We start from the raw sequence: 268,221 nt of genomic DNA on the forward strand, positions 1-268,221 counted from the left end.
TTTTATTGTTGTTGTTAAAACCCAATTAATTTAATTCACATGCTGTCACAATCTTTTAACAGAGCTTTAAAATTATGCACTTACCAGAGAGAATTAGGAAGCCAGCAGGATCGTAGGAATCCAGAGTACAACCCTCCCCCCCCCCCCCCCCCCACCACCACCACCAACCTCCACATCAAAATCATACAGGTATGGGACAAACACAGATAGCATGTTCATATTATACAAAATGAGAAACACATGCATATTCTAAAAATATGTCTTATTAACAATGTTATCATAACAAAAACAGGACATATACATGCAAATCAGGAATTAGATTTCATCACAATATAAATATAAAAAGTTTTCTCCTCTATACCTCACACTCAGTTCATACAACATAACAGTCGAACATTATAAAAACACATTTTAATCTCACTAAAAGCAACATTTCTGTCAGCACATGGCGTATGAATGAACATGTGTTTCAGTCACTATTTACTTTTTGATGTAACAAGTCGTTGAGGAAAGAAAAAACATGTTCGAAACAATAATTCAAAGTAGTGCACGAAATCCCCCGCCCCCTCCTCTACATTTCTAAATTTCAGTCTTTTCCACTGACTGTATCTGCATGATTGCTCCAATCAGTGTAATGTATATTCACTGGCTGCTCAAGTCAAGATCCATGTCTGACCACACAGCTTCAGTCTCACTCTCATCAGGTTCTGCCTGAAATATTAAAGTTACATAGGCTTATATATGCATAAATAATGCTTATTCTCGTGAAATAATTTTCTCAATAATAATGAAGAGTATCTGCACAGATAAAAAAATAACAGCAACGCAAAATGTCTTACTTCATTTTCTGAATCAGCAATGCGCTCATAGGTAGTGTCACCCCCTTCATCTTCACCAGCTGCCATCATGTAATAGGAATTGTCAATTTTGCTTGTATTACTGTCGATCCTGTGAAGTCCTTCCAACGCTCTACGATTGCCTGGATCTAGGCTGTAAATAAATTAAGCTTTCTATCAGCTGCTCATTTCCCTTCATCTTGGAAAAACAAAACACAGAAATATTATTAATGTGAAAGGGGAGGGGGGGGGATTTCTACACTGAATGAACTGGAAAATTGTTATTGTTTAAAGTGAGTTAAAGCAGTGCTCAGAAACACCTCCTTTCAGCTGTCCAGTGTTATTGCTTTGTCTTTTTACAAATTAATAAAACATATCCCAATTTAATGCACACACAATATCTGCCAGTGCAAGGTAGTGGACATATACTTGTGCAAGGAAACCAGTATAACTTTGTAATTAATTTTTTTTCCATAACTGTATACATCACAGTCCTTTTCCTTCACCCCTCTTCCTGCCCCTTCAATTTTTATGCCAGAAGAAGGAGTCACTGGCTCCAAAAGCTTGTAAAAGTTAAGTCCTTTTGTGTGTGTGTTCCCTTGCCACCACTTGGTGAGTAGATTTTTATCTGTCCATTTAGATTCCATTAGAGAGAAAACAGTAGAAGAGTTGGTAAACGATATTTTTGGAAGAATTATTAAGTGGTCCTCTCTAAATGGACTCCCTAAATTTTGAAAACAAAATCCACTTTATTCAGTACTCTGTACAGCAAATAGTGCTACCAACAACTGATGTAGCACATAAGCAGGAGTCAGTAAATAGGGTAGAATGCTCCAAATTTTTTGCATGTACATACTGCTGAAAACTGGAAAAAGCACATTACTGAGCTTCTCAAACAATTAACTTCAGCTACTTTTGCTCTTCATATAATTACTAATCTTGGAAACAATTGTACCACCCTCCTGACACATTTTGGTTATTTACATTCAATGATGTCTCACAGAAGTGAGCAGTACGAATAATATGCGGTGTTCACCCATGGATGTCACATAGGTACCTCTTCAATGAATTAGGCAATTTAACTGCACTGATACAATACATGTATTCACGAATGAAATTCATCATAAATAATCCATCACAATTTGATGAGGACAATAATGTCCATACCTACTACACTAGAGGGAAGAATGACCTTCATTACCCAGTGTTAAAGCTATCATTGGCTCAGAAAGGAGTTTAATGTGCAACGCAAAAATTTTTGATCATTTGCCTAATAACATATAATGTCTGACAGGAAGTAAATCAAGTTTTAAACCACCTTTGAAAACTTTTCTTCTGGACAACTCCTCCTATTCCACTGACAAATTGCTACTTAAAAGCTGGTAGCTGGGGTGGGGTGGGGTGGGGTGGGGTGGGGGGTTGTAGAAAGAAGTTTACTTGGATACCAACAGGACTGAAAATATTAATGTCTTCAGTAATGTTAACACTAATAATCATGTATACACATCGTGTAAACTGACTTGTGCTACTTCATTTTGATAACTGAATTGTTCAAATGTCTTATGGAACATGTAACTAACTAACTAATTAATTAGAGTCTTTGCATATGACAACTTACTTGGGCCATGGCCTACCTAACTACTGGTATGCCTTTTTCAGAAACAATAATTTTGTACTTTTTGCAATAACTGTCCAAGTTTTATGACTAGGTAGCACGCCTGTATATTCCCATCTTCGTATCAACTGAAAAAGTTTTAATTTTAAGCACACTATTTAGATGAGAAAAGGTCCCTTAGTCCTGTGACAATTCATTCATTCATGTCAATTTGTTCACTTTTGTTATTAAACAAATTCCACAATCTTTATAGTAAGAGTTAATGATTTTTAATGAACATGTGGAGTTAATTCTTCTATATTCTCTCTGCTGAACACTAAACCTCAGCTTTGAATAGTATGTTGAATTCCCCCCTAGACTTGATAACTGCCTGGATTTGGTATGCCACATCCTGGTCAAGCCACTCACTGAGGATTTGTTAGTGTAATACCATGAAATTACGTGAATACTGATGTCAGTGTTTTATCTGCTGTCCCAACATGTTCCACAGATTTTCTATGTGGTTCAAGTCACACAATTTTGCAGGCCAATAGAGATATGATAGGGTGGGGGACTGTTCAGGAAACCTGTCACATAGTCATTACATGTATTTGCAGTTGTGAACATGGACAACCATCAGCTGTATAACAGAATGACAACAATGAAAATTTGTGCCAGACTGGGACTCAAACCCAGATATCCTACTAATCGCAAGCAGTTGCCTTACCATTAGGGTATTTGAGCACGACTCGTGGCCAGACCAAAACTTCCATATCTCGCCAACCACGTGTCTGCAACAGCTCTCGTGCATCCGTTATGTATATTCCAATAAGGTGAGACAATTTACTTTTAAGTCACTTGCCCAGTGTCAGCATATATGATATTGCAGTGCCTGTGTTATTCTGAATTATGTTGGAATGTTCCTCTGGACATGGATGATGACATATGGAAGTTTAGGCCTGGCTGTGAGTCATGCATGAATAGCCTAATGTTAAGGCCACCACTCCCGATAAGTAGTGGGAAATATGGCTTCGAGTCACAATCCACCACAAATTTTCATTGTCGTCATTCCATTATACAGCTGATGGTTGTCCATATCCACAATTGCTAATACTTTTAATGTATTTCATAACAGCTGTAGTCATCACAGTGCCTGTTCCTTTGGACATGCATGCATGTCACATGTTCTTCCAGCCTAATAATTTTGCTGTTGCCTTCTTTGTGTGTTTGGGTGAGCAATGGCCTTTTGTAAGTGACTGACTCCAAATATTCATTGTACACAGTTTCCCTTGCAATTTTCTCTTGCTAACGGATTGGGATGGACATTCATTCATCACTTATGGCAATTCATTTTGGGTTTGGAAGTTATTTCGATTCATAAGTGGTGATACATGTCCCACTCAATCAGGATATTTTTCCAACCACGATTCTGATGTCATGTTTCGTGGGTACAAGTGTTACACCACTTTCTGTAGGCACGTTGAAACACCGGCACAAAAAACAAACAAATCCAGCAATTTCACACACTACATGGCCATGGGCATGGCCAAAGATGATTGCCTCTTCTTGCCATGCTGTCACTCCTTATCAATGTTTGTGCACAATGTTTGCGTGAAAAATAAATGTTTCACTCATCACTAATGCCTTATGCTCACATAGAGGTAGTGCACACACATGCAGATGAGCATGTGACTCGATCCCTGTGCCTTCTGTAAGGGCTTATGATTCATCTGTCCGTGCACACTGGGGTGACAGTGTGCTTATCTGGCTATCAAGATGGAAATGTATGAAAGCCCTCAATGACAACCAAATCATAATCTTATCGAAGATTGGAAGAAAGCACAAATCAAACCCATACAAGAAGAAGAGCAGATCTCTCTGATGTCTAGTTCTTGTAGGATCCTAGATCATTTTCTGAACTCCAACTTAATGAGCAATCTTGAACACAATGTGCTCCTCCATGGCATACAGCAAAGAGCCATTGATCAAAGTAAATCAGGTGGATGCAATATTTCTTGACTTTTGAAGAATGTTTGAGTCTGTACCTCACCTAAGCTTACTATCAGAAGCATGATCATATGGAATATCAAACAAAATTTATGAATGGATTGAGGATTTCTTGGTCAGAAGGACAAAGCATGTTATTTTGGATGGAGAGTCATTGACAGAAGTAGGAGTACCTTCAAATGTTCTCCAGAAAGTGTGTCTGAACCCCTACAGGAGATGTTACATTTTAATAACCTTGCACACAATATTAATAGTAACCTCACACTTTTTGAAAATACAGGGTTATTACAAATGATTGAAGCGATTTCACAGCGCTACAATAACTTTATTATTTGAGATATTTTCACAATGCTTTGCACACACATACAAAAACTCAAAAAGTTTTTTTAGGCATCCACAAATGTTCGATATGTGCCCCTTTAGTGATTCGGGAGACATCAAGCCGATAATCAATTTCCTCCCACACTCGGCGCAGCATGTCCCCATCAATGAGTTCAAAAGCATCGTTGATGCGAGGTCGCAGTTCTGGCACGTTTCTTGGTAGAGGAGGTTTAAACACTGAATCTTTCACATAACCCCACAGAAAGAAATCGCATGGGGTTAAGTCGGGAGAGCATGGAGGCCATGACATGAATTGCTGATCATGATCTCCACCACGACCGATCCATCGGTTTTCCAATCTCCTGTTTAAGAAATGCCGAACATCGTGATGGAAGTGCGGTGGAGCACCATCCTGTTGAAAGATGAAGTCGGCGCTGTCGGTCTCCAGTTGTGGCATGAGCCAATTTTCCAGCATGTCCAGATACACATGTCCTGTAACGTTTTTCTTGCAGAAGAAAAAGGGGCCATAAACTTTAAACCGTGAGATTGCACAAAACACGTTAACTTTTGGTGAATTGCGAATTTGCTGCACGAATGCATGAGGGTTCTCTACCGCCCAGATTCGCACATTGTGTCTGTTCACTTCACCATTAAGACAAAATGTTGCTTCATCATTGAAAACAAGTTTCGCACTGAACGCATCCTCTTCCATGAGCTGTTGCAACCGCGCCGAAAATTCAAAGCGTTTGACTTTGTCAAACCGTCGGCTGTGGTACGTTTAGCTCCCTGCTTGCTTTATTTGTCGACTTCCGCGGGCTACGCGTGAAACTTGCCCGCACGCATTCAACCGTTTCTTCGCTCACTGCAGACCGACCCGTTGATTTCCCCTTACAGAGGCATCCAGAAGCTTTAAACTGCGCATACCATCGCCGAATGGAGTTAGCAGTTGGTGGATCTTTGTTGAACTTTGTCCTGAAGTGTCGTTGCACTGTTATGACTGTCTGATGTGAGTGCATTTCAAGCACGACATACGCTTTCTCGGCTCCTGTCGCCATTTTGTCTCACTGCGCTCTCAAGCACTCTGGCGGCAGGAACCTGAAGTGCGGCTTCAGCCGAACAAAACTTTATGAGTTTTTCTACGTATCTGTAGTGTGTCGTGATCATATGTCAATGAATGGAGCTACAGTGAATTTATGAAATCGCTTCAATCATTTGTAATAGCCCTGTATATTGTACTATCGGGAAAAAAACTGCACAAATATCCAATCGGATCTTGATAAGATTTCAGTGTGGTGCAAAGACTGGCAATTTGTTTTTAATGTTCAGAAATGTAAAACTCAAGAAACTAGTATTCTGTAACTACAATATCAATTAACCAGAAATGGAGTCAATGAACTCATACAAATACCTGGGTGTAACATTGCTACTGACCATACAGAGGAGACGTTGAATTGCAGACAGGCACAACAAAATGATTGGAGTGCATTTGAGCTCTGGGCCACAGGCACTTCTTGTAAAGCAAAGAAAACACACACACACACACACACACACACACACACACACACACACACACACACACACTCTGTCCCTGTCCTTGGCCACCGAGGCCAGATTCGGTGGCCAGAGACAATGGTGACGTGTGTGAAAGTTGTGCTTGTGTGAATGTGTGTGTCTTTTATGCTTCACAGGAGGGCCTTGTGGCCGAAAGCTCAAATGAATAGCAGTCTTTTTGGTGTACCTGTCTGCATTTTTTTTTTTTTTTTGTTTTGGTTTTAGGGCGCAAAACTGCTATGGTCATTAGCGCCCAATACCTGTCTGCAATTCAGCATCTCCTCTGTATGGTGAGTAGCAACCTAGCCTTTTCATAATATTGTCGTCATTCCAACCTGGATTTTCCACTGTTTGAATATAACATTTTGAGTGTCACAGAAATACTGAAAAATATGAATCGCCAACATGTAAGTTTACTTATAAAGTGAAGAATCTAAAAGAATCAGCCCCTGTCACAGGAATCACAAGACATGATTAGACTAATTGTCCGGCCTGATAGCTGAATGGTCAGTGTGACGGACTGCCATCCTAAGGGGCCCGAGTTCGATTCCCGGCTGGGTCGGGGATTTCCTCCGCTCAGGGACTGGGTGTTGTGTTGTCTTTATCATCATTTGATCCCCATCCGGCGCACAGGTCGCTCAATGTGGCATCAAATGTAATAAGACCTGCACCAAAGTGGCTGGACATGCCCTTCCGGCCAATGACACCAAACGCTCATTTCCATTTTTCCATTAGACTAATTACAGCATGCACAGAGTCATATAAGTTCCTGCACTTTGGATGTGATTGGAACAAGAAGAGACACTAATGCGGTACCACTAGTACTCTCTGCCATGCACTTCGAACTGGTTTGCACAATGTGTCTGCAGATGTAAAATATAAGGTTAACAACAAAAGAATTATCTGACATCTGTTATACATGAACCAGAGTTATTGTTGGAAACTGGACACAGTTGACTGACTAGATATTCTTCTTCGGTAGTCAGTAATCCATCTCACATTGTCCCTGTAACACTTTTGTCCTGTTATGTATAGTGATCACAAACTTAGAGCCATGCACCTGCTGGTGCATGTCTCCTTTCTGCTGTTCATGCATGTCAGACATAAAATTCATTCTACACGTTAATAGCTTTCTGACAATTTGTCTTGCATCAGCTCTATGGTTCTTTCTGAGGATCCTCTTTGATGCATAAAAGACCCCAATTAGTGTCTAATGATTTCTGAACATTATTAGTCTTTCCCGGCAATGTCTTGTTATGAGACCAATATGCTATTGTCATCATGAATGTAGCAAAGCAAGACAGGACATAGCAGAAATGTTAAGTTGTAGAAGCATGCTTGATCTTGGGAAACACTGGCACTGCTGTAGGAAAATTAAAACACCCTTCGGAGGAAAGAGAAGCACCAGTACGAACATTAAGAACTCAGATGGCAAGCCAGTACTATGCAAAGGAAAGCATAAAAAGTGAAAGTTGAAGATAACACTATGGAAAGGGAAGAGGAAGTATTTGAGTGTTAAATACAAGATATGATACAACAAGAAAAGTTTGATGGAACACTGAAAGATGTAAGCTGAAAAGTCCTCCAAAGCAGGTGACATTCCCTCAGATTTACTGAGATCATTGGGAGAACATACCATGACAGAACTATTCCACCTGGTATGCAAAATATATGAGACAAGAGAAATACCCTCTCAGTCTTTGAGAATGTAATAATTCAGAAATGTGTGAATTCCTAAGCGACCAAACTGTTGAGGTCATCGGTCCCTAGACTTACACACTACATAAACTAACTTATGCCAAGAATAACACACACACCCACGCCTGAGGGAGGACTCGAACCTCGGGCGGGAGGGGCTGCGCAATCGTGACATGGGGCCTCAAACTGCACGGCCACTCCACGCAGCTGTAATAATTCCAGTTCCAAAGAAGGCAGATGCTGGCAGGTATGAAAATTACTGAACTGACAGCATAATAAGTCATGGTTGAAGACAACTGATATGAATTACGTACATAAGAACAGGAAAAACAGGCAGAAGTCGATCTTGGGGAAGATCAGTTTGGATTCCAGAGATATGTAAGAACAATACTGGCCTTACAACTTATCTTAGAAAATAGACTTGAGGAACGCAAGTCTACATTTATAGCCTTTTTCCATTCTGAGAAAGCTTTTGACAATATTAACGAGACTGTACCTTTGAAATTCTGAAGGTAGTAGAGATAAAAGTGATGGACTGAAACGCTCTCTACAGCTTGTACAGTAATCAGACTGCAGTGATAAGAATTGAAGGACACGAAAGGGAAACAGTAGCTGAGAAAGGAATGACACAGAATTGTCGCTTATCCTCAATGTTATTCATCTGTACATTCAGCAACCAGCAAAGAAAACTGAGGAGAAAGTCATGGGGGGAATTAAAAAAAAAAAACAATATGTGAAATGTCAATGGAATTTGGTCAGACTGGAAAAGACTTCGAAGATCATTTGAATGGAATGGATAGGATCTTGAAAAGAGTTTAAAACATGAATATCAACAAAAGTTAAACAACGTTACTAGAATGAAGTAAAATTAAATTAGGAAATGAGAGACTAAAAGTAATAGTTAAGTTTTGCTGTTTGGACAAGAAAATAACTGACAATGGTGAAGTAGAGATGATATAAAAGACAGGCATGCAAAAGCAAGAAAAGCATTTCTGCGAATATGAATTGGAGTGCTCAGGCACGAAGAAAATAGATTTGAAAAATATAGTTCTGCACAGGACTATTACAGATTAGATATGCAGATTGGGTAACTAATGATAGGACACATCGTGAGCCATTGAAGACTCATCAGTTTACTGGATAGAGGTGTGGAGGGTAAAAACTGTTGGGGGAAGGCCAAAGAGACCAAATGTTGACTGTAATGAGCAGGTTCAAATGAATGTAAATTGCAGTTGGTACACAGATAGGAGAGAATGTAAACTTGGAGAGAGGGAGGGAGACTGCAGTAGAGAGGGCAGAGGGTGCATTCTTTGCATCTCTGAGTGAGTATTCTGCCTCATATTGCGTTGCTGGCCACCCTCTTGTTGAACTGCCACTAATGTGGGATTCTGTGCTGCACTTAGTTGGTATCCTTGAATTGTCAATCATATCCTTGTGAACTGTTATTTCAGTGAACTCCTTTACAGTTATCCTCCAATAGTTGGTTGGTCAGCAAAGTACCTTGGTGTTCCGAATGTCAAAGGTGTTGTCTTCCTTGATGCTATGCTTTACTACCTCCGATTTCTCTGTTTCTCCCCGTCACACATCACTGCGTGGAATCCAAGGCTGCATTCACCCAACGTATTCTTGGCCACATTCACAGGTAATGCTGTATATTCCAGGTACATTCATTTTTAGTGGATCTTTTTCAGAGCAAAGCTGCTCTTTCACCCACAGCTGTTGTCTGACGACAGTTTTTAAGTTAGATTTTTCAAATGGGCTTTTAATTTTGGCTGAGGCATGTCCCAAATATGGAAGGAAAGTTTTGCTGAATACTTCGTTCAGGTGCTTTAGTTTGTCTGGGAGGCTTTCTTTGTTGCAGATATGTGCTGGATGGTGGCAGCTATTGCATGAAGGTGCAGAGGTCTGAATGTGTTTTCTTCTTACATACTGAATGGCCTAGTGGACCATCTGTCTTCCTTTCTTGTGGGACACTGTAGATATCAAGAATTCATCCAATATCATAAAAATACTTCAGGAAATGTGATTGCAAAGAGATGGCAGTTGGACCACTCTGATGCTGAGCATGCCACTCAATGTGACGTTCCTAATTCCAGTGACTGCTTCATAGCCTTTGCCATTTGTATCCTTCCCACAAACAACAGTTTTTCTGAATTGTGTGGATGGAAACTCTCCCTGCAAAATATTGTATGTTCCTGTAATCCTCCTGGCCTCAACCTTCATAGTGATTGTCCTTTTCCTTTCCCATTCCAGCACTACATAGCACTCCATTCCACCAACACACCCACAGACCGTTTACTTCTCTCCTTTTCCGCTAACCCCTCTTGCCCCTCCCACTTCCTTGCCCTTTGTCTAACCTTCCAACTGCACAGAGCTGCCCTACCCTCTCTCCACCTCATCCTGGTACATTCCCACAATCAGCACTCTATCATCCCCCACCCCTATCTTGTTGTTCCTCCCCATCCCTCTCCCCCTCCCTGCCTCAGCCTCCTTCGTACCACCTGCACCCGATTTCCTTTCCCATAATGTGATGCTGCTCGCAATGTGGCCTCAGCAGCCAGAGACTATGGTCGTGTGTGTGTGTGGGGGGGGGGGGGGGGGGGGGGGGGAGGGGGGTCTGTTTCCAGTGAAGGATTTGTTGCATGTAAGCTTACTTTCTGCCAATCTGTTGTGCCCATTTGCGCCTCAGCGTCTCGGCTCTATGCTGAGCAACAACTATCCTTTTCATAATATTTTATTTACTGTTTCCTTTATTTTGCCTTTATATGTATACCATTTTAAGTCAGTTTTCAGCAAAGGGCCTAAAAATTTTGCTTTTATAATAGCATTTACTGTCACACTAATGTTGTGTACATCATTCATACCTCCGTGTGGGTATTCCAGCCATGTCTTGCGAGTTAGACAGTGCTAGCTGTGCTCTTGTGCTGCACTTCGTCGGTATCCTTCCTACCTGTTGACAAGATTGTCATGAACCCGTATTTCAATGGATTCCTTTATGGCGATGCCCCAGTAGCAGGTTGCTCAGCAAAATATCTTGGTGTTCTGAAGTCAGAGGTGTAATTTCGCTCCGTGATTGCTAATTTCTCTGTCTGTCCCAGTCGCACGTGCCTGATGTGCTCCTCACAGCATTTCGAAATGCAGCACTGTGTTTGCCAACTATATCGTTGGCCACATTTGCAGGCAATGTTGTGCATTCCAGTTACTTTCATTTTTAATGGGTCTTTCACAGACCTGAGCCACTCTTTTGTCTCCAGCGATGCTCAGAAGGTGGTTTTGTGTTGGATTTTTCAAGTAGCCTCTTAATTTTGTCCGGTTTTGTGTTGGATTTTTCAAGTAGCCTCTTAATTTTGTCCTGAGTATGGAAGAAGAGTGATTCCTTGTCTTCTTCTTCATCTTCCCAATTACCAACATCTTGTGTCTTCTTGAATGCCCCACTAATCTGTGCTTCGCTGTACCAATTTGTGCAGAGTACTTCCTTCAGGTGCTGTATATACAGAAGGCTTTCTTCTTCACAGATGATGTTTGCCATATGTACCAGGGTGGTCAGCATTGCCTGCTGTGACGCTGGATGGTGGCAGCTCGTTGCATGCAAGTATGGGTCTCAGTGTGTCTCCTTCCTATACACTGAATGGCCTAGTGTACCACCTGCTTTCTTTCATATTAGAATTTCCAGGAAAGGCAGGCAAGCATCCTCCTCTATTTCCATAGTGAAAACAATGTTTTGATGGATGCTGTTAAGGTCCAGAAACTCATCCGTTGCCTGTCTGCCACCCTCCTGTACCACAAAAGTTTTACCGATACAGTAGGTTTAGTGCATAGTCTTCTGGTGAGTGGTTTGAAGTGCCACCTTCTGAAAGTGTCCTATGTAGAAATTTGCTATACCTGAAGCCAGTTGGGATCCCATGGCCACTCCAGCCATCTTTCTATAAAACTCTCTGTTGCCCTTGAAGTAGTCTTACGGCTCGAAATGTTCAAACAGCAGCACCAATGAATCTCTCAGAGGTAGTTTTGCGAATAGCGGCGTAACATCGAACATCCAGATAACAAAGATGTCATCAATGAATCTGAACCAGGTGAGGGGTTTAGAATTCAGGGTTTCTAGGAAGGATTCCTCTAGATAGCCCATGAATAGGTTAGCACAGGATGGTGTCATGCATGTGACCATAGCTGTACCACGGATTTGTTTGTAAGTAATGCCTTCAAAGGAGAAGTAATTGTGGGTTAGGATATAGTTGGTCATGGAGACTAGGAAGGAGGTTGTTGGTTTGGAATCCATAGGGCGTCTGGAAAGGTAGTGTTTGATAGCAGTAAGGCCGTGGGCATTAGAAATGTTAGTGTACAGGGAGGTGGCATCAATAGTGACGAGCAGGGCACTGTGTGGTAAAGGGAGAGGAACTGTGGAGAGTCGGTTGAGGAAATGGTTGGTATATTTTATATAGGAGGATAGGTTTCGGGTAATAGGTTGAAGGTGTTGGTCTACGAGAGCAGAGATTCTCTCAGTGGGGGACAGTAACTGGCCACAATGGGATGTCTTGGGTGGTTGGGTTTATTGACTTTAGGAAGCATGTAGAAGGTGGGAGTGCAGGGAGTGGTAGGGGTAAGTAGAGAGATGGCCTCTGGGGAGAGGTTCTGGGATGGGCCTATGGATTTGAGTAGTGACTAGAGATCCTGCTGGATTACTGGAATGGGATCATTGTGGCATGGTTTGTAGGAGGAAGTATCTGACAGCTGATGCAGAGTCCTTCTGCCACGTAATCCTTGCGGTTCAAAACAATGGTGGTGGAGTTTTTGTCAGCAGGTAGGATTATATGGTCGGGATCAGTCTTTCTGCGGATGTAAGGTTAGTTTGCATGTTGAGGGATTTGGGGAATGATGTTGAGGCAAGGTATGAGGTTAAGAAATTCTGGAAAGTTAACAGGGGGTGGTTTGGAGGCAGTGGGGGGTGGATCACAGTTGGATGGAGGAGTGAACTGAGTCAGGGAAGGTTCAATATTGGTCTTTGGTTGAGTCTGATTAGTCGGGTTGGTGGCAAAAAAGTGTTTCCACTGTAGGGACTGGGAGAAGGAGAGAAGGTCTTTAACTAGTCCTGCATGGTTGAATTTGGGAGTGGGGCAAAAGGTGAGGCCTTTGGAAAGGACTGATATTTCTGTGGGACTAAGGCTTCTGGAGGAAAGGTTCATAACTGTGTTGCAGTCCACCATCTAAAAACTGATGCCGACCTTATAATCCTACCTGCTGACAAAGACTCCACCACCGTTGTTTTGAACCGCAAGGATTACGTCGCAGAAGGACTCCGCGTCAGCTGTCATATACTTCCTCCTACAAACCATGCCACAGTGATCCCATTCCAGTAATCCAGCAGGATCTCTAGTCACTACTCAAATCCTTAGGCCCATCCCAGAACCTCTCCCCAGAGTCCATCTGGATTGAAGGTGAGGACACCTTATACACATTCCTCCAGAACCTCAACAACTTTTCCCCCATTTGCTTCACCAGATCCTACTCGACCCAACAAGCCACCTTCCTAGATGTTGACCATCACCTCAGAGATGGCTACATCAGTACCTCCGTCCATATCAAACCTACTAACCGCCAGTAATACCTCCACTTCGACAGCTGCCACCCATTCCATACCAAGAAGTCCCTTCCGTACAGCCTAGCCACCCGTGGTCATCGCATCTGCAGTGACGAGAAGTACCTCTCAAAATATACCAAGGGTCTCACTGAAGCCTTCACTGACCTTAATTATCCTCCCATCCTTGTGCAAAAGCAAATCTCCTGTGCCATATCTTTCCAGTCTCCCACCACCTCCCATCGTCCCACAGTCTGGCCACAGAGGAGCATTCCCCTCATAACTCAGTAACATCCGGGACTGGAGCAACTGAATTACATTCTCCACCAGGGTTTTGGTTACCTCTCGTCATGCCCTGCAATGAGAAATGTCCTACCCACTACCCGTCCCATCCCTCCTATCGTGGTATTCCACTGTCCACCGAACCTACGCAATATACTTGTTCATCCTTACACAACCCCTGCTCCCAATCCCTTACCTCATGGCTCATACGCCTGTAATAGACCTAGATGCAAGACCTGTCCCATACATCCTCCTACCACCATCTACTCCAGTCCGGTCACTAACATCACCTATCCCATCAAAGGCAGGGCTATCTGTGAAACCACTATCATGTGATTTACAAGCTAAGCTGCAACCTCTGTGCTGCATCCTATGTAGGCATGACAACCAACAAGCTGTCTGTCCGCATTAACGGGCACCGACAAACTGTGTCCAAAAAACAAGTGGAACACCCTGTTCCTGAACATGCTGCCAAACATGATATCCCTCATCTCAATGACTGCTTCACAGCCTGTGCCATATGGATCCTTTCCACCAACACCAGCTTTTCTGAATTGTGCAGATAGTAACTTTCCCTGCAATACATCCTACGTTCCCACAACCCTCCTGGCCTCAACCTTCGTTAGTCACTGTCCTCACGCTTCCGGCTCCCTCCCTGTTCCCATTCCAGCACTACACAGGCGTTATTTCACCGCCACACCCAGTCTTTTAATTTCTTTTTATTTCTCTCCTTTCCGCTACTTACCTCCTCCCCCCTCCACACCTTCTCTCCTGCCCTCCGTCTAACCTGCAACACTCCAACCATACTATCCCTCCCCCTCCCCACCCCAGCCTCCTCCTTACCCCCAACCAGTTGCCACTCCCATCAGGCACTGGTGCTGCTGTTCGCAGTGTGGTTTCAGCTCTCCGAGACTGCAGACACGTGTGCGTGTGTGCAAGTGTGAGTGTGAGTGTGTGTGCGCGTGTGTGTGTGCGCGCGCTCACGCCTACTGCTGACAAAGGCGTTAATAGCCAAAAGCTTTAATTGTGTGAATCTTTTTGTTGTGCCTATTGCGACTCAGCATCTCCGCTATATGGTGAGTAGTGACTTTCCTTCTCTGGTATTGTTACATTCCATCCTGGATTTTCCATTGTTTGGAGGGGGAAGAAAAAGAAAAAAAAGAAAAAAAAAAAAAAAGTGATTTACGAGGAATGCTTGCATGCTCGCATGCTCGACAACCAGATTCTTGCATAACCATCTTTCAAATGTCAATACTCCCAACACTGCACTGTATCTATACTAGAAACTTGTAAGTATGGTAGAAAGAATTAAAAGTGCTTAAATAACAACTTTAAGGACATGAAAGAAGAAAAGTATGTTCCACACTAATAAAGACATCTGCTTTTAAAACCTATGCTGCAAATAGCATGATACAAATTTACAGTAATCTGCAACACAACATAAAAATTATTTGACACTTCTCGCCTTTTTTTTTTAAGTGCTAAGAACATGTTATCAGTTCTATAAGGGGCAATCAAGAAATTTCCATTCAGAGGGCATACAGTATAGATTTGGTATTTCAATCAGAGAAAATCACTGTGAGCCTTGAGGCAATCATCCTATTGATGCACCAGGTTGAAGATACCCATTTGTGTCATGTGTCTGAAGACATCCGTAACTGTCTACTGCACATCCTCATGTTGATCACATGAGGAGATATCACTATAGGGTGGGTGCTTGAGTGCCTCCCACTTGAGTTGGTGTAACCTGTGTGTTTTGACATTTGCAATATGGAACATCTTGTGTTGAAATGCAACCAGCACAGAACTTGGTGCACCATTCCAGAACATTGGTGCGGGTTGGACGTATTTGATAATAATGTTGCCATAATTCACATTTCTGCATTTACCATACACATATTGGAAAGATGTGAAAACCACATTAATCTTTGCCAACATGTCAGTATTTAAATACCCACATCAGAATCATACTTTGTCGTATATATGCTGTAGCAATGCTCTCAAAAGGAAACTTTTTGATTGCTCCTTGTATTAAGTAGCAGAAGTTTTAAAACATGTGAAATATAAGGAAATCAAAAGAAAAAAAAGTCAAACTCTGTGAAAATACTTCATTTAAGTATTACTTCACCTTAGTTTCAAAACCCTACTGTTCTGTTTAACTTTTCATGTTTCTCAGCACAAGGATGGAATAATACCCATAAGAATAGAAAGATAACTTCAACAAGAACTCCATGGAAATCAGTGGGTTTTAAACAAAGCAAACGATTCAGAGAACCAATCGTGATCTTGGGCTTCATAATGGAAGGAAGATTTGTGTTAGCAAAAGGGGATGGGGTCAAGTAACTTCTTACAGAGATGAACAGAATAATGTAAGTTATAAGAGGATAGGAGACAGAGATGAAGAAAAGCCTGAGAAGGCAAGGGGAACCCTATAAAAGAAGAAGTACTGGTACCTGAGACATTCTTTTATTAAAAATGCCACAGTTTCTGTCTTTTTATGTTTACAAAATGTATTAACATCCCTTTAAATAAACTGATGTATAATTTACTGAATAATTAAACAGTGATACGCTTACTTCAGTGCTATACTATAGTGATCGAGGGCTCGTTCCTCTTCGTGGACTCTCGCCAGAAGATCGCCGAGCATTTGGTGCAGCCTGCAAGTTGGCTGTATCTGTACTTGTCGTTCAAGAAGTGCAATTGCAGCCTCCAGTGTCATTTCCTGCAACAAAGGTCTCTTGTGAAAACAGACATAGCATATGTGGCCAACACTGAAGATGGGTCTTCACAGAATATACTACATATAATATATCCCATGCTAACATTTTTGCTTGTAGGAAATAATGGAAACACAAAGAAGTGAAACACATATCTAAACAGCTGTGACAACAGAAGAATCTCATTTAAGTGAAATTTTGCTCCTACTTTACAATTTCTTTGAACTTAATAGAGGCTTCTTTACTAAACCATTACAAACCTACAAATAATCAGCATGTACTTATATAAATATGTTTATTAAGTGGAGACAGTGGCAGAAATAATGAAAAATTTACAAATTATTTTTATTTGCTTATTTGATAGTAAATATAATTGAGATTATTATCCCAAACGTTTTCCTTGAAATTCGAACTACAAATGGCATACAAAAATTAAAGCCCTAAGCGCCAAGGCCACTTTTCAATGTACCAAATGGAGGAAAAATTGTATTGCAGAATTTGACCTGTGAACCTAGAAAATATAGCTTTTGAATGCTGTGATTTTCTGGTATACGTAACAGCAGTGTTGTAATGAAGCACGTGGAGCCATTTTCTGGTTCAATCAGTGTGGTATAGAAGGCTGTGGAGTGTTGTAAACAAGTTTTGTGCTGTTCAGTGGAATTCGAGTGGCACTTGATTTATTGTGCCATTCTTTGTGCAAGGTTGAATCTGTTGATCACTTTTTACAATGCCTAGGCCTGCTAAAGTATTTAAAAAATATAGTAAGTCCCATATTTGCCAATATAAAGCGAAAAACTGACATTGAGATTAGGGTCGGGCCTGCAGATGCAAACATTAGCTTGTCTCCAAGTGCATCTAAAATAAAACTTGGGACAGGGATTGTGTCAGAAGAAACAAATCATGACAGAAATACAGGTTTCAGAATTGTGGATCTGGAAATGGTGGCAGAAGCACTTAGAAAAGCCTGCAAGAGCTCTGCTTGTGGAGGAAATGTGGATTTGGTTGATGATGGAAAGAGAGAAGGTTTGGTTTGCACATTGCACATTTTGTGTCAAAACTGTGATGCTGACAGACCATTCAAGACATCAAAGGTCAGTAATAGAATCTATGAAGCCAATATGAGATTTATTTATGGACTAAGATGTATAGGGATTGGAAGAGATGGGTGGAAACCTTTTATGTGGTATTATGAACATGCCTGGTCCTCCCCTAAAATTTTCTGCAATGAATACTGCTCTCCTCAATGCAGCTGCAGAAGTAAGTGAAGAGAGCATGAAAATGGCAGTCCTGGGGGCAATTCAAGAAAATTGTGAAGCAACTAATAGCAACAATATAGCAGTTTCCTGTGACAGTTCCTGGATGAAGAGGGGGCATACTGCACTGCATGGAGTTTCAACAATCATTAGTATCAACACCGGAAAAGTATTAGACTTAGAGGTGATGTCTAGATATTGTTCTGCATGTTCCTTGCACAAGAAATATATTGATGCAGGTAAAGAAACAGAATGGCAAGAAGCCCATAAAGCTGCCTGTAGCAGAAATTATGCAGGCTCCAGTGGTGGGATGGAAGCTGCAGGTATGAAATTCATTTTCCATAGATCTTTGCAAAAGTATGGAGTAAGATACATACAGTATTTAAGAGATGGAGACTCTAGTGCTTTCAAGAATGTAGTTGAAAGTCAGCCCTATGGAAAAGATTGCACTATTGAGAAACTGGAGTGCTTAGGCCATATTCAGAAGAGGATACGTGGACAACTCCGAAGACTTGTTGCAGACAATAAAGGCAAGCTACTAGAGGATGTGAAGCCACTGGGAGGTAAAAACACAGTAACAAAGAAGAGAACTGACAGCCTACAAGTCTATTATGGTGCTGCAATTAAAAGTAACCTCACAAGCTTGGACAGTATTAGGAAAGCAGTATGGGCCATTTGGTTTCATTACTTGTCAACAGACACTAAACCTCAAAAATGGCCTCTGTTCTAATGAATGGTGCAAATTTTTGAAAAGTAAGGAAAGTGGTGAAGCTTATACCCATAAAAATAACCTTCCTTATGAGGTTTCAATGGCCATTAAACCAACTTTTAGAGCACTGGCTTCACCAGAACTTCTAGAAAAATGTCTGCATGGGAAAACAAAGAACCCAAATGAAAGTTTCAATGCTCTTATTTGGAAAAGATGTCCAAAGACTGTGTTTGTTTCCAATTTGGTGGTGAAGACTTCTGCTTTGGAAGCTGCAACAGTGTTTAATGAGGGGAATGTGGCAAGACTTCACATCCTCAGCAAGATGGGCTTTACACCTGGAGTCTTCACTGACCATATACTGCAGATCATCAATAAGCAAAGAATTGCGAAGGCGAAGACTTCAGTCCAGAACATACAAAAAAATTGCTACGCAAAGGAGCAGAGAAGCTAAAAGAGCTGTAGAGGACGATGAGGAAGAAATGGAATATGGATATGGGCAGTTTTAGCTAAGGTGTATATATATATATATATATATATATATATATAAAGAAAGATGATGAGACTTACCAAACAAAAGCTCTGGCAGGTCGATAGACACACAAACAAACACAAATATACACACAAAATTCAAGCTTTCGCAACAAACTGTTGCCTCATCAGGAAGGAGGGAAGGAGAGGGAAAGACGAAAGGATGTGGGTTTTAAGGAAGAGGGTAAGGAGTCATTCCAATCCCGGGAGCGGAAAGACTTACCTTAGGGGGAAAAAAGGACAGGTATACACTCGCACACACATACACACACACACATATCCATCCACACATACAGACACAAGCAGACATATTTGAAATATGTCTGCTTGTGTCTGTATGTGTGGATGGATGTGTGTGTGTGTGTGTGTGTGTGTGTGTGTGTGTGTGTGTGTGTGTGTGTGTGTGTGTGTGCGCGCGCGCGCGCGCGCGCGCGCGCTCGCGTGTATACCTGTCCTTTTTTCCCCCTAAGGTAAGTCTTTCCGCTCCCGGGATTGGAATGACTCCTTACCCTCTTCCTTAAAACCCACATCCTTTCGTCTTTCCCTCTCCTTCCCTCCTTCCTGATGAGGCAACAGTTTGTTGCGAAAGCTTGAATTTTGTGTGTATATTTGTGTTCGTTTGTGTGTCTATCGACCTGCCAGCGCTTTTGTTTGATAAGTCTCATCATCTTTCTTTTTAGATATATTTTTTCCACGTGGAATGTTTCCCTCTGTTATATATATATAACGATTTTTCTGCAACTTAAGGTTTTCTGCTTTCAGGAACACATATATCAGAAACTACTGGAAGGATTGAAATGAAATTTGGCACACCTATTCTTTTACTTTGAAGCAACATTTAAGTGGAACAAAATTTTAATCCAGATATTATACACAGTTTTGTGGTTGATATTATATTGAAAAGTTTGCTTGTAAAAAATTTTCTAACCCAAAATATCACAGAAGATAATAGCATTAATTTACCAAAAAGTTACTGCACTTAATTGCACACTTATTAGTGTAGATTATTTTACCATTAAAAAAATTTGCCAAATTTGCCTTGAAATTATGAAAAAGTCTACCTTAAAATAATAATGCAATAAAAAATTCAAAATTATCTCACTGCATTAGACTGTTATTAAAAATTCTGAATTTTTAAAAAAATCATATAAGATCTCTATACATAAGTGTGCAAAATTTCAATGAGATTGAAGAAAAAATGGCAAAGATATGGATTTACAAAAATATCAGTGTAAGACTGCCACCGACTCTCCTTAAGATATACGTGAACAAGATTTGCTATTCGCAAATTTCACTTCACAGCGTTTATTCTCAGTATGATTTACAGAACATGTAAATAAGAAAATTTAAGTCCCAGTACATATAGTACAAAAATTGTGGTTGAATGTAAGTAATTTGGGAATAAAGGAGTCCTCTTACCAGATAGTGGAAGCATCGAATCGTCAACAGGAACATACATTAAGAGACAGGAAACTTGCAAGCCTTCAGAAATAAATCCTCACTTGAGCTAACATGCACGTGCACACACACACGCCCACAAAGCACGTGTGCGATGTGTGCGCCCATCTGTCTGTGCACCTATTAAATGGTGACAACTGCACACAAAATGCAGGAATAGCAGTTCAGCAGGTGGAGTGGGGTGTTGTTTTGGGTGAGCTGGTTAGATGGAGACAGGTGGGAGAGAGAAGGAGGGGTTTGCGATGAGTAAGTAGCAGGTTGCAGGGAGACAGCTGGTTTGCTGGCTAGGAATGAGAGAGGGAGGAGTAGCAGGTGATGCACAGGTGCCGGAGCTGGTGGGGAGTGACACATAATTGAGGTGACATGAGACGCCAACTGGGAGGGAGTGACATAACAGAGGAACAGGAAACTGTCATGTGGAAGGTGTAGAGACACTGGGTTAATGGAAATTGAGGACAGGGAGTTTATGGGAGTGAAATATGTGTTGCAAAGATAGCTCCTATCTGCATAATTCAGAAAAACATATGGTGGGTCAAAGGATCCAGATGTCCTGGGCTATGAAGCAGTCATTGAAATCCAGCATTTTGTGCTCAGCTGTGTGTTGGGCCACTGGGTGATCAATTTCGTTCTTGGCCATAGATTGGCAGTGGCCATTTATTCTGGACAGCTGCTTCGTTGTATAATCATAAACAGGGTGTGTACGTGGACAAGGAAAAAGAATTCCCGGATTTTACCCGGATTTCCCAGCTAAAAATACATTTTCTCCCGGGTGAAAACACACTTTTTCCATGTTAAGTGACAGTATATTTTCCCTCAGAGCTGTAAAACTTATCTTTTTAATGGTTATGGTTTTATACATGGGCGTAGAACTTCCTGGCACTTTTGAGAACTAAACTCAGAGGGAAAAAAACACGTTTTAGAAAGATCTTTGATGTGAAGCAACTTGTGCCCTGCATATTTTCGTATTATGAAAGTATAAATTCTAATTCCATCAAACACCGCATGTTACTTTCCAAACACTGAAATGGAGATTGCAGTGAGCTTTTGTAAGCCTGTCATAGCTCATGTCATGTGATCTCGCCAGCTGGCGGATATTCAGAGCATAGGACAACTGATGTATTCAGCCAATTAGCAACATCACTGTTAAGTAGTGCGAACACACAAACAAGCAAAGTTAATGGTTTAAATTGATATACATAGTGTTACTACAAGAAAAGCAACACATTCACATATAATATTGTGTCTCTAAGATTAATAAGCTGTAAGAGAAGTTAAGCTTCCACATATAATGTTGATCTTTTTGCACATGTTACACTTTAAGATATATCACACAAATGTGCCAGTAAAATTTTTAATAACGAGATAAATGTCTGATCTTCTGGGCTCGAAATGCTTGTCAATGGCTCTTCAACAAAGAGTTGATTTTTAAATGAGAGTCAAACGCTGTGTGATTTACAAAATTCATCGTACATTCTCACACATAGTTCAACTTGCATAATTGGAAATTTACTTTGAAAGTAATGCTTTTCAAATCACCATTCGCAATATTGTCCGAGGAGCTGTTAGAAATACGTTCGTTGCAGCAGTTGCCAGAGAGCGCCAGATGACAGGCGCCACCACACTTGCGCTGCTATGATGACACAGGAGGCCCGCATGTTTGTAATAGTAAAACATTAAAAGATCTTACATTATGTCATAAAAGAAACAAGACATCAGAGGATACCCCAAGAGCATTGGAATTTCGTGAACCATACTAAAATGTGCAGATTTAAAGTGCATACTTAAAGTGCACATTCATATGTCCAGATTCCCAATGAAGTGGTCCTCGACCTGATATTAAGCTTTTCAGTGTGGTTTTCGGGACGTAAATTTTCTTGGAGTACCAGTACTATATTATCTCATATTTAGTTCTTTATTATGGCATAATGCCATACGTGCTAGACGATGAAAATGTGCACTTGAAATGCAGCGAACAGTTGAAACTAGCCAACAGTGTGGAATTAAAAACTTTGTTTCAAATGCATTGACTACCTCAGCGGAAAAGGTTAATAAATGCCAAATTTCTTTCACAAACTGACAAAAACAACTTCATTGTTCTGCAAGGGGATTAATGCTTGACTGTAAGAGAGACAGAAATAAAATAAAATCTCAAACTAATAGCAAATTTTTGTCTTTCGTAATTATGTGAATGTATTTTAATTCACTTGATAGCTTCTGGCCACAGAAATCCATTTTGTTTTCATTTGACGTGAGGCATTAAATGAAGAGGAAGCAGCAAGATCAGTAAATAATGTAAATCCGGGCACGTGGAGATTACCCACTTCCCCACAATAACTCAGACTGCTCTGCTCATCGACCTGGATCTACGATATTTCTGAACCGGGACAATACTTTATGTCGTTGTCTAATACTGAAAAAGCTGCTAATACAAATAGCACCCAAGACTGGTGTGGTTTCTCGATCTGATTATGTATATTTTGTCGCTGTCTGCTCGATAAAACAAATATTGCAGCAATTTTAACACACACCAAATAAATGAAACTGTTTTGACCCAAATGGTCATTTTTATAACATGACAGAATATAATTCAAGAAGTACCAATATCAAATGCCTGTCAGGCCTACTACAAGTAAAAAGCTTTACGTTAGGAAATAGTTTCACATTTCATTCATATGTTCCAGTTCTCAAGCATGAGATCGAAATGTAGTAGTACGAAATTTTTATATGAATTTGGAATCGTGATATTCTTCCATAGTTTATGTAATGTCCCTGTTTCTTCTGCTTCCTCGTTCTAACAAACAATTTTATCACTAATTCTGTAACTATTCCTGCCATTGTCAAAACTTATTCGCCGGTTAACTTCACTAACCCTGTCAGAATCATCGATTTTGTTATCCCGTGATTATTCTCCGGTCAGGCGTTGTTAAATGTTCATAGAACACATTTTCCGCTTCCAGAACAGAACTTAAGCGGCTGCTAGTGTGGGACTGTACAACTGGCCCTTGCTAGTGTAGCGCTCTGGCCAAAAATTTTCTGTCAAAATTTCATTTTCTTGGGTACACAGAGAAGATAATACGTAATCTTTCTTACCTGTTATTCCCGTTAGTCATTTATTTCCACTCTGGTTGTCTGAATCTATGGGTTTCGCTAGTAAATGTAACAATGCTGATATTCGCAAACCCAATCAACCGCGTAATCAGACAGCGATTGGCATTCATCCGTTTGGCTTTATTCCACCCAGCTCCCATAGCCCCGTCCCTTTTTGTCTACAGGAAGGTTTATTTCTAGACACGACGAAAATTCCCCTGACGGGAATCGCGTACACTATGTACACATTCAAAACTCAACTTATGATTCATTCAGAAATCAACTTAGAAGGTGTTCAAAAATTTTAAATAACTAACATAGATGCGTTCAAAATCATGTGAATAATCGATAGACCAATGTGCGTTGGATGCTAGGCACTATGTGGAACAAAATTTTTTTCTGTCCGAAATTGCCAGCCGGGTCAGATACCTTGGTTTGCCCCCCCTCCCTCCACCTCCTAGCTAGATCCTGCGCATGCGCAATTGTGGCAGCTTGGGCACGTCAGTAAAATTTTTCCCGGTAGCATCTAGGTGTTTACTGTGAGTGCTTATACAGCCAACAGGCACATTTCTGCAGCCAGAAGCGGGAGAAAATACGCAACTCAACTGTGCATGCACATGAGCCTGCTTGTAACTGCTATAACGAATCTAATGTAAACAGTTGTGACGTCACGTTCATCAGAGGCAAATTGTTGTTATGAAGCATTGCACAGTCTTCCTAAAGCCAAGCATTGCACAGTCTTCCTAAAGCCATTGACACATTTTGCTGCTGGCAGACGCTTGTATGAGTACTGTGTTTTGTTGCTGTATATGGCGCATTTCCTTTGCAATTTAAGTTTTATTTTTATTTTTTCCTCTCGTTCATCTTTTATTGATTGATTGATTTCTTTATTAATCCATGCAACAATTTACATTGCGTGGATTTTGTCAGCAAAATCATATACAATACAATATACCTACAATTATACACATAAAATTTGTATTTACACACATTTTTGAGGTATCTTAAATTTGTTTTATATCCTTGTGTGATTTGTAATTTTCTTATAGTACTGTACAATTTTTGATTTCATATCTACTACAAACAGCTTAGTGAACGCATTATTGTGGCCAAGATAGATACGAAGCCCACACCTACTACAGTAGTACAAGTTTATATGCCAACTAGCTCTGCAGATGACGAAGAAATTGAAGAAATGTATGATGAAATAAAAGAAATTATTCAGATAGTGAAGGGAGATGAAAATTTAATAGTCATGGGTGACTGGAATTCGAGTGTAGGAAAAGGGAGAGAAGGAAACGTAGTAGGTGAATATGGATTGGGGCTAAGAAATGAAAGAGGAAGCCGCCTGGTAGAATTTTGCACAGAGCATAACTTAATCATAGCTAACACTTGGTTTAAGAATCATGATAGAAGGTTGTATACATGGAAGAACCCTGGAGATACCAAAAGGTATCAGATAGATTATATAATGGTAAGACAGAGATTTAGGAACCAGGTTTTAAATTGTAAGACATTTCCAGGGGCAGATGTGGATTCTGACCACAATCTATTGGTTATGAACTGCAGATTGAAACTGAAGAAACTGCAAAAAGGTGGGAATTTAAGGAGATGGGACCTGGATAAACTGAAAGAACCAGAGGTTGTAGAGAGTTTCAGGGAGAGCATAAGGGAACAATTGACAGGAATGGGGGAAAGAAATACAGTAGAAGAAGAATGGGTAGCTTTGAGGGATGAAGTAGTGAAGGCAGCAGAGGATCAAGTAGGTAAAAAGACGAGGGCTAGTAGAAATCCTTGGGTAACAGAAGAAATATTGAATTTAATTGATGAAAGGAGAAAATATAAAAATGCAGTAAATGAAGCAGGCAAAAAGGAATACAAACATCTCAAAAATGAGATCGACAGGAAGTGCAAAATGGCTAAGCAGGGATGGCTAGAGGTCAAATGTAAGGATGTACAGGCTTATCTCACTAGGGGTAAGATAGATACTGCCTACAGGAAAATTAAAGAGACCTTTGGAGAGAAGAGAACCACTTGTATGAATATCAAGAGCTCAGATGGAAACCCAGTTCTAAGCAAAGAAGGGAAGGCAGAAAGGTGGAAGGAGTATATAGAGGGTTTATACCAGGGCGATGTACTTGAGGACAATATTATGGAAATGGAAGAGGATGTAGATGAAGACGAAACGGGAGATAAGATACTGCGTGAAGAGTTTGACAGAGCACTGAAAGACCTGAGTCGAAACAAGGCCCCCGGAGTAGACAACATTCCATTAGAACTACTGATGGCCTTGGGAGAGCCAGTCATGACAAAAATCTACCATCTGGTGAGCAAGATGTATGAGACAGGCGAAATACCCTCAGACTTCAAAAAGAATATAATAATTCCAATCCCAAAGAGAGCAGGTGTTGACAGATGTGAGAATTACCGAACAATGAGTTTAATAAGTCACAGCTGCAAAATACTAACACGAATTCTTTACAGACGAATGGAAAATCTAGTAGAAGCCGACCTCGGGGAAGATCAGTTTGTATTCCGTAGAAATACTGGAACACGTGAGGCAATACTGACCTTACGACTTATCTTAGAAGAAAGATTAAGGAAAGGCAAACCTACCTTTCTAGCATTTGTAGATTTAGAGAAAGCTTTTGACAATGTTGACTGGAATACTCTCTTTCAAATTCTAAAGGTGGCAGGGGTAAAATACAGGGAGCGAAAGGCTATTTACAATTTGTACAGAAACCAGATGGCAGTTATAAGAGTCGAGGGACATGAAAGGGAAGCAGTGGTTGGGAAGGGAGTAAGACAGGGTTGTAGCCTCTCCCCAATGTTATTCAATCTGTATATTGAGCAAGCAGTAAAGGAAACAAAAGAAAAATTCGGAATAGGTATTAAAATCCAGGGAGAAGAAATAAAAACCTTGAGGTTTGCCGATGACATTGTAATTCTGTCAGAGACAGCCAAGGACTTGGAAGAGCAGTTGAACGGAATGGATGGTGTCTTGAAGGGAGGATATAAGATGAACATCAACAAAGGCAAAACGAGGATAATGGAATGTAGTCGAATTAAGTCGGGTGATGTTGAGGGTATCAGATTAGGAAATGAGACACTTAAAGTAGTAAAGGAGTTTTGCTATTTGGGGAGCAAAATAACTGATGATGGTAGAAGTAGAGAGGATATAAAATGTAGACTGGCAATGGCAAGGAAAGCGTTTCTGAAGAAGATAAATTTGTTAACATCGAATATAGTTTTAAGTGCCAGGAAGTCATTTCTGAAAGTATTTGTATGGAGTGTAGCCATGTATGGAAGTGAAACATGGACGGTAAATAGTTTGGACAAGAAGAGAATAGAAGCTTTCGAAATGTGGTGCTACAGAAGAACGCTGAAGATTAGATGGGTAGATCACATAACTAATGAGGAGGTACTGAATAGGATTGGGGAGAAGAGGAGTTTGTGGCACAACTTGACCAGAAGAAGGGATCGGTTGGTAGGACATGTTTTGAGGCATCAAGGGATCACCAATTTAGTATTGGAGGGCAGCGTGGAGGGTAAAAATCGTAGGGGGAGACAAAGAGATGAATACACTAAGCAGATTCAGAAGAATGTACATTGCAGTAGGTACTGGGAGATGAAGAAGCTTGCACAGGATAGAGTAGCATGGAGAGCTGCATCAAACCAGTCTCAGGACTGAAGACCACAACAACAACAATTATAATTATTTCCTCATGTATTACAATGCAGGCTACTTTAATTACACTACATGTTTTAATTCAGATAGTCCATTACTGCGTAATAAATTTATTTAATAAAAAAAAATTTAGTTTTGTTTTGAACTGTCCGATTGTGTCAATATCTTTTATTTTTTGGGGTAATTTATTATATAATTTAACAGCATTGTACAACAAGCTCTGCTGAGTTTTAACTTTATTTTTCCTCTCTAGATGCAGATTGTATTGGTTTCTAGTTTCATAGCTGTGTACTAAAGAATTTTTCATATAGCAGTCAATATTTTTTTTGACATACGTAACACTTTGAAAAATGTATTCACAGGGGACAGTTAGGATTTCCAGCTTTTGGAAATGTTCAAGGCAGTGAGCCATACTGCCACTCTTGGTTATTATACGAATTGCTCTTTTCTGTAATTTGAAAACTATTTGAATATTTTTACTGTTGACTCCCCAAAATATTATTCCATAGGTAATAACAGAGTGGATATAAGAAAAATATACAGATCTGACACATGTAGTATCACAAACTGCAGTCAGAATTCTCAGAGCATAGCATGCTGTAGCGATTCTGTTACTAAGTATTTTAATATGTTCTTCCCACTTTAACTGACTGTCAACATGCATAACAAGAAATTTTGTGTAGTCTACACATTCTATAGTTTCATTGTTTAACTTAAAGTTGTTATAGTGTGTTTTTTTGCAGACATAGAAGTTAACAGCATTTGTTTTTTTAAGATTTAGTGTTAGTTTATTATTGGATGCCCACTCACGTACACTGTTTAGTGTTTGTTTGGCTTTTTCTTTTAGTGCGTCTGGTGATTTGTCACTGATTAGAACATTTGAGTCATCTGCAAACAATATTGTTTGTCCATGCTTGATGCTCTGTGGGAAGTCGTTCATGTAAATGAGGAATAGTACTGGGCCAAGGACACTACCCTGTGGGACACCTATATTTACATAATTTGGGTCTGAAGCATACTTTACAATATAGTTTGAGCAACTTGAAATATGTGAGATTTCAGTTATCTGTCTTCTATTTTTTAGATATGACTGGAACCATTTGTTCACAAGTCCCCTTATTCCAAGTTCATCTAACTTATTTAACAATATGTTGCGGTCTACTGTATCAAACGCTTTAGTTAGATCAAGAAATATACCTGTTGTGTAGTTCCCTTTATCTAATGCTTATAGAATGTGTTTTGTGAGGTGTGCTGTTGCCGATTCTGTGCTTTTCCCTGATCGAAATCCAAACTGGTCAACAGACAGTAAGTTGTATTTATTTAAATAATTCATTAGCCTATCTTTCATAATACACTCCTGGAAATTGAAATAAGAACACCGTGAATTCATTGTCCCAGGAAGGGGAAACTTTATTGACACATTCCTGGGGTCAGATACATCACATGATCACACTGACAGAACCACAGGCACATAGACACAGGCAGCAGAGCATGCACAATGTCGGCACTAGTACAGTGTATATCCACCTTTCGCAGCAATGCAGGCTGCTATTCTCCCATGGAGACGATCGTAGAGATGCTGGATGTAGTCCTGTGGAACGGCTTGCCATGCCATTTCCACCTGGCACCTCAGTTGAACCAGCGTTCGTGCTGGACGTGCAGACCGTGTGAGACGACGCTTCATCCAGTCCCAAACATGCTCAATGGGGGACAGATCCGGAGATCTTGCTGGCCAGGGTAGTTGACTTACACCTTCTAGAGCACGTTGGGTGGCACGGGATACATGCGGACGTGCATTGTCCTGTTGGAACAGCAAGTTCCCTTGCCGGTCTAGGAATGGTAGAACGATGGGTTCGATGACGGTTTGGATGTACCGTGCACTATTCAGTGTCCCCTCGACGATCACCAGTGGAGTACGGCCAGTGTAGGGGATCGCTCGCCACACCATGATGCCGGGTGTTGGCCCTGTGAGCCTCGGTCGTATGCAGTCCTGATTGTGGCGCTCACCTGCACGGCGCCAAACACGCATACGACCATCATTGGCACCAAGGCAGAAGCGACTCTCATCGCTGAAGACGACACGTCTCCATTCGTCCCTCCATTCACGCCTGTCGCGACACCACTGGAGGCGGGCTGCACGATGTTGGGGCGTGAGCGGAAGATGGCCTAACGGTGTGCGGGACCGTAGCCCAGCTTCAGGGAGACGGTTGCGAATGGTCCTCGCCAATACCCCAGGAGCAACAGTGTCCCTAATTTGCTGGGAAGTGGCGGTGCGGTCCCCTACGGCACTGCGTAGGATCCTACGGTCTTGGCGTGCATCCGTGCGTCGCTGCGGTCCGGTCCCAGGTCGACGGGCACGTGCACCTTCCGCCGACCACTGGCGACAACATCAATGTACTGTGGAGACCTCACGCCCCACGTGTTGAGCAATTCGGCGGTACGTCCACCCGGCCTCCCGCATGCCCACTATACGCCCTCGCTCAAAGTCCGTCAACTGCACATACGGTTCACGTCCACGCTGTCGCGGCATGCTACCAGTGTTAAAGACTGCGATGGAGCTCCGTATGCCACGGCAAACTGGCTGACACTGACGGCGGCGGTGCACAAATGCTGCGCAGCTAGCGCCATTCGATGGCCAACACCGCGGTTCCTGGTGTGTCCGCTGTGCCGTGTGTGTGATCATTGCTTCTACAGCCCTCTCGCAGTGTCCGGAGCAAGTATGGTGGGTCTGACACACCGGTGTCAATGTGTTCTTTTTTCCATTTCCAGGAGTGTAGTTTCTAATATTTTTGCAAAGCATGATAGTAGAGAAATTGGCCTATAATTTTCAATTATTCCTGCATCACCTTTTTTGAAGAGAGGTAGTAATTTCGCATATTTTAAATAGTCTGGAAAGTAGCCCTGCTTGAAAGATTGATTTATAATATCAACTAAACGTGGAAGTAGGCTCTTGATACAGTCCTTAATTATAAAAATGGGGACTTCATCCAGACCAGCTGAGTTGTTGTTTCTCAGTTTGCTGACTGCTTTATAGACTTCTTCCTGTGTTGTAGGGAATAACACCATTGAGTGTGATACACCATTATTTGGCTTTTTGACCTGAGGGGCTGTTTGAAAATTTTCCTGTAATTTTATTCCTATGCTACTAAAATAATCATTTATATAGTTTGCCAAATATATTGGGTCTTTTATTAGAGTCCCTTCCTCTTTGATTTTCAAGTTTGACAGATTCATTTTCCTGGTACCAGTTTCCTGCTTCACAATCTTCCATATTGCCTTATTTTTGTTTTCAGCAGAGTGCACTATTTTGGAGTTATGAGCTCTCTGCAGTATTATTCTGCAGTAGCGGGATACAGTAATATTCTTTGTTAGAGTATCGGTTGTTACCAGACAAAATTAAGAAAATTTAACTGGAAACTAAAACAATGAAAGATTTTCGGAATTCTAAAAAGTTCCCGGGTTTTTCCTGGTTCTCTCCCGGATGAAAAAATTCGAGTTTTTACCGGTTCTCCCGGGTCGTATACACCCTGATAAAAAGCTGTGCGTCGATTGCAGCAGTGTTGGTACATGGCACGGCTGCTTTCATAGGTGGTCACGTCTGTGACAGGACTGGGGTAGGAAGTGCTGGGTTTGTGGATTGGGCAAGTCTTGCACCTGGGTGTTGTACAGGGGAATGATCCCAGTGGCGAGGGGCTGGTGGTGGGAGTGGGACAGGGATGGACTAGGACGTTGCACAGACTGGGTGAGCAATGGAATACCACTTCACAAGTGGTGGGACAGATCTTGGGTAGAATTTCCCTCACTTCAGGGTATGACAGATAATCAAAGCCCTTGTGAAGGATACTGTTTGGGTGTTTCAGTCCTGGGTCATACTGGGTGATGAGAGGGGTGCTCCTTTGTGGTGGAAGGATTAGGGGTGTGGGAGGATATATCCTGGGAAATCTTTTCACAAACTAGGTTTGGGGATAGTGTCTGTCTGTGAAGGCCCTTGTGAGACCATCATCATACTGGACAAATGAGTTTTCATCATTGCAGCCATGCTGTCCATCCATGGGTGGCCAGGCTGTATGCTAGGCATTTTTTGGTGTGGAAGAGATGGCAGCTCTCAAATTGGAGGTACTGTTGGTGGCTAGTAGATTTAATATGGGCAGAAGTGTGGCATGAAGCAGACGTGAGAGAAAGTGATGAGACTGCAAGGGAATGAGAATAGGATGTCTTGGCCCTGTGTTCAGATCGTGAAAATACCGTCAGTGAACGTGAATTACGTAAGTGATTTGAGGTTTTAGGAGCTCAGGAATATTTCCTCTAGATGTCCCATACAAATGTTAGTGTAAGAGGATGCCATGCAGTGTCTATGGTCATGCTGCGGATTTGTTTACATATCTTCCTCTTAATGGAGTTATTATGCAACAGGATATAGTTGCTTAAGTGCATGAACAATGAGGTAATGTGTTTGGATTCTGAAGGACGTTGAGAGAGGTAGTCTTCAACAGTGGCAAGGTCATGGGCATGAGGGATGTTCATGTCTATGGATGTGTCATCAGCTGTGGTGAGTAGGGATCCACGAGGTACAGAGCATGTAATGGTGGAGAGACAGTTAAGGCTGTGGTTAGTATTTTTGATGCGAGAGTCTAGCTTTCAGACAACTGGTTGGATGTGTGGAGCAGAACATTTTTCACTACAATGGATGTCCAGAATTGTTGGTTTTATTGATTTTGGGAGCATGTAGAACAGGCTGTTCCAACCAAGCTCCAGGGAGCCGGAGCACTCCGGAGCGCTCACTGCGGCAGCTCGGAGCCCGCGTGGAGGGGGAAAGCGAACTCACTGCCCCCTGGCCGCATGCAGCTGCAACTGACGCAATAATCCGTGTTCAATGACAGCTATGATTAGCCGCGGGAGCCCTGTACCTTTATCGGAGGATACCTTTCAGGAGACATAAGTTTAAAAACGGTTTCGTAATATGGAGGGTATCAAAACGTGCAACATAGTTCGTGTTCTGTAACGCGTTTATAATTTTCAGGTGAATGAGACCGGAGAAAACACTACTGAATCTGCAATTCGAGCAAGCCACAGGGTCGCTCACATCATTACGACCAGTGGCAAGCTGTTTTCGGTGGGACCACTCGTAAAATCGTGCATGGTAGCAGTTGCAGAATGTTTGTTTCCAAGGGAGCTGCAGGCAATTGAAGGGGTTTGCCTGTCGAAGCAAACAATGTCTCGTCGAATCCTGGACATGGCAGCGGATTTAGACACACAGCTGAGGAAAAGTGTGGAGAGCTTTGTTGCATTTTCGCTAGCGCTTGACGAAAGCACCGACATATCTGACTGTGCTCAGCTTGCAGTCTTCGTGCATGGTGTCGACATGGAGCTGCAAGTAACTGAAGAACTCTTGGATGTGGGACCACTCGATTACACCGCAACAGGACGTGACATTTTTGAAGCTGTTTGTGAATCAGTGGACTATATGAATTTGTTGTAGGATAAGCTCTATTCTGTACGACAGACGTTGCAACACAAATGAATGGGCGTCACTGAGGTTTTGCTTCTCGTTTGAAAAATAAACTCGGGGACGAATTTGGGAAAGACATTTTGACTCTTCATTGTTTTATCCACCAAGAGGCCCTGTGTGCTGAAACAGTAGAGCTAGGTGGCGTAATGAAAGATGTCGTGAAGTGTGTGGATTTTGTGCGGCGTCACAGTATGAATCATCACCAATTCAAAGGATTCCTGAAAGATATGGAAGCGGAGTATGGGGATATATCTTACCACAGTACAGTTCATTGGCTGAGTCGGGGAAAAGTTCTTGATGTTTTCTTTGCCATTCGTGAGGAAATGTGCCTTTTTCTTGAAATGAAAGGAGAAGAAATGCGTTGTCTGAAAGCTATAAAATGGATATCAGACCTGGCGTTCCTAGCTGACATAACTAGGCATCTGAATAATTTAAATTTGTCATTGCAGGGCAAAGGGCAGCTAATCGTTGACATGCACGACCAGATCAAAGCGTTCATGGAAAAGTTATGTTTATTTGAGAGGCAAATGAGTAATGGACATTTAACGTTCTTCAATCGTATAGCTGCTTTAACACTACCTGAAGGTACTACTTTCGGCGATTACCAAGCAAAGTTAAAGCAGCTCATCACGTCGTTTGAAACACGATTCCGAGACCTCACTAGTTTGGAAATGGAACTTAAGGTGTTCAGCACTCCTGTTTCAATTTCCCCCCGATGACTTGTCACTGTCACTTCAATTGGAGATTATTGATTTGCAAAATTCAACTTTGTTGAAAGAGTGGTACTACAACACGTTGGATTTGTCACGATGGTATCGTTCATTACAACAAAAAACATTTCCCAAGCTTCACAACAATGTCGCTCAGATCATGTGCATGTTTGGATATGCGTATTGTTGTGAGCAGCTTTTTTCAGCAATGAAAGCAGTAAAAAGTAAGGAACGATCGTTTCTTCAGAATGCAACAATGAAGACCATACTCCGCATTAACGCTGCGAACACTTTGACGCCTGATATTTCCGATCTTGTAATGAAAAGAAAATGTCAAGCTACAGAGGCCCAATAAATTTAGTATGCAATTTCTTGTAAAACAGCTGTTTCTTATTTATTTCCTGAACATCGTATTTCCTGGTGTAGCATGTCACCACGTCTTAGCAGCTAAGAGTATGAAGTTGTCGATCTTGTAAGACGAAGCTGTCACATCAAAACGCTTGCCTTGCCGCCTGCCTCAGCCAGCTGTGCCACGTGTCGGCCCACTTGAGTGGGCACAGCGAGCGACACGGCTCCCTGGAGAAGGGAGCGCTCCGCGGCTCACAACTGAGCCGACGAGCTGGAACTGCCTGATGTAGAAGGTGCATGTGCAGTGTGCATTTGGGGAGGGAGGGAGGGAGGGAGGGAGGGAGGGAGGTTGGTTTCTTCTGCTGAAACCTTAGTTTTATTAGGAAGGGACCTGGAGAAATACGTTGCTGCCAAGTTGCAGATAAGGAATTAATGGTAGCTGGCAGGGGGGAGGTGGTTAGGTGGGAGGAGAAGGAGGTGAAGTTGGATGGTAGTACCAACTGGGTGAGGCAAGGTTGAGTGCAGTGATTTGGTTGGCTTTGGTTGGAGGGATTGGTGACAAAGAAGCGTTATCAGTGTAGGACAGAGAAGAGGGAATAGGTCTTTGACAAGTTCAATCTGGTTAAACTTGGGTGTGAGGCTGAAGCAAGGACTTTGGATAAGTCTGATACTTCTGAGGGACTGAGGTTTTTGGTGGAAAGTTTAGCGACATTTGTTTTGATTTGAATTTCATGGAGCTTTGGGATGAAGTTCTGGGGGACACGGCAAATTGAAAAAAATCGGCTAGACACAGCCTGGGTATTATGAGGAGTTAACGAGGAAGTTCACCGTGGGTAGGATAGGTGTTGATGGGTAGTGCTCCAAGGCAGGCAGTGTCTGCAATGCTCTTCCAGGTGTTCAAGGGGAAGGGTTTCAATTTTGGAGATGTGGTGTAAGTAGTTAGGACACAGTATAGAGGGAGCAGAGGTGGTTCTGTGATGCCTGTGTCATGGGTATGTGTTTCTGCAGTACTATGCTTGTGAGGGTCAGGGAGTGATAGAATCTGCTGCAATCACTTCCCAGCTTTTTATATTGGTATGACAACCAACATGCTGTCCACCTGAATGAATGCCCACTGCTGAACTGTGGTCAAGAACAAAGTTGAACACTCACAAAATGCTGGATTTCAATGGGAGCTTTACAACCTGGGCTATCTGGAACCTCCCCTCTACAACCAGTTTTTCTGAGCTATGCATATGGGAGTTATCCTTGCAACACATCTTTCACTCCCATGAACCTCCTGGAATCTATCTTCATTAATCTACTGTCTCCACACCCTCCACCCGACAGTTTTCTGTTCCTCTGTCCTATCACCCCTCCACCCAATTCACGTCACCATCATCACTGTTCCTCTCACATTCCTAGCCAGCAAATCAGCTGCCTCTCTCCAAGTCACTTGTTACCCATCCCAAACCCCTATTCCTGCCTCCCGGCTCTCTTCCACTCTACCTATGTCGCCCAAAACAACTCTGACCCCACTCAACTGTAGCTCAAGAAATGATTAGTTTTTGAAAGCTAACAAGTTTTCCTTATCTTTTGTGTGTGCCTGTTGACAACTCAATGCTTCCACTATTCAGTGAGTGGGCTCTTTTATTCCTAAATTATTTAACTTCCAGTATCCTAAAAATTAAGAATTTTTCTTTTAGATTTGTTTGTACTAAACTGTTTGATGAGTACACCATGAAGCAATCACAAGACTTGATTGAAGTTTATAACATATATTTGAAGACACAAAAGAAACAAATGTTCAGGATTATAGAATAATATTAGAGTTCTCAATCAGAATTTCATGGTATTATTAGATGCTATGATAAGAACCACTACATGTTGTGGCACCATATTAAATATAAAGTGTAAGTGCCTCAAGGAGTGGCACTGCAGATAGCAACTGCACCATTGGACATGTGGTCTTATTTTTAAATTTAACTTTTTTTAGTCTATATTTTGTCATTAACTTTTATGATGGTCGAAATGAAGTGAAGGAAGAAAAACCTGCAAAGACATCTACTGCACGAACAAAATATATAACAGACTTAATCAAGATCTAGAGAAGAAAGAAGATGTGGAAGAAATGGATGGGACTGGTAAAATATAACAACTGCAGTTAAGAGAGCTGCTGAAGAAGCCTTGGGAAAAAGAGAAAAAGATAAGAAGGAAAAAAGGTTTCAAAATTTGGACAACAGAACTGGATAAAGTTAGAAGAAAAAAAGCAATATGCTTGCTCATCTTAAGTATCTCACTGAAACAACAGGAGAATCATCAAATTTACAAACAAGAGAGAAATGCTGAAAACTGAGAAGCAATACAAGCTCATCAAGAATCTTGGGATAGATTTATATGCGTAATAGAAGATTATAACAACAGAAAGCAAATGACAGCTTAAAAAACAATGAAAATGCTAAATTAAACAAGAAAAGAAGTTGCTCAAATAAATAACATTCAACAAGCAAAATAGATAGAACATTATAAGAACTTATCGTATAAAGCAATGTGCTTCACAGCGAGTATAGAGGATTAGAGGATGTAATTGAAGTAGGATGTGTAGATGATTTATGTACAGGTTAATTAAAAGGGACTGAAAAGCTACTGGTATGAATGGTATAAACACTAAACTGTTAAAAAATGTAGACACTCGACTACAAAACAGATTACTACACTCGGCTGGAGAAAGGGAGCTATTCCAGAAGGACGATCACAAGCAAAGTTTATGACACTCTTTAAAAAAGGAGACCATAGAAGATGTGACAACTGTAGAGGAATCAGCTTGATTGAAACTGCATACAAAGTTTATCCAAGAATAGTGAATATGAGATTGAAGGTTGTAGCTGAGAAAACAAATGAAATGATCATATGGCACTGGTGGTTGGAAGCACATAGCAAGGGAAGTTCAGCTGTTGAGTTGCAAGTCTTTTCAGTTCATGCCACACTGGGCAATGTGCATGTCGATGATGCTGAGGATGATGACAACACAGCACCCAGCTTCCGAGTGGAGAAAATCTTGGACACAGCTGAGAATCCAACCAGGACCTGCTGCATGGCAGTCAGAAGCACTGACCACACAGCTAAGGGGCAAACAAGTCAACAACAGATGTAGCATTCATAATAAAATAAACAATCAAAGAAAAGAGTGTAGAATAGGGAAACCCATTTAGATTTCACTGATTTTGTTTAACGAATTCAATAATGTTAACAGAAAGAAACTGTGGAGAATTATGACGAAAAGAGGATATCCACAACATCTAATAAACATTTTAAAAAGTCTGTACAAACATACAACTGTAATTTGAGTTATAAAAGGCACTCCAAAACAGACAACAGATACAAACAAAGGAGTAAGATAAGGGTGGGGTGCAGCATTTCACCCACACTTTTTAACATTTATTTAGATGACACAATCCGGAAATGGAATTAGAATTTTAATGGGGGAATTAAGATTAATGGTAATTCCCACTTGTAAATTATATGCGGACGACACCACACTGCTGGCAAATAATGGAGATGACCTACAAAAGGGAATACATATATTAGGTAAGGTTCGTGAAGGTCTTCACAAAGGGAGGGGGGGGGAGGGAGGGGGGGAGGGGGGAGGAGAGGGGGAGAGAGAGAGAGAGAGAGAGAGAGAGAGAGAGAGAGAGAGAGAGAGAGAGGGTTCAGAAGAAGGCCTTTTGGCCAAAGCTCACTTTTTCAGCGGTCTTTTTGTTGCTCCTTTCTGCAACTCAACATCTCCACTATATGGTGAACAGCAATATATCCTTTTCATAATATTGTCATTATTCCATTGTTCAATTTTAAACTAGAAGTTCATGAAACTAAAATTAAAAAATTTAAATATCTAAAAGAAATCGTGGAAAATCTAAGTGAGGAAGCAAGTGCAAAAGTAGAACCAACAAAAGTAATATATATGAATTTCCTCTAAGCAATTAAGTTACAGTGCATTAGAAAGGATTGGTGCTTGGAAAAGATGTAATCTTTTTCTAATGATGAAGACATTTCATCAAGTTCACCTGTCCCAAAGAAGCAAGTTGAAAGACATACTCTTTAACAAAGACAGGTTAGCAAACACAGACTTTTTCCCAACATGGTTGATGAAAGACAGTAATGTTGCATCTAAAATTTCATGTGGAAGAACTAAGACAAAAGCTATCTCGGAAAATATAGTCCAAATGTAGACATAGGTGACCTTCGTAAAGCCTTTTATTTTTCTGTGTTCTCAGATGCTTCAAACCAAGGAAATATAAAATCATATGTGATTCAGTACTTTGATGTTATTTGCGAGATACATCAGAGATTTTTATGAAGACTCCAACACAGAAATTTTCCATACAATAAAGAACATTACAGAGTCTAATGTTTTCATATGAATCAAGTAAGTGCATACAGTGCTGGCAGTGTTCCAGTGAATTATGGTAAAAATAATTTAGTTTTTGTTTTACCGAAAAATGAAACTCCATCCACTTTGAGAGCTAACTGCAGCTGCCATGTCATAAATAATACTATGGTCTTAGAACATTTCATTATGATGTAGAAATTGTGGAGATAGAGTTTAAGGAAATATTATTACACATCCATTCAAGATGGCTCTCTCTACTTCCTGCAAATGAGAGAATCGTATACTACTGACCTTTCATCAAGTCATATTTTATTTCAAAGAGTGAGGAGGGTTCATCAAGATTGATTAGCAACTTATGACATTGAATGGAAAGCATACACTGAGGTGACAAGTCATGGGATACCTCCTGATATTGTGCTGGACCTCATTTTGCCCAGCGTACTGCAGCAACTGGACATGGCATGGACTCAACAAGTCGTTGGAAGTCTTCTGCAGAAATATTCAGAAGCTGTCTTTATAGCCATCCATAACTGAGAAAGTATTGCCAGCGCAGGATTTTGTGCATGATCTGACCACTCTATTATGCCCCATAAATGTTCAATAAGATTCATGTCTGGTGATCTGGGTGACCAAATCATTCGGTTAAATTGTCCAGAATGTTCGTCAGACCAATTGTGAACATTTATGGCCTGGATGACATGGTGCATCTTCATCCATACAAATGCCATCATTGTTTGGGAACATGAAGTCCATGAATGGCTGCAAATGGTCTCCAAGTAGCCAAACATAACCATTTCCAGTCAATGATCACTTCAGTTGGACCAGAGGTACCAGTCTGTTCCATGTAAACACAGCCCACATTATTATGGAGCCACGATCATCTATCACAGTGTCTTGTTGACAACTTGGATCCATAGCTTCGTGGGGTCTGTGCTATATTTGAACCCTCCCATCTGCTCTTACCAACTGAAATCAGGATCATCTGACCAGGTCATGGTTTTCCAGTTCTCTAGGCTCCAACCAATCTAATCACAAGCCCAGGAAATGTGCTGCAGGCACTTGCACCAGTCATCTGCTTCCATAGCCCATAAATTCCAAATTTTGCCACACTGTCCTATGGATGCATTCTTCATATGTCCCATAGTGATTTTGATGGTTACTTCATGCATTGTTGTCCATGTGTTAGCACTAACAACTCAACGCAAATGCCGCTGCTCTCATTCGTTAAAGTATGGGTTGTCACCCATTGCGTTATCCATGGCGACAGGTAATGTCTGAAATCTGATATTCTTGGCACATTCTTGACACTGTGGATCTCAAAATATCGAATTACCTAATAATTTCTGAAATAGAGCCACCATTCTGTCTTCAAAATCCAGTCACATGACCATAATCATGTCTGACACCTTTTAACATGAATCACCTGAGTACAAATGACAGCTCCACCAAGGCATTGCCCCTTTATACCACGTGTAAACAAAACGACCGCCACCCGTATATGTGTATATTAGAAAAATTGAAATCAGCTCAGTTATTTCTGTTGATTTGGAGGAAATATTAAGGGACCTTAAGAGCAAACTAAAGAGCAGAAAACAAGATAAATTCTTAGGAAAGAAAGTTCATGAAATCCTGGAAGAAATACCAAAATTTTATACAGTCTTTCTTGTCACGTTCCATTGATTATTTGTCCCAAAACTATGATTTCCCTGAGAACAATATCTTTAATTAACTTACACGTTTTTTGCTTAAAGAAAAAGAAGATTTTCATCTGGAATAGCAGTATGTTTTAAAGGTTATCAACAAATTGGATCTCACCCTGACTGAAGATAGGTTATACAATGAATTCTATGATTTCTGGACTGCATATGCTGGACTTCATAAAAGTAAAGCAGAAGACCAGATTTGGACGGATTTCTTGAAAATCAGCAAACCACAATAGACAATTCCCATTCCCAATGGCGTAGTCTTGTATCATACATATTTTCAGTTACTACAAGTAACTCATTTGCTGTAGGAATCTTCAGTGTGACGAACTTGTGGTCAGAGAAAAGAAATTTGATCGTCACAGCCTTAGTGAAATCAGAAGTACAAATAAAAGTGAACTTTTCTGAAAGCTGTGGTTAATTCTTGAATTTTCTAAAATACAGGAAGTAGTGAAGGACCACTGAAAGCAGCAAAGAGCAACACAAAATACACATTTTAAAATACAAAGCAGTGATCATATTACTGTTGGGTATTTTATTCAATCTTTTTTTATCTGATCTTTGAACTGAAGTTATAATACTGTCTGTAAATGTTCATTTAAAGTCCATTTCATGTTTAAATGGCAAATCCAGACATTAAAATTAAGCATGAAAAAGAGAAGGCTTCTTTTTTTTTATTTTTGTGTTAACAAGATATTGAAAATAAATTTTGATGCTTAGAAATTATAGGAAGAACAAATTGGTTATATTGCTTATGATATTTGTAATGAACTATTAGCATTTTCTTCATTCTGTACGATTGAGAAGTTGTCTAGCGTAGTGTTTCTTGAAACGTGGCAGTCCTAGATTGAGCCAGTGCGACTAATAAAGGTGATGGTAAAGGTAACAACAACAACAATGCTGTGCAGGGAAAATTAGGTACCACTTACACAATAGCTTGTAAAATACTTCTGCATTGAAATGAGCCACATTTAGAACTCTAAACAAGGAGGCCAAATCTACATATACATGGAAAAACTTTTTGTCATGTACTGTAATTTTCACAATCACAGCACATAAAACTTGTTTCTCCATTAACCACAAATACTATTAAGGAATAATTGCAATACAAAGTTAAAGTTTACAATTCAAAAATTGTTAAATTGGAGCCTACAAGATGTAGAGTTATATATATTTTACAGAATCTGCAAAAGCTGACTTTTGTCAACTTAATGCTTTCTGAACCTATCCCAGAGGTGTTCAGATTAAAATGAAAGGAAGGCAGAGACAAATACAGGTAAGTGATGAATCAGATATGCCACGCAGAAACCCCAAATTTATAATTGCCCATGAAAATGTGCAGTCATTGCAAAACAAAATTAATGAGCTAGAAGTATTACTGTCCAAGTATACTGGATTATGTTATGGCATCTCGTTTCTGTAGAAAAATATCTACACATGGAGGAACATGTATATTTTTGAAAGACAGTATCAGCTATTGCTGCCTAAAATCTCTCAAAGTTAGGAAAAGAAGATGATTTTGAAATTTCTGCTGTAGAATGAACCAGAATAAAACCAGTCATCATTTGCCTGTACAGAAGTTCAAACTCTAACGTAAAAATATTCTTTAACCAGCTTGAAGGTAGTCTTGACAGTATCAGGGACCAAAACAAAACAGTTACATGTAGAGACTTTAGCATAACTTTAACAAAGTTCAAAAGATATAGATGATCTTATTGCTATTTGTGCAGCATAAAACCTGCTCCCAATTATAAATTCCCCTACCAGAGTTACAAGTCTATTCAGCACCACTATTGATATGATACTGATAAACAAGGAAACCCATGAATATGCAGCTGGAAACTTCAACACAGGCTTCAGTGACCACTATGTACAGCTTCTTGAAATATTTTCAGTGCTGCACTTAAGTAAACACACAGAAACAATAAAAATAGGAAGAACCTTCAGCCATCAAAACATTGAATACCTTAGGAATTTACTAAAGAAGGAAACATGGACTGAAATGTACAGATATGGAAACACGGATGAGAAGTTCAACATATTTATGGATATATTTACACATTATTTTAACATGTAATTTCCAGCTAAAAATCAGAAAATCAAGTGTAGCAGGCTTAACAGAAAAAATTGCTTATTGACAGCAGGTATAAAAAGTCGTACTAAAAAATGAAGATTATATGAGATCTCCAAGTCTTCCATAATGTCCAATGAATTCCTTACATATTTGAAGAATTATGAAATGATACTTAAAAAAGTGATCAAAGAAGTTAAAGTAATGGCAAATGACAGCTATATAAATAACTCCAATAACAAAATGAAAGCTGTATGGAGTAAAGTGAAAAAGCAAACTGACAATGTTTCTCCTCGATTCCAATATTAAATTGAATTGTAATGGAAAGAAATTAATGATCCTAAAGAAATAGCAAATGTGTTCAATACTTATTTTAGCTATATTAGTGAGCAATTAATTGCTGAAATCACAGCTTGCAATACAATCTTCCCAGTAGCATCTATAAATACCAACATATCCTATTTCACTGTTTCTCTGACCAACAACCCAGAAAGAAGTCCTGTTAGTTATCAAAACTTTACAAGTGAATCATTCCACTGGAATACATAGCATCCCAGACAGCCTTGTTAAAAAATTTGGAGATATCCTTATTGAACCATTAACTCACCTTTATAATAGTTCCTTTCAAACCAGAATTTCCCATCATGCATATCTACAGCTAAGCTAAAAACCAATTTTCAAAAAGGTAAAAAGGATGAAGTGGCTGACGACAGGCCCATTGCTCTACTATCTGTATTCTCAAAAATCATAGAAAAAATGTTTCAAAGAGTAGTAGATTTTTCTGGAAGAGCACAAAATACTATCCACAGTACAACAAGGTTTCTATCGTGCTTTGAAGGCGATAGATATTGATCTTTCTGGACAGTTCAATAAACAACAATTAATCGGAGGTCCAAATGTATTTCGTGGACTCCGTTTGAACTTTACATGTGATGTACAAGCCGTGTTTGGAGGTAGTACATGGCTCACACTTGCTGTAGTATGGGGCAACCATTGTGATTATGGTGGCCTTGAAGCTTTTCCAGATGCAAATATTCTTACATGGAAGACATGGAGTATAGCAGAGACAACAGGACTCTTAGCAAAAGTTCCTTATGGCACACTTGTTCCCAGTATGCCATTTGTGTTGAGTACTAGAAGGAAGAAGAAACTAAATGCCGATGAGTATCTGTTTATATGGGCTAAAGTTGGTAATGGAAATTGTAAAATAAAGATAAATGGTGACTGTATGTTATATTACAGACAATAAAGTTTGTCCTACCCGAGAACCATCCTTATCCATCCCGTGAGATTTCTTTTTTTAAAAAAATTAAAAACAATATTCACTTATAACTTTGTGGCCGTGCGAGCCTCGGTTGCTCGCTAGGCGGGAGCCACATTCAGAGTCTGATCCAGTCCCGGAAAATATCCTGTCACAAGTGGGGCACTTTTGTGGTTCTTCTGTAGGAGGTTCTGGGTTTGAAGGGATGAGGAAGTGGCTCTGGTTATTTGCTCCTGTACCAGGTCGGGAGGGTAGTTGCGGGATGTGAAAGCTGTTTTCAGGTTGTTGGTGTAATGGTTCAGGGATTCAGGACTTGAGCAGATTAGTCTGCCACGAAAAAAAAATTTCCTATTTTTCCTACGTGGAATGTTTCCCTCTAATATATATATATATATATATATATATATATATATATATATATATATATATATATATATATTGGTGGACGGATATGTGTGTGTGTGTGTGTGTGTGTGTGTGTGTGTGTGTGTGTACCCGTCCTTTTTTCCCCCTAAGGTAAGTCTTTCCGCTCCCGGGATTGGAATGACTCCTTACCCTCTCCCTTAAAACCCACATCCTTTCGTCTTTCCCTCTCCTTCCCTCTTTCCTGATGAGGCAACAGTTTGTTGCGAAAGCTTGAATTTTGTGTGTATGTTTGTGTGTCTGTCGACCTGCCAGCACTTTCATTTGGTAAGTCACATCATCATATATATATATATATATATATATATATATATATATATATATATATATATATATATATATATATATAGAGGGAAACATTCCACGTGGGAAAAATATATCTAAAAACAAGGATGATGTGACTTACCAAACGAAAGCGCTGGCACGTCGATAGACACACAAACAAACATACACACAAAATTCAAGCTTTCGCAACAAACTGTTGCCTCATCAGGAAAGAGGGAAGGAGAGGGAAAGACGAAAGGATGTGGGTTTTAAGGGAGAGGGTAAGGAGTCATTCCAATCCCGGGAGCGGAAAGACTTACCTTAGGGGGAAAAAAGGACGGGTATACACTCGCACACACACACATATCCATCCACACATATACAGACACAAGCAGACATATTTAAAGACAAAGAGTTTGGGCAGAGATGTCAGTCGAGGCAGAAGTGCAGAGGCAAAGATGTTGTTGAATGACAGGTGAGGTATGAGTGGCGGCAACTTGAAATTAGCGGAGATTGAGGCCTGGTGGATAACGGGAAGAGAGGATATATTGAAGAGCAAGTTCCCATCTCCGGAGTTCGGATAGGTTGGTGTTAGTGGGAAGTATCCAGATAACCCGGACGGTGTAACACTGCGCCAAGATGTGCTGGCCGTGCACCAAGGCATGTTTAGCCACAGGGTGATCCTCATTACCAACAAACACTGTCTGCCTGTGTCCATTCATGCGAATGGACAGTTTGTTGCTGGTCATTCCCACATAGAATGCATCACAGTGTAGGCAGATCAGTTGGTAAATCACGTGGGTGCTTTCACATGTGGCTCTGCCTTTGATCGTGTACACCTTCCGGGTTACAGGACTGGAGTAGGTGGTGGTGGGAGGGTGCATGGGACAGGTTTTACACCGGGGGCGGTTACAAGGATAGGAGCCAGAGGGTAGGGAAGGTGGTTTGGGGATTTCATAGGGATGAACTAAGAGGTTACGAAGGTTAGGTGGACGGCGGAAAGACACTCTTGGTGGAGTGGGGAGGATTTCATGAAGGATGGATCTCATTTCAGGGCAGGATTTGAGGAAGTCGTATCCCTGCTGGAGAGCCACATTCAGAATCTGATCCAGTCCCGGAAAGTATCCTGTCACAAGTGGGGCACTTTTGTGGTTCTTCTGTGGGGGATTCTGGGTTCGACGGGATGAGGAAGTGGCTCTGGTTATTTGCTTCTGTACCAGGTCGGGAGTGTAGTTGCGAGATGCGAAAGCTGTTGTCAGGTTGTTGGTGTAATGGTTCAGGGATTCCGGACTGGAGCAGATTCGTTTGCCACGAAGACCTAGGCTGTAGGGAAGGGACCGTTTGATGTGGAATGGGTGGCAGCTGTCGTAATGGAGGTACTGTTGCTTGTTGGTGGGTTTGATGTGGACGGACGTGTGAAGCTGGCCATTGGACAGGTGGAGGTCAACATCAAGGAAAGTGGCATGGGATTTGGAGTAGGACCAGGTGAATCTGATGGAACCAAAGGAGTTGAGGTTGGAGAGGAAATTCTGGAGTTCTTCTTCACTGTGAGTCCAGATCATGAAGATGTCATCAATAAACCTGTACCAAACTTTGGGTTGGCAGGCCTGGGTAACCAAGAAGGCTTCCTCTAAGCGACCCATGAATAGGCTGGCGTATGAGGGGGCCATCCTGGTACCCATGGCTGTTCCCTTTAATTGTTGGTATGTCTGGCCTTCAAAAGTGAAGAAGTTGTGGGTCAGGATGAAGCTGGCTAAGGTAATGAGGAAAGAGGTTTTAGGTAGGGTGGCAGGTGATCGGCGTGAAAGGAAGTGCTCCATCGCAGTGAGGCCCTGGACGTGTGGGATATTTGTGTATAAGGAAGTGGCATCAATGGTTACAAGGATGGTTTCCGGGGGTAACGGATTGGGTAAGGATTCCAGGCGTTCGAGGAAGTGGTTGGTGTTTTTGATGAAGGATGGGAGACTGCATGTAATGGGTTGAAGGTGTTGATCTACGTAGGCAGAGATACGTTCAGTGGGGGCTTGGTAACCAGCTACAATGGGGCGGCCGGGATGATTGGGTTTGTGAATTTTAGGAAGAAGGTAGAAGGTAGGGGTGCGGGGTGTCGGTGGGGTCAGGAGGTTGATGGAGTCAGGTGAAAGGTTTTGTAGGGGGCCTAAGGTTCTAAGGATTCCTTGAAGCTCTGCCTGGACATCAGGAATGGGATTACCTTGGCAAAATTTGTATGTAGTGTTGTCTGAAAGCTGACGCAGTCCCTCAGCCACATATTCCCGACGATCAAGTACCACGGTCGTGGAACCCTTGTCCGCCGGAAGGATGACGATGGACCGGTCAGCCTTCAGATCACGGATAGCCTGGGCTTCAGCAGTGGTGATGTTGGGAGTAGGAATAAGGTTTTTTAAGAAGGATTGAGAGGCAAGGCTGGAAGTCAGAAATTCCTGGGAGGTTTGGAGAGGGTGATTTTGAGGAAGAGGAAAATGGTTCAAATGGCTCTGAGCACTATGGGACTCAACTGCTGCGGTCACCAGTCCCCTAAAACTTAGAACTACTTAAACCTAACTAACCTAAGGACATCACACACAGCCATGCCCGAGGCAGGATTCGAACCTGCGACCGTAGCAGTCGCACGGTTCCGGACTGCGCGCCTAGAACCGCGAGACCACCGCGGCCGGCGAGGAAGAGGTGGTGGGTCCCGCTGTGACGGAGGACGGAACTGTTCCAAGCAGGGTTCAATTTGGATAGTGTCTTGGGGAGTTGGATCATTAGGAGTAGGATTAGGATCATTTTTCTTCGTGGCAAAGTGATACTTCCAGCAGAGAGTACGAGTGTAGGACAGTAAATCTTTGACAAGGGCTGTTTGGTTGAATCTGGGAGTGGGGCTGAAGGTGAGGCCTTTGGATAGGACAGAGGTTTCGGATTGGGAGAGAGGTTTGGAGGAAAGGTTAACTACTGAATTAGGGTGTTGTGGTTCCAGATTGTGTTGATTGGAATTTTGAGGTTTTGGAAGGAGTGGAGCTGGAAGTGGGAGGTTGAGTAGATGGGAGAGACTGGGTTTGAGTGCAATGAGAGGAGGTTGAGGTTTGCTGGAAAGGTTGTGAAGGGTGAGTGAGTTGCCTTTCCGGAGGTGGGAAACCAGGAGATTGGATAGTTTTTTGAGGCGAAGGGTGGCATGTTGTTCTAATTTGCGGTTGGCCTGTAGGAGGATGCTCTGAACAGCCGGTGTGGAAGTGGGAGAGGAAAGATTGAGGACTTTTATTAAGGATAGGAGTTGACGGGTGTGTTCATTGGCTGAGTTGATGTGTAGGTGAAGGATTAGGTGGGTGAGGGCAATGGATTGTTCAGTTTGGAACTGGTATAGGGACTGATGGAAAGAAGGGTTGCAGCCAGAGATGGGAACTTTAAGTGTGAGGCCTTTGGGGGTAATGCCAAATGTCAGACAAGCCTGAGGATATAAAATATGCGAGCGTAATCTGGCTGGGGTCATTGTGGGGGTGTTGTGAGGGTGCCATGGTATTAGAAGGTGGAAAGTGTAACATGAGGTTGAGATGAAAATGAAAATAACTGGAGAAAGCTTGAATTTTTTGTGTATGTTTGTGTGTCTATCAACGTGCCAGCGCTTTCGTTTGGTAAGTCACATCATCTTTGTTTTATATATATATATATATATATATACATATATATATATATATATATATATATATATATATATATATATATATATATATATATATATATAATAGAGGGAAACATTCCACGTAGGAAAAATATATCTAAAAACAAAGATGATGTGACTTACCAAATGAAAGTGCTGGCAGGTCGACAGACACACAAACGAACACAAACATACACACAAAATTCAAGCTTTCGCAACAAACTGTTGCCTCATCAGGAAAGAGGGAAGGAGAGGAAAAGACGAAAGGATGTGGGTTTTAAGGGAGAGGCTAAGGAGTCATTCCAATCCCGGGAGCGGAAAGACTTACCTTAGGGGGAAAAAAGGACAGATATACACTCACACACACACACATATCCATCCACACATATACAGACACTTTGTTTTTAGATGATTGACATGCGTAATCACACTTCCATACTTATCAAGAGGTCCGAAACGAATAATATGGTCTGCTGAGTGATTACGGGCAGCATGGGGTCCACGCCTGAGCCTTTGTCATGCTATGGATTGCTGAAGAAAAAATATAGGAGGTCCATTTAAAAAAACATAAGTTTGTGTCAAAAACACATATGCTTTCGTTTTAGAATGTTTCCAAATATGTACATTCATGGGTCCCAGCCCTACATTGATACTGGTGAAAGTCGTTTTCCAATAGCTGTTATTGTTCCAGAGATATTTTGGGTGGACAAGATAGCTGGGACACCCCGCTCGGTAAGTCACATCATCTTTGTATATATATATATATCTAAAAAGAAAGATGATGAGACTTACCAAACAAAAGCGCTGGCAGGTCGATAGACACACAAACAAACACAAATATACACACAAAATTCAAGCTTTCGCAACAAACTGTTGCCTCATCAGGAAAGAGGGAAGGAGAGGGAAAGACGAAAGGATGTGGGTTTTAAGGGTAAGGAGTCATTCCAATCCCGGGAGCGGAAAGACTTACCTTAGGGGGAAAAAAGGACAGGTATACACTCACACACACACACATATCCATCCACACATACAGACACAAGCAGACATATTTAAATATGTCTGCTTGTGTCTGTATGTGTGGATGGATATGTGTGTGTGTGTGAGTGTATACCTGTCCTTTTTTCCCCCTAAGGTAAGTCTTTCCGCTCCCGGGATTGGAATGACTCCTTACCCTTAAAACCCACATCCTTTCGTCTTTCCCTCTCCTTCCCTCTTTCCTGATGAGGCAACAGTTTGTTGCGAAAGCTTGAATTTTGTGTGTATATTTGTGTTTGTTTGTGTGTCTATCGACCTGCCAGCGCTTTTGTTTGGTAAGTCTCATCATCTTTCTTTTTAGATATATTTTTTCCACGTGGAATGTTTCCCTCTGTTATATATATATATATATATATATATATATATATATATATATATAGGGAAACATTCCACGTAGTCCTTTTTTCCCCCTAAGGTAAGTCTTTCCGCTCCCGGGATTGGAATGACTCCTTACCCTCTCCCTTAAAACCCACATCCTTTTGTCTTTCCCTCTCCTTCCCTCTTTCCTGATGAGGCAACTGTTTGTTGCGAAAGCTTGAATTTTGTGTGTATGTTTGTGTGTCTGTCGACCTGCCAGCACTTTCATTTGGTAAGTCGCCTCATCTTTGTATATATATATATATATATATATATATATATATATATATATATATATATATATATAGAGAGAGAGAGAGAGAGAGAGAGAGAGAGGGAAACATTCCACGTGGGAAAAATATATGTAAAAACAAAGATGATGTGACTTACTGAACGAAAGCGCTGGCAGGTCGATAGACACACAAACAAACACAAACACACACACAAAATTCAAGCTTTCGCAACAAACTGTTGCCTCATCAGGAAAGAGGGGAAGGAGAGGGAAAGACGAAAGGATGTGGGTTTTAAGGGAGAGGGTAAGGAGTCATTCCAATCCCGGGAGCGGAAAGACTTACCTTAGGGGGAAAAAGGACAGGTATACACTCTCTCTCTCTCTCTCTCTCTCTCTCTCTCTCACACACACACACACACATCTCCATCCGCACATACACAGACACAAGCCAGTTTGTGTCTGTGCATACCTGTCCTTTATCCCCCTAAGGTAAGTCTTTCCGCTCCCAGGATTGGAATGACTCCTTAGCCTCTCCCTTAAAACCCACATCCTTTCATCTTCCCCTCTCCTTCCCTCTTTCCTGACAAAGCAACTGTTGGTTGCGGAAGCTTGAATTTTGTGTGTATGTTTGTGTGTCTATCGACCCGCCAGCACTTTCGTTTGGTAAGTCACATCATCTTTGTCTTCCCCCATGAACCATGGACCTTGCCGTTGGTGGGGAGGCTTGCGTGCCTCAGCGATACAGATGGCCGTACCGTAGGTGCAAGCACAACGGAGGGGTATCTGTTGAGACGCCAGACAAACATGTGGTTCCTGAAGAGGGGCAGCAGCCTTTTCAGTAGTTGCAGGGGCAACAGTCTGGATGATCTGGCCTTGTAACATTAACCAAAACGGCCTTGCTGTGCTGGTACTGCGAATGGCTGAAAGCAAGGGAAAACTACAGCCGTAATTTTTCCCGAGGACATGTAGCTTTACTGTATGATTAAATGATGATGGCGTCCTCTTGGGTAAAATATTCCGGAGGTAAAATAGTCCCCCATTCGGATCTCCGGGCAGGGACTACTCAAGAGGACGTCGTTATCAGGAGAAAGAAAACTGGCATTCTACGGATCGGAGCGTGGAATGTCAGATCCCTTAATCGGGCAGGTAGGTTAGAAAATTTAAAAAGGGAAATGGATAGGTTAAAGTTAGATATAGTGGGAATTACTGAAGTTCGGTGGCAGGAGGAACAAGACTTTTGGTCAGGTGATTACAGATTTATAAATACAAAATCAAATACGGGTAATGCAGGAGTAGATTTAATAATGAATAAAAAAATAGGAGTGCGGGTTAGCTACTACAAACAGCATAGTGAACGCATTATTGTGGCCAAGATAGACACAAAGCCCATGCCTACTACAGTAGTACAAGTTTATATGCCAACTAGCTCTGCAGATGATGAAAAAATTGATGAAATGTATGACGAGAGAAAAGAAATTATTCAGGTAGTGAAGGGAGACGAAAATTTAATAGTCATGGGTGACTGGAATTCGTCAGCAGGAAAAGGGAGAGATGGAAACATAGTAGGTGAATATGGATTGGGGGGAAGAAATGAAAGAGGAAACCGCCTTGTAGAATTTTGCACAGAGCATAACTTAATCATACCTAACACTTGGTTCAAGAATCATAAAAGAAGGTTGTATACCTGGAAGAATCCTGGAGATACTAAAAGGTATCAGATAGATTATATAATGGTAAGACAGAGATTTAGGAAGCAGGTTTTAAACTGTAAGACATTTCCAGGGGCAGATGTGGATTCTCATCACAATCTATTGGTTATGAACTGCAGATTGAAACTGAAGAAACTGCAAAAAGGTGGGAATTTAAGGAGATGGGACCTGGATAAACTGAAAGAACCAGAGGTTGTACAGAGTTTCAGGGAGAGCATAAGGGAACAATTGACAGGAATGGGGGAAAGAAATACAGTAGAAGAAGAATGAGTGGCTCTGAGGGATGAAGTAGTGAAGGCAGCAGAGGATCAAGTAGGTAAAAAGACGAGGGCTAATAGAAATCCTTGGGTAACAGAAGAAATATTGAATTTAATTGATGAAAGGAGAAAATATAAAAATGCAGTAAATGAAGCAGGGAAAAAGGAATACAAACGTCTCAAAAATGAGATCGACAGGAAGTGCAAAATGGCTAAGCAGAGATGGCTAGAGGACAAATGTAAGGATGTAGAGGCTTGTCTCACTAGGGGTAAGATAGATACTGCCTACAGGAAAATTAAAGAGACTTTTGGAGAGAAGAGAACCACATGTATGAATATCAAGAGCTCAGATGGCAACCCAGTTCTAAGCAAAGAAGGGAAGGCAGAAAGGTGGAAGGAGTATATAGAGGGTTTATACCAGGGCGATGTACTTGAGGACAATATTATGGAAATGGAAGAGGATGTAGATGAAGACGAAACGGGAGATAAGATACTGCGTGAAGAGTTTGACAGAGCACTGAAAGACCTGAGTCGAAACAAGGCCCCCGGAGTAGACAACATTCCATTAGAACTACTGATGGCCTTGGGAGAGCCAGTCATGACAAAACTCTACCATCTGGTGAGCAAGATGTATGAGACAGGCGAAATACCCTCAGGCTTCAAGAAGAATATAATAATTCCAATCCCAAAGAAAGCAGGTGTTGACAGATGTGATAATTACCGAACTATCAGTTTAATAAGTCACAGCTGCAAAACACTAACGCGAATTCTTTACAGATGAATGGAAAAACTGGTAGAAGCGGACCTCGGGGAAGATCAGTTTGGATTCCGTAGAAATGTTGGAACACGTGAGGCAATACTAACCTTACGACTTATCTTAGAAGAAAGATTAAGAAAAGGCAAACCTACGTTTCTAGCATTTGTAGACTTAGAGAAAGCTTTTGACAACGTTAACTGGAATACTCTCTTTCAAATTCTGAAGGTGGCAGGGGTAAAATACATGGAGCGAAAGGCTATTTACAATTTGTACAGAAAGCAGATGGCAGTTATAAGAGTCGAGGGGCATGAAAGGGAAGCAGTGGTTGGGAAAGGAGTGAGACAGGGTTGTAGCCTCTCCCCGATGTTATTCAATCTGTATATTGAGCAAGCAGTAAAGGAAACAAAAGAAAAATTCGGAGTAGGTATTAAAATTCATGGAGAAGAAGTAAAAACTTTGAGGTTCGCCGATGACATTGTAATTCTGTCAGAGACAGCAAAGGACTTGGAAGAGCTGTTGAACGGAATGGACAGTGTCTTGAAAGGAGGATATAAGATGAACATCAACAAAAGCAAAACGAGGATAATGGAATGTAGTCAAATTAAATTGGGGGATGCTGAGGGAATTAGATTAGGAAATGAGACACTTAAAGTAGTAAAGGAATTTTGCTATTTAGGGAGTAAAATAACTAATGATGGTCGAAGTAGAGAGGATATAAAATGTAGACTGGCAATGGCAAGGAAATCGTTTCTGAAGAAGAGAAATTTGTTAACATCGAGTATAGATTTAAGTGTCAGGAAGTTGTTTCTGAAAAAGTATTTGTATGGAGTGTAGCCATGTATGGAAGTGAAACATGGACGATAAATAGTTTGGACAAGAAGAGAATAGAAGCTTTCGAAATGTGGTGCTAGAGAAGAATGCTGAAGATAAGGTGGGTAGATCACGTAACTAATGAGGAGGTATTGAATAGGATTGGGGAGAAGATAAGTTTGTGGCACAACTTGACTAGAAGAAGGGATCGGTTGGTAGGACATGTTTTGAGGCATCAAGGGATCACAAATTTAGCATTGGAAGGCAGCGTGGAGGGTAAAAATCGTAGAGGGAGACCAAGAGATCAATACACTAAGCAGATTCAGAATGATGTAGGTTGCAGTAGGTACTGGGAGATGAAGAAGCTAGCACAGGATAGAGTAGCATGGAGAGCTGCATCAAACCAGTCTCAGGACTGAAGACCAATCTTTCGTTTGGAGCCCACCACGACCATCCTGAATAAAAAAGGACCCCTGTATTATGGAAAAGTTACTTATAATAAACTTCCCCCACAAATTAAATCAATAAATGACCTAGCATATTTCAAGTCAACTGGTAAGACATATTTGACTCATCACTGCTTCTATAGACTCCACGAGTTCCTTCAGGAAGTCTACTAACGATTTGTGTCTTTGACTTAGTGATGTATCATGTAAATGTTACTAGAACTTTAATTTACCATGTAAATGTTGCTGTAATACAAATATTAATCTGCCACTACAGTACATGCTCATTCTGCTTTAAAATATCTACTCTATTTTTGTACAATATTTGCTCTGTATATTGTAACTCAGTGATCATTTACTGTAGAAATAATGAAATTAATGCAAATTATATTATATTTTTTTATACATTGACTTTTCCTACATCAGTATGTACTATTTGTGTACTATATGAATACCAGGACCAATAAAACTCTACTCCTACTCCTATTCCTACTCCTCAATGCTGTCCACAAAGGTAATTCGATGAGGCAAAAAAGTGAATGTCTGCCAGATATAACCAGCACCTCTGTCTTCAGATCAACACATAGAAAAAGACTGCTGAGTACAAAACACAAACTGAATTTCTCTATTAATTTATCTGTTGTTGACCATTTGGGTAGTAATTTATTTTACATCATGTTCACTTAGTGTATCACATTTGCTGTCCACATCTGGAACTGGCAAGCAGTATTAGTTAGGGTTTATCTTTCCTTGGGAATTGCGTAATTTGATGCTTTACAAGATTAAGACTTTACTGTTTATGGTGAACTGTTGTAGGCTTGTTCAGCCACCAATACAATTACAGCACTAATAGTGACATGAGAGCTTCCATCACAAATCTCTAAAGGCACACATAATAAAGAATGGCTTTAGTTAAAGCTATGAAATGAAAGAAAAGAAATTAAGACAGATTATAAGACTACATAATTATTTCAGAGCCATTTAAAAATCCAAACTTCAATGCAAAATCCTAGAATGTGCAAAGTACAAAATGAAATTAGGACTATAATAGATACCTGTTCATATATTTCAGCGAGCAAATACACTGCAGATAAGTATGTCTCATCTTGTGCCAAGGCTTTTTCCAAATACGTTTTAGCTTTGCACACCGTAACAGGATCCTTCATTAGCACAGATGCATACAACTGGAAAATAGCAAAGATATGAAGAAAATTTATCTTAGTCAGTTGTTATAAAGCTTAAGTAAAAATTATAATGATATAGTACTTTCAAGTGCAACAGAGGATATTAAATGCACGATGATGCTAGATAGCTCACTGGTAAAGTGCCAGGCTACAGATGCTAAGGTCCCAGATTTGATGCTAGGTCAATCCCAGTATTTTACTAGTTAGTTATGTGTTCCATTGATAAATAGCATGGAAAACCATTATGATGTGGAACGTGTCAAATGCACAAGAAATGCACACAGGAAACAAGTTTTTTTGTTTACATTATAGTGTTATACGTAAATATTTCTATTATGTATCCCATTCCCTAAAATGGTACAAAATGCATATATTATTTCTCCAGATTTATTTACTCATATTCAGATTCAAGAATTCATCTATGGTATAGAAGGAGTTGTCAAGGAGGTATGATGATTTCAATTTGTTTTTGAAACTATTACTGCTGTCTGTCAAACATTTTATTTCATCTGGTAATTTATCAAAAAGTTTTATAGCAGCATATTTTACCCCTTTTTGTGCCAAAGATAGGATAAGTAAAGGATAGTGTAGGTCTTTTTTTTTTTCTGGTATTGTAATCATGAACGTCACTGTTGATTTTAAACTGGTCCATGTTGTTGAGAAAAAATTTCATTACTGAGTACATGTACTGTGAAGCAGTTGTAATAATTCCTAGCCTTTTAAACAGATGCCTACAAGATGTGCGACTATGAACCCCACACATTATTCTAACTACTTTCTTTTGAGCAGTGAATACCTTTTGTCTAAGTGTTGAGTTGCCCCAGAATATTATTCCGTATGACATCAGAGAGTGGAAGCATGCAAAGTATTTTAGCTTACTAATTTCTACACTCTCTAAATTGGCAATTATTCTAATTGCAAAAGTTGCTGAACCTAGTCGCTTTAGGAGATCCAAAATATGAATTTTCCAATTAAGATTCTCATCTATATGTACACCCAAAAACTTAGTATGCTCTACCCTGGCTACTGACTTCTTTTGATGTGTTATGTTTATTGAAGGAATTATACTTGTTGCAGCAGAAAATTGGATGTACTGTGTTTTTCCAAAGCTCAGAGCAAGCCCATTCGCAGAAAACCAATTAATAACTTTTCCAAAGACCTTATTTATATCATTTTCTATTGGACTTTCTTTTACTGGAGTAAAAATTATGCTTGTATCATCAGCAAACAGTGTCAGTTCAGCATCTTGTTCCACATAAGAAGGGAGGTCATTCACATATATCAAGAACAGGAGGGGACCCATGATCGAACCTTGTGGAACACATAATGTAATTTCACCCCAGTTAGATGAAGTGGCAAACTCCTTTGAATCACTTGAAGCATATAAAGACACTTTTTGCTTCCTGTTCAGTAGATACAACTTAAACTACTCATATGCTGTTCCATTTATACCACAGAATTATAATTTCTCTAACATGATGTCATGGTTCACACAATCAAATACTTTGGATAAGTCACAGAATATTCCTACTGGTGATATTCTACTATTTAAAAATGGTTCAAATGGTTCTGAGCACTATGGGACTTAACATCTGTGGTCATCAGTCCCCTAGAACTTAGAACTACTTAAACCTAACTAACCTAAGGACATCACACACATCCATGCCCGAGGCAGGATTCGAACCTGCGACTGTAGCAGTCGCGCGGTTCCGGACTGAGCGCCTAGAACCGCTAGACCACCGCGGCCGGCTACTATTTAAAGACTCTATTATATGGACAGTTAAATTATATATTGCTGTGTCAGTGGAACAGCATTTCTGAAATCCAAACTGAGATTTATTAAGTATCCCATTACTGTTGAGATGGCTAACCACTCGAGTACATTACTTTCTCAAAGATTTTTTAAAATGCTGTAAGCAAGGATACTGGCTGGTAATTATTGACATCTGTAGTTTCCCCCTTTTTGTAGATAGGCCTGACAATGGCATATTTTAATCTGTCTGGAAAAATACCCTGAGTCAGTGATGCATTACATATGCTGTAATTGCTCCACATTGTTTTAATAACTTGTTAGAGATGTCATCTACTCCAACAGAACATTTCTTTTTGAAAGATTTAATAATTTTCCTTATTTCACAAGAGGTGGTTGGATGAAACTTAATCTGACTAAAATTTTTCAAAACTGACTCTTCCATGTACTGCCTGGCTTTTTCTTTTGAACTATTCTCACCAATTGTTTCTCCTACACTTAAGAAGTGATTGTTAAATACACTGGCTACCTGTGTACTGTTGGTTAAGATGGTCTCATTCTCTTTAACAGTAATACTACCTACCCCAGTGGTTACTTTTCCTGTCTCCCTTCTAACAACATTCCATATTGATTTGATTTTATTGCTGGAGTTGTTGATTTCTTCTCTAACATACATATTTCTTGATTTCCTTACAACTTTTCTCAGTATGTTACAATAATTTTTATAGTGTAAAACTACTTCTGCATCTTTACTAGTTCTTGCTGTCTCATACAGTATTCTTTTTCTTTCTGAAGACACTTTAATACCTGCAGTAATCCAAGGTTTCTTTGAAAAGTTTGTGAAGTTACATTTAGTACTTTTCTTTGGAAAACAATGTTCAAAAATGGATATAAATTTATCAAGAAATATGCTGCATTTATCATTAGCATTTGGCTCATTATATACATCTTCCCAGTTTACATTTCCTGAACTTTCTCTGTAAGTGATCTATAGATACTGGGTTGAGCACCCTCACACTTAATGGTTTCTGAAGTGTACACCCTGTTAGGTTTTGTAAGTTAATCAGTTGTGCATCATGGACAGATAATCCATTTACCACAGGGAAAGCATGTGTTTGTTCTACATCTTCTTGCTGCACAAATACATTATCTACTAGAGTACTACTGTCCTGAGCTATATGTGTAGGGAAATTAATCACTGATTCTAAGTTAAATGTTATTAACAACACTTCTAGTTCACTTTTCCTATTGGAATTGCTTAGAAAGTTAACACTGATATCGCCACAGATTAATAACTTCTTCTTTTTGTCTGACAGACAGCATAATAGGTAGTCAAACTTTTTTTATGAATAGCTCCCAATCTCCTAGTGGAGACCTGTACACTGTTGCTAATATCAACACAACATTATCTAGCTGAAGTTCACATGCACAAACCTCAAAATGCTGATCAACACAAAATTTGCTTAATTCAACAGTTCTGTATTTATACCCTTGTTTTATGAAACTGGCAACTCCTCCTTTATCCTACTAGATCTACAAGTGTAAGATGCTAAATTACACCCGTTTATACTGACATTTTCCATCACCACAGTTACATGGTGCTCAGACAGACAAAGTATGTCAATCCCATTCTTATTTTTGAGATCATCTAAACACATTATCAGCTCATCTACTTTCTTTTTTATTCCCCTGATATTTTTGTGAAGTAAGTTGATACCCCCCTTAGCTTTATCCCTATTTGCTGTGCATGAAGTTTCTTTTCTTCTATTTTCCTTGGTTGTTGTCTGTCTGGAATTTGGCTTTAACCTAAAAAACCTGTCTGCCTGGTCCCAATAACCACAGGGATCACCCCCTTGTGTGACTGTGTCCCCCCTTACAGTATCTGCTAACAGGGAAGCTAACTTATCTTTCCCCTTCCTATTAAGGTGCAGGCCGTGAGTAGTGTAACCACACCTACCAATAGCATCAACTGGAACAACACTCATGTGAGACTTTGCTGGTGTCTGGAGCATCCCGTTCAGCTCACTGTTAATACGCCCTACAGCAGTGTTTACCCAGGGCTAATCATGGCGCTGAAAGACCTCCACAAACCCCATACTCATGTGCCCAGTTTCTGCTCCTATTTTATCCAGGTCACCCCTAATACTATATCTTGGACTCAGTCACTTATCAGTTGTTTCATTTCTGGCAATGTTTGGTTACATGAAAAATGCGAAGTTGCAGTGTGGTTAGGAGTCCACGTTATACAGTAGGGTCTCCTATAACTGGCTGGGTAGGTGATTTCAGCGGTCAGAGAAAGGCAATGCTATACCACTTCCAACAAGACTACACTTAGTCAAGCACAGTGGTGTTCAATCTTCGGACTGATGATAGCTTCACTTACGATGAGATGTATAGTGGGAACCATGTACATGATAGACAGAAAACTCACATTTCTAGATGAATTAACTGTTCATATTGTTGAGTAATATCTATAGAAAATGGTACACTTAACTGAAGTTTCAGTATCCTGTTTGCTGTGGACAGAACATTTGCTGATGGCTTGCAACATGTGTTTACATTCATTCTAGATTTTAACAGATGTTAAATGCTGAACAGCTCTTGTTTCTTTCATTCATTTTGATTTGCTACTTACAATGAAACAAAAAAGATGAAAAATTGCAGAAAGGTGGTATTTAAAAATGAGCAGCAGTGAATACAAAATCTGAGGGATACTTTTACAGAGAAAGTGGTGAACAAATTATGGCATATATATGACAGAGGACAATGTGCTACAAATATCAATCAAAATAAGATTTAATGGATACTTTTTGCAGTGCAAAAAAGAATCATTAGAAATGTGTGCTGTAAATCCAAGGAAATCATGCTGCCCCTTGTTTAAAATTTTGAAATCATTAACAATTCTCTCCTTATATATCTATGACATTTCCAACGTTTTACACAGCAGTTTAAAGTTATTCAAGGAAAATTGTTTCTACAAGGTATGTAATAAGAGAAATAAAGATAATTTTGTGCTTCCTGCTCATTGTTTAAACTTACATGCACAGACACCCCAGTACATGGAAATGAAAATTTACAACAAAGTAAAAGGTAAGCACTTTCTAAGTATGATCCTAGATTCACTGGAATGTCTTGCTGAATGAGATGACTTGTTTAGGAAAAATTCATACAAGTGAATGTAGAACATCTGCTATCTACTTACTGTCAAAGCTCTCGGTGTTTGACCAAGCTGCTTGCATGCACTGCTTGCCATTGTTAAAGCCTCTCGCAATCTGTGCATAAGTACATAGCAATCAACGAGTCCTCGATGCGGTTCATATCGATAAGGACTCAACTGCATTGCCTCTCTAAAATGTACAATTGCTTCCGTGTATTTCTTAAGATCCATAAGTATAGCACCTTTCAGGATAAGTGCTTGGACATTACGTGGGTTCTGAGTGCATGCCTGTAAAAATTTTTGCAGAAAATATTAAATACTTTATAAACCAAATACTGGTGACTATTGCCAGATACACGCAACCTGCATTCATCTTCTATTGCAAAACGTCCTCTTACTTTGTGAGCAAAATATATGGCCTTTGAATTCTTCCGTGAAGCATAAAAGTAGTATGCCATTGCTATCCAGTGTTCTGGGCCATATTCAGATATATTTATATTTGGTGAGATTATTTTTTCAAGTTCTTTAAACTTCCGTTCCTTGGCTAGCAGCCCTGCATAAATTTCAAGGCCACGTTGCATATACGGGTCTATTCCATAAGCCTGTAGAAAGTTAAAAATATATAAGCAATTTGCACTGTGAGTATTTTGATGTTACTGAGCAAAAACACAAAAAAACTGCACATTAATAGTCATTAAAGTAAGTAAATATTGAATTTAGCTGCAGAGCACTTAAGGGCATATAATGATAATAGCAATCATTCCACAAAACCATACAAAACATACAATAGGATGTAGCAAGCTTATCCATGATAAAATGACCATCCTCAATATCCATTCTGCATCTCTTTATCAAATTCCACCATCTTTAATGGGGACTCGAGTAAAGGGGAAGTGACAGAGGAGGAACACCTTAAGAAAACCTTGGGCCACCCACGAAAACAATGCAAGGAGTTCTTGGCAGAGTTACAGTGAAGGCTGCAACTGTGTGTGAGCCAAGTGGAAGCAGGAGATCGGCACAACTTGAAGTGCAGAACTAGAACCAGTAGCCCCCTCTGTTGGACTGGAGTACAGTGAAATTTCATCCTCAAGGAAGTCAGTAATACTTCCAGAAATCACAGTCGGTAGAAATCAGGACTAATGGTACAGTAATTGTGGCCTGCTGTAACAAATATGCAGTACTGTGATGTGGAAGGCAACAAGAAGTTATTATATTATCTGTCCCTACTGCATTCAATTATCTGTTAAAATGGCTTTCTCCTCAGTAAAACAGTGAAACTATTCAGATATCCAGATGGGGCTACTAAGGAGGAGTTACCAGACAGAAAGAGTATTCTAATTACACATGCACACGAACACACAAAAGTGCGTGTGTCAACACTGTCCTGGCTGATGTCCTCGGATATGATACAGATAACTGCAACCAGTCACTTTTGAAATATTTGTTTATTTTCATAAACCACGTTTTGAGCCTTCAAAGGCTCATCTTCAGATAGGATATTCTTCTGTACCACTGGATAAGAGAATCCACTGTGCGGTACCACCGAGAGATACTTATGGAGAGAAACATTTTAAGAAGTAGCAAGTTAAGGGCAGAGGGAGAAAAAGGGCCACGGCAAATGCCACGGAGAAAAAAAAGCATCTGCAACAGTCAGGATGGGTAATAAAGGCACAGACTGTGAAAGGGTAGGTTAAGTCAGTAATGGATTTCGTGGAGCTCCAAACCAGAGTCACTGCCATCTGTTTGTCAAAGTTGTCAGTCTGAATCGAAGCAGCAGCACCTTGTGCTGCTGTGACGGTCCCCACTGCTGCGTACTGTCAGCACAGTAGCGGCCTTATGATAGCTGCAGCTTCTCCTCCTGTGACATCCTAGTCAGGCTGCATAGTGAACTGCGGCTGCCCCGTTCCCGCTGGTGGTCAAGTAGTGGGGGAGCTCTGCAGATGCATCTCGGCATCCCTGAAAGACAGCACCTGGGGCGATTCTTTGACATTCTGCAGGGCGCTGCTGCTTTCCCTAGATAGCTCAAGCGTAGGGGCTTAGGGTCTGGGTTGTGTGGGAGAGTTTCCACCTTCACAGGGTAGCCCAGGAGCTACCTCAGTTCCGAAATTCTGCCACAGACATTCACCATTTGCATATCGATGATGAACAGTGGCAGCCTCTACTTATTCATTTGGTCAAGCAGATCGATCGCTACCTCCCCGAGGCTGTCACATAGTAGACCTTCCCAGATTGATTTCTCACTGCAAATCCGAGGCAATCCTCAAAGGATTGCCTCAGTCACCATCTCTCGCCGTTTTCGTGGCGTCGTCTTCGTAGGTGCTGCCACTCAGGGCAGCCACAGCATTCCAAGGTGCCCTGAAGTCAGCCACGGTTGCTGTCTGCAACTTGATCGCGTCATCTGAATTAAGAGACTCTACATCAAATTTGAGTTCACAGCAGCCAACCATCTCCTCAATGACAATTTTCTTTTTGTGACTGCCACAGCACAAGCATGCCTTCTCAGCTCTCTGCCTGTCCAAGCAGCAGAGTGCACAACAGCGTAGCTGCTGGAGCTGAACTGACAACCAGTATTTTATCAAAGACTAGGAGAGCAAACTGAATATTTACTAGACACAGTTCTCGCATTTTCGATGGGGTTGAAAAGGAACTAGTTTTGTGACATTTTACAAGTTCCTAAACTTGAGCGAATTATTTAATCTCACCTGTGTCCTTTGGTAATTTAGTTTTTGAATCTCTGTGTGTTAATCTAATTACTAGATACATTTCTTGTGTTTTCATCAGTTTCTACAGTGGATATCGGTAGTCATTTGTCTGTTAGTGTAGTGTAATTTTCGACCATCTTTAGTTGTGATAGGGACTGTGACTACTATGTGCAGATGCGAGGTGAGTTGGTGACACTTCACCCTCAGCTCCAGGCTGTGTTGGCTTTGGTTACACAAACCGAGGCTGCAGTGGATGGGTATCACTGTTGTGGACTGGCTGTAGCAATCCAACAGACATCCACATGACCCATGAGTCTGCCAATTGGTCTGCGCTGGTGGCCAGTTCAGTTACTGCTCACAATGAGGTTGATCTCTCACCCGTGCTCGAGTAGGAGATAACCTCGCGGCGTGGAAGGCAGCGAAAGACTTCCCAGAGTGCCGAATATAAGGCCTTCTTAGTTAGTCTGACAAACAGCTTCCAGGTGCTATCCATGGCTGACAATTTCACTCAGTCAGATGCAGTCACTTGTCCTGTTTCAAGAGAAAGCCTCTCAGCCTGCAAGATCTGGAAAGTCACAGAGAGTGGGATTATTGGTAGTTGGGAGCTCCAGTATTAGGCATATTATGAGATCCCTTAGGGATATGGCTGCCAAGGAAGGGAAGGAAGCCAGTGTTCACTCTGTGTGCATACCGAGTGGAGTCATTCCACAAGTGGAACAGATTCTCCCGGATGCCATGAAGAGTGCAGGGTGCAGCCAACTGCAGGTTGGTACCAATTAGGTGTCGCTTTGGATTGGAAGAAATTCTCTCTGTTTGAGTGGCTATCTGAAGTGATGAAGGCTTCTAGTCACGCTTGCAATATGAAAGCAGAGCTCACCATTTGCAGCATAGTCAACAGGACCGATTGTGGACCCCTGATACAGAGCCAAGTGGAACATCTGAATCAGAGGCTCATACAATTCTGCGTCTCTGTAGGCTGCAGATTTCCCAACTTGTGCCATACATAGGGTGATGGGGTTTTGAGTTCCGTTAAATGGGTCAGGACACCAGTACAAGTAGGAGGTGGCTACACAGACTGCAGGGGCTGTGTGGCACAGACTGGGCAGTTTTTTAGGTTAGAGGGTATCGAGGAAACACAAAAAGGACTTCAGTCTGAAAGGGTTCATGTTGAAGACAGCAAGAACATATCTCTAGGAACCATCTGTATAACAGTTGTAAATCATTGTAGTTGTGTTGGAAAGTACCAGAGCTTCAAGAACTAATAGAAAGTGCAGATGCTCAAATCTGAAAGCTGGTTAAAGCCAGAGATAAGTTCAGGTGTTCACAAAGGATAGGTTATTGCTGTTAGAACTAGTTTATCTTGTACTGAAACTGAAGTAGATAGTTCCCTTGGGTTAGTATTGGCAGAGGTCATTCTTGGCAATGGGAATAAACTAATAATTGTATCCTTTTACTGACCTCCCAAGTCAGGTGATACAAGATTCAAGGAAAACTTGAATCTAATTTCAAACATATACGTGATTCATACAATTAGAGTTGGCTGTGACATCATTTTACCTAGGTACGTTGGTGAAAATACATGTTTAAATCTGGGCATACACGCAAAATATCACCCAAAATAGTGCTAAATGCTTTCTTTGAAAATTATTTCCAGAAATTACTTCATTAACCCACTCAAATTGTAAACAGTTATGGAAACACACCTGCAGTTATAGTAACAAATAATCCTGAGCTAATAACGGGCATCAAAATGGATACAGGGATTAGCAAACAAAAGGTTTTCGTACAGAGACTAAATACCTTAACTCTCAAATCTACAAAAAGTAAACAAAAATATATCTATTCAGAAAAGCAGATATAATTTGCTTGTCACCTTCCTGGGAGATTCTCCACTCCTTCCAAATGAACACTGTAAGGGAAGACCAGATGTGGCTTGAATTCAAAGAAATAGAACTGACAGCAATGGAGAGATTTATAACAAATAAATTAACAAAAGATGCAAGATGCAGCTGACCCCCACGGTACACAAAACAGATCAGAACACTGTTGCAGAAAAAAAAAAAAAGCATGTCAAATTCAAACAAAAGCAAAATTCCCTACATTGGTGATCTTTTATAGAAGCTTGACATTTAGCATGGACTGAAAATCCAAAGAGATTCTGATTGTATGCAAAATATACTAGCGGCAAGACACAATGTATGTCTTCTCTGGACAATGGCAAAGGAAATACTATCAATGACAGTGCTGCTAAAGCAGAGTTACTAAACACAGACTCCCAAAATTGCTTCACAGAAGAAGACAAAATAAATATTCCAGAATTCGGATCATCAATAGCTGCCAACATGAGTAACTTAGAAGTAGATATCCTTGGAGTGGTGAAGCAACTTAAATCACTTAATAAAAGCAAGTCATGCGGTCCAGACTGTATAATAGCCAGGTATACTGATGTAATAGCTCCATACCTAACAATCATATACAACCACTTTCTTGATGAGAGATCTGTACCCACAGACTGGAAAGTTGCACAGATAACACCAATATTCGAGAAAGGCAATATGAGTAATCCACTAAATTAAAGGCTCATGTCATTAACATCAATATGCAGCATGATTTTGGAACATATATTGTGTTCAAACATTATGAATTACCTCGATGACACCCGTCTATTGACACAGTCAACATGGATATGGAAAACATCTTTCTTCTGAAACACAACTACCACTTTAACTAACACTTTACTCAAATGAAGTGCTGAATACTATCAACAAGAGATTTTAAATCAATTCCATATTTCTAATTTTCCAGAAGATCTTTGACACAGTACCGCATAAGCGGCTTGCAATCAAATAGCGTGCTTACGGAATATCAGCTGAGTTATGTGATTGAATTCATGATTTCCTATCAGAGAGGTCACAGTTAGTAGTAACTGATGGAAAGTAAACAAGTAAAATGGAAGTGATTTCTGGCATTCTCCAAGCTAGTTTCACAGGTCCTCTGCTGTTTCTTATCATAGGTACGATATAGGAGACAATTTGTGCAGCAGTCTTACGCTGTTTGCACATGATGGTGTTGTTTACTGTGTAGTAAAATCAGAGGATCAAAATAAATTGCAAAATGATTTAGAAAATATATCTGTATGATGCAAAAATTGGCAATTGACCCCAAATAAGGAAAAATGTGATATCATCCATATGAGTGCTAAAAAGAATCTCTTGAACTTCCATAACATGATAATCAATCAAATATACAGGCCATAAATTCAACTAAATACCTAGGAATTACAATTATTAACAACCTAAATTGAGAAGAACACACAGAAAATGTTGTGGGAAGGTGAACCAAAGAATGTGTTTTCTTGGCAGAACAGGTTTACTAAAGAGTTTGCCTACAGTACTCTCTTTGGAGTACTGCTGCACAGTGTGGGATCCTTACCGGGGAGGATTAATAGAGTACATTGAGAAAGTTCACAGAAGGGCAACACATTTTGTATTATTGAGAAATAGAGGAAAGGAGTCACGGACATGATACATGATTTGCAGTGGAAACCATTACAACAAAGGCATTTTTCATCACATCGGGAACTTCTCACGACATATCAATCACCACCTTTCTCCTCCAAATAAAATATTTTGTTGACATCGACCTACATAGGGAGAAACGATTCTCATAACAAAATAAGGGATATCAGAGCTCGTACAGAAATATGTAGGTGTTGTTTTTTTCCCCACATGCTGTTTGAGAGAGGACTAATAGAGAATTATTGTGACCTTGGTTCTATGAACCCTCTGCTAGTCACTTAACAGTGATTTGCAGAGTAGCCATATATGTACATGTAGATAGGACCAGTATATTTTTGTGAGTAATAGGGGCCCTTGAGAAACCATTTCAGCTCTGTGGCAAGTAAAAGAGGGCAGATTTGGATGAAAGAAGGAAACATTAATTGCATTCCTAGATTTGGAGGTGTCTTAAAAGTACGGAATAGAATAAAATTAGTTCCATTCTTAGGCGGCAGAGGATTAACTACAGGAATATAATGGTGACCAATTCTCTTTGTACAAAGCAGAATACAGTCGGCAATACTGATGGAATTGTATGAGAAGCAAAATCAAGAAAGGTGCCAGAGGGGATTCCTCATTATCCTCATTGATACTTCTTTTCTATGGTGAAGAGGCAACATAAGTTACTAAACACACAAATCAGTGGATGGTCCTAGTTGCAAGTTGCCTGTCTAATGAGTTCCAGCACACAATAAAACTGATTACAGTGAGATAAATGTACTAACCAATCCTGGATCATATGAAGTAAACAATACTGCACCGAAGACATAAAAAACATAAATCCACTACTTAATAGCTATGCAAAAATGTTTAAATGCCAATGTCTATGAACACTTCATATAATTACAACAATGATTATGGACTTCTCAAAAAAGATAGACAATTAATTATATTACTTTTGAATGCATTACAGGAACAGCAGTGATCAATGTCTTATAAATATTTACTAATAAAAAACAGTCTTGATCACGATTTATTTATCAAGGTGACCAGTTTCGACCACTACTGTGGTCATCTTCAGACCTACAAGTTGTATAAAAAGCTCTAATTAGAGGGCTACATACATTAAAGAAAATACATAAAGTTATAAAGCTATAAAACGTTGAATTACCATTGAGCAGGAACCTCTTTCTGTTGGAGAATCACTACTGGAGAAACCAGTGCACGTCTTACTATATATAATGGAGGCTCCACCCACTTCTGACTGCATGATGTCATTACTAACCAATGAGTTATAAGTCGAATTACAATTTAAAATTTCTTAGTTAAAAGAACATTGCCGAGAATTAAAAATAAATACACACTAAACTTAGCTTATTAAACAGCTATTGTCAATTAAGAAGTGTTAAAAATATTTAAATATGTAGGAAAATGAACTCCGGTTTGGCAGTACATGGGTTGCCCTCTCAAGGCCCGTCAGTGAACCATTTGGAACCACTGGTTGACATGGTGAAGTTGGACGCCGTTGCAAAGATGAGCCAGCAGGCTTTTTTCACTGAAGTTGTTGTAAAGTCAATAGTCGAACTAGTGGTTGCCATGGTGAGGACAAACGCCAGTGCAAAGATGTGGCAGCAGGCTTCTTTCCAACGAAGTTGTTGCAAAGTGGAATGGCGAAGACTGTCGTGTCAGACGATGTATTATTGAGCAGCAACATGTCTTTATTGAAACGATTTTTAAAGAGTAAGCTACAATAATCTGTAGCTGACATGTATACTACATGCTGCACAAATAAGATACGAAGTAGTTGTCCGTATATATGAAATATTATCTATGAAGTTGATATGTAGATTACAAGAAGTTTAGAGGGTTACACACTAAAATTATGAAACTTAATTCCAAAATATCTTTTAACAAACAATGCCTAATGAATAATATGATTCCTAATTATGTAAAAATTAGTTTTAATACCAGATCAAATATAGAAAAGTTTTTACGACAGAAGAGTAGCATTCTGTGGATTAGATCTGAAATTAAAGATACATATAGAGAAAAAGATGCATTCAATCTTGAAATGTACAATTTACATTTAAAAATTAGCAGTCAGTTGTCACCATTAATATTTTCACAGCTACTTAACTTTATGGATGACAAAAGTAATGCAGTGCGAGAAACTATTTTTAATAAGCATAATAAGAAAATTGCAGCCCTTGTTAGTCACCAAAATGTGTGTTCACAAGATGTTTCACCACATGTACATAACTTTTATCCAAGAGTAACCAATCTAACCAAAATTTCTTTTACTCCTGCTGAGACAACACTTTTAATATTAAACGTGTGATTGCTGATGTAAAGATTGCTGCAAAACATGCACAATTTAGTAGGTCTGAAATATGTGACATTGCACGTAAAACTAAGAATGTCATTACTAATGAAAAAGATAAAAATAAACATAATAATGAATTAAAACTTGTAAAACAAATCAACCAGAAGTTAATAACTAATAAAGCTATTGCAATCAAGGCGGATAAAGGGAATACTCTTGTCATTGTTAGCGAAGATGATTATGTTTCTAAGACTTTACAATTTTTTAACGCTAATGGAATAACTGAGGTTAATAAAGACCCGACATCAAGATTTCAAACAAAAATTAAAAAGCTGATTGATGATAGTGACTCTTTACTTTCACCTAAAGATAAAATAACACTTAGAATTATGAACCCCACTTTACATAAGTTGAGATCGCAAATCAAATTACACAAACCAAATTTACCAATTCGTCCAATTGTTAATAATACCAACAGTCCCTCTTATAACCTGAACAAAAAGCTTAATCAAATATTAAAATCCTTCTACGTTTATGAAGAAAATTATAGTATTAAAAACAGTTTTGAATTAACTAAGTTAATTTATGATGTGGATATTCCAAAAAACGCAAGGTTCGCATCGTTGGACATCACAAATCTTTACACGAATATACCAATTCAAGAGACTATCTCTATTATTAATCATAACTTGACGCATCACAAAATCAAGAGCCCCAAAGAAATAGTAGAATTCATCGAACCATTAAGAATTACTCTAGATTTTAATTATTTTTCATTTAATAATAAAATATACATACAGGAAGATGGACTTGCAGTGGGGAATTCCCTGGCTAGCACTATAGCAGATATCTTCGTCAACTATGCTGAGATCCAATTTTTCAAAAAGAATCCAGAAATAACAAATAAAATTATATACTACAAAAGATATGTTGACGACACACTGCTATTATATAACGGCTCTAAGGAAGAAATTGATGCTTTCACTAACAACTTAAATAATTTACATCCAAAACTTGTATTTACAGTAGAACACGAACGTAACAATAGTATTAATTTCCTGGACCTCACAATTACAAATCAGAATGGAAAACATAATATTTCTATTTTTAGAAAACCCACATCAACCGACGTAATAATAAATGCTACATCAAGATACAAAATGGCATTTTTTAAAACTATGATACATAGGATACTGAAATTACCTCTCCAACATGATGCAATCCAAAAGGAAATTGATACATTAAAAAAGATAGCAGTTGCTAACAATTATAATTCCCATCAGGTTGATCTGTTATATCAAAAATTACAAGAAACAAATGATGCCGTTATAAATTCCAAGAAGAGATTTACACAAATTACGTACATGGGACCTATCTCAGATAAAATAAATAAATTATTTAAGAACACAAGCGTGACAATAGCATTTAAAACTAATAACCCCCTACAGATGAAACTGAAACATACAATTGGAGACTCAAATATATACCAAAAGTCAGGCTTTTACAAAATATGTAATGACTGTGAGAAACAGTATATTGGCCAAACTGGCCGTAACTTTTTAACACGTTTCAAAGAACATACTACTGGTACTGCACGTACCAAATCAATATTTGGTCAACATCTTGATGGATACAATCATTCTGAGGGTTACATTTCTAGCAATTTGAAAATATTACATACTGTGCCAAAAGGACCACTGCTAAATACCTTAGAAGAAATTGAAATCTTTTCACTTCACGAAAGTAATCCATTATCTGTTTTAAACGAACAACTTCAGTTCAAAGACAAACATTTCTTTGAGCTTTTCGATGATCTGCTTTAGAATGTTTACTCTTCTGTCCTCTTGTTTTAAAAGTTTTTTAAAAAGTTTTTTTAAATTATTAAGACTTTTAGCAAATATTTTATCTTTAGATTGTAATTTTATTTTACCAAACATTATTTTATGATTGACTATCTGTTTTAGAATTTTTGCTTATATGCTTTTAAACTGCATATTGCTAATTCACATCCTTTTATTTTTGACACTATGGCTCATAATTTTATAATTTTAAATTCTTTCATTTTATTTGCTTATAAGACTGGCATATAACTTGAGGAATAGCAATGCCTTTAAAAAATTGGCACATGTAATCTACATATCAACTTCATAGATAATATTTCATATATACGGACAACTACTTTGTATCGTATTTGTGCAGCATGTAGTATACATGTCAGCTACAGATTATTGTAGCTTACTCTTTAAAAATCGTTTCAATAAAGACATGTTGCTGCTCAATAATACATCGTCTGACACGACAGTCTTCGCCATTCCACTTTGCAACAACTTCGTTGGAAAGAAGCCTGCTGCCACATCTTTGCACTGGCGTTTGTCCTCACCATGGCAACCACTAGTTCGACTATTGACTTTACAACAACTTCAGTGAAAAAAGCCTGCTGGCTCATCTTTGCAACGGCGTCCAACTTCACCATGTCAACCAGTGGTTCCAAATGGTTCACTGACAGGCCTTGAGAGGGCAACCCATGTACTGCCAAACTGGAGTTCATTTTCCTACATATTTAAATATTTTTAACGCTTCTTAATTGACAATAGCTGTTTAATAAGCTAAGTTTAGTGTGTATTTATTTTTAATTCTTGACAATGTTCTTTTAACTAAGAAATTTTAAATTGTAATTCGACTTATAACTCATTGGTTAGTAATGACATCATGCAGTCAGAAGTGGGTGGAGCCTCCATTATATATAGTAAGACGTGCACTGGTTTCTCCAGTAGTGATTCTCCAACAGAAAGAGGTTCCTGCTCAATGGTAATTCAACGTTTTATAGCTTTATAACTTTATGTATTTTCTTTAATGTATGTAGCCCTCTAATTAGAGCTTTTTATACAACTTGTAGGTCTGAAGATGACCACAGTAGTGGTCGAAACTGGTCACCTTGATAAATAAATCGTGATCAAGACTGTTTTTTAATAGTAAAAACTATATTTTTTAACGAAATGTATGTTCCAAAGATTGTTTTGCATAAATATATCGATATAGGATAGTAATTTCTTTGCTACATGTTATTAGAGCTAAATTTTTGTTCTTTTGTGCAGTTAGTTGCATGAGTTCGAAATGCGAGGATGGAGAACAATTTGTGTGTGTTTTACTAATTTGTATTGTGAAGTGAAAGGACTGAAAATATGTGTGTAATTCTGCAGGAAGTCCACCAGAATTCATATTACTATCGAAACATCAAACCGATTATCCTCTAGACGATTATAGAAAGATACACCACAGAAAGAAAATACACAACGAGCCATCAACACATAACACAGAAGAGCAACTAAAAGGAGGAATATTTTTATTACTAACAGAACTCGTTATTTCAATTCGACTGTCCCTGTCACTCGCTGCAATGTGTCACTATCTCAGAGTGACAAGTGCTGTGAAAATGTTATTGGCTGCCCCCCCCCCCCTCCCCCTTCAAGTTACTAACTTACTTCAAACATTACTAAACCAACTTTGAGCAACAAGAGGGTGGGGATGGTCAGAATATGACGATGTTGACCAGGAGTTCCTGAAAGTGCAATGTGAATACTGTGTTGGACTATTTTTCTTGTTGCAGACTAAAAGACATTGTGAAAATTTTATGTGAATGATCAGCCAGATATGAACCACAGCTACAAAACTAACAATAACAGCAAAAAAGGAGTCTGCAAATTAGAAGAAGGAAAGAATGTAAAAAATAAAAAGTGAGGTGAACAACTAACAACACCAACATCTAACAAACGAGTTAAACACTGGAAATGTTTTATTTCTTTTTTTTTTGTGAAGTGTTTCATTGTATAATTAGTAAGAATGACAGTCACTGAAGCATCTGGAACAATAGGGAGTAATACAGACATGGGAGACTAAAGTACTGTAGTGAAACAACAACAGGAAAATGTCAGTTACAAACTGGAAAAACAGGATAAACTGACACATGAATTAAAACAAGATAATAATAATGACATAATTACCATGCTGTGATTGTAATAAAAATGAGCAATGATAATAAGGTTTAGTTAATAAAAATTAGTAATGACCAGTTTGCAAAAATAAATGAGTAACTTGAGAATCATAAACAAGAAAATAAGAATCAGTTCACAAAACTCAGTCAATCAACAGGAACATTATTTGATTGTGTCGGTAATTATACAGCTCAAATAGATGATATTAATCAAAAAATTGATAGATTAGATGTTCTAGCACAGTCTGTCAAGTCCAAAACGAAGGAAATTAAATTTAATAATGAAGTTAAAAATGTCAAAGATGAGATCACTGAAGTTAGAGATGAAAACAAAACTGCTTTTGAAAATCTGCATGAGGAAATAAGTACTGTGGACAAAATTGTAAATAGTCTAATTCTGACTTTGAAAAGTAATGTTGACACCAAAGTGGCTCTTCTTGAAAGCAGTTTTGTTGAACAGGTGAATACAGTAGTCACTAAACTCACAGAAAATGTAAAAGTATGTAACAGCAAACTAGCACCCTAGAAAGTAGTGTTTCTGTTTTGTGTAAAAAAAGTTTAAGAATTGTCAAATGATGTAGTTAACATTGTTAGCAATGTTGCTGCTATGTTTTGCAACATTCCGATGAAAAACTTTTCAGGTGAAGGTAGTTTACATCCTGCCGATTTTCTGCAGCACTGCAGAGATAACTGTGTGTCTAATAAGACTGATATTGTGAAAATCAAGTTGTTAAGAAGTTTCTGGAAGGAGAAGCATTAAGCTGGAAAAATCAGTATACTAATGATGACACGACCTATGTAGATTTTGAGAGAGGATTTTTAGATAAATTTTGGTCAGAGATTGAACAGGCTAGACTAAAAAGTGAATTTCTCAATGTACCAAATTACAGGGTAGGGCGTATTAGTATTAAACAGTTTTGCAAAAATCATCTCAAAAAATTAGTGCAGTTGAGCAAACCTTTTGATGGACTCACCCAGATGTGGATGTTACAGGCTGAGGTACAGTGGGACCTAGTCTATGGCACAGATGACACAGTGGACCAGTTTTTGAAGTACGTAGAAACATTAATACAGTTTTGGGGGAAAAAAATCACAAGAAAATACAAGCACTACAGACAGACACATTTTGAAACAGGTAGCAATCGTAATCAGCACAGTAAGAATCACAACAGGAGGGAATATAGTAATTACAACAGTAACAATAATCATCAGAAGGAACATAATAGAGTAAATGGCAACAGAAAAGAGAAAGGAAAGAAAAAAGTTATATGTATCTGTTCCACCAATAAAAAGTTGTAGAAACAACATGTTTCCTACCATATGTAAATAACTATGTAGTTATATATCTAAAAACAAAGATTATGTGACTTACCAAACGAAAGCGCTGGCATGTCGATACACACACAAATAAACACAAACATACACACAAAATTCAAGCTTTCACAACCAACGGTTGCTTCGTCAGGAAAGAAGGAAGGAGAGGGAAAGATGAAAGGATGTGGGTTTTAAGGGAGAGGGTAAGGAGTCATTCCAATCCCGGGAGCGGAAAGACTTACCTTATGGGGAAAAAAGGACAGGTATACACTCGCGCACACACAACAGTGCAACGACACTTCAGGATGAAGTTCAACAAAGATCCACCAACTGCTAACTCCATTCGGCGATGGTATGCGCAGTTTAAACACACACACACACACACACACACACACACACACACACACACACACACACACACACACACAAGCAGACATAACTATGTACAGGGTTATTACAAATGATTGAAGCGATTTCACAGCTCTACAATAACTTTATTATTTGAGATATTTTCACAATGCTTTGCACACACGTACAAAAACTCAAAAAGTTTTTTAGGCATTCACAAATGTTTGATATGTGCCCCTTTAGTGATTCGGCAGACATCAAGCCGATAATCAAGTTCCTCCCGCACTCTGCGCAGCATGTCCCCATCAATGAGTTCGAAAGCATCGTTGATGCGAGCTCGCAGTTCTGGCACGTTTCTTGGTAGAGGAGGTTTAAACACTGAATCTTTCACATAACCCCACAGAAAGAAATCGCATGGGGTTAAGTCGGGAGAGCGTGGAGGCCATGACATGAATTGCTGATCATGATCTCCACCACGACCGATCCATCGGTTTTCCAATCTCCTGTTTAAGAAATGCCGAACATCATGATGGAAGTGCGGTGGAGCACCATCCTGTTGAAAGATGAAGTCGGCGCTGTCGGTCTCCAGTTGTGGCATGAGCCAATTTTCCAGCATGTCCGCGTGCTACGCGTGAAACTTGCACGCACGCGTTCAACCATTTCTTCGCTCACTGCAAGCCGACCCGTTGATTTCCCCTTACAGAGGCATCCAGAAGCTTTAAACTGCGCATACCATCGCCGAATGGAGTTAGCAGTTGGTGGATCTTTGTTGAACTTCGTCCTGAAGTGTCATTGCACTGTTGTGACTGACTGATGTGAGTGCATTTCAAGCACGGCATACGCTTTCTCGGCTCCTGTCGCCATTTCGTCTCACTGCGCTCTCGAGCGGTCTGGCGGCAGAAACCTGAAGTGCGGCTTCAGCCAATCAAAACTTTACGAGTTTTTCTACATATCTGTAGTGTGTCGTGACCATATGTCAATGAATGGAGCTACAGTGAATTTATGAAATCGCTTAAATCATTTGTAATAGTCCTGTAGTTACAGTTTTTTGTACATTTTTGTGCAAACAATTTAAATGTGGTAACTTATTATTTTTGCTTGTGTTGTGCTACTTTTCTGCGGATGTACATAGGTCATGATTTGTATTTTATTATGTTCTTTCATGAAGTGCAAGACTCAATTCCTGGGCATTAAATTCAGTTCTTAATATTATTTTCTTTGTGGTTTATAATATGTTGAATGTCGTAATCTTGGATTTGGAATCTGTTGCATGGTAATGAGGAAATCAATGTTATACTACTGTCATGATGTTTCTGGGATGTGAGTTTATTGTTATTGATGATGTTCAGTGGTGAATTGTAAGAAGAGACTATTTTGTGAGAAGTGGGAATTTAAGAAAATGTCTTATGGTTTTATGATGAGGATAATTATAGTCATGATGATGTACTGCAGAGAACTATGTTGAGGAAGCAGTGGACTAGATACTTTGTATTATGGTAATTTACATTCATGAAATCATGTAAAATGTTATTGCTAAGTATCTGTAGCTGGAGAATGTAGTTAACGGAGGAATCTAAGACAAAAGTGAAGGTAAAATTTTAGCTGAGTTTTGCAAACATGGAAGTACGGAACCACGTGGAATAATAGTTTAACTGAGCTATCACATAAAGAGAAAAATAATACCAACTAAGCTAGGTAAAGAATGACACTGAAGCAAAGAAGAAACCGAACATTGCAGGCAGATTTTACCATACAGTGAAATAAACAGAGATGAGGTCACTGCTATTTGAGATATGGAAAATTATCTGCTATATCAAAACTGGTTATCTGATTTTTTGTTTTTGCTTGTGAATATTGCTTATGAATTTGAATTTCCATGCTGTTAATTTCTTATTCATCTTTTTATAATTACATTAAACTATGTATTTGTCTTCTACTGTCTCACTATAATGGAATTAATTGTAGGTAAGTTCCCCAGCATGATAGTAATTTACATTACATTGCATTGCATTGCATTACATGCATTAAAAAAAAAAATTAAATTTTTTACATAAATGAGTCAGACAGAGAAAATATTGCTATAGTCAGCCAATATCAGCAATGCCTAAGCATCTATTGCTTTAGTGAATAAAAAATGTCTATTGAAAATGAAAACTTAAGAAATTTACAAGCTATGTCAGCTCTTTGTTTGGTTTATAACACATGTTGTACTATTATGAATAGAATACGAGAATCACAATGCAGAATAATCTTTCTATTTGAGGCTTATTGATGGCATTATGAATTTTTGCGAAATATTTTGTGATGTTGACGAATTTTATGTTGAGATGACGTACTGTGAGAGATGAAGATCTTTTGTATTGTGGACTATAATGAGTATGTGCAGTTTATGAGGTTTATAATGATGTTAGGTAAATGAAATATTAGGGACTTAATCACACACTGTTTTTTAATGCATTGTGTTTTTGTTTATGAAGGTATGCTGTAGAAAATTCTGAGAAATGACTATAAGGAATGTAGGCAAAGTGATGTTGAGCATTAGCCGTGGATTATATGATTGATGTTTATGAAAGCTTGAGTTGTGTCTGGTTTGTTGGAAGTACCAGAATTTTATTTAATGACTGTCATGCTAATACAATAAAATCTCTTTATGCTTATCCCAGATATTTTATATGATAGTTGGTAATAATTTGAAAGCTACATGACAGGTGAAAGGTCAGACTTTGAATTTGGTTTTGAAAATTTGTGACAAAAGAACTCAGTAAAGCAAAACTTTGTTCTTGACCTCATTTGAAGGAAGTGGTGGTGCTAAGGCAGTAAAATGCTGTATATCATGTAAAGAACTGTTGATATTGATTTGTTATACTCCAAAACTTGTTGGCTAACCAGTTTCATTATGATGTATCAAAATATCTCTCACATTTTATGCTTTCAATTTTTCTTTGGGGTGGGGGGGGGGGGGTGGGGGGGGGAGGAGGGAGGGAAGTGGGGCTATTGTAATAAAACCGATTGTGGGGAGATAAATGTACTAACCGATCTTGGATCATATGAAGTAAACAATGTTGCACTGAAGACATAAAAATAAAAAATCCACTGCTAAATAGCTATGCAAAAATGCTTGAATGACAATGTTTACATATACTTAATGCAGTTACAATGATGATTATGGACTTCTCAAAAAAGATAGACAACTAATAGTATTTTTTAATGATATGTATGTTCCAAAGATTGTTTTGCACAAATAGATTGATATATGATAGTAATTTCTTTGCTACATGTTCTTAGAGGTAAATCAATGTTCTTTTGTGCATTGGGCTGTTCGAGTTTGAAATGCAAGGATGGGGAACGAGTGGTGTGTGTTTCACCGATTTGTACTGTGAAGTGAAATTACTGCAAATATATGTGTAATTCTGCAGGAAGTCCACCAGAATTCATATTATTATCGAAACATCAACCCGATTATCCTCTAGACAATTATGGAAAGATAAACCACAGAAAGAAAATACACAATGAGCCATCAATACATAACAAAGAGGAGCAACAAAATAGATGAATATTTTTTTACTAACAGAACTGGTTATTTTACTTCGACTGTCTGTGTCACTCGCTGCAGTGCGTCATTGTCTCACACTATATACATCCTCCATATCAGAATGACCGCACTCAGCAACTTCCAATAAATTTTACACACAAATTCAGATCTTTTGGAATTTTTTCCTCACTAACACCCCTGATAAAAATAATGGGAGAAAATGTTTATTGCTTACTAAATTTTCACTTTTCATGCCTTGAAACTTCAGCATCAGGTATTCCGTTCAAATTTATAATTTCTTTACCACAAGCCCCATTCTCAATACATTGTGCAGATTCTATCCATATATACCATGGAATGTCCCTGCAAAATTGTATGATCGTACAAAACATAGTTCACAAGAGAATACATCATAAACATTGAGATACATGAAAAAATAGCTTTTCTTAAAATGTGGGAGTTTAACACACTAAATAATTGGGGTAGGGGGATTAATTGTGAAGGAACTAAAAGATTAACTCAAAGTGTGAGTTCTTTGTCACAAAGAAAAAAAAAATAGCATGATACATTTGAGTGTTGAGATAAACCTTATCATAGAAGTGAACCAATGCTATATGGCTATGTGGCTAACTGTAAAACTTCGACAAGAAGAAGTTGCAGATTTTGCCGTTTCAAAAGTTGAACACATGAAGTTGTAAAAAAAAAAAAAAAAAAAAAAAAAAAAAAAGTGGCAAGCATTGCAAGAGATAATAAAAAGAAATAGCTGCCGAATCCAAAAATACAACCCTTAAGACCATAATAAGATTCACAAAAGATATGTTTGTAACACACTTCTCCATGGTCCATGGGCACAAAGTGTGTACTATGGGAGGACAGAGATTAAACAACTGGAAGCCTTTGAAATATGGTGCAATAGAAGACTGTTGAAGATCTGATGGAGTGGCCCATAACAAATCATAACATCCTGCAACACAATAGTTAGGAGAAAATGTCTAATGAAGATTGCAATGAATCAAAGACAAAGAGAATGATTGGACAAACATATTATGACTAGAGTCATTGCTAAAATTTGTAATCAAAGGGACAGTATATGGACAGATTACGAGGGGAAGGCCTAGCATATAAGGCAGATCATTCATGGAAAGTAAAACCATGGTTAACCGAACTTGGGTCAACCCAAACCTAGCTTATCTGAAACACCTCTGAAAACTGCCTGACCTTCAGTTGTTTCCCCATCCAGCAAATCACCAGTCTAACCAAAGCTACACTGCCAGCAATAGTGCATACAAGTGGTTGTTTCTTTCCATTTTATGTATATTTTTTTTACTGTGGTGACTAAACAAAAGCATGTTGTGTTTACTTTCACTGATAACATAGCTGAAGTTGAAAAAGAAAATTTACTGAAAACGGTTGTGGCTAATTACAGAGGTGGAATTTCTACCATTCCAGAATGAATAAAATGAAAATTTTAATTTCTAGAGCAAGCTGCGAAAAATCCTCATAGAAAAACAGTGAAAAAATGACTTTGAAAAAGTAGACAACACTCTATCTTTTGTTCACTCAACAACAAGAAAAATGCGTGTCTTTGACTGCACCCCCCCCCCCCCCCCCCAAAAAAAAAAAAAGTTTGCTGAGTTGTTAGATGAGAAAGAAACGGTTTTCAAGTTTAAAAACAGATACAGCATTTGGTAATCAAATGTATGTGGAGAAAAGTTATGTGCAGACCCAGACACAGTCAACATTTTTCAAACCGAGTTTGAAGAGTACACCCCAGGCTGCATCAAGGATCAAATTTACAAGTCCAATGAAATAGGAGTTAATTGCTTCTGGCACCCACAAATTACCCACTATGTTTATTAGGAAGTCCTTGAAGGATGTTGGCCAAAATGTGCTAACAGTTTTGCAAAGCGCAAAAAGTTACTGGATGTCCCATGAACCCTTTGTCGAATGGTATAATGCTCAGTTTTTACCAAAAGTTGAAAGTTTTTGGCTGACAATTCACCTATGCATCCTTGCAATTTAGAAAGAGATATTTATATGCATTTCCTTCCGCCAAATGTTACCAGTCTAATACAGCTACTGGATCAGGGCATAATAGTGCATTTAAACAGCACTGCCATGGGATATTTTTGAGAAATACATGGCCTATTTTCGAGAAAAATCTTGCAAGATAGTGACACCAATTACCAAAACATAAATAATGTGCTGAAGGTATTAAATATGACATGTAATTTATTGGTTTGAACGAGCCTGAGACAATATGCAAGCAGCAACTCTCCAGGGAACTGGAGCAACATGTATAATGCATTTGAAGAAGATGAGTCAGAAAATTTGACAGATGTTGTAAAAAGAATTCCCAGATGTGGATACAAGCGAGGTGTACTATGAGTTGTCGCGAATTATCAACAAGAAATCACGGAGCAAGAAATTGTACAAACAGTGTAGATGTCAAATTCTGACACGATCAAAGAGCCTGAAGTAGATGACATGGATGGCATTGTGGCAGCTGACCATCATTTTCGAGCACTAGACGTAAGCCTATATTAAGAACTTATATTCCAAAAACCTACTGAGTATAGATTACAGTACATATGTTGTTGTGTTCGGGTTGCCTAAAGATTTGTTGAACACTACTGTGAGTCAATGCTGACAAATGTCCTTCTAATGAAATGATAAGAGGGCATTGCTGCTTGAAAACGTGAGGAAGGAGAAAAGGAACAAACCAAATTTTTTGAATGAGTAAGTTATATGCAAAAAAACTACTTTATTAAATACAGTATACTTTATATTATGTCCTGTAGTCCACAAAAATGTAATTTTAACTTTAATAAGGAACATAAGCAAAGCTTATGAAGAGATTTTTTAATTAGCTTGACTTTCGAAACTTTTCACAAATAGGCATTGTAATTACACTACAAAATATTGTAGCACACGCTAACATTTATCGAAAGGATACACTGCTATTAACTGTAAAGACGACACACTGAGTTGCAGATATGCACAACACTGTTACACCTTAAGCTTTGAGACAAAGCCTTCACCAGAAAAAAGAAACACACATATTCACACGAGCCAGTGCCCCCCCCCCCCCCCCTCTTCCCACCCCATCATCAGACAGAGCGTGTAAGGACTAGAGATGGCAGGTAAGGCTACCTGGTGCAGTATCAGGTCGCTGTAGGAGAGGGAAGCAAAGGAGAAAAGGGAGTGGAAAAGAGAGGAGCAGAGAAGGGTAAAAGATAGGTGGATGCATTGGCAGAGAGCAGCGCACAATGAGGGTGAGGGCACGAGTTGGGAGGAGCTGACAGGACAGACGGCGGAAACTCTTGGGTGGAAGGTGTGGGGACAGTATGTTACTGTAGGTTGAAGCTGGCATGATTTTGGAAGTGGAAAGTATGTGGTACAGATAACTCCCAACCGTGCAGCAAAGCTAGTGGTGGAGGAGAGGATCAAGATGGCACATGTTGTGAAGCAGCCACTGAAATCAAGCATGTTATGTTCAGCTGCATGTTGTGGATCAGGGTGGCTCACTTTGCTCTTAGTCACAGTTTGGTGGTGACCATTCATCCTGGTAGATTGCTGGTTGGTAGTCATACCAACAAAAAACCTGAGGCAATGATTGAACCTGAACTGGACACAATATGGCCTAGCCTCTGATGTGGTAAGATAAGGCTGTGATGGGGCTGGTATATGAAGAACTGTGTGGGTGGATTTGGCAGGTCATGCGCCTGGGTCTCCCGCAGGGATACAATCACTGTGAGAAGCAGTTGGGATCGGGAGTGGCATACAGATGGACCAGGATGTTGCAGAGGTTAGGTGGGTGATGGAACACCACTTTAGGAGTGGTGGGAAGCATCTTGGGTAGAACATCCCTGATTTCAGGACACAATGATAGATAACCAAAGCCCTGACGAAGTATTGTTCTAGTCCAGAGTGGTACTGACTGACAAAGGGGCACTCCTTTATAGCTGGTTCTTGATGGTGGTGGGAGGATTGGGGTGTGTGGAAATATGCCACAAGAAATCTGCTTGTGGGCTAGGTCTAGTGATAGTGGTGAGACCTTCACCATACTAGGCAATGGGGCTGCCGTCACTGCGGATGGCTGTCCCTGGGTGGCTAGCCTTCATGGGAGGAATTTTTTGGTGTGGAATGGATGGGAATTGTTGAAATGCAGAGGATTTAATGTGGACTGCTGCCTCGGGGGACCACTACCCAAATCCTATCCCACCAACAGTGTACCTCTGCATCAGCACTTCACAGCACTCAGACACGGCCTAGATGACCTTTTCAACTTTCCACATCCCCAAATCACTCTTACAGCACTCCACTCCATCCAGAGCCAAAACAATTGCAGAACGCTTTTATTAATCTTGGCGCCAAAAATACGCATTTTGACAGTTACCATCCCTTCCACACTAAAAGTCCCTCCCATACAGCCTAGTCACCCCTAGGATAGGATATCTGGAGTGACGGCAGTTCCCTTTCCCAGTAAGCTGAAGTTCTCACTAAGGCCTTCACAAACAGGGACAAACCTCCAGGCCTAGTCTGCAAACAGATTTCACTTGCCATATCCCCACACACCCCAAATCCTCCCACAAATCCCAAGAACAAGCTACAAAGCAGTGTCCCCACCATAATCCAACATCATCTCAGACTGAACAGCTGAATAAAATCCTTCGTCAGGGCTTTGATTACCTGTCATCATGCCATGAAATGGGAGACATCCCACCCAAGATCCTTCCCATCCCTCTTGAAGTGGTGTTCCATAACCCACCCAACCTCCACAACAGCCCAGTCCATCCCTATGCCACTCCCTTACCAAAAGGCTCATATTCCTGTGGAAGACCCAGCTGCAAGGCCTGCCCAATCCACCCAATCCATCACTTCCTATTGCAATCCTGTCTCAGGCTTATCCTACCCAACCCGAGGCTCGACTACCTGTGAACACAGCAATGTCGTATACCAACTCTGCTGCAATCACTGCTCAGTTTTTTTTATATTGTTATGATTACCAAACAGCTACACACCAGGATGAACAGCCACTGCCAAACTGTGGCCAGGAGCAAAGTGAACCATCCTGTTGCACAGCATGCTTATTTCAATGGCTACTTCACAACATGGGTCATCTAGAGCCTCCCCTCCACTATCATATTTTCTGAACTGTGCATATGGGAGTTATCATTACATATTCTCTGCCCCCAAAATCACTCCCAGCCTCAAGCCACAGTAACCTACTGCCAATAGTTTCTCCCTCTCTGTCCTATCACATCCTCCCATCCTCATTATGCACTGTTCTCTGTCAATACATCCTCCATACTTTTCCTCTTGTGTGCTTCTCTCCGTTCCGCTCTTCTTTTTTCCCTTCTCTTCCTTCCCCCACAGCCTCCCAATGCTGCACTGTGTTGTCTTGTTTGCTACCTCTAGTTCCTTCAGACTGCCAGGTAGCACTGTTTCCTCTTCCCCACCCTGTACCTTGCCATCCCTCTGCTTTCAAACTCACCTATGGATTGTTGCTTCCATTTGACGTGTTTCAGTTTCAGTCTGGCCGAAGCAACCAAAGGCAGCAGTCGTGTGTGGTGTGTGTGTGTGTGTGTGTGTGTGTGTTTTCCGTTGAAGGCTTTGACTCAAAGCTAAACGGCAAAACAGACTTTTTTTGTACCTGTCTACAGCTTAATGTGTTGCCTTTCGGTGCGCGGCAATCAAACTTTTCCATAATAGTTTATATTCCAACCTGGACTTCCATGTTTGTACTATATATATTACATTAGATGTCCAAGGCTTAACTGAAAAAAATGGTTATCTGAACCGCCCCGTCCCCACTCCCCTTAGATCGATTAATCAAAGTGTATAGCCATTTCATTTTCTTCACTAATTTTTAAATCTTCACGGTACAATGGAAAGGAACAAAATTTCAAACAAATGTACAATAATCAAAAGCAAATATCAAATTATACCATGGAAAAATCTTCAACAGGCAGGATGTACATTAATAAGAGGAGGACCGAAGATATAACATACTGCCAAAAGATACATTAACGTAGAAAGCATCTATAACCACTAAGAAACAGCTTGGCCTGTGCTTTTGTTCAGAACGTGAGATTTTTGGTACTGCCTGCTGTGAGGATGAGAGGACTGAAACATCTTTAAAGTGTGTTTGAGGCTGAAAGGAGGTTTAAGATTTTTTACAGATAAGTCCCTCTCAACCTATGACCTGAATGGGCTGATCTGCCCATCTCCCCCTAATTTCCACTCTTCCTTAAACATTCTTCCTAAAGATTGAACTTATAGTTCTGAGAGATAAGAAGATAAATTTCTAGTTTGATGTTTCTACTTATAATACTAAGAATTTTTCCTCTTGAAGATCAGTACTGCCCAGCCTTTTCAAATCTGTAATTTTTTTAAGCAGTTTTCACAGTTACTGTATCAGTTTTGTACATAATACACATTGTGTGCACTGGAAGACCTATTACAATTACTTATTATATTTCACACAAACAGCTGTCTACAGTTCTAGATCCGCAATGTTGGACACTTAAGTAGTATTTGGGATTCAATGACCCACTATTTAAAATCAATGTATTTCTGGTGGAGGAGTCATTTTATAAGCACTGGTTGGCAGGGCACTGAGAAGTAAAGTATTGCATTATTAGGCATCTAATTGTTACAAAATAAATATAGCTATTATCTAAACATTTACAAAAGCGGAGCAAGCTGCAGGCATTCTACACAAAATGGTGATATTACTGCCTTAAATACAGCTTTTAGCAACCTGCAGGATATATGGAATATTCCTTAAGGTTAACAAACTAAGGCATACAGCAGAAAAATTACGGTAGTAAGTACAGGTTATGGTTAAAGTGCATTATTGACATACCCTCTGAAGAACAATAAGTGCATTTTTGAAGTCTCCACAATAATAATAGCATTCTCCCATTGTGACTAGTAGATTAACATTATCACGAAGTGCAGATCGTTCATCCAGATGGCGAAATGTTGCAATAGCTTGTGTGTAGTCACGACTGTGCATCTGAGCGTGAGCTTTTATCCAGGAATTTAACCTTGAAAATGTTTAATACATAAATCAAATACTTATTTTAATAAAAACTATTCTATTTAGTTTTTTGCACAAAATTACAAATTTTGAGTAATTGCAAAGAAAAGAAAATAATTTGGGAAAAGGTGGTAATGGTGAAAGAAAAAGGAGGTGAGGCACTGTTGTCATAGTCATTGTGACATATTTATTACTTTTTGGAGGAAAGGGTCAAAACTTACAGTGAGAGCTGAATGTTAAAGCAATCAGGAATGCAAATACGTAAAAATAAACGCCACTACGAAAAAGTTTTGCTTTTGCCTCCTTAACACCAGTAAAGTTCATAGTCATATCAGTTATGCTGGTCATTTATTGTGTTTCCTTCATGCTCCATTTGTGTGTAATAGCCAGAATACACAGGACAGCGACAACATTTATGGGGCTGGTTGTAAATTGAGTTCTGAAAGCTCTCCCCAGTTAAAATTTCTGACATGTTGCTCAGTTGTTTTTAACTGTTAAACAATGAATTCGTTACAGGGTGAACACTGATTGTCAACTAACACGGAGTGAATATACACAGGTACTGGCAAAAAGAATGTCGTCAGCATGCTATGCTCTTAGGATGTTAGCATTAGTTTGTAACAGGAGTAGTGTGGTGACCTTCTATCCAACATACATTCAATTCTTAGCTATGTGATATTTTCTGGGGATTAAAGGCACAAAACATGAACACTGTTTTTAAACTGCAGAACAGGGTCATAAGAATAAACTGCAGGCTCAATGTAAGCAGCTATTTAAGAAATCAGGCAACCTTACTGCACAAGGCGAGTACATATACCAATATGTGATGCATGCAAGTGAAAATACTAAAAATACTGCCCTAATAGTTCTATTCATAATCATGGAACAAAGGCTTGTTTGGGTTAAATTTACCATGGGGGGGGGGGGGGGGGGGGGGGGGGAACAACAAAAACTTGAAATAGCATTTCATATCATGGGATAAAATTGTAGTGAAGTAATAAAGATTATTAAAACACATTTGACTAAAATGGCAGCTAAAATGTTCTTCATAAGTAATACATAGTAATTAAAGGGGGTAACTAAAGCACCTTGTCACATTTCAATACATGATTATGATCTACTGCTTTCCAAGGATTGTGTGTCAAGATCTACAATGTATAACAATGTCTGTTGGCTTAGTTTTTCAGGTGGACAGTTTAGTGTGGAGTCCAGAACTGAGGCTAGGGGCACAGTGGACTGTTCTCAGCCTAGGAGTCATCGGTGGGTGTCTTAGTGTGAGTAGCAGTGAAGAGGGGAACTATGTTTCACATTGCATGTTATCTGAAAAAACTGTATGTAAATTAAGCAACATTATACAACAGGGAATTACTGAATGAGGTAGTACAGCTGTTAGGATGCTGACCTCATATTTGGGAGGACAGAGATGCTCTGCTCACCCATCCCACTTTGGGTTTTTCCCAGGGTTTTTCTGGATCGCTAAGTGAAATGCCGTGATAGTTCCTTATTTAGGCCATGGCCAAACACCTGTCCTATCACCACAGGCTACCAGCCCTAGCCTCTCAAATCATGTTAAATATGTTGTGTGTTATATTTTGGTCTATTGATTGCCACTGTAATACCTTGACAAATCTTATATGATCCTTAGTTGAATAAAGATAAATAAAACTTTGGAAACTCCAGGTTGTAATATCAACAATATTAGGAAAAGGAGAGATAGCTACTAACTGTACAGATGACTCACTGACTTACAGACAGGTACAACAAAAAGACTGTTACACATTACAGCTTTTGGACAAAGCCTTCTTCAGCAAAAAAAACACACACATTCACACAAGCAAGCAAATCTCATGCACATATGACTGCTACCATTGGCAGCTCTGGCCGGAATGCAACTGTAACATGAACTGCAATCTGGAGTGGGGTGGACAAGGGGGACAGACAGCGGAGTACAAGTGGGGAAGAGAAGAGTGCTGTCTGGCGGGTTGGCAGGGGCTAGATACAGCCAGGTGCAGCATCAGGAGGTTGTGTGTGTGTGTGTGTGTGTGTGTGTGTGTGTGTGTGTGTGTGTGTGAAGGGGGGGTGGGGGGAGGAGATGAGGGGTAGAAAAGAAGAGGAACAGGGAAGGGGAAAGGATGGGGGGTACTGTGGCACACAGCGGCACACAAAGAGGGTGAGCGAATGTGAAACGGGGGAGGTGACAGGACAAGGGGGCAAAAACTGTTGGATGGAGGGTGTGGATTAGGGTGTGGAGACAATCTATTACTGTAGGTTGAAGCCAGGATAATTTTGGGAGCGGAGAATGTATTACGCCCATCTGCGCAGTTCAGAAAAGCTGGTGGTGAAATGGAGGATCCAGACGGCCCAGGTCGTGAAGCATCCATTGAAATCAAGCATGTTGTGTTCAGCTGCATGTTGTGCCACAAGGTGGTCTACTTTTGGCCATTCATGCTGGTGGACAGCTGGTTTGTAGTGACACCAATATAATAAGCTATTCGATGATTGCAGCAGAGCTGAAATATGACAGGGCTGCCTTCACAGGTAGCCCAGACTCTGATGGGGTAGGATAAGCCTGTGAAAGGACTGGAATAGGAAGTGATGAGTGGTTGGACTGGACAGGTCATGCACTTGGGTCTTCTGCAGGGATATGATCCCTGTGACAAGCAGCTGGGACTGGGAGTGGTACATGGATGGACTAGGATATTGAAGAGGTTAGGGGTGGGAAGCATCTTGGATAGCACGGTGATAGATAACGCGGGCCAATGATGGAAAAATTTTTTTGCTGAAAATACCTTATTCTTGTGTTTTCTGGGGGTGTGAAATCAAAATATGATACTTAAAAAACAGTATCAACCACCATTTCTTCACATTCTACAGTTAAATTTATTAAATTAAGCCATTTTCAAATAATTTAATGGGTATTATATAGTTAAAATAATTTAAAAAGGAGATGTAATGAATGTAGATGGCATTGGTAGCACTGCTGCAAAACATTTGGTGGCAAAAGAAAGGTTGATTCAATTTTTGTGTTAACAGATGGTGTTTTGTTTACTGTCATCCTACCCTCACTTTCCCGTTTCCTGTACACGTGCTCTGTACAATGTCTAATCGTGGTTGTAAAAGCACTGCTGACAGTTTTTGCTATATTTGTGGTGAATTTGTGATTAAAAAACACCAAAGAAACATTACAGGCTTTGTGAAAAAGCTTTATCTATCATACTTTGGATCTAAACTTGGTGATCAAGATAAATCTTGGGTGCCACGTAAGGTATGTCGTGTGTGTCGAAGATCTGAGAAAATGGTCCAAGAAGGAGAAAAAAGCCTGTTCCTGTGATATGGAGGGAGCCAAGAAATCATTCCAATGATTGCTACTTTTGTGGTGTTGATATTACTGGTAATAGTTCGAGAAACAAGAAGGTGATAAGCTAACCTAACCTTCCGTCCACCATCATACCATGGTGTAGATTTGCCGGTTCCTGAACCATCATAGGATTTAAATTCTATTCCAACAGAAGTATTTTCTGATGTACAATGTGATTTATATGAACCAGATGATGATGAATTCCATTGTAATACAGAAAGTCTGGAGACCAAATTGTTTACTCAGACTGAGCTTAACGATTTGGTTAGGGATCTGGGCTTAACGAAAGAAAAAGCTGAATTGCTTGGCTCTAGATTACAAGAAAAGAACTTGTTAGAAGTTGGAACCAGCATATACATGTATAGAAAGAGAGAGCAGCAATTTTCCAAGTTTTTTCAACAAGAAGGTAATTTAGTGTACTGCTCAGACATTCCCGGTCTGATGAATGAGTTTGGTATTGAATACAAAAAGGAAGACTGGATGCTGTTTACTGATTCACCAAAAACTAGTTTAAAGGCTGTGTTATTACATAATGGTAACATGTATGCATCTATACCTGTTGGACATTCTGTATATATAAAAGAAAGCTATGAAAACCTAGAAATAGTGCTAAATAAAAAATACGCTATTCTGTGCATGGTTGGATGATATGTGGCGATCTAAAAGTAACATGCATGCTCCTTAGTCAGCAAGGTGGCTTTGTCAAATTTCCATGTTTCTTGTGTGACTGGGACAGTAGGGCTAGGGATGAACATTGGTGCAGAAAGAACTGGCCTGTGAGGGAGTCTTTAAAATCTGTTGAGAAGAACATTCTATGGAAAAACCTTGTAGATCCAAAAAATGTACTCCTACCACCTCTACATATAAAGTTAGGCCTAATGAAACAGTTTGTAAAGGCTTTGCCTAAAGATGGACCACGTTTTAAGCATCTCTGCCAAAAGTTTCCACACCTTTCATACGCTAAATTAAAAGAAGGCATCTTTGTCGGACCTAACATTAGAAAATTTATGTTTGATGTTAGCTTTGAATCCACAATGACCTTAAATGAGAAAGAAGCATGGGTATCATTTAAGCAAGTCGTTGCAAACTTCTTAAGGACATGAAAAAGACCCAGAATATGTTTCTATTATAGCTACAATGTTAAAGGAGTTTAAAACTATGATGTTTAATGAGGCTCAAAGTTCACTTTTTTGAACAGTCACCTTCATTACTTCCCAGACAATATGGGAGATGTTAGTGAGGAGCAAGGAGAGCATTTTCACCAGGACATTAAAGTGATAGCAAAACGCTACCAAGGCAACTGGAACACCAACACGATGGGGGACTACTGTTGGTCACTTCACCAAGAAGTTCAGCAAGCGACTCATCATAGAAAGAGCTACACAAGAAACTTCATTGAAAAAGAGAGAAAGAAAATACAAACCAATTCCAGCTGACAAGTGAAACCTCTATTAACACATATCATTGTTCTAAGTAGCTTACTGCAAATACAGACCATGCTTATGTTGTAACAAAGCATTTCATTAATTTCCCCATTTACCGTATAGCACAGTATTTTTATGCTATATAATAAAAAGCATATTGCTTGAGAAATATGGGTGATACAAAAAAAACTAAGGCTAGATTTGGATTCAGCTCATAAAAATCTATAAATATCAGCTATCAAAGTAAAAAAAAAGTTCTTCAAAACATTTTTGTTGGCCTGCATAATCAAAGCTCTTATGAAGTATGAAATTCAGTTGGTCCAGGCCGGGGTGGTACTGAACGATGAAGAGAGCACTATTTTTTAGCAGATCTTGGGTGGGTGGAAGGCCTGGGGGTGTGTGGGGGAAATAGCACATGAAATCTGTTTGCAGACTAGATTCTGTGGATAGTGCCTGTCTGTGAAGGCCTTGGTGACACCTTCAGCACACTGGGAAAGAAAATTCATGTCATTGCAGATACACTGCCACCAAGTGGCAAGGCTATAATGAAACTGATTTTTTGGTGTGGAATGGATGGCAGCTTTCAATGGAGGTACTGCTGTAGTTGGTGAGTTTAACATGGACATAGGTGTGGAGGGAGCTGTTGGACAGGAAGAGGTCAACATCTAAGCTGAGGAGAACCAGGCAAAGTGGATGAGAGAGAAAGTGTTGATGTTGTGAAGGAATGAGGATAGGGTGTCTTAGGCCCTGTGTCCACATCATGAAGATATCTTGAATGAACCTGAATAGGATGAGGGGTTTTGGCAGGCTGGGAATGTTTCTTCTAGATGGAACATAAGAAGATTGGCATATAAGGGATTTCATGCAGGTACCCCTGGCTCTGCCACGAATTTGTTTGTATACCCTCTGTTGAAAGGAGAAGTAGTTATGTGTTAGGATACAGTTAGGTGAATGAGGAAGCAGGTTTGGAGTCTTAAGACTGTTGGGAAAGGTATCGTTCAATTGCAGCAAGACTATGGACATGAGAGATGTTTGTGTATAGGGAAGTGGCATCACCTGTAGGGAACAAAAGGTAAAGGGGTGGAGATGGTGAGAGTCAGTGCAGAAAGTGGCTGTAACCAATCTGCTGACATCCTACTGCCACCTTGGGGTGCCACTATCCAACCCCTATCCTACTCACAGTGTTCCTCCTCATCAGCCCCTAACAGCATCCAGATCCTGCCTACTGGAACTTTTATCAACTTGCCACATCCCATAAAAATCCCTACCAACACTAAATCCACAACCTAAACAATACCAGAATACTTTTGTTAACCTTCCCATCAAAATCCTCAGCCCCACAGAAGTTTCAGTCCTCTCCAAAGCCCAACCTTTAGCCCTGCATCCAAATTTAACCATGTTGGACTTCTTACCTACAACTTGGCCTACCATCTTTCTCTATGTCCCTTCCTAAGATGACTGACCTTTCAGCAGAGGAAAGGACAGCAATATACAGTCTCAAAATAGACCCCAACCTAACCATCCTCCCTGCTCACAAAGCTCCACCATTGCCATGACGAGTCACAGTGACTACCTCAGCCAATTGTCTGGATCATTCACCTATAGACTATACCAGAGTGATCCCATCCCAGAAGTCCAACACAACTTCAAATCCCTGTTTAACACATAGGCTCTTCCCAGAAGCTTTCCCTGAATCCATTTCACTCCTCAGCCCTATCACACCGCACAATTCACAAACCCTATAATCCTGGACACCCCACTGTAGCTGGTTGTTGCCCCCAGTGAAAGGACTTTGGCCCTCATTGACCAGTACCTCCAACCAATTGCCCAAAATCTAGCCTCCCACTTCCTTCATTGACTCCCCACCCCTTTACCTCCTTGTTCCCTACTGGTCACTGTTGACACCAGTTCCCTACAAACCAACATCCCTGATGCCCATGGTCTAACTGCAACTGAAATTTACAACATCCTTCAGACTCCAAACCCACTACCTCCTTCACCTAATTTACTATATCTTAATATACAGGGTGAGCACAAAGTCTTGCCATGATTATGAAAATTTATAACAGAATAACTGTTTGACATAATAAGTTACATTTGATGTCGTTACATAGGTTAGAGTTACTAGTTTCTTTTAAGACCACTTACATTAATAAACCTCAATGTGTGCTCCCTTGGTAGCTCGGAGAATGCCGAGGCGGTATTCCAGTTCCCACCAGGTGTTTCGTAACATATGTTCTGTCACAGTACCCACAGCAGCTTGTGTCCTACCCTCCAGTTCGTCAACGTCAGCAACTGGTGTGACAATGACTCTGTCCTTGATATAGCCCCCCCAAAAAAGTCAAGGGGCATAATGTCTGGAGAGCGGGGTGGCCAGGGTGTTGTTGGACCATTCCTTCCAATCCACCAATCCACCTCTCCAGACATTATGCCCCGTGACTTTTTTTCTGGGGACAGAGTGTTTGTCACACCAGTTGCTGACATCGACGAACTGAAGGCTAGGATACAAGTTGCTGCGGGTACTGTGACAGAACACGTTACGAAACACCTGGTTGAACTGGAATACCGGCTTGACATTCTCAGAGCTACCTAGGGAGTGCACGTTGAGGTTCACTAACGTAAGTTGTCTTAAAAAAACTAGTAACACTAACCTATGTAAAGGCATCAAATGTAAATTATTATGTCAAACGGTTATTCTGTAATAAATTGTTATAAGCAGGGCAAGACTTTGTGCTCACCCTATATAACTCTGAATGGAAGGTATACAAACAAATCCATGGTACAGTATCTGCAACCGCATGCCAACCAGTTTATGGGCCATATAAAGGAACCCATCCTAGCCTTCAAAACCCAAAACCCCTGGTCTGGTTCAGGTTCATTGATGATATATGCATTATCTGGACTCAGTGCAAAGACACCCTACCCTCATTTCTTCACCATCTCAACACTTTTGTCTCCCATCTGCTTCATCTGGTCCTCCTCAACCCAGCATGCCAGCTTCCTATACATTAACCATCTCCTCTCTGATTATAGATTAACCACCTCCTCTCTGATGGCTCCATTCACACCACTGCCCACATTAAAACTACCAACAGTAACTGATTTTGACAGCTGACATACCTTCTACGTCAAAACGTCCCTCCCATACAACCTTGCTACCCACGGACAGCATAGCTACTCTAACAAGAACTACCTTTCCCAGTATGCTGAAGGTCTCACCAAGGCCTTCACAGGCAGACACTATCCCCTGTACCCAGTCTGCAAACAGGTATCACGTGTCACATCCCCACACACCCCTAATCATCCTACCACCTCCAAGGACAAGCTACAAAGGAGTATCCCCCCCCCTCCCCCTCCCTCATCAAACAATACCACCCCTGGCAGTAACAACTGAACCAAAGATCATTCCCACCTCTCCTAAAGTTGTGGTCCGTCACCCACCCACCTTCCACAACATCCATCCCTATGCCACTCTCAATACCAATTTCTTGCGAAAGGGATCGTACCCCTGTGGAATACCCAGATTCAAGACCTGCTGAATCCACCCACCCAGCACGTCCTATTCCAGTACTGTCACAAGCTTATCTTACCCATCAAAGCCCAGGCAACCAGTGAAAGCATCCATCTTATATACAAGCTGTGCTGCAACCACTGCACAGCTTTTTACGAGAGCTCTCCAGAAAGTAATTGCCATTTCAAAACAAAAATTAGTAATATGGAATTCGCATGGCACCATCCTATGCCAATCTATTCATGGGCCATCTAGAGGAATCCTTGCTACAAACCCAGAATCCTAAACCCCCTCACCTTGTTCAGATTCACTGATGACATCTTTGCTATGGGGATCAAAGTTGAAGACCCCCCTATCCACATTCCTCCAGTACCTCAACAACTTCTCCCCCATTTGCTTCACCTGGTCCAGTCAACCCAACCACCCACCTTCATTGATGTTGACCACCTCAAAGATGGCTATATCAGTACCTCCGTCTATATCAAACTTACTAACCACCAGCAATACCTCCACATCGACAGCTGCCACCCGTTCCATACCAAGAAGTCCCTTCCTTATAGACTAGCCACACATGGTCGTCGCATCTGCTGTGACAAGCAGTACCTCTCAAAATATACCAAGGGTCTCACTGAAGCCTTCACTGACCATAATTGTCCTCCCAACCTCATACAAAAACAAATCTCCCATGCCTTATCTTTCCAGTCTCCCACCACCTCCCAAAGTCCCACCATCCAGCCACAGAGAAGCAGTCCCCTCCTAACTCAGTACCACCCAGGACTGGAGCAACTGAGTTACATGCTCCGCCAGCATTTCGATTACCTCTCGTCGTGCCCTGAAATCCTAAATGTCCTGCCCACTATTTTTCCCACCCCTCCCACAGTGGTATTCCACCATCTACTGAAACTACAAAATATAATCATCCATTCTTACACAACTCCTGCTCCCAATCCCTTACCTCATGGCTCATACCCCTGTAGTAGACCTACATGCAAGACCTGTCCCATACATCCTCCCACCACCACCTACTCCAGTCCAGTCACTAACATCACTTATCCCATCAAAGGAAACCAGTCAAGTGGCCTACAAGCTAAGCTGCAACCACTGTGCAGCATTCTATGTAGATTTGACAACCAACAAGCTGTCTGTCCAATTGAATGGCCACTGACAAACTGGGGCCAAGAAACTATTGGACTACCCTGTTGCTGAACACACTGCCAAACATATCATCCTTCACTTCAATGACTGCTTCACAGCCTGTGCCATTTCGATCCTTCCCACCAACACTAGCTTTTCTGAATAGCGCAGGTGGGAACTTTCCCTGCAATACATCCTACGTTCCCATAACCCTCCTGGACTCAACCTTCAATCGTCACTGTCCTCATGCATCCAGCCCCTTCCTTGTAACTATTCCAGCACTACACCGCCATCATTCCACCACCACACCCAGTTTTTTTATTTCTCTCCTTTTCCACTATCCCCCCCACCCCCCCACCTCTCCCCTGCCCATCATCTAAGCCGCAGTAGTTCATTGTCTGCCACCCCCATCATAATATCCCTTCCCCTCCCCACCCCAGCCTCCTACTTACCTGCACCCAGTCACCCATCATGCACTGGTGCTGCTGCTTACAGTGTGGTTTCAGTTGCCTGAGACTGCAGAGTGAGTGTGTGTGTGTGTGTGTGTGAGCTTTAACTGTAAGAATCTTTTTGTTGTGCATCTCTGCTATATGGTGAGTAGCAACTTTCCTTCCCGTAATATTGCTACATCCCATCCTAGATTTTCCATTGTTTAATATGGAAAAATGAGATTTTATTGTATACATTTTAGAGGTACACTCTTGAGCTATTTTTCTACATAATCACCATTTAAACTGAGGTACTTATCAGATTGTGGTACAAGTTTTTCAGTATCAGCTGTGTAGAAATCAGCTGCCTGCAATTGCAACCAGTGGTTCATACTGGCATGCAGTTTGGTGTCAGTATCAAAGCACTGCGTAGTGAACCATTATCTTCATTGCTGGGAAGAGGTGGTAGTTGCTCTGTGCCAAATCCGGACTGTACGGTGGATGATCCAACATCCCCCATTTAAAAACCCTGGAGGAGCTCCCAGGTACAACAAGCCATGTGTGAATGTTTGTTTTCTAGAAAAAACAAAACTTCTGCACTAGGTTTTCCACAGTGTTTGTTTTATATCTCCCATCTTAAAATCGTCAGTGTTTGGCAATACATCTCCAAGTTAATTATTGTGCCAATTTCAAGGAAATCAGTGACAATCACTCCCTCAGCGTCCCAAAACACAGTAGCCACGACATTTCTCACAGACAGCATTTGTGAACACTTCCTCAGTTTCTTGGGATAATTTGTGTCCTCACTCCACTCACTGTCATTTTGTTTCACAACTTACATGCTTCACGTAACTCTCATCCCCAGCCATGATACGATCAATAACACTGTTACCATTTTTCTTGTAATCTTTTAGGAAGGTCGGTGATGCAGCCAGTTTCTAACTTTTGTGGTCTTCCGTTAGAATTTTGGGAACCCACTTAGCACAAAAGTTGTGGTAAGCAAGCTTCTCCACCACAATTTCACACACCAAACTCTGTTAAAATTTTGGGAAATTGTTATGAAAGTTCTATAATTTTGAAACAATGATTTTCACAATTTTTTTTTTTTTTGTTGATTTTCATCATCAGCTCACGAGTCTAATCCCAGGAGTTTCTTTCCACCGAATGTAGCACACACTCCTTCATGTCAGGCGTGTGGACTGTGAAGGTTCTTCCACTGTCAGTCTTCCAAGGTGCAAAGGTACCTGTGTCTCTCAGATATTGGAAAAGTCTGCTGAACAGCTTATATTTTTCAGCACAGAGGGTACAGGTTTGCAGGCTATGTCCCATTTGCTAAACCGTAACAGAATATCGTATCTGCCATTTCATCTGTCGAGTAGAAGCCTTTCATTGCTAACAAGTGGTGCAAGAGAGAAAATGTAAATGTACTACATCATTTGTATGTGCACACAGCACAACAGTATACACTAAGTGAATCTGGGTGTGGAAGAAGGTAAAACACCACAATACGTATCCAGGATTGACAGTACTGTAGAATAAGGCACACAAACACAACGAAAACTAACTTCACCTACAACACTACTTTAACCACCTAACTGACTGCAGACAGCCTAAGGTAGGTAAGTACTGTGAATAAGACACCATAATACCCTTCCGACACATCTAATTGAGCGCCAATGCACGAAGTCTTCTGACTGGACTGATGCGCTCTCCCACCCTTCTTCACTTGTGCCAACCACTTCACCTCTCAGTAGCACCCAACAGTCTCAGTTGTTTGTTGGATGTATTCCAATCTCTGTCTCCTCTTACAGTTTTTACTCTTTGCAGCTCCCTCTAGTACCATCGAAATTATTCCTCAATATCTCAATGGATGTGTTATCACCTTGTCCCTTCTTCTTACCAGTCTTTTCCATCTATTCTGTTCTTCATTGATTCTGTGCAGAACCTCCTCAACCGTTATCTTATCCGTCCACCTTATTTTCAGCATCCTTGCATAGCATCACAACTCAAACACTTCGATTCCTCCAGCTTTCCCACAATCCACGGTTCATTGGTACACAATGCTGAGCTCCAAATGCATATACTCACAAATAACTTTCTCAAATTAGGGCCAATGATTGATAATAGAAGACTTCTTTTGGTCAGAATGCCCTCTTTGTCTTTGCTAGTCTGCTCTTTATGTGGTCCTTTTTCATCTGTCACCTGCTATTTTGCTGCCAAGGCAGAATAATACCTTCACTTCATCTAATTCGTGTCTGTCAATTTCGATGTAAAGCTTATTGCTATCTAATTTCTGATACTCTTCATTACTTTTGTAAGTAAACTTCAGTTTACTCTCAGTCTGTATTCTGTACTGATTAAATTGTACATTTCATTCAAAAGGTCCTGTAATTCATTCTTCATTTTCACTGAAGATAGCAATGTCGTGAGGGAATCTTATCATTGGTAACTTTTCACCCTGAATTTTATTTCCAATCAAACTATTCTTTTGAAGGATTGTAACCCTGTCTTACATCTCTTTAATTTGAGTACTTTGTTCTTGGTCTTTTACTTTAATCTTTCCCTCTTTGGTCTTGTACAAATTGTATATTATGTGTCTTTCTCCATGACTTATTCATATTTATCTGAGAAATTTGAATGTCTTACACCATTTTACATTGTTTAGGTAGACATGTCATATGAAAGTGTTTTGATTTTTTGCAAGTCTTGCTTTTATTAAAAGTTTAAAATCAAAACTGCCTCTCTGAGACCTTTACTTTTCTGAAATCCAAACTGCTTGTCCTCAAACAGATCCTAAATTTTCCATCCATTCTTCTTTGCAGTATTCTTGTCAGTAGCTTGGATGCACGAGCTGTTAAGCTGATTGTGTAATAGTTCTCACAATTATCTGCCCTTGCTATCTTCAGTATTGTCTAGAAAATATTTTTTATAGAGTCTGTTGGTATACCTCCAGACACACAGATTGTGCACACCAACTTGAATAGTAACTTGGTTGTCATTTTATCCATTGAGTTTAGAAATTCCAAAGAAGTGTTTTCTATCCCTTCTACTTTATTTGATTTCAAGTGTCTCAAAGCTCCTTTAAGCTCTGATTGGGCCATCATGCCCTCCATATCGAGCCCCATTTCTTCCTCAATCTCATCATCAGACAAGTACTTCCTCTGTGTAGAGGCCTTCATTGTATTCTATCCATCAATCTGCTCTCCACTCTGTGTTTGACGGTGAAAATCCCACTGCATTATGAATGTTGATTCCTTGTTTTTTTATTCAACCCTAGATTTTTTTTACTTTTCTATAAGACGAATCAGTCCACCCGACAACCACTTCATTTTCAATTTATTTACATTTCTTCTGCAGCCACTTCACTTTGGCTTCCCTGCACTTCCTATTTACTTCACTTACAAGTGATTTATATTGCTGTATTCCTGTTTTTCCTCCTCTCTCTCTCTCTCTCTCTCTCTCTCTCTCTCTCTCAATGATCAATTCAATTACTACTTCTGTTACCCTAGGTTTCCCCCACAGGTGCCTTCTCTGTACCTATATTTGCATGTCCATCTTCTGTTATTGCACTTTTTAGATGTCCATTCCTCTCCAGCTGACTATTACTGTATTCATTTTTGCAGTACCTACAGCTTTAGAGAACTTCACATATGCATTTCTTCATTCCTCAGTGTGTCATTATCCCACTTCTTCTCACACTGATTTCTCCACATAATTCTCTTCAACTTCAATCCACTCATTCATTATTGCTAATAGCGATCTAAACTGAGTATGTCCTACAATCCAATAACTGATTCCCCAACTTTTTTCTGACCATACTGTAACAAGCTACAATATTCCCATGTCTTGAGGCATTTTCCAAGAGTACCACCTCCTGTGATCTTTGAACAGCATATTCGGTATTATTAGCTCGAATTTACTGTAGAACTCTATTATCATTTCCCCTCTCTTATTCCTACTATCTATCTCGCATTCTTACATATCTCTGTCTTCTATTCCTTGTCCTCCTACCACATACCAATCTCCCATCATTATTAGATCATTATCTCTCTTCACATACTGAATTACGCTTTCAGTATGCTCATATACTTTCTTTACCTCTTCATCATCTTCTCAATTCATATGAGAACAAACGTTTCACAGAATTGTTTACACCAACTTTCGCTCTTCTCTAGTTTCCTATTCATACTGTATCCTACTCTTGTTGCACCATCCATTTTCAGTTGCCTTTGATATTACCCTATATTTGTTGGACCAGGAAGTGTTACCACCTTTCAGTTTTATTCTACTGACCCCGCTATATTTATAAGGAATAGTTACATGAAAACTGAACATCTGCCACAATGGTACCATGGAATAATTCCATTCGAAAGTAATCACCACACATGTTAAGATTTTTTTCCCATTGGGAGATGACAATCAATTCGTATTTCATAGCATGCAGTCAGCCACTGACAGATCCACAACCACAACCACTCTTGCACTTCCTCACCTGACAAACTGACATCCACACATCATCTTGCTCCGGTCATCAAACAAGTGAAAATCACATTGTGGAAGATATGGGTTGTACAGAGGATGTTGCAGTGTTTCCCAACCAAACTGCTCAAGCATAGCCTTCATCTGATTGTCAGTTTGGGACTGTGCATTGTCATGCAACAGGATGATTCCGTCCAACAGCATTCCTGGGCATTTTGATCTTATGGCACATCACAGTTTCTGCAAAGTGTATTCATAGGGCTGCACAGTGATTACAGTTCCACACTCTAGGAACTCTATGAGCAGAGGGTTTGTGGAGTTTAACAAGAATGTCATCATGAGCTTACAAGAACTTGTGTGAACAGCTTTGGATTTCTTTGATGGGGGAGATGTCGTATGTTTGCACTGTTGGCTTTGCAGTTTGCCCTTGGGCTGTTGGAATGCAGTCAGAGGAATCGTCCTGTCGCACGACAATGCCCACTCTCCCATACTGCCGATCAGACGATGGCTACACTTCAGCAATTTTGTTGGGAAACACTGCAACATCCTCCATATAGACCGGACCTTTCACTGTGTGGTTTTCAAATCTTTGACGACCTGAAGATAGACATGCGTGAATATTGGTTTCAGTCAGATGAAGGAGTTTAAGAGTGAGTGCAGATGTGGATCCACTAGCGGCTGAACGTGTTTCACGAAGCAGAAATTGATCATCTCATCTCATCTCACAATAGGATAAATGCCTTAATGCATGCCGTGATTTCTTCTAAATGGAACCATTCTGTGGTCCCAGTGTGACAGGTGTTTGATTTTAACTTGACTGCCCTTCATAAATTGCACCTTTGTATTTACCTATTTATTTATTTATTTTTGTTTCTGGTTCACCTTCCATGTTCTGAAATTTCACACTCTTGACTTTTAGAATATTACCCTATTTTTGATTACTCAATCTTTTCCTCATGGTTACCTCGTCTTGGTAACCTGCTGGAGATTGTCAGGGTACTAGATTTCCCATATGTTTTGTGGCCATAGTTTCTGAAAATAAATAATTTCATTGACTGAGGGGGAAATCTTGTGCCGCTTTTGCGTATAAATGAACAAGTGTTATCAGCAAAAGATCTGTTCATTTGTTCATCTAGAAAAATTGTACAGAGGTTAAAAGTTTAATTATTTTGTGGGTAGATTTGGTAAAGAGCTTGCATTATTTTGTGTTTTCTATTATTTTTCTGAGGTATTCTGCATGAGCTGTGCCTCACCAGGAACATTAAAGTGCTGACTGGCATCATGACGTGTGGAGTAATGTGAAAGTTTGAAGTATGTTCATAGGAGGTGTACCAAATGGGTTAAGTTCTGATCACACTTGTATTGAGAGCATATAAAAGCCTTTTACAAATTAGAATCGTTCAGTTCTGATTTTTGATGTAAACAGAATTCTTCGACAGAAATAAGAGAAGTTTAACAATGAATCAGGAGTTTACAGATTGTTCAGAGCTTAAGACCAATGATGAAGTAATTAAAAAACTAACTGAACACTCACATGTGGTGACTGTGGTGTTAAAGAAACTGGAAGACTACTAAGCAATATTGGTACATCAAACCCAAGACTGAATAACAATATTCAATGTCATTGACAAAGATTTTGATACAAAAGGAACAGTTTGCTTACAATAAGCCACTATTAACCAGACAAGACAGAAGTATGAAGTAGTTGAGGCATACATTCTTCTTTCAGAAGTAATGGTTTTAAAGAAGTAACTGGCAGTACTGATGTTACTATTCAGTGTCCAAAACAAGTGATTATATAAAGCTGAAACACCAATAAGCAGTACAGCCAAAGGCAAAAAAGGGAAATACAACATATTTTAATAATATATGCCTTTAAGCTGACTTTTTCATAGATTGGAATTTCAGTTCATAAATAAATCTGCTTATAGCAACATGACAGGGCTTCAGTTGCTAAGCAATTAAACAACCATGGAATTAAGAGAATACATCACATTATCAGGGTCCATTTACGAAAAGTGAAGACAGAGTTTAACCACAATGAGTAATACACATTCAAAGTGGCTATATTGACAACTTCAACCAAGTTATTGAGCGACAACCAAGAATTTTGGCTACAGCTACCGAGCTACAGACAACCGAAGCACCACTGATGAGCGGCCCTGCATATTGCTACGAACATTGAAGATTGGTAGCTGTCTGTGAGGTATTTCAGTCCAATGAACTGCCGTTAGACAGAACACAGTACCAACAGTAGCAAACTACGTCGAACAGCAAACAGTGCTGCAGTTGTATGTGACAAGGTGCAAAACGCTGTAGCTCTGTGGGTCCAGAGTTACTTGGCCTTTTTTTTTTTTTCCTTTCTTTTCTTTTTTAAACGCAGTGGTGTGAATACCGAGATTAAAGTGAAGTACTTACTATGATGACTTTTGTGAATATAGTCGATTGCTATCAGGTTACTGTCACATTTATACACACTATAAATTTTAATATAAAATATAAATAAACAACTGTTATTAGCAGAAGATTTATTCATTTGTTCACTTTGATAAACTGTTCAGAGATTAAAAGTTTAATTATTTTGTGGGAAGATTTGGTAAGCTGAAAGTCTTGTATCACGTTTTTATGTTATTTTTCTGAGGTATTCCGCATGCACTTTGTGCTACCCCAGGAACATTAAAGCAATGACTGGTATCATGGTGTGCAGAATGATTAGCGGTGGCAAAGAATCTTCTGCACGAAACACGACATCATGGAATACCAATGACTAGAAGATTAATAATGTAAATGTTGATGTATATATTCTAGTTTTTTGCTTTGAAAGCTTGGAGATGGCTCACAGGACACATACCTAACTAATTTAGTTCACATAACACTTGTAATAAAAGTAATAATAATAATAGCCTTCATACACATCAGTATTGTTGAGTTCTGATACTGGTTGTAAGTAGAATTCTTCGACAGACATAAGAAAGTTTGATGACAAGGCGGGGGTTCACAGACTGTTTGGAGCTGAAGACCAATGATGAGGTAATTTAGAAACACTAACTGAACCCTTGTAAGATCCCAATGGGGAACTAATCTGGAATCTTGCCCCCAATAAAGAACTCATCGTGATACCTTTTCTTTTATTTTTTTTTTTTCCCAGTTGCAGGCCATATGTCTGTTTCTTTAATGTTGTGGTTTCCATTGCCTTTTGCAACCTCATGCCATTGATCATTGCTGATACTTGCACTTTTACAGTGTTTCCCTCCCAGCGCCAAGAAGTTGTCCTGAAGCTCTCTCCACTCCATCTTTGACAAGAGTGACTCTTTATACTGGAAGTCTTCAACTGCCAATGCTGATTATATTTATTCGACATTTAAGCAGTGACTGGGTTCAAAACTGGGACATTTTGATTGTTAATTGAAGACACTATACCTAGCAGATGGGTCACAGAGATGTGCAGCTTATAAATACCTGAGGAGCTCTATTACTGAGTAATCACACCACTGGTGATCAATTGTTTGAAACATTAGCAACAAACTCACCTAAAACTTGCTGCAGGAAAGGCAGATGTCAGATTAGGATCTAAGGAAATATAATTCATCTGCGATGGAAGTACCTTACAAAATTCTTGTTTTACCAATCATCATATATTGTTTTCCAGTGTGGGAGCCTTACTTGAAGGGGTTAAGGCTGCATGTTTTGTCTCGGGCAGAAATGCTACTGAGATTCTCAACCTTCTCTAATAGCAGACACTAAGAAATAGGCTTTGGGTATCATGAAAAGCTGCATGTTTTGTTATGGCCAGAAATGCCATGGAGATGCTCAACCTTCTCTACTACCAGATGCTAAGAAATAGTTGTTGGGTATTGTGGATATGCTTACAATCAAAATGTTAAGAGTGCATATTCCAAAAAGAATCAAGTCATATATAATAAAAACAATCAATTTTGATGATATAATTTAATGGATGTATAAAAAATTTACTCATCAAGTGGCGGCAGAACACACGCATAAAAGAAGGTTGTAAGTTTTCGGCGCCTGTGGCTCCTCCTTCTGGCAGAAGGGTTGAAGAGAAAGGAAGAGGGATGAATAAAAAGGACAGGAGAGGTCTAGAAAAAGGGGTAGATTTACTGAACTTACTTAATGGGATGAGAAGGAAAGAACCTTTCTTTGTAGTACATAACACCTTTCTTAGAATCTTTCCTTCTCATTCCATCTGGTAAGTTTCCCCAGACCCGTGGTTCTGGGTGACTTTTCCGGAATCTACCTCTTTTTCTAGACCTCTCCAGTCCTTTTCTCCTTCACCCCTTTTCCTTCCCTTCAACCCTCCTGCTGGAAGGAGGAGCCACTGGCTCCGAAAGCTTGCATAATTATAACTTTTTTATGTGCATGTCCTCCTGCCATTCGGTGAGGGCGTGCGCGCGCGCACGCACGCACACCAAGTGGCAGCAGAACACGCGCACCATGATGGTAAATCAGAGTAATCAGATTTTACACTGTGGTTTATGAACAATAATCTTTCTACTGTGTGTCATATGCAGATGCAATGGCAAAGGATGCAAAGGAGGGAGGGGACTAGTGCGGGGAGGGGGGAGGGTGTTTATTGTAGTACACAATGGTCCTTCTGCAACACAACAAAGTGGCCAGCACTGCTTCTCTTTTCAATCAGGTTTTCAAATGTGCAATTATAGTAACCAATTAGCCTCAACACCAATGTTGTCTCACAATTTATTACTGTATGCCCTATCTTGTATACTCACACACATCCGGTCTGGCTGATGCTAAATTGTGTGGGAAATACTGGCCTTCAGTTACACACCAGTGAACCCCCAATTCTTTAAGGCATCTAACTCCCATGCATGAAACAGCTTCAAACATGTGATACTTCACAACAGAGTTAATGTCTGGATGAATGAAAAATGGCTCTGAGCACTATGGGACTCAACTGCTGAGGTCATTAGTCCCCTAGAACTTAGAACTAGTTAAACCTAACTAACCTAAGGACATCACAAACATCCATGCCCGAGGCAGGATTCGAACCTGCGACCGTAGCGGTCTTGCGGTTCCAGACTGCAGCACCTTTAACCGCACGGCCACTTCAGCCGGCCTGGATGAATGAAGTTCACATATTTCCGCAACACTGGTTTTGTTGCCTCAAGACAAACACACAGCTTCTAATTGTAATACAAGGCTACTAGAGATGATTCACTCCTTTTCAAAGGTCTGTATTTTCCAAAGTCTTAAATGTACAAATATAACTGAAGCATGAATGAAACTGTAAACTCGCCAAGTCTGGATTTTGCACTCTAAAAATATTCTGTGAGGGCCCCTCTGGTCTCGCAACACACATCCAAATCGCAATAAAGTTTGTTCCCCACTGTATGTAGAAACATCCTGTCCACGGTCTTCACAGCAGCACTGATATGTTCCCCCAGCTGTTCCAGTGTTCTTAGCAGTGGGAGTACATAAACACAGTCCTTATTGTAACTCCACAAGAAAATGTCGCAAGGAATTAGGTCAGGCGACCTGTGGGCTGAGGGAATAGAGCCATGTCATCCTCATCGCTAAACCCAATTCAGTAGTGCAGAAGATTGGCATTCAGGTAGCAACGATCATCGATGCTTCAATGACGAGATGTCTCATCTTGCTGGAAGATGGGATTCTCATAATCAGCAGTCAGCTGTGGAAACAACCACAGCTGCAACGCACCAAGGTAAGAGGTACCATCGTAATCTTCCCACAGAAGAAGGCCCATACAGCTTCGTCTGAGGCACCGCACAGAAAATGTTAACCTTCAGTGAATCTCATTCGTGGACCACAATTTCATGAGGATTTTCACTGCCCTACACTGCCTTACACTGTCGCAATCAGTCTTTCCTGATAAATAGAAAGTTTCTTCATTGCTGAATATCAGCTTGGAGGCAAAGTTTTCATCCTTGAGTGCTTGCTGCTTTGTGATGCAAAAAGGTATTGTGCATAACTGTCTGGTTATAATTGTTGCACAAGCTGCAGATGGTGCAGTTTGAAATGTAACCACTGTCACAAAATCCTCCACAGTGTGTTGTTGTGTTCAACATTTGTGACTTGCGTGGATTGTCAATTTTATTTGGACTTGATATGAAACTTTCCCTCATCCCTCCACAATTCTATCTGGCACACTGGGTCGACTGGTACTTCTGTTTACAGACAGTCAGTGTCCCTAAACTCCTGATGCCAATGCACAATGCTCTGTCTGCATGGTGGTTCTTTCATAATTGCTTCTGAATGCATACTGCAGTGTTTTTGCAGATAAACATCTCACACATACCAACAGAATAAAAACTTTTTCCTTGCTTTGTTGCCATTTTGTCCAAGGCCCTGCACTCATAATGCCAACTGACAGGCACAATGCAAACTCAGTGAGCTTGTGGTTCTATTAATATATCTGAAATACTTTTGCATGTAATACTTTGTACAAGAGAACTTTGGAAACAAATGAATCATTTATGGTAGACCTGTGCTTACCTTATTGTGTTACACTTTTAACTTAAGATGATACCTCTTAATGAGTAGATTATAACACCATTTTAAATTCTCAAATTTGGTCAATAATTACATGAAATACTGAAAACTGAATTTATGTTGCTTAATGTTGCAACTGCTACAAAGTTCCATGACAGCATTTCAGTAGCATAGATTACATTTCTCTCACTGGCCACAACATTCTACATCAAACCTAGGATAAGTAAGGAATCCTCAAAACAGGTTATAAATGATACATAACCACTGCAACACCTGGAATTATATTCTACCCCAACAGTCACATATTTCCAACTCTTCCTCATAAATAGATCACAGACTTACATGGATATAACTAACTTGTTTGTAAGTGTTTATATCATCAGCTACCTTCCCTCAGAGACTCATCTACAGTCTTCTAGTGTTTTTGGGGTAGGTATTATGTGATTTGCGTCATTGTTAGTAGTATCTTGATGACATTATTGCCACTGGTACTAACTGCAGATGCAGGAAGACTCCAGCTGGATTACATCACAATCAGATGGAGGTTCCGAAATCAGATATTGGACTGCACAGCATACACAGGAACAGAAAGTGACACAGATCAAAATTTAGTTATGATGGACAGTAGACAGACTTAAGAGAATCATTCAAAACAGCCAATGTAAATAGAAATATGGTATTGAAGTGCTGAGGAATGCATTTTAAGCTCTCTAATGATGTAGATAATGTGATAATGAATACCACAGTAGGCAGTGCAGTTGAAGAGGAAGGGGCATCTCTGAAAAGGCCAATTACAAAAGTAGGGCAGACAAACTTACATGAAAGGCAGATAACAGTGAAGAAACTTGGGTAACAGGGGAAATACATGATCCATTCATTTTCAAAGTTCTATGTTTACAAAGTACTACATGTACAAATGTGAGTTACGTTTGAATAGAACTGTACACTCATTGAGTTTACATTGTGCCCACTGGATGGCATTATGAAGGCAGTGACTTACAAAATTGTGCCAAAGCAAGAAAAGAGTTTCTGCGTGTTGGAAGATGCGAGATGTTTACGTGTTACAACAGTGCAGTGTACATTCAGAAAGAATTATGGAAAAGAACCACCACATAAAGAGAGCATAATGTGTTGGTACTGAGAATTTAAGGAGGCTAATTGTCCCTGTAAACAATCAAGTACCAGTAGACCAAATGTGCCAGAAACAACCATGGAGAGAATGTGGGAAAATTTTATAGTAGTAAAAAAAAAAAAAAAAAAAAAAAAAAAAAAAAAAAAAAAAAAAAAAAAAAAAGGGTTCACACAAGTCACACAGTTGGAATACTGCAGCAAACTCTGGGGAGGATTTTGCAACAGTAGTTACATTTCAAACGGTACGATATGCAGCTAGTGCAATAGTTAAAAACAGAAGATTATGGCCAGCAACTTCAATTTTGCATTGCAATGCAGGAATCATTTCAGGACAAACATTTTGCCTCCACACTGATGTTCAGTGATGAAGCAACTTTCAGTTTATTTATTTATTTTTTGTCATCAGTCTACCGTCTGGTTAGATGCGGCCCGCCACGAATTCCTTTCCTGTGCTAACCTCTTCATCTCAGAGTAGCACTTGCAACCTACGTCCTCAATTATTTGCTTGACGTATTCCAATCTCTGTCTTCCTCTACAGTTTTTGCCCTCTACAGCTCCCTCTAGTACCATGGAAGTCATTCCCTCATGTCTTAGCAATGTCCTATCATCCTGTCCCTTCTCCTTATCAGCGTTTTCCACATATTCCTTTCCTCTCCGATTCTGCGCAGAACCTCCTCATTCCTTACCTTATCAGTCCACCTAATTTTCTACATTCGTCTATAGCACCACATCTCAAATACTTCAATTCTCTTCTGTTCCGGTTTTCCCACAGTCCATGTTTCACTACCATACAATGCTGCACTCCAGACGTACATCCTCAGTAATTTCTTCCTCAAATTAAGGCCGGTATTTGATATTAGTATACTTCTCTTGGCCAGAAATGCCTTTTTTGCCATAGCGAGTCTGCTTTTGATGTCCTCCTTGCTCCGACATCATTGGTTATTTTACTGCCTAGGTAGCAGAATTCCTTAACTCCATTGACTTCGTGACCATCAATCCTGATGTTAAGTTTCTCGCTGTTCTCATTTCTAATACTTCTCATTACCTTCGTCTTTCTCCGATTTACTCTCAAACCATACTGTGTACTCATTAACTGTTCATTCCGTTCAGCAGATCATTTAATTCTTCTTCACTTTCACTCAGGATAGCAATGTCATCAGCGAATCGTATCATTGATATCCTTTCACCTTGTATTTTAATTCCACTCCTGAACCTTTCTTTTATTTCCATCATTGCTTCCTCGATGTACAGATTGAAGAGTAGGGGTGAAAGGCTACAGCCTTGTCTTACACCCTTCTTAATACGAGCACTTCGTTCTTGATCATCCACTCTTATTATTCCCTCTTGGTTGTTGTACATATTGTATATGACCCGTCTCTCCCTATAGCTTACCCCTACTTTTTTCAGAATCTCAAACAGCTTGCACCATTTTATATTGTCGAACGCTTTTTCCAGGTCGACAAATCCTATGAAAGTGTCTTGATTTTTCTTTAGCCTTGTTTCCATTATTTGCCGTAACGTCAGAATTGCCTCTCTCGTCCGTTTACTTTTCCTAAAGCCAAACTGATCGTCACCTAGCGCATTCTCAATTTTCTTTTCCATTCTTCTGTATATTATTCTTGTAAGCAGCTTCGATGCAAGAGCTGTTAAGCTGATTGTGCGATAATTCTCGCACTTGTCAGCTCTTGCCGTCTTCGGAATTGTGTGGATGATGCTTTTCCGAAAGTCAGACGGTATGTCGCCAGACTCATATATTCTACACACCAACGTGAATAGTCGTTTTGTTGCCACTTCCCCCAATGATTTTAGAAATTCTGATGGAATGTTACCTATCTCTTCTGCCTTATTTGACCATAAGTCCTCCAAAGCTCTTTTAAATTCAGATTCTAATACTGGATCCCCTATCTCTTCTAAATCGACTCCTGTTTCTTCTTCTATCACATCAGACAAATCTTCACCCTCATAGAGGTTTTCAATGTATTCTTTCCACCTATCTGCTCTCTCCTCTGCATTTAACAGTGGAATTCCCGTTGCACTCTTAATGTTACCACCGTTGCTTTTAATGTCACCAAAGGTTGTTTTGACTTTCCTGTATGCTGAGTCTGTCCTTCCGACAATCATATCTTTTTCGATGTCTTCACATTTTTCCTGCAGCCATTTCGTCTTAGCTTCCCTGCGCCTCCTATTTATTTCATTCCTCAGCGACTTGTATTTCTGTATTCCTGATTTTCCTGGAACATGTTTGTACTTCCTCCTTTCATCGATCAACTGAAGTATTTCTTCTGTTACCCATGGTTTCTTTGCAGCTACCTTCTTTGTACCTATGTTTTCCTTCCCAACTTCTGTGATGACCCTTTTTAGAGATGTCCATTTCTCTTCAACTGTACTGCCTACTGTGCTATTCCTTATTGCTGTATCTATAGCGTTAGAGAACTTCAAATGTATCTCGTCATTCCTTAGTACTTCCGTATCCCACTTCTTTGCATATTGATTCTTCCTGACTAATGTCAGGAACTTCAGCCTACTCTTCATCACTACTATATTGTGATCTGAGTCTATATCTGCTCCTGGGTATGCCTTACAATCCAGTATCTGATTTCGGAATCTCTGTCTGACCATGATGTAATCTAATTGAAATCTTCCCGTATCTCCCGGCCTTTTCCAAGTATACCTTCTCCTCTTGTGATTCTTGAACAGGGTATTCGCTATTACTAGCTGAAACTTGTTACAGAACTCAATTAGTCTTTCTCCTCTTTCATTCCTTGTCCCAAGCCCATATTCTCCTGTAACCTTTTCTTCTACTCCTTCCCCTACAACTGCATTCCAATCGCCCATGACTATTAGATTTTCATCCCCCTTTACATACTGCATTACCCTTTCAATATCCTCATACACTTTCTCTATCTGTTCATCTTCAGCTTGCGACGTTGGCATGTATACCTGAACTATCGTTGTCGGTGTTGGTCTGCTGTCGATTCTGATTAGAACAACCCGGTCACTGAACTGTTCACAGTAACACACCCTCTGTCCTACCTTCCTATTCATAACGAATCCTACATCTGTTATACCATTTTCTGCTGCTGTTGATATTACCCGATACTCATCTGACCAGAAATTCTTGTCTTCCTTCCACTTCACTTCACTGACCCCTACTATATCTGGATTGAGCCTTTGCATTTCCCTTTTCAGATTTTCTAGTTTCCCTACCACATTCAAGCTTCTGACATTCCACGCCCCGACTCTTAGAACGTTATCCTTTCGTTGATTATTCAACCTTTTTCTCATGGTAACCTCCCCCTTGGCAGTCCCCTCCCGGAGATCCGAATGGGGGACAATTCCGGAATCTTTTGCCAATGGAGAGATCATCATGATACTTCTTCAATTACAGGCCACATGTCCTGTGGATACACGTTACGTGTCTTTAATGCAGTGGTTTCCATTGCCTTCTGCATCCTCATGTCGTTGATCATTGCTGATTCTTCCGCCTTTAGGGGCAATTTCCCACCCCTAGGACAAGAGAGTGCCCTGAACCTCTATCCGCTCCTCCGCCCTCTTTTATTTATTTATTTCTTTATTTATTGTTCCGTGGGACCACATTTAGGAGAAGTCTCCATGGTCATGGAACGAGTCAATACATGAAGTTATAACACGATTGTAGAAACAGAATGAAATGAAATATAAGAAACATATTCAGGCGACAAGTCGTTAGTTTAAATAAAGAAAATCAAGAATGTAACATGCAGATTTGATTTCTGCCTAGTATTAACTGAGTGAAAGCTGCTAACTCTTGGGAATAAGCTAATATTGCTAACAACAAACGACATTAAAGAAAATACATACTGTGAGGGCAATGTCAAAATTCCCAGACTATTGAATAGGGGTCGACAAGAGGTTTTCGAACTTACACAATACATAGCTCGAACAGCCCATTTTTGAGCCAAAAATACCCTTTTTGAATCAGAAGAATTACCCCAAAAAATAATACCATATGACATAAGCGTATGAAAATATGCGAAGTATACTACTTTTCATGTTGAAATGTCACTTATTTCAGATACTGTTCTAATGGTAAATAAAGCGGCATTTAGTTTCTGAACAAGATCCTGAACATGGGCTTTCCACAACAACTTACTATCTATCCATACACCTAGGAACTTTAACTGTTCCGTCTCGCTTATAACATGCCCATTCTGTCTGATTAAAATGTCAGTTCTTGTTGAATTGTGAGTTAGAAACTGTAAAAACTGAGTCTTACTGTGATTTAGCATCAAATTATTTTCCACAAGCCACGAACTTATATCATGAACTACATTATTTGATAATGTTTCAATATTACACACAAGATCCTTCACTACCAAGGTGGTGTCATCAGCAAACAGAAATATTTTTGAATCACCTGTAATACTAGAAGGCATATCATTTATATAAATAAGAAACAGCAGTGGCCCCAGCACCGACCCTTGGGGAACGCCCCATTTAACAGTGCCCCAATGCGACTGAACATCATTACCACTCTCAATATTGCGGAGGATTACCTTCTGCTTTCTGTTCTTAAAGTAGGAGGCGAACCAATTGCAAGCTACTCCCCTTACACCATAATGTTCCAACTTCTGCAGTAATATTTTGTGGTCAACACAGTCAAAAGCCTTCGTTAAATCAAAGAAAACACCTAACGTTCACAACCTTTTATTTAATCCATCCACAACCTCACAGAGAAAAGAGACTATAGCATTTTCAGTTGTTAAGCCATTTCTAAAACCAAACTGTACATTTGACAGCAAATTATGTGAATTTAAATGCTGCAGTAACCTTGTATATACAACCTTCTCGATAACTTTAGCAAACACCGATGGCATAGAAATAGGTCTATAATTGTCAACATTATCCCTGTCTCCCTTTTTATAAAGTGGCTTCACTACCGAGTACTTTAATCGGTCAGGAAACCGACCACTCCTAAAGGAAAAGTTACAGATATGGCTAAGTACTGAGCTAACATACGTGGAACAATACTTCAGTATTCTGCTAGATACCCCGTCATATCCATGAGAGTTCTTGGTCTTTAGTGATTTAATTATTAACTCAATCTCCCTCTTGTCAGTATCATGGAGGAGCATTTCAGTTAACAGTCTCGGAACACTTTTTTCTAAGAGCGCTATATGATTCCCTGTTGGGACTAGGTTTCTATTTAGTTCACCTGCTATATTCGGAAAGTGATTATTAAGTACTGTACATATATGCGACTTATCAGTAACACGGACATCCCCACTACGCACTGATTCTATATTCTCGACCTGTCTCTGCAGACCAGCCACTTCCTTTACGACTGACCATATGGTTTTAATTTTATCCTGAGACTTAGCTATTCTATCTGCATACCACATACTTTTTGCCTTCCTAATAACTTTTTTAAGCACCTTACAATACAGTTTGTAATGGGCTGCTGCATTTAGATTGTGACTGTTTCTAATGTTTTGATATAATTGCCACTTTGTTCTACAAGATATTCTTATCCCTTTAGTCAGCCACCCAGGCTGCCTGTTTGTGCTAGTACCCTGTTTTGAACGTTCTAACGGAAAGCAACTTTCAAAGAGCACGAGAAAAGTCTTGAGGAAAGCATTATATTTATCGTCTACTGTATCAGCACTATAAACATCTTGCCACTCTTGTTCCTTGATAAGGTTTACAAAAGTCTGTACAGCAACTGGATCAGCTTTCCTAAAAAGTTGGTAACTATATTTAACATGTGTTGCAGCACAAAAATCTTTTAGACTTAAAATTTGTGCATCATGATCTGTAAGGCCATTCACCTTTTTGCTAACAGAATGCCCTTCTAATAATGACGAATGAACAAAAATATTGTCTATGTTTGTTCTACTGCTCCCTTGCACTCTCATTGGAAAGAATACGGTTTGCATAAGATTATATGAATTAAGGAGGTCTACCAGCATCCTTTTCCTTGCACAATCACTTATACAATTAATATTGAAGTCACCACATATAACTAACTTTTTGTATTTCCTATAAAGTGAACCAAGAACTTCCTCTAGCTTTAGCAAAAATGTTGTGAAATCGGAGTCTGGGGATCTATAAATAACAACAGTAAGAAGTTTAGCTCCACTAAATTTAACCACATCTGCACAACATTCAAACACACATTCTTTGACAAGGCCGTTGGCAGAATGAGGCTGACTTTTAATGCCGGAAGTCTTCGGCCGCCAATGCTGATTATTTATCAAAATTTAGGCAGTGGCGGGGATCGAACCCGGGACTGAAGACATTTTGATTATGAATCAAAGACGCTACCCCTAGACCACGGGTCTACCTACTTTCAGTTTATATGGAACAGTTAATTGCCACAATGCAAGAGTGGGATGGGGTCGGGGAGAGGCGGCACTGAACACACTCCTGAAATTGTGGTGCACGAACAAGATTCACCAAAGGTTAATGTTTTGTTACAATACCACAGGCAAAGCTGTATGGGCTATTCTTCTTCTGTGAGATGGCTGAGACAGCTACCTCTTATCTTGATTTCTTGCAGTTGCCGTTTCCAAAACGGACTGCTGTTTCTGAAATCATCATCTTCCAACAAGACAGGGCACCCCCTCATTGGAGCACTGATGTTCATCACTACCTAAATGATGAATTTTCACATCATAGTGGTGAAGATGAAGTGGCTCTGTTACCTTTGCCCCCCATGTCGCCTGACCTAATGCCTTCTGACTTTCCCCTTTGGGGGTACTTTAAGGACCATGTTTACATACACTATGTGTTCAAAAGTATCCGGACACCTGGCTGAAAATGACTTACATATTCGTGGTGCCCTCCGTCGGTAATGCTGGAATTCAATATGGTGTTGGACAATCCTTAACCTTGATGACAGCTTGCACTCTCACAGGCATACATTTACTTTAGTGCTGGAAGTTTTCTTGAGGGGTGGCATCCCATTTTTCAGTGCACTGAGGAGACGTATCAATGTCGGTCAGTGAGGACTGGCACGAAGTCTGTATTCCAAAACAACCCAAACGTGTCCTATAGGATTCACGTTAGGACTCTGTGCAGCCCAGTCCATTACAGGGATGTTGTTGTCATGTGACCACTCAGCCACAAGCCATGCAGGTGCTCGATTGTGTTAAAAGATGCAATCGCCAGTGGGAAGCAAGAAGGTGCTTAAAACATCAATGTGCGCCAGTGCTGTGATAGTGCCATGCAAAACAACAAGGGATGCAAGCCCCCTCCATGAAAAACATGACCACAACATAATACCACCACCTCCGAATTTTACTGTTGGCAGATGACTTTCACCGGCCATTCGCCATACCCACATTCTGCCATTGGATCACCACATTGTGTGCCGTGATTCGTCACTCCACACGTTTTTCCACTATTCAATTGTCCAATGTTTACACTCCTTACACCAAGCGAGGCATCGTTTGGCATTTACCGGCATGATGTGTGGCTTATGAGTAGCCACTCAACCATGAAATCCAAGTTTTCTCACTTCCCACCAAACTGTCATAGCACTTGCAGTGGATCTTGATGCAGTTTGGAATTCCTGTGTGACGGTCTGGGTAGATGTGTGCCTATTACACATTACGACTGTCTTCAACCGTCGGAGGTCTCTGTCACTCAACAGACGAGGTTGGTCAATACACTTTTGTGCCGTACATGTCCCTTCATGTTTCCACTTCACTATCACATCGGAAACAGTGTAGCAAGGGATGTTTAGGGGTGTGGAAATCTCACATACAGACATATGACACAAGTGACACCCAATCACCTGACCGCGTTCAAAGTCCGTGAGTTCTGCAGAGCATCCCATTCTGCTCTCTCACGATGTCTAATGACTACTGAGGTTGCTGATATGGAGTACCTGATGGTAGGTGGCAGCACAATGCACCTAATATGAAAAACTTATGTTTTTGGGGGTGTTTGGATACTTTTGATCACATAGTGTATAACCATTGCCAAGAACACTGGAACAACTAAAAGAATGCATCAATGCTGCTGTGGTCATCCCTGGCAGGTTGTTGCTACATAAGGTATGGAAAAAACCTTGACTACCACTTGGACATGTCTCTTGTGACCAGAGAGGCAATCACAGAACATTTGTAGAGAGCAAAATGCAGACTTGATGAGTTCACGGATTATTCATCATCAGTCATATTGGCACACGTAATACATCGCAAAATATCGAGATTTGAAAATGAATGAATCAATTACAGTAGCCTTGTACTTCAACTGATTGACAAAAGAAGAATGTACAAAAATATTCAGGGGAGAATATGAATACAGCAATGTAAGTCACTTAGAAATGAAGTAAACAGAAAGTGCATAAAAAACAAAAAAGTCATTGGAAGGACTGATTTGGCACACAGAAAAACCAAAACAACCTTCAGTGAAATTGAAAGGAAATGTGGTAACATTCATAAAGCAATGGGGATTCCACAGTTCAATGCAGAGGAGGGATAGCAGATAGGTGACAAGAGTATACGAAGACCTCTACGAGGGGTGGGGGCGAAGCCTGGCAGAATTTCAGATGATCTGTTCAGCTTACTCCAACATATGTGCAACAATTACAACTTTTAGAAGTATAATTTTTCCACACCAAACTTGGAATAGTTTCCTCACATGTTGGGAAGGATTAAGTGTGAGATTGACACTGTGTGCCATTGAACAGCTCTCTGTATCCCATAATGCACCACAACTACAGCCAGTACTGCTGCTATCTGTACTTTGCTCCACTTTCTTCCACAGTCTCACTACTTCATGTGAACTCTGAGAATGGCACATGCTCTGAGCACACCATCAGTGAAATCCTTTCCCCCCAACACCGGGAGGGTAGGTAAAACAATCAATTGCCAATCCTTTGAGGACCACATCTTCAAAAGACAGCTATTCTCAAGTGGAAAAATGCTGATTCAGCCATCATTTTCACAGTTCCTTGAGCTTCATAAATAGCTGTTTGTATTGCAAACAGCTCTGTGTGATTTTCCTGACTACTGTGTCACAACAATAGAACAGCTACATTGTTGTGCATTTTTTCCCTTTTTATAATTTTCAAGTACAGTATCTTGTTTTTGAGAATGTCTTGCTGCACTGCTGTTAACATAGTGGCCAGTCTCCACTACCATTTATTATCAGTTTGAGGATCTTTTTCCAGCAGCTGTATCATGCGTAATACATGCTGAGAACAGGGATCAAGTATTATATGCTGCAGCAATGCTTGCCGAGCACGGACAAATACATACAAGCAAATAATGCTTACATCTTCGTAAATTATCCTACTGCTAGACACACATTGTATCACAACCTCGAAAAAGAGTACGCCATTCTGAGATATAACTTTCTCACAGCATATCCCTTACTGCAACATCGACAGTGATAATGTGGCAAAATGCAGGTCTTCAGGCTTCCCCAGTGAGGAAGTGTCATCTGGGGAAATCAGGTTTTTACCAGTAACCCACCACGTATTTGCACAATATTTTAACTGCATAACTTGCAATCTTCACCTTGTGCTCCCTGAGACTGAATCCAGTGTGGAACGGGTCCAGTATTTATGTCTATATGGGATCAGATCCTTCACCATCGGTCCACGTTAGTCATCAGTAGCAACCGTAGTGCTGTGCACATACTTTTTGGCTGTTTTCAGGTAATTATTTTGTCATCTGACTTTCTGTTCCAACTCCAAGCTGTACTGGTCATTCAATCTTGCGATTGCCCCCATTTAAGCTTTTTGTGGACTATGCTCTTCTACTGCCACAGCCGGCCACGTCATATGCTCCATCCGAGGTCTCCTCAGCAATGCCCTCAAAACTGAAACTTTCTGATCACTCATGGTATTATACAAAGTTTGTGGTTAGTTTTCCAAGTTACATTCAAAAACTATAACGTGCATTTTTTTATTTTGTTTTAATTTCTAACCTCAGATTGCATTAATTATGAAGTGGAATTGTACAGGATGGTCTGATTTTGTGTTTTTTTATAGGTTATCAGGATGTCATTCCCAAAATAATCACAATAATTTGCTTTAAGTGCTATTTTTGTATAGGTACTTTTTCCACGCATAACAGTGGTGCACATGCTGTTAGGTTTATCATTCTATTGTACTGTCTGGAAGGCATATCTTGACGAGTGTCTCCACTTTGTTTTTTCCCCTACATCTTGTTTTTCTGTGTGAAAACATGAGACAAAATGAGAGTGAAATGGAAGAGCTGAAAAACAGTATATATAATTACAACCAACAAATGAAACACACTGAAGATGTAGAATACAATAGGGAAATTTAAGTACAGGGCATGAACACTGTTACTCTCAAAAAATCTAACCATTCATAAATAACAACTCCTTCAGTACATTATTCACACTACTTTGCCATTAACACGTTGTCAAGCCATAAAAATGCACAAAAGCAGTCCATTCTGTACATCTCCACCTTCACATTAATGTAATCTTAGATGAGTAATTAAAACAAATAAAAAATGCATACCATCACATAGAGGAGACAGAGTCACAGGGCATTCAATGAACTAATCCAACTTTGAAAGCAGAATGATTTTATTCAGGATTCTAATACACTGTATTATTCCCCACTGTTCTGGCTTCAAAACACAACTTTTAACATAATCTCCGTTCAATGTGACGGCCTTATGCCATCTTAGTGGAGAGTCTGTACGGCCCCCACAGTACCGCTCTACTGTTCGATTTGGAGCCGAGGTCTTGCTGCACCAGTAACCTCCCCATAATCCGTGTGCTGCTTCACACGGGAGCGCATCTTTCATTGGGAAAAATAGACGGCAGTCGGAAGGTGCGAGATGCGGGCTGTGAGCCCTTGTGTTGTCAGGGAGAAGGAGAAGTTCATTTGTATTTTTGTGGCAACGAACACACTGCAGAAGTCACAGCTGTATGCAGCCGACCAGCACACGGGAGATCAGACAGGTTCACGTAACCTTGCTGCGACGGTGACAGGTGCCTCGCCCGATGACTCGCCGTACTTTTGTTCACTGCCAGGTCCACATAGGCATTCTACATATGCCATTTTGACGACTACCTATAGCGCCACCACCTACCAGAACTTCACAAAATTATAGGGGCTGAAGTGGCAATATTCCACAATAAATTCCACAATTTTTCAACTGAAATTACCCAAGGGAAAAAAAGTGTGTTCCTTTACTTATTGAAGGCACATGTATGCAGCCCTCAACACTGAAATTTAAGAAAGCAACTATGTTTGCAACCCTAAATGTAAACTCTCTAATTAAAGTAGGAAAATTGAAATTATTGATTGAAAAGCTGAACCAGAAAGAAATTTTAATATGTGCATTGCAAGAAACAAGGTTTTTAGATGAAACTGCTTTAGATTTTGAAAACTATCATTTATTTAAAGGAAAACCAGGTAAAATCTTAATGAAACAAATGCCATACCTGGGAACAGCATTTCTGGTACATCACTCAATTTTAGATTCAGTTACTAACTTCTACTCGAGTTCTGAGAGACTATCCATTCTTGAGATTAAATGTAAAAACAAAGGATACTCTATAATCAACTGCCATGCACCCATAAACCAGGACAACAAAAATAACCCGGAGAAAGTTGAAGAATTTTGGGAGATACTTGAAATGGAACTGGATAGGTGCTCAAAGAAGAACATCAAAATGTTAGTAGGCGATTTTAACGCACAAATAGGAAGGGAGAAAAAATACCATGGAACAGTAGGCCTCTTCCCAGGTCACAAAAGAACTTCAAAAAATGGAGAAAGGCTTATAGAGGTATGTAGGCATTTCAACTTGAAAATAATGACAACACATTTCAAAAAGCTGAGCCGAAAAACTAAAACATGGAGATCACCAAATCCACTTCTCGGAGAATTCCAAATTGACCATGTGGCTATCTCACTTCATTGTCAAGAAGAAATTCAAAACACTAAAGTGCTGAAAAGCCTTGATGTTGATTCAGACCACTATTTGACTACGATTAAATTCAGACCACTCCCATTTCGAAAAGAGAAGAAAACCTTTTACAAAATTCCAAAATATAACACAGAAACTTTAAAAAATGAAGAAATTAAACAACAGTTTCAAAGAGCATTGCACAAAGATAGCGATGGCATATCCACAATAAATAAGGAAGCGGGATGGGAGGAGATCAAAAACGAAATAGTTGAAATAGCAAAAGAAAATTGTCTCGTGAAAAGAGTAAGAAGACATCCATGGTGGGACAATGAATGTGATGAGAACCTGGAGAAGAGACAGAAATTGTGGCAGAAATGGAACTTCACAAAAGATCCTCAAGATCTTGACAATTTTAAAAGCCAGAGAAGAGAAACAGCTAAGCTTTTCCGTAATAAAAAAAGAAGAATTTCAGGATAACCTAGAACAGATTGAGGAAGACTTTAAAAGAAATAATTCTAGAGATTTCTACAAAACTTTTAGAAAACAGCTAACCAAATACCAATCCCCAAATTTATGTTTTAAAGATGAAGAGAACAAGCTAGGTTTGACAAACAAGACTAATTGTGAAATATTAGCAAAATATTTCGAGAATCTACTAAATTGTGAACCCCCCAAAGATAAAATGAGTTTTGAAAACCACCGAAATACTAATACCGAGTCAAAACCTCCAGACGCTGAAGAAATAAAACACATAATACACAGTCTAAAAAACAATAAAGCCCCAGGTGAAGACTCCATAGTACCAGAAATCCTAAAAATAATGGATACCAACCTCCCACAAGTTTTGGAACATATTTTTAAGAAGATCTGGGACGAAGAAAGAATTCCTGAAGACTGGCAGTGTGCCCTGATACACCCACTACACAAAAAGGGGGATAAGATGAATGTTAATAATTATAGAGGGATCTCGCTACTACCAGTAGGATACAAAATTTTGTCAAGGAAATTACTTCAAATCGTGGAGCCAGTTCTGGATAAAAAAATAGGTGAATATCAAGCAGGTTTTAGACAAGGTAGATCCTGTGTTGAACAAATATTTAACCTGAAAACACTAATTCGTTACAGAATCTCAAGAGGCCAGAGATTTGCAATAGTATTTGTAGATTTCAAAAAAGCATACGACTCGGTAGATAGAGAAACATTACTGAAAGTATTGGAAGAATTTGGGGTCGATAAGAAAACAATTCAAAATATCAAACAGACGCTAACAAACAGTAAGGCCAAAGTTAAATTTATGGGTGAAATTTCAAGGAAGTTCGAAATTAAAACAGGTGTTAGACAAGGTGATGGTTTATCCCCAATCCTCTTCAACTGCGTACTGGAAAAGATATTGAGAATATGGAAAGAAGAACTCAAAGGCACCAAGAATGACATCAGAATTGGAACAAAAAAAGAAAAAATAGAAGTGGACTGTTTAGCTTTTGCAGACGATCTGGCAATAATTACAGAAAACGAAGAAATAGCTCAGAATTACTTGGAGAAACTACAAGAAGTTTCGGCCAGAGCTGGACTGCAGATTTCATTTGAAAAAACCGTGTATATGTCTAATCATAGAAATAACAAGAAAAATCTTATTACTAAATACGGCAATATTAAGAGAGTAGAAAAATTTAAGTATTTAGGTGAAATAATTCAAGTGAATGGTTTAGACAAGAGTGCAAACCAGGCGAGAGCAAGGAAAATGGAATTTGCTTTTCAAAAAACCAAAGACATATATAACAAAAAAAACATTTCGATTCAAGCTAAATTAAGACATTACAAAACTGTCATTAGACCAGAATGCCTGTATGCATCGGAGTGCCTAACTCTTAACAAAAAGGGGGAAATAGAAAACATGGAAAGGAAAGAAAGGAAAATTCTGAGAAAAATATTAGGACCGAGAAAGATTGGAGAAGAGTACAAGCTAAAGAGTAATAAGGAAATATACAAAACTATTGAGAAAGTGAGTGATGCAATGCGTAAACGCAGACTAACGTTTTATGGTCACCTGTCGAGGATGGATGGAAACAGACTAACAAGAAAAGTGTTTGAACATAGTAACAGGAACGAAAAAACCAACAATAAATGGATACAGATGGTGAAAAAGGATTTGGCCTATTTTAATGTCACCCGTGAGTCAATCAGGGACAGGAAAAAGTTTAGACAAATAGTGAACGAAATTAAGTGTTTTCCAGAAGAAACGAAACTAAAGAATAATAACAGGAAATGGTCGGAAGAGCGGAGGAGGAACCATTCGAAAATGATGAGGAAATATTGGGAAGAGAGAAAAAAGATCAAAAAGCCGGGCAAGTGAATTGTTGAACGTGGTCCAAAGATGGCCGAAATCGAAAGAAGAAGAAGAAGAAGGCACCTCGTACAATCGAAAGACTGCAGCCAGAGACAGTGACTACATATGTGGACGTTGTGCTTCGGTGAATGTGTGTACATTTGTATTTCCAGAAAGAACATTTTTGTCAAAAGCTTAAATGTTTAGCAGTCTTTTCATTGTGCCTGACTGCATCTCGGTGCTTACTGCATGTGCTGAACAGCAATCTATTCTGTTCATACCATTTTTGTTTCATCCTGGACCTTCCACTGTTTTAAAAAAAAGGCAAGTTACTGTTTTTAGGTCTAACACAGAAAACTAACTATAAACTTTGTATAATATTTTTACAGAACCGAAAACAAGACCTGTAGAAGATGACACACAGGTCTCAATACTTGTTTGGGCAAAGAATACAGAAAAGAAACACACAATTTTTTGCAGAAGGTATAATTTTAAAATGAAAAAATTGGTGAGCATAGAACCTTTACACTCTTGTTGACTTGAACTCTCTCTCAAAGCAGCACTTTCACAGCTATCTCTGACATTTTAATTGTAAAAACTGGCCTTCACTGCTACTAACATTGGCACATTACACTTCTCAAAAGACTGAAATGACAATTGATACATATATGTGAGAGTGCTTGCTTCGTGACACACACGACAATCACCAGAATATAGTGCTACCGACACTGACTGATATAGTACTCCACTATAGTTGTAGTTTCACCAGCAACTCCTGTTTGATAGTTTTGGTACCAACACTGTATCCATGGTAACTGGTAATGTGGATACTTGGGCACTGAGATACAGTGACTACAAAAATAGGACTAAGAACATGAGCTCACACAATTCTTATCATCATCATTTCAAGGGCTTATATGACTTCACAGGGTTTTTTAATTTGTGTAACATTGTATCAGGTAGATCTATACAGAAAGAGTGCTTCAATTTTAAATATTTCTGTAATGAGTTTGATGACATGCACAAAAGTCATTGTGTGAAAATCACTTGTAGATGAGACTTCAACTGATATCCTGGGTCAGACAAGTCTATTCACTTAAAGACTTTAAAAGAGAGCAAAATTATTAGGTCTACACTTTTGATACTATAATAATGCAAGTTTTATTATGACATTCATAGCGATAAGCCAGTCAAACTTACTGGTGTGTGCTTAAGCATACACTAGGACCACTTTGTCTGCACAGCAATTAGCCAGTCGTATGTACTGAAATGAAAGCAGAGCTACTAACCAGTCGCTGCTTACACCCGATGCTGCTTCAAGAACAAGTGAATTGACTTCAATGCCTTTTACTCCAAGGCTCAGCAGTCCTTCTGCAGCTTCGAGGGCCAGTGGACACTCCTAAAAGAGGAAAAGTATGACAATGACCACACAATTATGTGAAGACCTAAGAATGCATGAAACTCAGAGAAGCTGACATCGATGGGAGTGGGAGTGGGAGTGGGGGGGGGGGGGGGGGGAGTGGTGCAAGATGGAACGGGGAGGGGAGGAGGGAGGAAAGGGGGGATGGGGTGCCACAGGTTTTGAAACAGCCATTGAACCTGAGCATATTGTATTCAGAAGCATGTTCTGCCACTGGATGGTCAACTTTTCTCTTGCATTCTTAAGTTGTAGGGTGTACTGTCAAGTATCACTGATGACAATAACCAGCAGTATATACAATTCAAAAAGTATGCAAATCGTCTCTTCTCTCACTTACAAATTACACTGCAATTCTTTTGCAAGCTTGCCTGGTTGGTGGTCGTGCTCACATCGAGGGCTACGCAGAAGTTACTGCATAGTTGGTAACTGACATGACTGCTTTCACAAGTGGCCCTGCCTCTGACAGGGTAGGATAAGCCCACTGCACATTTCGAGTAGGATGCACGAGAGGGTGCACAGGACACATAATGTGCCTGGATCTTCTACAGAGATATAACCCACGTGGCAAGGGGCTGTACCCAAGGATGGTCCAAGATATTTCATAAATTGGGTACATGACAGACTACTACTTTTGAAGAGGCAGAAAGTATGGTGGGAACACTATTTCTAATTTAAGGTCATGATGATAGACTATGAGCTTAATGTGCTCCAGCCCACAATGATAGGAGGATCTGCAGCGAATTGACGCATGGTGCAGGGAATGGCAATTCAATCTCGATGTAGACAAGTGTAATGTGCTGCGAATACATAGAAAGATAGATCCCTTATCACTTAGCTACAAAATAGCAGGTCAGCAGCTGGAAGCAGTTAATTCCATAAATTATCTGGGAGTACGCATTAGGAGTGATTTAAAATGGAATGATCAACTTTATATGATCGTTGGTAAAGCAGATGCCAGACTGAGATTCATTGGAAAAATCCTAAGGAAATGCAATCTGAAAACAAAGGAAGTAGGTTACAGTACGCTTGTTCGCCCACTGCTTGAATACTGCCCAGCAGTGTGGGATCCGTACCAGATTGGGTTGATAGGAAAGACAGAGAAGATCCAACGGAAAGCAGCGCGCTTCGTTACAGGATCATTTAGTAATCGCGAAAGCGTTACGGAGATGATAAACTCCAGTTGAAGACTCTGCAGGAGAGACGCTCAGTAGCTCGGTACGGGCTTTTGTTAAAGTTTCGTGAACATACCTTCACCGAAGAATCAAGCAGTATATTGCTCCCTCCTATGTATATCTCGCGTAGAGACCATGAGGATAAAATGAGAGAGATTAGAGCCTACACAGAAGCATACCGACAATCCTTCTTTCCACGAACAATACGAGACTGGAATAGAAGGGAGAACCGATAGAAGTACTCAGGGTACCCTCCGCCACACACCGTCAGGTGGCTTGCGGAGTATGGATGTAGATGTAGATAGTGGGTAGGGTTGGCTGGTTGGTTGGTTGGAGTTTAAGGGACCAAAAAGCAAGGTCATCAATCCCTTGTGTCAAAGGTGGTCCATTCGGGTGGATTTACATCTCAGAAGAGTCATAACGATAAAAGGTAAAAGGCTAAAAAATGTGAAACTGCAGTCGTGTTGTCAATGGTGGTGAAAACAAAAGGAGGGAAGTCAGCAAGTGGGCAACCCCAAAGGCTATGCTAGAGGCAAGAAATATCCCACCTCCGATGCAGAATAGGCAAGATCACATGCTACTCAAAAGTGTTCAACCACTAGAATGTAAAAGTGCACATTGTAAAAGGAGACTAACCCAATCTAAAAAGTGATAAAAACAGAGTAAAAGAGAGAGAAAAGAGGATGTTGGCCAGGGAGGGGAGTCAGGAATCTCCAAACACAGCTTACAGTTGGAGACACCCCAGCCCTCACCACCCTGGCCGTACTCCAGAGGGAGATTAAAAACCTTAGAACTGAAAATAAAAACAACTTTCATGGAGGAAACTGAGAACCAGTTCAAACACCCGGGAACGTGGGAGACAGAGCAAAGAAGGAACCTGAAAATCACGTCGAAGAGACGCAAGGCAGAGCCCAACCAGTAAACCTGCCTGAGGGCAGGAATCAGGTGGGCGACATTCCTGGTCTGGGAACGGGGTAGAACAGGAAGGATGAGTGGGAGCGGAATGGACAGCGACTGCATAAGGAACCAGAAGCTGAGACCGCCGAACAGAAAGGGGGGGGGATCCCAGCTTCAACCAGGAGACTATCAAGGGCAGGTAGGGAAGGCACTGGTGGCCAAACGGACAACACAATGGTGGACGGGATCCAGGAGATGCAGTGTGGAAGGAGCACCCGAACCATAAACATGACAACCATAGTCCAAGCGAGACAGCACTAAAGCCCGATAAAGGCGGAGATTAGTGGAACGATACGCACCCCAAGAGGTGTGGGCAAGGAAGTGAAAGGCACTGAGTTTACGGCAACATCCTATCTGCAGAAGTCTGATATGAGGCAGCCAAGTGAGCTTCTTGTCAAAAAGAAGACCCAGGAAACGAAACTGTGGGACCACAGGTAATCGTGCATCGAGGTACAGCTCCGGATCAGGGTGGACCATAGTACGGTGACAGAAGTGGACCACCTGCGATTTTAAAGGAGAGAATTGAAACCCGTGTTAGAGGGTCCATGCAGAAGCATGCTGTATAGCACCCTGGAGCTGCCGCTCTGCAGAGGCCATCAAAGAGGAACTAATCCAAATGCAGAAATCATCCACATACAGAGCAGGGGTGCCCAAAGGACCGACAGAGGCCATTAAGTCCATCTATAACAATAAGGAAAAGAAGTACACTCAATACGGAACCCTGTGGGATGCCGTTCTCCTGGGTCCTTGGAGAACTAAAAACAGTACCAGCCTGAACCCTGAATGACTGATGAAACAGGAACTGACAGATAAAAATTGGGAGACCCCACTCACGAAGTGTAAGAAAGATATGATGGCGCCAAGCCGTATCATAGGCCTTGCGAAGGTCGAAAAATACTGCAACCAAATGGCGGCGTTCGGAAAAAGCCTGCCGAACAGCAGACTCCAATCGAAGTAAATGATTGATCGGAGACCGTCCCTCTCGGACTGGTAAGGGTACTGGTAAGGGGACAATAGATCCCAAGATTCGAGGACCCAATTGAGCCGACGGGCTACCATCCTTTCAAGTAACTTGCAAACAACTTTGTCAGACTAATTGGCCAATAGCTTTCAACAAACAGGGGGTTCTTTCCAGGCTTAAGGACGGGAACCAAGATGCTATCCCTCCATTGAGAAGGAAAGTCACCCTGGAGCCAAATACTGTTAAGCACCCAGAGAAGATGTTGTCATTGTGGAGCACTGAGATGTTGAAGCAATTGGTTATGAATGGAGTCCGGGCCAGGGGACGTATCGTGAGAGGAAGAAAGTGTGGAAAGAAGTTCCTATTCAGTAAAAGGCTTTCTGTAAGATTCTGACTGACAAGGGGTAAAATATAAGACAGAAGCTTCAGCCTGCTGTTTCTGGTGAAGGAAAGCAGCCAGATAGGAGGTTGATGCTGATGCTGTTGCGAAATGAGTCGCAAGATGTTCCGTGAGAATCAATGGGTCTGTGCAAAGGCCAGGAGGGCAAGGCCTGGGTGGGTAGACTGCCGATGGCAACCTTGGAGAGAGCGAAGTGTAGCCCAAACCTGTGACATAAGGACAGTACAACTGAGGGAAGAAACAAAGTTTTTCCAACACACCTGTTTGCTCCATTTGATTAAGTAATGGGCTTTGGCATGAAAGCGTTTAAAGGTAATAAAATTGGGTGCGGCTGGGTGCCTCTTAAGGTGTTGCAATGCTCAACGGTGATCACAGATGACAATGGCAATGGCCGTATTCCATGACGAGACTTGCCAGCGGCGAAATGGTCCAGATGAGCATGGGATAGCAAGGCTAGCAGCGCGAACAAGCACAGCAGACACGTCATCAATACAACCTGACAAAGATGGGGAAAAAAACTACCTGGGCAGTATATAGATGCCAATTGGCGAGTTGGAAAGACCAACAAGGTAACCTGTCCATTGGGGAGTGGGAATGGAGTGAGAGAATCAACAGGAAGTAGTCACTATCGCAAAGGTCGTCATGTGTCGACTAGTGTAACGAAGGGAGGAGGGAGGGAGGGAGGGAGAAGAAAGAGAAAGATCAATGGCAGAAAAGGTACCGTGACCAGCACTGAAATGGGTAGGGGAGCCATCATTAAGAAGGCACAAGTCATGGTCTGCAAGAAACTGGTCTATGAGAAGACCCCAACTAAATGGAAATACACTGCCCCACAAGGGATGATGAGCATTAAAATCCCTTAGGGAGGAGGAAGTTGCTGAATAAGGGCAGTTAAGGCAGCAGATGTAAGAGTCCTGTCAGGAGGGAGATAAAGATTGCAAACTGTGACTCCAGAGTCCAGGAGGACCCTAACAGCAACTGCTTCCTCCTATGTAGTTTGAAGAGGAATCCACATGGTAGCAACATCTGTACGGACCAACGTACAAATGCCACCAGAGGCCTGCAAGGGGCCAACCCGATTTTGACAGAAAGCGTGGAACCCACGGAGGGTCGGCGAGTGATCATCAGTAAAATGAGATTCCTGTAGAACCACACAAGCTGCAGAGTAAAACAAAATAAGGGATTTCAACTCCAGAAGGTGATGGTAATATCCATTACAATTCCATGGGATAACCACAGAATGACGATTCAAATGGGGGGTGAACAGGCTAAAGCCAGTCATGCCGCCGGGTCACCATCCGTCACCGACAAGGAGGGGACGGCATCCATGAACAGCAGGTCAGAGTCAGGTTGCGAAGGTGGGGACGGGGCCCCTGGGGACACCAGAGGCTCCTTGTCCCGGGACTTATGTTTCTTCTTCTTTTCTGTTTGAGACTGAGGAGGGCTGTGCTGCAAAAGGGAGCCATCTGCAGCAAGATCTGGAACAGAAAGTGAGCGGGCAACCTGGGGGGCCACAGACCATGGTTCTCGTCATGTGGCAGCAGACCTTTGGCCTGGAAGGTGCTGGGAAGGGGGGGTCCCAGGAGGGGTGCCCTTGACTAGCAGACGCCAAAGAAGTGGGACACTTCTCCGGCTGTGGAGGGGAAGTGGTGCCCGGAGAGGAGGGTGTGGGAACCGCAGGGGAGGGGAAGGAGGAGAGGGGTTTGGGACAGGGGTAGGAAGGGGTGAAGATGTAACTAAAGCATAGCTAGATGTCATTGACACAGGATGAAGACATGCATACTTCTTACGAGCCTCACTGTAGGTTAGACGATCTCTGTATCCTCTTTTCCTTCTTATAAGCCAGGCAATCCAGTGAACATGGAGAATGATTGCCATAACAATTAACACACACAGGAGGGGGAACACAGGAACACCCCTCATGGAGTCGACATCCACAGTCACCACAGAGAGGGGTCTGCGAACAGAGGGAAGACACGTGTCCAAAATGCAAGCACTTAAAACATCTCATAGGTGGTGGGATGTACGGCTTCACATCACATCGATAAACCATAATCTTGACTTTCTCAGGGAGGGTATCTCCTTCAAAGGCCAGGATAAAGGCACCAGTATCAATGTGATTGTTCTTCGGGCCCTTCTGAATATGCCGAACAAAGTGAAGACCCCACTGTCCTAGGTTGTCTCTAAGTTCCTCATCAGTTTGAAGGGTGAGGTCCCTGTGAAAAATTACACCTAGAACCATATTCAAAGACTGGTGGGGGGTAATGGACACAGGAATTGTGCCAAGATAGTCAGAGGCACGAAGGGCCGCAGCCTGGAAAGCTGAAGCAGTTTTGATCAACAACGCACCCTACCGTATCTTGCTCAGAGAGTCCACTTCGCAAAACTTGTCTTCAATGTGTTCCACAAAAAATAAAGGTTTGGTATTGGTGAAAGTATCCCCATCAGTCCTGATGCAAACCAGATAGTGGGGAAAAGGTTTCACCCCTAGCCGACGAGCCTGACCCTCCTCCCAAGGGGTAGCCATGGAAGGGAAGGCTGAAGGGGCAGAAGAAGCAGCACTAAAAGAATCATTTACATTCAAAGAGACAGCCATAGAAGAATGGAAAGAGTTCTGGACCTGCATGTGTTTCATTTGAATAGCGTCCGCCCTGATATCACCCACTCCGATCAGGGGCTCTCCCCATAGGCGGCACCCAGCCACAGCAAGGGCCGTCTGGCACGGCGGCCATTGCCGGGAGTTCCGATGCTCTAGAACGACAAGCAACCACTCCTAGGCTTACATGAGGTGGTCACAGATCAGGCATCAGAAGTGTGATTCCTGTGTTTTCAGGAGCCTCAACCAAAAGGGTACATATTGACCCCACCACACGGACTGGCTTCCGTGCTGGCTATGTACCCTAGCATCAGGCAACGATGTGAAGGAAAAGATGGAAGGAACAAGGAGGGCACACGCTGGAGACACTAGGTAAGGTGCTCTTCCCCAAATGGCTCACACTATGGAATAGAAATTTAGTAATGGAGGTAAAACCCCAGAGGGGGACCAGAGAATGCCAAAAGGATGAGGTAATTACTCAACAAATCTGGATATAACCAGGAGAATATCGGGGCCAACATAAACAAGGACACCAAGACAGGGAGAAGAGAGGGTGGAGGGGAAGGAGCAAGAACAGGAAAGGAGGGGAAGGGAAAGGAAATGCAGCCCGGGAAAGAAGGAAGACTGAAATAGCTCGGGGCCCTGTGCTCACCATGCACGTGCTCATGAAAGGACCATGCGTCCCCTGGGGGGGGGGGGGGGGGGGATACTGGGTAGGGGTGCTTTGCAGTTGGTTTGTGGAATTTGTTGGGGGATTAGGGGTGCATATGGATATAACAAGGGAGATCTGTTTGCAGACTAGGTTTGGAGGGTAGTTCCTTAGTGAGACATTCAGCATACCGGGCAGATACCACTCCATACTACTGCAGGTGTGCTGTCCTACCAGTGGCCAGACTGTCCGCTGTCTTTCCCTTCACCTCTGTTTCCCCTTATCCTCAAAGAAGGTGGGTCCTTTTCATCCTGGGCTCTCAGTAGTTTTTCACATCCAGAAGGTAAATACTGGTCGACTATATTTTATCAAATAATAATAATAATAATAAAAAAAGCTGACGAGGATGTGATAATTCTCAAACACTTCTGAACTTCAAGCAACCACAGATCTGCTAGATATACAGTAAAAATAGATACAAAGTTATAAGGATGGTTGAAAAAGTAAGGTAGCAAGTCCTCTGGGAAAAAAAAACTTTATTCAGAAAATCAAAGTTATTAACAAAATGGTACATACTACTTTTCAATGGTTGCCAAAGTTGTCCTATTTTTAAAGCAAACTGATGAAATAGGCACAAGAGTAATCAAGGTGCAAGTGTGGCAGCCACTAACAGCATCCTGAACATTGGCATGGATTCTGAAGCAGTGACAATGCGATTTTTAAAGGTTTGAAGAGATAATAACTTGAAGTGAGATTTGAGCTGTATGGATAGTGATCCTATGTAGTCTATGAAATGTCAGACAAAATCATCTATAAACTGAGGCCTTATGTAGGTGGGCACTGTCATTCAACAAGATGATATCTTTCAAAGGCAATCCTGGTTATTTCCCCTGAATCATCTTTTGTAACTGCACCAGCTTGGCACAGTAACTGGCACTGGTAGCATTCAAAGACACTCCACAGGTCAGGAAATCAATCAGCTGCACATCCTGATTGTCTCAAAAGACTGTGGCCATATCATTCTTCATGGGAAACACTGTTTTGAACTACTTTTTTTAGGGGGAGTGAGGATGAGGGGGATACTTCCTTCATCTTTAATGTCACGATGCACCCACAGTTCTCCCTTGGGGTGATATGACACTGGAATGTAACATCAATGATGGGAACAACTGAGTGAAAATGATTGATTCAGTCAATTGTTTGAAACGAATCAACTCATTCGGTTATAGTTGTGTATAATGGTTGAATTATTCATTAATTCTTTGAGGTGAAGTTAGTCTGTGGGAGCAACCAAATGAAAACAGTTGGATCAGTTGGTTGTAGTTTTACATATTCATTGGATTATTATTCCTTTGTTTTTTTTTTAAGTGAAACCAGTCTGCAAAAGCAACTGAATGTTTGACAAGTAGACTTTTTATCTATTCAGTTGCATTAAAATCTCAAAAACTGAATATTTTAATTGAAATATTATGATAAGTATATATTGCTACTACCGTATACAGGAGCCACAGACAGGCTCAACATAAAGACTGCTGTACTTTTTGCTTTTGGCCAAAAGGCTTTCCTCTGGAGTAGAAAATACACACACACACACACACACACACATTCACACAAGCACACCTCATACAGAAGTGACCACTGTCTCTGGCCACTGTGGCCATGATGTAAGCACTGCGTCCAGTGGTAGAAGCAGTCTGTGGGTGGTGAGGGTAAGAAGCAGACAGGGTTGGGGAGGGGGGAGATAGCAGCGGGTGTAGCGCTGCTTGTGGGAGCAGGCAGGCACATGGTAGGGCTGCTAGATGTAATCATGTGGTTTGGGAGAAGAAGGGGGTTGGTGTCTAACACTGTCCACCATTTACTTATCCCCTTCCCTGCTCCCACTCCTGCACTACACAGCCCTCTACTCCACCAACACAGCCACTGGTCCTCTTCCCTTTCGCTACTTTTCTCCCTTTCCCCAAACCTCCTGACAGCACCTAGCAGCCCTACCCAGTCCCAATCACATCCATGTGTTCTGTCACAAGAAGCACTACACCATCCCCTACCACACCCTACTATCCCACCTGCCCTCATGCTGCCTCCTTACCCCTTCCCACCACCACCCACACCAGACTGCTGCTCCCATCAGGTGCAGTTATGCCTCAGTACGTGTGTGTGTGTGTGTGTGTGTGTGTGTGTGTTTTGGCCCAAAACTACAATGTAAGCAGTCTTCTCACAGTGGCTGCCTATGACTCAATGTCTCCTTCATATTATAACAATCTATTATTTTCATAATACTGTTGTTATACTACTTTTCATGTTTGTTTTATAAAAAGGCATTTGCTTAATTGTCAGCTTTGTGTCTGTCAAAATGCTGTAATCATCAGTGGTGAGCATAAAGAAGAAATCATTTGGTTGGATAAAAAGCGATCCTCAAGATAAATTTAATACAATATACAGTTTCTGCAAGGATGGGTCACATTCTGAAACTGCATTAATTAAGGATATTCAAAGAAAATTAATAAATGATGGAAAACATTTTTCATGAAAAAAATATTTCAGACAAGTGATAGAATGTGCTTAAAAAGCAAACATGAATTTATAATGTGGCACCTGTTGAAACATGATGGATGTTTTGCTAAACAGAATACATGATGTTAGAAAGGATGAGGAGTAACGCTGCATACAAACCGAATGTGTTCGTGCCTACCCTAAGAGTACTTGTATAACATGAACATAATAAACATCTCATTACATAGGTGTCCCTAGTGCAGCTAAGAATTGGCAACACATTTGCAAATATTTAGTGACCCTGGGCTAGTGCACTCACTTCCACATGTGATCCTGAATCGTTCCATTAAATTAATTTTGAATTCCCTTTCCATTTCAATGGCTTGTAACATAATCTCATGTAAGAAGACACAGACACAGAAAATTTAATTTTTGGTCTCCAGGAATGCCGCAGTTCACATAAGTAACAACTATTCTTGTCTTTCATTAACAGTGCATTATGAGGCTCAGCAGCTAACATTACAATGAAGGAAACCTGCTCACAGCAGTGTCTCATCAGCTCAGTGATTCCACGCATGTTTTGTGATGCGAGGGTGATGTGAGCTGTCGGTTCTAATCATGGTACAGACAAGTGTACTCTAGATTATTATTTTCCATTTTATTTAATACAGCTGCAAGTTGCTAGAAGTAGTTCTTTAACAAAATCTGAAGAAAGCTTTTACACATAAAGTCTTCACACAAGTCTGGCTAAGTAAGCTGCATTAGTGGTCACAGATGTCTGCTTTGTGAATTCCAAGCTTCTTCGTTATACAAACATCTCCACCGTCAACCATACAAATCTGAGTTCTGTTCATCATGTTGGAGCCATACGTGAAGGGAATGGTTACAAAGTAAATATAGTTCCTCTTTGCTAAATTTGTGAAAAAGCACTTAGGCACCCCTGTAGACACTTGCAGACACCAACATTAGCAGCTTACTTTCACTCTGGATAGCCTCAAAAATGGGCAATCTCACCCATGTGAATTTAATCGAATAGCTTAAATATCACAATAAAGCTGCATTAAGTTCAACAAGAATCCATAAATGGCTCTCATAATATGCAGTGGGCCTGTGTTGCTATAGAGCACACACTGCAAGGTATTTGAACACTCTTTGCAAAATACATCTACCATAAGAAATCAAACCGTGACAGTAAAACTCATTTCGCCACAGTTACTGACTGTGGCTTGACAAAAACACAAATTTGACAAAAAATTGCATGAAGAATCGCTTCTAAAAGGAAAATAAATGACATATAAAGCATTAAAAATAACATTAAACAAGTAGTTAGGTAGTCAGAAAGCATGACAAGCTAAAAAATTAATTTTGAGCCATATTCATGTCATACATCTTAGTGTAATGCAGTGCTCATCATATGAAAATAGGCTGTCTGTCTTCATTGCTATTGGGTGTGACTTGCAAATTGTAGACTTTTCTATGGGGCATCACTCAACCACAGTAAAGCATTTTATAATCTCCAAAATGATGAGTAGTAGCTGACGGCTTTCGACAAAGTACGAGGCACTGCAGTGTCTGCATGGAAGACACTGCTGGGCAGCAGCAAGTGGAGTCCTGGAGAGCTCTGACACATGTGGTGTTCAGAGGCAGACACTCTGCCATGAAATCTTTTGCAATGATTTTATTGGATGGAACTGTTATCATTGGTGTATCAGAAAGCTAAATACGTTGTATCTGTGCAACCATTGCATTAAACACTTCTCTCTTCAAACAAAAGAAATATAAAAATGCATGCCGAATGGTTTTGAACATGAAATGTTGCACTCAGATGATGTACTGTTTAGTGTTAGACCACGGGTGTAGACATAGCATAACAGTTTGCGCGCAGTGCAAGACTTCCTCCAGGAACTTCCACAGCCTGCAATGTTGCCACATCGTGCAGACAGACTTGGAGAATTATCGGCACTGTCTGTTTATTGTCCTATGTCACCAGGGACGCAATTTAGACTCTGCGGTGGCCTCACTCACTCTGTTTCTGACCTTTACAGCACATCCGAGAATGTACCTGTCAAAACCTTCATTTTGAAACTGTGCAATAGAAGAGCTACCTCTATCGCCCAGCACCATCTAAAAGCTTTAATCGTCTCTTTTGCCTAGACACAGAAACTCTGTCATAAAAGTCCTGGTGGAACGTGAAGAATTTACATAGTAAATGTAACAACTCAGGTAGTAGTACAGGCACTGAGCACTCAGAGCACACAAACAAGACAGACAGTGTGTAAAACTGTTTCAAAAACTTCTGTAAATTTACTTTAATATTTGATCACTATTCAGAGAATGTTTAATAATTACTCTGACAAACACACAGATTGAACACATTACCGGGCCTACGATGACAGTAAATGAAAACAGGAGATGAGGACAAAGTGTATTCTCTAAATGGTGGTTAATTAACTAAAAAAATTAGTGTACACAAAGGTACTATCGCGAAGTTCCATGCGAAGGTTGTGAAACTGAAGGTGATAGACCGATGCTGGAGTAGTGTCCTTAGGAATTGAATGAAGGCCAAGGTTAACATGGGCCAATTCACAAAACCAAGGTGGTGAAGGGTTCACACCCACTGGGAAAGTTGTAGGTAGCATGACATTAAGCCACCGTAGCAAGTGCTGAAAGCGGACTCCAGGATGTAACAGACAAGAGGCACGAGCCCCATACTGACGATCAAAGAAATCATCAAAGGAGGAGGCATAGGGAGGGTGGCCACGCATGGCAGACCAACAGCGTGCATACCTGCTAAGGAGAAAAGTCACGGCGGTAGGACAGTGGTAGTTCAGCAGTTTCAGCATACAGACACTCACCCAGGCTGGTGTAAAAGGCGTACGTGGCCAAACAGATGCCATGATGGCGGATAGTGTTGAGATGGCATAAGACGGATGTGTGTGTAAATGCATAAACAAAGTACCCACAGTCCAGTTTTGAACGGACAAGGGACTGGTACAAACAGAGTAGAGTGGTTCGATTGGCACCCCAGGAAGTACCATTGAGGACATGTAGGACATTGAGGGACCGTGTACAGCGGGCTGCCAGGTAAGATACATGGGAGAACCAAGAGTATTTCCTATCGAGCATGAGTCCCAGGAATTTTGTAGTGTCAATGAATGGAAGGGCAACAGGCCCAAAATGAAGAGATGGTGGGAGAAACCATTTACGCCGCCAGAAATTCATACAGACAGTTTTGTCAGTGGAAAAGCGAAAGCCATTGTCCATGTTCCAGGAATAGAGAAGATCAAGACAGTGCTGAAGACGCTGCTCAACGAGACAAGTCTGTGGAGAACTGCAATAGATGGAAAAATCGTCAACAAAAAGGGAGCCGGAGATTCCCGGTGGAGACAGCCTATTATTGGGTTAATGGTGATAGCAAATAGGATGATGCTCAGTATGGAACCCTGAGGCACACCATTTTCCTGGATAAAGGTGTATGACAAGGCAGAACCCACACGCACCTTGAAACCTCGGTCTCGTAAAACTGCCTGAAGAAAACAGGGCAGGCGCACATGGAAGCCCCACATATAAAGAGTATGGACAATACCAGTTCTCCAGCAGGTGATGTAGGCCTTCTCCAAATTGAAAAACATGGCCACAGTCTGGGATTTCTGCAGAAAACCATTCATGACAAGGGTGGACAAAGTAACGAGATGGTCAACTGTAGAACACCGCACTCGAAATCCACACTGTGCATTCGTCAGTAAATGGGGCGACTCTAATCACCATATCAGGTGGGCATGAATCATACAATCCATCACCTTGCAAACATGGCTGGTAAGAGAGATGGGGCGGTAGCTAGAAGGAAGGTTTTTGTCCTTACTGGGCTTAGATATGGGCATGTCGGTGGCTTCACACCAGTGTCCAGGAAATGTGTCCTCAGCCCAGAGGCAGAAAGTGCTTCCCCACAAGAAAAATGTGCTGCAACATCTGAATGTGGATGGTGTCTGGCCCTGGGGAAGAGGATCGGGATGAGCTGAGAGCATGATCTAGCTCCCTCATAGTAAAGGCAGCATTGTAGTACTCATGATTCGGAGAAGAGAAGGGTACACCCAATCCGCCTCCACTTGCTTCTGATGGATGAAGGCAGGGTGATAGTGGGAAGAGCTCGAAACTTCCGCAAAATGGCGGCCCACGGTGTTGGAGACAGCAATAGGGTCGACGATGACATCGTCAGGTACTGTCAGGCCGGAAATTGGGGAACGGATCTTGGTCCACATGACAGAGGAAGGTGTGGAACTGTTAAAAGAACAAGTGAATGATACCCAGCTAGCTCTTTTGCTATCCAGAAGAACTAGATGACACTTTGCATGCATCTGTTTATAATGAATGCAGTTTTCCAGCATAGGGTGGCGGTTAAAAATGCAGGGAGCATGTCTCCACCCACGAATTGCATCGCGGCACGCCTCAGTCCACCAAGGGACTAGAACATGACGTGGTAAAGAGGAAATGCAAGGAACAGAACGTTCTGCAGCAGTAAGGATAATGCTGGTGAGATAGTCCACCTGGTCATCACAACTGGGGAAATCTTGTTCTTTGAAGGTCACCAGGAAGGAGTAAAGCTGCAATAAGCCTTAGTAAGCCGCCATTTCGGAGTGCATGCTGATGGGATAGGAGTCAGCAGATGGAGAGCACACGGGAAATGGTCACGCAAGTAGGCGTCAGAAAGATCTGACCACTCAAGAGGGTGGACAGGCTGAGCAGTGCAAAAGGATAGGTCCAAATGGGAATAGGTGTGTGAGGAGTTGGAAAGGAAAGTGGGTGCACTAATGTTAAGGAAGAAGAGGTTAAGTTAGTTAAGAAGGTGAGCCAAGAGGGCTCCTCTCTGACAGGTCCTGAAGAACCCCAAAGCTGATGATGCGCATTAAAGTCACCGAGTAGCAATAAAAGGGGAGGTAGCTGCCAATAAGCAGAAGGAAGTCTGCTCTGGTGACATCGAATGACGGAGGTACATAACTGGTACAGAGGGAAAAAGTCAGGCAGGGAAGGAAAGGGCGAACTGCAACAGCTTGAAGACAGGTAGTCAGGGAGATGGGTTGACTATGTAGGTCATCCCATATGAGGAGCATGACGCCCCCACGAGATGGAATGACAACCGCAGGGGGAAGGTCAAAGCGAATCGGTAAGTAATGTGAAAACTCAAAGCGCTCGTGAGGGTGCAATTTTGTTTCCTGAAGGCAGAGTACAAGGGGATGCTGCTATGCTAAAAGCAGCCGTAAATGCTCTTCGTGGGACTTTAGCCCGTGAATGTTCCATTGGAGGACAGTTACGAGGAGGAACAGATGTAGGGGTGTCAACTCAGTGGCCGCCGAGTGACAGCCGATGTACAGTTGTTACTACAGGGCACAGAGGCAAGAGGATCCTGCTCCACGGGGTCGACAGAAGCATTCGCTTGCTTGTGCGGTCTGTCTGTGGAGTCCAATGCTGAAAAACAATCACCACGCATACTTGCGACATCAAATTCAGCTCATGTGCAGTGGGCAGTCACCCTCGTGTGCATCCCCGTCACAGGTTACACATTTAGCTGGGTGTTGATAAGACATTCTAGTGTGATTGAAACGATGACACTGGTAACAGCGCATCAGGCTTGGAATGTAAGGCCATACTGTGATGATTTTGTAGCCTGCTTTGGCCTTTGATGGCAGCACCACCCTACCAAAGGTGAGGAAAAGAGTGTGGATGGGCACTAAGGAGGAATCTACATTTTTTATTACACGATGGACGGCAATGACACCCTGATCAGAGAGTTAAGATTGGATTTCAGCTTCATTGAGACCGTCGAGCAGCCTGGTGTAAATTATACCACTGGGAGAATTCAAAGTTCTATGGACTTTGACACGAACAGGGTAGCCATGGAGATGTGAGGCAGCAAGCAGTTGTCGTGCTTGAGAATCAAAAGCAGTTTCCAAAAGCAAAGTTCCATTCCGTAAGTGACAGGAGGATTTCACAGGGCCAGCAATTGTATCAACACCTTTCTGAATAATAAATGGATTTACTGTGGCGAAGGACTGACTGTCTTCAGTATGTGAGACCATGAGGAACCATGGCACAGCGAGAAGGGTCTTCAAATCATTAGCCTCATTACATTTATGTTTTGTAGACATCGATTGGGAAGATGATGGACTCATTGCGAGTAAATACCCCAAGATTGCCAGTGTCTCTGATGGCGCGCTCCTTCCAACTGGAAGCTCCCTTGACAAGGGGGCGCACCCGCCTTAGGTGATTGTTCACACTTCAGGTAACACCTCCCGAACATCAGATAGGTGGACCAATCGGCATTTGGGAAGGCTGCAGCTCAGGCAATCACCCCTCCCTGGGCCTGGCCTGTACCAGGGGAAACGTGCGAACCCTACCTGTTGACCCGGGGCTGGGAATTATGCACTACCCAATCACCTGTTACGTTTCAGATGCGTGAGCCAGCCTTCAGGAGCGCACAAGGAGGAAAAAGAAAAAGAGGAGACTTATGACCTCAGCAGTTGAGTCCCATAGTGCTCAGAGCCAAGAAAAAGAGGAACCTCAAACGCCGAAGCAGAGGAACGAGAGAAAAAGGGAAACAAGGAAAGGAAAAGAGAGCGAAAAACAAAGGTGAGACTGTTCTTACATCAGCGACAGGATGCAGAACATTCCCAATAATGCCCCAGACATGTTCCTCAAGGGAGGGGAAAAATTACAGCAAGAGACATGCAGCACAGAAGGGAAAAAAACGCTGAAAAAGCTGGGTCCCATGGTAGCTAAGCACGAACTCACCAAAGAGTGGCGAGCCCCCTGGGGGTAACAGCATTATGTGTGAACAAACTGAGTACTACTGATCCTATCTGACAATCCTTGTATTATGAGACAGAACAGAATGACAGCACTTACCTTAGGGAGGCAAAATGCATAGTACTGCTAACAGCCACACATACAACAGGGATAAACTTCATAGCTTTCAGAAATAATAGCTCCTTCCTCAGGGAGAGGAAAGATGAATAGGTTGAGGAAGGTGAAAGAAAGGGCTGGCCATTCTGAGTCCAGAATGAGAGGGACCCATCTGTAATGCGGAGGAGTCCAGGTGACCAGCTTCTCCCCAACCTATTCCTCTCCCCTCCCCAAGGAGGGATCTATTATTCCTGGAAGCTAGGAAGTGTATCACTTTTATGTGTGACCATTGACAACATTACATATTTTCCCAGCTGAAGGCAAACACTGGACAGCAAATACGTCTCATAATTTATTAGTTTTCTCTATTTAAGTTTGCTCTGGTTAAATCATTCACATACACTGAGAAGATTTGTGGTCGTACTATGTTTTACTGGGGGCTTACCTGTCATTACTGTCAAAATAAATAAATCAGAAATGTTTTCCTCTCCTCTCCTACGGTGCTTGGTTCTGTGTTGTGAATTTCTTTACTCCTAAGAGTTTCTTTTGTTTTTCATGTTTTTACTCTTTGAAGTTTCTGTTGTTGCTGTGAGCCATCTTTTAGATATTAAAGGAAGAAGATCACTATTCCTTAAAGTGTTGTGTTCTTGCTATAAAATTATACCCTAAGTCCATCCACAACAGGTTATGGGCCCAGGTTTGAACGCTTCAGGCTCTGAGAATTACAGTATTTGTTCGTGAGACTATTTTTCCATTTACTAGGATATTCATGAGACTCCAAAATTTTTAGAGTGGCAGACACAGTGCTTCAGTTGAGTGATGACATTAGTCATACAAATATTCGCAAACTGTCAAGTAAAGATCAGTGGGAAACATGGAAATGGCAGATTCAACTTTGTTTAATGGAACATTCTCTTTATTCAATTATAGATGGTACAAGTCAGTGTCCGTCATTAGCAGAAGGAGAAGAACCATCCGGCGCCTATCACCACTGACAATGGGACAATGCTCAGGCAGCTCGTATCATTGGAAGGGCGCTTGATTAGGAACTTGCTATTCATGTACGAAAGAAGACTGACGCAAAAGAAATCTGGGATACCCTTATGTCAGTATATGAACAATCTTCATTGCAGCAACTATATGTGTTGTTCGATTGTTTCTTTGAAACATCAAAAGATGACATCACGTCTGTAACAGAACATACATTGCTACTTGTGAACATTTTCCAGGACTTGTGCAGTGAACTGAACAAAATTAATCCAAATGCAACTTTGCCCCTTTCGCTGCTCCACCATCGTATTTTCAAAACATTAGGATCTGAATATCACTTTTACAGGTTGACCTGGGATTGTGTTCTTGAACCTGAACCAGACGACAGTTTCTAATTGAGAATTTGCGTTCGATTACAATTCACTAGCTACACAGGCTGCTGGTGCTTACTACGCAAAATCAAAATCAAATAAGCAACATCAAAAACGGAAGCAATTTGCAACAGAGGGGAGTAAGTCAAAGAAGAAATAAAGTTGTATGCATCTGTATTGCAAGAATGCTGGACATATTATCACAAAATGCCAAAAGCGCATGTCTGCAGAAGAAGTAAGAGTGACAGCTAACAACAATAATAATTCGAATTCCAGTTTAAAAGTGAGCAACAAACCAAATACGTTTCTAGCCACTAGCTTATTGTCTCATGTTAGTTTTAATAATGCAGATTCTAGGATTTTGGCCTCTGGCACAACACATCATATTTCACCAAATAAATGGCATTTCGCTACATTCGAAAAGTTTCAGATTCCACAATGTGTGCTGACAGTTGGCAAAGAAGTTATTTTTGCACATAAGACTGGCAGTATTCATATTGAAATATTCATAAACAAAAGGTGGTCACCTGCTTTCCTTGAAAATGTCTGGTATGTCCCCGATTTCAGATATCAACCTTTCTCTGTGCATCAAGCTACACATGTGGATATAATATGACTTATGATAACAAAGGTGTTATTCTGCGATGTAGTGAAATAGTCGCAACAGGAAGACTAGTTGATTCAGTTTACATTATGAACATGCGAGTTTGTCCTCCAGATTTACAAGTAATGATTAACTTAGCAACTTCAAAAGAACAACTAAAATGTTGGCATGAGAGACTTGGTCATCAAGATAAACATCACGTACGAGATGTGCTCTCTTGTTTTCGTACATCAGTTAAGTGCCCTGATACCACATCATCTTGTGATGGATGTGTTCTTGGCAAATCCCACTGTAAACCATTTAGCCATCACAGAGATCGTTCACAAACTATCAGTGAGTTGTCAATGCAGACATTAATGGAGCCATGTCTATTGACTCAATAAATGGTTCTCATTACTATGTGATTGAGTCTGATGCTACTGGTCATAAGGTAAAAGTATTTCAGTTTGGTGGTGGAGGAGAGTTTAATTGCAACATGGCAGCTGCTGTTCTACGAGACTGTGATATTGAGTTTCGTCTCATATGTCCAGACACTCCTGAGCAAAATGATGTTGCCGAACAAGCAAATCGACATATAGTTGAATTAGCTAGCTCAATGTTAATGTCTAGCAAGTCACCTAACTCGTTTTGGTCTCATGCATGTGACACAGGCATTTTTCTACTCAAATGTAGTGGGAAGCCAATTGCTGAAGGTAAAACACGTTTCGAACTGTGGACTGGCAAAGTGTTTAACAGTTTTACTACCTACGAATTTTTGGATCAAAATGCTATCTTTAATTGCCAAAGAAATTTCATTTTAAGCTCAATGAAAAGGCTATACCTGGTCATTTCATTGGCTATGTGAATGGCAAAGATGGTTCCAGAGTGTGGATTCCATCAAAACATCGTGTGATGAAATCACGCAATGTTGATTTTCAACCAGAAAAGCTATGTACAACTGGAAATTCGATTGAATTGGAATTTAATTCCGTACCTGAAGAAACAGGAGAGAAAAGTGAATCTACTGTTGATCAGATTGAAACTAGTGACCAAGAATGTTTGAATGAGTTACCAAATCCACGAGTTCGTGAAATATGTCCCCCAGTAAAATTTAGTGACTACGAATTAGGATACCAGCCTCACCACTCTCAAGAAGCAAATGCATTATTTTACCTGACAAAAACAATCCATGAAGAGCTTGCATCAACAAACTTCAACGAAGCTATGGAAAGTGGTAATTCCAATGAATGGTTTATGGACTTGGTAGAACCACCTAAAGGAAAACATGTTATCAATAATAAATGGGTAATTCATATTAAATATAAGCCTGATTGACTGGCTGATTGATGCCATGCTCGCTTGGTTGTGCACAATATGTTTCGACGTGCCAGACTTGATTATGATGAAACATTTAGTCCAGTTGCTCGTTATGATGCTATTCATGCTATAATTGTGATTGCAGCTTAAGAAAATTTGAAACGTGCTCAGTTTGACATAAGAACTGCATTTTTATATGGTGACTTGGATACAGAAATATACATGGTTCAACCAGAAGGTTTCGATGATGGGTCAGGTTGTGTTTGTCGACTTGAAATCATTGTATGGACTTAAGCAATCACCCGTTGCTGGACTAATAAGTTTCATTCATTCATGAAAAAAATGGCTTTATTAGTTCAACAGCAGGTTCTTGCAATTTAATTCGACAAATCAAAACAGAAAAATTGCTGATTGTTATTTATGTCGATGAGGGACTTACAGCAGGAGCAACTGAAAGTGCGGTGAATTCATTTTTAGATAGGTTAAGGTCTGAATTCAAAAACAGTGGGATCCTTAGACTCATTTTTAGGTACGCAAATAGAGCAATGAGAGTCTGACTTGTTTATTTCACAGCGAGCATACACAGAGAAGATTCTACATTGTTTTAACATGGCTGACTCAAAACCATTAAAACTCCATGTGATAATGAACAATTAGATAGTGAATATAGCAATAATCTTGACAACAACATTCCTTATTGTTCAGCTGTGGAATCATTAATGTACCTGGCATGCTCTGCCCATCCAGATCTTGCTGATGCTGGCTCAAAAGTTGCTCGATCTATGGCTAAACCCACTTCTTCTGATTGGAATGCTGTAAAACATATTTTCAAATATCTTTGTGGCACTTCAGACTTAGGTCTCTTCTATACTTCATCTGGCGGTAAACTTTCTGCCTATGCTGATGCTGACTTTGCTTGCAACACTAAAACAAGACGATCAACAAATGGTTTTGTTTTGATGATTGGTGATATGGCTCTATTGTGGACATTTCAACTGCAGAAATCAGTTGCACTATCCACCACTGAAGCGGAGTTCATTGCTGCAAGTGAAGAAGCCAAGGAGTTAGCATGGCTCAACAGACTGCTTTTGGAGCTCAGTGGAAAAAGTAACACGCCCGTATTGTTCATTGACAATGCAAGTGCCATTAAATTTGTGAAACACGCAGAGTTCCACAAACGTTCTAAGCACATTGAAATACGGTATTATTTTGTGCGTGAACTCTATCAAAATGGGGATATCAATGTAGAATGTGTGTGTTCTGAAAATCAACTTGGTGACATGTTTACAAAGCCTTTAAAATCAAACAAATTTAAAGCAAGGTGTACCAAGATAGGACTTCATAACTAATGTGTTTTGACCTCTTATTTTTTATTTAAAAGTTCTTCAGTGGACCACAGTCTGATTTGAGGGGAAGTGTTAAAGTAAATAAATCAGAATTGTGTTTCCTCTCCTCTCCTATGGTGGTGCTTGGCTCTGTGTTGTGAATTTCTTTGCTCTTGTGAGTTTCTTTTGTTTTCCATGTTGTTACTCTTTGAAGTTTCTGTTGTTGCTGTGAGTCATCTTTCAGATATTAAAGGAAGAAGATCACTATTCCTAAAAGTGCTGTGTCCTTGCTATAAAATTATATCCTAAGTTCACCCACAACAATTACTTTCAAACATTTGCCACTTGAAGTAACATACTGTGTTCTACCAGAATCGTGCAGCCACTTATTTTTGAATTGAATAATGGAAACTCCAGGTAGGAATATCAACAAGGTAAGAAAAGACAGATTGATACTTACTGTAAAGGCAGGCACATAAAGCTTTCGGCCACAGCCTTCATCAGTAAAAGAGAAACACACACCATTCACAAATACAAGCAAGCACATCTCACGCACACATGGCGGAAGCTTAATTTAAGTGTCTTTTAACTGTGCTGTCTGCAATTTGACGTGCCTTTTTTACAGTAAGTAACAATCAGTCTTTTCCTACACTGTCAATCTTATTTTTGAAAAGATATTCCTTATAACTGAGTCTCAATAAGCTGACAATGTGACACAGTGTCAAATGGCTTTTAAAAATCCAGGAAGGTACAGTGATTGTTAGTGGATTTTTTTAAATCCAACAACAAAGGAAAAAAACATCATTCAGATATATTAAAGTAATATTTGCATTGCCAGAGGGAGCTGAACATACCACTAAATCAAATATGGAATTGTGACAGAAGGACCCATTCACACTTACTTCCTTACTACTAACACGCTTACCCTAAGAACTTCCTTGTAAGCTGTTATGGCAGAACGCTCCATTCCTCCTTGCTGATACAGTTTCGCCAAAGCCATATTGATTTTTGCATTTCGTTGTTTACCAGGTATACTCTGCAAAACACCTATTGCTTGGTGATTTTGTTTCAGATTAACGTGACAAAGATGCATCTGGTACTTTATATCTGCAAGAAATAAAGCTGCAGTTAAAAGTTTTATACATATATATATGTATATATATATGTATATGTATGTATATATATATGTTTTATACATATATATATGTGGTATGTGTGGATGGATATGTGTGTGTGTGCGAGTGTATACCTGTCCTTTTTTCCCCCTAAGGTAAGTCTTTCCGCTCCCGGGATTGGAATGACTCCTTACCCTCTCCCTTAAAACCCACATCCTTTCGTCTTTCCCTCTCCTTCCCTCTTTCCTGATGAGGCAACAGTTTGTTGCGAAAGCTTGAATTTTGTGTGTATATTTGTGTTTGTTTGTGTGTCTATCGACCTGCCAGCGCTTTTGTTTGGTAAGTCTCATCATCTTTCTTTTTAGAGATATATATATATATATATATATATATATATATATATATATATATATATATATATATATATATATATATATATATATAAAATCTACTCATGAAGCAGGAAGAGAAGAACACAAATATAAAAGGTATTACAGTTTGCAAGCTACCAAAGCCTAGTGGCTCCTCCTTCTGGATGAAGGTTTGAAAAGAAATGTAGAGGGGTAAGTCTACCCTGACAGAGTTTGGGGTGACTTTTCCAAACTCTACCCCTTTTCCTAAATCTCATCAGTTCTTTTTCATCACCCCTCTATTTTTCCCTTCAACCCTTCTGTCAGAAGGAGCAACCACTGGCTTCGAAAGCTTGCAAACTGTAACATCTGTTATGTGTGTGATCTCCTGCCAATGGTTGGTGAGTGAGTGTATATATAAAAACCTTGATAACGTTCAATATATTTGTAACATGGCACACTGTTGGGGAGACTACTGGACAGAACACCATTGTTGAATCACTTACTCGAAATTTACTAGCCAGTACTTTCTTTAAAAAAAAAAGTTTATCGCCAGCTGTCAAAACTAACTGTGGTATTTTGCACCAAAAAACCCCATCACAATATGAACTTTACACACTCAGTTATTAGACTCTAGTAGCATAACAACTCTACAGTAATTCTTAATACTTTCTCTCAGTGTCACTTCTTGAACTACTAGCTTCTTCAATGGGCAAAAGAAAATAGTTATTAACCGCATATATTTATTCTGTACACTCAAAATACTAATATCAGCCCTTTTACAATGAGTCACTTTTCACAAATAGTCCTCCCAAAGCATGCCTAGTGGTGGACACAGAGGGTTGGTTAGTTGGATGATTAAAAGGACCAGCTACTAGGTCCTCAGTACCCTTTTCCTTGAACAGATAGGTCTACGTGATTGTAGATCAGAGATAGCCTATTACGTAAAACCCAAGGGAAGAAAACCTCGAGGTCTATCACAACTCAACTAAGACTAGATAAAGGACAAAAAAAGAAGAAAAGGAGACATAGGAAGAAACGCAGGCGAGATGCCCCTCTAGGAAGCAGTCATAAGCCCCTGAACGCAGAGTGCAATGAGGGGACACACATTCCTAACCACCTCACCACTTATCAAAGGTACTCCACTCAGAAACTGCCTAGGAAAGACAAGAGATATGGAAAGGGCAACAGAAGCACAGGCAGACAAAAGAGGAACAGGTTGAACAGACCACACGAGAGGGGGATGAAGAGCAAAAAGAGCAGGTAGGGTGAGAGCCAGACAGCTGTAGCCCAGTCTGGGCCGAGGAGACAACAGAGTATTCTGCCAACCCCTCAATGGGCTGACAAGGTTGAGTGGCCTTCTCTTAAAGACAGTGATAAAAGCTCCTTCCACAAATAAAATGTAAAACAATATCAGCCACTGAGGCACTGTCTCCTAACACCAGGAATAGCCACAGGGTGGCTCAGTTGTGACAGTTTACCAAAATATGGACCTCTCCCAAACAGGAACCACAATGCCAGTGGCATTGGTCCTCCCAATGGAGGAGATGACTACCACTCAGCCAAGTACAGGTGATGTGGAGCCGACAAAGGACAATAGAGTTCTTGCGAGAGGCCCGCATGGAGGACCTCCATAGTTTCGTAGTCTCCTTTATCATCTGTAGCTACTTTTGTGAAGTCTGAGTGAGCCATTCCCTATTCCTAAACGGTGTAATACTGATTGGAGGTCTGTTTCCAGAATACTGAAATAAAGAATCATATTACTGGTAGCCAGTTTTGACAGAGTATCAACGAGTTCTTTCCCTGGGATCCCAATGTGACTGGGGGTCCAGACAAAGGTCACTGAGCATCCACATTGTTCGAGGACACACAGGGAATCCTGAATAGCCACAACCAAGGGATGGCTAGGGTAACACTGTTCAAGAGCTTGCAAACTGCTGAAGGAGTCACTGCTGAAGAGAAAGAACCTACCAGCACAGGAATGGATATGCTCAAAAGCACAAGAGATGGTTACCAACTCTGCAGTGAAAACACTCTGCAGTGCAAGGAGTACAGTCCAACATGTCACCTGTAAGTATAAACAAAGCCTACGTGACCAGCAACCATCAAGCCATCAGTACAGACTATTCCTGAACCCTGTGATGCACCAAGGATGCAGAACAATTGGTAGCAGAGGGACTCAGGATGACCTTGTCATTGGTAAAGACAAAGCTGTGGCCACGGGACGCACCATGGAGATGTACGTGAGTAGACCCGGAGGAGAGGTGGAAGAGGAAACAACTAGAGTTCAGAAGGAGGGACCAAACATGGATTGTGATTGTAAGACTTGATCTGGGCCACTATAGCAGGAGATCGATTTCCACGTTAGGAAAAAGGAGATGGTAGATCGGGTGCTTCGAGAAGCTGCAAATGTGTGCAATTGACAAAAATATTGTCTCCAGTGACGTCGAAGTTGAGTGTGACAGTGAAGTCATCTGGTTGTGTATAACAGGTGTAGGTGACCAATTTAATAGTTGGATGTTTTTGAAGGCTACCAGATTCTGCTGTGACAGTTCTAGAGTCAGTCAAAGAAAATCTACAGTCAATAGAGCGTAAATACCCAGATCATGCAGTACTAACTGGAGACGACTTTAACCTGACGAGTATAGACTGGGATGTCTATGGATTCACTGCTGGGGTACAGCCAGACAGTTGCGCGAAATACTTTGGAACACATTTTCTGAAAATTGTTTTTAGTACCTGTTGTGGACTGACAAGAGCAGCCAGTCCACAATGAAGTAGCCGATAGGGCACGCGTCAACTCACGCCGTCTTGCGTTAAATCTGAAACAGGATATGTGGTAAAAGCTATAAAGAAAAGAACGGAGCTTCTCATATACTTATCTTTAATTTCTTCTTGTACATCTCTATGGTGAACACAAGTGAGACTCTCTCCAGATATGGATAACTGCGCCTTGCTAGGTCGTCCGTACTACTGGGGCCGAGTTCTAGTCAGTCTCTCGAGACCTGCCATGTGGTGGCGCTTGGTCTGCGATAACACAGTGGCGACACGCGGGTCCGACATGTACTAGAGGACCGCGGCCGATTTAAGCTACCACCTAGCAAGTGTGGTGTCTGACGGTGACACCACAGTACCTAACTCGGCAGCTGCAGCCGACAGGCAATGGAAATATCTTAGACCTTGTAGCTACAAATAGGATGGATCTTATCAACAATGTCAGTATAGAAACGGGGGTTAGTGATCATGATGCCTTTAAAGCACCTATGATTACAAAAGTTAATAAATCTGTTAAGAAGGCTAGCAGAGTGCTTCTGACAGATAGAGCAGGAACTACGGTCAAAGTTTAAGCATATTGTAAACTGTGGTCTGGAGAATTATGTGCCCAGTAAGTGGACAAAGGATGGAAAAGACCCACTATAGTTTAATAATGAAATCTGGCAGATGCTGAGGAAGCAGAGGCTGTTGCACTCTAGGTTCAAAAGCGAACTCACAAATGACTCCAAGCAGTGGTTAGTAGAAATTTGTGCATCTCTGTAAAGATCTATGCACGCAGTGTACAACAACTACCACTGTCACACCTCAGCAAAAGATCTGTCTGAGAACACAAGAAAATTCTAGTCCTATGTCAAACTGATAAGCGAGCTTGTGGCTTTCATCTAGTCACTTATTAACCCGTTTGTTACTTGGTTGGTTGGTTTAAAAAAGGGAGGAAGGGACCAAACGTCGTACAAGGTCATCAGTCCCTTGTTCCTAATAAAACAATGCCACAAATGTGAGAATAAAACAAACGAGAGATATAACACAAAACGGAAAGAAAGGAAAAACTGCAAGAACAAAGGAAAGGCAACGAACACTAAAAGGAAAAAAGAGGACAAGAAAACAACAGACACGCTAGAAACAGAAGAAAGTAAAACAAGAAAGATTACAGTGGCTGGCCGGCAACGAGGATAAAAACGAAAAGCCAGCCACTCTGCAACACATTCAAACATCCACCATAAAAGCACTAAGGTGGAGGACACAGAGGGACAAAGGACATGCGCTAAAACTTAGATCAAATGATAAAACCCACCCTCACAAATAAAACGTAAAACTAAATCAGCCAATGAGGCATTGTCAGATAAAATGAGTGGCAACGAGTCCGGTAACCCATTATTTCGTCGCTGGGCAGTCAAAGTGGGACATTGAACCAGAATATGGGCCACTGTCAACGGGGGGCCACACCAACACAGAGGCAGGTCTTCACGGCACAAGAGGTAACTGTGGGTTGCCCAAGTGTGGCCAATGCGGAGCCGGCAGAGGACAACTGACTGCTTCACTGCGAGAGGCCTGCATGGAAGACTTCCACACATTCGTAGACTCATAAATGATATGCAGTTTGTTGTGCGTACAGTTATGCTGTTTCGTCTCCAAAAGCCAAAAACCCCTGCGGCGTAAGTCAGAACGCAGGTCAGGTTCAGAGATTCCCATCTCCAGAAGCGGTTTCTGCATAGCCTGTTTGCCCAGCCTGTCAGCAAGTTCGTTGCCTGGGATGCCAACGAGTCCTGGGGTCCACACAAACACCACTGAATGACAGGATGCGACCAGTCCAGGGCACAGATGGACTCTTTGAGTGGATGCCACCAATGGATGGCGAGGGTAGCACTAGTCAATAGCTTGTAGGCCATGAACGGATATACTGAAGAGCACGAGATATGGCCAGCAGCTCTGCAGTGAATACACCGCAGCCATCGGGCAAGGAATGCTGTTCAATATGGCCTCTGTGGACAAAGGCAAAGCCAACATTACCATCAGATATCGAGTTGCTGGTATAAACCGCTTCAGAGCCCCCGAACACTTCAAGAATCGAGAGGAAGTGACAGCAGAGAGCCGCAAGGTTAACCGAGTCCTTAGCGCCACGCGAAAGGTCCAGGCAAAGATTTGGCCTACAGCTACATTATGGAGGTGTAAATCAATTGATCTCGACGAGAAGTGGTGAAGGGAAGGACTCTAGTTCAGACAGAAGTGATCGCACGTGAACTGCAGTCTTTAGACCTGACCTGGGCCACCTATGTGGGAGGTGAACCACCGTGGTTGGGAAAAGAAAACAGTAATTAGGATATTCAGGAGAGCTATGAATGTGTGCAATGTAACTGGCGAGCAGTTGTGCATGTCTGATCTTTAATGGAAGGACTCCAGCCTCCACCAGTATGCTTGTCACCGGACTCGCCCTAAAATCTCCTGTCGCTAGTCGAACTCCGCAATGGTGCAATGGGTCAAGCAAACGCAATGCTGAGGGTGCCGTCGAACCATAAATCACACTCCCATAGTTAAGGCCAACCGAGCATCGAAGACCAGTTCTAAAAAGTGATAAGTTTCAACCACATTGATTAGTTTGTTGTCGAGGTGAAGTTCTGGTTGTGATTCAACTGTATGACATCGACATAAGTGCAAGACAAGAGTCTTTGCAGCTAAAAACTGAAAGCCATGGGTGAGGGTCCAGGCCTGCATCTTTTGCATGATGCCTTGCAGTCAACATACAGTGACATCACACCAGAGGAGCAATAGTAGAAGCAAAAGTCATCAGCATAGAAGTAGGATGATACTGAAGATCCAACAGCTGTGCTAACAGACCAATGGTGGTTACTGGAAACAAAGGGCCACTCCGTACAGAGTCCCGAGGGACCCCATTCTCTTAGATATGGGAAGAACTGTGGGAGGCACCAACCTGAACCCAGAAAATATGAAGATATAAGAATGTAATAGAGGGAAACATTCCACGTGGGAAAAATATATCTAAAAACAAAGATGATGTAACTTACCAAACGGAAGCGTTGGTATGTTGATACACACAAACACACACACAAAATTCAAGCTTTCGCAACCCACGGTTGCTTCATCAGGAAAGAGGGAAGGAGAGGGAAAGACGAAAGGATGTGGGTTTTAAGGGAGAGGGTAAGGAGTCATTCCAATCCCAGGAGCGGAAAGACTTACCTTAGGGGGAAAAAAGGACACTCACCACACACACACACACACACACACACACACACACACACACACACACACACATCCATCCGCACATATACAGACAGTCTGCTTGTGTCTGTATATGTGCGGATGGATGTGTGTGTGTGTGTGTGTGTGTGAGAGAGAGAGAGAGAGAGAGAGAGAGAGAGAGAGAGAGAGAGAGAGAGAGAGAGTGTATACCTGTCCTTTTTTCGCCCTAAGGTAAGTCTTTCTGCTCCCGGGATTGGAATGACTCCTTACCCTCTCCCTTAAAACCCACATCCTTTCGTCTTTCCCTCTCCTTCCCTCTTTCCTGATGAAGCAAACTTGGGATGCGAAAGCTTGAATTTTGTGTGAGTGTTTGTGTGTCTGTCAATATACCAATGCTTTCATTTGGTAAGTTACATCATCTTTGTTTTTTGAAGATATAAGAAGTTACAGATAAAATTCAGGAGCAGAACCCAGAGACCCTCCTCATGTAAGGTGGTGAGGATGTCATGTTGGCATGTGATGTTATAAGCAGGTCAAAGAAGGTGGCTATAAGATGTTGACATTGGGAAAAACTGTTTAGATGTTTACATGGCAAACTCCACATGCAGGTCATTTGTAGTGAAATGGCCTTCGTGACAACCACCCTGGGAAAGAACCCGAACACCCCGAGACTCATGGAACCAACACAGCCGCTAGCTAACCATGCAGTCAAGCACCCTACAGAGAACATTGGTGAAGCTAACTGGGCAATAACTGTGCATCTCTAGAGGGTGCTTACCCGCTTCCAGCACTAGGACAATGATGCTTTCTCGTCACTGCGATGGAAACTCGCCCTCGCTCCAGATGCTGTTAAAGGTGGCAAGGATATGACACTGACAATCCATTGATAGGTGCTTCAGCATTTGCTTGTGGATGTGATATGGCCCTGGAAGTGTATCAGGGCAGTATGCTAGGACATTGATGAACTCCCACTCACTGAATGGAGCATAATATGGTTCCAGGTGGTGTGTAGCAACAGACAGTTGCTTTTGCTCCACCTGCTGTTTTAGGACACGAAAGGTGGGTTTATAATTCTCAGACACAGAGGCTCAAACATAATGCAGTGCAAAATTTTCGGTGACGGCATCTGGATCAGGGTAGACAGCACCATTCAAGGTTACCTGCAGGTGTCTGCTATTTGTAGAAACATCAGATCTTGGCCCAAACCTGTAAAGGAGAGATATGTTGTCTGATGGTTGAAATATACCATTCCCAGTATTCTTGCTTCCATTGTTTTTAGGTGGTGGACCCAGACACAGAGTAAGTTGAAAGCAATGAGGTGCTCCCTTGGTGGGTGCCGCTTATGGCATTGGAGAGCCTGCCTACTATCTGGAATGGCCTCTGCAATTTCTGATGACCACCAAGGTACTGTCTTACATCACAGCAGTCACGAGGAAAAGGAGCTCACTAAATCAGATGCCGAAAGAATGGCTGTAGCTGTATTCTGGTCTGCCACATCGATATCTCCATGCGGAGTGGAGACTAGGGGCAACAGCACAGGCAAAAGCACACCAATCAATGCTGCTGAGAGCCCGTTTGAGCAGGCATCCAGAGGAGTAATGCTGGGGGAGGGACACGAAGATCAGGAAGTGGTCACTACCACACGCGTCATTGTGGACTCTCCCGTGGATGCATGAGAGGACACAAGTGCCGCACCTGCAAAAGTCAATGGCTGAGAAAGTTCTGTGCACCACACTGAAGTATTTTGGAGCACTAGTACTCAAGACCCCCCCCATGAACCATGGACCTTGCCGTTGGTGGGGAGCCTTGCGTGCCTCAGCGATACAGATAGCCATACCGTAGGTGCAACCACAACGGAGGGGTATCTGTTGAGAGGCCAGACAAACGTGTGGTTCCTGAAGAGGGGCAGCAGCCTTTTCAGTAGTTGCAGGGGCAACAGTCTGGACGATTGACTGATCTGGCCTTGTAACACTAACCAAAACGGCCTTGCTGTACTCGTACTGCGAACGGCTGAAAGCAAGGGGAAACTACAGCCGTAATTTTTCCCGAGGGCATGCAGCTTTACTGTATGGTTAAATGATGATGGCGTCCTCTAGGGTAAAATATTCCGGAGGTAAAATAGTCCCCCATTCGGATCTCCGGGTGGGGACTACTCAGGAGAACGTCGTTATCAGGAGAAATCTATGGAGATCTATGGATCGGAGCGTGGAATGTCAGATCCCTTAATCGGGCAGGCAGGTTAGAAAATTTAAAAAGGGAAATGGATAGGTTAAAGTTAGATATAGTGGGAATTAGTGAAGTTCGGTGGCAGGAGGAACAAGACTTATGGTCAGGCGAATACAGGGTTATAAATACAAAATCAAAACGGGGGAATGCAGGAGTAGGTTTAATAATGAATAAAAAAAATAGGAGTGCGGGTAAGCTACTACAAACAGCATAGTGAATGCATTATTGTGGCCAAGATAGACACGAAGCCCACGCCTACCACAGTAGTACAAATTTATATGCCAACTAGCTGTGCAGATGACGAAGAAATTGAAGAAATGTATGATGAAATACAAGAAATTATCCCGATAGTGAAGGGAGACGAAAATTTAATAGTCATGGGTGACTGGAATTCGACAGTAGGAGAAGGAAACGTAGTAGGTGAATATGGATTGGGGGGAAGAAATGAAAGAGGAAGCCGTCTGGTAGAATTTTGCACAGAGCACAACTTAATGATAGCTAACACTTGGTTCAAGAATCATAAAAGAAGGTTGTATACATGGAAGAAGCCTGGAGATACTGACAGGTTTCAGATAGATTATATAATGGTAAGACAGAGATTTAGGAACCAGGTTTTAAATTGTAAGACGTTTCCAGGGGCAGATGTGGACTCTGACCACAATCTATTGGTTATGAACTGTAGATTAAAACTGAAGAAACTGCAAAAAGGTGGGAATTTAAGGAGATGGGACCTGGATAAACTGACTAAACCAGAGGTTGTACAGAGTTTCAAGGAGAGCATAAGGGAACAATTGACAGGAATGGGGGAAAGAAATACAGTAGAAGAAGAATGGGTAGCTTTGAGGGATGAAGTAGTGAAGGCAGCAGAGGATGAAGTAGGTAAAAAGATGAGGGCTAGTAGAAATCCTTGGGTAACAGAAGAAATATTGAACTTAATTGATCAAAGGAGAAAATATAAAAATGCAGTAAATGAAGCAGGCAAAAAGGAATACAAAAGTCTCAAAAATGAGATCAACAGGAAGTGCAAAATGGCTAAGCAGGGATGGCTAGAAGACAAATGTAAGGATGTAGTGGCTTGTCTCACCAGGGGTAAGATGAATACTGCCTACAGGAAAATTAAAGAGACCTTTGAAGAAAAGAGAACCACTTGTATGAATATCAAGAGCTCAGATGGAAACCCAGTTCTAAGCAAAGAAGGGAAAGCAGAAAGGTGGAAGGAGTAGACAGAGGGTCTATACAAGGGCGATGTACTTGAGGACAATATTATGGAAATGGAAGAGGATGTAGATGAAGATGAAATGGGAGATAAGATACTGCGTGAAGAGTTTGACAGAGCACTGAGAGACCTGAGTCGAAACAAGGCCCCGGGAGTAGACAACATTCCATTAGAACTACTGACGGCCTTGGGAGAGCCAGTCCTGACAAAACTCTACCATCTGGTGAGCAAGATGTATGAGACAGGCGAAAAACCCTTAGACTTCAAGAAGAATATAATAATTCCAATCCCAAAGAAAGCAGGTGTTGACGGATGTGAAAATTACCGAACTATCAGTTTAATAAGTCACAGCTGCAAAATACTAACATGAATTCTTTACAGACGAATCGAAAAACTAGTAGCAGCCGACCTCGTGGAAGATCAGTTTGGATTCCGTAGAAATATAGGAACACGTGAGGCAATATTGACCCTACGACTTATCTTAGAAGCTAGATTAAGGAAAGGCAAACCTACGTTTCTAGCATTTGTAGACTTAAGAGAAAGCTTTTGACAGTGTTGACTGGAATACTCTCTTTCAAATTCTGAAGGTGGCAGGGGTAAAATACAGGGAGCGAAAGGCTATTTACAACTTGTACAGAAACCAGATGGCAGTTATGAGAGTCGAGGGACATGAAAGGGAAGCAGTGATTGGGAAGGGAGTGAGACAGGCTTGTAGCCTCTCCCCGATGTTATTCAATCTGTATATTGAGCAAGCAGTGAAGGAAACAAAAGATAAATTTGGAGTAGGTATTAAAATCCATGGAGAAGAAATAAAAACTTTGTGATTTGCTGATGAGATTGTAATTCTGTCAGAGACAGCAAAGGACTTGGAAGAGCAGTTGAACGGAATGGATAGTGTCTTGAAAGGAGGTTATAAGACGATCATCAACAGAAGTAAAATGAGGATAATGGAATGTAGTCGAATTAAGTCGGGTGATGCTGAGGGAATTGGATTAGGAAATGAGACACTTAAAGTAGTAAAGGAGTTTTGCTATTTGGGGAGCAAAATAACTGATGATGGTCAAAGTAGAGAGGATATAAAATGTAGACTGGCAATGGGAAGGAAAGAGTTTCTGAAGAAGAGAAATTTGTTGACATCGAGTATAGATTTAAATGTCAGGAAGTCATTTCTGAAAGTATTTGTATGGAGTGTAGCCATGTATGGAAGTGAAACATGGATGATAAATAGTTTGGACAAGAAGAGAATAGAAGCTTTTGAAATGTGGTGCTACAGAAGAATGCTGAAGATTAGATGGGTAGATCACATAACTAATGAGGAGGTATTGAATAGGATTGGGGAGAAGAGAAATTTGTGGCACAACTTGACTAGAAGAAGGAATCGGTTGGTAGGACATGTTCTGAGGCATCAAGGGATCAACAATTTAGTATTGGAGGGCAGCGTGGAGGGTAAAAATTGTAGAGGGAGACCAAGAGATGAATACACTAAGCAGATTCAGAAGGATTTAGGTTGCAGTTGTTACTGGGAGATGCACAGGATAGAGTAGCATGGAGAGCTGCATCAAACCAGTCTCAGGACTGAAGGCCACAACAGCAACAACAGTACTCAAGAGGCAAAGGTCAAGTTGTGCCAGTAAGTTTATGAGGTTTATATCACAGCCAGTGAGCATATGGTTTCACATAGCATCAGTATATCATCACCTTGACCTTCACAGGCAATGAATTGCTCTCAAGGGCCAAGATGAAGGCACTGATAGCAACCCTATTACCCTTTGGCCCCTTATGGACACGATGGACAGAATATACACCCCATTGCTTCAAGTTGCCGCACAGCTCATCAGATTGGAACAGTAGGTCTTGGTCAAAAATGACACCCTGAACCATATTCAGGCAATTATGGGGAGTGACAGTCACCGGTACGTCATCCAGTTTGTTACAAGCGAGCAGTACCCGTGACTAAGCAGGGGATGGTGTTTTGATAAAAACTGACCCACTTTTCATTTTAGAGATGGTTTCCACTTAGCCAAACTTCTCTTCTGTGTTCTCCACAGAGAATATGGGCTTTGTACCAAGAAGGAATACCCATCAGTTCTTGCGCAAATTAAGTATTGGAGGGAGGACTTCTATACTTGCCACTTAGCCCCACATTCCTCCCATGGCGCAGCCAGAGGAGGGAAAATTTTAGGGTTGTATCTCTCTGCATTAAACAAGGACTCTTCTCCCACAGACACTGCTGGGGCCGTATGGCTACCAGCAGGAGATAACTTCATGAGCTTCATTTGTGACTCATCCACAACAGTGCAACTCATTCCAAAAGGGGGCTCTCCCCATGGGCACCACCCACCCTCAGTAATGGCTACCTGGCCAGTAATCCATTGCTTGGAGTCCCCACACCCCAAACACAATGGCACATATTCCCTGGGATATATGGAGAGGTTTCGGCTCGGGCACCAACAGTGTGATTCCTACGTGGTCAGCAGACGACCACTGTGCGTGTACTTGATGACTCCCCACAAAGGGATACCTACCGTCCCGGGTTTGGAGTGTAATAACTTATTAAAGAGAAGGGCACAAAGATGGAAAGGCACAGAGGTGAAGCATACACCACATTGGGTGACCTTCCTTGCACAATCCCTACTTATGGAGAATTTTGAAAATTGGTGACACATCAAACCAACAATGGGGACCATGCATTCATTTAATAAAAAGTTGTATAAAATTCCGGTAGTGGAAACTCAAGTCCCAAATCATAACCAGGTACAAGCAGGGCCTGCACCAAGAAAACCATGTGATGGAGAGGCAGAGGCAGAAAGGGGCAGTGTGAGTATAAGCTCACAGCACAGAATGGAAGCACTGTTGCATAGGCAACAGCCCTGTGGTGGCCAAGCGCATACTCATAAAAGAGATGTGGGTCCTCTGGAGGGTACAGGGAAGAGTACGGTAGGCTAACACAGGTGTTTGGATCTCTGGTTAATTGTGGTTGTATCACTTTTCCCCTGGTGTCAGCAGGCAGCCCTGAAAGACTCATTTACGTAACGTGGGTAAATGTGCTAACATTTGCTTCTGCACTGAGGCAGTAGACTGGTCTTGCACAAAAAGCACCAGCTGCTACTCTTACTTCACAAGGGTGCATGGAGTAATGAAGTATGGGCAATGCTCCTAAGCCACAGGGGACATATTCTTAGCTGAGACCAGATAACATTAATGTTTCTTAAAACCCTAATAAAATCATTTTGATCTGCTTGCCAGCTGTTGTTGCTGAGGAAACAGAGAGTGCCAAGCTCCCTTTTGTTGTAATCATATTGTCAAGTAGTATAGCTAAAAGTGGAATTGTTCAACTACTTGCAGCAGTTAATCTTCTAAGTAAAGTTCCCTGTGATGATGTACAGACCTCTAGCTGTAGAAATCTAAGGCATAGGATTTTGTTGGTAAGAAATGATACCCATATTCTGAGACCAGTCATGTGTCCCCCCCCCTCCCTCCCCCCCCCCTCTCTCTCTGGTCAATGTTCTGCAGTATGTAGTGAAATAGGACTGTAAAATAACCAGAAATCATCAGGTTGTAGTATCTCTGAGACAGCAGGTCCCACTGTGATTATACAATCATTTTTTTTTTTCCCTTTTACAAACAGAGTAGCACTCAGAACTGATTCCTGTAGGACTCTGTTCTCATTGAAGTGTTGACTACTACGGTTTGCACCCCTTGGATCTAAGAGTCAAAACAATTAAAAAAATCTGTAAGAAGGCATCCCTAACAAACCCATTTATGATAAACTATGGTAACAACATATTGTAACATATGCATTTTGTAGGTGAAAAAACAGAGTGATCATGTGTTGGCAGTGTGCCTAGGTGTTGTGGATTGCAGATTCCAGGTGTAGAAAATGGCCAGCAGTAGATCGGGCATCTCTGATAGCACACTGTAATTTATAAAGCAGTGAATATGTAAATGTTATACTATATATTGTTATCCTGGTAGACAACTCGGCACAGATGGATACTGCTTCTAGTGTGGTGGTAACACTCACTCAATGTCAACTCTGAATTACTAGGCCCAGGTCACGATATGAAAAACAAGCCAAAACATCACACAAACACCTAAAGCCTCCACACACTGTGGGTTAAACACCTCATAGGGCATCATTTGAGTAAAGTAATCAGTCTTTAAAATGACTCTTCACCTTCACCAACACTTTAATGACAACCTACTTTTTAGCCTTAAAATCAAAACAAAACTTCTGTAAATGGAAGACACCCATAAATTTTTCTTCAATTCCACACACTAAAACCTGTTCACAACACATACTACAAAATAACTATTCTTTACAAAAACTATAACTATTATTACTATTACTATTACTATTACTATTATTATTATTATTATTATTATTATTAAATATTATTCTTACCAATATCAGGCATTAATTCCTTCTGATTGTCCTGGAGTTTTGTTGTGCCTTTTGATTTCAAAAGAGATTTTTTGAACTGTAAAGCTTTCTTATACATCATTTCAGCTTTACGATACTGTCCCAAATGAAACAGCGAATCTCCATAGAACACATAGGTTTGAAACTTGGCTGGTGGTGATAATGTTTCTTGATTATGTTCACTAACAGTGATGACAAGGTTTGCCTGAAAGCAAGAATAATTAATTGGTCTGCAACTTTTATTTGGTTTGTATTTCCATAACACACTTTGATTACATCTAAAACTTATCAGGTTAACAAGAGAATATACGCTGAACTGTCTCCCAGACAAAACTGTATGCCACACCAAATACCATTCTCCTTTCTCCAAGGTGCTAAGCCATCAGGGTGGGCACAGTGAAAAGTGCGGAGTTTTGGAGGGGGGAGAGGGCTTGATTAATAAGAAACTGTCCATGACAGGCAAAGATCCAACTTTGAATCCCATTCCAGCATGAAGTATTGGAATAGTCAAGAGGATTCAATTCAGCATGTTGTTTACAAAATGAACTGGTAAAAAATTAAACATTAGATCATGTCAGACTGTCTGTACAACCAACAGTCCAGTAACTTGCATATGTCCTATTACTGAGAAAGTACTGCAAGTTACTTCAGCCCTGTTCAAGTGAGGCAACCACGACTAAGATTACTCTGCCTTACACATGCCACAATGATAAAACATAATGAGGTATTGGTGTTACAGAGAGATTTCCTCATGCCACAACTAAATGAAGAGAACCGACAAATCGAGTCCAGATATGCTGCTTGCAATAGGGCATATACAGGGTGAGGCATAACAAAGAGCGATTTTTTAAATGCTGATAAATCAAAACAATTTGTTAACTTTTTTATTTCATAAGCTTAAAATAAATGAAAAACCATTTTCTGCAATAGTAAAACAATGGTTATTTTTTTTAAGATAACTCCGGTAAGGTGACATCACACATTCTTCCAGCCACACCTTCAAGTAACTCTTCACACTGCGCAGCATTGCCAGTAGGATTTGAACAACTTTCTGTCACATCCACTCTTTCAGATCTTCGATTGTTCGTGGAGGATTATCTTGGTAAACTTGGCTTTTCAGATAACCCCACAAGAAAAAGTCACATGTTGAGAGATCTGGTGAACGAGGGGGCCATGCAATATCACCATTTCGGGAGATCACGTGACTTGGAAACAAACGACTGACCAAATTCATGCTTACTTGAACAATGTGGGAGATTGCTCCATCCTGCTGGAAAAACGTTTCATTGTTCACTTCATAGTGTGCAACTGTGGAGTAAAAAAGTTCTCTAACATGTCTGCTTATCTCTGCAAAGTCATTGTTACAGCATTGCCGAGGCCCTCTTTGAAAGAGTGTGGCCCTATGATCCCTAATGAAGACGTCGCACACCACACAGTAACTTTTGCTGAGTGCAATGGTTGCTGATGCAGTTCTGTACCATTAACGTCTCTCCAAAATCAAAAGTTCTGCTTGTTCGCAGAACCAAAAAGATGGAAGTGAGCTTAATCACTCATCCACAAATGGTTTACAATGTCCTCGTCTAGATTAATCGTGTCCAAAAATTCTAAGCAGAACCAGCTTCGGTTAACATAATTCTGTTTCCTTAAGGGCCTGAACCATTTGGATTTTATAGGGGTGAAATTCTTCTTACCGTTCTGTTTGAAACCCCAAGTGCAGCATTGCGTCGGCAAGCTGAGTGATGAGGGCTTCTCTCAGTGACAACTCTTACACATTCGGTGTTTTCAGATGTGTGCATGGTTTTTGATCTCCCAGTTTTCTTCTTTGTCATTGACGCAACCTCCTCAAAGTTCTCAACCCACTTTTTAATCGCACAGGCAGATGGCATTGGCCAATTCCAATTAATGTTGATGTGGTTGCAGAATGCACAACATGCTAACTGATACGAACTGCCGTTTTGATAAAATGCTTTGACAGCGTGTGCATGATGCTGTGGGGTCCAGTGCTCAATTATGACTAAATGCTATTTCGTGCCAAACGTAAATGACGCTATCCCCTCCACCTCTCTCTGACGCAGCACAATTCGCATGCTTTTTAAAATCACTCGATATTATGCCTCACCCTGTGTGAAGCATGATGTGGCTATGCATTGTGATGCGCTTCTTTGAAGCTACATAATATAATCACAGTAGCTAAAAACCTTTATGCAGTTATACTGCACATAATCTTGAAGTTCCAGACTAGATGAAGAAGATTAATTTCACTTATCTGTAAGTAAAGATCCATAATTTCCTCTCTGAGTAACGTTTCCTATGTGTTTAGTGAAAGGAAATACAATGATATATTAGTTATATTTCTAAAGCAAAAAAAGTCCGAAATTTCTTGTGCACATTTTGAAGGAAAGACAGTTTTGTTAAATGTATATAGTATTTTCAATTACTGCATACAGCATAATCTTTGTCTTCTGATTGGAGAAAGCATCAATAAAGTATTGTTTCCTACTTCTTAGCCTTCCTTCAGCAATTGTAGGTGATCATGGTTATTTCTTCTACACAAAACATCCACATTTTTAGATACCTTTTCACTTAGCACCTCTTGTACGATATACATAATTAAAGCAATGCCAAAACATCTTTCTCCTGCTCTTCAGGATTTTTTTCCTACTGTTACAGCAGTACTGTTTGTTCTCTGCTACAACCATCTGTTAGCATCATTAATCAACATCAGTGGTTGTCTCTTACCTTACCACACCAATACAGATCACCTTTCAAGAAAAGGTGTAATCCACTTTTCTTCATCTTGTTCAAGTATGCCAAATCCAATACTCGCACAGTTCCTGTTAGTCTATTTTTCCTTATACATTTCACTTTCCAAAACATTTACTTGCACGTCAAATCTACTTTTAAATACCGTGTAGTGCCACTACCTAGTACTCTAATAAAAATTTAGGGCGGCAGAGCTTCTGCAGTACGTATTTCCACTGTTAGGTGTGTATAGTGTAACTCATTGCCTGCATTGTCAACATGACGGATTTCCCATCAAATCTGATGGAATTTCATGTTGTGTGATGGGTAAAATTTAGTTTTGACAATTGACATATTTTTTGAAAGATATTATTAATTTTTTTGACGGATTTTTCTGGTTTCATTTAATTTTGGAAAAAAAAAATTTCTTAGATAAAACTGTTATGAATGCAAATCTTGATGCACCTGCAAGACAGTGCCAAGGATGTATTGCACTAAAACACTAGTTTCACTCAATGTGTTGCAAAAGTGGGCTGTATTTCTGATTTGTTCATTCAAATTAAATACATTTAGGATATAATCAAAATCTGAACTGAAATTCACACCTTAAATTTCCTTCCTATTGAGCAATGTATATGGCTATTTTTTAGCTAACAGTAGCAAACATCTCTGACGACTGGCAAACTCAGTAAAGCAAATATAATGCGATGAAAAATGGCTCTAATTTCTGTTGTAAGCAAAGATACAATAGCAAGTAAGAGTCCCATACTCTCAAACTGAGCATATGGAGCAGAAGCAGGAATCCTGAAATGCCATCCTGGGAAGGGTCTAAGTGGAGGTGATTTGCCTTTGGCTTCCTCTGACCTGTTACAAAATGTCGAGCGTGTTTTTGTACATAGGGGATGCCTGTTTTGAGTGCTGGTACTGTGCGGTGTTGTGTTTGTGTTTTTATGGGTGAAGAGTGCGAGGTTGAAACTTGGTGCTGGCACACAGCGTAATTCTCTCGAAAAGCACCAGGGGGGCCACCGAGCTTAACATCTCCATGCGAATCACTATCAACAGTGTCACATGTCCTCTCATAATGAGAAGCTGTGGAGAGGTTTGGAATTTAATCCAGGACATTGGTGTAAAAACTGGGGATCAGGAAGTTTGAACTACCATCTCTCCTCACCTGGCTGGCCAAATACAGGCTGCGGAAGTATCATCCACCACCAGGATTCGGAATGGCTTTAAATATATGCCACGTGCCTCTAGCACCAGCAGCACACTAACACAAATATGCTTTGCTCTATAAGTTAATGCCATGAATTCTGGATAATGAGCACAATACATTAGCGTACAGTACTTCTGGTTAATTGTAACTTGGCATCTCTGGGGCGGGGTTTACGGGCAGACAGGAGAGCGGACAAGTTATGCTGCGTGGAGTGATGGGTTTTGAGGGGAGGGGGATAACAAACTCCACCTCCATGTATTGAAAGCACCCAGTGCGCGCAACAGAAAGCTGTGTCCTAATCTTCCATAAGCTCTTTATGACCGGATTTCTTTTCCAACATGGAGTAGAAGATAGCCTCAGATGAGCCAGCAAGTGCATCATCACTCATTTTCGCAAAAATCACAAGGAATATAGTGCAGCAAAAGATAGACAGTGATGGATAGCTCAGCTCAGCAACAAAGAAGACGACAATGCAGGCAACACCGGCTAATGGTACACTGCGCTGTTGGCAACAAACATCTCAAATCACTGGGGCATGAATTCTCCCAGCTGCTGCTGACTGCTACCGATGATAACTGGGGAGCTGCATACCAGGTTACAGACTACTCTGAAAAAAGCTATGGCTCGAAATTTAGTTGTAAGAGTGTGACTGTCTTTTCTATGTGCCTGTCTGAGGCTTAGCAACCATCTTGAAGTGCTACCTATCCTCATTATTATTCATTTTCAGAGTATTTGAACAAGTTATCTGTTGCATGCATTGATCACCGTGGTCTCAGTGGCTAGTGAATAGCTGGCCACATGAGTGGATTTCCATGACGGGCCTAAACCGCAGGATGTTTCTTTGGGTATCTGTAATGGATCTGGCCTGCTGATTTCAAGCCATTTGTTTCTCCCTAATGTGCAGGCCATGTCCATCATATCTGGTCTCTCTGATTTCCCCACAGGCTGTGTCTGTTTGTGTGTGGTGTAACGCAGCACACTCATGGTTATGGACCCAAGACTGCAGTGCTCCTCAGCAGGCCAGAGGCCATGGGCAATGGATTTCAGGACTTGCAACTGTCTAATCACAAATACATTATATAGTGTGATGTTTTATAGACATTTTATTTGTTCTAGTACATTTTGGCACCTTAAAAGTTGTTCATATGTTAGAAAGTACTGACAATAAGAAGAAGAAAATTGTGTCAGTCACTTGATATTTGCACACCATGTATTAATATATTTCTTGAAAGAAAAATCACAAAATACTTATAAAATAACAGATATAACACAGTGGGTGGTAACCAACAATAATGAACATAGAACAACCAACATTTATTGGCGGTCACCTACAGTGTTGGTCTACACAATTCTTCCCCACCTTATACACTTGTTTCAAGAGGCCTACTTTCTTCTGCAGTTATTTCTGAAAGCAGTGAAGGTATTTTTAATCTGTCTTGCCACTCCAACAAAATGCATATTTTGGTCACCAAATGTGTTTCGCTTTATTGAAATAAAATAACATCAGTGGTCTTAATGAAACCATTTGGCTTACTTTGTCTATCTAAAAGCAGTTGATTAAACAAAATGTTGATGTTGGTACTTAAGATATTTGCTAACACATTTAGAAATACAGAAGGCCTCACTTTTTTTTGTCAACTTATGTCTTTACTTACCCTTGAGATCTCAAAATGTGTCAGGGAAAAAGGCTAAAACTTGTCTGGAAATCAGGCAAATATGAGGGAACTTCACTTGGGAAAACTTGTGGTAGCCCTGGAGTGGGTTTACACTGGATATGCTCAATGTACAATAACACAACACTGGTGGCTCATTGCTATGAGACAGGGAAGTTTGTGGGGGCATTGCATTTTAAAACTGCAAAGCAGTGGACTGTTGATCAACGAGACTGTGTGTGAAATTACAGGCCCAATGTTTCATTTATCAGCTACTATGATGAAGTTACTTTGTTCAGTGTAACGCAGCCACAGCTGTATTGGGCGTAAAACATCTAGAGATGTTGTCCAAACAAAACCTTACCTTCCTTAATGACACCTGGAAAAGGAACAAATCACTGCAGAACAACTGTTGCAGAATAAGGAACAGTATCGGGAAGACAGAGGTAGGGTGACCCTTACTTTGCATGACACAGTTCCTAACATCACTAACTTAGCTCTGCCCGGTTTTTATGTACCTGAAACAATGAGCCATGAGGGAACCTGATCCAAAGGTAATTCAAGCTGCCATAGACTGGATCTTCAGAGCAAGGGATAAAAGATAGATTTACACAGTATCAGTAGTAGTAGTAGTAGTAGTAGTAGTAGTAGCTGATTTGGTATTTTGGTATTTACAGATTAGAGTAATTGCAATAGCAATCTGGTCTGGGGCAAGACCTGAGGGGCTGGATCTTCTCTGAGCAGAGTGGGATAGGGGGTGGGGGCCAGAGTAGCACCACTACCTAATCTCTGACTGAAGGTCAGATGATTATTATTATTATTATTATTGGTTTGTGGGGTGCTCAACTGCGCGGTTATCAGTGCCCATACAAATTCCCAACCTCTGCTCAGTCCAAACTCGCTACTTTCATGAATGATGATGAAATGATGAGGATAACACAAAAACCCAGTCATCTCGAGGCAGGTGAATATCCCTGACCCTGCTGGGAATCGAACCTGGGACCCCATGTTCGGGAAGCGAGAACGCGACCACGATTTGTGGACAGGTCAGGTCATTGCACAAATCAAATATAATTAATTTTGTGACTGGAAGTTCTATTTCCCACAGGGTAGTAGTAGGGTTGTTATAATGGTGTTAAAACTGTTGGAGAATTGTTACATTCCATACTGGATTTACCATAGTTTGAATTTACACATAACTTACTTCACATCTTGATTCTTTGCTACCATTGAGAAGCTTATAAATTTCAGTCACTAAGAGGATAATGCTTTTACACGAATGCTGAGGCTGCTTACGCACTCTTTCCAGCCATCTCAGAATAATAGCAAAATTTAAGTATTCTGTTTTTAAAGTATCACATCTTTCAGGATCTAGCCACACAATATTACCAATTTTGACATTTTACCAAATCATCTCACATGATCTGCTTGGGGGGGGGGGAAAAAAAAAAAAAAAAAAAAAAAAAAACCTAGATACGTAATTTACAAATTAAACTAACTTCTATATGCAAAATTACACATACTTGCATATGCTACAGACTTATAGTAACTCAACTGAACAGGATTAGAGATGCAATCAGAAGGAATTTCATAACTATTCTCTGATTGTTGGAACTAAAGGCTACAATTAACTATGTAATAATATAAAGTCAGTAACTCTTAAATTGCAAATACAGGATGTAAAATATTCACAAAGTAAAACTATGTAGGAAAAAGCCTTCTAAAAAGAAAACAGAGTAATTTTTTTTAAACTATTGGTGTAGAAAAGCTAAAGGACATTAAAAATGGAAAAGATTTAAAAAAAAAAAAAAAAAACAGAGAAGCTGATTACAACTCAGTAATAAGCAGAAATTAGGTATGAAAGCATTTATTTCACCTGAGCTGAGGTTGACATATTCAATTAAATTGCAAGAGAAAACTTGTCCAAGAGGTGGCTCTGCAACTATGAGTTACAGGCCTGCAAAGGCATTCTGGCACCATAGAGAAGGAATAGGCCAAACAAAATAGACTTGTAAGGCACGACTAGAGATGGGCAGCACAATGACATCGTGTGCAGCGTGGTTGGGGGTACAGAGGTGCTGAATATGGTCTAGTTCATTATCCTAGTGCATTAATACTGGTTGCAATGTTTTAGCCTATACCAGTGGTGCCTCGACCAAGTAAGTCATTTTAATGGCCAGCGCAGAGAGCACATAACAAGGCACCCCATGTTGGGATGTGTCTACTTTCCAATCACATAAAGAACGACTGTTTAAATGCCTCTGTGTCTTATATAATTAGGCTAATCTTGTCTTCCTGATCCCTTCTGGAGCACTCTGTAAGAGAATGAAGAATACCATTATATACTTTACTTGACATTGGTTGTGGAAACTTTGTAAGTTGCTTTTGTGGGATACATGGTGTCTATCTTTAAGTGTATGCCAGTTCACTTTTAACCATCTGTTGTTTGTTTTGTTTTAGGACGCAAAAACAACTAGGGTCATTCACGCCCATGTCAGAACTGTAGGGCACGAAGACAAAGAGAAGAGTTAAAAACAATCACACATTAGTCCCAATCAACAAAAGAGAAGACAGTTAAAAACAGGGACATGGAGAAAGGTCTATAAAATACGCCATACACAAACGGAGATCCTGAACTAAAGATTAAATGTACTTCGTCATATTGCCTCGACAGATAAAAAGTAAAACAGGGTCGACAGCCCGCACGTCGTTCACTAAAATGGCTGATATCTCAGACAGCAAACACAAATAAGAATGTAAGTGGTTAAAAAAAAAGTGCCCTAAGGCTGAGGGCAATGAGTACAAAGTAGTGAGAGAGCGCCAATTAAGAAATGACTATGGCTAAGACGACAGTACCCAATAAGCAACCTAGCTAAAATGATCTCCTCATGGCGAGAGGGCCGAGAGTAGGTAGTTAAAGCTGCCCGGAGAGGATTAATAACTCTGAGCTTGTTCCTATGAAGGGAGGATCAGTGGTGATGCCAAAGTGATACCACCTGCTGACAGATGGCAACATGGAGATCATTGGAGGGAATGTGAGAACTATCGGGCCGAGGTACGAGGACTGCAGCCTTGGCAGCAGCATCAGCAGTCTCATTTCCCATCAGGCCGAAGTGACCAGGAAACCACATAAACACCACAGTGGTTCCATCAAGAGTCAGCAACTGACACATTTCCTGGACCCATTGCCCTAAGGGATCGATGGTGTACAGCATACAGAGGTTCCGAAGGGCATAAGGAGAGGGAGCAGAAAAAACAATTGTAAAGCATGTGTCTCCGCATGGAGAGCATGGCCTGGTGCAGGGCGAAGAGTTCCGCTGTAAATACTGACCAGTGTTCCAGAAGCTGATACCCAAAAGCATCAGAGTCAATGACGAAGCCACACCCGACACCATGGTCAGTCAGAGAGACATCAGTGTTCACAAAAGTACTATCGCGGAGTTCCGTGCGAAGGTCGTGAAACTTATGGCGATAACGCGAAGTTAGAATAGTGTTCTTTGGAAGCAAATGAAGGTCAAGATGAATGCGGGCCACTGCATGAAGCCTAGGTGGTGAAGGGTTCACACCTATTGGGAAAGTGGTCCAGGTTGCATGAAGTGAGCAAGAGCCGAAAGCGAACTGCAGAGATAACACAAAAGACGGATGTGCCCCATACTGGCAATCAAAGTAGTCATCAAAGAAGGGGGCATAGGATGGGTGGCCATGAATGGCAGACAAACGACATGCATATCTGCTGAGGAGGAAGTCAAGGCGGTAGGACAGTGGTAGTTTGGCAGATTCTGCATACAGATTCTCAACTGGGCTAGTGCAAAAGGCACTACTGGCTGAACAGATGCCACGATAGTGGATAATATTGAGATGGCATAAGAGGGAAAGACATATAGATGCACAAACAAAACATCCACAGTCTAGTTTCGAACAAACAAGGGACCGGTACAAATGGAGGAGGGTGATTCAATCTGCTGCCCAGGAAGTATCACTGAGGACATTTAGAACACTGAGGGGCCATACAGTGGGCTGCCAGGTAAGACATGTGGGAGGACCAAGAGAGTTCCCTATTGAGCAAGAGCCCCAGGAATTTTATAGTTTAAAGGAACAGAAGGGCAACAGGCCCAAGATGTAAACATGGTGATAGAAACCACCTGTGCTGCCAGAAATTCATACAAACAGTTCTGTCAGTGGAAAAACGAAATCCATTGTCGATGCTCTGTTAGTAAACACAATCAAATCAACACTGAAGATGCTGCTCAAGGACACAGGTGAATAGAGATCTGCAACAGATGGCAAAATCGTCAAAGAAACGGGAACCAGAGAGGCCCAGCTGAAGACAGGCCTTTCCAGGGGTAACGGCGATAGCAAAGAGGAAGATGATGCTCAGGACAGAACCCCTAAGCACACCATTTTCCTGGACAAAGGTGTCCGAGAAGGCAGAACACACACGTACCTTGAAAACTCGGTATTTTAAAAATCCCTGATGGAAACGATGCATGTGGCTATGGGAGCCCCACATGTAGAGAGTACGGAGGGTACTGGTCCTTCAGCAGCACGTCGTACGCTTTCTCCAAATTGAAAAACACAGCCACAGTCAGGGATTGCTGCAGCAAACCGTTCAAGACATGAGTGGACAAAGTGACGAGTTGGTCAACTGCAGAATGTCAAACTCGAAAGCCACACTGTGCAGTTCTTAGTAAATTGCAACTCGAGCCACGATACCAGCTGGGCAAGAATCTTATTTTCTACCACCTTGCAAACACAGCTGGTGAGGGAAATGGGTCAGAAGCTAAAAGGAAGGTGTCTGTCCTTACCAGACTTGTGTAGGGGTATGACAGTGGCTTCACGCCAGCATCTGGGAAACTTGCTCTCTGCCCAGGTGTGGTTGTGCGTATGAAGGAGAAAGTGTTTCTCGCAAGAGAAAGGTACTGCAAGACCTGAATATGAACACTGTCTGGCCCTGAGATGGAGGATTGGTATGAAGTGAGAGCGTGATGTAGCTCCCTCATAGTAAAGGCTACATTGTACCACTCACAATTCTGAGAAGAGGAGGATATTGTCCAAGCCTCCTCTGCTCATTTCCAACTGAGGAAGGCAGGGTGATACTGGAAGGAGCTAGAAATCTGAGAAAGGTGGCAGTCCAAGGTGTTGGTGATAGTAATAGGGTCAACTATGACACTGTCTGCTGCTGTCAGGCCATAAATTGGGGAATGGACCTTGGTCTCAGGGAGCTGTTGGAAGTTAGCCCACATGACAGAAGAGTGAGTGAAACTGTTCTGCCCATGAATTGTGTCAGCATACCTCAGTCCACCAAGGGAATGGGACACAGTGTGGTAAAGAGGAAGTGTGAGGAACGGAATGTTCTGCGACAGTAAAGATAACACTTTTAAGATATTTTACCTGGTCATCACAGCTGAGGAAATGTTGTTCATCGAAGGTCGCCAGGGAGGAGTAAAGCTTCCGGTCTGCCTTAGAAAGCTGCCATTTTTGTGTGCACATAGGTGGTGTAGGAGTCAGCAAATGGAGAGTACGTGGGAAAATGGTTGCCTGAGTATGTGTCAGAGTGAGTGGACCACTTGAGACGATGGGCAAGGTGGACAGTGCAAAAGGAAAGATTCAAATGAGAATGGTGTGCATGGAGTCTGAAAAGAACAGGGGTGCTCCCGCATTAAGACAGATGAGGTTAAGTTGATTGAGGCGATCAGCCAAGATGGCACCTCTTGGACAGGTTCTGGGACAGTCCCAAAGGGAATGGTGTGCATTGAAGTCATCAAGCAGCAGGAAGGGCTAAGGTAGCTGCGCAATAAGCTGGAGGAAGTCTGCCCTACTGACATCGAATGACGGAGGAATGTAAATGGTACAAAGGCAAAAGGTCAAGTGAGAAAGGAAAATGAGGACTGCAACGCTTGAAGACAGGTATCCTGGAAGATGGATTGACTATGAACGTCATCCTGGATGAGCAGCATGACTCCTCCAAGAGGTGGGATGGCCTCCTTGGAGGGAAGGGCAAAGTGGACCAGGATCAATGCAAGAGCTCAAAGCAGTAGTGAGGGCACAATTTTGTTTCCTGGAGGCAGAGAACAAGCAGACACTGCACTTTTAAGAGCAGTCATCAATCCTCTTTGTTGGATCGAAGGCCACGAACATTCTTTTGGAGGAGAGTCGTGATGCGGAAAGGGCAGGAGGGAAAAATGAAGGGGTGTTACCTCAGCACCTGCCAAGTACCAGCCTTCGAAGACTTGCTGCTACAGGGCACAAAAGCTGGAGGATTCTGCTCCATAAGATCTACAGAGGCATCGGTATTCTCTTCTTGTTAGTCTACAGAGTTCAGGGCAGAAAAATGGTTGACGGATGCGCACCGGCAAGATGGAGGTTGATCGAGCGAGTGTATCACGTGGCAATACTACTGAAGAGGATCTCCAAATTGGTGAAGGGGAAGACTGTTTGCCTTTGTTTGACTTGTTGGAGCCTTTCTGGTTGGCAAAGGAAGACTCTGATGTGAGTTGGCTGGAGGCATGTAGAAACTTAGCAGTAGTATTCCTTCTGTCCTTTTCGCCCTGCCAGTTGTGTAGCAGGTGACTTTGCCCCATGAGGCGAAAGCTTGGTGGCTTGATGCACAGTTGGAGGAGGAAAGTGGGCTGCTACTATCACACTGGACAATTTTACAACAGTGGTGCTGAATTTGAGGTCACAGATCTGCTTGGCCATGTCCTTCATGAAGCAAGATGTAGCAAGGACAGTACTGTAAGTGCCAGATGCTAGAACGCAGGGTTTGCGACTAGCGAACTACTTGTAAGTGACCGGGTAACGTGCTTTTTCCATTACCCGGATCTCCTGGACAGCTCACTCATCGAGATGCACGGAACAATCTCAAGTGGAAGTGGCATGGTCGCCATTGTAGTTTATACAGTGGGGAGAAGGAAGTGGACAATTGCCCTCACGAACATACCTGCCACAGGTTACAAATTTGGCCGCGTGTCGACAGGACATTCGAATGTGGCTGAAATGATGCCACTGGTAGCAGCGCATCAGGTTCAAAATGTAGGATCAGACTGTAATAACTTCATAACCCGGTTTTTTCTTGGACAGAGGTACCACTCTATGAAAACTGAGAAAATGAGTGCATGTGGGCACTAAGGATGCATCTACCTTTTTCATCAGCTGATGGACTGCAATGACCCCTGGTCAGAGAGGTACATTTGGATTTCTGCTTCGGTGAGACCATCGTGCAGCATGGTGTAAATAACACCACAGGAAGAATTCAGCATTCAATGGGCCTTCAGATGAGCAGGATAGCCATGGAGAAGTACAGCGGCTGGCAGTTTTTGTATTTTAGAATCAGAAGTCGTCTCCAAAAGCAAAGGACCATTGAGTAAACGAGAGCAGTATTTCACAGGATCAGCAATTGCATCAACACCTTTCTGAATAATAAACAGACTTAGTAGCAAAGGGCAGACCATCTTCAGTACATGAAACCACAAGGAACCATGGTGCAGCTGGGACGGCCTTTGAATCAGGAGCTTCATTCCATTTACATTTGGAGGACGTTGACTTGGAAGATGATTGGTTCATTGTGAGAAATTCCCCCACGATTCCTAGTGTCTCCGACGGTGCGTGCCTTCCAACTGGGGGCCCCTTCAGAGGGGTCTCACCCACCTTAGGTGATTGTGCATACCACCCGAACACCTGACAGAGGACCAATCGGCAATTTCGGAAGGTAACAACTCAGGTAATCACCCCTCCCTGGGCCCGGCCTGTACCAGGTTGTACATGCAAATCCGACCTATCGACCCTGAAATGGGAATTACGCATCACCCAGTCACCTGTTATGCTTTTGACACGTGGGCTTCCCTTCTGGAGTGCGCGGGGGAGGGGGAGGGGGGGGGGGGAGGAGGAGGAGGAGGAGGAGGAGGAGGAGGAGGAAGAAGAAGAAGAAGAAGAAGAAGAAGAGGAAGAGGAGGAGGAACCTCAAACACCGAAACAGAGGAAGGATAGGAGAAAGTGAATGAAGAAAGAAAAAGGGAACGAAAAACAGTGGAGAGGCTGTTCTGATGTCAGCTACTGAAAATGCAGAACACATTCCCAAAAACATCCCCAACACGTTCCCCAAGGGATGAGAAAAGGAATAGCAAGAGGATACACATGCACCATGGAAAGGAAAAAATGCTGCAAAGGATGGGGCCCTGTGATAGCCACACACAAACCCACCAAAGAGCGTTCTAGGGACCCTTGAGGAGGGGGGGGGGTTGTGTAACCATCTGTGCTGTCCTTTTTTGTATGTGTTTAAAGCATCTGATCAGTCCTGTTTGTTAAACGTCCCACACAATTGAGTAATATTCTAACACGGGACACACTGATAGCAATTTTCTTCGTAGACTAATCATATTTCCCAGTGTCCCACCAAAGAACCAAGGTCTGTCAACTGTCTTAGCTATGAATGAACCTACGGGATTACTTCATTTCAAATCCATACAAATTGGTACACCCAGGTATTGTGAATCACTTTTATTGTAGGTAGAGAATACAATTTTCTTCACTACATTTAAATCAAATCACCTAACTTTGCACCTCTTAAATCTTATCAGGAGCCAACTGAGTATTTGTTCATCTTTTTAGGGACAACTTTACTGCAGCTAACTGAGGCTGCAATTAAAATTTTCTATTCAGTGTTCTCCTTTAAAAGCACATTTTGAAAGCTTCCATTCTCTTCTATTCTGCACAGCTTATCATCCACATTTCACTTCCATGAAACACAATGCTCCATACAAATACCCTTCGAAAAACCTTAATAAACTTGTGTATTCAATGTTACAATAGTCACTTGTTTCAAAAATTCATCCCCTTGTTGCTAACCTACATTTTAAATCTTTTTCACTTTTGCTGTCATCAGTTATTCAAATGGCTCTGAGCACTATGGGACTTAACATCTATGGTCATCAGTCCCCTAGAACTTAGAACTACTTAAACCTAACTAACCTAAGGACATCACACAACACCCAGTCATCACGAGGCAGAGAAAATCCCTGACCCCGCCGGGAATTGAACCCGGGAACCCGGGCGCAGGAAGCGAGAACGCTACCGCACGACCACGAGCTGCGGACTGTCATCAGTTATTCTCCTGGCCACACAGCAAAAATTGTCTATTACTTTCAGTACCACGTTTATAATCTCTCTTAACCTCTTCAGATTGGCAATAAAACTGACAATAATTGTTTTGGTTGTGCACTTCACTGATCCACGAGCAAGAGGAACAGTAAGCATCCTTCAAGCTCTTACTGCTACAGCAACTTAGTATTATTAAATAGAGCATTTCTTCTCATGAACAAAACAACTTTGTTGATGGATCCCTCCTAGCATTTGTCAGGAAATATTTAATGTGGGCAGATCAAAGCATGAATAAGTCGCCATATACATTTCATAGCTATTCCCTACACAAAAAATTTTGCTCACATGATGCCAATGATATGCAGCTCTCAATAAAAGAGAATTTGTTTCATGAACATTTAAGTAAAACCGAGTTTGTCACGGCCATTAAAAGCCATAGTTATCTAATATTGCTCGTCTAGTGCCGAAGTACAAACGCTGACGAACTTTATATTACCAACAAAGGTTAAATAATCATTTTTATTCTCTTCAAAATCTCAAATGTATTACGGGCAAGCCATAAATTTAATCATCTGTGCAATGACTATTTATATCACTTCTGATCATTTAAAAAACAGTATCATCTGCTTAACTTCGGGTTTCTTGAGAGTTAACATATGAGCAATGACAATACGTTTCAGTATATAACACTGAGAACCATACATCTGCAGCATTATTGTCTATCTGTAAGTAATGTCATTCATAGGGAGCGCGCCGGTTGTAATATAATTTTTCGTCATTCGAAAGAGTTGACACCTATTATATTAGCTCTTATCTTAAATGGTACGCTTACCAAAGCAGCAACATTTGAATACAACTGTTGATCAAACAGGAGTTTCAGCTGATCAAATAAGGACGTCATTTTATTTAACAGTTCAAAAACACAACCGATTTCCAGTACACGCTAGCTTTATGTTGACAGCTGATCGTCTTCCTGTGCAACAGTAAACACTGGCGCCTCAGATATAATAATATCAAAGTGCATAATTATGTACTATCTCTGCGAGTGTATCGAAGGCTACAGTAGCGGCGCTATAATTTACTGTTAAAACCAGCTAAATCTCATCTGGCTATAAGAAGATGTAGCGCTATATTTACTTTATTGAAATCTATGTATTGAAATCTAGTCTGGAACAATTTTGTACTCTATTGCATACCATTTAATTCTTGAGAATTAATTTTAAATCATCCATCAAATTATACTTATGAGTAATGATTTATACGTGTTCAGTTTTGTACTTTATGATTGAAGTATTTATAAAAGTCGGAACATAACAGCAGAGGTACCCATACGCGTTCTCTTTCTTTTTCTTTTTGTACAATTGGAACTAACAGAATCAAATTTAATTTCTCGGGACGACGTTTCCTTTGCAGCCCTAAATCAGATAACGACATTGTAATTCCTTTTCGCCACATCAGTTCTGCGTGACAAAGTTATTGGTACTTCAGCCACTCAAATATTGCTTGTGGGTACTTAGACTGAGCAATCATGGCCGCGGCGTTAGCCAAAGTGAGAAGTTTATCTTCTCTTAAAGGGACGCAAATAACGCCGCTTACATCAAGGTAACACAGCTAAATTGTGCCAAGTGAGCGTGTTCACAGAATTTTATATACAATACAGAGCACCTCTGTGTCCAGTTCAATTGTTACTTGTTTGTAAATATAATCTCGCAGACCTCCGTACAGGAACAAGGTCAAAGGTATTTGAGTCTTCGGGTACTGCTGATAATTGTCTGAATTGACAGGCTTATATCAACGAGCGGAACACATCAGGACAGCAATGAAAGTTGGTTCAGCAAATTACTGGTACGAAAAATCGAACCAACAAAAGAATCTCATTCGAGGTTATTGTCAGATAAGGAAGTTATTTATGAACTCCAGACGCATAACATGAGGCCAGATTCCGTTGACAGCTATCTAAAGAACTAGTAAGTATAGGGCCTATAATTTCATGCACACAATACGTTTAATTTGACCAACATGTATGATCGTTAAATATTTATTTCAGCAAGGAAAATGTTGATTTAATACAGTCAAGAAATTTGTCCTGTGAATTAGTAGGCAGTTGGACAGTTACTGTAGGTGATTTGGATCAAGCTTTACATCTTTGGCGATACACTGGTGGATTTACAAGTATAGACAAAGCCAGGAAAGAACTGTTACAAGATCCGGTATGTATGATATTATTAGTGTTTGTGTGCCTTTACAAGTCAGTTTCCAGTGTAACATTACTAACTTTGTTATTTCAGGAATTTGTGCGGCTGCAGAAGGAAAGAGGGAAGATGCTACGATCACGGCACTTGCAATACGTCCTGGCATTTAGTTACTGGCCACCAGTCCGTCCACGAAATGGGCCAAATCTTTATGAGATTAGAAGTTACAGACTGAAGCCAGGTACCATGATTGAGTGGGGAAACAACTGGGCCAGAGCAATAAATTATCGCAGGAACAATGATGAGCCCTTTGCAGGCTTTTTCTCACAGATTGGAAGACTGTACAATGTACATCATTTTTGGTGTATGTATTTGTTTGCTACATATATATACATAGTATGCTACATTTATTTATTTTTCCTTGTGCCATTTGGCACATTATAGGGCATGACAGGTACATTATGGAAATTATATAAACATAAAACATTAACAAAGTAGGATAGGACTTGTTGAAGACGTGACAGGAAGTTTGAAGACACGACAGAAAGTGGAAGACACCCTTATCAAAGAAACCTTTCCAGAATTCACCTTAGCAGCTAGGGAAAACTATGAACACTGAAGTCAGGCTGACTGGTTGGCGTATAGACTATGCTTAAGGGTTAGTTCATGATTGGTATTGCATTCTATATTTACTTTGATAAATATGTACCTTCATCTTTAAGTACTGAGTTTTGTTTACAGCACATTACTACTTGTCATGCATATTTACAAAGAACACTGCTATTTGCCATGTAGCTAAGATAAATTTTCAATCCCCCAACCTAGATATGCAGCTAACTTGTAGACAGAGTGGCAAATGAGACATATTTTTAATTTTCTTTTGAAGTGATAGAAATTCCCTATTTACTGTTTAGTTGAATGGCAGCTTGTTGAATAAGAGTACATTACTCTTCTGAACAGGCAAAGTTGTTGTTGAGCCTTGTATTGTGACTGTATATCACAATTCAGTTTAAACTGATTTCTATCATGAGGAAAAAAATAAGCAATGAGTGTAAGAATTCAAAGATCCTTAAAAAGATGTGTAGGTATCTACTTTATGCACTATTCTACTATCACTTCTGATCAACACACAAACTCACTATTCACTTAAGGTACACTGCCCTAGAACATAATTCCACAAAACAGGGAGCAAAAATTGCAGAATAAGCCAGTACTTTTGTCTTTAGGACAACACAGTTAAAAAGAAGCTTCTAAGTGCATAAAACACTGTATTGAGCTTCTTGATTAAGTTGTATGTGCTTTGACTCAATTTTTACTTGTCCAACTGGATCCCAAGAAATTTTATGCAGTGTTTTTCATTTAGTCTATGACATTAACATCTGCTTTGATGCAAAGAGCTAATTATTGTTGGTTTGAAATTGCTAAATATGTCTGTGTGAGATTGACTCACTGTTTGGTGTGAACCACATGTAGATTTCTTTGGCTGCCATTTGAGTCTTGATTAGTATGCTTTTGTCATCAGCAAATACAATTTTTAAACTAACATTACATGTTCCGAGGATCATTTCACATATTGGATCATAATGATGTGCGGGGGAGGAGATGGAGGAGATGATATAAAAATGTGAGTTAGTAATTCCTACTTACCACCTTTTACACTTTAGTCATAGATATTCTTCAGTGAATTAGGAGTTGTCAAGGAGAAACTGTGTCAGTTTGTTTTCAATTTTTTATTTTGCTGTCTGTCAGACTTTTGTATCACTTGGTAAATGATCAATAATTTTTGTTTCAGCATTGTGCACTCCTTTTTGAGCTAAAGACAACCTTAGTTTGGAGTAACAAATGTAATTTTTCCTTCTGGTATTGTAATTATGTACATCATTGTTCCTTTTGAACTGTAGTGCATTATTTACAACAAATTTCATGAGGGATTAAATATACTGCGAAGCAGTAGTCAGAATGCCCAATTCCTTAAATAAATGTCTACAAAATTATTGCAGGTGAGCAGTATATATTATTCTTACAGCACATTTTTGCACAGTGCAATGAAGACTTACTTTCTTAAAAATGGTTTTCCCCCGAACATTATTCCGTATGAAATTATTGAATGAAAATATGCAAAATATGTCAACTTACTGGTTTCTCTGTACTCCCTCCCCCCCCCCCTCCCCCCCCAGATTTGCAAAGATTCTGAGTGCAAATATGGTTTAAGTAAGTTGTTTTAGGAGTTTCAAATTCTTCTCATCAAAATGGACACCTAAGAATTTTGAAGTTCCCACCCTATTTATTATTTCCTCACCTTGTGTCACACTTATAATTGGACATGCAGAACTGAATATGTTTCATCATCAGGATTTCCTTCCAGCGAGCTGGATAGGAACATTGTGAACGATAGGCTTCCATCGGTTTCTGTCCTGGTATAGCTTTCTCCTCTCCACTATGTCCCATATAACTCCTCTCCTCTTGATCTTCCTTAACCTGATCTGTCCATCTCTTTCTAGGCCACCCAATTGGTCTTCTTCCTGGTACCTCCATCTCCAGGTACTGGCATGCAGTTCGAATCGGGTGCATTCGCTTCACATGACAAAACCACTTAAATCTCAAAGCACTCGTTCTCTCCTCTGTAGTCAATGCCACCTGCAGGTCTCTCCCTACATAGTTATCCCTGACTCTGCCTCTCCTAGTTTTTTGTAGAGTTGACCTAAGGAACTGCATTTTACGTGCTTGTATTTGAATCTCTTATTTATGACGTAGGCCTCTAGACCAGGGGTCTCCAAACTACGGCCCGTAGGCCGAAACCGGCCCGTGAGGGCCGGCAAACCGGCCCGCGTTAGCTGGCCAGCCATCCCCGGTATCCGGCCCGCCAAATATTTGAGGTGGTACCTATACTGCCAACAATTGAGTTTCTAGGCCTATCGCGACCAATACACTGCGACATTGTCGGACATAATCATGCAACAGAACTATCAAATATATGCTCTGGCTCTGCTACTCGCTACAAGACTATATAACTAAACTTATTGTTGCACCGCTTTAAATAACAATGCGTTGACATTCTCTACCTCTTCGTCTTGGAGTAATAGTGTTACTAACAATGATTTTGAGATTTTGTTAACTTTGCAGGACGCTTTCGTGAAGAATGTGCAGTGACATACTTTTTTGTCGGTGAAATTCGCCAGAATAAAATACGCTAGAATTTCAGTCAGGTACATCCACCAATCAAAATTATGTAATTAAATAAAAATCGTAGCTCATTTCAGTGTTAGCTATTCCCAGAACCTTAGATTTTTGCGATTTCATCTTTCCTTTAGCCTTACATTACGGTGATCATGGGAGTGCTATGGTGCTTTAATTCCCACTAGGTAGATCATGGCCCTTATGACTTCGTGGAGGAGTCAATGTGCCCCGCGGACTAAGAAGTTTGGAGACCCCTGCTCTAGTCTATACATCATGATTGGCAGGAGATAAGTTTTATACATGGTCTGTCTGGCTCTTTGAGGGACTTCCTTGTCCCAGATTAGATTTCGTACTTGGTGGAAGAAGCTAGATCCTTTTGTTATTCTGTTTAAGACTTCTAGTTTGGAACTTCCATCGCGTGGTATGATGCTACCCAGATAATTGAAGCTTTTCACACATTCGGCCTTCTCCTCCTCCGGTATGATGCGACAGGGTGTGGGTGTCCTGCTCATCTTCATTGCCACTGTCTTGTCCCTACTCACAGTTAACTTGAATGTTTTAATTTTTGTGTTCCAGTAATCTAGTCTCCTCCGAACCTCCATTTCCGTCTCTCCCCAAATGGCAATGTCATCAGCAAAAACAAAATCTTTGAGATCTTCATTTTCTTCTTCCTTGATTTCTTTCATGATTGTGTCCATAAGTGTAATGAAGAGTAAGGGGAGAGTGAACTGCCATGCTGAACACCTCTCTTTGTCTTAAACCATTTTGATCTTCCACCTCCTCCTTGTACAGTGCATTTCTTTCTGCTATCTTTCTTGAACAATGGCATTATAATTCCTTTTTTCCATTCATCCAGCACTTTGTTTTCTTTCCATACCACCCCCAGCACACGGTGTAACCATTGTATTCCATGGATTCCTGCGGCTTTAACCATGTCCACTGCCAACTCGTCTATTCCAGCTGCCTTCCCACTTTTCATCTGTTTCAGGGAAATCTCTGTTTCTATCAAAGAGATTGGATCCTGCTCTTCATCTGATTCAATGACTTCGGTGTCACTTTCTTGTGCGCCTTCCCCATTCAGTAATATATCAAAATAATTCTTAATCTCTTCTCTGATACCTTCCATGTCCCTGATAATATCCCCATCCTCTGTTTCAATCACTTTTATGTCTTCTCTATCAGATCTTCTACTTTTCAATAACCCATATAGCAGTTTTTGGTTCCCTTTGCTATTCTGCTCTAGTTTCTGGGTGAATATTTCCCAAATCTCCTACTTTTCTTCTTTCACGATTCATTTTGCTTGGAGTTTCTTTTGTCGGTATTCCTTCTCCAGTGTTGTCACCTTGTATTCTTTTGGTACAAGCCCCTGGTTCTCATTTCTTTTTTTCAAACTCCATGTTTTCCTTTGCCATATTACATTTTATAATTGCATCTTTTACTCTATCATTCCACCAACTGGTTTCTTTGTCTTTCACTTTACCCTTTGTTTTGCCACATATCTGCACAGCACTGAATATGTTGTCATTTTAAAATTTAGGATGAGACCATTCACAGACAACCAGTTAATGATACTTTTAAGAACTTTCTTTACCATTTCTTCTGATTCTGTATGCATGCTTGGATTGATTACATCATTGTCATTTGCAAAAAGACCTAATTCTGTTTATTGTATATTAGACTGAAGATTGTTTACTTATATGTGGAACAATGGTGGACCTAAGATTAGCCTTGGGGAACCCTATACATGATTTCTTCCAGTCTGAATTATGTACCCATACTACAGTACCTTGGTTGAATTACCAAGCACAACTTTCTACATTCTTTTGCGTGTATATGGCATTATACTTTGGCTAACTATACCATCAATTCCATAAAACTTCAATTTATTGGGAAGAATATTTTTATTCACAAAGTCAGATGCCTTACGTAAGTAACATAAATAAAATACCAACCAGTACTATTTTATTTTTAATGCATGTAAAATCTGGTGGTTGAATATGTAAATGGCAGTCTCATTAGACAATTCCTTCTGAAACCTGAACTGTGTTTTTCTGAGGATATTACTGTTGCTAATGTGAGGCATTGTTCTAGAATATGTCACCTTCACAAATATTTTGGAAAATGACAACAGTGAAACAGGATGCTAGATATTGACATCTCTATCACCTTTCTCAGAGGGCTTTCACAATGGCATACTTCAGTCTCACTGTAAAAATGGTTTGAGTTAGTGATGCATTACATATTTCAGCTAAGACTTCTCTTATTATATGGGAACAATCTGTAGTACTCTATTGCAAACACCATCAAAAGATAACCTTTTATTTTCTTAATTTCAGGAGGAGAGGTTGTTGGTACCTTCATATGATTAAATTTTAGGTGCCCCCCTCACCCTCCTCCCAACATACTGCTGGGATTTTTATCTTGAACTGTTTGTCCCTATGCTTTCTACTATCTTTAAGAAATGATCTTTAGTACATTTGATACTTGTGACTCATCATATATAGCCCTTCCCTTCAGTTGATTGGTGATGTTATGTTGTTCCGTGGCGTGTTATCCTGTCACATACACTACACTATACATTACCCCCTGCGGGTTCGGTGCTAAGAATAGGCCCGCGGTATTCCAACGTGTTGTAAGAGGTGACTAAAAGGAGTTTCAAACGTTTCGGCCCTTATGTGATGGTCCCCTCTTGGGTTTGACCACCATATTTCAAAATTATTCCGAAGAACGAGCCAATTGGGGAACGGCGCCTTACTTGGTGCATTGTGTCCATCGTGCATTGAGACCTTTAGCCAGCTTATTTGTCTTAGCTTTGCAGTCCCGCTCACTCTCCATCTCTTGGGCGAGGATACATTCCTGGGTGTGATTTCCGCCATGCACTCAGCAGTGTCTCTTTCTGCGCTGATGATGACCACGGACCACTTGCCACCTAATATCCAGCACGGTAGCAGTCCGTTGTGGTGGGGCCGCCATGTAACCTGTTGGTTGTAGCCCCCTGACAACACATGGATTGTTCTACTGATGCTTGCACCATTAACTCGCCACATATGCCAAGGAGTATGCCTATCTCCCTGGGGCATTGGGATTCCTAGCAAAGGCCATACTGCCAGGTGGCCCTTGCTGTGGCCCCGGTGGGGAGGGTCCTTGGTCGTAGTAGGTGGCATCAGGATGGATGACACGCAACGAAGCATGGCGCATCTTCTCTTGCTGGTGGCCAACCACCAGCAGTCTCTTAAACATTCAAGGGCTCACTTTAATGCAAACGTGCATGACCCCAAATCGTTCCCCTCCCTGGCCACACCATGGGAGGAACGAAAGGCTATGAATGACAGCAAGATGTATTTGCCCCGATATCTAGTCTGTACAACAGGTGATGGGAAATCCTTTGTGTCCATGAAACCTCAGTTCTTCGTAGAGCATTTAGAGGACAAGTTTGGGGAGGTGGACGGCTTGTCAAAACTGCAGTCTGGGTCAGTCTTCATAAAAACAGCGTCCTCTGCCCAGTCACGGGCATTACTCACTTGTAAGAAACTGGGGGATGTTTCTGTTACTATCGCGCCCCATAAAAGCTTAAATATGGTCCAGGGCATTATCTTCCACAGGGATCTTTTACAGTCCAATGACGAGCTGCACGTCAACTTAGTGACGAGGTGTCCATTTCATCCGGCGTGTCCACTGGGGTCCGAGGGATCATCAGGTTGCCACCGGTGCCTTCATCTTGGCCTTAGAGGGTGACACATTACCCGAGAAGGTGAAGATGATGGTCTACCACTGTGATGTCAAGCCATATATACCTCCCTAGAAGCGGTGCTTCAAGTGTTGGAAGTTCGGCCATATGTCTTCCCACTGTGCTTCCAACTTCATATGTCGTGATTGTGGTCGTCCATCCCATCCCGATACTCTATGTGCCTCGCCTCCCATCTGTGTCAACTGCGGAGAGTGCCATCCCTCTTGCTCACTGGACTGCAAGATTCTACAGAAGGAACGAAAAATAATGGAATACAAGACCCTGGACCAACTGACCTACACTGAGGCTAAAGGGAAATTTGAACGGCTTCATCCTGTGCGCATGACATCATCTTATTCCGCCACTGTCACTTCTGTTACAGCTCCATCTGTTGCACCATATACAGTCAGCTCTCAGAGCCAAAGGACCACACCTGCCCCATTGATGGTGGGGGGCACTTCCCTCCTTGTTGCTCCCGCACCACCTACCTCGGGAGCAGCATCCCCCCAACCATCAGAGACGCCAGTCCCCACATCTAAGCTGGAGAAGCGTAAGTCTCACTAGGAAGGGATCCCTTGGGTCACTCCCTTCCCAGGCTCCTACCAGTGGCAAACCAGACACCTGCTGAAGAAGCCCCAGGTAGCTGGTCGTGGGGTGGTCGCGGTCCTCTTCAATAAAAGAAGCCCTCCCAGCAAGGGCAACCAAAGGAACAGCATGAGAAATTGAAATCGAAGACCCCTAAGGCCAAGGAAATTTGGTGGCACCCACTGCACCACTACTTACAAGCTCTGCATCTGAGGATGCGGTGGAGATTCTGGCATCCGCTAAGGACCTAGATCTCGCCGGTCCCTCAGACATGATGCATGTCGCTCTCGTTGGCACTCAGTCAGTGGCAGCAGGTAACCTAGCGGTGTAATCTGCCTCCTCGGTCCCTTCATGCCTTTCTCGGCCATGGACAATGTCATCCTCCAGTGGAACTGCATCGGTTTTTTCCACCATCTTGCTGAGCTCTGACAATTTCTCAGACTTCACCCTTTCCTCAGCCGTGCGAACCCCCCACCCTCCGTGGCTATTGGGGATATTATAAGAACCGGGCAGCTTATGAGAGAGTATCTGGTGGCGTCTGCATCTACGTACTTCACTCTCTTTGCAGCAAGTTTGTCCCTCTACAAACAACTTTAGAGGCAATCGCTGTTCGGGTGTGGACGCCTCAGGCTGTTAATGTCTGCAGTCTCTATTTTCCACCGGATGGTAATGTCTCGCATCATGTCCTGGCTGCACTGATAGCTCAATTGCCGCCACCTTTTCTGTTCCTGGGCGACTTCAACGCCCATAATCCTCTGTGGGGTGGATCAGTGGCGACAGGCCAAAGCAGCATCATTGAGCAAGCATTGGCACAGCTCGACCTTTCTCTTTTAAATACTGGTGCCCCTTCACACATTTCAGTGTGGCACATGGCACTTACTCAGCCATCGACCTTTCGATCTACAGCCCTAGCCTATTACCATCTGTCCAATGGAGTGTGTATGACGACTTGTGCGGTAGTGACCACTTTCCGATCTTTCTGTCACTACCACAGCATCACTCTTCTGGGCACCCCTGCCGACGGGCTATGAATAAGACTGACTGGGACTTCTTCACCTCCATTGCCACTATTGAGCCTCTTTCCAATGATGCCATTGATGCGGTGGTTCACTTGGTCACCACCGGCGTCATGACTGCCGCAGAAGCTGCCATTTCCTGTTCTTCTGGGTCCGCTGAGCGGAGGACTGTGCCTTGGTGGTCGCCCGAGATCGCAGAGGCGATTATAGATCGCAGGCGGGCACTCCAGCGTCACAAATGGCATCCCTCATTGGCACACCTCATTGCCTGTAAACAGCTCTGTGCACGAGCCCCCGCCTCATTTGCCAATGCATGCAGGAGCGCTGGGAAAGGTATGTCTCCAACATTGGCCTCCGTACCTCTCCATCGCAAGTTTGGGCCAAGATTAGGCAACTCTATGGCTATCGGACCCCCGTCAGTGTACCTGCACTTTCACTGAATGGAGCAGTCTGTACTGACTCCGACACAATTGCAAACCGCTTAGCAGAGCATTTTGCTCAGAGTTCCGCTTTTGCGAATTACCCACTGACCTTCCGCTCCCTGAAAGAGCAGTTGGAACGTCAGAGCCTTTCATTTCACACGTGCCACCCTGAATCGTACAATGCTCCGTTCAGTGAATGGGAATTCCAAAGTGCCCTAGCCACTTGCCCTGATATGGCTCCCAGGCCAGATCGCATCCACTGTCAGATGCTCAAACACTCTCGGTGGACTGCCAGCGACGCCTCCTAGACCTTTTAAACCGTATCTGGGTTGAGGGTGAGTTCCCGTCGCAATGGCGGGAAAGCATCATACTCCCCGTGTTGAAACCTGGCAAGAACCCACTGAAGGTGGGCAGCTACTGTCCCATTAGCCTCACCAACATTCTTTGCAAGTTGCTCGAACGCATGGTGAGCCGGAGGTTGAGTTCGCTACTTGATTCTCGGGGCCTTCTGGCTCTGTCTCAGGGTGGGTTCCAAAAGGGCCCCCTCTGCCACCGATAATCTGGTGTGCCTGGAGTCTCCCATCTGTATGGCCTTTGCCCGCCGTTAACATCTGGCCGCCATATTTTTTGACATGCGGAAGGCATACGATACGACATGGCGACATCACATCCTCTCTATGCTTTATGGTTGGGGTCTTCGGGATCCACTCCCGATTTTCATATAAAATTTTCTGTCGCTTCATCCCTTCCGCGTGCTAGTTGCGGCCTCCCATAGTTCCTACCAAGTTCAGGAGAATGGGGTACCGCAAGGATCTGTCTTAAGTGTCTGCCTCTTTTTAATTGCAATTAATGTGCTCGCTGCGACGGTGGAAATGTCTGTCTCAGCATCCTTGTATGCTGACGACTTCTGCCTATACTTTAGCTCCACTGCTGAACAGCAGCTGCAGGGCACTATCCACAAGGCGCAGTCTTGGGCTTTAGCCTACGGCTTCCAGTTTTCAGCTGCCAAGACCTGCGTTACGTATTTCTGCCGGCGACACACTGTTCACCCTGAGCCATGGCTTTATCTTGATGGCAAACCTCTTGCTGTGGTTTTTGGGATTGGTTTTTGATACCCGGTTGACTTGGCTCCCACATATTCGGCAGCTTAAACAGACGAGCTGGCGGCATCTTAACACTCTTCGTTGCTTGAGTCACACCAGCTGGGGTGCCGATCGGCCTACCCTTCTATGGTTGTACCAGGCGTTAATTCAGTCCTGTCTAGATTATGGGAGCCTGGCTTACAGTTCGGCATCACCTTCCACATTGCAGTTGCTTGACCCCATCCTTCACAGCCGGATGCAACTCACCACTGGAGCTTTCCGGACAAGCCCTGTTGACAGCATACTTGTGGAGGCAGTTGTCCCTCCATTGCGCTTCCGGCGCCAACGATTACTGGCTGCTTATGCTACACACGTTTGTAGCTTGTCCAGGCATCCCAGTTATCGTCTCTTGTCCCCTCAGTCAGTCGTCCATCTTCCGGTACGGCAGTCCTGGTCAGGGTGTACGATCACGGTTAGCGCCAGAACTCTTCTCTCTGGGTTTGAGGTTTTCCCTCTTCCACCTCTTTTCCGGGCCCCTCTGTGTATACCCCCGTGGTGTGTGCCCCGCCCATGCCTTCGGCTTGATTTGGCACAGGTTCTAAGGACTCAGTCCCTCCTGAGGCCCCCGTTGCCGCTTTCTTTCAATCTTTGCTGCATTTCAAGGCTCTGACGTCTGTACTGACGGTTGCTGGTCGTGTCGGTAATGCTCTTACTCTAGGGGATCATTACGAACAACACTAATTGCCATATGGCTGCAGTGTTTTCACTGCCGAGCTGGTCGCCATCTCTCATGCCCTAGAGTACATCCGCTCCTGCTCAGGTGAGTCCTTCGTTGTCTGTAGTGACTCCTGAGTGAGTGGTTTACGAGATATCGACCAGTGTTTCCCTCGCTCTCGTCTGGTAATAGCTATCCTGGAGTCCCTCCATACTGTTGCCCGTTGCGGCCGCTCTGTGATCTTTGTGTGGACCTCGGGTCATGTCTGCATCCTGGGAAATGAACGTGTTGACACGCTGGCCAAACAGGCTGTCGGTGCACCAGCCTTGGAGATTGGCCTTTCGGAGAGTGACCTAAGGTCAGTTTTGCGGCAGAGGGTACTTCACACCTGGCGTGAAGAATGGCACACCCGTCCTTCATTCAACAAACTTCGGGCCATCAAGGAGGCTACCGGTGTGTGGTGCTCCTCCTTGTGAGTCTCTCACAAGGACTCTGTTGTCCTCTGCTGGCTGCGCATTGGCCACACCTGGATAACACACAGCTATTTATTGCAGCGCGAGGATCCACCTTTATGTTGCTGCATGTCAGTTTTGACGGTGGTCCACATCTTGTTGGACTGCCCGCTTTTAAATCCGCTCCAGCAGACGTTTGGGCTGCCTGATGCGCTTCCTGCACTTTTATCAGATGATGTTGCGATGGCAGATTTAGTTTTGAGTTTTATTCGTGCAGGGAGTTTTTATCGCTTGATCTAAGTGTTTGTGCTTTTTCTTTTGTGTTGAGTCTGGCCTTTGGCCTACTATTTTAGACTGGGGTTTTTAGTACGTTTCTTGGTGGTTGGCTTTTCCTTTCTTGTTTTATTGGTCGGCCAACCACTGTCACACTCAGTGTGATTTTAATTCCTTTTTTTCTGGTCTCTGTCTGTGTCTTTCTTGTCCTGTGTCATCTCTTGTCATCACCATTGTTTGTTCTTATTCTTTGTGGGTGTTTCAAGTTCGTGGAAAAAGGGACCGATGGCTCTTGTAGTCTGGTCCCTTCAATCCCACAAACCAACCAACCAACCAACACTACACATTGTACTACATTCCATATGGCCTTAAGGTTGTTGTCTAAGAATTACTGATTCCTGATAGTATGTGGATGTTCCTTGCTTTTTAATATTCTTTCGTAGTAAATTTGCGTACTTTTTTTAGTGTTCAACCAGTACAGGATTCCTACTTGTTCTTGCTATAAGATGCGTTTCTCTCTTCCGCCGATGTGACATGCCTTCATTTTTTTGCTCCTCCTCCTCTTTCCTTGTCATGACTCTTCTCCACTGGAACATTCGCGGCCTTAGATCCAACAAAGAGGACTTACGGCTGCTCTTAGAATCGCCCCCCCTCCCTCCCAAGAACAGCATTCCATCTCATTGAGGGGGGTGGGGGGGGTCATGCTGCTCATCCGGGATGACATTCGTATTCAACATATCTAACACATCTCCCTGACTGCCCCGCTCCAAGTTATTGCAGTCTGCATTTTCCTTCCTCACTTGACCTTTTCCCTTTGCACCATTGGCATTCCTCTATCCTTAGATGTCGCCAGGGCAGACTTCCTCCAGCTTATTGGGCAGTTCCCTCACCTGTGTCTGCTGCTCAGTGACTTTAATGTTCACTATCCCCTTTGTGGTTCTCCCAGAACCTGTCAGAGAGGTTCCCTCTTGACTGACCTTCTCAGTCAATTTAACCTCATCTGCCTTAACACACCGGAGCACACGTTCCTTTCAAACATGACGCACTCTTATTCCCATTTTGACCTATTCTTCTGCACTGCCCAGCTTGCCCATCGTCTTGAGTGGTCCGTTCTCTCGGACACCTACTCGAGCAACCATTTCCCCTGTAATATCAGTTTGCTCACTCCTACCCCTTTTAATTCCAATCCCAAAGAAAGCAGGTGTTGACAGATGTGAGAATTACCGAACAATCAGTTTAATAAGCCACAGCTGCAAAATACTAACACGAATTCTTTACAGACGAATGGAAAAACTAGTAGAAGCCGACCTCGGGGAAGATCAGTTTGGATTCCGTAGAAATACTGGGACACGTGAGGCAATACTGACCTTACGACTTATCTTAGAAGAAAGATTAAGGAAAGGCAAACCTACGTTTCTAGCATTTGTAGACTCAGAGAAAGCTTTTGACAATGTTGACTGGAATACTCTCTTTCAAATTCTAAAGGTGGCAGGGGTAAAATACAGGGAGCGAAAGGCTATTTACAATTTGTACAGAAACCAGATGGCAGTTATAAGAGTCGAGGGACATGAAAGGGAAGCAGTGATTGGGAAGGGAGTAAGACAGGGTTGTAGCCTCTCCCCGATGTTATTCAATCTGTATATTGAGCAAGCAGTAAAGGAAACAAAAGAAAAATTCGGAGTAGGTATTAAAATCCATGGAGAAGAAATAAAAACTTTGAGGTTCGCCGATGACATTGTAATTCTGTCAGAGACAGCAAAGGACTTGGAAGAGCAGTTGAATGGAATGGATGGTGTCTTGAAGGGAGGATATAAGATGAACATCAACAAAAGCAAAACGAGGATAATGGAATGTAGTCAGATTAAATCGGGTGATGCTGAGGGGATTAGATTAGGAAATGAGACACTTAAAGTAGTAAAGGAGTTTTGCTATTTGGGGAGCAAAATAACTGATGATGGTCGAAGTAGAGAGGATATAAAATGTAGACTGGCAATGGCAAGGAAAGCGTTTCTGAAGAAGAGAAATTTGTTAACATCGAGTATAGATTTAAGTGTCAGGACGTCTTTTCTGAAAGTATTTGTATGGAGTGTAGCCATGTATGGAAGTGAAACATGGACGATAAATAGTTTGGACAAGAAGAGAATAGAAGCTTTCGAAATGTGGTGCTACAGAAGAATGCTGAAGATTAGATGGGTAGATCACATAACTAATGAGGAGGTACTGAACAGGATTGGGGAGAAGAGGAGTTTGTGGCACAACTTGACCAGAAGAAGGAATCGGTTGGTAGGACATGTTCTGAGGCATCAAGGGATCACCAATTTAGTATTGGAGGGCAACGTGGAGGGTAAAAATCGTAGGGGGAGACCAAGAGATGCATACACTAAGCAGATTCAGAAGGATGTAGGTTGCAGTAGGTACTGGGAGATGAAGCAGCTTGCACAGGATAGAGTAGCATGGAGAGCTGCATCAAACCAGTCTCAGGACTGAAGACCACAACAACAACACCCCTTTTAAGTGCACTCCAAAATGGCAGCTTTCTAAAGCGGACTGGAGGCTTTAATCCTCCCTGGCGCCCTTCGACGCCGAACATTTCCCCAGTTGTGATAACCAGGTAGAATATATTACAAACAGTTTTCCTCACTGATGCGGAATGGTCCATTCCTTGCATAAGATAGAAAACTGTATTCGTTAAAAATAGTTGTGTTGCACAGTGTCGTCGCATTCGTCGGGATAGCAAAAGAAACTAGCTGGATTTCGTTTATTGGTTCTTTCAGCAGTTCCACTCTCTCTTCCGTTGTGTGGGCCAACCTCCGACAGCTCTGTGGGACCCAGATCCTTTCCCCAATTTGTGGCCTGACAGTAGCAGATGGTGTCGTAGTGGACCCTATTGCTATCTCCAACACCTTGGCCACCTTTTTGTTGGGATTTCTAGCTCCTCCCTCTATCAATCTGTCCCTCCTTCGGAAACAAGTGGAGGAGGCTCGGCAATAGCCTTTTCTTCTCAGAATCGCGAGTGGTACAATGCCGTCTTTACTTTGAAGAAGCTGGATCGTGCTCTCACTTCATCCCAATCCTCCACCCCAGGGCCAGATGATGTTCACCTTCAGATGTTGCAGAACCTTTGTCTTGCGGGAAAGCACTTTCTCCTTCATAAATAAAATTGCATCTGGGCAGAGGGCTTGTTTCCCAGATGCTGGCGTGAAGCCACTGTCATACCCATACCTAAGCCCAGTAAGAACAAACACCTTACTACAAGTTATTGCCCCATTTCTCTCACCAGCTGTGTGGAATGTGCAGCTGATATGGTGGCTCGAGTCTCACAATTTAATCAACATTGTGCAGTGTGGATTTGAAACGTGCCTTTCTGCGGTTGACCATCTCGTTACCTTGTCAACCCACGTCATGAATAGTTTTCTGCAGAAATACCAGACTGTGGCTGTGTTCTTAGATTCAGAGATATCCTACAGTATCTGCTGGAGGACTGGTATCCTCGATTCTCTCTGCACGTGGAGCTTCCGTGGCCGCATGTTCCATTTCCTTCAGGAATTTTTAAAAGGCCGAATTTTTAAAGGTATATGTCAGTTCTGCCTTGTAGCACACCTTTAATCAGGAAAATGGTATGCCTCAGGCTTCCATTCTGACCATCGTTCTCTATGCTATCGCTATTAACCCTGTCATGGCATGCCTCCTACTGGGCATCTTTGGCTCCCTTTTCATTGGCGGATTTTTCCATCTGCTGCAGTTCTCCATGGACTAGTCTCATTGAGCGGTGTCTTCAGCGATGTCTCGATCGTCTTTACTTGTGGAGCATCGACAATGGCTTTCGCTTTTCCACTGACAATACCATTCGTATGAATTTCTGGCAAGGCAATTGGTTTCTTACGGTCTGTACATCTTGTGCCTGTTGCTCTTCCATTTGAAAATACAAGATTCCTGGGGCTCATGCTCAATAGGAAACTTTTTTGGTCCTCCCATGTCTTGCCTGGTGGCCACCCATTGTACACGGTCAGTCAATGTCCTGCGAGTCCTCAGTGATACTTCCTGGGGATCGGATCGGTCAACCCTCCTCTGTTTGTACTGCTCCCTTGTCAGATCGAAACTAGTCTATGGGTGTTTCGTTTATGCATCTGCACATGTGTCCATCTTTATACCGTCTCAATACAATCGACCTTTGTGACATCTGTTTGGCCATTGGCACCTTTTACACTAGCCTGGTTGAGAATCTGTATGCAGAAGCTGCCGAACTAGCACTGTCATACTGCCATGACTTCCTCCTCAGCAGATACGCATGTCGTTTGTCTGCCATGCCTTTCCACCCATCCTATGCCTCCTTCTTCGATGACTCCTTTTATCGTCGGTATAGGGTGCATCCCTTTGTCTGTTACCTCTTGGAGTTCGCTTTCAGCTCTTGCTCCAGCTACCTGCCACTTTTTGGTGGGTGTGAACCCTTCACCGCCTTGCCTTCCTGTGACAGCCTGTGTTCACCTCAGCCTTCATTTGCTTCCTAAGGATGCTACGCCAGCTCGCTCTATCACCATAAGTTTCATGACCTTCACACGAACTCCGCTATAGTACCTTTGTATACATTGATGATGGCTAGGGCTCTTGGTCTGATCATATTGTTGGGTGTGCTTACGTTTTTCGGTATCGGATTCTGGAACACTACTCAGTATTTACAGCAGTACTCTTCACCCTGTATCAGGCCACGCAGTCCCCCCAGGGGATCCACAACTCTTTTGTGGATACGTGTGTAGCGAGCACAGGACCCCGAGCTAATGTGGCCCTCCTTCCTTTCCGGGCTGCATACCTTCCCTTTCCACATCCTTCCCCATCCCCCATCTTCGCCCCCCCCCCTCTCACCTCTGGCTCTTTCCTTCCCTTTCTCCCCCTCTGGGAGTATGGTTTGTGCCTACGTCCGGAGACGGACACTCGAAACAGTTACCAATTCCTTGCTTTCTACGCTTGCAAGTCTTCATCCTTCCTCTGTCCTTCTCTTTTCCTTACCTCTTCTCTTTGCCCTTTTCTCCGCTGCGGCGTTTGAGACCCCTCTTCTTTCCTTTCCCTTTCTCTTTTTTCCTCCCTGTGCGTGTCTGAAGGCCGACCCACGCATTTTCGTGCGTAGCCGGTGACGGGGTAACGCGTAATTCCCCGCCCCGCGTAGACAGGTAGGTCACGTACGTACCCCCTGGTAGCAGCCAGGCCCAGGGAGGGGTGATTACCCGAGCTGATACCTTCCGAAAGTGCCGATTGGTCCCTCCGTCCATTTGTCGGGAGGTGTGACCCGAGGTGTGAACAGTCACCTAAGGCGGGAGTGCCCTCAGAGAGGCCCCCCCACAAGGGAGGAGCGCGCCATCGGAGACGCCGGTAATCATGGGGGATTCTTCCGCAATGGTTTCCTCACCTTCCACTATGTCTGCTCACAAGCGTAAGTTCACTGAGTCTCAGCCACACAGTTCTTCCATCGTTGCCACAGTTCCTTGTTGTTTCTCGGTCTGACGAAGGTCACAACTTCTCCACGGTCAACCCTTTCATTATTCAGAAAGGTGTCAACGCAATTGCAGGTCCTGTAAAGTCTTGTTCCAGATTACGGAGTGGCACCTTGTTGTTAGAAACGGTCAGTGCCCTCCAGGCACAAAAATTGCTGCGTACTTCACTGCTGCACACCTTCCCTGTCTGGGTTGAAGCGCACCGCACTTTAAATTCCTCGCGTGGAGTCGTTTACATGCTCCCTCGATGGATTGTCTGACGAAGAAATTCAGCACTACCTGTCAGATCAGGGCGTAGCGGCTGTTCATAGAGTTATGAAAAGGGTTGACACGAACATCATTCCAACCCGCACTGTCTTCTTGACATTTGACAAAGTTCAACTCCCATCGAAAATCAAAGCAGGCTATGAGATAATTTCCGTTCGCCCTTACGTCCCAAACCCTACGCGTTGCTATCGGTGTCAGCGGTTCAATCACACCAGCCAGTCCTGTTCCAATCCGGCCAAATGTGTTGTGTGTGGCAAGGATGCCCATGAGGGTGCTTGTCCACCCCCCTACTGTGCCTCCGACAGGAAAATACAGCACTGTCCTTGCTTCTCCTCGGCCAACGAAGGAGGCGGCCACGCAGACTTGCGACCTCACCTTTAGTACCACGGTCGTCAGATCGGCCAGCGCAAAGATCGCCCGTTCAACCTCACCACTTTCGCCTGCCCACTCTATGGCTCACCCTTCTTCGGGTTCTGCTAAATCTCGAGCCCACAAGTCAGACATCAAGACTTCGAAAAAAGAGCATACTCGTGAAGATTTTTTACGTACCCCAACTTCACAACCATCAGTTCCTCCTTCATCTAAACATCATATTTCCAAGAAGGATAATAAGAAACCCAGTTCATCTCCTTCTCCGCCAAGGCGTGTCTCATCTACAGCACCACCTGGCGCAAATCGCCCTCGGCCGTCTTCTGTGTTGCCGAGGCGCACTGCTGGCGGCCGATCAACCAGCCGATCGCTGGTGGCAGGAGCTGCTCCTGAACAACCTATGGACCAGGATCTTCTGCCTTCGGCTGAATGCCATTCCATGCTGTCGGTCGCAAGCTCTGAGCAGTCGTTGAGTTGACAGCAACCTTGGTCACATTCCTCCATTTTCTGTTCACCCTATGTCCATTATCCACTGGAATATCCGCGGCATTCGAGCCAATCGGGATGAATTGAATTGTCGATCCTCTTACGATCCTACTCGCCGGTCATCTTCTGTCTTCAGGAAACAAAGCTGCGTCCCCATGACCGCTTTGTTCTCCCTCATTTTCAGTCCGTCCGGTATGATCTCCCCTCTGTTGAAGGCACTCCAACCCATGGAGGACTCATGATTCTTCTCCATGATACTCTCCATTATCACCCAATCCACTTAAACACTTCCTTCCAAGCTGTCGCCGTCCGTCTTTCCCTTTCTGGATACACGTTCTCTCTTTGTACTGTATACATTCCATCGTCCACACCAATGGCACGAGCTGATCTTCATCTTCTTGGTCAGCTTCCACCCCCATATTTGCTGGTTGGGGACTTCAATGCCCACCACCCGCTTTGGGGATCTCCACATCCTTGTCCATGTGGCTCACTAGTGCTAGACGTCTTCCACCAAGCGGATCTAGTTTGCCTCAACACTGGGGTCCCTACATTTTTGTCTGCCTCCACGACAAATTTATCTCATTTGGACCTTGCGGTCGGTACTGTTCCGCTAGCTCGGCGCTTCGAATGGTTCGCCCTTGATGATACACACTCGAGTGACCACTTTCCATGTGTCCTTAGACTGCAGCCTCAACAGCCATATATGTGCCCGCGACGCTGGCAGTTTGCCCAAGCCGATTGGACACTTTTTTCGTCTCTAGCTACGTTCGATGACCGTCACTTTCCCAGCGTCAACGATGAGGTCACACATATTACCGACGTTATTCTTACAGCTGCGGAAAACTCAATACCACGCACCTCCGAATTGCCCCGGGGCCCCCCAGTTCCTTGGTGGAATGAGGCATGCTGTGACGCAATACGTGAGCGGCGACATGCTCTTTGCGTTTTCCGCCACCATCCTACTTTGGCCAACTGTATCCGCTATAAGCAGTTACGTGCGCGATGCCGTCGTGTCATCCGCGATAGCAAGAAGGCAAGCTGGAAATTCTTTACTAGCTCATTTAACACCTTCACTCCCTCCTTGGAAGTTTGGAGTCGGCTTCGACGGTTATCAGGCGCGCCTAGTTTCTCCCCGGTCTCTGGGCTCACTGTCGCGCATGATACATTAGTGGACCCCGTCGCAATTTCTTACTCATTGGGTCAGCACTTTGCTGAGATTTCGAGCTCTTCAAATTACCCGCCAGCGTTTCTCCCGAAGAAACGTGCAGCAGAAGTGCGACATCTTGCTTTCTCCTCTCAAAATCGCGAAAGCTACAATACTGTTTTCTCCATGCGGGAACTCCAACATGCACTCTCTTCTTCTCGCTCCTCCGCCCCAGGACCGGATGGTATCCACGTCCAAATGTTGCTGCATTTATCAACCCATAGTCTGCGTTACCTCCTTCGCCTTTATAATCGAATTTGGACCGACAGTACTTTTCCCAGACGATGGCGGGATGCTATCGTCGTTCCTGTTCTGAAACCTGGAAAGGACAAACATCTCCCCTCTAGCTATTGCCCCATTTCTCTCACGAGTAGTGTCTGTAAGGTTTTGGAGCTTATGGTGAATTACCGTTTAGCTTGGTGGCTGGAATCCCGCAGTCTTTTAACACCTGCCCAATGCGGATTCCGAAAGCATCGTTCTGCAGTTGACCATCTTGTTGCTCTCTCCACTTATATCATGAACAATTTTCTCTGGAAACGCCAAACAGTAGCAATATTTTTTGATCGGGAGAGAGCATACGATACCTGTTGGAGGACAGGCATCCTCCGCACACTGTTCTCTTGGGGCTTTCGAGGTCGGCTGCCCCTTTTTCTTCGCAAATTTATGGCAGAGCGCACATTTAGGGTGCGGGTGAACACTACTCTCTCCCGTACTTTCTCCCAAGAAAACGGGGTACCCCAGGGCTCCGTGCTAAGTGTTGTACTGTTTGCCATTGCCATAAATCCAATTATGGATTGTCTCCTTCCTGATGTCTCGGGCTCCCTCTTTGTGGACGATTTTGTGATCTACTACAGCTCTCAATGGACCAGCCTTCTTGAACGACGTCTTCAAGGATGTCTCGATCGCCTCCACTCTTGGAGCATCGAAACCGGCTTCCGTTTTTCTCCCAGTAAGACCGTTTGTGTTAATTTTTGGCGACGTAAGGAGTTTCTTCCGCCCTCCTTACATCTAGGTCCTGTCAACCTTCCGTTTTCAGATGTCGCTAAATTCTTGGGTCTTATGTTTGACAGAAAACTGTGCTGGTCCTCCCACGTTTCCTATCTTTCGGCTCGCTGTCTGCGAACGCTCAACACCCTCCATGTCCTGAATGGTACCTCCTGGGGAGCGGACCGAGTGGTCCTTCTCCGCCTCTATCACGCCTTAGTGCGCTCGAAATTGGACTATGGAAGCATAGTCTACTCCTCTGCTCGGCCGTCTATTCTTCGGCGTCTCGACTCTATCCACCACCGTGGATTACGTTTAGTGTCTGGAGCTTTTTACACCAGCCCTGTGGAAAGCCTTTATACTGAGACTGCTGAACCTCCGCTGTCCAATCGGCGAGCAGTCCTTCTGAGTCATTATGCTAGCCATCTGTCTTCCATGCCTGCTAATCCAGCCCATGACATTTTTTTCGACGCCTCCTTTGATGTAGGATATGCATCCCGCCCCTCCTCCCTACTACCACCGGGAGTCCGCTTCCGTCAACTGCTCCATTCTCTTTCCTTCTGCTTTCCTAAAACCTTCTTGACAACTTGGGGTACAGCACCGCCTTGGCTCCGTCCCCGGATCTGCCTGCTCCGTGACCTTTGTCGATTTCCCAAGGATGGTACCCCTTCTCTTGTTTATCGTCGGGCATTTGCTGCTCTATGTGCACAAATGACGGACGCCACATTTATTTACACCGACGGCTCGAAAACATCATTAGGTGTAGGGAGTGCCTATATTGTTGGCGACACCCAAAATCCCTTTCGGCTTCCCGACCAGTGTTCGGTTTATACTTCGGAGCTTTACGCTGTTCTCCAGGCTGTCCACTACATCCGCCGCCATCAGCGGATACAGTACGTAATCTGCTCAGATTCTCTCAGCTCTCTCCTCAGTCTCCAAGCTCTTTACCCTGTGCACCCTCTGGTCCACCGGATTCAGGACTGTCTGCGCTTGCTCCACCTGGGGGGCGTCTCGGTGGCATTCCTCTGGCTCCCGGGACACGCTGGTATCTGTGGGAATGAGGCGGCCGATATAGCGGCCAAGGCTGCAGTCTCTCTTCCTTGGCCAGCTATTCAGTCGCTTCCCTTCACCGATCTACGGAGCGGTTTATGTCGCAAAGTTGCTCATTTATGGCATGCGCATTGGTCAACACTTCCCCAAAATAAATTGCGTGAAGTGAAAGCCCTTCCTTGCACTTGGACCTCTTCCTCCCGAACACGTCGTCGGGAGGAGGTAATTTTAGCTAGACTCCGGATAGGGCACTGTCTTTTTAGCCATCGACATCTTTTAAGCGGCGATCTTCCCCCACTCTGTCCCCACTGCTCTCAGCTGTGGACGGTACGACACCTTTTAATTGAATGCCCCTATTTTAATCCGTTACGCTCCCGTCTACAGCTATCGCCTGATCTATCGTCGATTTTAGCAGATGACACGCGCTCAGCCGACCGCGTTCTCCAGTTTATTAGTGACAGTGAAATGACGTCAGTCATTTGAAGCTTTTTTTGGGGACAACCAACCCCTTTCTGTAGTGGATTTTTAAGCATTCCTTCTGCTTTTAGTTTCTCCAATTTTATGACTTTGTTCCCATTGCTGCTGGTTTTCAATTTCGGTTTTTTACTGTTTCCTAAGTCACGGGCTGGGCGCTAATGACCATAGAAGTTTTGCGCCCTAAAACCAAACAAACAAAGTAGCTGAACTCAAACGTTTCAGCAGATCATCAATGTGTTTCTTCCAATTTAATCTCTCATCAATGGACACACCTAAAAATTTGTAATATTCTACCTTAGCTATATGCTTCTGATTAAGGTCTATATTTATTAATGGCGTCATACCATTCACTGTATGGAACTGTATGTACTGTGTCTTATCAAAATTTCAGTGAGAGTCCGTTTACAAGGAACCACTTAGTAATTTTCTGAAAGACAGTATTGACAATTTCATCAGTTAATTCTTGTTTGTCAGGTGTGATTACTATACTTCTATCATCAGCAAAGAGAACTAATCTTGCCTCTTCATGAATATAGAATGGCAAGTCATTAATATATATTAAGAACAACAAAGGACCCAAGACTGACTCTTGTGGAACCCCATTCTTGATAGTTCCCCAGTTTGAGGAATGTGCTGATCTTTGCATGTTATGAGAACTACTTATTTCAACTTTCTGCACTCTTCCAATTAGGTACGAATTAAACCATTTGTGCACTGTCCCACTCATGCCACAATACTTGAGCTTGTCATTAGATGTTGAACAATGCTCACCGGTCAGATTGACTAGTACTGTCTTTCTAGTGTTAAACTAGCTGGTGCACTTGCATAGTACTGTGAATTAAAATCTGCTGGCTCAAGCCAAAGCTTCGTATTCAGTTGACTGTAGTAGAGTGCCATTCTGCTGCAGAAGTTGATAAAGAATTCCCTTCTCGTGAAGAAGAATACTTCGAAAAGCATCAAGATTATAGATGGTATTTTGTTTCGTGTACGAGGTCTGCTCAAAAAATTCTGTAACTTTTCCCACAATATTTTTCGACACTTTCCTTTTACTTATTGTGCTTAGTCTCCTTCGATACACTCCTCCACAATTGATACACCACTCCCAACGCCATTTCCACCCTGGAAGCAGTCTTGGCGTGCCTCTTGCTGGATCGCATGAAGCAGTCTTCGAATTTTCTTTTGTCTTGTCTATCGTAAATCTTCATCCTTTCAATAGGGTTTCCAACTTTGGAAATTAAAAAAAAGTCCACAGAGGCCAGGTCTGGAGAGTACGGAGGATGAGGCAGGCAGCACCATGATTTTGTTTTTTGTGCAATAGTCACACACCAGTGGGATGAGTGTGTGGGTGCGTTATTGTGATGCAAGAGCCATGAATTGTCTTGCCACATTTCAGTCCGTTTCCTTCTCACAATTTCCCATAGGCATCACAACACATCCCAATACTACCTCTGATTAACAATTTTTCCCTGCGCCATGAATTCAAGATGAACGAATCCTTCAGTGTCAAAGAAAACTATCAGCATGGTTTTGACATTTGACCTGACCTTATGAGCTTTTTTTTGTCTTGGAGAACCTGTCTCGACCCATTGTTAAGATTGAACTGTGATCTCAACGTCATAACAGTAGACCCATGTCTCATCACCAGTTATGATTCTCTTGAGGAACATCCCATTCTCATATGCTCGATACACTTTGTGGTCTCATCTTATGAGCCATAGGATGAACTTGATGAGAACATGATGCATTCCATTTTTTATTTGTGTGAACCATTCATAACACAGAGTATGGCTTAGGCACTCATCATCGTAGGCTTCCCCTGCATCATGTGGTGTGTGTCTGTAAAAGTTTTCTCGAGTTTCACGCAAAATTTAATGCAGATGTGCTCTTCCTCTAACTCTGCCACCTCAAAATGTGCAAACTATTGAGTAGAACATTGTTTCGCACACACGGCTGAACAGTAACTAAAGGACGTACAACAATGAAACTTCTGGCAGTTACACATTAAACACAGGTGTGTGCAGGGATGCCAACCTAATTTCACTGCAACACACCATTGGTGGGAATTTACGAGTGTTGCAGAATTTTTTGAACTGACCTCCTATGACTGGTGGTGCATGTGAACTTGTGTCCCTAGACTGTGCGGGGGGTAATTTTCATTAAAAATGGTACAGCAGTTTGAGTTGTGGGAGTCCACTGTAACTGCAAAAAGTCTAAAATTTTGATAATATTTTGCTGTTTTTTGCACCAGTTAAATCATAACAACATAAAATGTGATAGTGTGCAGAGAGAATTTTTGCACCCATCCCGGCCTTTCATCCCGCTTCCCAGCTGTCCCTCTGCCCATCCCACCCAACATGACTGCACTCAAGTCCAGCTGGTACTGTAGCTCGTCAAAGGACTTCCTCCAAAAGCTAGCAGTTTTCGTTCTCTTTCGTTCTTACCTGTCAGTGACTCGACAGCTTTGATGTTTGTTGAATGATCTCGTTTACTCTTAAATTACTATGTTGAAACATTAGATGTTGTCCCTGTATCCATTTGAATTTTGCAACCTCCATTAGCGAACTATTTGAATTGCTTCACGCTGAATATCGTGAAGGTGATGAACAGGATGAAATTTATCACATTTTGAATTTTAGTAGTTTGGCACAAGCATAGTGAGCAATTGAGACACTGCAACTCGTGATGTAACGAGTTGAAGCTGTACTGTACAGTGTGCTTCTCGCTCGTGGTAGTGGAATTTTGATAAAGTTTTATTTACTATTAGTGGTGTAACACTACAGAAATGTTCTTTAATATTTTCAGGCTACAAAGACTTGCAGACACGCAAAGAAACCAGAGAGGCCGCTTGGAGATCACCTGGGTGGGATGAGTGTGTCGCATATACTGTGCCACTCATTCGCGACATGCATACGAGAATTCTGCTGCCTACAGAATTCTCTCCAACAAAGTAATCAATGCTTTTTGGTAGCTGTAGTATGAAATGAGAGTACGGAGTGGGCACATACTTCGAGAAGGAAAGTCGAGTTGCATTTGTAGGAAGTGGCACTTGAATTGTTGGTTTTTAGACCGATGCTTCAGTTTTTAAATCTGATAAACAAATGGATCATGTTGTATCCTACCATGTAAATATGTTTTGTAAATGAAACAGTGAAATGTATCCATACCAAAGTGATGTGATCAGTGTTCTCCATGGAATTCTTGACTCTGTTTTAAAATTTCCTGCTTGTTACTTTGTACTTTCTTATCATCTTTTAACTTTTTGAAATGCTTATATTTTAATATCTTTGATTCTTTATGTATAGTCATAAAAGAATGGATTTAACGTTTTTATGGCATCATGTATCGTGCTGAAACAGTTACTTTCCTCTTAGATTGTGTGTTTGTACAAATATTGCCATGAAATGTAATAAGAAATTGAAATAGCTCTATAAATAAAAGTTATGGACTAAAAATAACAGAAAATTGCCACGATTGCAGTTATTCATCGCCGGCCGAAGTGGCCGTGCGGTTAAAGGCGCTGCAGTCTGGAACCGCAAGACCGCTACGGTCGCAGGTTCGAATCCTGCCTCGGGCATGGGTGTTTGTGATGTCCTTAGGTTAGTTAGGTTTAACTAGTTCTAAGTTCTAGGGGACTAATAACCTCAGCAGTTGAGTCCCATAGTGCTCAGAGCCATTTGAGCAGTTATTCATGGAAAAAAATGTGATAATATTTTAATGGTTAACTGACGGATAAGGTGTCTTAAGTTATGCAACCAACTTTTCTTGTGCTTCAAGTAGAGATAATACAGATATTTCAGGTCGGATTAAGACAGTTGTCAGTTATCTGGAGATAAACATTTTTTAATGCTTCATTGAAACATCGGATCAGATGTAAACTATTTGTTAATCTCTTTTCATCTCTTCTCCCCTTTCTTGACAAATGAGAATATTTTTATAAAAATAATGTAGGAAAAGCCATATTGGTACTTACTATAAAGAAGACACATTAAGTTGCAGATGGGCACAATTAATACACTTACATAAAGCTTTCGCTCATGGCCTTCCCCTGTAAAAGAGTCACATACACCATTCATATGCACAAGCAAACACATCTCATGCACACCCGACTGCCAACTCCAGCACCTTGGGCTGAATGCAACTATGCTATGAGATGCAAGCAGCAGTCTGGAGAAGGCGGGGAAGGGGAAGGGATAGTAGTGTATGGCTGGGGAGAGAGATGAACACTGTCTGGTGGAGTGTGCAGGGACTGGAATGCCAACAGGTGCAGCGTCAGGAGGTTGTGGCTGGGCTCAACCTACAGTAACATTTTTCTCCAAACTACATATTTGTTAAGAATAATGACTTGTCCTATATCATGTGTACTTTATACAATATGTGATCCACAGGATAAATAAATAAATAGAAATACAAATACATACTGTCCCAACACCCTACACCCAAGAGTTTCCATCCTATCACCTCCTCCCTATTCTCCTCCTCTACCCTGTTTATTTACCACCCTCTGTCAATGCATCCAATGTTTCCCCGACTTCTCTCCCCCCCCCCCCCCCCACCACCACCACCACCACCACCACCACCACCACCACCACCTCCCACATGATAGTTGCATTTGAGCCCAAGATGCTGGAGTTGGCACCAGGTGTGCTTGCTTGTGTGTATGAATGGTGTGTGTCTCTCTCATACTGATGAAGGCTGTGGCCGAAAGCTGTATGTAAGTGTCTTCTAATTGTGCCTGTCTGCAACTTATCGTGTGTTCTTTACAGTGAGTAGCAATCAGTCTTTTTTCCTACATTGCTGACATTCCTAACTGGAGTTTCCATTGTTCGATTATGTTTTATAAAACATAGGTAACAGTAGCAATCCACCCAACTAAGGAATGAATACCCGAGTATCACGTTTACTCTGGAAAAAAAATCAGCTTTGAATCTTGTATGAGCTCACCCAGTTAAATGTTGTTGGAAGTACATGCAGGGGGGGGGGGGGGGGGGGGGGCAAATCCTGTATGAAGTTCACGTTATTTGCTTGATAGACAATTTTTATTTGGCTCTTTATTTCTGCCTCATGCTCTGCTTTGCATTGTTAGCTGCCCCAAGCAGAAGACTTGCTTTGTTGATGCTGCACAGTTTTTGTAATTTTGATTGAGGTAAACTGACACTGTGCAGTGTTCATCTTCAGCACGTCAGTGCAGAAATCACCAGGTGCGATTTGCTTGTTCACTTCTGTGTGTGTCTCCTTTTGAATTTTCCTGTTTGTGAGACCACATGCCAATTTGAAATTCTGGATTCAAATATTTTAGTGTTAGCATCACTTCCTTTGTCTTCTATTTATTGTGTCAATACCCGTGGGTATTGTGATATATTGTGAAATTTCGAACATTTGCTGTGCCACAGTAAATTCATACTGATAGTGTCAATTATTGACCTAAACTTAAATTCTGTTCTTTTAGAAATTTTTGACATTTATAAATGTGTTCCCACTCCCACCTCTCCCCCCTCCATCAGTTGCAAGTGTCGTAGACTTTGTAGCAAATCAGCATTTGAGATTTACAGCTACTATCAATGAATATTTCACATTAATTCCAGTGTATTATCAATCAACATGAACAAACATACATTTTTGAGAATTTTCAGAAATAAGATAGTTGTGTGTATAAGCAATTCTGTAACATCATCGTTTGTAATTCAGTTACTGTAGCACATATTATAGGTGACATATCATATTACATCTAGTTTTCCTTTTCAGGAGGACGGTATATAATCTACATTTGTCATAAATTAATCCTTTTTTTGTTAACAACTGTAACTTCCAAAAAGTATTAGGAAACTAGTACTTTCTACCATAGATTTTTCTGTCGCCATAATAGTAATCTGATTTTGTGTGCTAATTGACTCAGTTCTTAAAGGAAAAGAGTAGTATTTTTAGCTCAACAGACAAAAAGTAAATCAGTTAACAATGCAGCCCCCACTGTGAATGCTGTTCTCAAATACAGAATGAGTTGATCTTCGTAAGCAGCTGGAAATCATCCTTGCTGCTGCCGAAAGAGTGCTGTACTGTGTAGCTGTACTGTGAATCGGTTTGTTGGGAGAGCTCCTGAGAATCGTGTACCAGACGTATCAAATGTACCTCAAGTACTGTCTTCTCCTATGGATCCTGTCTCCTTTGCAGGAACCAATGGGACCATCACTACTAGTCCGCTTGACTGTGAGTGGCATGTCAGTGGTAGAGTAAGTGCCCTGTACAGTAGAGATAGGGACTATGGGAATTCAGGTTCTTACACTAATTCTCCTAACCAACAAGTTTGAGGTGCTTGTCTGTAAATGAAGCTGAGCCAGAGGGACTCACTTGAGCTGTTGAGATATTTGCTTATCCTGCGTAAAAAGGAAGGCAAATGCAATAGGATAGGTGTCAGTTAATCAGTGGTTCAAAAAAAGTGACGAGTAAAGGTACCCTTTTTAGGGAAACAGCAGGAAGGACCATCAGGTGCACTCGGTGTGTGTATACGTGTGGGCCTCATTCAACATACTTAAGAGGCTATTCCAGCATTCATTGAGGCTAAAGGGTGTAACCAACAGCAGATTGTGGCGCACGTTAAAACAAACAGTGCTTTTCATCTGCGCTCACTGGTAGAGAAGGTTGAGAATACCAGCCTTGCTCACAGAATTTCAACAGAGCCCACAATTTGCAGTGTTATCCCCAGACTTGATTTTGCCCCCTATTTGTGAGTTAAGTGGAAAGATTGAATCACAGGTTCTATGATAAGTTAGGCTGGAACTTCTTGGACTTGTGCCATAGGGTTGAAAACTATAGGGTCTCCCCAAATGAGTCAAGTGAGCACTACACATCAGACACACCTACACCAGTAAGTAACTGTGTGCGAAGTGCACACAAGGACTTTGTCACTATGAACTGCCAGTTTGAAATGATCCCAAAAAGCGGTGAAACTCACGATACTAAATAAAGAATGCTGGTTAAAAACTGAAATTGAAAGCAGTGTCATTTTTGGGGAAAATTAAGGCATACATTGCAAGGATAGGCTAATGGAAAATATCAGTGATGTTTTGTCACCGTAGACAAGAAACTCGGAATCACTGAAATAGGAACTGAAAATGCTTGCGAGATTTTTTGGGAATGACTGTGTCAGGTGGTCACAAAATTTTAATTGGATCCATCTACCGATCACCAGATCCTCCACCTGAGACAACCAAAATCTTCAGGAAAAACACACACAGTCTGCTAGTACGAAGTTCCCAAATAATACTGTAATCATCACTGGAGGCTATAATCATCCCATAATCAATTGAGAAAATTAGTTTCGTAAGTGAAACATTAAGAGAAGCCAATTGGTAAACTACTTACAAGGGAACCTCGCCATCGCACCCCCCTCAGATTTAGTTATAATTTGGCACAGTGGATAGGCCTTGAAAAACTGAACACCGATCAATCGAGAAAACAGGAAGAAATTGTGTGGAACTATCAAAAAATAAGCAAAATATACAAACTGAGTAGTTTATGGGCAACGTAGGCAACATCGAGGATGATGGGAGCACAGGTCCCGTGGTTAGCGTGAGGAGTTGCGGAGCGAGAGGTCCTTGGTTCAAGTCTTCCCTCGAGCGAAAAGGTTACTTTCTTTATTTTTGCAAAGTTATGATCTGTCCGTTCGTTCATTGACGTCTCTGTTCACTGTAATAAGTTTAGTGTCTGTGTTTTGCGACCGCACCACAAAACCGTGCGATTAGTAGACGAAGTACACGGGAAGTAGTGGAGACATGGGGGGAAAAGGTAATGCTGAAATGGTCGTTTTGCCTCTGGACCTGATGGGATACCAGTTCGATTTTACACAGAGTATGCCCCCCTTCTTGCAGCGGTGTACAGTAGGTCTCTAGAAGAGCGTAGCGTTTCAAAGGATTGGAAAAGGGCACAGGTCATCCCTGTTTTTAAGAAGGTACATTGAACGGATGTGCAGAACTATAGACCCATATCTCTAACATCGATCAGTTGTAGAATTTTGGATCATGTATTATGTTTGAGTATAATGACTTTTCTGGAGACTAGAAATCTGCTCTGTGGGAATCAGCATGGGTTTTGAAAAAGACGATTGTGTAAAACCCAGCTCGTGCTATTCGTCCACGAGACTCAGAGGGCCATAGACACGGTTCCCAGGTAGATGCCGTGTTTCTTGACTTCTGCAAGCGTTCGATACAGTTCCCCACAGTCGTTTAATGAACAAAGTAAGAGAATATGGACTATGAGACCAATTGTGTGATTGGATTGAAGAGTTGCTAGATAACAGAACGCAGCATGTCATTCTCAATGGAGAGAAGTCTTCCGAAGTAAGAGTGATTTCAGGTGTGCCTCAGGGGAGTGTCGTAGGACCGTTGCTATTCACAATATACATAAAGAAATTGTGTGGAACTATCAAAAAATAAGCAAAATATACAAACTGAGTAGTTTATGGGCAACGTAGGCAACGTCAAGGATGATGGGAGCACAGGAGCGCCGTGGTCCCGTGGTTAGCGTGAGGAGTTGCGGAGCAGGAGGTCCTTGGTTCAAGTCTTCCCTCGAGCGAAAAGGTTACTTTCTTTATTTTTGCAAAGTTATGATCTGTCCGTTCGTTCATTGACGTCTCTGTTCACTGTAATAAGTTTAGTGTCTGTGTTTTGCGACCGCACCGCAAAACCGTGCGATTAGTAGACGAAAGGACGTGCCTCTTCAATGGGAACCGAAAGCATTTGATCCAGGAAAACATGTCTGATATATTCTATATGACACTGGTGACGACATGTGCGTCACATGACAGGAATATGTTGTCGACCCACCTAACTTGCACACTTGGCTAATAGGTAAAAAAAGATTCTTCTACCTTGCCCGATTTAGATTTTCTTGTGGATGTGATAATCACTCACAAAACAGTGATGAAAACATAAGAGTGTGTCACATAAACTGCAACAAATGAGTGCAACAGTTTCACAGTCGCACAGTTTTCTCTGTGCTCTGTCAAAACATATGTTTTTAACGTTTTCAAATTTTTCCGTGTGTAGACCGTCAAATCCTGCATATATCCAAGAAAATCTGAACATGTCCTGGAATTTTGGAGAGCGAAGTTGATTATGTGTGAGTGCCTGAACTCTGATAATTGTCTGAAAATAAAAGAAACTAGGCAAGACTTGAACCAAGGACCTCTCGTTCCACAGCTGCTCACGCTTACCACGGCGCTCTTGAGCTCATGTCATCCTTGATGTGGCCTATGTTACCCATGGACTACTCAGTTTGTATATTTTGCTTATTTTTTCATAGTTCCACACAACTTCTTCCTGTTTTCTCGATTGATCTGTGTTAAGTTATTCAAGGCCTGTACACTGTGCCAAATTATAACTAAATCTGAGGGGGGTGCGATGGGGAGGTTCCCTTGTTAGATCAGAACCCCACTTGTGATGGAATATATTAGCTCTAATGGCAACAAATAGACGTGACCTGTTTGAGGCTGTCCACACCAAAACTGCTATCGGAGACCATGATGCGATCACAGCAACAATGATTATCAAAGTACAAAAGGTAACTAAAACAAGTAGAAATATTTGTATGTTCAGTAAACTAGATAGAAAAGCTGTACTGTCATATCTCAATGAGGAAACAAAATAAATAGGACCATGCAAAGGAACTATGGCTCAAGTTTAAAAGAATAGTTGACCATGCCCTTGATAGATATGTATGCAGTATAATAGTTCATAATGGGAGGAAGCCTCGATGGTACACAGTCACACTGAAGAAACAGTCCACTGCATAATAGGTATAAAATGAAGCATAGGTCTGTCACAAAGGGATGCCGAAAGATTTGTTTGGTTATCAATGTAGCAACGCATGAAGCCTTCAGTGACTACCGTAGCAGAATATTGGCATATCATCTTTCACAAAAAATGTAGTTCCCGCCATACGTAAAGGCTGTTAATGGCACCAAAATCATTTGTGGATGAGACACGAACTGAAATTGAGTGTAGCAAAGCAAAACCAGAAAAGCTAAACTGTTTTCAAATGTTGTGTTACAAAGGAAAACCAAGGAACTTGCCTCAGTTTAATTCTCGTACTGCTGAAAAGATGAGGGACATAGATATTAGTGCCAGTGGCATTGAGAGACAGCTGGAATCATTAAAACTGAACAAATATCCAGAACCCAATGGAATTGCTGTCAAATTATATATTTAATCTGCAGCTGTGTTATCGCCTACTTTAACTATAATGTATTGAATCCCTCGAACAAAAAAGCATGCCCAGTGGTTGGAAGAAAGCACGGTCTTACCGATCTAAAAGATCCACAAAACTTACTGTCCAATATCCTTGACATTGATTTGTTGCAGAATCTAAGACGTCGTCGTGGACTCAAATATAATGAGGTATCTCGAACCATATGATCTTATGCCAACCATCATGGATTCTGAAAACTTCAATCATGTGAAACCCAACCCTCACTTTTCTTGCGTGCTTTGGATGAAGTAAGTCAAATAGATGCAGTATTGTGGTTACCGAAAGGCATTTGACTTAGTGCCACATCTGCACTTTTATCAAAAAGTGTGATTATATGGGCTATCGATCATAATTTATGACTGGATTGAGGATACTTTGGTAGGGTGCATGAAGTTATCTTGGGTGGAAAGTAATTGACAGATGTAGTAGTAACTTCAAATGTGCCAGAGAAGTGTGTTATGACACTTGCTGCTCATGTTTTGTATTAATGACTCTGTGAACAATATTAATAGCAACCTCAGACTTTTAACGGATGAAGCAGTTATTTATAATGAAGTACTGTCTGAAAGAAGCTGCATAAATATTCAGTCAGATCTTCATAATATTTCAAAGTGTTGTGAAGATTGGCAAATCACATCAAATGTTCAGAAATGTACACTTGTGCACTTCACAAAAGTGTCCTGTGAATATAATATCGGTGAGCCACAGTCAGCATCATCCAACTCATACAGTAACACCAACTCTGTAACACCTTTTAGGGATATGCAATGGAATAAGCATATAAGCTCGCTCGTAGGTAAAGCAGGTGGCAGAATTTGTATTTCCTCAGTATTCTACTGATAAACTAATCAGTGTACAAAGGAGATTGCTTACAAATTACCCTTGCGAACCGTCCTAGAATATTTATCAAATGTGTGGGAACAGTAACAAATAGGACTAACAGCAGATATTGAATGTGTATAGAGGACAGTAGGAAAGGTCACAGGTTTATTTGATCCGCAGGAGAGTGTTGCAGAGGTAGTGAAGAAATTGCACTGCCATACTCTTGAAGATATGCATAAAGTATTGTGAGAAAACCTACATACAAAGATTAAAAAGCCAGATTCAAATTATGTTCCTAGCAACACAATACAATACAATACGTGTCCCTCCCATAGGGATAATGAGGACAAGATTGGATTAATTATAGCACACACCGAGGTGTTTAACGCTTTCACTGCGGCATCAGTGCTGGCGCGCTACTCTCTAGTGCGACCCGGCAATGTGCGAGTGTGGGCCGGTAACACTCTGAAATGGCAGGTACCGCTCGGAGCCAACGCTCCTAAGCACACCTGAGCTACAGGCTGACGTCAAGACCTTGTAAGATCTGTAGGATCATGTTCTCTACTGACTTACTGATGACACCTTAGATGCATTACTCCAAATAAGATTCGACCGTATTGTAGTATGTTTTAAAGTCTGTTTGCTGTCTGACACCTATAGGGGTCACAGGCATCATTCAAATGTTCGTGATTTGTTGATAATGTAATAAAAGATACAGTTCAAACAAGCAACAAATCCACTGCATTCAGGAAAAATTTGGATTCCAAAACGCAAATTCTTAAGAAGGAAAAAAAGGAAACGATTCATTTGAAATTGTATTTACTTAAAATGCGCATTTCTAAGACTGACTCTGATAGAGGTCGTCAATTTAGTAGCATGTTTGCTCTTGCTATGAGAGAATTAGCCATCTACATTTATCATAGACCCCCAGGGGACGCCGGGATATGTAGAAATTTGTAGGCGAAACACACCCTACATGGAGGCTTCTCTCGTGTCCCCTATCACTTCAATTGTGGTGCTATTAAAACAAATTTAGCACAACAAATTCTTTCGCAAAAAACTGAAGTGAACGCTTTACAACGCAATAAGAAATAAGTCGACTTAACACAAAAGAAAACCTCATTTTCTGAGTACTCATGAAAAAAAGTTCTAACTTTTCACGTCATAAAAAGGAACCATGCAATGTCAAAAGAAATAAAAGAAATTGTCTTTGATAATCAGAATTTCCCCGATATTATCGCATTTTTGCTACTTACGGGAAATTGTACAGCAGTTCAAGCAGTATCCAGGTTTGTCTGGGCAGGTTGTACACTCGTATGGTGTATCAGTGTGCTTGCCTTGTTCTGCGCTCTTCTTACACCACTTCCTCATAACTTGCTTCTTCCATGCAGTAGCTTCCCGCTTTTGCAAGTGTGTTTGTTTGTGATGTTTCTTGCTCACATTTCATGGAACGTCCATTGGTGGAAGGAAATCCTTTATAATGTCCATTCTGTAATCGTACAACATCATTGTATTTCCTGAGTATTTGTTGTACAGATAAAGAGAATTGAAAACTAGCATGTCAATGACATGAAAGAATAGTTTTTTCGGCCAGCGGATAGTCTTTCATTCACATAAATAATATGATAATATCTGATCTTGTTTATCAGTCCCAGACATAAACGCATTGTACCTAATAATAGGCAAAGGTTTCGTGACTATTTGCTGGCGCGCATTCGTCACTTGCTCCATAACATTTAGATTTTCTGTGGAAATGTGGGAAACCTCTCGTCGATCCATTAGAATACCGCGCAATTCTCTCTCCTTTCCCAAGTTTTGCCGATACAATGTCTTCGGGAGTGTATTTCCTATTTAATTTCAGAGTACCTGTGGAAAGTGTTTTTAGGTTCAACAGAGTTGTAGCTAAATGAAAACTGTTATAATAATTGTCCAAGTAAATGTGATGAACAACATGCAGCTTTTCTTCCATCTACATCTACACCTACATCCATACTCTGCAAGCCACCTGACGGTGTGTGGCCGAGGGTACTTTGAGTACCTCTATCGGTTCTCCCTTCTATTGCCATCTCGTATTGTTCGTGGAAGGAAAGATTGTCGGCATGCCTCTGTGTGGGCTCTAATCTCTCTGATTTTATCCTCATGGTCTCTTCGTGAGATATACGTAGGAGGGAGCAATATACTGCTTGACTCCTCGGTGGAGGTATGTTCTCGAAACTTTAACAAAAGCCTGTACCGAGCTACTGAGCGTCTCTCCTGCAAAGTCTTCCACTGGAGTTTATCCCCGTAACACTTTCACGATTACTAAATGATCCTGTAACGAAGCGCGCTGCTCTCCGTTGGATCTTCTCTATCTCTTCTACCAACCCTACCTGGTATGGATCCCACACTGGTGAGCAATATTATAGCAGTGGGCGAACAAGCGTACTATAACCTACTTCCTTTGTTATTGGATTGCTTTTCATTAGGATTCTTCCAATGAATCTCAGTCTGGCATCTGCTTTACCGACGATCAACTTTATATGATCATTCCATTTTAAATCACTCCTAATGCCTACTCCCAGATAATTTATGGAATTAACTGCTTCCAGTTGCTGACCTGCTATATTGTAGCTAAATGATAAAGGATCTTTCTTTCTATGTATTCGCAGTTTATTACGCTTGTCTACGTTGACATTCAATTGCCATTCCCTGCACCATGCATCAATTCGTTGCAGATCCTCCTACATTTCAGTACAATTTTCCATTGTTACAACCTCTTGATATACCACAGCATCATCCGCAAAAAGCCTCAGTGAATTTCTGATGATATCCACAAGGTCATTTATGTATATTGTGAATAGCAACGGTCCTACGACACTCCCCTGCGGCACACCTGAAATCACTCTTACTTCGGAAGACTTCTCTCCATTGAGAATGACATGCTGCGTTCTGTTATCTAGCAACTCTTCAATCCAATCACACAATTTGTCTGATAGTCCATATCCTCTTACTTTGTTCATTAAACGACTGTGGGGAACTGTATCGAACGCTTGCAGAAGTCAAGAAACACGGCATCTACCTGGAAACCGTGTCTATGGCCCTCTGAGTCTCGTGGACGAATAGCACGAGCTGGGTTTTACACAATCGTCTTTTTCAAAACCCATGCTGATTCGCACAGAGCAGATTTCTAGTCTCCAGAAAAGTCATTATACTCAAACATAATACATGATCCAAAATTCTACAACTGATCGATGTTAGAGATATGGGTCTATAGTTCTGCACATCCGTTCAATGTACCTTCTTAAAAACAGGGATGACCTGTGCCCTTTTCCAATCCTTTGAAACGCTACGCTCTTCTAGAGACCTACTGTACACCGCTGCAAGAAGGGGGGCGTACTCTGTGTAAAATCGAACTGGTATCCCATCAGGTCCAGAGGCAAAACGACCTTTTCAACATTACCTTTTCCCCCCATGTCTCCACTACTTCCCATGTACACAAAGCACTTATTTATGAAACCATCTGGATTGTTGAGCATGTACATCTTAATGCCATATTCATTACGTTTGCTTTTTATGTATTGTCTAAATGACAAATTTCCCCTCCAAAGAATCATTGATTCATCTATTGATAAATCTCCTCCCGGGTAATACACTTGAGACATTCTCGTGTTACAATAATCCAATGTAGGTCGTATCTTATATAAACGATCATCTGGTTTCGGGTTTCCTGGAAGTGGATTTTTTGCAAAATGCAGAGAGCGTAATATGATCAAATACTGGTCTCTGCTTATACTCATCACTGTTCCTCTATTCTCAAACAGCGGTTCTTTCTTCCAGTAGTCTTGTAATCGCAGATATTTAACGTTACCCATATGTAACGAAACACCCAGGAAAACTAGTAATTTGCCTATACTTAGAGGTTTCCATTTACAGACCCGTCTTGCATTTTCGCTCAGCAATATGTTAACTGCGTTATCGTTCATTTCATCAACTGCAAGTTGCAATAATTCGTCTGTTACCAATTGTCTGAAGAAATCCATAGGAGAATTGCCAGCAGGATGAATTTGCAAAACTTCTTCTTTCGCAAATGGCGATACTTCATATTATGTGGTTCTTTATGCTAGGACTCACATGGATTATCTCCGTGTGACAGGTCGGGCTCTTTTTCGTCGTCGATTTCCACACAGTCGTCGTGATCCGTATCCTCAGATCCGGAACTGTCACGAAACAGATTCGAAAGCTGTGCTTCCACACTGTCATCACTCTGCAGTTCTTCTACAGCCTCTAAATGACAATCTCCGTGGTGTGCCTTGTCCTCACTATGCAGAAAATCACTGTTGTCTAGTACACTAAGTAACTGTTCCTCTGTCAATTTAAAACTTTTCCTGCTCCTATTCACATTGGAAGGTGCAGGTGTCGGTTCATTAGCCGCCATTAAGAAGAATATACGTTCGATAACTGCCCACACAAAACAAAAGTTTACACGCTTTGATACTAGCTTAGACGCTGCAACTAGACTGAGTAATCCGACAGTGAGCGCGGACGCTTATAAGCGTCAGCCGCAGCGAAAGTGTTAAACAACCATCCTTCTTGCCCGCCATGTGCAAATGGAATAGGAAAAACCCTGCTAACTGGTACAGTGGGACGTACCCTCTGCCAGCCACTTCACAGTTTGCAGAGTGTGGAAGTAGTTTGCTTTATTTCGAGCAAAGAACAGCCAGGGTGTATACGACCCGGGACATCCGGGAAAAACCCATGAATTTTTTCGTCTGGGAGAAAACCGGTAAAAACCCGGGAATGTTTTAGAATTCCGGGAATTTTTCATTGTTTTAGCTACCAGTTAAATTTTTGTGATTTTGACTGGTAAGAACCAATACTCTAATGAAGGATATTACTGTTTTCTGCTTCTGCAGAATAATACTGCAGCAACAATACATGAACGAGAGAAAAAAAAACGAAAATAAAACTTAAGTCACAAAGGAAATGTGCCATATACAACAACAAAACACAGTGCTCATACAAACATCTGCCAACCAAAGTGTGTCAAAGGCTTTAGGAAGAATATGCAGTGCTTCCTAACAACAAACTGCCTCCGATGAGCGTGACGTGACAGCTGTTTACATTAGATTCATTTGAGCAGTTGCGGGCGGGCTCTTACACATGCGTTGTTGAGTCACATATGAGTATTATCTTCTCCTGCTTCTGGCTACAGATGGGTGGCTGGGCGCCACTGTCTAAATTTCTCCGGTTTGGAAATATCGTAGATCCAGCTTCCAAGCTTTCTTTGCTCAAGTAATGGAAAAAATGATTTATATTTTCATTACTGTGGTTTCTAATGGTGGTTGTTAGGCAGGGTTTAAGCTGTAGCTAAGTTTCCATACTCAGAGAGAGTTTTTGAGCTGTGTGATTCCTAAAGCATGTGTTCAGTGTTTCTATTGTATACTTCATTTCTACATTTACAAATACCTGATCAATTGTGGTACGTGAAGTCTTTGTGATACGAGTTGCTGTTTCTATGGTGGATTTCATGTTAAAAGTTTGCAAGAGATTCAGTAATTCATTCTTTTCTTTGGGGTCTTTTGCAAAGTCAATATTAAAATCACCACATAGAATAACTCTCCTGTTTCTTTGTGTTAGTCTGTTAAGTGAATATTCCAAACTTTTTAGGAGAGTACTTATGTCACCAGTTGGAGCTCTGTATAAACAAATAACAGCTAGTTTAATGTCTACTATCTCAACTCCTGATAGCTCTACATCTTTTTCCTTCACTACTTCAACAGGAAATTTTATATTTCCAAAGTTTATATTTTTTGTGATTAATGTACAACTGCCACCATGTTTAAGAATTTTTCTACAAAAAAAAAAAAAAACCACCTAGCACAAAGTTAGGTAGGGACACAATATGTAACTTCTCCTCATCAAGCCAGTGTTCTGTGAGATATAATAATGAAGTACTTTTTAATTTGTTTTCCAATAGGATTTGGATTTCACTTGTTTCACTAGTTAGTGATTGCACATTTTGGTGAAAAAGAACCAACTTCATATTTTTGTGTTTTACCTTTGAATTTTTATTTTGTGCCCCTACAGAAAATCCTGGCTTTGAGGTGGAGGTCTGGATTTCATCTGATACTTCATTTCTGGTATTTTTTGAATTTTCTTTCTAGGGAGATGTTTTACAATGGGCATTTAACATGTCTGTGGAATATATTTGCATGCATGTATTTTCACCCCTATTACTGCATATAAGTTTCCCTTGTTCATTATAATCTGGCCAACATCTATGAACATCTTACTAAATATTCTAGAGCCTAGTCTGTTAAGATGCAATCCATCTTTACCAAGACACTTGTCATTAAGAAATTTGTTTGGATCAATGAATATTACACCCAGTCTCTTTAATGTTGTCGTTTATTCTGTGTATCTGTCACTTACCGACCTTCTGTACACAATGCCACTGATTGTAATTCTCGAAGTGTTGTAGACATTTCTGGCAGTTCTTATAAGGTTTTTCGTGTTGTTGACGATGTCTTCTTCACTGCTGCTTTGTACACAGTTCGTTCCAACGTGAATAGACACACCTTTGGGATTTCTATCATGTATCTTAGTAGGGGTTGTTGCTGATTTTAGGATATTGCTGAAATGTTTTTGTAACTGCTTTGTCCTGATTCCAGGGCGAACGTCTATTTTAGAGTTTGGAACTATGATGTTTTTTAACATGGAGTCGCCTATTATTAAAAACTCATTTTCATTTGCAGTACTCAGAGGATGTTTCGTTTCATTTTCGGCATTTGTATCACTTGTCCACTTATATTTGTTTTTGTTTTTTGTACCTAAAGCATTTTCTATTCTAATGGCGATTGAGTTGTTTGGATCATGTGTATCACTCCGCGAAAGCGAGGATTTGGCCTATTTTTTCCTATCGCTTCAGTTGTTTTACTACTAAGAGAGCGCCTCTTTTCGTTTTCGTCATTTTTAGCACTTGTCCACTTATATTTACTTTCGTTTTTTGTGCCTAAATCAGTTTTTACTGTAATAGGAACTGAGTCGTTTTGTTCATATGATCACTTCGCAGGTGCGAGGATTTGGTCCTATTTTCTTCTAACTCCTCAGTTGTTTTACAAACACAATCTTTTGCCTTTTTCAGCGCACTATTTTCTTCCTGTAGCGTCGACAATTCTGCTTTTAATGCGTTTATATCATTTTGCAGGATACGAATAATTTCGTCTTTTGTACTTACGGCAGAAGTCAATCGCAACTGTTCATCACTTAAACACTCGGAGCATGTCCACTGTATATCTTCACTTACGAATTTTAAACACACTTTGGCGCATTTCTCATGCAGCCAGAAGTTACACTCTTTGCACTAAATTCCTGTTGCTACTCGTTTCTTGCACTTCCTACACGAAGAACTGCTTAATTTTGACTGTTTCTGGAGTTTTGTGGCACTACACAATCCGATGGGCGTCATCATAAAATGTGGAAGCTTAGCTTCTCTTGCAGCTTATTAATCTTCGAGACCAATATTATTCGTGAAAGCTTTGTTTTTCTTGTAGCAACACTGTGTTGTTGTTGTGGTCTTCAGTCCTGAGACTGGTTTGATGCAGCTCTCCATGCTACCCATCCTGTGCAAGTTTCTTCATTTCCCAGTACCTACTGCAACCTTCTGCGTAGTGTATTCATCTCTTGGTCTCCCTGTACGATTTTTACCCTCCACACTGCCCTCCAGTACTAAATTTGTGATCCCTTGATGCCTCAGAACATGTGCTACCAACCGGTCCCTTCTTCTCGTCAAGTTGTGCCACAAACTCCTCTTCTTCCCAAGTCTATTCAATACCTCCTCATTAGCAACACTATGTATATTAATTTAAACCATTAACTTTTCTTTTTTGTGTGTTCGCCCTACGTAAGTGTGATCTTGCTATTGGTTGACTACATCACGTGTCCTATGCTGTCATCAGCTGGCGAGATCACGTGACATGAACCATGACTGGCTTACAAAAGCGCATTGCAATCTCGATTTCATTGCTTCGGAAAGTAACATGCACTGTTTGGTGGAATTAGAATTTATACCTCCGTAATACGAAAAAATGCACCGTACATGTTGCTGCACATCAAAGATCTTTCCAAAACATGTTTTTTACCCCCTGGGTTTCGTTTTCTAAAGTGGCGGCAAATTCTACGTGTGTGTAGAAAACCATAAACATTCTAAGAATTTATAAGTTTTACAGTGCCGAGGAAAAATATACTGTCACTTAAAACGGAAAAAGTGTTTTTTCACCCGGGAGAAAGTGTATTTTCAACCGGGAAATCCGGGAAAAATCCGGCAATTTTTTTTCTTTCTCCATGTATACACCCTGACAGTGTAAGAAACCACCATAAAGAACTTAAATTTCTAACTAGTAGCAATGGTGTACACATATAATCTCAGATTCCACATTGCTGTTAGTTATTTGTTGTTGTTTTACTACTACTACTACTACTACTACTACTAGTAGTAGTAGTAGTAGTAGTAGTAGTAATTACAAATTTGGGATAATAGCTTTGTATGCTGAATCATATGCATGTAGTGCCAGAATCTTGCAGCTAAAATATTTGCACCAAGGATATGAATACAGAAGACGCTGACAGAGTTCAAGACGCTGATCATACCGCCTGCAGTTTCATTTCCGATAGTTCCGCTATCATATTGTAATGTGTTGTGTGTTTGCACAGTGATAAAACATACATAATGGTCACTTGTTTTCCTTTGTACATCTCTGTTTCACATCTGACATAGTTGCGCCTGTAACCACTATTGTTATGTGAAACTCATAATACAAACACCATCACATGTTGCTTCCTCCCTGTGGGTGTGTGGAATACATAAAGCAAAATGCATTACAATTATTTTTTACAATCAGAGGGCCAAACTAGCTAACACATAAATAATGAAATAAAGTGGTTATTTCAAAACAAAATGACCCACGCAGGAAAATGACTTCTTTCGAGACATAAATGCATTCTGCAGAGGAGAAGTTCCAGGCTAACCTTATCACAGCTTCCAAACAACCCATGTGTGATTTTTTTGAACTGTGAGAAAGATTTTATCACTATCTCAACATATCATATATTAGACTAGAATATTGTGTGTCAGTTGAAAGAAATTTTATTCTTTGAAAATTCCAGGATGGAAACAAAATCTGGAGAGGTAACCAGAAATGTAAAAGCAGAGAAACCAGGTTAGCATACAAGCTACTCAAATATACAACCAACTGATAACTGAATGATTGGCTGCCATGGCAGTGTGGTTGCTCAGGGTGACAGGAGTGAGGGTGTGAAGATAAGTATGTAGCAACTGAGAGGAGATAAGATGTGTAAGGCAAGAAGGTAATGGGAGGGAAGACATGTGCCTCTCAATGATAGTAGCAAAATTAACACTGTGAAGGGACACATTTAAATAGAAAGAGAGAGCGAGATCAGTGTTGAAGTGCGTGCACAGAATCAGCTAAGTGATAAATCCATGCAATACACACATTTATTTATATACAAAATCCGATTTCAGAATTTTCCTTTGTGTGAGACCATGTGCAAAAGACTCGTATGCTGATTTGAAATTCTAGATCTGCGTATTTTACTGTTTACATCGCTTCTGTGTAATCTTTCACTAATTGAATCGGTACAAGTTAGTATTGTGAAGTTTAACATTAGCGAGTGGCACGATAAACTTGTGCTGTTATCATCAATTATAAGCTTAAACTTAATCGTGCTCGTTTACAATTTTTGAGAGTAGTATGCATATTCTCATTCAGAACAATCATTCTCAAATTTCATTGTACAATTACATGAGCAATAGGTTATTTTTGAACGTTACAAAATTATATTTTCGTAAGTTACTGATATAAGTCTTTTGCTTACGTAATTTATTTTGTAGCAAATCAGCATTTGTGGTTCGCAGTTCTGCCAAAGAATATATCACACCTGAATTTCATTGTATATCAACGCAAATAAATGTGCGTTTTCTAGACATTCTGGAAGCTACAATTATTCTTTGCACAAACTTAAGAGAAATCTGTAGTAAATCATTGTTAGCAATTTAGTTACTGTAGCAGATTTTCTAACGAACATATTGTGTTACATCTAGTTTCCCCATAAACAGGAGTAGCCCTATATATAGCCTGCATTTATTGTAAAGTAACTCTGTTTTTTAGTTTGTTAACAACTGTAATTAACCTCAAAACAATGTAGGAAACTAGTAATTTTTACAATACGTTTTTGTGTTGCCTTAATAGAAATCTTGCGTTGTGTATTTGCTTCAGTCCTATAGGGAATTAGCAACTTTTTTGCTCAATAGATTAAAAGGTAATCAGTGGGCTAAATTTAAAGTTATTTGTTCACTGCCTTGTAATACACTGCGTCAGCCAAAATGCAGCCCCACTCTGAATGCTGTTTTCGAACATGGGATGAGTTGGTTGACATTCGCACACAGCTGGAAATCTCCCTGACTATTGCTAAATGATTTGCAGCTGCTGCAATGGGTTTGTTGAAAGAGTTTGTGACAATCGTGTACCTGTGATATCTGTGCCAGAGGCATTTCATGTACTATCCTGTCCTGTAGATTCTGTCTCCTCTGCAGAAAGTACAGGATTTATCATTACTCATCCACTTGACTGCAAGTGGCATGTCAAAGGCAGATCTAGGCAACCTGTACAGAGTGGATGGGGATCAGGGAAGACTCGGTGTGTTGTACCAATCCTCCTAAGCTTGAGGTGCTGTCTTTCACTGAAACTTAAACTCAGTCTGAACCAGTGAGACACACATCATCTTTTCTGGGGACACCTGGTTTGTCCAGTGTCAGGAGGTGGCAAACGCAAAAGTGTAGAGGTCTATTAATTGTTGGCATTTCAAACGTATGGCAAATGACGGTGACCGTTAGGGAAATAGCAGTAAGGGACAGGAAAGGACACCAGGTGCAGTCAGTGTGTATGCCTGGAGCCTCATTCAACATGTTGAAGAGACTATTCCTGCAGCCGTTAAGGGGACAGGATGCAACCAACTGCAGATTGTGGCACTTGTTGGATCAAAAGATGCCTTTCGTCTGGGCTCAGATGTCATACCTGGGTCATTCCAGCGATTGGCAGAGAAGGTTGAGAAGACCAGGCTCACGCATGGAGTCTCAGTGACAGTCAAAATTTGCAGCAATGTCCCCAGAACTGGTCGTGGCCCTTTGGTTCTGAGGCAAGTGGAAGGACAACCAGAGACTTTCAAGATTATGTGACAAGCTAGGTTACGACTTCCTGGAAGTAGTATGTTTTGAATTAGGCAACATAAGAATTTTTTGGTTGGGTGAGACACTATTCAATCCAGATAATGATAGCTCTAGGAAACTCAGAAGTATGAGAGTAAGATCAAAAGTTATGCTTCTCACAGGTGTAAATATTAAAATCCTAAAGGTAAATTGTCAAAGCATTTGCAACAAATTGCCATAGTTTGAAGCGCTCATGAAAAGCAGTAAAGTGCATGTAATACTAGGTACAGATATCTCGTTAAAACCTGCAATTGATTGCAGTGAGATTTTTGGGGAAAATTTAAGTTTATATTGAAAGGACAGGCAAAAGGAAAATGGAGGTGGTGTATTTGTCGCAGTAGACAAGAAACTCGGATCCAGTGATATAAAAATTAAAGCTGCGTGTGAGATTGTTTAGGCAAGACTCTGTATCAGGGGTGGGCATAAAATGATAATTAGAGCCTTCTATCGCCCACCAGAATCATCTTTAGAGAAAACCTCAGTCCACTTGTACTAAGTTCCCCACTCTCATACTGTAATTGTCAATGGAGACTTTAATCATCCAACAATTAACTGGGAAAATCACAGTTTTGTTAGTGGTGAGCATCATATGACATCCTGTGAAACATTACTAAACGCCTTCTCTGAAAACCACGTAAAACAGGTAATTAGGAACCCCATTCATTATGTGGGAATATATTCGATCTAATGGCAACAAACAAACCTGATCTCTTTGAGGATATCTACATCAAAACAGGTATCAGTGGCCAAGGCTTTGTGGCAACAATGATTACCAAAGTATAAACAACAACTAAAACAAGCAGAAATATATATATGTTCATTAAACTAGTTAAAAAAAAAAAATCTGTAGTGTCATATCTCAATGAGGAACTTGTAATGTTCAGCACAGGGAGGAGCGTGTAGAGCAACTATAGCTCATGCACTGTATAGATATGCCTCCAGTAGAACAGTTCATAATGGGAGGGAACCTCTGTGATGTACAATCACTGTAAAGAAACATCATAGAAACAGAGATTATTGTATAGTAGGTGTAAAACAAGGCATAGGACTGAAGATAGATGATGAACAAAATGGGTTTAGCTATCAAGAGTGCAATGTGTGATGCTCTCAGTGACTACCATTGCAGAATATTGTCAAATGATCTTTCACAGAACCCAAAGAAATTCTGCTCATATGTAAATGCTATTAGTGGCACCAGATTTAGTGTCCAGTCCCTAACGAATAACATAGGAACTAAAATTGAGGGCTGCAAAGCAAAAGCTGAAATGCCAAATGCTGTTTTCAAATATTCCATTACTGAGGAAAATCCAGGAAAATTACCCCAATTTAATCCTCGTACCACTGAAAAAAAAACAAGTGAAATCAGTATTAGTGTTAGTGGTATCAAGAAACAGCTGAAATAGTTAAAATTGAACAAACCTTATGGGGCTTGATGGAATCCCTATCAGATTACATATTGAATTTGCAATTGATTAAGCCCCTCTTCTAACTATAATCCATCGTAGATCCCTCGAGCAAATAACTGCCCACTTCTTGAAGAAAAAAAAATTACACGTCACACCCATCTACAAGAAAGGTTACTAGAAGTCATCCACAAAACTACTGTCCAGTGTCCTTGATGTCCATTTGTTGTAGTCTTAAAACATATTCTGGGCTCAAGCATAATGAGATACCTTGAACAGAATGACCTCCTCAGTGCCAACTAGCATGGATTCCAAAAATACAGATCATCTGAAACACAGCTCACACTTTTCTCAATTGACATACTGAAGACTTTGTATTGGGGCAATCAAGTAGATGCTGTATTTCTTGATTTTGAAAAAAATATTTGACTCAGTACCACACTCATGCTCATTGTCAGAAGTGTGATCATAAGGGGTGTCAAGGGAAATTTGCTACTGGATTGAGGACTTTTTAGCGTGGAGGACACAGCATGTTATCTTGGATGAAGAGTCATCGTCAGATGTAGAAGTAACTTTGGATGTGTCCCAGGTGAGAGTGTTGGGACCCTTGCTGTTAATGTTGTATGTTAATGTTCTTGCAGAGCATATCAATCAGGCTTTTTGCAGATGATGCAGTTATCTGTAATGATGTACTATCTTAAAGAAGCTACATACATTTTCAGTCAGATCTTGATAAGCTTTCAAAGTGGTGCAAACATTGGCAACTTGTGTTAAATTTTGAGATATGTCAAATTGTGCACTTCAGAAAACAAAAAAATTCTGTATCCTATGAATATGATATCAATGAGTCTCTGTTGAAATTGGCCAACTCATACAAGCACCTGGGCATAACACTTAGTAGGGGGTATGAAATGGAATAATCGCATAGGTTCAGTCGTGGATAAGGCAGATGGTAGACTTTGGTTTATTGGTAGAATATTGGTCAAGTGCAGTCAATCTTCAAAGGAAATTGTTTACAAAGCACTCATGTGACTGGTTCTAGAATATTGCTCGAGTGTGTGGGACCCGTACCAAATAGGACTAACAGGGGATATTGAATGTGTAGAGAGCAGGACAGCACAAAGGCTCACAGATTTGTTTAATCTGTGGGAGAGTGTTACAGAGATACTGAAGGAACTGAAAATGATGTAAACTGTCCTGATAAAGTCTGTTAACTAAGTTTGAAGAACCAGCTTTAAATGATGACTGTAGGAATACGCTACAGTTCCCTATGCATCATTCTTCATTCCCCCCCCCCCCCCCCTTTCTGCACATGAATGGAACGGTAAGAAACCCTAATAACTGTTACAATGGGATGTACCCTCCACCATGGTGGTTTGCAGAGTATAGATGTAGATGTAATTGTAGGTGCCTATATGTTCACTATAAATTTCTTTACTTCCGTCTGTGATCACAAAATGTTAGGCCCACAGACTACTGGTTTCAGTCTGCAATGACCATCTTCAGATCTGCTTTAAAAACATACTATATAATAGAGCCATACTGTCTTAACATAATGGAGCCATAATGGCTACATTATGTTAGGATATGTATATAAAACAGATATTAATATAGTCATTGCTGACAAAAATTGGTTGTCTGATGATGTAACACTTTCTGGATCACAGTTTGATCCACATCCATGTTGTTGCTTGTGTATGAGCAGTTTCACAATGGCCATTCATTAGGTAGGCAGCTGGTTACTTGTTGTACCCACATTAAATACTACACAACTGCTATAGGACATGGAAACTTGTCACATATGCTACAGCACAGGACTGATTAGGGAATGTGTGTGAGTGGACTACAGTAGTTGTAATGGTGGTGGTGGTACTAGTAGTAGTAGTAGCAGTAGTATGAGGAGGAGGTGGTAGAAATTCATTGACGTCATCCTTTTTTTATGATAGTAAGGACAACCAATGCCCTAACATTCAGAACTTCAACATCTGCCCTAAAATCCACTTCATCTGGCCATTCACAATTCAAGCTACCTTCCTGAATATTGCCTTTCTGGTGGTTCCATAAAGACTCTTCCCATCTAGTTCAGTGAAAAGCTCCATCCATATCCAAAGCACCAACACCACCTTAATTTTGAAAAATATTTCTCATCTTAAATTTTAATCCCATCCCCTACAGCCTTGCAACACTGATATCCACTTTTCCAGTGCAGTAAATAAGATTCTGCTCTTAAATTCATAGATGCTTCTTCCATTGCTCACCGTATGCTAATTTTGATTTTTAGACTTTGCTTGACAACAAGACTGTAATTAGATGGGTGCTGATGCTCTTTCTACTTTTGTAATTTAATCAAACAATGGAAAATCCAGGATGGAATGTAACAATGTTATGAAAAGAAAAGTTGTACTAACCGTATAGGGGAGATGCTGAGTCGCCGATAAGCACAACAAAAGGATTCTTACAAATAAAACTTCTGGCCTATAAGGCCTTTGTCAGTAGAGACTGGGTGGGGGTAAGGAGGAGGGTAGGGGAAGGGACAGTAGGATACTGGTGGCGGACAGTGAAGTGGTGCTGGAGAGTGTGCAGGGACGAGGTAGAGAGAGGGAAAGGCAGCTGTGTGCAGTCGGGAGGTTAGACGGTGGGCAGGTGAGAGGGGGTAGAGGAGGAGAGAAGTAAAGAGACTGGGTGCAGTGGAGGAATGAGGGCTGTATGGTACGGGAACGGGAAAGGGGAGGTTGGATGGGCGAGGAAGTGACTAACAAAGGTTGAGGCCAGGGGGCTTACGGGCATGTAGGATATATTGCAGAAAAAGTACCCACCTGCGCAATTCAGAAAAGCTGGTGTTGGTGGGAAGGACCTATGTGGCACAGGCCGTGAAGCAGTCATTGAAATGAAGGATGTAGTGTCTGACAGCGTGCTCTGCAACCGAGTGGTCCACTTGTTTCTTGGCCACATTTGTCGGTGGCCATTCACGTGGACCGTCAGTTTGTTGGGTGTCATACCCGCATAGAATGCAGTGCAGTTGCAGCAGCTTAGCTTGTAGACCACATGGCTGGTTTCACAGATAGTCAGGGTTTCAACTACCTCTTGTTGTGCCCTGAAGTGAGAAATGCCCTGCTCACTATCCTTCCCATCCCTACCACAGTGGTATTCCACCATCCACCGAACCTTCACAATATATTTGTCCATCCCTACACAACCCCTGCTCCCAACCCCTTACCTCATGGCTCATACCCCTGTAATAGCCCTAGATGCAACACCTGTCCCTACATCCTCCCACCACCACCTACTCCAGTCCGATCACAAACATCACCTGTTTCCATTCCAGCAGTAAATAGCCCTCATTCCACCACCACATCCAGTCTTTTTACTTCTCTCCTTTCGTGTTACACCTCTCCCCTGCCCACTGTCTAACCTGCCAACTGCCCATAGCTGCTGTACCCTCTCTTCGTTCCTGCGCGCTCTCCAGCACCACTTCACTGTCTGCCATCCCTACCCTACTATCCCTCCCCCTCCCCCCCCCCCCCCCCCCTGCGGGTTCGGGGGTTAGAATAGGCCCGCAGTATTCCTGCCTGTCGTAAGAGGCGACTAAAAGGAGTCTCAAATGTTTCGGCCTTATGTGATGGTCCCCTCTCGGGTTTGACCTCCATCTTTCTAAATTATTCCGAAGAGCGAGCCAATTGGGGAAGGGCGCCTTATATGGTGCACTGTATCCGTCGTGCATTGAGACCTTTAGCCGGCTTTCTCGTCGTTGCAATGGTGTCCCGCTCGTTTTCGATCTCTTGGGCGATTACCACGCTGCACCTTGCAGTGTTTCTTTTAACTGCGACGACGACCTTGGACAGTTTTGCACCTAAGATCCAGCACGGTAGCCAGTCCGTTGTGGTGGGGCCGCCATGTACCCTCTTGGTTGTAGCCCCCTGACAACACAGGGATCGCTCTACTGATGCCTGCGCCGTTAACTCCCCACGTATGCCAAGGAGTAGATGCCCATCTCCTTGGGGCATCAGGACTCCCGGCAATGGCCGTCCTGCCAGGTGGCTATTGCTGCGGCTGGGTGGCGCCCGTGGGGAGGGCCCTTGGTCGGAGTAGGTGGCATCAGGGCGGATGACCCGCAATGAAGCGTGGTACATCATCTCTCGCTGGCGGCCAGCCGTCAGCAGTCTCTAAGCGTTCGAGGGCTCATTTTAAGGGTAATGTTTATGACCCCAAATCGTTCCCATCCCTGGCCACACCATGGGAGGAACGAAAGGCGTTGAATGAAAGTGAAACGTATTCGCCCAGATATCTTGTCTGTACCAGAGCTGATGGGGAATCTTTTATATCCGTGAAGCCTCAGTTCTTTGTCGAGCATTTAGAGGACAAGTTTGGGGAGGTGGAGGGCTTGTCAAAGATGCGATCCGGATCGGTGTTGATAAAAACGGCATCCTCCGCCCAGTCGCAGGCCTTGCTTGCTTGTACTAAGCTGGGGGATGTCTCCGTCACTATCACGCCCCATAAAAGTCTGAACATGGTCCAGGGCATTATCTTCCACAGGGATCTCCTTTTACAGTCCGATGACGAGATGCGCGCCAACTTGGAGCGCCGAGGTGTCCATTTCGTCCGGCGCGTCCACCGGGGTCCGAGGGATCGTCAAGTTGCCACCGGTGCCTTCATCTTGGCCTTCGAGGGTGACACGTTACCTGCGAAGGTCAAGGTGATGGTGTACCGTTGTGATGTCAAGCCGTATATCCCTCCCCCGATGCGGTGCTTCAAGTGTTAGAAGTTCGGCCACATGTCTTCACGGTGTGCTTCCGACCTCGTCTGTCGCGATTGCGGTCGCCCATCCCATCCTGATCATCCCTGTGCCCCGCCTCCGCTGTGTGTGAACTGTGGTGCGCACCATCCGCCTTGCTCGCCAGACTGTCCGATTCTGCAGAAGGAGCGGAAGATCATGGAAATAAAGACTCTCGACCGCCTGACGTACACTGAGGCGAAGCGGAAATATGATCGGCTTCACCCAGTGCGCATGACAGCTTCTTATGCCGCAACTGTCACTCCTACAATTCCATCCGCTCCAGTCAGCTTTCAGAGTCGAAGTCCCACACCTGCCCCCTTGATGGTGGGGGGCACTAAACCCCCTGTTGCTCCTGCTCCATCCACTTCAGGAGCAACTCCCCCCCAACCATCAGGGACATCAGTCCCACCTTCCCAGTCGGAGAAGCGTAAGACTTCTTCGGCTACTCTCGTACGGAAGGGGTCCCTTGGGGACCTCCCTTCACAAGTTCTGACCGATTCCAAAGCCGACAGCCGCAAGTGGCTCAAACAACCACCGGTCCCTGGTCGTCGGGACACACGGTCGTCGTCTGTCCCTGAGACTGACCCAGTGAAGCCCATGAAGCCTGAACCACCGAAGGCACAGCGCGACAAGCTGAAAAAGAAGAAAGTCCCCAAGACCAACGATATTGCGGTGGCACCCATACCACCGCTTCCTACAAGCTCTGCCTCTGAAGACGAGGTGGAGATTCTGGCGTCCGCTGAGGACCTCGCTCTTGCCGGTCCCTCGGACGCAATGGATGGCATTTGCACGGGTGCTCCATCGGAGGCAGCAGGTGACCCAGCGGCGTAATCTGCCTTCCCAGTCCCGTCACGCCTTTCCCAGCCATGGACACCACCATCCTCCAGTGGAACTGCAGCGGTTTCTTCCACCATCTAGCTGAGCTCCGCCAACTTATCAGCCTTCACCCTTTCTTCTGCATTGCTCTCCAGGAAAGTTGGTTTCCAGCAATGCGAACCCCCGCCCTCCGTGGCTATCGGGGTTATTATAAGAACCGAGCAGCTTATGAATGGGTGTCTGGTGGCGTCTGCATATATGTCCTTCACACTCTGCACAGCGAGTCTGTCCCTCTCCAGACGCCTTTAGAGGCTGTCGCTGTACGGGTGTGGACGCCACAGGCCGTTACCGTCTGCAGTCTTTACCTTCCACCGGATGGTGATGTCTCGCAGCATGTCCTGGCTGCACTGGTCGCCCAATTGCCGCCACCTTTCTTGCTATTGGGCGACTTCAACGCCCATAACCCTCTGTGGGGTGGGTCAGTGGCAACAGGTCGAGGCGCCATCGTTGAGCATTTACTGTCGCAGCTCGATCTCTCGCTGTTAAATGATGGTGCCTTCACACACTTCAGTGTGGCGCATGGCACCTACTCCGCCATTGACCTTTCAATCTGTAGCCATAGCCTCTTACCGTCTGTCCAATGGAGTGTGCATGACGACCTGTGTGGTAGTGACCACTTTCCGATATTTTTGTCACTACCACGGCGCCACTCTTCTGGGCGCCCTAGCAGATGGGCTATGAATAAGGCTGACTGGGACTTGTTCTCCTCCACTGCCGCTTTTGAGCCTCTCTCTACTGATGACATTGATGCGGTGGTTCAATCGGTCGCCACCGGCATCGTTACTGCCGCCGAATCAGCCATTCCCCGTTCCTCTGGGTCCCCTCGGCGGCGGACTGTGCCTTGGTGGTCGCCTGAGATCGCTGAAGCGATTAAAGATCGCCGGCGGGCGCTCCAGCGTCACAAGCGACATCCCTCCATCGACCACCTTATCGCCTTCAAATGGCTGCGTGCACGGGCCCGCCTCCTTATCCGCCAAGGCAAGAAGGAGTGCTGGGAGCGGTATGTGTCCACCATTGGCCTCAATGTCACTCCATCGCAGGTCTGGGCCAAGATTCGACGCGTCTACGGCTATCGGCCACCTGTCAGCGTCCCTGCGCTCTCACTGAATGGAGCAGTTTGTACTGACTCCGACGTCATTGCAAATCGCTTAGCAGAGCATTTTGCTATGAGTTCCGCTTCTGCGAATTACCCCCAGGCCTTCCGCTCCATTAAAGAGCGGATGGAACGTCGGAGCTTTTCGTTTCGCCCCAACCACCCAGAATCTTACAATGCTCCATTCAGTGAGTGGGAATTTCGCAGTGCCCTAGCTGCTTGCCCTGATACCGCTCCTGGGCCAGATGGCATCTACTGTCAGATGCTGAAACACCTTTCAGTGGACTGCCAGCGGCGCCTTCTCGATCTTTACAACCGTCTTTGGGTCGAGGGGGAGTTTCCGTCGCAATGGCAGGAAGGCGTTGTCATCCCCGTTTTGAAACCTGGAAAGAACCCTCTGGAGGTGGGCAGCTACCGTCCCATTAGCCTCACCAACGTTCTTTGCAAGTTGCTTGAACGGATGGTGAGCCGGCGCTTGAATTGGGTACTGGAGTCTCGGCGCCTTCTGGCTCCGTCTCAGGGTGGGTTCCGTAAAGGCCGCTCCGCCACCGACAATCTGGTGAGCCTGGAGTCGGCCATCCGTACTGCCTTTGCCCGCCGTCAGCACCTGGTCGCTGTCTTTTTCGACATGCGGAAGGCGTACGATACGACATGGCGTCATCACATCCTTTCTACGCTTCATGGATGGGGTCTTCGTGGTCCCCTGCCGATTTTTATCTGCAATTTTCTGTCGTGTCGTACCTTCCGCGTGCAAGTCGCGGCCTCGTATAGTTCCTCCCACGTCCAGGAGAACGGTGTGCCACAGGGTTCTGTTTTAAGTGTCTGTCTGTTTTTAATAGCCATTAACGGGCTTGCTGCAGCCGTGGGAACTTCTGTCTCCGCTTCCCTGTATGCTGACGACTTTTGCCTTTACTACAGCTCTACTGGCATTGCAGCTGTTGAACGTCAGCTACAGGGCGCTATCCGCAAGGCGCAGTCTTGGGCTGTAGCGCATGGGTTTCAGTTTTCGGCAGCCAAGACCTGCGTTATGCATTTCTGCCGGCGCCGAACAGTCCATCCTGAGCCGCGGCTTTATCTTGCCGACGAACTGCTTGCTGTGGTGGAGACCCACAGGTTTTTGGGGGTGGTTTTCGATGCCCGGTTGACTTGGCTGCCTCATATCCGGCAGCTCAAACAGGCGTGTTGGCGGCATCTCAATGCTCTGCGATGTTTGAGCCACACCTGCTGGGGCGCCGACCGCTCTACCCTGTTACGGCTCTACCAGGCGTTAATCCAGTCCCGCCTGGATTATGGGAGCCTGGCTTATGGCTCGGCCTCCCCATCTGCGTTACGGGTGCTGGACCCAATTCTCCACAGCGGGATACGCCTTGCCACTGGTGCTTTCCGCACCAGCCCTGTGGACAGCGTACTAGTGGTGGCAGGTGTACCTCCACTGCGGTTCCGACGCCAACGTTTGCTGGCCGCTTATGCTGCCCATGTTCTAAGCTCGCCCGGGCATCCTAACTATCGTCTCCTGTTCCCGCGATCGGTCGTCCGTCTGCCAGAACGTCGGCCCCGCTCTGGTTGTACAATAGCGGTCCGCGTCAAAGAGCTTCTCTGCGGGCTTGGGTTTTTCCCTGTTCCACCTCCTTTCCGGGCGCCTCTGCGTACACCCCCGTGGTGTGTTCCTCGCCCTTGCCTTCGGCTCGACTTGGCACAGGGCTCGAAGGACTTGGTCCCTCCAGAGGCCTTCCGCCGCCGCTTTTATTCCATCCTGGCCACGTATCAGGGCTCTGGAATTGTTTACACCGACGGTTCGATGGTTGCTGGTCGTGTCGGGTATGCGCTCACTCTAGGGGACCATTCCGAACAACGTTCCTTGCCGGCCGGCTGCAGCGTTTACACTGCTGAGCTGGTCGCCATCTTTCGAGCCCTAGAGTATATCCGCTCCTGCTCAGGTGAGTCCTTCGTTATCTGTAGCGATTCCCTGAGCAGTTTACGAGCTCTTGACCAGTGTTTTCCTCGTTCCCGTCTGGTGATGGCTATCCATGAGTCCCTGCATACTCTTGCGCGTTGCGGCCGCTCTGCGGTCTTCGTGTGGACCCCAGGCCATGTTGGGATCCCCGGCAACGAAAATGTTGACCGGCTGGCGAAAGAGGCGATTAGTGCACCATCTCTGGACGTTGGCCTCCCGGAGACAGATTTGCGAGCGTTCCTACGCCGCAAAATTCTGGACCTTTGGGACACTGAATGGCGCGCCCTGCCTTCACGCAACAAACTTCGGGCCATCAAGGGGCCTACCGGTGTGTGGCGCTCCTCCTTGCGGGTCTCTCGCAAGGAGTCTGTTGTCCTCTGCCGGCTGCGCATTGGGCACACGTGGCTGACGCACGGCCACTTATTGCGACGAGAGGACTCATCTTTATGTCGCTGCGGCTCCATTTTGACGGCGGTCCACATTGTATTGGACTGTCCACTTTTAGCTGTGCTCAGGCAGTCGTTCGCACTGCCTGACACGCTCCCTGCCCTTTTAACAGATGACTCGGCTATGGCTGACTTAGTTTTACGTTTTATTCGGGCAGGGGGCTTTTATCATTTAATCTGAGTGTTTCTGTTTTATGTTATTGTTTTGTTGATTCTGGCCTTTGGCCTATGCTTTTAAACAGGTTTTTTTAAACGTGTTTCTAAGTGGTTGGCTTTTCCTTTTTTTATTTCTATGGTCGGCCAACCACCGTCACACTCTGTGTGGTTTTAGTTCGTTTTGTCTTGTCTTTGTCTCAGTTTCTGTTGTTCTGTATCGTCTGTGTTCTATTCTGTTCCTTGTTTTTATTCTCTGTGGGTGTTCTTTGTATTTGGAAAAAGGGACCGATGACCGTAGCAGTCTGGTGCCTTTGATCCCCCAAACCAGCCAACCAACCAACCTCCCCCTCCCCATCCCAGCCTCCTCCTTACCCTCTCCCAGTTGACACTCCCATTACGCACTGGTGCTGCTGATCCTATATGGTGAGTAGCAACTTTACTTTTGTAATTTAGTAGTCTAGCATGGCTTTTAGGCCTCAGTGGCTCTTCCTGTGCCTTGTTAGGCACATAACTATATAAAGCATGTTAAACTGTACTCTTCAGTTTTGGTCCTCCATATCTGCAGCCCCAGTGATGTATGTTTGGTGGTTTCTTGTCTTGTTGGGAAGACTTTTGTTATTCTTGACTGCTGAATATATCTTAAGGAACATACAGTTCTGACACCTACTTATGTTTGTAAGTGTGTCTTGGCAGTACTGCATGTGTCACTGATTGAAGTTAAGTACTGGCCCGCAGTTCCGTCTCAGAATTGTAGGTTTCTCAATTCAGTTGTTCTTAATACATTTTTCATTTAACATCCCCACAAGTTACGGCTCTAAGTGTTAAAAGTAATTTTCAAATAAGACACTTTGAACATCATCACGCATATATCTGTTCATACCAACAGATATGGGTGCACCTTTCTCCCAATATGTCAAAATTGATCCTATTGTACCTGGATTGGGACACATATGAACCATGTTTTCAAGGTTTTTTAACATACCGTTCCAAATGTAGGGACCTATTAAAATAATCAACTTCACTGTTTTAACTTACAGGTTGCCATGAAAAAAGAATATGGAAAAAAATTCTCTCTCAAAGCACTCAGCATTTTAAAGTGAGCTAGCTTCAAGGCTTTACATATTCACGCCTAAGTTCTACACATTTTTCACAACTGTTGACTTGTAAGTGGGGTCGGTTGTAGAATTCTGCATTCTTGCTGTTTAGGAAATGGTCCGCCTCAGAAATCACATTCTCACTGTTTTCTGGATGCCTGCCAAGGAGGGAGGTTACAAAGTGTCGTGCTCCATGTGCCACTAATGTTCGCTACACCACTGCCTCAGAAGCAATAGTGTCAGTGTATCCCATGCAGAATGGGCTGAGGGTTGGCATGGAGCAAAAACATTGCTGTGAACGATTTCCTGTTGTGTGTCACTTCATTCTTTGTCATTTGGGCTTGTTTGACCAACCTGGAAGCGCCTGTGTCAATTAACTACAGTGTCATTTGATAGTGCACTGTTGTTGTACACTTCCACTGATTCATCACAGATAGTTTGTACTATGCCCTTTGAAATGCAGAAAACAAGGTACTCCGTAATACTCTGTCAGTGGGCTGAGCCCTTTCATTTTGGTTCCTCTAGCAGCATCCTACAGTACCATTGTGTGGAGATTTAAGTGTGTACCAGGACTGCCCATAAGTACCTGCAAATGTACAAAAAATTGCATTGTGTGGATTATTGTCAAACAGTTTACTGGTCTGATCAGCAGTTGTACCTAAAGACACTAAATTCATTACACTGGAAGCTAATCAGGTTCACCTCAAGATTGGCCCCAACTCCAGTTAGTTTCCTGCATCTGTGGAGCCAACATTTCTGTCAGACAGTAGTGTGGCAGTCACTCATCCTCAGACGTGTTTCTGTTTCTATGCTTGTGTACTTGTTGTTCCTCAGTTCTCATGTATGTGAAGGCAATGTTCAAGTCTGGGGCTTGCAGCTGCTGTTATGAATTTGTCGGCCACATTGACTATTCCGGCTTCTAGGCTGTTGACATACCTGCAATCCTTCCCCCCCCCCCCCCTTAAAATGATGCAGCCAATTGCTGGGAAGCTTACAAGAAGTGGATTCAGCAACACTTCCTCGCTTTTTGTGTCACTGATGCTAATATGGGTAATGTTTTGTTTCCCTTCAGATTTACCAATTGTTGTGCCTGTTAGCTCCCTCCTGGAACCGACATCACTTTTTTAAATGAAGTGTGTAATTTGTTACCTAATTATCACCATAAACACACGCATGCCCGTCGTACTGGGCTTGGTTGACCAAACTCCATAGCCTCAGTCACAAATGTCAGGTTGTTAGTAATGTCCTTTGTGATCCCTATGCTGATCCTATCATTTGTGACATTATCATTTGATTGTCTCCCTACAACGTGAAGTGTTAGATATTGACCAATCTTTTGAGATGTTTCATGCTGCTTGTGATCACATTGAGGCTTGGTGTGATGTTGCTGTGGTTGCTCCTGTTCCGTAGTCAGGTGTAATTTAGTTCTCAGGGCGAGGACAACATGGCAGTAGCAGAAATGCGGCCTCTGTGCTGTGCTGGACAACAACATGCCAAACAGTAACAACTACAACACCACTCAGCACTCCCATCTTGCCCATACTGCCTCATGTAACATGACAGGGAAGCATGCCCTAAGTGCTGAGTGACCTGTAACAATTGCAGTAAAAAGCTACATACAGCATCTGTGTGTTGTTCCCAGCCTTCTGCTGCAGGTATGGACATGGATGTTAGTTATGTGTGTCCTGTGCTTACGCATACTAACAAACTGTTCATTGAAGTGCAAGTGATGGACAAAGTGCTCCAGCTTCAAGCAGACACGGGTGAAGCTGTGTCATTGCTGAATTCACAAACTAATTTGGATTTAGGGCCTTCAGCATTGTCTCCTGTTACTTGACATTTAGTGAGTTACAGCAAGCAGCATATTCCAATTTTGGGTCAATTTACAGCTCCTACTGTGTATAAATTTACAGTTCATTCCTTGAGTTTTTTGACAGTGGATGACATCAGCGTCTACTGACACCAGCAATTTGTTTGGTCTGGATGCTTTCAGTGCTTGTGGGCTTTTTTGTTGTTGATGCAATGCACCTCATTTCAGACCAAGTCCCTTACCAGCAGTTAGGTTCTGTGAGTTCTGAGTTCTCATCTCTTTTTTTTTATGGTTAGGTTGTGGCACTAAATTTATGACCCACATTACTCTGAGACCTACAGTGCGGCCACATTTCTTCCGTGCATGCACTGTTCCAGTGGCCTTGAATGATCAAGTGAAATCCATGTTGGACAGACTGATGGAGGGCCATCTAGCCTGTTATGTCAAGCGAGTAGCCTACCCCCCTCGTGATTGTTAAAAAACATAACCGTCAGCTTCGCCTTTGTGGCAACATTAAAGTGATGTTTAACACACAATCTATCATTGACACCTACCTTTTGCCCCATCAGGATAAGTTGTTGGCCAAACTTTTCGGGGCCAATTTTTTCCAAAACTGATTTATTCGAAGCCTATTTGCCAGTTCTATTGGATGAGGATTTGAAATGGTTCCTTATAATTAACACACCCTTCAGATTGTACGAATGTCAGCGCCTCCCATTTGGCGCCGCAGCAATTTTTCAGCGTTTATTTGGAACAATTGAGTATGTCAGTTCTGCAATGGCTCAGCTACATTAATGAATCATTGTGATGGGGGCACTCATGGACAAACACTTATGCAACTTACACTCATCGTTCATGGTGTTGCCATCACTTGTGTATTTGGGGTTTGAAGTTTCTCGGGGTCGTATAAAGCCTTCGTGTTGTCATGTCGCAGCTGCCATGGCTCTGCCTTGTCCTTCAAATGTCAAAGAAATGCAAGAGTTTTTATGGATAATTGTCTACTGTCATAAATTCACTCTGTGTGCAGCCCTATTAGCCCATCCTCTCCACTATTTACTCCACAAGGACTTTCGTTTTTCAGTGGACGCCAACCTGGGAGTGCGTGTTCTCCTTTTGAAATCTAAATTACATTCTGCTCATTGTTTGGATACCTTCTATTCTGTCCGCTACCTGGTGTTGGCCACAGATGCCTCCCAGTATGGCTTTGGTGCCAGTCTTGCACATCGCAATGAGGATAGTTCTGAGTATTTGATAACTTAAGCATCAGAAACGCTTAACTCTGCTCAGCAGTGCTGCTCCCAAGTTGAAAAGGAAGCACTCAAAAAGTCTCGTGTATTCTTGTACGGGTCTATGTTCCACCGTATTATGGGCACAAGCCGTGGTTTCATTGTTTAATCATCCTGCTTCTCTGCCCAACAAGATAGCACATCATCTCCAGTGTTGGGCCTTGTTTCTGTCTCACTACAACTGTGAAATACATTTTTGGTCTACCGTGCAGCATGCAAACTCTAATGCACTCTCAAGGCTTTCGATGGGGCCAGATCCTACTTTTGATCAGGATGAGCTCCTTTATTTTCACTTAGATGTTTAAGCACAATGTACAGTGGGTTTTCTATTACAGGCCCTGGATCACGCCTGCTGTTGCTGCCAATCCGATTGTGTGCCAGGTTGTTCACCTGGTCAGCATATGTGACCGGACAGGTATTTTGACATCACTATTTTTTCCTCCATCACCACCACCTTTCAATGTCTAATGTTGTTGTTCTCTTAGCTACATATGGGCTGTTGCTCAGGGTTGCGATCCCAGGAGCCCTCCGGTTGGATGTGCCTCAGCTACTACATCAGGCACATTGGGGGGAGAGGGGGGGGGGAGCTGTCTCATGTACCAGTTCATTGGTCTGTTGGCATGTGTTTTGGCCTGGCATCAATGGTGACACTATGCATATAGTTTTGGCTTTCTCTCAGTGTGCTTCACAAGAGGCAGCACCACAGGCATCACTATTTCTTTATCCCACCCTACAGTGTCTGTGGGAATGCATCCATGGTGATTTTGCTAAATTCTTAAATTCTTCCTCACTTCTTAGTGGTTGTTGCTTTTCAATGCCTTCTCTAAACTTCGATACATTGCCCACTGTCAAATTTTTTCTGTAAAAGGATTGCCATATACACTTGTGACTGATAATGGTCCACAGTTTGTGTCTCAGACCTTTCTCAATTTTTTTGGCTGTTACAGCATTCGTGACATGACCACTGCTCCTTTTCACTCCCCAATCTAATGGTGAGGTGAAAGTCTCATCCACATACTCAACATTCAGACAGAGAAGTACACTGTGGATTCTTTCACAGATGAAGCCTTCACTCTCTTCTTGAGTTCCTACAGATTAACGCTGTTGGGGATTCGTAGTCCAGCTGAGATACTCCATGTCACCAATCCTGCAACCTCCTCCACCTGGTCGTGCCACTCCACCAACGTACATCGATGCGGCCCTTGTCGCAGTGCACTCCTGGCTCCGTGGGTGTTTGACTGCTGACTGAAATGGATCCTGGACACAGTCCAAAGCTACCGTAGCTGCTGCCTCTGTATGGTGCACACCAGTGATGGTCTGGTGGTGCACCATCATGATCAACTGCGTCTTCTCATGGTGGTGAAAGCCATGAGACTGCTGCCTCCACCTGCTCTCTGGGCCTGTCCAGCTCACTACTGCGGGTGCAGACCCATCTTCCTTGTGGATTTTGCCACCTCCTGTCTCTCCTGTGGGTCTAGCAACATACCTCCAGCTGCCAGCCCTTCCTCCGAGGCACTGCCTCTGCCAGATCCATCAACATCGGCATCCCTTGTACCTCCGGCTGAGCAGCCAATGCCTTCGCTGTCAGCTCAGTCGTGCTATGTTGAGATTCCTGATATTGAGATGCTTTCTGCATCCTTGTCACCTGTCCTGTCTTCTGGTACTTCGTGAAGGGAGGGGATTGTGGGGGGGGGGGGGTGTTGGCAGCTGCTGCTTGTGTCCACTTCCACCCCTACTCACCAGTTCTGGTCCATAATCTCCTTCCGCTGCAGCCGCGATCACTTACAGCGCCTGACACAAATTCCGTGGATGTGTCAACAACAGTCATGATGCCCACATCAGAGGAGGGCCCTTTCACCAGGGCGTGGGCAGAGGGGGGGAGGGGGGGTGCTATAACTGTGTACATCATATCATACTTGGATATGCATTGTGAGTGTGGCTCCCAGCACGCTACACTCAAATGCTCCACCGTCGGCATCTGCATAGGCCCGACACTAGTTGCTGCCCACAAATTGTGCACACAGCACAGCACTGCACCAAATATGCCATCTGCCAGAGCTCTTCCGTACATAAGGACAGCAAGGCAGGTGCTTGTCATCAGATGTGTTGTAATGCTGATTGTACTGTTTCTATCCTTGTTCTTCATGGCTGCAATATTGCTTGTATCTTACAATACAACAGAAATAACAGTTGAGGGTGCACCAGTGATTTTTTTTTTTTTTTTCATCAGTCTTCTGACTGATTCGATGTGGCCCATCACAAATTCTTGTCTTGTGCCAACCTCTTCATCTCAGGTAGCTGTTGCATCCTAAGTTTATTAGATGTATTCCAATCTCTCTGTTCCCCTACAACTTATACACTCTACACTTTCAGAAAGAAGGTACTAGAGGTCTCCTTCTAGTACAATGGAAGTGTTAACATATGTCCTCCATCATGCCCCATCTTCTCAGTTTCAATATCCTTCTGCAGCACCACATCTCAGACACTTCGATTCTCTTCTTTTCTGGTTTTCCCATAATTTGATTCAGTGCCATACAATGCTATGCTCCAAACTAAGGTTCTCAGAAGTTTCTTCCTCAGATTATGGCCAATATTTGATACTAGGAGACTTCTCTTGGACAGGAATACCCTCCTTGCCCTTGAGAATCTGCTTTTCATTCCTACTTATTTGTCCATCATGGGATATTTTGCTTCCAAGGTAGAATGCTTTCTTAACTTCTGTCTACTTCATAGTATTGAATTTTGATGCTAAGTTTTTTTATGTTCTCATTTCTGCTACTTCTCATTACTTTTGTTGTTCTTCAGGTTACTCTCAGTTCATATTCTGTACTCATTAGACTGTTCATTCCAAACAACATGTCCTGTTATTCTTCTTCACTTTCATTGAGGATAGCAATGGCATCAGCTAATCTTATCATTGGTATCTTTCCACCCTGAATTTTAATCCAACTCTTGAACCTTTCATTTATTTCTTCCACTGCTTCTTCAATGTGCAACTTATACCATAGGGGGAAGACTACCTCCCTGCCTTACACTATTTTTAATCTGGGCACTTCTTTCTTGGTCTTCAGTTCTAACTGTTCTTTCTTGGTTCTTGCACATATTTTGTAGTACCGTCTTCCCCTTTAGCTTACTCACAATTTTCTTCAAATTTAGAACATCTTGAACCATTTTATATTGTTGAGAGCTTTCTCCACGTTGACAAATCCTGTGTACATGTCTTGATTTCTCCCTTAGTCTTACTTTCTTTAGCAATCACAGCTGCAGAACTGCCTCTCTGGTGCTGTTACCATTCTGAAATCCAGACTGCCTGTCATCTAACTGTTTTTCAATTTTATTTTCATTCTTATGTATATTATTTGTGTCAGCAACTTTTATCCATGAGCTGTTAAGTTGATTGTGTAATGGTTCTCATGCTTATCTGCCCTTGGTATCTTTGGGATTGTGCAGATGATGATTTTTGAAACTCTGATGGTATATCTCCAGAAGCACAGATTGTGCGCACCAACTTGAATAGTTGCTTAGTGGCTACTGAGCCCAATGATTTTAGAAATTCCAAAGGAGTATTATCTGTTACTTTTGCCTTATTTAATTGCAAGCCTTCCAAAGATCTGTTAAATTCTGACTCTAATACTGGATCCTCCAGTCGAATGGCTCCACCACCTTGCAGGAATTGCTCCTCCTCCTGTTCAAACAGGAAAAGAACAAAACTGGAGCAGAAAAAAATGCATTCTATCATGGGCAATAACTCTACCCACAATGACTAAGGTAAAGATAAAGTTTCCTTAGAACATTGGAGAAACTAACATCCACTGATGAAGAAGCAGGTTGCAACTATGGAGGGGTAAGACATCCCATACCCCTCGGTTGGAAAAGAGTTTCAGACTCTTTATCCCCTCATCAGGATGAGAATTGGCCCGTCTGGAAGTTCTCGATTAGCTTGAGGTCGGGAATGGGCAAATCACAGATTAACCTGGCAGAACAGGGATACATCGAAGAAGAAAAAAAGTCAATATGATGCGGGGAAGAACAGACTATTCAACAAATGCTTCAGTGTTGACTGTGTCCAGCTACCTGCACAGAAGATGATCTTCACCAGGCAACGGAAAATGCACTGGGAGTGACCAAATTGTGGCCAAAGATTATATAAACTGTGTTGATCCATCAACAATTGTATGAACTGTGTTTTATATGTGTTCCTGACACGACAATAATAATGATACGGGATCCCCCACATCTTCCGTATTGACTCCCATTTCTTTCTCAGTCACATCATAAGACAAGTCTTCCCCCTCTTAGAGGTCTTCTTCATACTGTTTTTACCTATCTGGACTCTCTTTCAATTGCACTCTTTATGTAGGTGCCCTTACTTTTAATTTCACTCAAGGTTGTTTTGACTTTTCTGTATGCTGAATCATCCCTTCCCATAATCATTTCTTTTTTGATTTCTTCAGATTTTCTCTTCAGCCACTTCGCCTTGGCTTCTCTGTATTTCCTATTTATTTCAATCCTAAGTGACATAGTTCTGAATTTTCCTGCAGATTTTTGTATTTATCATGTTTCATTGATCTGTTGAAGTGTTTTTTTCTGTTGCCCAAGGATTATTCACAGTTACCTTCCTCGTACCTGTGTTCGTCCATCCAACTTCTGCAAATTGTCCTTTTTAGAGATATTCATTCCTCTTAAACTGAAATGTGTACTGTAGTAGTCATTATTGCAGTATCTATAGTGTTAGGAAACTACAATCACATTTGTTCATTCCTCAATACTTCATTATTCCACTTCTTTGTGCAATGATTCTTCCAGTCAGATCTCTTAAGCATACTTTTCAATACTAATTTGTGATCACACCTGGGTATGTTTCAATATCCATTACACGATTTTGAAATTTCCGTCTGGCCATGATGTAATCCAGGTGGGAGCTTCCCATGTCTCAAGGTCTTTTCCATGTGTACACTCTTCTCTTGTGCTCTTTGAACAGTGTATTTGCTATTACAAGCTGACATTTATTGAAGAACTCTATTGGTGTTTTCTTCTCTCATTGCTACTACCATGCCCATATTCTCCCATAGGTCTCTCTTCTATTCCCTGCCCTACTATTGGTTTCAAACAACCGTGGTTATTAGATTTTCATTTCCCTTTGTGTACTGAATTACACATTTTCAGTAACCTCCTGTGTTCTTTTTGTGACATCGGGATGTGTACTGAACTATTTGACATCAGGATGTGTACTGAATTATTGCTGTTGGCATTGTCTTGCTATCACCTCTCTTGAGAACTACTGTCACTGAATTGTTGACAGTAACTCACTCTCTACCTTACTTTCCTATTCATAATGAATCCTCCTCCAGTTATACCATTTTTTTGGTTCTTTTGATATTAGCCTATACGAGTCTTTCCATTCCATTTCATTTTCACCACCCCTGCTAAATATAGACTGAGGCTTTGACTGAGTGATCGGTAGGGGGTAGAGATCATGGATGGATGGGCAACCTACCAAGTACTGGTCAGTGAGCATAAAATGTTTATCACATATTCTAGCCTCGGAAGTAGATGTATTATGTGATCAAACCACATCAGTCTTGAGTTTTCAATTAGTTTTAGGAACCCTGAAGTTAAGGTTACTGATATTGTGTGATTTACTTGATATTTGCAGGGTGATCTTGCAAGCCCATTTATATTTTTTTTATAAGCATTGCTTCAGTTATTATGGCAGTACACTCTAATGTTTGACAGGTAAACTGGAGATTGTGGCTGTTGAGTGGAGGTGCATGCCATTTCCATGTTGTAATAATTTAAAAGTTGATGGCTGAGAAGATTCAATATATATATTCTCGGCCTACTGTCAGGCAGTACAGTGGCCTTTACAGTTGAGAAATAGTATATGTTTTAGTCTATAGCTGCAGTTTTTATTGCGGTTTTGGTACACGGTACCACCCTCAGAGCAGCCCCTGCCATGCAGTTGTCACACTCGCTTCTTTAATAACTATTGAACATGGTGACCAAATGCCAGCGGGTGGCCTGAGCGTGGTACTCTGTACCAAAACCGGTACCAGCTGGCAAAGTAAAAATTTGCAACTATAGAGAAAAACATATATTATTCAATATATAAACAGTAAATACTGGACTGAGGATTTTACCTTGGTGGAGTCCTTAAAATATCCATTGTGCACCTACTGTATCGATGCTCAACTGTGAAGGTATGCCCAGAAAGTGTGAAGCATTCTATAGACACCTGTGATGAAGGTTTATGGAACTCTCGAATGTAGAGTTTATGTCCTAGTGTAGGAATGTGTACATCATCGTATGCAGTTGTGATTCCAAAGGAGACTGTGGTGAAAAGGCTCCACGTGTAGCAACATAGCTAACAGGTCAGTTGTAACCAGGCCTTTTTCCTTTGTTCTGTGAACCATATTATTGGGAATGGCTCTGGAGACCAAACTTGATGTCTAGAAAACGTTGTAGTGTCTTTGGTGATAAATGTATGACCATAGGGGTACAAATGTTGTCAGCCTTTGGAGCAATGATAAATATTTGCGTCATTGCCAGCAGAACTTTCCTCATAGTGGCATTGAATGAAATTGCTTGAGGCCGCAGCGGATGGACATCACTGTTGTGGGCCGAACATGAGATTTAGAATGATATTAATACCTTCAGCTGCTAACGGGCATTGATATGTATCAACAGGGACAGGTGAAAATGTGTGCCCTGGCCGGGACTCGAACCCAGGATCTCCTGCTTAAATGGCAGACGCTCTATCAATCTGAGCCACCGAGGGCACAGAGGACATGTCTGAAAGAACAGACACCATATCCATATGAGTATAGAGTTCTGGCAAAACCGGCCATAACCTTCTTCTTCTGTGCGGATGCACACATATTTCCCTAACTCTTATGGAAATTGGTAAGAATGTCTTCCACAAGTAATAGAATTATGTATTAATACCTTCAGCTGCTAACGGGCATTGATATGTATCAACAGGGACAGGTGAAAATGTGTGCCCTGGCCGGGACTCGAACCCGGGATCTCCTACTTACATGGCAGACGCTCTATCCATCTGAGCCTCCCCGGTTAGTCTGACAAACAGGTTCCAGGCACTATCTGTGGATGACAATGGCCCTCAGTCAGATACAGTCACTTGTCCTATTTAAGAGAAAACCTCTCAGCCTGAAAGGTCTGGACAGTCACAGAGGGTAGACAAACAAAAATTATGCGAAGCGAAATGTAGTGTGAGGAGGGCTATGCGAGAGGCGTTCAATGAATTCAAAAGTAAACTTCTATGTACTGACTTGGCAGAAAATCCTAAGAAATTTTGGTCTTATGTCAAAGCGGTAGGTGGATCAAAACAAAATGTCCAGACACTCTGTGACCAAAATGGTACTGAAACAGAGGATGACAGACTAAAGGCCAAAATACTGAATGTCTTTTTCCAAAGCTGTTTCACAGAGGAAGACTGCACTGTAGTTCCTTCTCTAGATTGTCGCACATATGACAAAATGGTAGATATCGAAACAGACGACAGAGGGATAGAGAAACAATTAAAATCGCTCAAAAGAGGAAAGGCCGCTGGACCTGATGGGATACCAGTTCGATTTTACACAGAGTACGCGAAGGAACTTGCCCCCCTTCTTGCAGCGGTGTACCATGGGTCTCTAGAAGAGCATAGCATCTCAAAGGATTGGAAAAGGGCACAGGTCATCCTCGTTTTCAAGAAGGAATGTTGAACAGATGTGCAGAACTATAGACCTATATCTCTAACGTCAATCAGTTGTAGAATTGTGGAACATGTATTATGTTAGAGTATAATGACATTTCTGGAGATTTGAAATCTACTCTGTAGGAATCAGCATGGGTTTCAAAAAAGACGGTCACGTGAAACCCAGCTCGCGCTATTCGTCCACGAGACTCAGAGGACCATAGTCACGGGTTCCCAGGTGGATGCCGTGTTTCTTGACTTCCGCAAGGCGTTCGATACTGTTCCCCACAGTCGTTTAATGAACAAAGTAAGAGCATATGGACTATCAGACAAATTGTGTGATTGGATTGAAGAGTTGCTAGGTAACAGAACGCAGCATGTCATTCTCAATGGAGAGAAGTCTTCCGAAGTAAGAGTGATTTCAGGTGTGCCTCAGGGGAGTGTCATAGGACCGTTGCTATTCACAATATACATAAATGACCTTGTGGATGACATCAGAAGTTCACTGAGGCTTTTTGCAGATGATGCTGTGGTGTATCGAGAGGTTGTAACAATGGAAAATTGTACTGAAATGCAGGAGGATCTGCAGCGAATTGACGCATGGTGCAGGGAATGGCAATTGAATCTCAATGTAGACAAGTGTAATGTGCTGCGAATACATAGAAAGATAGATCCCTTATCATTTAGCTACAAAATAGCAGGTCAGCAACTGGAAGCAGTTAATTCCATAAATTATCTGGGAGTACGCATTAGGAGTGATTTAAAATGGAATGATCATATAAAGTTGATTGTCGGTAAAGCAGATGCCAGACTGAGATTCATTGGAAGAATCCTAAGGAAATGCAATCCGAAAACAAAGGAAGTAGGTTACAGTACGCTTGTTCGCCCACTGCTTGAATACTGCTCAGCAGTGTGGGATCCGTACCAGATAGGGTTGATAGAAGAGATAGAGAAGATCCAACGGAGAGCAGCACGCTTCGTTACAGGATCATTTAGTAATCTCGAAAGCGTTACGGAGATGATAGATAAACTCCAGTGGAAGACTCTGCAGGAGAGATGCTCAGTAGCTCGGTACAGGCTTTTGTTAAAGTTTCAAGAACATACCTTCACCGAAGAGTCAAGCAGCATATTGCTCCCTCCTAAGTATGTCTCACGAAGAGACCATGAAGATAAAATCGGAGAGATTAGAGCCCACACAGAAGCATACTGACAATCCTTCTTTCCACGGACAATACGAGACTGGAATAGAAGGGAGAACCGATAGAGGTACTCAAAGTACCCTCCGCCACACACTGTCAGGTGGCTTGCGGAGTATGGATGTAGATGTAGGATTATTGGTAGCTGGGAGCTCCAGTATTAGGCATGTTATAAGTCCTCTTAGGAACTTGGCTACCAAGGAAGGAAGAAAGCCAGTGTGCATTCTGTGTGCATACCAGGTGGAGTCATTCCAGATGTGAAATGGGTCCTTCTAGATGCCATGAAAAGCACAGGTGCAGCCAACTGCGGGTGGTGGCTCATATCAGTACCAATGGTGTGTGTTGCTTTGGATCTGGATAGATTCTGTCTGGTTATGGGCGGCTGTCAGAAGTGCTAAAGGCTGCCGGTCTTGCTTGCGAGATGAAGAAAGAAGAGTTCACCATTTGCAGCGTAGTCAAGAGGACCAATTGCGGACCTCTGGTACAGAGCCAAGTCGACGGTCTGACTCAGATGGTACTGCGACCATTTAGTCTGCAGATTCCTTGACTTGTGGTGGGGTTTTCAGTTCTGCCATATAGGTCAAGAGTCCATTATATGCAAGAGGTGGTTACACAGGTTGCGGGGGCTGTGTGGCATGGACTGGGCAGTTTTTTTAGGTTGGGGTTTCGGGGAAACACAGGAAGGGCTTCAGCTTCAGCGGGTGCAGGTCAAACACAGGAAGCATGTAGATCTAGGAACCTTTGATATAGCAGCTGTAAATTGCTGTAGCTGTGTTGGGAAAGTACCATAGTTCACACAGGAAGCATGTAGATGTAGGAACCTTTGATATAGCAGCTGTAAACTGCCTTAGCTGTGTTGGGAAAGTACCATAGTTCCATGCACTAATAGATAGCACTGATGCTCCAATTGTTATAGGCACTGAAAGCTGGCTAAAGCATGAGATAAGTTCAGCCAAAGTTTTTGTGAAGAACCTGATGATGTTCAGAAGGGATAGGCTAAACGTAGTTGACAGTGGTGGGTTTGTTGCTGTTAGAAGTGGTTTATTTTATAGTGGAATTGAAGTAGATGGTTTCTGTGAGTTAGTATGGGTAGAGGACATTCTTGGGAACCAGAATAAAACAATAGTCAGATCCTTTTACTGACCTACCAACTTAGATGGTAGAATTGCTGGAAGATTCAAAGAAAACTTTAATCTATTTTCAAACTCATACCCAACTCATACCATTATAGCTGGTGCTGACTTCCATTTACCCTCAGTATGTTGGTGAAAATACATGTTTAAATCCAGAGGTATGCATGAAACATCATCCAAAATTGTGCTAAATGCATTCTCTGAAAACTATTTCACACAATTAGTTCATGACCCCACTTGAAGAGTAAACAATTTTGAAAACACAGTTGACCTAGTACCAACAAATAATACTAACCTAATAATGAGCATCAAAACAGATACAGGGATTAGTGAACACAGGGTTGTCATACTGAGATTGAACGTCCTAATTCCCAAATCCACAAAAAAAGGCAAATAAAAGATCCCTGGATCCTTTCCTGAGAGGCAATTTCCACTCCTTCCAAATTAACAATGTAAGTGTAGACTAGATTTGGCTTGATTTCAAAGGAACAGTATCAACAGCAAATGAGAGATTTATACCAAATAAATTAACAAATGACAGAGCTGATCCCCCATGGTACACAAAACAGGTAAGAACTCTGTAACAGAAACAATGAAAAAAGATGACAAATTCATATGATTGCAAAAGCCCCAAAATTGGCAGTCTTTTACAGATGCTCAAAGTTTAGTGCAGACTTGATTCTGAGATGCTTATAATAGTTTCCACAATGAAACTTTGTCCTAAAACCTGTTGGAAAATCTAATGACATTCTGGTCATATGTGAAGTATGCTAGTGGCAAAATACAATCAATGCCTTCCCTGCATGATAGCAATGGAAATACTATCAATGACAGTACTGCTAAAGCAGACTTACTAAATACAGCATTCCAAGATTCCTTCACCAAAGATGACGAAATAAATGTTTCAGAATTCAAAACAAGAACAGCTGTCAGCATGAGTAACTTAGAAGAAGATATACTCGGAGTAGTGAAGTGACTTAAATCACTTAATAAAAGCAAGTCTTACAGTCCAAACTGTATATCAGTTATGGTCCTTTAAGAGTATAGTGATGTAATAGCTACGTACTTAATAATCATTAGAGCAGCTCACTTGATGAAAGATCAGTACCCAAAGACTGGAAAGTTGGACAGGTCACACTAGCATTCCAGAATGGCAATATCAGTAATCCACTAACTTATAGGCCTATATCATTAGCATCAATATGCAGCAGAATTTTGGAACATATATATAGTGTTTGAACGGCATGAATTACCTTGAAGAGAGTGGTCTATCAACACATGTCAGCATCGTTCTTGTGAAACACAACTCTTTGCACATACACAGTTTGAGTACTATCAATGGAGGACCTCAAACTGATTCCATATTCCTAGATTTCCAGAAGGCTTTTGACACTGTACCTCACAAGCAGCTTGTAATCAGATTGTGTTCTTATGGAATATCATCTCATTTATGTGACTGAATTCAAAATTTCCTGTCGGAGAGGTCACAGTTCGTAGTAACTGACACAAAGTAGAACAGAAATACAGAAGTGATTTCTGTTCTTCCCCAAGGTAGTGTTATAAGCCTCCATTGTTCCTTATCTATACAAGTGATTTAAGAGACAATGTGAACAGGGTAAGTGTAGAAGGCAGTCATTTGTCATCTAAAACCATCAGAAGATTAAAACCAATTGCAAAACGATTTAGATAAGCTATCTGTATGGTGCAAAAATTGGAAATTGACCCTAAATATTGAAAAGTGTGAGGTCATCCACTTCTGGTACACGATAAATCAATCAAATCTAAAGGCCATAAATTCAACTATATACCTTTGAATTACAATTATGAACAACTTGAAATTGGAAAGAACACACAGAAAATGTTGTGGGGAAGGTGAACTAAAGACTGTGTTTTATTGGCAGCACACTTAGAAGATGCAACAGATCTACTAAAGAAACAGCCTACACTATGCTTGCATGTCCTCTTTTGAAGTACTGCTGTGCTACATGGAATTATATATAATAGCTCTACTGGCAAAAATTCAGTATACGTAGGTACCTGTGCTGGGCCTCTGCTTATAGCTAGCCTGGTTGTCACAACTTGTCAACAATATAGGAATAAGCTGAGTGAGATATATTTATTTAAAATGCACCTACGTCAACCAATCTTTTGCTTGTCTGTCTAGATTCCTACAGCTACAGATCTGTTTGGCCACCTTCCATCCATTTATCATTAGCAACGAGGACATGACATTTGGCTCCTCAGAATATAACGGTTGCTGGCTAGTATCACGCATGCACACACAATCGTGTTACAACATAAGAAGTTCAGTAGTTGTTACAATCTTCCTCTTTCTTAAATGTTTCTGCACTGTTTCTCTTTAACTATTTTAGAATTTTTGTTTCTATAGTATATAAATGTGGACATCTATAAAAAGATCTAACTGATAGTATATAAAAGCTTATTTTAACATTAATACATCAAGCACCCTGATGCCAACTGGATTGAAATGCCATGCCACTCATTCAATACAGGTTCATCCATATATATAGTTCAATGACTGGAACTTAGAATCCCTAATGAAACGCACAATAAGTGCGATCTAACAGATAAGGCTTGAAATTGGAAAGAACACACAGAAAATGTTGTGGGGAAGGTGAACTAAAGACTGTGTTAAAAATGTGGAGACATGGTTCAAGCGTAACTCCCTGATTAGATTCTCTAAATACAATATAATCCAAGAAGGGTGGCACTGCCCCATTCATCCATGAAACTGCAGCAATCCAGTAATTATTGGCTCTACAAATTCAATAACTAAAACTCCAGTGCACATCAACACACACAAAATTACCTGGTGCGTCATTGACAGTCATATAACTTTACTGCCCACCAAGATCAGTCAAATCAAATGATGTATGGCAGGACATTTTTGCACAGTACTAGCAAACCTTATGCTCATGCTAAACCTTGGGGCTCCCAGCAACAGATCAAGCTCATGCAACATTCACTAATTAGAGGTCTGAAACATTGTATAGCTTGAATGAGATTTTCACTCTGCTGCAGAGTGTGCACTGATGTGAAACTTCCTGGCAGATTAAAACTGTGTGCCAGACCGAGATTTGAACTTGGGACCTGAAGAGCTTCTGTGAAGTTTAGAAGGTACGAGATGAGGTACCGGCATAATTCAAGCTGTGAGGACGGGTCGTGAGTCGTGCTTGGGTAACTCAGTCAGTAGAGCACTTGCCCCCAAAACGCAAAGGTCCCAAGTTCGAGTCTCGGTCCAGCACACAGTTTTAATCTGCCAGGAAGTTTCATTGTATAGTTTAATTGGCTTTCACCCATTATGGTACCTTCACCCATTATGCTACCTTCATCCATTATGGTACCTTCACCCTAGGGAACAAGCTCAGTGCTGATATATCCATCTATTCTCCATGTTTTACTCTGATCGTGAGACCTGAAAATCTTGAAAGACACTAAGGGATCAGATCATTATCATATTATGACCACTTGACAATAAACTTGCCTTCTCTTCTCCAGATAGCAGAACCAGATAAATGGAACTGGTATAAAGCTGACTGGGAAAGTTATTTGACGCAAGTAAAAGATGAGATGAACAATTTCCCTCCTAAACTGGATTTATGGCAAATGACTAGTTCATGGAAATATTGGAAACAGTAGTTTCTGCAATGATTCCATGGAAAATTGTTTACCACGACCTACAGTATTGTGTAATTCAGAATGCTCTCTTGCTATTGTTTTAATGAGATCTGCCTTACAAATGCAGAACAGCACACCACACCAGAAGTGTATCTACAATACAAGTAAGATGATGCCAATATCAAGCAATTCTTGAAAACAATGCAAAGTGATTCTTGGGTGTCTTTCTGTGCACAGTGACAAGCTGTGCTAACATGAGAAGAACTTAAGAGATTCAGAAACATAAGATATTTTCACAAAATGGGAGATACAGTCACGGTTTGGATAGGAGACTTTTGGACAAAATCGTCCCATCTTCTTTTAATCTACATCTACATCCACCTCTACATGCCTATTACACAAATCACATTTAAGAGCCAGGCATAGAGTTCATCAAACCACCTTCACAATAATTCTCTGTTATTCCACTCTCAAACAGTGCATAGAAAAAATGAACACCTATATCTTTCCATGTGAACTCTGATTTCCCTTATTTTATTATGATTACCACTTCTCTAAACTTTGGAGGACGTTTTAAAATGGGCACAATCCTTCTAAGTTTCCCAGTCCATGGGCCATCAATTAGAATTCTGAGGCGAAATGGTGGCCATTGGATCAAACGTATCTTCAGCAGGGACACTGTCACCTTCAGTCCACAGCTCACCTCTTAGTGGTGTATAACAAAGAACACATTAGACTCAAAGAACAACTCGCTATCATGGCAACATACGAAAATGTTGAACACCACCTCACCTTCCTTGTGGTTCACAACATAGGTATGAAGACCCTATTCAGCCTTGAAGAAGAAGAAGAAGACCAGACCAGGCTGCGGTAGCAGGGCTGCCCCTGCCGATGCAGTTCCCTTCGAGTTCCCTATGTGATCAGAGAGTTGCCTGTGCTACCAGCATCGAACCCAGAAAGACTCTGACTGCACTACCGGGTGGGGTCTTCAGGCTGTACGCTCCTGTTCATGCTGACGGGGAGCTGGTAAAACCAGAGGTGCCGTATGACACTTCTGAAGACAATGGCCTGGTTCAGAGCAGTCACTCTACATCTACTGTTGTGAAGCATCGGCACAAGGAGCAGACACTGTGACTGAGTGATAGTGCACAGTGGCTGCACAAGTGCCCCCCCCCCCCACCCCCACCCCCAGCGCCACCTGTGACATGCCATCTACATATGCAATCACTGACTGCTGTCATTCATTATACTATTTGCCATGATAGCTAGAATTGTACCATACCTGTTTTTCTACCTGGCTACACCATACATTGTATCAATTGTGAACTATTGTCCTGTTTGATCATTAAGTATACTTGTTCTGGTGGTGTTGTCTCATGTTTCGTTTACTTTAAACACAGGTCTCTCGACCAAACATTTGTTGCAGCCACTGTATCAGATTCTAAAAATAAAGACAATGATTTTGTTGTCATTTAAGAATCTGTTTTGTTATTAGACAGTATTTGTATGTTGTGAGTTACATTTTCAATCCTAGATTCCCAGATTTTGTTCACACTTTCCATGCTCCACACTAAAAGTTATCATGTCTTCATTAAGTTCTTTAGTTCCTTGATTTCTCAAATTACTTTCTTTCCACATTTTTTCAAGTCTCATTTCTTTAACACATTGACTGTGACAAAGTCGTCAACAGCCACAGCAGAGTAGTGCACCGGATGCTGTGTGCTCGCTGGTGGCCACAGCAGCCTGACTCTATAGCCTGGCCTGGTCTGGGCTCGTGGTGACACATCCGTCACTGTGCGTGCAGCAGTCAGTGTGTTAAATCAGGGCAGAATGTAATCCTCTTGCAGTTTCTACACTCATCAATCACCACAATTTTCCACCCCATTGTACTTCACATAGTGCCTGACTAACAGGTATACCCTATAGCTAAGGTGCCTGATAGGAGAAGCACAGTGTGGCTAAGGAAGAGGCTGAGACTGGTAGAGGGAGGGATAGCGTTCAGGGTAAGGCTGCAGGAGAAGCAGAGGAGGGGGGGAAAAAGAATAGTGGGTGCTGAATAGAAGGCTGTGTAATGATGAAGTGGGAGCAGAGAAGAGGATAGGTAAATGAAAGACAGGGACTAGTGAAGGCTGAGCCCAAGGGAGTTATGGGAATATAGGATTATTGCAGGAAGAGTTCTCATATGCGCAGTTCAAGAAAGCTGGTGTTGATAGAAAGGATCCAGATGGAAAAGGCTGTGAAGCAGTCATTGAAATGAAACATATTGTGTTGGGCAGCGTGTTCAGCAACTGAGTGGTCTGGCTGTCTCTTGGCCATAATTTGTCAATGGCCATTCATTTGGATAGACATTGTGTTGGTTATCATGCCCACATAAAAAGCAACATCGTGGTTGCAGCTTGGTTTGCAGATCACATGACTGCTTTCACAGATAGCCCTGCCTTGATGGAGTAGGAGATGTCAGTGACTGGAATAGGTGGCAGTGGGAGGAAGTATGGGACAGGTACTGCATCTACATCTATTGCGAGGATATGAGACGTGGGGTTGGGAGTGTGAATGGAGTAGCGTACATTTGTTGAGTGGCAGAACACCGTTGTGGGATGGGTGGGTAGGATATTCCACATTTCAGGACATTGTAAGAGGTAATCGAAACTCTGGTGGAGAATGTGATTCAGTTGTTCCAGTCCTGGGTGGTACTGAGTCATGATGGAAATGCACCTTCGCAGCTGGAATATAGATACGTGGGAGCAATAGGTGACTGGAGGGACAAGGCACTGGAGATTTGCTTGTGTACAAAGTTTTGAGGATAACTTCAGTCCGTGAATGCCTCAGTGAGGGAGGCCCTTGGTATATGTGAAGAGGGAGTGTTCATCACTACAGATGTGGTGGCCACAGGTGGCTGGGCTGTATGTAAGGGACTCCTTGGTATGGAATGGGTAGCAGCAGGAAAAAATGGAGGTATAATAAGTGGTTGGTAGGTTTGATATGGACAAAGGTCAGAGGTACTGATGTAGCCACCCTTGAGGTCGAAGTCAACATCAAGGAAGCGGGCGTATTGGGTTGAGGAGGACTAAGTAAAGCAAATGGGGGCGAAGGTGTGAGGTTCTGGAGGAATATGGACAGTGTGTCCTCACCATCACCCTCAGTCCAGATTATGAAGACATCATGAATGAATTTGAACCTGGTCACAGGTTTGGGATTCTGGGTGTTTAGGAAAGGTACCTCTAAATGGCACATGAATAGGTTGGCATAGGATGGTGCCATGCAGGAACCCATTGCTGTACCACAGATTTGTTTGTAGGTGATGTCTTCAGAGGCGAAGTAATTGTGGCCAAGGATATAGCTGGTCATCATGACAAGGAAGGAAGCTGTAGATTTGGAGTCAGTCAGGCATTGGGAAAGATAGTATTAAATAGTGGAAAGCCCATGAGCATGAGAGGTATTAGTGTAGATAGAGTGCCATTAATAGTGAGGAGCAGGGCACTGTGCAGTAAAGGAACAGGAACTGTGGAGGAACTTGTTGGTGTCATTTTTCTTACTCTGTTGTAAGTCCATTTTTGTCGTCTTCAGAAAGTTTAACTTGTATGATAACTAAAAAGGAAAAATACAATAGATTATATTTTACTTTGTTGTTTATCATACAAGTTAAACTTTCTGAAGATGACAAAAATGATTACAAACAAATTAATGTTTATAGAATGTATGAGTAAATAAGCCATCGTTCCTCTGAAGACAGAACTGTACTAAAGCATACCAGCACAAAAATAGGAAAAGAAACTAGGTAAACATCTTTCCTGGATATCTTTTATAAAGGAAAGATGAATGGATGCAAATAAAGAAGACATACATTTTGAAAATCCAGTGATAAGGGAAATCGGTATTCGATTCATCATCTTATAATTTACAACATCCAATTTTTCAACGCTTCTGAGTCATTTGTTACAACAATCTGGGATAACTATGATTCTGCTACTTATGGATCATTTGTTAAATGGATCTGGGATGCCTGAATTTTTCCTAATCTTCATGCAGTAAGTTTGCTGTCAACAAAATACTATTTAATAACAAAACAGATTCTTAAATGGCAACAAAATCATTGTCTTTATTTTTAGAATCTGATAGAGCGGCTGCAACAAATGCTTGGTCGAGAGACCTGTGTTTAAAGTAAATGAACACACATTTAATACACCATAGAAACATATTGTCAGAGATACCAGTTGCTTTATGTTGTAGGTAAACATTACCTGAAATTTGACAGTCCACATATTTTATATTCATTCTATAGAATAACAATAGTTGGCTGAGTGTGCCTATATGGAAATGCTTCAGGACACAGTAAAGCTTTTATTGTCACAAACAGTACACCTCTAACTAACAAATTCTCCTAAGCTCCAGTGGATAATTGTTAACTGAAAGTACACATGAAGCTGAGAAGCAACAGATTGCATTTGGCTGTAAGACACAGTAATTTAGAGATTGTTTGCATGCTTTTACACAACATAAAAGCAAATCTATTTCAGTTCAACAGATTGTACTTTTCTGTCATTGCTTGGCTAAAATAAAGTAGTCGGAAGAATGATGTCAACATTCAGTAGGTGAAAGAAAATTGGTCTATTAGTACAGAAGACATGTACTTATGAGGACAGTGAATTGTATAAATCTTTGCCTTAATTGATCATTATAGCTTACCCATTTATTCCACATGAGAAATATATTTGAGGGGATTTATTACACCTAATTTTACTGAAATTTTAACACAATCAGAAGTAAAATCTCTGTAGTAAATTTCACTGCTGGTGTGTTGCTTTCAGTGACAGGCTGATTACAGCATTTTTTCGAATATGCAGGGAGAACCAGGAATGTTGTGACAGACTTCAAGGGGTTGTAGAGGGGTGTTTTGAGGAACAAATCAAGATAGGAATGTGTGTCCAGAAATGTCATCCAATGGTGCTACAGAGTATCAAAGCTGTAGGGACCAGTGCCTGCCACTAGGCCATTCCTTGAGCAGCAAACGTGACTTTGTACACAAACAGACTATAGACAGAACGTCTTGCAATGTTTAGTGGTCAGGACTCATTGCGACGATTCCAAGTGGAGAAGATGGAGCTAACTGGTGTATAGAAATGCCTTGTTGCGATGCTCTGTTGCCTTGATAGATGACGGTTTTGGATATGGGCTTCCATTTGCGTTTATTTGTCTCCTGTAACCCTCTAAAATCTCCAATGTTTTTTTATGTACAAGAGGAAAAAAAACTTGAGATGGAAATCCGTGTCTGAAACCATTATTATTAGAGAGCACTGGGTGCACCCGACTGCAAATTAACCAATGACCTGTGCTCTCAGGCCTTTTTTTTAAGTGGATGCTTCACCAACGTAGCACACTTCCAATGAGCTGTTCAGTGTGTTGAGACCTAAGGCCTATGACTTTACTTTGCTTTTTGTATTTGTGGAGGTTTTCTTTTCATTATTTCTCCAGTAACATTACACTATCCTATATTCATCATGCTGAGTCTCTGAAATATGTTTTGATTTGAAGTGTTACTTAATATGTAATATTTTACTTCCTTTCATTAACGTTAAGGACATTGTCCAGACACTCCATATTTTTTTTTTTTTTTTTTTTTTTTTTTTTTTGTTGAATTTTACTGGAAAGATGTTGACTTATACCAGTCACAATAAGCAGCCATAAATTTCTACTTATTTCCTTTAAATAAAAATAGGTAATACTCTGTCATTCATCTGTTTAGGAAATGTCCTGCCTCAAAATTGTCTTATCATCATTTTGGAAATGCCTGCACACAAGAGTAAAGATGGAGGAGTCATAGGGTGCTGTGTCAGGTTGATCCAGAGCATGTACTAATGTGTCCTGTGTACAGTGAGTTGAGAAATACTGCCATGGACATCTTCCTGTCTTACAATTTTTTATAGTATGCTCCTTTGATGGTTTGCCCCCTTACAAGCATAATGTGGTAGTGTCACATCGTTGCAGTCCCAAAAAAACACTCCACATGACCTCTTCTGACAGCAGTTAGATCTTCACCTTTAATGAAGGTGGTGAATTTTCATGTTTCCACTGCTTGCTTTGCATCTTTTTCTCATGGTCATAACTATATATCTGTCACTTGTCTGTGATAACTGGACAGATATTGTTAAGACAGTTTGATAGCTGGTGGTGGAGACACGTTTATAGTCATTTATACTGTACAGATTTAAAATGTGAAATATTTTGGGTAAAGATAAGTGTTAAAGCAAGATCAAACATGCTCATCAGATGCTTTTACAGACCCTGCCTCAGGAACAGTAGTTGTGGAACATTTGAGGGGAGTGTTGGAGAATGTTTTGTGTCCATTTACTGGTCGCTTTATAATATTAAGTGGCCATTTCAACTTAACAGTTAGTGTCTGATGAAGGTAATAACGAAAGGGATTCTTGTGAAATTCTTCTAAATGCCTTACCTGAAAATTATCTTCAGCAACCAAGCAGAGAACCAACCCTTAGAAATAACATATTAAATCTGGTCAACAAAAGGCTTGTACTTTTTGATTCAGTTAGCACAGAACACAGGATCAATGATTATGAGGCAATTACAGCTTCACTAAATAATACTGTAATTAGGAATTTAGAGAAAGGTAGGAAGTTATTTCTGCATGGCTATTGTGAAAGAAATAGATTACAGATTATCATGAGTGGTCCATATGAAAATAAAATTTCATTTCCAGTGCTGAGAATGTTGAGCATCAATGGAAAAAGCTCAAGATTGTTGTACAATACATTTTAGACAGGAATGCACTGAGAAACATTGTGAGGGATGGAAAAGACCCTCCATGATTTAACAGCTCTGTTAGAAAGCTACTACAAAAGTAAAGAGAGTTTCATGAAATTTTAAACAAAGTTAAAAAGCCTCATAGCAAACAAAAACTGAATGAAGCCAAAGCTACTGTAAGAAGAGCCATTTATGAAGCATTTAGTGCATTCTATTTATCAACTTGACAGAAAGTACTAAGAAGTTTTGGTCTTACGTTAAATCAGTAAACAAATTGAAGCAGTCTGTCCAGACTCTCTGTGGCTGTAACAAAATTGAGATAGAGATGACACAGAGAAGACCAACATACTAAATCTCTTCTTACATAACTGATTCACTGAGGAATATCATACTGCAGTCCCTCCCTTAAGTCACCACATGAATGTCAGAATGACAGATACTGAGATAAGTGATCATAGGATAGAAAAGCAACTGAAATTGCGCAGTAAAGGACCACTGGATCTGGTAGGATAACAATACGACTTTATTTAGAGCAAGGAAAAGAACTTGCTGCTCTTGTAGCAGCAGTGAACTGTCAGTGGAAGGGGGAAGCATTCTTAGTGAGTGGAAGAAATTGCAGGTCATTCCAGTTTTGTAGATTGGTCATAAAACAGACACACAAGTATATATGACGTCAATCTGTTGTATAATTTTGGGATGTGTTTTGTGCATGCATATTATGACATTTCTGGGGTCAAAAAATCTGCTGTATGGGAATCAATGGGGGTTCTGAGAACAATGATCATGTGAAATCCAGCTCACTCTCTTTGTCAATGAGACACAGAAAGTAAATATACTGGTGCCCAGGTTGATGCATCCTTCCTTGGCTTCTGGAAAGTGTTCGATACTGTTGCACACCACTGCCTAATGAAATAAATACGAGCATACAGAATATCAAATCAGCTGCGTGATTTGATTAAATTTGTTTTTAGCAAACAGAACACAGCACCCTTTCTTAATGGAGAGAAATCTTCAGACATAAAAGAAACTCCATGCGTAGCCCAGGGGAGTGTTATAGGACTATACACTTCACAATATATACAAATCACTTAGTGGATAATGTTGGAAGCTTCACAAGTCTTTTTGTGCACTATGCTGTTGGATGCAACACTAGTAAATTGTTGAGAAATGCAGGAAGATGTGGAGAGGATTGACACTTGGTGCAGGGACTGATAATTGACCATCAATATAAAGAAATGTAATATGTTGCACATAAATAGGCAGAAAGACCCATTGTTGTATGGACAACAATCACTGGAAGCAGTCACATCCATAAAATATCTAGAAGTATGCATATGGAGCAATTTAAATGGGAACAAACACGTAACTAATTGCAGGTAAGGCAGATGCCAGACTTACATTCATTGGAAGAATCCTCAGGAAAAGTAGTCCTCCACACAGGAGGTAGCATACAAAACCATTGTTTGGCCTGGATATTGCTCATCAGTCTGGGATCTTTATTGAACAAGATTGGAAGCAGAAATAGAGCAGATCCAAAGAAAAGCAGCATGTTTTGTTACAGATTCATTTAGTAGGTGTAAAAGTGTCTCAGAGACGCACAGCCAACTTCAGTGCCAGTCACTGCAATAGAGGTGTTCTTCATCAAGATGTGATTTATTGTTAAAAGTCTGAGAGCACACATTCCTCGGCTAGTCAACCAAACTATTTCTTCTCATTGATATATCTTGCAAAATGACCACAAAGGTAAAATTAGAGAGATTCTAGCTCACATGGAGGCTTAGTAACAGTTTTTCTTCCTGTGAACCTTTGGTGACTGGAACAGGAAAGGTGAGAAATGATAGTGGGACATCAGGTACTTTTCACCACACACTGCAAAGTGGTTTGTGGAACATAGATGTAGATGTAAATGGAGATGTAAAAAGAAGTCACCTGGATTGGCCTGATACAGGTGTGACATTTGTGCTACCGGCTCAGTTCAGTGGGTGTGAGTAGTCTCGGTACCCTGCAGATGGCAACCTTTGTCACATTCAAAATATTGTACGAGGTGTTGAAAACTGATGACGAATTTGTACTCCTTAACTGTCACCTCGACTGCAATACTCTGGTCTTTGAAAACTGAGGCATCGACTTCTCTCGCAATTCCTGGTTTTTCATAGAAAGTCAGTCTTCCAATTCATTCTTTGTCATTCAGACTTGTTTCAGCACACTGAGAGTTTCTGTACCACCAAACCATGACTTTCAGCAAGTCAGCATGCTCCCATCCAAATTACCGCTTGATATTTCACCATTTTGCTCTGCCTGCTCTAGAGGCATACTGCAGTACTGTGACTTGGGAACTTTGTGTGTACCGGGGCTGCAACATATACCTGCAAACAAACAAAGAATTAATTTTGTAACTTTATTTGTTGAAGTGTCTATTAAAACTTTGTGACTGTCTTTCATATTCATTCCAAGTTTCTGTATCTCATTTTGCTAGAAATTGTCAGTAGCTACACTGCTGTGTTAGTTTGCAAAAACAGTTTCCCTTAAGAAAAGCATTTGAAAGCAGTGAGCTTGCTTGAATTGCAGCCTGATTACATGATTAATAAAAATTTGTGTAAATATTTTGTTTAGAATCATTTGGGTGCAATCCATACTGCATGTGACATATGGAATGAAGAATAGCACGTCTGTTGCATGCATGCATGGCTATTCCAATCTCCTGAGGAATTCACCCCACTTAGTGTCCCCACAATCAATCAACCAAAACTGGTACCACTCAAAAAATGCATTGCGCTTCACAGTGGAGATAGAAAAGCATTCCCACTGATGTTTGTAATTTAATCCTCAGTTACATAACTGGAGCTAAGATCTAGACTAGTGCATAATTTCTCTTACAAGGTAGTTCTCCAGAGAAATGAATATGTAGGTAACAATTTACAGTCTTGTATTTCACTTAATGTTATTGGTGATGGGGTAGTCAGTACTCAAGAAGCTCTTTACTAACCTTAACATTAAATTGTCATGGCTAATAGAAGACTTTTTGCCTTCTTCAATTTGATATTTTATTCCAACACTGCTAGAATGTACCTGATTGTGTTTGATTGTCTGCATGTTTTGTCCATAGCAAAGCCACTGGCGATGTCAAAACTGAAGTAGACTTCTAATGTTTCATAAATGTCATACATGCTTTATGGTTGTGACTCCTTTATGTGATGTAAATAACAGGTATGTAATTTAAAAGTGTGGGTTTCATTCTCAAAGTTCCATTATTATAACAGTTTTGCAGCATAAGATACAATTGTACCCAGAGAGCAACATCTGAAAAATGTATTATATCCTTTTTTAGTTTGAAAGTACAATAATTGCCTGTTATGGCAGTATTAATTCCTACAGTTTTCATCCTCAGTTAATAATATACAGGAGCTTCCTTACTTCTTTTTGGGACATATAATATGCTGTGTTTCCTGACTTCCAGAAGGCATTCAATGCAGTTCAAAACTGTCATTTAAATAATGAAAAATAAGCTTATTGAATACCAGACCATATTTGCAGTTGCTTCAGGACTGTATAGAAGCTGGAATTCAGTACATTATTCTCAATGAGACAAAATCGTCAGATGTAGAAGTAATTTTGGGTACCTCAACGGTATGTTACAGGGCTATTACAGTTTACAATTTATGTATAAATGATCTAGTGGGTAACACTGAAAGATCCATGAGGCTCTTTGCGAGTGATGCTGTTGCCTATAGGAAGGCTCCAATGCCAGAAGACTGCGGCAAATTTAAGGAAGACTGTGAAGTGTTCTCTAGCAGCTGATCCTGAATGTAAATAAATGTCATATGTTGCATAAAAAAAAACACTCCATCTTCAGGCCACGAATGGCCTACCGGGACCATCCGACTGCCTTGTCATCTTCAGTGGAGGATGCGGATAGGAGGGGCATGGGGTCAGCACACTGCTCTCCCGGTCGTAAGATGATATTCTTGACCGAAACTGCTACTATTCGGTCGAGTAGCTCCTCAATTGGCATCACGAGGCTGAGTGCACCCCGAAAAATGGCAACAGCGCATGGCGGCCCAGATGGTCACCCATCCAAGTGCTGACCACACCCGACAGTGCTTAACTTTGGTGATCTCACAGGAACCAATGTATCCACTGCGGCAAGGCCGTTGCCATATGTTGCATATAAACAAGTAAATGGATCTATTACTGTTTAATTATAGTATTGTCAATAATTTGGTGGAAACAGCAACATAAGTAAAAGTGACCTAAAGAGGTATGACAACATAAAACTAGATGAGGTGCAGAAGATTCAACAAAGCATCATGAATTTTGCCGCAACTTCATTGAATAAGTGTGATAGCATTACAGAGATCAACTTCAACTAGCACATTCAGCTAGAGAGGCATTGTCTGTCGCAGAGAGATTTAATGTCAAAATAAAAAGAAAAAAACTCAAGGTCATACAGAGAAGAGAACAGAGGAGGAGAGAAAAGACAATGCTAGCATGAGTACACTCAACCCCACACTGTGTGGTTGCTTGCTGAGTGCAATACAGACATCAATTTCACCCAGCTTCTTCTGCTGAAATTGTGATGCATTGTTAAGCAAATAAGTGATAGATCACCAAGTTTTAAAATACCATTCATTCATTGTGCTCCATACACCTTAAGCTCTCCCAAGTTTTAGGCCTTGAGAAGACGTATGTGTCACAGAAATATATCCATTGTTGGGAAAAAGTACTGATAATTCGTTTTTAGTTTCACTAGTGTGATATTCTACTTAGGCACAGAGAGGAAATGGAACAACAAGGAAGAAAGAGATTACAACAATATCCAGACTTTCAGCTGCTTACAGGCGTTGATTAATATCAACAGGAACAGTTGATATATATCTTCATACAAACAAGGAAGAAAAGTGAGAAAGACGGAAATGTGTACACTACCTTTTTACAACATTTGTTCTTTTTGCTTGAACTCTTCCTGTTGAATAGTTAGTCAGCTGGAAATAGGGAAGAGTCTCAGCTGTTGCTGGTTGTGCTTGCCAACACTTGTCACTATGTTGTTCTTTGAGTCAACTGATTGCATTGCAGTACACAATTTTAAAACTTCCATTGTAAACTTGCAAACCTCAGACAGACAATTAAAAAAACAGAACAACAAATGTTATGTATAAAAAAATTAATACATTGAGAGAAATTTTACAATAACAACTTTAAATAGAAATATTTTCTGACATACTTAAATCCTTATTTGGTAAGGCAATGGAACTTGTCAGTGCTGAAAATTTCAGTATGAGCAATTACTTAACATAGTAGATATGAGTAAAACATTTTTCTGCACAATTCATATTCCTTGTAAATAATGCCACCATTATTATGTAACACAACATTTTTTTCTTTCTCACTTGATTAAAAATATTAAATTAATATTTTTCCAGGAATCATGCTTTTTATAATAAACTTGTGGTATTGCAATACAGAAAAATTTAACCAAAAATGGTGAAATAGGTCTTTGGGAAATACACATGTGAAATGTTTCTGTTAGTTTTGAAAAACCAGTTTTGTAGATGTCCCACAGTCAGAAACAATGAACCCGGGAGGGATGTCCTCACAGTCCTGTCATCTTGGCATCATGCTGGATCTCCAGCCATGCATACGGAGGAACACCGAGCACGAGGGTAGCTGCCAGAATGTAGAGCTTCACTTGGACACACAATAGAGGGTGCAGCACGAAAGCCAGTGCGAGGCCGAGGCAGCGGAACATGTCCCAGCGGGCCAGCCACTCTGGCCAGGCGTCTCCCTGTGATGTCAGCCCTGATGCTGGAGAGAAAGAACAGTTTACAAATTAAAAATAATAAAAGCACCACTACATCAACTGAAAAATAGTTGTACAATGTCTGTGGGTCAGGTGGTTTTAGTGCTAACAATCAAAGTGAGAAGAGGTGCCTAAAATAGTGCAGACAGAATATTTAGATGATGTATGTAGTAGTACGATAAAAAGTCATGTTTTGGTATCAGGGCAACCTACTCTGTTCGATGAAACTGTGGATTGTACACAGTACCACAGCTTGGCCCCAGCATGAAGGAGACTTGCCTTGTTGCTGAATCCCCAGGCATATATTAGGAGGAACACTGAAGATAAGTAAAGCAGCTATAATGTACTGCTCTACCTGAGCAAAGCAGCTATCAGAAATTGTTTCCATATTACAGTAACTCTGACTAGTATTTATGGTTATACTGTCTGAGCTGTTGGCACACGAAGCAGAAGTCGCTGCATGACTGTTTGACTCAGTGCCCCCAGATTTCTATTTGTAGCGAGAATGTCTACATCTACTTCTAATTCCATATATAGGGTGTATCAAAAAGAATCATCTGATTTGGCATGGCTATATTTCTGAAACTAATAAACATATACTATGAATTTTGTTTTTTGATGAACAGGAAACTCAAAAGGTTTTTTTCATACCTTTTCATAGGTGTTCAATGTGCCCCCCCACCCCCCGCCCCCCCCTTGAGATGCATGGCATATGTCAATGTGGTATTCAAATTATTCCCACACTGCAGTGAGCATGTCTTGAGTTGCAGCTTCCACAGCTGCTGTTATCCGATGTCTCAATACATTCATTGTTGTTGGTATCAGAGGCACATAAACAGAGTCTTTTATAAACCCCCACAAGAATTAATCACATACAGTTGGGTCTGGTGATCTTGGAGGCCAGTAATGTAAGGCTGAATCATTTGGTCCAGTGTGACCGATCCATCGTACAGTAATGTATGATTTAAAAATTTCTGCTCTTCCAGATTCCAGTGTGGTGGTGCTCCATCCTGATGGTAAATGAAGTCTTTTGAATCAGTCTCCAACTGTGGGAAAAGAAAGTTCTCAAACATATCAGGATATGTGCTTCCTGTAACAGTGTTCTTGGCAAACAAAAATGGACCATACATCTTTCCCTGTGAAACTGCACAAAACACATTAAATTTTGGAGAGTTCCTCTCATGTTGTACACCTTCATGTGGTTGTTCTGTACCTCATATTCTCATATTATGATGGTTCACCTCTCCAATTAAATTGAATGTTGCCTCATCACTAAACACTAAGTGTGGAAGAAAATTGTCATCCTCCATCTTCCAAGAACGAAATTACAGAACTCCACACATTGTAGTTTGTCACCTTCACGAAGAGCTTGCAGTAGCTGAATATGGTATGGTTTCATGTGTAAATATTAACACATCACATGCCAGATGGACATCAGGGGCATGTGGAGCTGTCAAGCTGCACGGCATACAGATTTCTGTGGACTCCTTGTGAAACTATGGCAGATGCAATCGATGTCTGTGTCAGGCACTCTGGGACAGCCTGGCGACTGGCCTTTACACAAACAACCTGTTTCTTAGAATTGTTCATGGCATTGTCTAATTCTCTGTGCTGTAGGAGGATCCACACTGTACCTAGTATGAAAGCCACGCTCATCAGTTGTTACTGACCCCCACTGCGAAAAACGTAGAACATAAAATGCTTTCTGTTGTCCCAACACCATTTTTACTAGAAGTGAAGTGGACGCACACTGCTGCTACCTAGTGGGAACCATGTAAAACTCAAGAGCGTGCTCTTTCCAACAGTATATTGTTCACGCACACATCTCAAATAACATATTAGTTATGATTTTTTAAATTGGATGATTCTTTTTGATACAACCTGTATGCACTCTGCCGACCACTGTGAAGTGGATGGCAGATGGTAATGTCCCATTGTATCAGTTATGTCCTCACAACCCCTACATGAGTGATAAGGGAAGGGGGTTTCAGGTATATTCCTAGAATCATCATTTGAAGACAGTTCTTGAAACTTTCTTGAGACAGTGTACGCTTGTCTTCAAGAGTCTGCCAGTTCAGTTTCTTCAGCATTTCTGTTACACTCTCCATGTCAAACAAACCTGTGACCATTCATGCTGCTCATGTTTGTTTAGGTTCAGTATCCCCTCTTCTTCCTAGTTGGCACAGGTCTGAAATACTAGAGAAATATACCAAGATGGATTGTATGAGAAATTTGTAAAAAATCTCCTTTGAAGACTAATTGCATTTCCTCAGTATTCTACTGAAGTCTACCACCTGCTTTACCCACAACTGAGCCAACGTGATCATTCCATTGCCTATCTCTACAAAGTTTTACACCCAAGTATGTGTACAAGTTGGTTGGCTGATTCCAACTGTGATTCACTGACATTATAGTCATAGAATACCACATTATTTCATTTTGCAAAGTGCACAATCTTTGGATCACTTTGAAAGTTTGTTAAGATCTGCCTGAATATTTATGCAGCTTCTTTCAGACAGCACTTCACTATAGATAAATGTGTCACCTGCAAAAAGTCTGAGGTAACTATTAATATGTTCCAGAGGGTCATTAATGTACAACATGAGCAGTGATGGTCCCAACACACTTCCCTGGGCACATCTGAAGTTTCTTATTCATCAGAGGATGACTCTCCATTCAAGATAACATTCCTATCCTCCCTGTCAAAAGATCCTTAATCTAGTTATAAATTTTGTGTGAAAACCCTTTGATCAGACTTTTGACAACAAGTATGGATGTGGCACTGAGTTGAACACTTTTTGGAAGTCAAGAAATACTCCATATACCTGATTGCATTGATCCAAAGCTGAGAGGAAAGAGCGAGTTGGATTTCACTTGATGGATGCTCTCGGAATCCTTGCTGATCAGCATGGGGACTATTCTGTTCAAGATAACTCATTATGTTTGAACTCAGAATGTGTTCTAAATCCAATGAAACAAATTGATATAAAACAAATCTCTGTCAAGGACATTGGGTGGCATTTTTATGGATCACTTCAGCTACCCTTCTTGAAAACAAGTGTGATTTGTGCTTTCTCCGAATGATTGGGCACTGTTTTTTGTTTGAGTGTTCTATGGTGGATGTTAGGATGTAGAGGCTTATCTCACTAGGGGTAAGATAGATACTGCCTACAGGAAAATTAAAGAGACCTTTGGAGAAAAGAGAACCACTTGTATGAATATCAAGAGCTCAGATGGAAACCCAGTTGGCCGTGCGGGTCTAGGCGCTACAGTCTGGAACCCAGCGACCGCTACGGTCACAGGTTCAAATCCTGCCTCGGGCATGGATGTGTGTGATGTCCTTAGGTTAGTTAGGTTTAATTAGTTCTAAGTTCTAGGGGACTAATGACCACAGATGTTAAGTCCCATAGTGCTCAGATCCATTTGAACCATTTGAACCATTTTTGAAACCCAGTTCTAAGCAAAGAAGGGAAAGCAGAACGATGGAAGGAGTATATAGAGGGTCTATACAAGGGAGATGTACTTGAGGACAATATTATGGAAATGGAGGAGAATGTAGATGAAGATGAAATGGGAGATACGATACTGCGTGAAGAGTTTGACAGAGCACTGAAAGACCTAAGTCAAAACAAGGTCTCGGGAGTAGACAACATTCCATTAGAACTACTGACGGCCTTGGGAGAGCCAGTCCTGACAAAACGCTACCATCTGGTGAGCAAGATGTTTGAGACAGGCGAAATACCCTCAGACTTCAAGAAGAATATAATAATTCCAATCCCAAAGAAAGCAGGTGTTGACAAATGTGAAAATTACCGAACTATCAGTTTAATAAGTCACAGCTGCAAAATACTAACAAGAATTCTTTACAGATGAATGGAAAACTGGTAGAGGCTGACCTCGGGGAAGATCAGTTTGGATTCCATAGAAATATTGGAACACGTGAGGCAATACTGACCTTACGACTTATCTTAGAAGAAAGATTAAGGAAAGGCAAACCTACGTTTCTAGCATTTGTAGACTTAGAGAAAGCTTTTGACAATGTTGACTGGAAAACTCTCTTTCAAATCCTAAAGGTGGCAAGGGTAAAATACAGGGAGCAAAAGGCTATTTAGAATTTGTACAGAAACCAGATGGCAGTTATAAGAGTCGAGGGGCATGAAGGGGAAGCAGTGGTTGGGAAGGGAGTGAGACAGGGGTGTAGCCTCTCCCAAATGTTATTCAACCTGTATATTGAGCAAGAAGTAAAGGAAACAAAAGAAAAATTCAGAGTAGGTATTAAAATCCATGGAGAAGAAATAAAAACTTTGAGGTTCGCCGATGACATTGTAATTCTGTCAGAGACAGCAAAGGACTTGGAAGAGCAGTTGAACGGAATGGACAGTGTCTTGAAAGGAGGATACAAGATGAACATCAACAAAAGCAAAACAAGGATAATGGAATGTAGTCGAATTAAGTCGGGTGATGGTGAAGGAATTAGATTAGGAAATGAGACATTTAAAGTAGTAAAGGAGTTTTGCTATTTGGGGAGCAAAATAACTGATGATGGTCAAAGTAGAGAAGATATAAAATGTAGACTGACAATGGCAAGGAAAGCGTTTCTGAAGAAGAGAAATTTGTTAACATCGAGTATAGATTTAAGTGTCAGGAAGTCATTTCTGAAAGTATTCGTATGGAGTGTAGCCATGTATGGAAGTGAAACATGGACGATAAATAGTTTGGACAGGAAGAGAATAGAAGCTTTCGAAATGTGGTGCTACAGAAGAGTGCTGAAGATTAGATGGGTAGATCACATAACTAATGAGGAGGTATTGAATAGAATTGGGGAGAAGAGGAGTTTGTGGCACAACTTGACGAGAAGAAGGGACCGGTTGGTAGGACATGATCTGAGGCATCAAGGGATCACAAATTTAGTATTGGAGGGTAGCGTGGAGGGTAAAAATCGTAGAGGGAGACCAAGAGAGATGAATACACTAAGCAGATTCAGAAGGATGTAGGTTGCAGTAGGTACTGGGAGATGAAGAAACTTGCACAGGATAGGGTAGCATGGGGAGCTGCATCAAACCAGTCTCAGGACTGAAGACCACAACAACAACAATGATGGATTATAGTTAGGAGAAGAGCTAACTCAGCCACAAATTTAGTATAGAATCTGATAGGGATTCCATAGGGCCCTGTGCATTTTTCAATTTTAACAGTTTCAGCTGTACCTCGACATCACTGACACTGACACATTTTCTGCTGATCTTTTCAGTGGTATAGGATTACATTGAGGCAATTCTCCTGCTTTTTCTTTTGTAAAGGGTCATTTGAAAATGGAGTTGAGTGTTTCAGCTTTCAGTTTGATACCTTCGGTTACAGTTCGTGTCTCGTTCACTAGGGACTGCACACTAACTATGGTGCCATTAACAGCCTTCCCAAGTGACCAGAATTTTTTTGGTTTTTGTGAAAGATCATTTGATGATACTCTATTACAATAGTCATGGAAGGATTCATGCACTGCTCTCTTGACAGCCAAATGCATATCATTCAGCACCTCTCTGTCTACAGCCTTATGCTTTGTTTTACATATATTAAGCAGTAGTCTCTGTTTATTTAAAAGTTTCTTACAGTAACAGGGTACCACAGAGGGTCCCTCCCATTATGAACTGTTCTACTGGATATATATCTGTCCAATGCATGGTCAAATGTTCTTTTAAACTTTAGGCATAGTTCTCTAGATGCTCATGTCCTGTGCTGAAAATTTCAAGTTTCTGAATGAAATATGACACTAAATTTTTCTATCTATTTTACTGAACATATATAATGGATAGTTTAATACACTAAACAGATTCAGAAGGATGTAGGTTGCAGTAGGTACTGGGAGGTGAAGAACCTTGCACAGGATAGAGTAGCATGGAGAGCTGCATCAAACCGGTGTGTTGACTGAAGATAACAACAACAATATATCCTTCTATTTGTTTTATTTATCCTTTGTACTCTGGTAATCATTGTTGCCACAACTGTGTTTTGGTCACTGATACCAGTTTTAATGAGGACATCCTCAAATAGGTCAGGTCTATTTGTTGCCATTAGATCCAATATAATTCCATCTTGAGAGGGCGTTCCAAAATATCTGTTCATGGTAGTTTTCAGAGAAGACATTTAGTAATGTTTCACAAGATGTCTTACCACACCCACCACTAACAAAACTGTAATTTTCCTAATTGATTGTTGGATGATTAAAGATTCCACTGTGATTACAGTATGATTAGAGAACTTATGTACAGACAAACTGAGGTTTTTCTTTGGTTACATCAGGAGGCGAGTCTAGAGGGTGACAGAAGGATCCAATTACCATTTTATGCTGACCACTGATACTAGGTCTTACTCAATCAGGTTCAATTTCTATCTTAGTGGATCTGAGTTTCTTGTCTACTGCAACAAATATACCACCTCCATTTCCCATAGGCCTATCCTTTTGATTTACACTTAAATTTTCCTCAAAAATCTCACTGCTATTCCACCAGAGTAACCTGTGGTCTAGGGGTAGCGTCTTTGATTCATAATCAAAATGTCTTCAGTCACGGGTTCGATCCCCGCCACTGCCTAAATTTTGATAAATAATCAGCATTGGCGGCCAAAGACTTCCGGCATAAGAAGTCAGCCTCATTCCGCCAACGGCCTTGTCAAAGAGGGCGGAGGAGCGGATAGAGGTTCAGGGCACTCTCTTGTCCTAGGGGTGGGAAATTGCCCCTAAAGGTGGAAGAATCAGCAATGATCAACGACATGAGGATGCAGAAGGCAATGGAAACCACTGCATTAAAGACACATAACGTGTATCCACAGGACATGTGGCCTGTAATTGAAGAAGTATCATGATGATCTCTCCATTGGCAAAAGATTCCGGAATAGTCCCCCATTCGGATCTCCGGGAGGGGACTGCCAAGGGGGAGGTTACCATGAGAAAAAGGTTGAATAATCAATGAAAGGACAATGTTCTACGAGTCGGGGCGTGGAATGTCAGAAGCTTGAACGTGGTAGGGAAACTAGAAAATCTGAAAAGGGAAATGCAAAGGCTCAATCTAGATATAGTAGGGGTCAGTGAAGTGAAGTGGAAGGAAGACAAGGATTTCTGGTCAGATGAGTATCGGGTAATATCAACAGCAGCAGAAAATGCTATAACAGGTGTAGGATTCGTTGTGAATAGGAAGGTAGGGCAGAGGGTGTGTTACTGTGAACAGTTCAGTGACCGGGTTGTTCTAATCAGAATCGACAGCAGACCAACACCGACAACGATAGTTCAGGTATACACACCGACGTCGCAAGCTGAAGATGAACAGATAGAGAAAGTGTATGAGGATATTGAAAGGGTAATGCAGTATGTAAAGGGGGACGAAAATCTAATAGTCATGGGCGACTGGAATGCAGCTGTAGGGGAAGGAGTAGAAGAAAAGGTTACAGGAGAATATGGGCTTGGGACAAGGAATGAAAGAGGAGAAAGACTAATTGAGTTCTGTAACAAGTTTCAGCTAGTAATAGCGAATACCCTGTTCAAGAATCACAAGAGGAGGAGGTATACTTGGAAAAGGCCGGGAGATACAGGAAGATTTCAATTAGATTACATCATGGCCAGACAGAGATTCCGAAATCAGATACTGGATTGTAAGGCATACCCAGGAGCAGATATAGACTCAGATCACAATATAGTAGTGATGAAGAGTAGGCTAAAGTTCAAGACATTAGTCAGGAAGAATCAATACGCAAAGAAGTGGGATACGGAAGTACTAAGGAATGACGAGATACGTTTGAAGTTCTCTAACGCTATAGATACAGCAATAAGGAATAGTGCAGTAGGCAGTACAGTTGAAGAGGAATGGACATCTCTAAAAAGGGCCATCACAGAAGTTGGGAAGGAAAACATAGGTACAAAGAAGGTAGCTGCGAAGAAACCATGGGTAACAGAAAAAATACTTCAGTTGATTGATGAAAGGAGGAAGTACAAACATGTTCCGGGAAAATCAGGAATACAGAAATACAAGTCGCTGAGGAATGAAATAAATAGGAAGTGCAGGGAAGCTAAGACGAAATGGCTGCAGGAAAAATGTGAAGACGTCGAAAAAGATATGATTGTTGGAAGGACAGACTCAGCATACAGGAAAGTCAAAACAACCTTTGGTGACATTATAAGCAACGGTGGTAACATTAAGAGTGCAACGGGAATTCCACTGTTAAATGCAGAGGAGAGAGCAGATAGGTGGAAAGAATACATTGAAAGCCTCTATGAGGGTGAAGATTTGTCTGATGTGATAGAAGAAGAAACAGGAGTCAATTTAGAAGAGATAGGGGATCCAGTATTAGAATCGGAATTTAAAAGAGCTTTGGAGGACTTACGGTCAAATAAGGCAGAAGGGATAGATAACATTCCATCAGAATTTCTAAAATCATTGGGGGAAGTGGCAACAAAACGACTATTCAC

General features: G+C 41.6%; 2 protein-coding genes, 1 non-coding gene and 1 pseudogene across 3 annotated transcripts; 1 reads left to right on the plus strand and 3 right to left on the minus strand.

Moving 5' to 3' along the window:
• Window positions 1-276: 276 nt before the first annotated feature.
• Window positions 277-173,354, minus strand: LOC126203081 (anaphase-promoting complex subunit 7). The gene is made up of 11 exons (XM_049937321.1): window positions 173,199-173,354; window positions 157,646-157,868; window positions 143,286-143,467; window positions 121,522-121,631; window positions 83,887-84,070; window positions 59,707-59,910; window positions 59,354-59,596; window positions 54,273-54,401; window positions 16,438-16,583; window positions 840-990; window positions 277-711 (listed from the first exon to the last, which is right to left on the minus strand). The coding sequence occupies exons 1-11, from the start codon at window positions 173,265-173,267 to the stop codon at window positions 643-645; spliced, it is 1,710 nt and encodes a 569-aa protein (XP_049793278.1). The 5' UTR covers window positions 173,268-173,354; the 3' UTR covers window positions 277-642.
• A 418-nt stretch (window positions 173,355-173,772) lies between these two features.
• On the plus strand, window positions 173,773-199,792 carry LOC126203082 (protein NipSnap). The gene is made up of 5 exons (XM_049937322.1): window positions 173,773-173,968; window positions 174,151-174,333; window positions 174,414-174,576; window positions 174,655-174,922; window positions 199,133-199,792. The coding sequence occupies exons 1-5, from the start codon at window positions 173,895-173,897 to the stop codon at window positions 199,279-199,281; spliced, it is 837 nt and encodes a 278-aa protein (XP_049793279.1). The 5' UTR covers window positions 173,773-173,894; the 3' UTR covers window positions 199,282-199,792.
• Window positions 199,793-240,250: 40,458 nt separating this feature from the next.
• Trnak-uuu (transfer RNA lysine (anticodon UUU)) lies at window positions 240,251-240,325 on the minus strand. Its single transcript has one exon. It is a non-coding gene; the product is annotated as a tRNA-Lys (tRNA).
• Window positions 240,326-258,007: 17,682 nt separating this feature from the next.
• LOC126204622 (5S ribosomal RNA) lies at window positions 258,008-258,125 on the minus strand (annotated as a pseudogene).
• Window positions 258,126-268,221: the final 10,096 nt, after the last annotated feature.

The sequence above is a fragment of the Schistocerca nitens genome, chromosome 9, assembly GCF_023898315.1.
Source record: "Schistocerca nitens isolate TAMUIC-IGC-003100 chromosome 9, iqSchNite1.1, whole genome shotgun sequence".
In the NCBI taxonomy this organism is placed as follows: Eukaryota; Metazoa; Arthropoda; class Insecta; order Orthoptera; family Acrididae; genus Schistocerca; species Schistocerca nitens.

Excerpts from the sequence above, each read along its gene's own strand:
- LOC126203081 (XM_049937321.1), bottom strand. The coding sequence starts at position 173,267 with ATGACGTCCTTATTTGATCAGCTGAAACTCCTGTTTGATCAACAGTTG. Across the intron at positions 84,071-121,521 it reads TCGGGTGTAAGCAGCGACTG|GTTAAATTCCTGGATAAAAG; the intron begins GTTAGTAGCTCT and ends AACATTTTCAAG. Across the intron at positions 16,584-54,272 it reads TCGCTGAAATATATGAACAG|GAAATGACACTGGAGGCTGC; the intron begins GTATCTATTATA and ends CCTTTGTTGCAG.
- LOC126203082 (XM_049937322.1), top strand. The coding sequence starts at position 173,895 with ATGGCCGCGGCGTTAGCCAAAGTGAGAAGTTTATCTTCTCTTAAAGGG. Across the intron at positions 173,969-174,150 it reads ATAACGCCGCTTACATCAAG|GCTTATATCAACGAGCGGAA; the intron begins GTAACACAGCTA and ends CTGAATTGACAG. Across the intron at positions 174,923-199,132 it reads CAATGTACATCATTTTTGGT|GCTACAAAGACTTGCAGACA; the intron begins GTATGTATTTGT and ends TAATATTTTCAG.